General features: G+C 42.8%; 11 protein-coding genes across 14 annotated transcripts; 8 read left to right on the forward strand and 3 right to left on the reverse strand.

Annotated features, from left to right (window-relative positions):
* Positions 1-2,502: 2,502 nt before the first annotated feature.
* Positions 2,503-54,352, reverse strand: pitpnm3 (PITPNM family member 3). The gene is made up of 17 exons (XM_084559044.1): positions 54,245-54,352; positions 38,033-38,103; positions 37,639-37,859; positions 26,254-26,443; positions 24,043-24,165; positions 23,154-23,335; positions 18,939-19,096; positions 18,274-18,444; positions 11,251-11,472; positions 10,959-11,107; positions 8,627-8,743; positions 4,554-4,670; positions 4,303-4,451; positions 3,994-4,143; positions 3,594-3,777; positions 3,269-3,397; positions 2,503-3,108 (listed from the first exon to the last, which is right to left on the reverse strand). Exons 1-17 carry the CDS (start codon positions 54,345-54,347, stop codon positions 2,770-2,772), a joined length of 2,775 nt encoding a protein of 924 aa, XP_084415170.1. The 5' UTR covers positions 54,348-54,352; the 3' UTR covers positions 2,503-2,769.
* Positions 54,353-89,038: 34,686 nt separating this feature from the next.
* Positions 89,039-106,733, reverse strand: kiaa0753 (KIAA0753 ortholog). Its single transcript, XM_084559045.1, has 18 exons — positions 106,130-106,733; positions 105,536-105,829; positions 105,160-105,421; positions 104,882-104,991; positions 104,719-104,781; positions 104,307-104,528; positions 103,781-103,958; positions 102,856-103,046; positions 102,575-102,699; positions 101,810-101,962; positions 101,120-101,209; positions 99,337-99,424; positions 99,055-99,126; positions 98,767-98,937; positions 98,450-98,531; positions 98,108-98,228; positions 91,626-91,859; positions 89,039-89,781 (listed from the first exon to the last, which is right to left on the reverse strand). The coding sequence occupies exons 1-18, from the start codon at positions 106,235-106,237 to the stop codon at positions 89,634-89,636; spliced, it is 2,712 nt and encodes a 903-aa protein (XP_084415171.1). The 5' UTR covers positions 106,238-106,733; the 3' UTR covers positions 89,039-89,633.
* Positions 106,734-106,832: 99 nt separating this feature from the next.
* On the forward strand, positions 106,833-109,526 carry txndc17 (thioredoxin domain containing 17). Its single transcript, XM_084559046.1, has 4 exons — positions 106,833-107,089; positions 107,335-107,416; positions 108,245-108,320; positions 108,541-109,526. Exons 1-4 carry the CDS (start codon positions 106,945-106,947, stop codon positions 108,607-108,609), a joined length of 372 nt encoding a protein of 123 aa, XP_084415172.1. The 5' UTR covers positions 106,833-106,944; the 3' UTR covers positions 108,610-109,526.
* A 539-nt stretch (positions 109,527-110,065) lies between these two features.
* nxn (nucleoredoxin) lies at positions 110,066-174,207 on the forward strand. Its single transcript, XM_084559119.1, has 8 exons — positions 110,066-110,822; positions 158,804-158,921; positions 162,286-162,419; positions 165,361-165,461; positions 165,596-165,702; positions 166,454-166,633; positions 167,165-167,289; positions 173,125-174,207. The coding sequence occupies exons 1-8, from the start codon at positions 110,514-110,516 to the stop codon at positions 173,305-173,307; spliced, it is 1,257 nt and encodes a 418-aa protein (XP_084415245.1). The 5' UTR covers positions 110,066-110,513; the 3' UTR covers positions 173,308-174,207.
* A 913-nt stretch (positions 174,208-175,120) lies between these two features.
* On the reverse strand, positions 175,121-177,306 carry mrm3a (mitochondrial rRNA methyltransferase 3a). Its single transcript, XM_084558055.1, has 4 exons — positions 176,649-177,306; positions 176,237-176,481; positions 175,997-176,158; positions 175,121-175,901 (listed from the first exon to the last, which is right to left on the reverse strand). The coding sequence occupies exons 1-4, from the start codon at positions 177,017-177,019 to the stop codon at positions 175,306-175,308; spliced, it is 1,374 nt and encodes a 457-aa protein (XP_084414181.1). The 5' UTR covers positions 177,020-177,306; the 3' UTR covers positions 175,121-175,305.
* Positions 177,307-177,472: 166 nt separating this feature from the next.
* Positions 177,473-181,417, forward strand: glod4 (glyoxalase domain containing 4). The gene is made up of 9 exons (XM_084558252.1): positions 177,473-177,680; positions 177,862-177,911; positions 178,017-178,137; positions 178,239-178,383; positions 179,232-179,368; positions 179,492-179,578; positions 179,665-179,778; positions 179,859-179,945; positions 180,037-181,417. Exons 1-9 carry the CDS (start codon positions 177,591-177,593, stop codon positions 180,100-180,102), a joined length of 897 nt encoding a protein of 298 aa, XP_084414378.1. The 5' UTR covers positions 177,473-177,590; the 3' UTR covers positions 180,103-181,417.
* Positions 181,418-181,534: 117 nt separating this feature from the next.
* On the forward strand, positions 181,535-201,545 carry LOC311498721 (bridge-like lipid transfer protein family member 2). Of its 3 annotated transcripts, none has more exons than XM_084559431.1 (40): positions 181,535-181,786; positions 182,308-182,447; positions 182,612-182,738; positions 184,277-184,326; positions 184,436-184,577; positions 184,660-184,778; positions 184,858-184,918; positions 184,999-185,185; positions 186,861-186,984; positions 187,100-187,224; positions 187,304-187,371; positions 187,455-187,591; positions 187,837-187,955; positions 188,427-188,620; positions 188,871-189,168; positions 189,284-189,489; positions 189,583-190,633; positions 190,751-190,942; positions 191,196-191,398; positions 191,586-191,704; positions 191,792-192,015; positions 192,115-192,305; positions 192,468-192,567; positions 192,688-192,887; positions 192,981-193,278; positions 193,368-193,525; positions 193,724-193,930; positions 194,825-194,924; positions 195,075-195,257; positions 195,341-195,462; positions 195,575-195,730; positions 196,524-196,645; positions 196,734-196,914; positions 197,064-197,150; positions 198,094-198,204; positions 198,285-198,420; positions 198,737-198,861; positions 198,947-199,048; positions 199,935-200,069; positions 200,206-201,545. In XM_084559431.1, the coding sequence occupies exons 2-40, from the start codon at positions 182,377-182,379 to the stop codon at positions 200,389-200,391; spliced, it is 6,717 nt and encodes a 2,238-aa protein (XP_084415557.1). In that variant the 5' UTR covers positions 181,535-181,786; positions 182,308-182,376; the 3' UTR covers positions 200,392-201,545. The 3 variants fall into 3 exon arrangements, with proteins under 3 accessions (XP_084415557.1, XP_084415558.1, XP_084415556.1); XM_084559432.1 differs by having other exon boundaries at positions 182,311-182,447; XM_084559430.1 differs by lacking the exons at positions 181,535-181,786; positions 182,308-182,447 and having other exon boundaries at positions 182,519-182,738.
* A 231-nt stretch (positions 201,546-201,776) lies between these two features.
* LOC311497851 (ribosomal protein S6 kinase-related protein-like) lies at positions 201,777-207,259 on the forward strand (the record flags this gene model as incomplete). The annotated part of the gene is made up of 11 exons (XM_084558215.1): positions 201,777-201,800; positions 203,560-203,823; positions 203,922-204,146; positions 205,123-205,192; positions 205,618-205,725; positions 205,865-205,905; positions 205,981-206,008; positions 206,233-206,328; positions 206,579-206,667; positions 206,746-206,856; positions 206,954-207,259. The coding sequence occupies 11 exons, from the start codon at positions 201,777-201,779 to the stop codon at positions 207,257-207,259; spliced, it is 1,362 nt and encodes a 453-aa protein (XP_084414341.1).
* A 4,834-nt stretch (positions 207,260-212,093) lies between these two features.
* LOC311498499 (fructose-bisphosphate aldolase C-like) lies at positions 212,094-215,058 on the forward strand. Its single transcript, XM_084559120.1, has 8 exons — positions 212,094-212,222; positions 212,318-212,525; positions 212,640-212,694; positions 212,780-212,940; positions 213,032-213,115; positions 213,192-213,366; positions 213,459-213,658; positions 213,754-215,058. The coding sequence occupies exons 1-8, from the start codon at positions 212,107-212,109 to the stop codon at positions 213,844-213,846; spliced, it is 1,092 nt and encodes a 363-aa protein (XP_084415246.1). The 5' UTR covers positions 212,094-212,106; the 3' UTR covers positions 213,847-215,058.
* A 1,531-nt stretch (positions 215,059-216,589) lies between these two features.
* On the forward strand, positions 216,590-219,717 carry srsf1a (serine and arginine rich splicing factor 1a). The gene is made up of 4 exons (XM_084558730.1): positions 216,590-217,024; positions 217,597-217,775; positions 218,491-218,663; positions 218,840-219,717. Exons 1-4 carry the CDS (start codon positions 216,837-216,839, stop codon positions 219,035-219,037), a joined length of 738 nt encoding a protein of 245 aa, XP_084414856.1. The 5' UTR covers positions 216,590-216,836; the 3' UTR covers positions 219,038-219,717.
* A 1,220-nt stretch (positions 219,718-220,937) lies between these two features.
* dynll2a (dynein, light chain, LC8-type 2a) lies at positions 220,938-224,656 on the forward strand. 2 transcript variants are annotated; one of them, XM_084558341.1, is made up of 3 exons: positions 220,938-221,068; positions 221,652-221,810; positions 222,829-224,656. In XM_084558341.1, the coding sequence occupies exons 2-3, from the start codon at positions 221,679-221,681 to the stop codon at positions 222,964-222,966; spliced, it is 270 nt and encodes an 89-aa protein (XP_084414467.1). In that variant the 5' UTR covers positions 220,938-221,068; positions 221,652-221,678; the 3' UTR covers positions 222,967-224,656. The 2 variants fall into 2 exon arrangements, with proteins under 2 accessions (XP_084414467.1, XP_084414468.1); XM_084558342.1 differs by having other exon boundaries at positions 221,655-221,810.
* Positions 224,657-233,733: the final 9,077 nt, after the last annotated feature.

The following is a 233,733-nucleotide window of genomic DNA, read 5'->3' on the forward strand; positions in this document are numbered from 1 at the left end:
CACCATAGTCAAAGGAAAATATCAACCGGATCAAATGCACTTAATACTTTGGCCAAACTATATTATTTTGTATCTCTACACAACATCAATTACAATTTAAGGCAGAAATGAACAATTCAACGAGTCAAACAACAAAAGGTTCAAAAACGTACATTGAAAATATTTCTATTTACAGTATTTCCTCATACAAAAATATGCACAGATTTTTAAACATCACCACCGTTGGGACTCGACAGCATCAGGGTTTCATCATAAGTTATTGTTTGTTCCAGTGCAGCTATAATAAATGGATGCGAGGGCACCCTCGCGGAGTTTCATGTCTATTGTACAATATCCTGCGAGCTACTGTACCGCAACTACCAAGCAACTAAGCTAAGGTCGTCAATAACGCTTATTACACAGTCATTATGAATAGTTCTGATCACTTTTTACAACTCTATCAGTCTGTAAACATTTTTTTTTTTTTTAGTTTGATCTGTCTGTATTTACAGTGCACAATCTGCAGGAAAACAAAACATATAAATAAGTGAGTAAAGCTCTTCGTTTCTGGAGCTTGAAGTCGCTGCTATATTGAGAACCACCGCGGCCATGTAGTGCAAATGCGACCTCGGGGGCTGAGCAGTGCACACCACAGCGCTTCGGCGGCTGCGGAGCGGGTCTGAGGCGGCTGTCGAAAGGCATGTTCTGCCTGACTGGTTGAGGGCAGGGCAGTGTGTGTGTGTGCGTGCATGTGAGTGGCGAGGCGAGGGGAGGGGGGTAATAAGCCAACCACGACGAGGGGGGGGGGACATCCAACAGTGGGAGGGAAATGGAGGCAGAGGCTGGCTGTTTTTCTAGGCTCCGGTTTTGCCGAGCTCACGCAGAGACTGAACCTTAGTGTCACAGTGATTCTGTGTCCAGGGGTTCACACGTCGAGTATTTACATCGGTGGAGAGCTAATGCAGGAGTCCACTGTGGCCGCCTGTCAGCATTCAGCGGTCTGAATGGGAGCGGAGTGTGTTGCAGCATCTGGCAGTCTGCTCTCAGGCCGGGGCAAGGTCTCGAAAGCTTCAATTAAACACATTATCTATCCCCTGGAACGTGTGTGTGCATAAATATGTGTGTGTATATCCAGTACATTCGTCCGATTTTACAATTAGACACAATTTGAGCTTGAGACAGACATTCGCAAAAAGCTGCCGTCGTTCTCGTCAAATTTCAGAAGACGTTTCCCTCTGAGCAGGACTGAACAGCAAAGCGGCAAAGTGTAGAGGGCCAAGCGGGAGGTCACGCTGAGCTGCGAGGAGCACCAGCAGAAGATCCAGAATATATGTACAGACACTGTCGAATGAAAGAGGAGAATGAGTCAGGGAAAAGCTGACAGGCAGATGAGCGCTTGAGTGTGTGCGTGCTGCCGGAGCATATTTGTTTCTATAGGCTCGAAGACTGACACAGCGCCAGTCTCCATAATTGCACAGACAATATTTACGTGAGGATTTCAAGCATTGGAGGAGACTGAAGTTGCATTTGCATAATTGCCATCGCCTGCTACGAACGGCTGCTAATAATAGCAACGCTGAAGTATTTAACGTAGAAAGAAATCCGTAATTGTTTGTTACTTCTTCACCGCTTCTGTTGTTCTTTCCCATGTCTTCTGTTTTAAATAAAAAAGATAATGTCCCTGTAAAACTGTAAAGACTGTGATGTATCAGCTGCAGCATCAGAACGTAATCTAATCAAGCTGGACGTTTATTGGCTTTGCAGGAACTCAACAGTAGTGAGTAAAATCAATCTGTCAATTTGCAGAGCCTCGAGCTCTTTAAGGCTTAACGCACGAAGCAGCAAAGTGACAGGTAGAGAACCTAGACTGTTCCAACAAGGACGCATGAAAGACGTATTATTGTTTACCGGCGTCAGTCTCCACCACTTAGAAGTTCTCAGCTGATGTCTGATCATAGGCTGTCTGAGGAAGCAAGAGGCGAATATGTTTGGTTTGCATAAAACGAACTGTCAGCTCTCACCACGCCATTTTTACGTTTGCACGTTGCTCCCATATGTTTAGTTCCCAGTTATGTAACCAGGACATGAATCGATTTTAAGCTGGACGGATGCGTGTCGTAGCTGTGCTGTGGCGTTTTCTAAATTACGCTCCAGCACACGCCACTGATTTCACACGTCACGCTCTGGTAACTAATCACATGAATCTTTACCGCAGACAAAAGATTCTAATCTCACACTCTTTGATCCCTGATCCTTTAAATCTGACGCCTTCTCTCGAAACTTGTTTCTCGGGTGTCTAATGCACTGGAGTGCTCTCTTAAGCTGATTTTCTGACAGGTGCAATCAAAACACTATTTATTTCTCTGTTCTCTGTGCGTGCCGTCTTGAAAACCAGTCAACGGCATTTTCTTTTTGTTCCATTTTGGAAATGGGAAACGGTTGCAGTCCAGAGCAGATGTGCAATGGTGTGTCCCGGTAGGAATCAGCATCGTTTATAAAGGTCAGTGAGCAGGAGACACACTCCACTGCACATAGAGTAACGCTAATTCAGGCAGACTATCCAAACTAAAAGCAAAAAGCAAGAAATGTTGGTAGCAGTACATTGGTTCTCCAAGAAAACTAAGTCTGTACAGAACATAATCTATAAACTGATGCTTGTGAACGACTCGTTAGATCTCAGCGGCTAAAAGTACAAAAATAAACCTGGAATCACCTTGGCCCTGGACACTAAGACTCCTTTGTTCTCCTCCTCGTTTGTCCTCCTCCAAACCTTCCATCTCTTCTCTGACGTCAGGGAGTGGTGTCTCCACGGTGCATGGAGGCCCGTCCCCATGTAGTCTGTCCACCACCTCCTCCTCCTCCTCCTCCCCCTCCTCCTCCATGGTCCTTATCTGACTCCGGCTGGCTCTGGGCTCGCTCAGGCTTGGGGTTGGGTGTACACGGCGGGTCGGGCTGCTGGACCGACATGGTCCTGCGCAGGTGGGTGCGTTTGCAAAGGAAGTCAGGCTTCGCCGAGAGACCAAATGAACCTTTCCTTAAGACCATCCGGACCGAAGGGGACTTCTTGGGTCTGGCTCTGTGCCCAAACTGAAGAGTGGAGAGGTGCGCGGCGTAACCCTCGCTAAGGAACTACAGAGAGAAGGGGTTAGAAAATCAGACAGAGAAGATTAAAGAAAATGAGAAAATCCAGGAGGAGAATCTGAACCTTTCAAGAGAAATAAGGCAGACGGAAACACCACGAACGGCCATTTAAGAAAGAGATAAAGGGCAGCAATGAGAACTGAACTACCTGACACTGATTTTGGTATTTCTTCGAAGGTCTGCCGACGATATAAATCTGCGAGGGGCTGAGGCCTAGCATGTTGTAAACAGAGATGTCCTTCATGGAGCCATAAGCGGAGTTGATCTTAATGTGACACTGGTGAGAGAGAACATAATCAGTTGGAGATGTGTGTGGCATTTCGAAGCAGCACAACCCAAGGCTACGGCAGCGTGAGCTTGCAAAAGAGTGACAACGGTGAGAAAGAGCTCAATGTAGGCCAAGGAACAAAATGCTTCACATGCTGTATAAGAAAGATTAACAGGCCAGTTGATGTCAGAACGGCGGTTTGTACCTCCTGAATGAGGTTCCTGAGGAATATGGTCTTTTGTCGCAGGGGATCATGAACAAGGCCTTCAGAAAAGAAGATCATCCCGTGGGGAAAATTGTGCTGCGAGAGCCAGGATACCACGCGCTGTTTCTGCATATCGGGGCGGCCTGTGATGTAGATGATAAGATATCCCAGGTCCTGCCAGTGCCTGCATGTGAATAACATCAAACACATCGTCTGAGTGATTCATCTTGATCTGCGGGGACATTAATGCTGAAAGCCTTAAATAGAGTTCTCTCGAACGTGCACATGTACTGAATTTACAAATTCATGCAACTTGTCAATGCATCCAGAGGTGAATATTATCCATGCAAACACACACATAAACATACTCACACACATCTAGATGGTATAACCTAGTTACCTGACCACATCAACAGCTCCAGGGCGGACCTTTGGGTCGCTGCCCATGATTGACACACTGGCAGCGAAAGATCCGTCAATACTGAAGACCACACACTCCATGCCCCGAGGCAGCACAGTCAGGTAGGCCTCTGCGCTGGTTTGATCCCCTCTGAGGATTGAAATAAGAGTGAAATTGCACCAGAAATGGCAGAAAACGTATGTAAGGTTGTTACGTCCTTCAAGCCCACCCCTTATTCTTCAGTCTATAGTAAGAACCTTACACACGACACAGAGCACTCTGTAAAAAACATGACATACGGATGCTTACTTCACCACCATTTTAATTGGATAGACTCCCAGTGCAAGCTTCTTGCTCTTGGGTATGGTATATGTGACTCTGCCGCTGCTGTTCGTCACCTCGGTGTCAAAGTGCACCCAGCGGCCCGACTGAGGCTGTGTCATCAGCAGGATGTCCACCTGAGAGGAGCAGGGTGGTGCAGCATGTAAAGAGTAAAGTCGGCTTCTGATAGAGAAATGTGCACAACATCAGTCGCAACAAATCACGTTGATGCCTTTCACCTTTTCTCCAGTCAGAGTGACCATGTCCAAGGGGCCGTACATGAAGCGACCGACCAGAGTCTGGGGTCCATCCTCGGTGGCAATGACATCATTTACTCTGTGGTTGGCTGTGACGTTCTACGGTTCATGACAAGAAAGAGCAACACATCCATTATTCAGGACACTAATATCAGTTGTATGTCTTTATTGTAACAATACTTGTCTGTGACGCTCATCTGATGCTCTTGCTCAAGCATTAAATTTTACCCTTGTTCTTGAACCTTTGTGAGCGTGCAAACAATCTTTAAGTCATCAAATCTACCAGCAGAGCCCAAAACATAAAACACTGCAATACATATTAAAGCTGCCAAGATCATTATTTTCATTTTAAAGGGGAAATACTGTTTTTTACAATCTGGACCTTATTTCTGGCATAAAAAATTATCGTTTACTCAACCATATAACTTTTGTGTAATTTGTAGTCCTTCGGGAGATATTTAGATTTGCGAATATCCATATAGTGGGAGTGAGTGGGGCACCGAAACGCAACCTCTAAATAACGCATTATCTGCCACGAAACTCGTTCATTTCACCAATATTTTGTTATCGTACGCTAGTGCTATTCCCCGTTGAATCCGGAGTTAGCTGTTATCATCATCCAGTGTCTGTAGATTGACCTACAGACCCCGGATGATGTCTTCTGACCTGGATGATGTCATCTTTGAGTGCCGCACGCACCCGCAACGGTCAGCTTGTTTACCTGTAATTTGCTACTGCTAGTTTTTTGCAACATGGCTGAATATTTTTCCGATTCTGAGGTTGTGGACGAACCACAGCAGTAGTGAATTACAGGTAAACAAGCCGACCGTTGTGGATGCGCACGGTGCTCAGAGATGACATCATCCAGGTCAGAAGACATCATTCGGGGTCTGTAGGTCAATGTACAGACCCCGGATGATGATAGTCCGGACTCAACAGGGAATAGCACTAGTGTACAATAACAAATTATTGGTGAAATTAATGAGATACTGCGTTGTTTAGAGGCTGCATTTCGGTGCCCCAATCATTCCCACTATATGGATATACGCAGATCTAAATATCTCCTGAAGGACTACAAATGACACAAACGTTACATGGGTGAGTAAATGACCGTATTTTATGCCAGAAATAAGGTCCAGGTTGTAAAAAAATAGTAGTTCCCCTTTAACGATTAATAAAATGTATATAATTTAAGGACCATTCACAGTAACAATATACCATGCGGGGCACCTCAAGGCTCTATTCTTGGACTTTAGTACTTTTAAATAACAATCTCTTAAATATCTCTGAATTAATGTTGCTGTTATGTTTCACAGATTACACAAATCTCATCCTTTCAAATCATGACATAGCATTTTATAAGCTGTTTCTTAATGTTAAAACCGTTTTCCTGTTACACAAGGGTTGCCATCCAATTGATTATTCTCATAACAAATTAGCTGAGAAAGCTCCCTCTACAAATTGAACCGAATTAAAGTCTAATACATCGTTATTTAAATCACTGTAATATTAGGAACATAGGCACGTATACTCCTTTCATCTAAAAGTGTTTTTCAGAAAGCGCTTGTTATATAAGTGCTAATGGTTCAGGCACTACAGAGAATGGAATAAAATAGTGTCATAAATAGTTTAAATGTAATCTTTGTTAAGAAGGCATTAATTCTCCAAGGTACGTGAGCAGTTTCGTGGCAGACAGGCGGGCGGGCTGCAGAATAAATTTGACGCCACACTCAGTGCAATGAATAAGAGCCTAAAACATTTACACAGCATTATATATGATCACAGTGTGAAATGACTTCTGCGTCTGCCTCAGCTATTGTGAGGCTCAGGCAGACACATCCCCGCTGGTATTTGTCCTTGTATGAACTTTCCTTCCAAGCCTTTTGAGACATATTGTACACAATGAGGGGGAAAATGGCTGACGTGTCGCCTGCTCTGATGTGTTTCATTTCCAGATTTCAATACCCAGCCAAATGCCTCACAAATGCAGAAAAGTCTCCTAAACTCCCTATCAAGCTCCCGTGTCTTGTTCACTTTCTCTATATTGCAGTATTCAGTGAGTAGCTCCTAGTGAATCGGCAGAGGAACACTAATCCCTAAATCTCTTCTTGCTGAGATGGTTGCATTTTAATAGAATATTATGAGCGCACTAATGTTTAATTCACATACCCCACTGAAGACCACCATGACAGAAATTTTAATTTTCCTTCCTGTTTCTTTGCCATTTCTGTGACCTTTACTTTATCCAGGAAAATTTGACACCCAGCTTTTCTCCCAAATAGCTAGATTCATTAAAATGTGGTTGGTCCAGCTGTAGATAGTATTTCTCATTCTGTATTTCAGAGTTCATGGCTACAAGGCAATGATAAAACGTATTATTCAGAATATACGTTTCTTTAACCGTCAGTAAAAAGGCTGCTAATCGCTCGGCTGTTTATTGACAACACTCAGTGAAAGTTAATAGAGCAACTGCACTTAACAAATATACAAATAACGCAATCAACCATGTTGTGTTTCACTGTTTCATCACGCTGGCTAATGATAACTGATTTAAAGGATGTGACATCTAACAAGGAAGTTCGACATTTCCAGCTGCTATCCTGCATTAGCTTTGTCAACAGTTAATTGTTTGCCAGCACGAGGTCGCGCTGATCCTGTGATGGCGAGCATGCAGAGTAAGCAAACGTATACGCGACCACGTACGCACGGGTGAAAAACATTAAACATGGCAGACTGCTGCTATGGGACTCGAGGAGACCTGAGTGTGTTCAATATCTTGTTAGATTCCCTCAACACAACTGATCAAGAACTCTCTGTGAGGCCGTATGTGAAAACAACACAAACAAGCAACATGTGGCTCGGTATCAAATTCCACTCGTGGACGAAAGTGTTGGAGATTTGAGTTAGCGAGTCAGACACCTGTCTGTGAAAGAGCAGCACACAACACAAGAAACAGCAGCCGCAGTAGTGGTTGCTCTCCAGCTGTGACAAGGGCCTCTCGCCGAGCCAAGGAACATAAGAAATAAATGCCAAGTCTCTCTGAATAGTATCACTCTGCAGCAGATGAGCTGGCTGCGTCCCGATTGAAGCAGCATGGCGCCGCTCTAAATCTTCACTTACTGAATTGTATTCAGGATGGGGCAAATTCTTTAAGCGCCCACCTGAGAAACGCATCACTTGGCCGAGGTGAGGCATGAACAGGACGAAGCAGAAAAAAGAAAACCTTCAAAGTCAAATATAGACGTGTTTCCATGTTACCCTGGTTATACAGTTCTATTTATAGCCCCATGAGAAGGAAGCAGTCACTAACTTTGAGCCTTTAGAAAATGGATCGCAATGTGACCTTGATTGTTGTACACGGCGCGGATCAGAAGCATCACGTAATTGCGTCAGCGCTTCAAGGTGAAAGTGTGGGAGTGTTTTTTAAGAAATCCAGGCTACAGAACATTCATACGGGCTACAGCGCTATAAAGCACTACAACTTCAGCAGCTCATGATAAAGGCATTTTTTGCTTCAATGAATGCAAGGCCGTTCCTGCTGTAGAAATTGTAATAAGGATAAAAGTGACAAAAAATAGCAAGAACTGAAATGAGACATAGTTTGCATCGAGGTGCATAAGGAACATTCACTTTCTCAGGTCATCTGTAACCTGTGCTGCACTCAGTTTGTTAAATATTATCTCAACAGACCCTCAGTCTGAGAGGCGGAATAATTTTTTGGTCTGGAGCAGAATTATCTTGGGTCAAATGCATCCTTACGGACAGAAAAACAATTTCTGTTGTATTAGTCTTAGTCTTTGTGTGTGTGTGTGTGTGTTTGTGTGTGTGGGTGGGTACATTTCTGAGAATCAGAGGCGCCTTGGAGACGATATCTCAGGTTGTGTAACGTCTTGTGTCTCAGCCAATTTAAATATTCATGAATTTGTTCAAATAAAGCTTCGATATACGTGATTCTGAAACACAAACTTGCAGCAACAATAAATTCACATTTATGCCAAAACTGATTTTAGAGCAAAGTGGAACAAAAGTGTATTTATACAAGAGAAACTTATTACCCTTAGTTTGACATGTGTCCTCCGTCTGAGCCACTTTTCGCGTGGGCTGGAGGGGGAGAACGGAGCCGAGTCCAGGTTGTCCGCTTCCTGGCCCTTCATGCAGTCACATCTCATGAGCTGTCAATAAACATCCATGACAGCAGACGTTTCAGCACACGAGCCTTCGAAATAACATCCTGCCACTCAGCAGACAGCACAGCCTCGTCCATCAGTGACGACTCTAGCGTCAACTGAAGCAACGAAGTAAAGACAACCATAGTGTAGAAGGTTGGCCACATCCGAAGGCCGGCAAAAAATCTGCAGCTACGTTTAAGGATCATACATTCACATTTTTTAATGGAAAGCTCTCGTGACAAGAGCAACAGTGACACAGATTAAGGGCTGAGGGGTGATTTAGAGTACTTGGAGTAAATTACAGCTCACATCTTGAAAGAGGCTCCACATTTGACACAGACACGGGGTGGCTTGGGTGGCTTTTCTTGACGTAACTCAGCTTTATTTTAAGAAATTACTTCCAATGCTGCTCTAAAAAAATGCAACAAATCTTTAAAAATGATGCAGCGTTAAGTGACTCTGAAACCCTTTTCTTTTCCATGTGCTGCTTTTACACGTTTTCTCTCATGACACAGCAGACAGAGGGTGAAAAAATATATATCTTCTTTTTTTTTTCCTTCTCTGGGAGCTCTGCTTTCTAATGATGAATTTCAAAGTGTGCCACTGTTGCCAGAGGCCTTTAATGAACAACCTCCTCATCACCGTGGTTTAAGATGTGGGAGATTCAAGGGCAGCTCAGTGGGCAGATGAAGCCAGTAACACTGCCAGGACTCACGGTTGAAACCCAGCTTCTGTGCAAGAAATATGCACCGACGGCAACATAGAACTCTTCTGATCAAAGGTTGGGTCTGACGAGATGATAGAAAGTCGATAACAGAAATATGGAAATGACTTCGAACACAGTTGCAGACCTTTAAAAAATAAGACACGTTTAAGGTCTGACTGCTGCAGATTGCAGTCAACACCCTTTTTCGTTTCTTCATAAACCAACTACAGAATCAGAATAGTTCAGATAAAATGGCTCCCATTTGTCTGAGGCTCAGCTGCAACGTGTGAGCTGAATCCTAAACAGCTTCACTTGACGGCGCATCTCAACAGCTTTGACCATCATCACTCATTAAGTCAAAGGTAAAAATAGACCTCCGTATCATTTACTTTGTTCTTTGCTGCAAATCAAGATCATAACTCAGGACTGGACAGGGGTTCAGCAAACTAAGAGATGTCGACATTTCGCTGTATTTATGGCTCATTCAAACCGGTTCTGTCCACGGCTACAAACCACAGAGCAGTGTTGATGGGATATTACTGGCTTGCTGCCAGACATATTCAGGGTGTCACATGTGCAGAAGGAACCCTTGAACAAATAATCAGTGCCTTTCTTCTGAGCAAGAGGACTTCATTAAGTGGCAGCAGCTGTTCCACAAGTAATGTAATTCTGTTCAAAGAACTGGCATCTATATATATATATATATTATATATATATATATATATATATATATATCACACATCACATGGACACATCCCATTACCTGAAGCCTCCTGAAAAGTCTGTAAGAATTCAGTGCATTAAGGAACAAAATCAGAGAACAGAGGGACTGGTATTAGGATGCTTTTCATTCCACTGCACCGTGTTTATCTTTTTTAAATCTTAAAATCTGATGAAACACATTTTGAGTTACCCATTGTATGAAATCTGTATAACATCCCTTGCCTTTCTTCTCATGTCAAGACCGGCACAGATTTCTTTCAAGTGCCTTGCAGTGGTTGCTAATGCAAGATTCAGTAAGATCATTTATGACAAGACAAGCCACGCCTCTGTTCACTGTCTTCACTGTCTACCTCCTACAACTACCCAGTTGCTGGTTTTGTTATGTTATACAGTATTACACTTAGTGTGCTTCTCACAAAGAGCTCAGTGGATGATGCAGTGGCGGTAAATAGCTTCCTGCTGCTCTCATTTGGTTGTAATGTTATAACCAAACAATGCGGATATGGAGCACAACACAATTGTTACATCAGGGAAAATAAGGTGTATATGCAAACGTTTAGCATGTAGTGTACAAGTCTTCCATAATTTCCACAATCTATTTTCGTAATAATATCTTTGCAAAACCTCTCCACCTTATCCCAAGTTTTACGCTCTCATGTGGCCTTCAGCTAATGCTTAGATGAGACAAATACACCAAACCTGCTATAAGTATTAACTCAGCAGAGAATACTTCTCACTGGTTGTGAAACTTGACGGGGGGGGAAACAGCTCTTTGAAATCTGGTCCTACCTGCCGTAGAACAAAGACAGCTACGTCAGTGGACTCCCAGTAGGAGGCGTGAAAAAGGTGAGGCAGGGCCACGGTTGGGAAAGCGGTCAGCACATCAGGGCAGTATAGAGCATAGTCCAACCTCTTGGAGCCCCACCAGCTACTGGAAACTGAGACATAAACACAGATACTGTACATGAAACCTGAGGTCAGCTCAAAACCTGTGAAACTTCATCAAACCATGCTCACACCCAGGACATAAATGAAAGAGGACAGCGTGGCCTTTCAGCTTCTCTATTTCCTTTGCACTCACTGTTAGCGATGGTGTTTCCCAGCTGCCCCATGGAGCAAATCGACATTTCACTTTCCACACTGGTCACGCTGGCTCTACGGCCTCCCTCATCTCCCCCTCCTCCTCCTCCTCCTCCTCCCCCTCCTCCTTCGGTCTTCGTCTCAGAAGACTGCTGTGAAGCTGGTCCTCCATGAGATTGCTCACCTTCCAGAAACACATTTGGATGGCCTTGGATACTCTCGGCTAGGGAGTGAAAAAGGAGAAAGAGAAACAAGGACAAAAAGGAGGAGGAAGAAGAATGGAAAAGCTCTGATCACACACCAGTCGACTGGCCTGAATCTTTAAATCAATGCTGTTATTTGCCTAATGTGGTAGCTCACTGTGTATCGACTTGCTTTGTGTTTTACCAAGGGAAACCCAAGGCATGTACTAAGTAGGAAGACAATGACAGCTGAGAGACATATTCTACTCTGCTTGAGACTGAATCATCAATTGGTTTCTCTGTTTGGCTTTGAAAGTCCGGAAAAGCATCTTGGCTCCTGCTGACAAGCAGGATAATTTATCAGTTTGGGTTCCTCTCTCCCAACGGCAAGTCTCCTTGCCGCAGCTTCCTGCTATTTGTTCTGCAATACAACTATATAATAAGAAAATGAAAAATTTCCCCGGAGACCTGGTTTCAACTCATCCTGGATCTAGTTGTTATTCTAGTTGTTATCTAAGTCATGAAGCACTTATCATTAATTTAACAGTCGGAGAGGCAAGTGTCTATCAAATCCATTCAATAGCACATTTATCTTAACCCCTTAATGCCTGAATTGATTTTTCAGTTATATAAAGAAATGAATTATTTGTGTTTTTGCTTACCACTCCGGTCCTATGAGAAACTAGTGCTTGCAAAAGGTTCCTAGGAATTTTTTGAATGTGCACAAACCGACATCGGAGTATTACATGCGTTATTTCAGTCTGAGCGGAAACAGTGCGTCGCAAATTCGCGACACTAGGCGTTAAGGGGTTAAATCTTACAGTACATCCTGCAGACAAAAGGAAATCCATATTGAATGAAATACAAAATTCTACCTAACAGTACCACCTAGTATAGCTTACCGACGGGAAGCTAAGCAACACAAGGTCTTTCTTTCAGACCTCCCCTACAATGTTTCCCTCTTCTAATGAAGTTATTATAACAACTAGACCATGCCCCATATCATTCTATTTCCTGTCCATCATTACCTACAGAAGTTTCTCTCTCTTTCTGTTTGTCTCAGTTCTCAACACCCACCCTCACCATCTTTCTTATTTTCTTCCTCTTCCACCTTTCATTACAGGAACCAGGGATCAAGTCTCAGTCCCTGGGTTCCTCTACCATCTTCCGTCTACACATTCTGCCCGCCTCATGTCTTCCCTTCAACCCTTTTTCATCCAATCCCTTTGACACCTTTCATCCCATCCCCTCGACCACTTTTCATCTCGTCCCCTCAAACGCTGTTCATCCCCTTTCGTCCCATCCCCGCCCTTTTCATAATTTTTCATCCCATCCTCTCAGACGCTTTTCATCCCCTTTCATCCCATCCCCATCCTTTTCACCCTTTTTCATCCCATCCCCTCCAACCCCTTTTTACCCCATCCGCTCGACCCCTTTTCATCCCATACCCTTCAACCCTCCATCCATTTCTCTCATGACATGTGTATCAATAAACCTATTTGCATCAGTTAAGGCATGGTCTTCGTTAGTGAAACAGCATTTTAAAACTCCCCCCCAAAAAAATTCAATCACACCCTGAAGCACACTCATTATCCTGTTAGCCAGGCACTATGTTTTGCTGTGAATGGCTGGACTCGCCACACTTCAATGTGCTGTACAGAGGAAAACCTTGACCTTGGCCACAACTTGTGAGCCCATCCACCATCTTCAGAATAAGGGAACTGGATGTAATCTGTATATTTGTATGTGTCTCACAAACAGGTGGTGACTCAGTGCACGGATGACCCCACTTCTCTATAATGTTATTTACGTGCTCCTATTTACTGTAATATCAGCTCAGAGGGATGTGGTGGCGTGGATGCGAGGCACAAACAGGGAGCTGGAGCAGGCAGCAGGATGGTTGAGGAGAGCTGAGATAAAATGAGCGTGCCTGTTTGCCTACAAATCAGAACACATCGTGTCTGGGTTTTCTGGGAGAAGATTCTACACACTCTACCATGTTAACATCACTTCCACTTCCCAGTGAACACAACTATTTGCAGTACAAACATCAATGTCACTCATGAACGTTGCGTGTTGATTCAACATCTGTAACTGAGCGTCATCTTGCGCGCACTTGTGTCAAATTTACCAGCCAGGAGAGTCTGTTTGGTTCTTGAAGCAGCCATTTTAACCCTTTCCCTGCTGACTGCTGGGCTGGTTGTAAATAAACCTTTGAGATGTAGCCACATGTTGCGTGTTTGGTTTGTGAAGGATGAGCAGCCGCAGCAGAATACAGATTAACAGCAGCTCTCTCAGACATGACAGAGAATAAAGTGTGGTTAATGAATCCCACAGTCAAGGCAAGGAACAGTCTACATCTGTTAAGATGATGTCAAAGGAATCTGACACACTCCGTCCAAATTAGTGTGGCTACAATGGATGACAGATTTTTTTAGTTACAGATCTGCATGCATTTTTAAATGAAGAGATAAATATTGACAATGGGTTGTTTAGCTGCTTCTGTTTACTTGTGTGACTCATGTTGTGGGGACATATACACAGGTGCACTGTGGGATTTGACTTCTTCTATGGACAAAACACAAGACCTTATAATGTGCACCCTTGAACTTGGTTTATAATGCATTAATGCAGAGCCAATGACGCAGCAGTGTAGTCCATTTTAAGCATTTATACTCGTGCACTGGCGTGTCAGTGCTGTTTTGTAATTACGTGGCTAAAACTCTAGTTCAGTAATGTGAGTTTGTCTGCGTACACCAAACCATGCCATCTGGAGCTGAACGGCTCGTGTTGATAAATGTTGAACAACCATTACTTTCACTGAAATCACTGCAACACAGAAAAGAGAGAAGACTTTTAAACATGTGGTTTGCAGCAGGCTGAATGAGGGAGAATTTTATGTGCTTGTCTGGCCACTGAGAGACGTGAACAATGCGTTGTAGCACCTGACGCAAAAGTTTTTGTCTTCTTTATTACTGCTGAAGAGAAAAGCTGCTGGAACCAATTTACACAAGCTACAGAACATATGGATTTTTTTGTTTTTGTATATGCAACCAAACTTTTAAAACATTATCCAGCTTCAAATCTTCAAATCTCAAATCTGCCCTGTACGGTGAGAGACGAGTTTTGTGAAGCGTGACTTTTTAAGTGTTTTAATATTTTGATTTTCATGAACTGGATTTGGATTTTCCAAGGTTGGCAACTGATGGTGAAATACTGGGATCTACAGCTGAATACAGATTAATACAGATTACTCTTGGCATTAGATAGAATCAATAGAACACCACAGTAACACCACATTAATAATGGCTGATAGTGGTTTGAACTTTTATGAGGGCCACTGAAAGTCCCCATGCATATTCTTTAAATTGTAGTTTATAGCTGAAGGCAACCTCGCTGTATATAATGTATACTATGTGCAGTTAAATCTGAATGGATGCTAGACCCCAAACACCAAGAATCTGTTATCATTAATGAGTCCTGTCCTGCCCTGAACCTCTCACAGGAGCCATATTCCCTTTCAGGCTCAGGAATATTGGCTCTGCTGTCCTTCTTTCACAGCACAATGAACAGACAGAGGCAGAGAGGGAGAAAAATGGCAGAGAAAAAAGAGGAGCATCAGGAGAATCTGCAATGGTTAGGAGGAACGATGGGGCAACACAGTGACAGACACGGTTACGGAAGAGAGAGGACATCCATATGGAGTGGATGAATTTGTAAATCTCTAAATGACCAGTGTGGACACAGAGATTATTATTTCAGTATGAGGAAGGGAAGAGAAAGAAAGAGCGTTTGGCAGCGGTGAAAGCAAGGATGAACAGGGAATTCATAAGCTGAGGAGGGATGAATGAACTGTGGCCTTGAAATGTCTTTGTAACAAAAAAGAGACACAGAGAGGCTCTGGATTTAGCCCCTTACTCTCCAGTCTTACTCTGCCACACTCACTGGCACCTTATTAGCAAATAATTTCACGGTGAGCAAAAAATACACCACTATTTTTAGCCATGTGATCAATGGTGATAAAAAAAACATGGCCGTAATTCTATGTGCATTTGCTGTCTCGGATGATAATATTTCCCACTGGACCATAGCTGGAAATCAATAGTAAGAGGGCTCATTCCCTCCATATTAGCAGCATTCATCATAATAAAAGCTCCCGGTGTTGACGGGTGTTGATGTCAAAGTCATACCCACAGGAGCCTGATTTGATTGGCTCTCCATGCCTTCATAGCAACTAATTACCACATTACAGAGCGGGAAATGGATCATGTGTGCCGGTGATTGTTCTTCCGTGAGTCTGTGTCTGTGCATCTGTCCTTGGTTTTTAATTTGACACATAATTTGACAGCATCTAAACCCGATCAATGGAACCGTGATGCAGACCCATAATTAAAACCTGGTGTAGCTTCAAGCCTGCGCTGTGCGTCCGCTTTTACACTCCATCACCTTCATCTGCACTGCTGGCTCTGAGAGGCGTCAAGCGTCCCGCATTGCGAATGGCTGAACATGATAAATTAATTTAAAAAAATAAATAAAAATGCTGTGGGGTTTCACTTTACGTCGGTGAAAACAGACCTGACAGATATTTCTTGTACACAGGTCCCATAGGAGTGAAACACGAGGAATACTCATGGGCTCCATGTTCAAACAACAAATGATTGGCATAATCATTGTTCTTGGATTAGTTCAGATCAGACATGGAACATCTAACAATAAAGGCTTAGACTAATGACTTTTCTGGTATTTAAATATTTTTTCATTCCATAAATATTCTGTAACAGCTTTACTCAGAGTTAATTATTGTCCACCTTAAACGTGAGGGGTGAATTCATCTCCTCCTACTGGGATTCTGCAAAAACAATCCCATTGGTGACATTATTAAGTGGTATTCTTCTTTTCTCTTTAATAAATCTATGAGGGAACAACATGATGATTGAGCCTACTTACACCAATCAGGCATAACATTATGACCACTTTCCTAATATTGTGTAGGTCTCAATTGTGCTTCCAACAGGTGTGATTCATCAGAGAATGGACATGGGCCTTCTGAGGGTGTCCTGTGGTGTCTGTTAGAAGGGGGTCTTTGGGTGCTATGCATTGACGGGAGGGGCCTCTGTGGATCATCCCACAGATACTTGAGGAGTTTGGGATCTAGTGTATTTGGAGGCCAGGTCAACACCATGTGCTGTTCTTCATGTTTTTTGTTTTTTGAGTCGTTCCTAAACTGTTTTTGTGTGTGTGCCTGTGTCAGGCTGTATCCTGCTGGGGATGGCTGCTGCCATCAAGGAGTGTCATTGCTATGGGGTGGGGGTGTCTGGTCTGGTCTAGGCGGGTGATACATGTCTAAGTAACATGCACATGAATGCCAGGACCAAAAGTTTCCCAGCAGAACATTGTATTGTCACAAGATGGTCAATGTTATTTACTTCTCCTGTCAGTGGTTTTAATGCCTGATCGATGAAGTATGAAATTATACAAAAGGCTTCCATTTGCAGAGCAGCAATCTGGGTGTCTTAGGAGACACTGTAGCACAAAACTGGCCATCTTCAGTTAGCGATGCGTGATGGATCACCCAGCACTTATCTTTGTGCCAGGGAGAGTAATTGGAGCTAATGTTAACTGACTGACGATGTCACACTGGTGATAATGTTTTGTTGCTGGCGAAGAGAATAAAGCGAGATCTCTGAGACTGTCATCCATGAACAGCATTTTGCTGCCTCATGTAAAAAGTCCAAAAAAGCCTAACAATTCTGTAGAGAACTGAGGATCTGATGATAATGAGGATGTTCTTTCGGCCATGTGGTGGGTAAGCATGTTTATAATACGAACTAAAATCAGAAAAACTTGCGTGTGCGTGCGTTTAACAGCTCATCTCAACTTCTTTATGTCTGTGTTTTAATTGTTTCATGCAAAATTCCCATACAGAAAACCAAAAATCTTGTCTGTGACGCTACTTGATTTATGTTTCAGTGTCATGTCAAACATTTTATCAAATATAAATCAGTTACATATATTTTGTGTGTCTGTCCAACATTAAATCATCCAATTCTCTTCTTATCTTTCTAAAAATAATGCAACTTCAAAGTAAAAAGGAAATGTTAAAAGCTAAATGGAAGATAATTTTCTACATAGCACGAATCTGCTTTCGCTTTATCTTTTTCTAAAGACAGCATGTCGAGTAAAAGGGTTTCACATTTTTCACAGCCTCGCATCAAACCACAAAGCCTTTTTCTTCCTATCTAAGACCACAGTCGTAGGCTCTTTACACAAGCGATCAGCCCTCGTCCTACTTTCTCTCAGTGATGTAGGTGGAAGAGAGGCATGGGAACCAGGCAATACATCATAACTGCTGTTTAGAGTCAATCTATGTCGCAAAAGTGGGTTAAAACAAGAACACGAACATAAATCAGGGGCTCATTAAGGACTCCAGAACCAAACCTTCCAGGAAGATCACAGCAGAACTGGGTCCTATTTAGCAGACTAATACCACACATGCTGTATACCTGATCCTCGGAGAGCAGTGTCAAGCTCAAGGCACTGCACCCTGAGAAGAGGAAGTATAATTACTTCAAACTTAAGACTTTGAGGTCACGGTGTTGCTGCACCAAGCCTCATTTGTATCTGTAAAAATTCACAGTACTGAGTCATCTCTGCCTCTATAATCTAGTCCCATGAAGAGAATTCCTCAAAGGTTTCATGCAAGCTTTGAAATGCAAAATCCGAAAGGTTATTAATGTGGCGATACAATTACACCATAAAGTAGATTGAGCAATGAAATATTCAGGAGAAGCAGCTCTCCCGCGCGACAAAATTGATTTCCAGCATCAAACCATTCATCCTACCTATGAGCAGTGAGCGGCCGTCTCCAAGGGGATAACGCTGGTAGCGAGGCACAGCGAACGGCGGCAATTTGTGGAAGAGCGGTTGCAGCAGCGGCTCCAGTCTGGAGGCTGAAGGATCCGAGGGGTAAAAGAGGTTGAAAATCTGAGAACAGGCCGGATGAAGCTGGCTCACTGCGGGTCAGAAAGCACAATCGGCAGACACGGCCATTAGGAGGACAAATAGATATTTTAGTCTGAAGTGTAGCTGTGTCAAATGTGATACAATATTTGACAGAGTGGGAGTTTATTTTTAGAAAAAGAAACCCGGTGAAAAGAACTAAATCTACCTCTAAGCTGTTCTTGCCGTCAAACGACCTTGTTTGATTTTAACCGCATTGAAAACTACAGTTAGGAGAAAAAATTAAATCTTTTCTTTTTCTTGAAAGAGGAAACGCAATGACCTTCGAAAAAGTCTGGCGATAAAATCAAAGTGAAAATCTGTTTAATATCAATCCTCAACATACCTATCTTGCAACAGCATCACAGTTTAAACTACTTAATATGTAACCTGTTTTATACACTTTATTGTAGTCCATAGTGCATGACCATTGACTGATTGTGTCGTGTGTGTGTGTGCAAGGGCGTGTGTGTGTGTGCAAGGGCATGCATATGTGACGGATTCTTACCCTGGACAGCAGGCAGCACAGTGCGTCTCATGGCCAACACAAGGCCCAGTGGACAGCCCAACAGGAAGCAGTCTGACACCTCAAAGTCAAATCGGCCCGGGTTCAACACCAGGCTGGTGCTACTGCCCCCACGCACCGCCACACCCTCATTCATCAAACTGGAGATTAGACAAGGACACGAAACACACAGTGTTGTTGTAATTGCAATTACAATACAGTGTTTTTATCCCTGCTGACGTGGGCCATAAATCCAAACGCATACTCTCTGTCACATACCGGTTCATGTTATATATCATATCTTGGATGCTAATTTGCTAGCTTTTCCTTGGCAAATGTAGCTTTACCAAGTTTCCTCATATAGTCTAAAGACATGCACATTGGGTAAACTGGTGATGCTAAATTGAACATTGATATGTGAGTGTGAACCGTTTGTCTCTCTGCGTCAGCCCTATGATGGATTGTCCAGGGTGTACTCGCCTCTTTATGAATCTAGGTAGAACGGCTACAGCCCCCCCGCAACCCCATTGAGGATAAGCAGTTAAAGATAATGGGTGGCCTTCTTTTAGATGTTAACAATCTATTGACAACTTAAAGGGGAATTACAGTTTTTTACAACCTGGACCTTATTTCTGGCATAAAACACAATTGTTTACTCACCCATATAACTTTTGTGTAATTTGTAGTCGTTTGGGAGATATTTACATCTGCGCATATCCATATAGTGGGAGTGACTGGGGCACCGAAAAGCAGCCACTAAATAACGCATTATCTGCCGCGAAACTCGTTCATTTCACCAATATTTTCTTATCGTATGCTAGTGTTATTCCCTGTTGAGTCTGGAGTTACCTGTTATCATCATCCGGATAACGTCTTCTGACCTGGGTTATTCTGACCTGGGACCATGCGTTATTTAGAGGCTGTGTTTCGGTGCCCCAGTCACTCCCACTATATGAATATACGCGGATCTAAATATCTCCCGAAGGACTACAATTACACAAACGTTATATGGGTGAGTAAACGATCGTATTTTATGCCAGAAATAAGGTCCAGGTTGTAAAAAACAGTAGTTCCTCTTTAAAACCCTCATACAGATATTGCTATGTGTTCCCTTTTGTGTTGTTTGGGGAATATTTTTTCTTTTAAATCACTTTCATCTCTGCAGTCCACAAGAAATGTGGAGCGGAAACATATGAAACTTATGTAAACTCATAGAAACTTTAAAGTGAACATGTCAGTCATGTGAGCGCTCGCCTTCCAACTAGTTTAGCTTCTTAGAAATAGATGGCCAGGTCTAAGCCGCAGGAGTGGTGTATGAAAACACACAGTATTCTAAAGCAAAGCAGGCGTAATCTGAAAGTTTAAATGTCAATAATGCGTATGCTGAAGCTGGGAAAGCAAAATGTCTCGGTCTTGACACAAGTGAGTCGATTGGTCCTCATTCAAATGTTGGTCGGCTTGTTTCAACATCCAAGGGTCGCTGTTGGCGCTGGGCCTTTATGACTCAGCCTGAGCATTTTTTTCACTCAGCCCTCGCAAACTGAATCACGTGTACAGTACAGCTTTTTAAACGGCCGAGTCAGTCTCAGTCACAACTGTCCTCTGTAGACTGGCAAGACTTGTAAGCTTACTAGTGAGCCAACATCTCCCCATTAGGTACAACACTAGGAGGAGGGATTAGCAGCCGCTCTCCAGCCGTCTTTAAAAGCCAGATCAATAGTGCTTTGATTGCTTTCCGCTACTATTTATTTATTTATTTATTTATTTATTGACTTCTCTCATAATGTGTCCACCTGGTTGCTCTTACAAACTAATTTCAAGAAAACAGTACTAGTATTTGTGATTCATCGAGTGTTGCATAAACCGTACATGTACCGTAGGGGTGAGTGCCATTTAAAGGCTTGATGACTACGTGTTCTCTACTTCTGCCCCACGTTGACATGTCAAATTTCTGTCGACTAAAATCAATGCTCTGAGTAAGTGCACTTCTCAATCGCCACTAATGCATCGTTGTAGTCTGTTGTACCTCAGAGTCTGTTATATTGCCTGTCGGTGTAGAAAATAAAGGGCTATCTTTGTTGTTTGGATGTCCTTAATTTCCCCTTTTAGCAGCTCTACTTGTCATTTAAATGCAAATTGTTACAAATATGTTAAGTGGGTATGACAAATTACATTTGAGTTTTTTTGTTGTTGTCGGGGGTTTTAGGATTTTTATGAGTCATAATCAGCCTTTCACAATTGTAGCGCCAAACAGATCGGAAACTGATGCTTCCTTATTACGCATAAGCATTTCTAACAGATTGTCTTAACGGTATTAGTACTGATGTTAACTGTTAAACAGACAGCTATCTGAGCTAGTAAGCCCTCCAGGTGATTGGGAAAACCCACTGGGATGTGTAGGAGGAAAGAGCACGCCCAGGACCAGAGGTGACCCTCCACCCGGCCAAACTCGTGCTTAATCAGCAGTGTAACAAGAAGTGAAAGGTGAGAGTTGTAACGACATGAACTATGGGGAATAACTGTGAATTGATGGGATCCGATCTTTACTGGTGTAAGTCCAGTGGAGCATGTGATTTGGATTGGGAACACCGGTTGCTTGGAAGGAGTCTACGTGGCAGGCAAACACCCTTCCAGTCCCCTCCCAACTCAGCTGAATCCCCCGCAGCGCTCAGTCTCCCCTCACAAACTGTCTGGCACAGGCACAAACAGGCTATTTATAGTCCGGCACAGACAGGTAGGCAGGCAAGGCAGTCAAGCAGCAAATATTGATAAAGAGCAGGGGCGAGACAGGGTGACAGATTCCAGAAAAGCCTGGATGAGGGCCGCCATGCAACATCTGGGCCGTCATATGAACTCGTAACACACTCATCAGCGATAAGGACAAAGGTTGCTTGACAGAAACGGATAACAGAATTTATTATACGACTCTGAACCACTGAGTTTGTATGTGATTTTTGTTCTGTGTACATTATATGTGTGTTTACATCATTTCTTCATAGCACTCCACCCTCGTGCACCCGCCGGTAATGTGAGTAAGACGCAGTCTGATTAAAATTACAGGCTTTTCCCTCTCTACTTCTGTGATTGCCTGCGTGTATATAAATGCTTAAATGTGTGCATAAATGCATGTATAAGTATGTGCATATATGAATGAATAAAACGGTTACTTCACATTGACATCATGCAGAGTCATGTTTTACTCTTGCAGTTTAACGCTGAATCTACTCATTTTTATTTGGAGCTCACCAAAGCCTTTTTTTTATGGTACGGCAGATGTGCACGTGTTGTATGTTGTATGTTGCACATGTACATTGCAGTAACGGGGGTACTTTAGGAGGGTGGAGAGGAACAAGTTTTAGAAGTAGACATGTAAACAGAGAGAGCATGTTCTAAACACAATGTGTATTTTTTTTGTTTTTTGTATTAGGATAAAGGTTTTCACACAATATGCAATTTTATATCATGACGCTGATGTGTGTTCATATATATCAAAAAACTGCAAACCAGCTCCAAAGATATCAATCCTGTTCCTATAAATCATTTGCCACAATGTAATCCAAATAAATATTTACAAAAAAAAAAATAGCTAAAATATATAGTGTACAGTGTTCCCTAGTTTATTGCAGGGTTTACCTTCCAGACCCACCGTGAAAAGTGAGAATACGTGAAATAGCGAGCACATATTTATTTTATTATTTATGCTGTTTTATATGTATTTAAACCTTTATGAACCCTTCCCACACTCTTAACCCTTCCCATACTCTTATAAACAGTTCCTACGCTCTTAAACATACATACGTAATAATTTTAACAACAAAAAAATATACGTAATATGCGTTGCAGATGCCTTAGAAGATGCAGCACGTTTTGGAGGCATCGTAGGGCTTTAAATTAATTAATTAACTGCAACACGTGTTACCGAAAGTTCACACAACACACAGAAACACTACGTACAGCGAGATCACGATGTGAAATGGACGAGGCGAGATGCTGAACGCTTGGTGTATGTGCGGGATGATGCGATTTTATTGGCCGTATTTTCCTGCGATACAACGAAATTTCTGCAATGTAAAATTAGATATGTATGAATTAAAAACCTGCGAAGTAGCGAGTCTGCAAAAAGTGAACCGTGATGTGGCGAGGGACGACTGTACACAATCTATATCATGATATTGATCATCCCCGGTGAGTGTGTTATGTTCATGTGTCTTGCTCCACCTGGAAAAAAAGCTGTGCTGGCCGGTAGACGATGTGTCTCCATCGTACGAGTCGCTCTGCTTCCGGCTGAGCGGTGGGCCGCCCTGGCCTTCATTGGGAGCGGAGATGTCGATGTTGCTTTTGCTCAGCCTCTTGCTGGAACTCAGACCTGGGCTGGACTCCCCCAACATGCCTGAGTTATCCTGTCAGGGAGAAGGAGAATGCGCAAGTTGCTATAAAACCTCCAACAGTAAGTTACCGGGAAATTACACATATTAGGATTGAAGTTCTACGTAGGAGGGAAAACTGTCTGTGCAAGAGTGCATCTGAATGGCAAAAGGGGAAGAGGAGTAACAGAGAGACAGGAGGGAAGAAAAAGGCTAATTCAGGATGGCAGTTAAACACAAATGTTATGATGAATGCATCTATTTTATTGTACGTGCACACGACAGTGACTGATTAAAATTGCTCAGGAAGATCCCCGTCAAATCAAATAACTGAAGACAAATGGTGAGGCACTTCGACCGCTGTTTGTGTACAGTGTTGAAGTGTAAGACTTCAGAGGAACACAGTGTCAAGGACATTGCCACTGATGCACAGTGATGTAACTCAAAGTGTCTCTAGATGTGTTGTTGTGAAAAGTGGGCAGAGAATTGACACAGCAGAACTGGATTTTTTTTTACAAGGAGTTGTGTGAAGGACATTGCTTCTAATACACGTGCACATGCTTGCAGTAATTAATTCCACTAATGAAGACAAGGTATAACACAGGCATATAATCTGGATCATATGCAGCGACAGCTTAATCATGTATCCCAAACCCGTGACATTCCCTGCTGTTAATGATCATCCAAACCCCACACAGCCCTGTGTATCATCGTCGTGTTCTCACCGTAACACAAGCTCCTACCTTCAGGCTCTCGGTGCTGTTGTTCCTGCTGCTGTTATTGGGGCTGCCAGGCCTCTGGTGGTTGCTGAAGCACAAAGCGTCAAAGCACAGCACACCTCCCACACAGTCGCCCATCAGGCATACCTGCACAGAAAATATAGGATTCAGACGCCCTCTGCATATGTGCCCTCTGCACACGACCATCAGTAGCCAGAGAAGCACCTTCAGCGAGAGGCTGCTCCTCCCAAGGTGCAGGACAAATAGACTGAGGAACTCTTTTGTCCCCCGTGCCATCAGACTGTACAACCACCACTCACTTGGGGGGAGGAGGACAAAAAGGAAAGGGCCTGAATGACTTTTTTTAACTAATCTGCAATAGTAAAGTGCAATAACAGTGTATGTACAGTCATGTACAGTCACAATATTTATTTCTCTATTTATGCAACAACCATGCATGTACAGTCAATATTTATTTTTGTATTACTATTTTTATTATTCTTCACTGGGTGTATTGGTATTCTGGGCTTTTTATACTGTTTCCTACATGTATGTCTGAAAGTGCTGGTTGCGATGGAGATGTCAATTTCCCTGCGGGAACCTCCCAAAGGGATCAATAAAGTCGTCTATCTATCTATCTATCTATCTATCTATCTATAGTGCGTGTAGGTTGACAATCAGACGAGTGTACGGATAGAATAAAAAAAAACGACATATTTCAGCGTGACAGGTAAGGCACAACAGTCCCTGCATCCTAATTCGAAATTATATACAAACAGGATATAGTATGTGACTATCTGCCATAGTATGCTATGTTTGAAAGACAGATTTTATATCATTGGTCATCAGTCAGCCTAAGACTGCACCACTACTGCTGGTAAGAATTCACAAAGATTAAGCCAAATGCATTCCCAAAGTTTCACATAGCTCCTCTGTTCCCTTTGTGCATTGCAATGTGGGACAACACTGCTCAACAACAGAGTGCTCTCAAAACAAGATTATCTAAGCCACATTAACATATTGTTTAGACTGTAATACAAGTAATCCTGCGGGGAAAAAATACATATCTGTCTCTCATTCTGTGTGAGATCCATTCTCACAAAGAAATCCATTAGTTATTTCTTAGAGCCTTTGTGTTGCACATTAACAGCAGCAGCATAAATCAAGTAAGAAACGCAACCCGCAAGTTGCCCTTTAACACAAACACAGTCTGTTCAGCCAATTAAAACCGTATCTTGTTTACGAGTCAAAAGTCGGGAGACGGCCACTCAGTCAAAGGGTTTTTGTGTTAATAAGCTGCTATTTAGACTGTTCATCAGGTGTGACGGCGAGGAGAGCAGCCTGATAACCATCTTAGAATAATGCTTCTGTCCAGTTTTTCTTGTTCTTTTCTTTCCGCTGTCATTGCTGCATGAATGCACCATTAGCAGGCTTCCTTTATAAGTATAGTCTGTCATTTTTGAACTGGACTCCAGTTAAGTAAATGGCAGTCAATGTTTCCACTATTATAGGATAGTATACTATTAAAATTATGAAGTGCTGAAAAAAATCAATCTCCACGGCAAATGGTGACAGCACTAGTCATTAATAGAGTCATCCACAGCGAGAAGGGATGAAATTATTCATTTTTAATGTGTAAATTAAGTTGTAGACACTAAAGTAGGAGGAGAAACGCAAACATCAATAAACCTATGACAACGTACAACACTTTATCAAGGCATTTTTTTTTTGTTACTGATGGTATTGATTGGTTCTCTATCATGTGCCACAAGAGCTTGAGAAATGTGAGGTTTCTGATGTCAGTGTCAATGTACAGCACAGAGCAGACCGTCCCATTACACTTGTTGACCTGACTTTAATTACAGTAAGCTAATGAGGGAGAGGTTGCGTTTCAGAGCCCTTAGCTAACGCCTAAATTCTCTTGACTCTCTCGAACAGCCTTCTCAAGGATCATTGCCTCAACATAACATATCGCTCGTTACCAAGTGCCCAGGAGTTGTTATGTACAAGAGACGAAAATGTGGTGCACTTAAACGACAGAGATTTGGAGCCCTCTGAGGGCCTGAGCTCCCACAGTTTCGTCAGATTACACAGCCCACTCAAAAGCAATCTTTACTTCATTGACTTCTATTAAAGGGCCTACAGCCTGATATTCAATAATGAGAGACTAGAGTGAGTGTGGGAGTTCTCCTCGCCTCCTTTTTTCCTTTCCAAACAGAAGAAGGCACAACAGACCTGACCCGTGAACCCCTGGCCATCTTCAGACTGCAGGAAGCTGCGGTAGACTTGGTTGGCCCGGTCGATGACGGTCGCCACGGCATCCTGGTAGCGTGGAGAGACGATGGCGAGGAGGGGGAGAGCAGCCAGAGGCAGGTGGTCTACGCTGCTCGACACGCAGCTCTCATCATAGCTGTATGGGTTCAAACTGGAGGGGGTGTGAGGGGAAGGTGGACAGGAAGGAAGGGTTGGATAAAAGGGAAGAAGTTAGAAATAAGGTTTGTGTCTTATAAAGACCTTCTGTTAGTTTTTACTACACAGCAATGTCAAAATAAATAAAGGTTGGAATAAAGTTTGTGATGTCTAAGATTAAAATCTTGACAAGAAGAGAGTGTTTCTCCTGTGTTATCCTTCCCCTTGCCAAATTAATGTCTGTTTGTGATGCACTCTGACATTGTTTGTGTGTTAATGTGTGTGAAGGTGAGGTAAGGAGAAGAAAAATGTTATCTCAGGGAATAGTAAAACAAACCCAAGTAACAGCAACGTGAGCAGAGTCTTTGCATCCTCACTGACGACAATAATGGATGCGTACGAGTGTGTGTCGGTCGCGTGCGCGTGTCACAGGGACGGCGCGCGCACACAGATCAACCGAGACACTTCCCGTGACAGCGTGGGGAAACGGTAAAAGATGGCATCGCGGTGCACCGTCTCCTTGAGCCGCAACCCTGTCCCCATCCATCAAGTGCTCTGATTGCGGGAGGAAGAAACGCGGAGGCTGAAATATGTCAGCCACCACGGACACCTCACTGCAAGGGCACAACCCCTGTGCAGGAATCAGGGCTGGCAGTTGCACTGAGACACAAACGTATATGATGCAACATTCTGGGAGGTAGGCAACTGCAGATAGACAGAATGAGGATAAAACTGGTTTGGAGTTTGGAGGGTTGGTTACTCTGTGAATCAGGCTTGTTCCAGTGCATCCCACAGATTTTGTGTGTTTACCTGTGTCAGGCTGCATCCTGTTGGGGATGGCTGCTGCCATCAAGGAGTGTCATTGTTATGGGGTGGGGGTCTCTGGTCTGCTCTAGGTGGGTGCTACACGTCTAAGTAACATCCACATGAATGCCAGGTCTAAAAGTTTCCCAGAAGAACATTGAATTGTCACAAGATGCTCAATATTATTTACTCCTCATGTCAGTGGTTTTAATGTTATGGCTGATCGGTGTGCGGCCATACATTAGTCTGAGGGGTTGCATTTAAAGTGTAGAGTACTTAACAGTGGACACTTTCCTTTAAATGATTTTGCATTTCTTCTACATAAATTATTCTACAAGTTACATACTTTGTTTAATTGTCGCCACGTAATGACAATAAAGTTTAATTGAATTCAAACACATCCTGCAGCACCGTCTCCACTGAGCACACAGAGAGGAAATTAATATAAATCTCTTCTAATATGTCCCAATATGTTCATTTCCCAAAATGTGGGAGATGTTCCAGTTGTCTGACCAATTGGACAGATGTGATTAATTTATAGGTCCAGTTACATCCCGTGAGCCTTATGTGTATTTGGAAGGTTATTAGATCCAAACATTGTATTGGAGAAGAATAAATAGGGCCTGTGTATCATCGATGTAAGAAAATATTGCCACAATTTAGGTCTTAGCAATGTAATGTCACTGCCTATGATTGTTCTGATGTATATAAGTCTGATTTAGCCATTCACTTGATCGTCTAAACCCGAATGAATGAATGAAACTCGAGTACATTTCTCATTGCACCATTTTCCAGAACGGAAGAACTTTTGATTGTCAAAATAAAACACTGAAAGTTTGAGAACATCTCCTGAAACTAAATTTTGAGTTCCCATTGTCATCAGTTTTACACTAACCATTTGCTGCGGCAGCGACAAAGCACCATGCTGAGGGGTTTTGAGAAATCTGCTGGGAAGAAAAGAGGCGCTGGTGTGTTTGTTGTGCTCCAGCAGTCACTCTCAGACAAACGCAGAAGATAAAGCCGCCCCCGCAATCCCCCCCGCTGCCATGTCATCACCAGCAGCGACAGATCTGAGCTGGAGGGCAGTTATTAACGTCAGACAATTTTTGTAAATAGTTTGAAAAGTGTTTACGTCAGCCTGTTCTGATGGATAGGAAATACAACAGTATACACAAAATGGCTGAGGAAATGGTTTTGCATTCTCACCGTGAATTTATTTGATACCAAAGTTTCACTGTGCTTTTGATTAATGCGCCCCTTCAGATTTTTTTTTTCTTTCGAGTTCACAGCAAATTCGCCATTATTTCAAGCAGGTGCAGGTGAGGAAAATATGTGTGAGACACCAGAGAAAATACCATGTTCTAGGAGGTGTCACAAAAACAAAGAGTTACCTCTGAGAAGAATAGTGGAGGAAGCTGAGAATATTCAACCCATTGTCCGAAAATCCAATTCCTGGCCATGTTTATATATAATCTGAAGGGATGGGGAATAGTGAGATTAATTTAGGTCAGCTCTCATACATTGATCAGCCACAACATTATGACCACTAGCAGGAGAAGTAAATAACATTGACCATCCTGTGACAATTCAGTCTTCTGCTGGGAAACTTTTCAACCTGGCATTCATTCATGTGGATGTTATTTAGACATGTACCACCCACCTAGACCAGACCAGGCACCCCCACCCCATAGCAATGACACTCCTTGATGGCAGCACCCATCCCCAGCAGGATGCAGCCTGACAAAGGCACACACACAAAAATGGTTTAGGAACAACTCAAAAAAGATGAAGGTGTTGACCGTTTTAGCAAAAAAAACAAAACAAGAAGAACAGCAAAAGGTGTAGACCTGGCCTCCGAATTCACTAGATCCTAAACTGATCAAGTATCTGTGGGATGATCCATAGAGGCCCCTCCCCTCAACCAATAGTAACAACATCCTGTTGCCAGACACCACAGGACACCCTCAAAAGGCCCATGTCCATTCTCTGATGAGTCACAACTGTTTTGGAGGCACAAGGGAGACCTACACAATATTAGGATGGTGGTCATAATGTTTTGGTGAATATCTATGGCCCTGTTCACACTAGGTATTAGCACGTATCCTGGGTGATGTGATCCGATCACCCTCTAATACAGGGGTGTCAAACTCATTGTAGTTCAGGGGCCACATACAGCCCAATTTGATCTCAAGTGGTAGGACAACAGCATAATAACCTATAAGTAATGACAACTACAGATTCCAGACTCCAGATAGTGCAAAAAAGAACAAGTAAATTAGGAGAATGTTTACATTTAATAAACTATCCTTGAAAAAAAAATGAAATTTCTTAACAAAAGTAAGCAAAATTCAAGTACATTGCTGTCTGCTGTTTAGTTCTGGGTCTCAGTGTTAGTGTTCTGTCCACTTCTTATTAAAACAGTGGACATATTACGGATATCAGATATTTTCATTGAAAAATTGCAGTCCATGTGATTTTTGCACTTTGCAAATTCATGCTGCGGGCCAGATTAGATCCTCTGGCGTGCCGGTTTTAGCCTGTGGGCCGTATGTTTGACACCTGTGCTCTAATACGTCTATTATCTGCCCCCACTCAGTGCAGGGCCACAGTAAATTCATATTTCAAGAAATGCTTTTCAGTAACAGTGGTTCCACTGCATTTCCTAAACTTTTACTGCAGACAATAAAATGAGCACTCAATGAAACCACTGAAGCTGCCTGTCTTTTGGAGATGCTGCTATGTGGCATTCAGCAGATGAGTGACCTCACTCTTAAAAACTGACCGAGCTCTTGATCTCGGCTCTTAAGGATTTAACCGCATTACAGAATAATTGTTATAATTTAACACGGGAGGAAACTAAACTTTTTAAATGTTAAAATGAGCACAGTGCCGTAACCTGCCAGTTTGCCACAGTAACAGCTCAGTCTGTGTCACTGCTTGGACGGTGAATATGGTTGTTTTTATTCTAATGCTAAAGGTTAATTAAGGCTACTGTGTTGTTCTGTACTGGTTGTATAATCTCAATAAATCATGTTCTCTGCTGGAGTAGCTTCGTCTGTAAGTCAACTCATGGCAGGATCCCGCTGAGCTAGCTGCTGTTATAGAAGAAGAAAGAGGGGAGTCACGCCACAGGATGTGGCTGTGATGTGCAGCTGTCGGCAGAAAACCATGATCACCTCTTGAGAGGTTGTTTGCTGCTGCGAGTGTCCGACCCTCCTCTCGAGAGCAAAGGGTTGAGGCAGACTCTCCTTTTTGAGCTGCTCCCGTGCAGATTTGTAAGAAAATAGGAACCTTTGTAATATATTCTGGAGCTGTTCTTCACGGTTATTTGCATAACAACGGCGTCACTCTTTCTACAGAAGCTGCTGCCTGAAATATCCAGCTCTGTCAGTTCAAGCACAGAGACGTCACCTTGTTGCTCCAGTAGGAAGACTTGCTGCGCAACAAACACAACAAGGTCAGCTCATAATTTAAACCACAGTAATTTATCAACTGCTTGTTTATTGAGCTTTGGAACGGAGAAATGAGAACTCCCAAAGTCCCAGCTAAGAGCCACTGTGGGTTTGGTGTAGGCTTTGTAGTTGCCCGGCCTTGATCTTATTAGAATCTTGTTAACAGCTGCTTCTTTCACACACACTCCCAAAAACACACACTTGCTGAGCAAGACCTTAAAAAGACTAAATTAATATTCCGAACACATCTCTACCTCTGAACAGGGTTAGCAAGTCACAGGACAGGAACAGAGGTTTAACACCTGCTGCTCTGCTCGACAAATGCCAGGTGAGACACTCGTTATTTGCATTGCATAATTACTTGATTATGCAAGCACTTGTTAGTATTATTACCATGCAGCAGCCACTGTTTCACATTCAAATAAGTGATTCGTGTGTGTGTGTGTGTGTGTGTGTGTGTGTGTGCTGAGCCAGACTGTTCTGTGATTTATTTGCTGTGACAGTTTTGACGTTATGACGTCCCACACGGCTGCAGGCTATTCTCTGTACTGCATCAATGGTCCTGATTAATTTGAGTCCGTCATTAAAAATCTTTGTCTGGACAAACATGTACTTTGGAAAGGCTTGTCTACCAAGCCATCCAAATCCCATCTGCATTTAATGGCTGTAATTAATCTTAAAACTCTTAACTGTAATTTCCTCTGTAACGCTGCTGATCAGTGGCTGTTTTGACAGACCACAAATGACCCAGATGGTGCTCTGTAATCTTTTACAGTTCAGTACGGCTGCAGATTCGTATTCTTAATCATGGGCATACTGCGTGTTATCAAAAAATCTAATCTATCGTGCTGCAGGAATGACAAGCTTGACATCCATCAAACAGAACAGAGATAATGTAAATGTGCTACTTGGGAGGCTTTTTACTCCCCAAATAAAACACGTCAGAACAACCCTGAATGGCAGAAGAGAGAGTCTTTCAACTTCACATCAGCTGTGAGGTTTTGTTTTTATCTTTTGACCGAGAGAGCTTTCCGGTTGTTACTTTGCAAATGTGACATCCACCTAGAAACACTGTCAGAGACTCAGTAAATGACACCTCAATGCAAGGAAATTACGACACTCTTCTATACTAAGAGATGCACAGAAGTCTTCCTCAAGGTTTCATGGGTAATGCGATGATAAAGAAATCCATTAACAACAGCAGGGAGAAGACGTAACAGAGTGAGCCGATTAAACCTCCAATCGGCCTCATCTCACGCAGCATAACCTTGAAATAGACTCTATTATGCTGCCCGAACATCCTCTTGGCTTTTGCCCTATAATGGCAAAGTGAAAAACTCTGAAGTCTGTCAGATTCCTGCTTAATTGCTTCCCCCCCGTTTCTTAATGGCTGGTTTCGCGCTGCACAACGTTTGCGCAATTACCGCGAACAGCAATGGCCCTCTGCAGAGTTTTCTTAATTAGGGAGAGGGCCCAGAAATAGTAGTGGCGTGTCCCCAGCCATCCAGGGCCAGAATAATGAGCTTCTATCTCCCTGAACCGAGGTCACTCGCTGTGGAGACGGACAATTGGACTTCCTACACCTCCTCTTCCTGCCTCACTCTTCTGAATAGAAAAATGTACAAAGACTCTGCTGAAAGAAGGAATCCATTAGATTCGTCTTTCCTGCTGCTCAGACAAAGTTTTTAATAGCTGAAATGTTTATTTCCCTTAAAACTGTGACATTGGTGGTGTGTTTGCTATGAAGGAAATCAATTCAGAAGCCCTTTCAATGTCGCTGTTAATTGGATGCGCTATAGAGTGCAATAATACACATTCAGTGCTCTTTTCCAAGTGTCTCTGTGTGGGCTGTATTTGTGTGAGTGTGTTTATTGATTACACATGTGTTTTCTTTTTTTCTTTTTTGACACTCTGCTCCTAGCCAGCGCTGGCAGGTACGTTCATTAGCAGCCAGAGCTAATAATGAGCACACAGAGCCCTATGAGGCGCAGCGAGCATTTCATACGCACGACAACAAGGAAACACAAGAAGGAAAAATATGTTCATTCTCTACAGGGGACCTTCTACAGTTCATAAAGAATTATCAAGCACAGAGTCCAAGGTGGTTTGTTTATGTGAAAGTTTGTCTTTCAGGCGCTAAGAGGTTTTGCCACCTCCACTCCGCGGTGCGATTTCCAGCCAAGCTGTTACCAAGAATGAGAGCGAATTACCCACACAGCAGCAATTCCCTTCCGTGTGGCTGCCTATCGCACGGATGTTTATGTTGGCATGCAAATAAATGAGTCTCTGCACACCCACAAGTCCAACACTGTCGTTAGAGCAAACACTGTTAACTGACAAAAGTGTAGTTGAATAATAAGTGTGTCTGTTGGCGTGTGGGTGTATATGAATGCCTACTGTCTGCGCATATTGCGAGAGTATGTTCAGGACCTGGAGCCATCTGGGCATAAGTACGCTTTGTTTAATTTCACTGGAGAGTGAAAATGCTTTTTAATTTCTCATTGTTGCTGGGAGATATTGAACAGACTGTTTAGATGGTGGTAGGAGTTCATGAAAGATGCCACCAGCTAGACCAAGACCAAGATTACTGCACATACACACACAGGATATACAGCAGAGGTATATGCCGGCTGTTATTAACTAAGTCTACATGTGCACACTACTCAGGTTTTGGCTTTTATTCCATAAGGGACAATATTCCCACTCAGCTGTTAATATGCATTCGTGCATACTCCTACTAAAGGAGCTGGAGCTGCCATTATCCAGCAGAGGCAGACATGTTCAACAAACACAGCCTCCTTCTCTCAGTCCTAAAAATACCTTCTGGATAATGGCGTCATTGCAATATTTACACATTTACAAAAACACGTTGCTATCAAAGTCTTTCATAATGTATTAACAAATCTTTTAGATATGCAGATTTGAAAAAAATCTGCTTTGTTGTCCACCAGTTACACTATTTACACCATATGCTCTGAACTCTTAATTATTATATCTGTTCCCATGTAAGTGCAGTGTGAGCAAAGTAAAACACAGATTCCTTGTACGTGTGTGCACACTTGGCCAAATAAATCTGATTCTGATTCTTCTTCCGACCGGTAATGTGGGCTTGCTTTTGGGCATCAATTGCTACTTCAGCCTCCCACACTGTTGGCTCGTTGAGGATTAGGCCCCTCCCCTCAGCCCATAGGACCCAAAGGCCCCTCCCCTCAGCCCATAGGACCCAAAGGCCCCCACTAACAACATCCTGTTGCCAGACACCACACTACACCCTCAGAAGGCCCATGTCCATTCTCTGATGAGTCACAACTGTTTTGGAGGCACAAGGGAGACCTACACAATATTAGGAAGGCGGTCATAATGTTATGCCTGATCTGTGTATATAAAGTACAGGCCTGTGAGGTACTACTCTCTGAGGGAGATCTCAAACAATCTGCACAGCAACAAGGAATATAGTGGAAGAACTGATCCTAAACATTAGATCCTGCAGGTAAAGTGACTTTACACGTATGAATCAGTCGTGTTTGTGAAAACCATTTGTCTTTCAAACAGAACAATTCTCTTTGAAACAATTGCACACAGATTGTGGACGCTTGCAATCTCAGTGTCGTCTGTCTGTTCATGTTATTCCAAACCGACTCTGGCATACCCACAGAGCACGATTCTGTTGGGGCCTATTTATTTGTTTCTGTCTATTTCTTTCTATTTGTTCTCCTTGTCACAGAAGGTAGGGCTCTACGGCGCAGATTGTATGTTATGGTTGTTGGTTCTATGCACTGTAAAATGAATTTGGAACAACTGGACGACTTCCTACTGTGTGATGAGAATCTGAAGTGGCGACAACTCTTGCCCAGCGCCATCAATCAAAGTTTGTCCAGTTTACTGACTGCTGAGGACACGGACTGGGTTCAAAATAACCGAGCTAACGCTAAACGTTCATTTTATGACTGAGGGAAGGAACAAATAGGACATCGCCTACTGCTAAACCTGTTGAAATAGATTACTGGTGTATTTTTTCTTTTGGTCCATCAAGCATTCACATCCACGGACCTTTGTAACACAGCATCTTAATATGAATGAGTCTCCTTTTAAGCACAATTTCATGCATGCCTGAATTGAAATCATGTAGGCGTCCACATGTGCGTTCGAATGCACACAAGAACAGACGCCCCAAACATGCAGCAATAACTCCGTTCTGCTCAACCCCAGTGGGAGAATTGTTGTCTTGAATATTTTATCTCTGGATGTGGGGAGAACGTCGAGCTGCTGAACGGCTACACCACTCAAATCTCTTTACACTCGTCTTGCTTCCAGTCACTACCTCACTCCTGCTAACATCAATCACAAAAAACCAGGCAGAAGCCTCAACTTGACTGCCAGACGCATTCTCTCGGCCGCGGTGATTAGTGACACTTCAGACAAAAACATCCTGAGCATATAATTGGAGAGAAGCGAAAGCTAATTGACGCTGTCAGGGAAAAAAAACTGGTGACCACCGGGACATGTGACATTAAATGTGAAATGAAATCATTAGTAACGTTTAAGCACAGGCAGCAGTCAATGCTAAAAAAAAGGAGAAAACCCTCGAACAGAGACATGCTTTTATCTCCCGTGTCTCAAACATACCTTCCAGCCAAGGACGGCGTTACTTTACAGGGATAATTGGAAGCAACCAGACCTGTGAGTTTTAATGGAGATAATGCAGCATAACTTATCATGAGGGACTGACTGCTGCTCGTCACTGAGCTACTACCGTGACATTCACAATCAAATTCCTGTTTCAAATTGATATGAAATCTGAATGCAAAGTAACTGGAGCTAATTAGCCAAACAGATCACTGCACACATTCCTAGCCTGAGGATTTGTGGAAACTGTGTAATGTCATTTAAGCCTTCATTTTTGTTCACTAAGGAGGTGCCTCCAGTGCCAAAGGGAAAAAATTAGCAATTAAAAACAACAACATTTAAAAAGGTTAGGAGTTTAATATTCCACGTGGCCACACACTTGCGAGGGGCTGAGAAATGGCCTCGGCATACTAATTAACGCTGCACTGTCTGTTTGGGGGTCTTTGGTCAGTGTATTTCCTCGATTAACCTTCGCCACCTTAGCCAACTGGGCGTCTTTGTCGGATTATTCCCTCTGGCATCCACTCATACCGGGCCGAAGACTCAAATGCCTCCTCACACGGTGAAGCTCTTGGTTGCCCATTCATTGATTTTAATAGCAATTAAGGCTGTCTGTCATAGTGAGAGTTTTATTTAAAAAAAATAAAATGAAGTAAAAGAAGCAGGTAAGTGCTTCACAATCACTGACTCAGACTGCTAGACTAGTCTGGCCTAACATAACCTGACAGCACTACTTATTACCACTCACCTCCTTCTGTGTGCTTTTACTAATGTGGATTTAAGATTCAACAGTCATGTGTTTGCTTGTTAAGAGGGATCTGGTCTCCTCCCAGAGTCCTTGCTGCAGCTTGGAGTCAGTGAGAGCTACCTCAAAGAGCAAAGCTAATCCAACCGAAAGGCCATTTGCTATTAACAATCATCAAATTTACATGCCTCCAGCTGACTTAATCAGACATTAAAAAGATGAAAATATAAAACTCTCTCCAAGTGCCTTATCTCCCATGTACGACTGTTCTTCACACGGCAGGATATATCCAAAAAGGTTTTTAAAAATGGACTTGCAGAGTTTTTAGAGAAAACGTTTCGCCACTCATTCGAGTAGCCTCTTCGTTTCTGAGCAGGAGTCCATCCATGTGTTTTACATCCTTAGTTAGTAGCACCTACCCAGAATCACATACAGCTCAGAAAAGCATGGCAGATGGCGTCAGATTAATGATGTGATGGTGACAAATTTAAGAAAACCACCATTAGGCAGCTTACAGTCTTCTTCTGATTCATTTCACTGAACTGGAGTCTACGGAAGACAGCGGTATACGACTTGTCTTGGGAGTTTTTGGGGGAAATAAATGATGACAAATATGAATTCAAGCTCAGTTCAAGCTTTTCATTTTGCCTCCTGCCCAGCTTACACTGCAACCGACCCCAATATTTATTCCTGCAGGTGGTGGTGGTTTGCCCACAGGGAGGCGGCTCCTTATTGTTTTTTTTGTTTTTTTCTGCCTGTGCCCTGCCAAGCCCGATGGATGAAGGCTTGGCCGCCAGACACCGGCTAGGGCCCCAGTTTCCCTGCAGCTTCATAAAAAAAAGGCCATAAAAAGAAGATTCACCAAGGTGTGTGACTCTACCGGGTCCTTTTTAGTTTATATCGCTGGGAATAACTCAGGATCCTTCATGAAGAAGTGGAAAATATTTCTAGGAAAAGAGACGTCTCGAATATTAGCTTGCTGAGTCTCAACCTCGGATAAGTGGACAAATTAGATGGATGGAACGTGTCATTTTATCGCGTTAAATGGGTATGGGTAGAGAGACATTCAGCAAGGCTACGTGGCGTGAAATAACACACCACGACCATAAAATGTCTTCTGATAGCAGATGACTTGCCGTCTAACTCGTGCAGTCTGGGCAGGAGGATGGCTTAAGCTAGTTAGCCTAGCACTAGCTAAATGTTACAGAGAATCAACCACACAGTTTCCAACACCTAGCAAAAGAAGACAAAACCAAAGCAACTACCAGGTACAAGAGGTTGTTTTAGTCCAACGTGTGTAATGAAACATTTAATTGCTGATAAGACTGAGAACTTTCCAGATTGTTTATCAAGAAGTGGATTAGAGACTGCGCGTTATCTGTTCTGTTTATTTCTCTCCCATTCTCAGCGACTCTGCGGCACTTTATCTAGCAGTGGCCGCATTATCCCATTCAAGGTGTGACCAAGTGTGGCTAAATATATATAAAAATGTATTAAATCGAGATTTTACTCAGAGTCGAGACACTTGAAATGCCAAGTGTAAATGAGGTCAGTGCGATCCTGTGTTTTCGCAACAACACTCACTTAGACACCAGGGAGAAGGCTTCAGCACACACGGCCGGACACGGCACCAGCTTGATCTTCACGTGTTCGGCGGCGCCCTGGTAATGCGCCCGCGTGACCTTTTCGAGCACGGAGGCCAAGGTGGCCACGTCGCCAGCCTTTGTGCTGGGGTCCCCGCCTGCTGTGTCCAAGATGTTTCCGCCGTGTACCACGAGCAGCAACACATGGGTCTTACATTTCCTCTGCAAAGCGGTTTAGGAAGAGACTCTTTAAAAGGACAGACTCAAAAGGAGGTAAAAACAGAGGCAGTATTTTGTCAAAGAGTTGGGGCTGCAGGGAAAACAAACAACCAGACACTTAGATGTGTTCTTGGCTTCTAGTAAATATACTGAGAGGCTCTTCATAATGATCCTACCTCTGAGTCCTCCAGTCCTTCGATGCTGCTCTGAGGGGGACAGCGAGGACCTCCCAGCTGGTACAGTCCCTCTGTATTGGATGAGTAAAGATTAGAAGCAGGAAGAGGCGAGAAGGACAGAAAAGGGAGAGAATAACGAAAGACAAAGGGTCACTGAAGGAGCCACTTCACCCAGACACGGTGATAACAGAAGCATAAATGGTTATTGATCAGTGAATATGCTCAGTATTACTAATGCCTCTTCATCTCTCTTCATACCTACTCCAAACTGCGTGATGGTTTATGTCGCCTAAGGCTCAAATGGAATAACCGTGAGATACAGAAGTCAATACTGGCAGTAAACAGCAGGGGCTTGGTTGTTTCTCTGCTGCAGCCATCACATGTAATTACATTTTTCTTCACTGATGCAAAAAACAAAACAAAAAAACAACAGAATTCTTAAGGCGAAAGCTGAAGGGACGCGGGGTCATTTTTTATCCCAACTGCGAGGGTTGGAAGTGTCTCTTCTTCTCTCTGTGTGGTGCAGCATTTCATGGGAATATGGCCAAACTCATTACCCTCTCCGGAAGCCTCTGCACACTGTGTCATCTTATTCCTGAGCTCTATCCTGTCGTCTCTCTTTCTATTTTCTCTAGCGCGGCTCTAGGCATGGCTGTGTGCGCCGCTCGCTCGCTTGTTGTTTATTTGGTCTTCTCGTCTGGGACCGACTGTCATGGGAGGCTCTCGCAGGCTCACGCACCGTCGGCTCCCTTCCACTCCGGTACCAGCCCACAGCCTGCCTCCGACCTGCCTGCTTGTCTGCAGCAGATCGGTGCTCACAAGGGACTATGCACTGTGCACTATTTTCGTCACAAAGTAAGAGGAAATCAATGGACGGAGGTCTTTTTTTTTTTTCTGAAACAGGGAGTTAGAGCAGAAAAGCTGCTCCAGAAATGAAAGTATTTTTGCACGCAAACACAGACATGTTGGTGCTGGTTAGTCCAGACAAAATATCTCAACAACTACTGAATGGACTGTTGCTGCAAATATTTAAAAGCCCATAGAGCAGGGGTGTCAAACTCATTTTAGTTTGGCTGCAACATACAAGCCAATTTGATCTCAAGCGAGCCGGACTAGTAACAGAACAGAATAACAACCTATAAGTAACGGCAACTCCAGACGTTTGCCATGTGTTTTAGTACAAAGAAGAACAAGTAAATTAGAAGAATGTTTACATTTAGTAAACTATCCTTTACATGAAATGAAATTTCTTAAGAAGAATAAGTGTAATTTGGACACACTGCTGTCTGCTGTTTGGTCCTGGGTCTCAGTGTTGTGTTCTGTCCTCTTCTCTTTCTAAAACAGTGGACAAATTAGGAATAGCAGTTATTTTCACTGAAATGTCCATGTAAATTTTGCACTTTCCTTATCTGCTGACACTTGCCTTGCACCCTGATTTGGATTATCCAAAACTTTCTCACTATAAACCCACAAACATATTGTTATCATCATTATGTGCAACTTCTGCTTTCAGAGCTATGTTAGCACTCCTGTGCCTTAAATAATATGGTACATCATAAACGTGGGCATAGCATGTTAGCAAGGGGATGTTTGCATTTAGCTCAAAGCTTCGTGTAGCCCCAAATCCTAATAGAATGACTGGAGGTTTTGGCGTCCAAATCAGTGTCTAGTTGGAAGTGTTTTTGTCGTTGTTCAGCATTTAAAGTGTCAATAACTGACGATGAACTTTTTTAATTTGGAGGATTTGATGGAAAAAAGTTTGAGAACAACCGTTAAACCACAGAATAATTCTAAAAAGCTTCAACGTAAACCGAAACACCTGCTGAGAGCAATTAAGAGACAGTAATTGCCACACAAACACATCTGAAATAGTGTGTGAGACTTGGAACTCTTTAATGAAACCCAAAGTAATAAAGTAATGATGAGAGCTGAAATATGTTCCATCACAAGTTGACGCGCTTTCATTTCTGAGGCTGACTGAGTGAAATATGATTCATTTGGTTTGGAAGAAATAAAATGTTTCAGCTACATCCAGTATGGTTTAAGTCTTTGATTTCATCTTATCTTTAATGAAATTCTGTAAAATAACGCAACATTATTTTTTTGCACTGGCTAAACAAGATAAGACAAATACGCAGCATTCTGCGACACTTTAAAAACGCCATGTTTCTCAAACACGGCATTGTGCTTGAACATGTAGTGGCTGCCAGTCGTCAGCAAACAGCTGCATTCAGCAGATTGTGAGAAAGACAGTCGGAGGAAATAGCAGAGCATCAGCCACTCCATCATTTGTAAAAGCAGAACACATGCTGAGTTGCTCCTGAATTCAGAGATAAGTGAGACATTTGTCTGATATTGGAGCAAACTGACACAATCATATTTCTATTGGCGAAGCTCAGTGGCATAAACCGAGTTCCTGTGGTTAAAGCCAACAGATTTTTTCTTTTTCGAAATCCATTGGCTTTTCTGTTTTCTTTTCTTCTGTTTCCCCGTGTCCTGCCGGTCAATAGGTGCTTTATGAAGCTTAGTGGTATTTAGCAGTTCTCTCGCTGCAATCATTCTCCACCAACAAAATGACCTAACCCGGAAAGCACCCCGTGGAAAGTAGACAACGCCACATTTCAACTGCACCACGGCCATTTCCAGTGGCTTAAAGCCGAGTCAGGCGCACGCTGACAGCAGACAAACACATCGCATCAGTGCATCTGCTATCATACTGGAGCCTGTGATATTTCACAGCTCTCCATGAGAGAGAGAGAAAATTGACCCCGGAAAGAGGGCGGCTGAAGATGAAAAGGCTCTACGGTGAACTCTACTAGAGCTGAAAGTGGAAGGATGAAGTATTGATGTATTGATCCCTGTTTGGATCCCTCATGTGTGTCATTCTGTCCGTGTGACTATGATTTAAAATATCTCTTTCCCATAAAAGGATTGCTACTTTGAGCTTTTGTTTTCTGTGTATCTCTCTCTGAATCTTCTTTCTCTCATGTTTCGACCACTTCCATCTCACTTATACATCCATCACCTTCGCTTGAGCAGATGGGAAAAAGACAAGAGCGGCTGGATGAGAGCAAAAGACTGCGGTCGCCATCGGGAAGATTGGCTTTTCAGATTGATATCTTCTCCGGGACTATGATAATGGCGAAATGGCCTCAAAGTTTCCTGCTTGCTGGAGTGTGAATCACCTCATTAGAGAGTTACAGTATTGCGGTGAATTATCTGTGTTCCCGGGAAGACGTGCACAGCAAACAGCGGCATTGTCCTCTCCTTGTAAATAATGTTTCTGAGTCGTGAGGACAGTTTCCAGCAACAAGATAAAAGGTGTGATACAGAGCAAAGCCTGATTATGCACACATGACAGCACGCAGGTTTGGTAGCACAACATAAACTGCATGTCGTAAATATAAATCACAGTTAACAGGCTCAATGTGCTTTGAATAAAATAATCGGCTCGGTTTGAGCAGAGGCGAGATCGGAGGGAAAATCGCTCGGCATCTTTGCCACCGACTCTGTTGACACGGCAACTTTGGAAAACCAGAAGCAAGTTTACTTTAATTGGCAAGGATGTGTCACATTTTTGTTGTTTGGTTTTATTTGAACTTGCAAACTGATTTTCTTTAGTTTGGGCAATGAAACTCACAGGGTCTAGCTTTTAAAGCAAAAGTGGAGTTGGATTTTCTACATATGATCTGTCCAGTGGACAAAAAAATATAAATAAATATAAATATTCTCAATCCTAAGTAGGTTTTGACAAAAATGAGTGAACGGCAAATCACCAACAGAGATGTCCAGTTATTGCATCCCAGAAGATTCTTTATTTTGTGTGATATGTACTGTATATGGGGATTTCTGCAGATATTAAATAAATAAAATAAATAATTTCACACGAAGCTTCTTCAGGTTTTCTCACCAAAGTGATGAGTGACTGATGAATAGTCAAGGTGTGACTGAATCTTGCTTCATATAAAATTATACAATAAAAACCTCTCTTCTGGTGAATAAAAGCCAGTGAACAGGTAGATGGTGAAATTTGTTTTTCATTCATTTCTAACCTATCGTCAACGTCCAGGCCAGAAAAAACAAATGCAGAAGTGCTAAAACCTGCACCGCCTCTAATGACCAGCTGACGTTGGCTCCAAAACTGATTCAGTCCCCACAGACCTCCAAATCAAAATGCCCGACTTAAGAGCAGAAATAAACATGTTAACAGCCCGGTACAAAGAACAGTTTCAGTCTCCATAGCTAATTTCCCAATAATAATTCGATTTTTTTATTATTATTATTATATATCATGGCTAAATGTTAGTAATGTTTGAGTTGACAGGGTGGATGCCATCACAGATACTACCTGTCTTTTCACATGGGGTTTGTACATCGTTGTAACTATATAGCCGACAGTTCACTCCAGGACAAAAAGAAATGAGATCACATCAGGTCTAATTACTCACCAACGCCCACTGGCTCTGCATGGCTTTCAGAAAACGATTTAAGGTACTCCTAATGGTATACAAAGCTGCTAATCTGGCTCATGTCCTCTCAGTATTTATGTAAAGTCTTTCCATTATTGGCTCAGTTTGTAGTTTGTTAGCATCTATGCAGATAAAAAAACTGATTAAACCAAACTAAATCTGTTAATCTCTGTTTTTATACATAGGCAACATGTACGGATGTGTATTTGGAATTTACATAATGTGCAAATATGAGTAAAGATGTGTGTATACAAGCACATATATAGACGTGTGTGTGTGTGCTTGGATGGATGGACCTATTGTAGCTTCATTTAGTTGCTTTACTATGATAAGAAACCCCTCTGAGGACACTGGGAATTGCGGACTCCTGTGCAGAAGATGATAAGGAGGTTTTTTACGATAAGATGATGTGTTACCGTGGGTGAGATGCTGGCAGGGTAATTTATGTAAGACGTGGAGAATTCATGTGTAACAGCACAGTGTGTGCTGTTTGGTAGCAAACAGGTGAGGGTGCTCATTTAGGAGAGTACCGTCTCCTGACTGCGTGAACAGCCTCCTCTGACCTCTGGCATGCAAACGCACTGAGCCATCTGTTCACTGCTGCTGGCATCGGGGTCTGTCACACTGCCCCACTGCAAAAAGACCCCGGGAGAGGCTACCAGCTCCACTGCATAACAAACCTGCTGACCACACACACACACACACACACACATAAGGAGGCTGTGCAGTAAAGAAACTGACTGTAACTTATAATCCCAACTGCCTCCTATCTATATGCTGTGGCTGTGGTGCTGCACCAAATACTTAAATCCCCAGCAGGAAAACATCAGGTAGCAGAGGCTCTCTTAGCATTCACAACAGGGACTATAGGGGCTGACATGAAGCTTGATCAGGATACTGGATCAGAGAAAGTCCTGATCCAATACAACAAATGTAGCATTACAATATTTTAATATGTTAACTGTCTGCTTGCTGTAGAAAACGGTATTAACCATATTGCCTAACTCATAGTTTATAATTATAATTATTATTTTTTAGACAACACGTGCCCACTCAAGCTGCAAGCGCCTCTCAAGGCACACTACACATGACCAGTGCATATTGTTGCATGTTGTTTATAAAGCCAAGACAATCCACAGGAGCCTTTTGTTTTTCTCAAACTCATGAGATCATCTCGGAGAACTCAAAAATAAGTGTCTCAAGTTCACTTACAGGTGCAGCTGCGGACGATCTAATTTTCCCCTTTAATGAAAAGCACTGATATGAATGTTATGGTTTAAGTTTAGTTGACGCATTGTGAAAAGGTCTCTTTTAACCAGTGGTGGACAGTAACGAAGTAAATTTACTTGAGTACTGTACTTAAGTACAGTTTTTGAGTATCTGTACTTTACTTGAGTATTACACTACATTTGAAGGACAGATATTGTACTTTTTACTCCACTACATTTCTGTTGATGCTCTCGTTACTCGCTACTCGCTACGTCAGCTGATCATTTTTTTATTTTATTTTATTCAAAATTCTGAGAAAATGAACCGTTTCTGCTGATTCGCTGATTCGCTACGTCATGCCACACAATCCATACAATGCAGGAAGAAACTGGAGAAACACCTGGAGAAACTCCCACCGAGCGCCCGTGGCCTTATCTCAAATCCATGTTTGAGATTTTTGCCACAAAAACTGATTCGTTTCAGTTTAAATGTTTGTTGTGCTTCCCGTGAACAAATTATATCACGGCCTACAAGAACTCGTCTTCCAACATGAAAAAGCACGTCGTGGTATGTAAAATAGCTACTGATGTTAGCTAGCTTAATGTTTGTTAAATTGCTGATGAACATTTTAAACGTATTTGTATGAGCTTGTAGTGAGAGAGAGAAGCTGTCTGCAAGAGAAAGAGTGAGGCTGTGGATTGTAGAGTGGATTGTATAATGACAATAAAGCTACTTTCCTTTCCTGTATTTCCTGAGATACTTTTTAAATACTTTTACTTAAGTATCTTTTTTAAGCAAATACTTTAGTACTTAAGTACAATTTTGACTAAGCTACTTTTACTTGTATTGGAGTAATATTTGACAGGAGTATCTGTACTTTTACTCAAGTAGTGAAGGTGTGTACTCTGTCCACCTCTGCTTTTAACCAAAACTATGATCTTGTCCTAAACCTAAACGGAGCAGTTTTGGTTGGTTTGAGTTAACCTAACAAGACTGATGAAATTGAAACTCACTCCTGGTTTCACACAGAGCACACACAGATGGTTTACACCCTTCATAACCTATTCAAACCTCAACTTTGCTGCTCTTTATACTGCTTCACCTGAAATGCCCTCTTGCAATCTCGAGATCACAGCAATTAACAACAGCAGGCATGTTCATACTTCGCTTCCGTACAACATAATTAACGGTTTGGAAAACACGCGAGCCACTATGTCCTTATTGTGATGATTAAGGAACTGAAAAAATCAGGACCAAATACCAATGGCCACACAGAGTAATGTAGAACGTGGTGTAATAACCCAGGTGTAATAACCCAGCGAGTTAAGTGGCACTACACTGTCGGTGTCACCATGGTAGCTAGATGCCATTCATGTTGCACGTAAGCACTAAATGGCAGCACTCAATCAACATTTTTAAAGGATCAAGCGTAAGTGTAACCATCAGCAGAAGAAATCTATGTGGAGAAGAGAGGTGTGGCGCACTGCACACATTTATCCCTTTTCATCGTCCACCCCATCCCCCCCACCCCCCCCCCTCCCGATCCCCCTCCCTGTGGAGCTCCAGGCGGCAACAGTGTTATTTGGGTGTGATTATCTGCTCTCAGTGTGCGATCACACGGCATTTCTTGCTTCATATCCTGTCAGACAAGCGTGCTCGTGCAGACGAATGCACACTTGCATGCATGCACGTGTGAACGCGCACCTACAGATAAACAATCACAGGCATATGAGGACAAACAGACACAGAAAAGCAGGGACAGACAAAAAAAAAAGAGCCTCTATCGACAAAGGCACAATGATGAGGCAGTAGCTCATTAGCTTCGCTGTCTATCTCAGTCACTTTTTATCATTATCTCACCCTCCATCTTTTGTGCTCCTTTGTTTGCTACCTTTCATTACAATTCTGCAAAGAAACTGCCTATGTCTTTGCATTTTTTTAACCTTTCTACGCAGTTTCTAGGGAAAAAAAACATTAATTTAATGCAAATTAATGTAAGAGAGAAAGAGAGATTATGCACATGCAAGTATCGTGTGTTAAAAATGACTGGAGGGATGCATGGGCAGAATACAAATGAGTCTGAGACCTTAAATTTATGTTTTCTGTCTCTCTCTGCATGTGTCCCTGAATAGAGCTATGGGGCGCATGCAGAAAAGAGAGCCACGGTGCTCCACAGAAAATGAAAAAATCATTCCCCCATTCAATATATTTCTCTCTGGGTCACTTTGTGCAGAATTATATTTTCATCATACATTATGGTGAAAGAAGAGAAATGATCTGCGTTGGGTTGTTTGGCAGCGCTTATCACTTAGTCATCTCCACCAAACTCTGTGCTTCCACTGACGTAGCCATCTCGGCTCATGCTATTCCAGCTTGGCAGCTCCGCACCAATGAAGCAGCCAAGTCAGAGTCACCGTTTTTTTTTGTTTATAAAAGAGTCGATTTTTTTGAAAAAGATCAGTTATATAATGTGGCTATTTCAGGTCTGACAATAATATACAGCGCCAACGAGTGAATGAAGTGGAGAAAGGCCACGATGAAAAGAACACTGCATAAATATACAGATAACAGTGTTTGCATAGTGAACAGATGGGGAGCCTGAAAGATGTAGGAGCAGTGGCTGATGACACCATGCAGAGATGATGAAGAAGAAGAAGAAGAGTACGGTGGAAAATAAGGGGCAGTTGTGCTCCAGGCATTCCTCCCTGTTGCTGCGGTTTCCATCACTGTAAGTCCCCTCCATTTGGGAAGGGAAGCGTTTATAGCTGCCCATGGCTCATGAGGTAATGAATGTAGGAAAACAGAAGAGGCTGAATAACAGGACATGATGAGGCTGGGGCGATGAATGGTCAGAGAGGGCGAGAAACATAAGAGGGAACGAAACCGTAATTGAGAGCGGAGGGAGAGAGGTTATAAACCGAGATGTGCTTTTGAGGAACTAGAAATAGATGGAGATCAAAGAGTAGTGGGTGTCACAGCTCAACCGTTACTCCAGCTCAGACTGACAGAGGTCCAGCTGCACCATCCTGATAATGAGAGATTTTAATCCCAGATAGCTTTTCACGGAAAACACGTACACCGCAAAATCCAATCCAGTCCTCTCCTTACTTTTTATTATAAACCACTGACAATAAACCACAAGCAACAGGTTTATTAGTCAAATGGGTAGCTGGAGCTGCTGTGGCTTATAATGACTAATTTACCAGCTATTAAAACTGACAATTACACCACAGCAAATCTTCAACAGAAACTGTGCAGACAATTTGGACACATTTGTGTGGGCTAGATACTCTTCAGTGTGAGCTAATGCTCAAATGCATCTAAACATTTCCCTTGTTAACAACGGACCACATAACGTAGCTAGCACCCTACTCTGAAGTTCACCTCAATCCTGTGGAATTTTACAGCGTCTCCTGACTCATGGTTTCCGGTTTGTGCGCCCGCGCTCTCTCTCTCGACTCCCCCTCGGCATCGTTTACCACCACATTTAAAAACCCGGCGAAAATTGCCCGTCCAACACCAAAGAGCGCACAGATAAACGTTGCAAATATAATAGCGAGTAAAGAGCCAGATATTTCCCTCGGGAGGAGGTGGAAACCAAAAGCAGAGCTAAAAAGAAAATCAATAACATTCATTGGGGTCCAGGAAAAAAAACAAAAACAATTCTAAATCAATGCTAATGTTGCTCTGTGTCTCTGCATTTGCAGCTATCCTATTGCCTTCATAAGGTGATAACAGGTCAGGGGTGTGATTACAGCCTTTTGCACTGATGGCCAAGAAATCAATTGATGCAAGTGAAAAAAAAAATATGATATACAGTACAGTATTACTGTACAGCAGGAATTAAATAATAATATTTCCATGTATTGTGAAACATACATGTGGTAGGAGGTACTCCAACATGGAAACCATGGACCCTAGTGTGTGCTACAATTCTGCTCGAGGCCAAGACAATCTATGTCTAATAAAGCAGCAAATGCAAAAGAAATACATCTTTCTGTGATACAATATTACTTGCCGGCCCACCTGCTCACTTAAACTGACACATCTGTACCTAACCCTGTGGCTTTGAGATCTTTTTGTTGCTAAGGCCCGGTCTGCAAAGCTAAATTTATGTCTTTAATATTCCTGTGCCCCCACACCTGCAGGAGGTAAATAGCCAAACAATGAAGAACCCCAGCAGGCCTATGCACATTTGTATGCAGCACCACACTGAGGGAGTGTTTCTATTTTGGGTCTGACTTGGTTGCAATTTAAGGATGAGAGGCAGAGAGAGGGGAAGAGAGGTAAAATGTAATTACAAATAAAAACCAAATACTCTCGGAAGACTCTGAAGGGCCGTGTCTGAGCTTGAAAGTGCTCTGAAGGTTTTAAGTGCAACATGTTGTCTGGGAAAAAAAAAAAAAAGTATGCAATATTACTACTGTTTACACGCATGCTTTGTCATTTCAGTCCTGTGGTGCGATTGAAATGGGATGAAAATGTTGCAGGGGACACAGTTTCATATTGATTTCATTGCAGAAGAAACATATAATCTGTGTCATCCTTTATTTTTCACAAAGAAGCCGGATGTTTTCAGACATTTTTAAATCTAAAGAAGCATAGTCTCAGTGGGTGTCAGTCTGGAGATGGCGGGGAGACGTGCAGGTTGCAGACAGACATTGTTCGAAGTCGTAATGATGTCTCACTTCAAAATCTCACAGCTTAAGGTCTGTGCAGACTCAACGTACAGTACATCACATAATGCGTTTAAATATATCCTCGGTTAACAGTAGCTGGCCTGCTTGTTTAATTCGAAACCAGCTACAATAGCTCCAACACCAGACACTCACTCAAAGAAGGCTCTCAGTTTTGTGATTAGACTTCCAGTGCATGAGCCAGGACCATAGATTTACAGTAACTGATGTCAACGACAGCTGGAGGCTATCAACGACATAATCATCCTGTCCTATCCAATCAACACCTCTCTCTAGTCACCTTATAGTGTGAGCAGCTAAAGAGCCAAATATGTCCCTGTGGACTGTGTAAACAGGCAAATGTTTGTTAACCAATGCTCATGACAGCTTAAAGAATGATTGTATGTCATTGACAAGCTGTTCATAGCTTGTTTGTGACGCAGCCATGGAGCCAGAAAACAGGTCATTAATGATGATGTGTCTATGACCTCCAACATACAATGGCATGGATGTATTGTAGTAAAGAATAAGACCAGGAATACTGTACATTTCTACCACTGTCAACAGTATATAAGGCCCCAAACCTGAGGGAGAGATGCAAACACAGACGCCTAGACCAAATGCATTCAAGACTGATGCTTTTGGGTTCGTGTCACCTAAAAAAAAACCTTCACACATTAATCTTAACACGACAGCAGCTCAATCTGCAGTCTGACCATTACAGCTAGCGTAGAAACAACAGAAACCTGCCCCTTTCATTTTGGGTTCACTTCTGTCCACATTCATCAGTTCAACAAAGGTTGTTGTTTTGATATTTGTCAGCCTTCAAATTTTTCTTGCGGTTGATTCAGAGGTCATCTGCAGTATCTCTTTGTGTTTTCCTTCCGTGCAGCAGCCACAGCAGCAGATATTCCTGCTTAGACACCATGTTTGTTTACTGTGGTCTCTATCCAATATTGCCTCCTTGAGGACTGTGATTGATCACCTTCACCCGCGTCTGAGGTGCACACCGAGTATGTCTGCTGGGGTCTGAATCTGTTTGTGCTGTGTGAGTGAGGCGTTGCTATTTGCATTCATACATTCGTGTACTTATGTGGACCACTGAGCCCCATTCTCGTTAATTCCTGCTGAGGAATTTGAAATGAGGTTACAAATGTATCGTATTTCCAGAACTAAAAATGAGAAACCGGTTCTCCAATAACAGCTGGAGAGGGATAGTCGACAAAAAAACAGGCACATGCCAATTTAGTATAATGTACATTTCAACTGCTTTAATATAATACATTTAACAATGTAACTGTGTTGAGTTTAACACCTTGCTGTGCTTGAGTAGTTCCTACAAATTGGCATTATTGTCTTATTTCAGTCATGGTGAGCGTATGTGTCGTATTTTATTCCCGTCATGCTGTCATCACATATGGTATGCCCGTCATGGTTTACATTTTGAATGTTTTCTGTTATCCTGTTTGGTTTTCCCTGTTGTCTCCATGTCATCTGTGATGTTACCACTGTTTGTCCTACACTCGTGTTTCCTTTTTTTTTTTTTTTTCCCCCAGAGTTCTCGTCTTAGTTTTGGTCCTTACCTGTTTTTTGGAGTTGTGTATTTGGACACTCTGCCTTTCCTGAAGCACAGTTTGTTCCCCAGCTTGTACATTTTTATTAAAGTCATGTTACTGCCTGCCTCTGCCTCCCCCTATTGTCTTGCACTTGGGTCCTCTCTCACTGGCTACACAATAAAAGCCCTTTTTAAAAAATTCAAGGTTTCTTTCGACTGAAATTCTACAGAGCTACAGGAAGGAACTTGAGCTGGATTAACAATGTCATGCTTTAATTTCAAAAGTGCAAACAGGAGCTGATTGTTAAGGTCTTCTTTCAGCTTATTTCATTAATGACAGTTGATGCTGGAGCCAGGCACTCTGTTAATGTAAACTACAGTTTCCATGTTTTTTTCCATGTTTATAGTAATGACAGAATATGTAATAGATGTGTAATTGGTTAAAAGTAGAGGAGAATAATGGAGGGAGGTCGCAGAGAAGAATAAATTAGTCTGGCACATTCATTAATTTATCAAGGATTATTTACTGCGTCATTTTTTTGTGTGGACACGGTTGAATTAGTGCTTTTTTTTTTTTTAAATAAACCTTGACCACCATGTGGTATGTTGTAGTTTCATTAACCTTCTGCACATAAAGCTGAGCATTCATGTTGCGAAACTGCTCTTTGTGTTTTATTAATTAAAAAAAACAAAAAAGGAATTTCATTTAATTTGACAGAGTGATGTTGTAACATTATTGTAGAGCACTGTTAAAATAAATGACTGCAGCGGGGCACTTCACATGTTATTACTGGTTTTAGTGAGTGGCCCGTTGATGAGCTGTGTGGGGGGGTTTAAAATATCCACCGTGTGCCCACTTCTTCAGTTAGCACCACATGACTCGGTACAGCATCCCTGCAGGAGCGACTTCTTTCATCTCCGCAGGGCCAGACTATCCTCCCACTGAACCGCGGTGATTAAAAGCATCCACTCCAGTTTGTCAAACCTCGGAGATGACCTTTATGACGAGAGCCGTATCGGTAAACAAAAAACAAGTGCCGGTGCCGTGCTATCAGTGCATGATTGACAGTTGAGCCGAGGTGTAATTGCCAGTGATTTTTGTCTCATACTTTATAGTAAAATTGTCCTTGATTGCTTTTTGCTGCAAACATAGAGCTACACTGTGTGTTTTTGCCACCTGCTGCTTTGTCAAATAGTGTCGCAAATTCTTTCATCCTTTCATGAGTGACTAGAAAATGCTACACAATATATAACTGAATGCATTTATTTATGTATATGTGATGTTTTATAACTGAAGCACCACTTAACCTTTGCACATAAAACCATAACACAGAGTGAAGAAAAGGTTGTAAAAACATTAAAAGCAATTTACTCTCGACAACTTTTGAATTTCCACTCACACGAAATCCCCTGCTGTGGACCCAGCTATTAAAACCACTGATCTGCATAAATCTCAGCAATGGTTTTATCATCTTTTAAAGGTGCAAACACACTTTTCAACACTTTTCTGGGAGTCTGGGAAACACTGTGATGTTAATTCTCTGGGCAATGTGTAATTCAGTTGCCGTGGTTAGATAATCTCACCAGAGGCTCTGATAAGAGAATGTAATTGAATATCTTCCTTCATGGTTGGAATCTGTCGGGAGAATCACTTGATTTAAAGTCATCTTTGAGAGCAGATATGAAACGTGATAGAGATATTTCCTTTGCTCTGTGCAGGCAGAAGAAAAATCTTTCAACAAAATAAAGAACATCAGTTGGCATGTTAATCCTTAAGACCTTGAAATGAAAGCACAGAGGAAGAGGAGACATAAAACTGAGCAGAAAAGAAGGAAAGCTTTAAAAGTGAACTCAATAAAATGTTCTTTTAGTTACTATTTACCTCATTAAGTTCAGTTTTCCTTTGAGAGACGGATTTGACGAGAAGAAAGAGCACAGACAACCTGATACGTGTCTGTGCTTGACCCATTAGTAGTTCTGTCCAATGGCAGCCTTGTATAGACGTGGAAAACAAATTAGAAGCTGTTTGCTTGCAAAGAGAGAAATTCATTTTAACTGGTGATTTAGATGCGCATAAATAAGCCGAGGAGCAGAAAAAAAAAAAGCGGAGGGTGAACGCACGACATTTGGAGCTCAGTCATTTTTCCTCAGGCATCACAGAGCATGAAGAGGGAGAGCTGGGCTCGAAACACGCTGCACATCTGTGTGATATATCTCACCCGCCCGACACGCTTGTCTTCTGCTCGCTACGTGTTTTCATTTATTTATGATCATACGAGCGATCGGTAACAAAACAAAATGCTCACACCATGCAAGGAAGAATTTTTCTTCACTTTAAATCCTAAGATTTAGGAAAGACTGAATTTAGCAACCTTCTTAATATTAAAGAGACGCCAATGACACGGAAATACCTGAGAAATAACACAAATGAGGTAAAATAGGCACAGACCTCTGGGTCTTTTACCTCACTGTTTTGGTTTTTCAGGCCACACATTAACTGAGTGTCACAGTAATGGCATAAAGAACAAGCACAAACTAAAACTGACAACAAACTCTATGAGTGAACCAACTCTGCTGACTCAACAGTGTCACCAAATCAGTAGCTTTCAGAAGTGGATCTCCCGTTTAATGGTGCCTGAAATTGCAGTTTCCATAATTTTATAATTGAGCAAGTTAAGTTGACCTCATTTACAGTGTGTGTGTGTGTGTGTGCGCGCGCGCACGTGTGCTAGACTTGCACTTAACTGAACATGAGAGCATGGAGTAGCAAAAGACTCAACATACTATGTTGAAGAATGAACGGAAAAAGGATGAGTCATAGCTGAACATGTGCTTGGTGATGCATTCACTTGCCTATTATATGTACTGAAGTGTATCTCAGAGATGCAATCACTCACGATGAAAAAGTGAATCAACTGAATGATCAGTGGCTGCAAACCTGAACTGAACTGAACACAGTGATTAAACTCAACAAACTGATATCTACCTCTATGTTACAACGAACTTTCATTCCTCCTCATAAAGCTTTGTGACATTTCCTGCAAACAAGCTCTGATAAATTGCGTGCACCTACCTGCTATAGGGCAAAAAGACAAAGTTAACAAGTGATGTGGGAAGAATGTCAAGCAACTTAAGACACAGAGATGGGTTTGGTCTAAGGAACCAGAATTTAAATGCCAGTAAATAATAGACACGCTGTATATAATACTGTATCAATGACCACAAATAGCAGGAAACGCCACTGAAACAACTTTACCGAGCGCTACCGATCAATGACAACATTAAAACCACTGACAGGAGAGGTAAATAACATTCGTGTGGATGCTACTTCGACATGAACTTCCCACCTAGACCAGAGCAGGCACCCCCACCCCATAGCAATGACACTCCTTGGTGGCAGCAGCCATCCCCAGCAGGATGCAGCCTGACAAAGGCACACACACACAAACAGGACAAGGTGTTGACCTGGCCTCCAAATTCACTAGATCCCAAACTGATCAAGTATCTGTGGGATGATCCACAGAGGCCCCTCCCCTCAACCCATAGTAACAACACTGTGTTGCCAGACACCACAGGACACCCTCAGAAGGCCCATGTCCATTTTCTGATGAGTCACAAAGGTTTTGGAGGCACAAGGGTGACCTAAACAATATTAGTAAGGTGGTCATAATGTTATGCCTGATCGGTGTAAATTGTAGCATTGTGCTAATTTTGCAGTTTACTTTGCTAAAAGCTAAGAAACACAACTAACACTGTGACCACAAGAGTTTTAAAACTGCGCCCCAAAGAAGGATAAAGGTGAGTGTCAATCTGAGCTTCCTGTTCACTAGACTGGCTATGTTTACATTGACACTAGTATTTCACTATTAATCAGAAAAATAAACCAATCAGAATAAATTAATAGAAAGAAATACTGTTGATGTAAATGTAGCCACTGATACCGTGTAGAAGCAAACACACAGCAAATGCAGCTTCTTGCGTTGTTTGTCTGGATGCAGTTTAAAGTTAGAGAATACTTCCATGTACCCATTACGGCTCAATGAGATGAAATCATGGCAGTTCTTTTACTCTCTCTGGCCCCAAGTGGACAGAAATGCCTTAATGTAGCTTTAAATAGAGGCTGCGGCCCATTTACGATCTAGCCGCCATTATCATCATTCAATAGATAACTTCACACACATCATTCTAGGCAATTTGAGCCATGGATGTATGAGCAAAAAAAAAAAAAAATGCACACATCATTGTGCTTACATGTCTGTGGGCGTCTGAGTGTGATTATAAATGCGTGTGCGTTGAATCGTACCATGCGACTGGTCCTCCATGTGTCCCAGAGTTTCGATCTGCTCCACCAGGTCGTTTGAGTTCCACTGACTCATGCCGAGCAGAATGGCGCTCTTCCCCTCCATAACATCTGCTGGGACACACACACACACACAAAGAAGAGTAAGACTGAGTAGCAAATCCTGTTTCTCTCTCTACCAAAAACTCATTGTTCAAAATGATCTTGTGCTAAACAACCTTCTTCTCCAGCGTTAATTTTATTGTGCGAACATTTAGCAGAAGATGCAACTCAAAACCTGACCAACACAGCTCCGATTTACTTCTTTTAATTACGGCTTACTAAACAATGACAACCTGAATACATAACTTAATGTGCAGCAATTTAAAAAAAAACAAGAAAACACAACATGACGGCCAACAGCACGGCAAACAACGAAGCGCATTTATTTCAAGTGGCTCGTGATGGCAGAATACAAGAGCAAAACATAATGTGCCGCTTTAGCCAGCACTTAAAAAATCGGGCTCAAATGATGTTTACACAGATTGCGCAGACACATACTTTAACACGCTTATTAAACTGCTCTACTAGATATATGTCTCTTTCTTGTAGTACAGAATCCTACCAAAGATAGCAGCTGCTGGTGGTGTTATATTTATGCTGGATGCGTACATGCTGCACTGACCCAAATACAAGAAAATATTTTGTCTGGAGATGTTTTTGGAGGTTCATTTTGAGGATTAGACAGTTATGCGGCATATCTAAAACCAAGCTAAAACGGCTGGCTGTCGCTCTAGAGCGGGTTGTCCATGAACCAGAGGGTTAGCGGTTCGATCCCTGAATGAGCCACATGCCGAAGTGTCCTTGCGCAAGACAGTGAACCCCCAGTTGCTCCCAGTGCGAATGGGTAGATGTGTCTGGGACTGTAAACCGGTTTGAGTACCAATAGGTAGAAAGGTGCTATATAAAAACAAGGCCATTAACCATGTAAAACAAAGACAACATGACTTCTTTTAGATGTCGATCAATAGATAGATTTCTTAATAAGTGGTGGGGGAGTTAGGTTTTTATGGGTTTTTATACATCTGTGGGTGGTGCCCACATGAAACTCACATAACCAGGGTTTGTTAACGATTAAATAATCTGCATGGTATCTTTTTTTCATGATTAATTGTTCTCTAATCCAGTGAAATACGAGAGACTCTGCAGACTCAAGGCATGAGATTTTATATCTTTCAGAACTGAAGAAGTCTGTTAGATGGTTGGTGAAACGTCCGGTCCTAGTCCAGTTGCCTTTGTTGCACTTTCATTTTTAGTTGCACTTAGAAGAGTCAGATTCAACACAAATAACAGACCAGCTTCCAAACTAACTTTAATTTTCAACAAATAAAGAAAATGTAGAAAATCAAAATCAAAACTGTGAGTTTGTTTACAACTTGAACTTGCGTCGTGCCCTGTCAGGAGTTATTTTTATGGATATATTATTCTAATCATTATTATTAGGGTTGTTCTAATAAAAAAACATAAATCACCACCACATTTTCAAAGGAAATGGCAAGCTTAGTTGTTTTGGAGATTATGTTGAGTCAGCCGAAGAAGACAAGCCAAGAGTGTGGTGTGGTTCCACACGACCAAAACAGTTGTCTGCTCGTCACAGCTTGTCATCCAGGACATTCGGAGCAGGGATGAGTCATGCAGGATGAAACCCCTCCACCTGACAGAGTTCTCTCCACTCTCACACACTACCTGCCTGGCAGCACTGAGAGACTGTGACGCCGCTCTACACGGGCCTGTCCATTTGGATCACACAGCGGCCGGTCTGCCGGTCACAGTTTGTCTTTCGCTGTCTGTTCGGACTCCCTCTCTGTTTGGACTCCCTCCCACCCAATCACACGGTAGTGAGCTGAATATAATGATGCAGGGACATCACACACACACACAAAAATACACAAAAAAGGAGGAAATGGTGAGGAGCGAGAAAGAGACACACAGTTGATCCGAACAAAGCTTCGCAAGATGTAAGAAAGCCTGTGTTTGGACAGGGGGAGAATGCAAAGCAGGCTTTGCGTGAAATCCTAAAAGCGCAGGTTACTGAATCATCTCCTGCAGGGTGAGCTCAGCAGCAATGCACACAGCCAAAAACAGAAGCTCCTCTGAGAAGCAAAATGTGTCTGAACTGCATAAAAAAAAAAAAACTACCAACACTCAAACCAGCATTGCACAGAAATCAGGCGGAGCACATGAAATGGGCGATAAGAAAAAAAGAATAAGAGTGAAAGCCAAATAAGTCTACCACGTCTCAGCAACAGCATAAAAAAAAAATAAATGTGATTTGGACAACAAGAGAGAAGAAGAAGTGTGAGATTTGCCTGCAGCCCACTGCCTCAAGGGAGGAAAAAAAGAGATTTAGAAACATCCCTCAACCTGTCAGCTTGCAGTGAGTTAGTGTCACAGCAGAAGAGTGGAGGGCAGATGCTGTGATTGTTCAACGGCAAGGAAACTACCTTGATTGACCCCTACCCCGAACAGAAATTTTCAATTTCATCATCTCCATTTCATTTGGCGCAGCGGTGCAATTACCAGAATTCCACTTTGTGGCTTTATTTTAGGCCCATTCAACTTCCGATGACGCACCATGAAAATGAGATGGCTTAGCGGGATTATCCTGTAAAATGGCATAAACAGGATGAGTCAGGTAAGTAGGCTGCTGAAGATGGACACATATTTATTGCTTCCATGCCATGCCAAAAATTAACACATGCAGTAGTTTTAGCCAGGTTAGCGGTGTAGATCTGAGGACTTCAGTCCAGAGTAAAAAGTCTGTAACTGTTTTAGATTTTCATGAGCTTTTGCAGAGATATCAGTGATGCCCAGAAGATGAAACAGACAGACTTACATGATCCTTTCCCTCCAGCACCACCACCAAGAGAAAGTTTTTACTTATCCTATACCTACTAGTCCTGAATAGCCTGCAATGCAATATAGTGCAGACGTTAAAGTATTCAAGTGATTCCTCAGGATAAAATGTAATGACTTATTGGTTATGTTCCCAATATTTCACCCAGTCCATGGCAATACTTACTATTACTTCACCGTTGTGGACCAGTCTGTTCAAGTCCAACTAAAATTACATTCAGTCATCCCTTTTTTGTGGTCTAAAAATCAATATATGTTTTAAAACTACTGCAGACGAGCAGTAAATTAGACACACAGCTTGCAGACTGACCGGCGGTGGGAGCGTTCTGTTTGTCTGGTGAATTTGGTCACTCATTCAACAAGAGAAGAAACAGAATGAGAAACATGTACAACAACTTCAGAAGGAAAGCTAATGAAGCTTGTTCAGTCTTGGCCCATTGTGTGCAGCAGACAGTTCAATTGTTGTGTCCTGCTTGTGTAAATACACTGACATAATGGCGTTGTGTAAGATTTGATTGTCTGTTCTCCTTCTGTGTAGACAGATGCCAGATTGGAATTCAGTCACGGGAAAACAAAAGTGAATCTTGTCAATCAAACGATGAAACTAAACTAAGAAAGGTAAAATAGAAATGTCTCCCTTGTGATTTCTTTTCTGAAAAACAAAGAACGCAGCCAGACAATGTAGCAGAGCTAAATACTTCTGATCAGCTTAGGACATCTTTCATGTAACTTTTGCACACAACCAACAACCTGCAAATGTTAGGGTCGTGGTTAAACTAAGACTGTGAACATGGTATATCAGCATCTGAATCAGAAGTATCTTTATTGTCCTTGCACAGTACAGTAAGTGTTAAAGTCATCTCCTCTGTGGTTTTGAGTCACTATACATGTATTTGGACATTTCTATTTATTTCTAAATTATTTGCTTTGCAGTTCAGAAAGCTATTCTGTATTTTTATTTTTTTTTTATGGTGTGCTTCTTCAAGGCTACGCTCTTTACACAGGGACACTTTAACAGCTCATTTTATGAACCTGCATGTCCACTAAATTATTCATGAGTATAATGTTTATTTTGTACTGTGTATTGTGTATCGGGTGTATTGCTATCTCAATATTTCTGTTTGTAATCCCATGTTTCACACCCGTCAGGAGGCTCATTAAAGTTTCATCTCTTCATCTTTTATATTCTCACACAAACAATCTCAATGTATATTTTGTGTCAGTGCTATTCAGTGCAACGGATTACGTCTAACTGCTGCTGTGCAACGACGGTCTCATTTGATTCAAATACAGCTACACCTGATTTCACTGATCAACACCTTCACCCAGAGAGAAAGAAGTAATCAGCGAAACAGCCACCTGCTGGGAGTGTTTGGAAAGAAAAAACATCTGCGATTCAGTTCTGAGTGGTTCAAATCCACTGTAGAAGATTTTTATTGCTAACAAGAGCTCTTTATACGTACTGCACAAAAACTGGGTGTATTCCCAACTGAATATGTTGCATAAAATAATTCCTTGCAGCCTCGGAGGACTGGATGTTGAACTGTGCCACAAGAAAGTGAAGGCAGCATAACTTTAACGACCTAAAACCCTACACATGCCTTAGAAGTCATGTATTAGATATGGACGCCTGCGCAAAAAAAGTCATCAACTACTCTTTGGTCAAAGGTCTACCAGCCTAGCTGTTATAAATGTACAACAAAGATGCATTAAAGAAGCTTTGGTGGCAAACTCTAAATAAAAAGAGAGAACCAACACTCCGAATACTACACAGCTGATGAATCTGTCCGTTAGACAAATATCTAAAATCCTGACAAATCCACCTTTAAGTTCCACTTCCTCACACCTATACCTGTCATTCAGCTGGAAGCTTAAAGAAGTAAAAAGCAGTGACGGATGGCTTTACAGAGACGCTGTCATTCTTCCGCCGACACCTCAGACAAATAAAAAAGAAAGTGAAATGAGATATGTGTTAAGGTGTCGGAAGCCTCTTGTCTTAGCTTTGGAAAGACCAGCTTTAGTTTTAAAGAGTGGGTCTGGTTTTTAGAGAATCTTGTCTTCAGTCAGTCTATGTGAGTATTAAAAGGCCTTTGTTTTAACGTTAAGGCAATAGGAGGTAGAGAAAGCAATATGGCCAATATGGGAAATCATAGCATAGAAGTGCTAACATGCACATATGTTTGCAGGCATATTTAAGGATGAGTGGGAGGACGGGGTCCAAAGTAATCTTCGCCGCATACTCTGCTGCAGTCTCATCCCCTGCGAGTGTTTCTTTTGTGCCAGAGAGATAAAATGCTGTAATCAGCCGCATGTGCAAGATACTGGAAATGAACAAAAAATGAAGTAAAATAAAAATCCACAGATCCTCCGGCGTCCATCTCTTTGGACTGAATTTGGTTAAAATCAAATATGAAGACAAACGACGCTCACGTAACTGGAGCCATGGAGGCAGATGGCTTAACTGGTATTGACCAAAGGTAAAAAGATCTCCCTTAGCATCTCTAAAAATCACAAAACAACATGCTGTATCTCATTAGTTTTGTGTCTTTATGCGAAGCTAAGTTGATTGTAGGCTGAAGCTTCATATTTCATGAGCAGACATGAAAGTGGCTTGAGTCTTCTCATGTGCCGTCAAAGTAATCCCTCATCCTTCAAATTCAGTCGTCATATTGTGCTGCGAGCATTTTAGTGCAACAGCATAATTATGATAATAATAGTAATCATTTTTAGAGATTTTTGTTATGTAATGTAATTAAATGTAATTACAGACTTTCAGTCAATTACAATTACAAGAAAACGTGCAAGAGAGGCTTGTTTCCTTCAGTGCAGAGTGGAACAACAACATTACAAGGTAGCAACCTTACAATGAATAGACGTCCTACTTGCATACAGGTGCAGTTCAGAGGCAGTTTATAACGGCATAAAGCTATGGTCAAAGTCAACGCCATGAATTTCCTTTCAGGCTCAGTCTGTCAATTCCCCTCATTAATTAAATTCATGTCATCAAATCTGGATTAACACACTGCAAATCTGTCAACCGCTCACATCAATAAACAATGTGGCGATTGAACTGGCATTCACTTAGCAGCTGGCAGGCACATTCAGTCCTGATAAAAAAAAAATTAGGTATTTCTCCTTGGTGCACATACTTGTGTAGTTATGAATGCATGAAGGTTGAGAGGAATTAAAATACCACTGTCACCTGCAGTGTGTTTTCTATGTAGGTAAATGGGATATGGTGTAATTAGAGAGCAAAGTGAAGAAGATAATATCTTCTGGAGGAAAACAAACTGCCTCAGATTTTGGACTTGGAATAAGCTCTTCAGGAGTTTAATGGTACCCTCCAGAGCACTCAAATCAGGGCATCCTTGAATTCTAAAGTCTAATCTCTGTTAGACTTATTACTTTATTTACTGACGGATTGTTTTGTGGTTTTATTTTTGTGTGCGATGCCAGAGGGCCATGAGTTTAAATGGCAGGAGATGGAGATTTCAGCAGAATGTAGGTTGAAAAAGGAGCAGGATAGATTATTGTTTTATTATGAAGGCACAAGCAACTGGAAAGCCAGTGGAATTTAGATTAGATTCTTCAAACTGAGCAAAAAGACAAATGAAAGCAATCCTGCTTAATACCCCCCCGCTGCCGCTCATCACCGGTGGTAGGAACAGCCGTGAAAGAACTAAAACACTTTGCTGAAGGATCCACACTTGTACAGATATGTACTTCATATTTATGAGATGATAGAGCACGGAAGTGCTTCAGATACACAAGAAACATTTTGCCTGCGGCTCTTTTCTATAGGCTGACGATGAAAGTGCCATTTAGTGCAGCTGTTCTATATTATACTTTCATATGGAAATAAGAAAGCTATGACAACTATAGAGTTGAACTGAAACAAAGTCATTGTCTAGAAGAAGAACAGTAGCTGCCTTCAGATGGAATCCGTGGTTACAATATGAGAAGATGTGTACACAAAATGCTTGGCATTCGAGTGGCAACATCAGCCGTAAGTTGTCAAGGAGCGTATACATGCAGGATACATCAAGCAGCAATGGGTCGACAACAGAATAGTGAATCTCAGTGAAATCGAGCGACTTGTTACAGTCATAGGAGAAAAAATGTGAAGTGGACAGGTACAAATTTGAACTAATCTCAACTCGATGACAACCAGTTGGTGTGATTGATACAGCTGACTGAAATTCACCGATCAGCCATAACATTATGACCTAATATATAAAAATAATATATGTTATTTACTTCTCCTGTCAGTGGTTTTAATGTTGCGGCTGATCGGTATATGACACAATTGACTTGAAGTATCAGGTGAATCCAGATTTACAGCATTTTCTTAGCCTCGTCCATACAATAGCAACATTTTTGTCTTCTGCCTGTTTCACTCAGAAAAAAATTTGGGGTAGGAAATGAATACAAGAGGGTTACCTAGGCAACCAGAGCCAGAAACGACCACTGGCAACCAACTGTCAGCTACAAAGCGATGGATGACGTGCGAATCGCTTTAAAATGTGGACAGGGCTTTAAAACACCTCTGCCAGTCAAGCTAACAACAGGTAATAACAGGTAACAACAGGTAACTCAATGCAGGAAATGCAAAGGTGTAATGAAAGGATGAGACCTTTGGACTCCTCAGTGTTTGGACAATATATTAACTCACCATCTACCTCAACCATTTTTGAAAGACTCAAGAAAGTGCACAACTTGTGAATTCAGCACTCGACAACAATTTTTCCTTGAGACTATAAATAAGAAGGAAGCATGTGTTTCATCTTCTTGAACAAATACGCCAAAGCAAAGTCTTCAGTCCCACCGTGATTTTTTAAGCAAACTAATAGCAGTGACGTGATTTTTACGGGCTAAGTAAAGTAAAGTCATAAAATGTGAACCAAAGTAAAAGGCCCTTTTGTGGCATAATAATGTCAGAGAAAATAAATGCATGGTTTTAAAACCTTCTACTATACTAATGGTTTGTTCAAAGTAAAAGTGATGATGCTCTACATTGTTTCTGCGTGCATCTTCTCTAAACGCAAAGCAGAAAAGTACTTTGTAGCTGAATAAACCACTAAAACATACATTTGAACCTTCGACTAAGAAGAGTGCTTTGGTTTTTTTCTTTCCGTCTTATAATGCGAGCTTCAAATGTCTTCTTATCTTCTTTCTGTGATTTGAGAGCTTGTGGCTCTGGACTGCAGATAAAGTGGAGATTTACCTGCCGCTGGTGGAAAATGAACGTTTTATACTCAGTGGAAACGACTCTTGAGGCGAATGGGTCATGGAGACACTCGCTATCTTCACTGGGATCTTTTTAGATGTCAGTCTGAGACTCTTTGTCCCAACAGCAGTCTGTGTTACACTTCTGTTTTCATCATCACTGCAGGCCACCCCAAGGAGCCTGTGACAAACTGATTGTGTGTGTGTGTGCGTGCACATGTGCGTGTGTGCACATGTGTGGCGCTTTGCTAGGGGCAGCTGTGCAGATGTCAGAGGAGCTGAAAGATGACAGCATCAAACCATGCAGCAAACAGCTGTGTTGCCCCGACACCATTTCACACAAACACTGTCTGGCGCACAACGACATCAGCTGACGGAGACTAAACGTCAGTCTCTGTTTGCATAAGAAACAACACGCGGAGATTTGGATGGAGTTCATTTCTGCTTTCTTGTTTTACTTTTTTTCCAATTTAAGTAAAGTAGCACTGAGTTTGCACCAAGTATGGCAAACCGTTCTTTGCAGCTCAGTTAAATTACATTTGTATGACTCAGGCTTTTATCATCCGTAGATTATACACCATTATCATAAATTCAGATAAGGAAAAACCACCCTTTTAGTTTTTTGTTTTTTGTTTAAACGAAGCTTAGGCACACCTCCACTAAGGAAGATGTGTTCAAAGGTTCCATTTCTATTCCCCTACGGTCAGTTTGGACAGTTTCCGCTGCGCCACTCTCTTCATCATTTCAGTTTTTCCACACTGTCAAAAACACTTCATTCTCAATTACATCGTCTCTGCTCGCGTCCAATGATTGCATTCTCTGAGACAGTCAGTCCCAAATCTCTGTTCTCTCTCCTTTCAGACCATCTGTTGTGCAGCTGCCCTCCTCCAACTCATCCTGGTTGTCCAGTAGTGATCAACCAAAGCCTCCATCAGCCTGCCTTGTCCACAACCAGCAGCAGCATCTATACTCTGGGGGTGCTGTCCCTACCTGCAACCTTCATCTGAGACTCTATTCTCACAAGCTCTTGTACTTCTAAATGATCTCTCCTTTCTTTCTGATAATTTAGCCAATATTAAACTGATATACACCAAACGGCCACAACATTATGACAGGAGAAGTTAAGAACATTGTGACAAGCAATGTTCTGCTGGGAAACGTTTGGACCTGGCATTCGTGTGAATGTTACTTAGACATGTATCACCCACCTAGACTAGACCAGGCCCCCCCATCACGCCTTGATGGCAGCAGCCATCCCCAGCAGGATGCAGCCAGACACACATACAAAAACAGTTTAGGAACAACTGAAAAAAACATAAAAAAAAACAGCACAAGGTGTTGACCTGGCCTCCAAATTCACTAGATCCCAAACTGATCAAGTATCTGTGGGATGATCCACAGAGACCCCACACCTCAACCCATACGACCCAAAGACCCCCACTAACAACATTCTGTTGCCAGGAGTCAGAACTGTTTTGGAAGAACAAGGGAGACCTACACAATATTAGGTCATAATGTTATGGCTGATCGGTGAAGCCTATATAGCTACTGTAGAAAACTTTAAGTACAACTCCAGTTGTTGCTGGCCCAAATTGACAAATTCTTAAATAAAGAATTTAAGGATTTCGTTGCAACTCCTTTACAATCAATGACCAAATTCATCAAGTCTCTGAGCTACAGACACCAGCAGACACTTGGCATCCTTCCTGAAGAGACTCTGCAACACACACACACTTTATCTAGGTGTACTTCTTGTTCTAAGTTCTCCAGGAAGTGAAACAAATTACCCATTACTTGGCTTGACATCAGCTGGCACCTGTTCTGGCTTAATGTTTATCATCATTAATCTCCTGCGTTCTGCTAAAATCTGGTCGACGTTAGATAAAGTAAGAGTCATCCCGCAGCATAATGTTTACGCAAACCCCTGAAACACCCTCTATGAAAGTCGTCTCTTAAATCAATGCTACAAATCCAGTCTGGTGGATTACAGTGGACAAAAAAAAACAACAGCTGAAATGTCAAATGCTTGTGGGTCGCACTTATGAATGCAGTTTCATCTTTTGTTCTTTAAACTTTCAGCCTTTGATCAGCTTGTACCAGCTGCATGCTGCCGCCGACCAATTACACCGATGTGTCACAAAAAAAGTGACGCACGCTGAAGATGTGTCAGAATCTGGCCACCTTTGAACGCTCGGATTCAATTCCCAAATGTGTTTTCTCATCATGGTGAGCTAGACATGTGTCATTTCATCTTCAAGTGGCTTCTAACAAGATTTTTACATTTGCAGAACAACTTACGGAGGCACTGCTTGAGCAGGAGAAAATGTTTAAACACACACACACTCACACAGAGATAGCAGCAGCAGTCAGGGCCCGTCTTTTTAGCAAAAAAAAAAAGCAAATTCCTGACAGGCTTCATGTATTTTCATGTTTCTCTGGGTCCAGTGGGTTACACGGAGCGAATGAAGGCATTCATCACAACGCCATAAATAAAACTCCCCCAAGCTTATTGTGATGGCTTGAGCGGTAGGCCTATAATATGACAAACTCATCGCTCAATCGTGCTTTCTCTCTTCCGTCCGATTCTTTCTCTCGCTGCTCGCTTCTATATACCTTTCAAATTGCCCTTGGCCAAAGAAAACATATATCTAGTCGGCCTGTAGAAATAAACAAACAGACCAGTTACAGCATGTGGAGTGAGGACTGAGAGCCTTGCAGCGACCGTGGCGGGCCATAATTTCAACAACCTTTTACGACTTTATTCTGGTTTCCTTTTAGGGGATGCCTTCACACTGAGAATGTGTTTATGTTTGAAATAACTTGCTCTGTTGCCTTTTCAGCAGGACTTTTCCCCCTGAGCTCCGACAATAAACAAAGGAAAAGCTCTCTTCATATACCTTCTGCTGACTGTTCTTTGTTTTTAGTTTTTTTTTAAACTATTAAAACTGCTTTGTGTATTTCATGTTTCACTCGGGCTCCTTCTTAGGAAGCTTCTTTGTAGATTTTAACGGCTGTGCTTTCAAGCGACATGAAAGTAGAATCCAGGGTTTTTAGAACCTGTTACATCAAAAACATTGGCCTCCCACAAAGTCTTTCCTGTGTTGTGCATCAGAGAGAGGCAAATTGAGATATGTTTGGCCTCTAAAGGCTGGCAAGTAATAAGCCAATCAGAGATGGAGACAAACTACCTGAAATAAAACTGAATTTTTCCTTCAACAAAAGCATCTGAACTCAAATTTGGGGTCTGCTGCGATGAACGGGGGCAACATGATCATTTGTATCTCGTGACAGATCGCACTGATTGTGGCAAACCAAGGCACAATACACCGTTTCATGTACTGACTAGTTGACTTTACTGCTGTGTCATGACGCTTTAAGCAGGAAGTCGACTAGTCGCCGTTCACGTGACAATAACATCAAGGACGCCTGGGAGAAGACAGGTGACGAGCCCAGCGGGTCACTGCAATGGTTCATCAAGTGTGTGGAAATGCTTCACTCAAGATCAAGCCCATTCTACCGTGACATGCATAATACGTAAACCAATCCTGAAATACAACAAATGTACTACTGCAATGCACACTCATCTGAAAAGGCATCCGCGCACGCTAGCAGAGGAACGATCCAAATGCTCTCCACAGCAGTCAATTAACAACTTCACCTGCGGTAACAGAGACAAGAAGGCTGCAAGACAACAATTTGCTTATCTATTATCTTACAACATGCTCTGAAGTACTATTAAACGCTATTGACGGTGCCGATTTATATAGATTGTACATGTCTGCAGAGCACAGTATTGATAAGCTCATGTGTTTATGTTCAGCTCTCTTGTGTTCTATTAGTTGACATTGATGCTGTGGTTGTAGAGCATATTATTAGTGTCAGACTGACGGTGTTTATGGATTTGACGTGGGCTACTGCTGACAGTAGCCCGTGTTCAACCTTCAATTACCTTCTTTAGTATGAGTCGCTACAATATGTATTCAGGTCGAGAATATACATTTCATTAGTGCAAAGCATTACTTTCTACTGTGCTTTTATGTGTGACGTCAGCGACTGATCGATCTCGACTTTAAAAAAATCCAAAGTCCTTCAACCCCTAGTCCCTACGCTGCAACAGTCATGTTTCTTAGGAGAGGAAAAAATGCTTTAACTAGCTTAGAAAATTAGATGGTTAATGTGGGGTCTGTGTCTGTTTCCTTAAAGCTGAAACTAAAGTAGTAGTCAGTTCGCTTCAATTAGCATAAAGGCTAATCTGTGCAAATTATGACACAAAAAAAGGTTAATAGGATAGTCATAAAACTCTCCCACTCTACTGTCACGCCTCACTAAACATAAAGCTACATGGCAAACGTGCATATTCCCCACATTGTCAAAACTATGCTTCTAAAGTAATTAACACTGAAACGATGAACCCCAACAACAAACATCCAGATAAGTGAGCATTCTCTCCCCATTCACGTATGCCATTTAATTAAATTCCATCTATTTCTCTTTCCCTTCACACTCTGTTAGGATATTTCATGTCTGAGTGTGGAATTCTGTGCTGTAGATAGCGTGAGGGTGATGAGCTACATCGGTTCAAATGCACGCATTTCCTATCCCCCTGTGACTTCTCGACGCCGATAGATGCCTCGACGGCAGTCTCACAAAATGCATTTAGAGCAATGCGCAGCTCTGCTCTGTGACAGCTGTGATAAGGATACATATTTCATGTTTTCTAGGGCCGTGCGGTGGGAATGTGCCTTTTTTTGGCAAACAGAATATGGGAGGGAAGGGAGTGAAGGGAAATGAATGTCGAGGGAGAGAAGGATTGAGCCAGAAAGAAAGGGGAAAATGAGATGAACAAAAGAGAAAGTGAATGACAGAGGGGAATGAAGGAAATCTGCAGCACACAATTTTTTAGCACAGTGCTTAAAATGTGAAAAGAAACAGAAACGGAGCAGAGTATGTTTCAGATAATATATAATCAGGTACCCACTGAGACCCATTTCCGTCATGTTTTTATGTAATAGGGAGGACTGTTGGGGTTTAGAAATTCTAAACACCCCGCTGGATATTGACAGGCTTAATGTAAAATAAGAACATGTTATAATACTAAAGCATAATTAATTAGTATATCTACCATCAGACTCTTGGGGGATAAGCACTTGGAGTGGGTAACTGGCGGGATAAGTATTGTACTTATGCGCTGATGAACTCCCTCTGGGACCTCGAAAAGGCTAGCAGTGCAACATGTTCTCAAGTGTGTCTATTTCTGGACGGTCTGAAAACTGAGTAAGTGGACGAGAGCAGTGAGCTGGAAAAGGACAACAATTTGAGAATGACAGAAGTTCATACTAGATCTGTTTGTAAGACACAAGAACATCCTCACCAGTACGCACAGCAATACTATAAAATTCACGTTCATATTGCGATTTGTTCATAAATGTTGTCCTGTGTTTCTTCAGCTTCAAAAATAAAAGAGAGAAATTAACTGTTTCATCACAGGAACTACCGCCTTGGCCTCCACAACCCAAACATTTAGGAGCTCCATTAGGCTTTGGCAGGAGGTTTGACTAAAATTTTCCAAAGCCAAAACAATTAGTGAATTCATTATTAATTATCTCTTCGGTTCCAGCAATTGTGGAGAGTAGCATATTGACTGAGCTATAGTAATCATTGAAAAGGTACAAGTTTGATTCCAGCCTGCACCCCGTGCTGAAAGCCATTCCCTCACTCTCGGCCCATTACTTCCTGTTTCTTTTCACTAGTAACTATCATAAATAAAGGCATAAGGGATGAAAAAATAATATTTTTAAGATTTAAAGTGTTGACTTTGAAAAATAAGATATTTTCAACTCAACATGTGGTATCCAGTTTGTTAAGTCACTTGTTTCATGGTTTGCTCCCCAGCACATATTGTCATTCATAGTTTTTCTATAATCATGTTTCATTTGTCAAACTTGTTCCTTGCTCTATTTGGCTGCACATAGCGTCCATATTATTTTACCAGATGCTAACAAATCACAGTGTTTTTGTTTCTAGCCGCTGACTCCGGCTCCTTCTGGCCTCTTTTCCCCAAATAGCAATGAGGGCCTGGATGTGTCTGTTTTTATTGGTCGTCCTTGCCAATACAGACGAAATAATAAAAACAGGGTTACTGTTGTTTGTGATATAGGCTGTTTGCATCATAGAAAGCATCTCAAACTATTAATAATTAATCCATACTAACGGCTAAATTTCATTCAGTACTTGCACTGGAAAGTGCTGCAAGTATGATGGAGTGTTTACAATGCCCCAAGAGACTAATACAAGGTGTATCGCGGATAAGATGGGAAATAAAAATGTAATACTAACCTCTGGCATCAAAGAACTCCTCATCGGAGCTGTCAACTGATTCTTGTGCGATGTTCTGCAGACACCAATGAGAGGCGCTGTGTTTTCGTGATGAACCTGTGGATCAGGGAGGGGAAAAAAAGACAGAAGATCTGCTTTTAGACGTTACTGATAACGACAGACGGGGTTGTGCCATTAATTACAGAACACACAGAACACAAATCATGCGTATTTTTCCCCCCTTTCTCTCAGCATGTTGATTGACCGCGCTAAAGCTTCGGAGAGAAAAACAAGCGTGAATGCCGCAGGTGCGGGATAGGTGGTCTTTCAAGTGTCACAGCAGGGTGGGAAGACCCAAGTGGACTTTAGTTTGAGCAGTGTCATAGCTCAAGTGTCTCAGCGAGGAAGGGAAGCTAAGAAATTTAAGAAAAGAAAAAAAGAAGAAAGGGATTTAGAGCCTTTCCCATTTTATTCACAATATTCATTCTCAAGTACATTCTCAAACCAAAGCAAACACAGAGAATAGCAAATTATGTCTAAAGAAAATCACTGAAGCAGAAACGCAGTGGTGTGAAAGTCCATTTAAATTACTATTATTAAACCCAGACAAATCATGATACTGTATTTTAGAACAAGATTATCTACATATCAGAAGCCCTAGTTTCATGTATAATTCAGCCAAACTGTGCCAAAGTTCCAATGTCGTTCATTCAACATTGTTTAATAACTCCCTGGTGCCGTCTTCCTCACTGGGACAGGGATTTCATAGGCCTTGAGGAACATCTCCCCTCAGCCAGCTGATGAACCACACGTCTCCCTCCTGACCCAGGGTCAAATCTTCAAGGCTCGGTTTTCCAAATATTACGTAATGTGACCATGAACCATGTCACTGATAAAGTAATTCACTATAAAGGCTTTGCTATTAAATGAATAATGGAAAATATATTATAAACAAGCATAAAATGAATAACTTCATTCAAGAGACAGGAAAGGCCATAATACACACACATATACAGCTAATTCCAAAATTGACAAAGAGGTGGAGAAAGAGTGGAGCTGAGGTGAGTGGGTGACACCTAAACAGGCCGCTAGAGTCCTATGAGGACATCCACCTTTCTCTCAGGGCAGCCATGCCCTTAATTATGCATAACTTTAATCCTTAATACAAATCAAACTAGTGAGTTGGATTCTGTTATTAACAGAGAAATCCAGAGTCACCTAGATTTCGAATAGACTGTAACCATGTTTATTTCTGCTGTTGGATATTTTAACACGGAGGCTGGCTTTCTTTTGAAGTCGTGTTTTTGTCAGAAAACAGACATCCTACCCCTGCCATGGCAATAGCAATGATGTAAATTCATTTTCTGCCCCCAAAAAAATAGCTTCTACGTCCTCTCCAAAACCTTTCATTCGCAGACATCCTTTAATAATAAAACAAATATTATTTTGCAGATTTAGATTTACAGAAACACTGCAACTGTTTGTCTTTCGAACAGACTGTCATCACTTCCTGGTTGCAATGACTATCATGGTAACTAACAGTTGCACGATACGGCTACATAATAACAGAGCTTGGGCTCGGGGTATACGGATTACATTATATGAATGAACGACCCAGAGGCCTTGTCTTTCTGACAAGGAGAATCATGACGTCCTGGACATGAATAGTCAGCTGGCCTTAGGAAGAAGATGGGAGCTCCCTCTTCGACCTTTGTCTTAGCTACAACTCTGCCCATCAGGGATTTGTATTGTATTGTATTGTATTGGCTCCAGGATCCCTCAATCACTACACCGTCTTTAACACTGTCATCTAGACCTACACTGTGGAGGACGAGTGAGAAGGCTCAAGTGAGAATCAGTCCCGTCCTCGAGTTAGCATTCATAGTGCATCAACATTCAGAGCAGCAACACCACTGCCAGCCAAGCGGCATTTTCCCTTCTATACAGCCAAATCCTATATACCATCTCTCAGTTGGTAATGTCAACAAAACCAGTCAAGGAGATCAACATATCCACAACAACAAGACAATTTGGCCAAATTATGCAATTCTCTCCTCACAGCCAAACAAGCTATTACACCAAATATGAAGATGATTGCCGTTTTCAGAAAAACCCTTTCCTCGTTGAAAATGCAAATACATTCCCACTTACACAAAATACAAACAGGAGCTATAAATACAACTGAAACTCTCGGCAAACACTTGACCAGGACACAGGTAACTACAGCAGGCAAGAACCGCACATTAATGCGTTACATTGTAAGTGAGTCAGCATCGCTTACTCACTTATCCCATCAGCAGACAGCTGGCGTGTTTGCTTGTGGTTCTAGCCCAAGTTCTCATTTATGTTTCATGCTTTATGTCAGACTGACACAGACATTAATGTACACAGCACAAAATACAAGATGGTGTCTTTATTTCAATCTTCTATGTGAAGATAACCATACAGCACAGTTGTAACATTGCAAGAGAAAATGTGACACTTGTTATTTATTCCTAACCCTTGGACAAGACAGATTATAGATTTATCTTCAACTGATCAGCATCCAAGACGGTTCTTGCCCAGCAGGCATATACTCCACAAACTGTGTTTTTTACACATAACTTGTAACCCCAGAAAATACCATGTATGAATTGACGTTGATTAATGTCGCATGAAATTCTGCTGTCCATGGAAACAAAGCCACGTCATTACTTTGGTATTACTTGATAGTGAATCAAGTACATTTGCTAATGTTTGCAGCTTGTTTTAGAGCAGGCAGCAAAAACTGAGCTGAAAGGGTGAAAAATGAAACTTATACATCTGTGTGGTTGCCAATGTCGGCCTTTATGTAAGACCTCAGCTGACCCGTCGCTGTCCTCAGTGACTTCCACTTGACTCTCTGCTGAGTATTTGAAAGAGACATCCTGAAATGGCATACGGATGGATGGATGGAGGGGGTCCTTGTGTGCCGCAGTTTTGAGAGCTCCCGTGAGCCCTGAGAGCGCATGCTGAGTGTGATGAGGAGCTGATGGGGTGCACAGCAAAGGAACTACTTTGAAAAATAAAAAACACTTACGATCCCGCTATACCAAGCCAGCTGCCACAGTAAACAACTGACAAACAGCTTTCTCCATCTTGGGATTTGATGTGCTGAGTGCTCCGGATACAGGTCAGTCACATTATGAACAGCTCCAAGTATTCTTAGAGTACTGTTTTTATTCAGTGGATGTACTCCCGGCGCTGGTACCAGTCTACTGTATACTAACCAGATGTCACTGGATCCGGTTGACTCCTGGAGCTGAGCAGGCACTTAAGACAATCTAACCAACGGCTTGGGTGACTGAAGCACCACGCCTCATGTGCACCTATCATCATGGAAAGTCTTCCCCACTGGGTAATGGAAATGATTGCTGCAGATCCCTGCAGGGCATTTTCTGTACACTATCTCCCAACAGATAGAGTGAATAGAGTTTGAAAGAACTGCAGATTATGATCAAGCAAACTGCAACAGGGTATACATGTGCACTTTCTGGAAGTCAGGAACCCAGCAGGCATTTGTACGTCATTTTTCTATGACAAGACGTCCCTCACCTACGTAATATTTGCCGGAGACTGCAGACGAGCGTGTTTATTCATGCTGCAGAGAACTACCGATTGAGAGAAAGGAGAGTCCTCTTTCATGTGTATAACTCATTCTTTACAAGGAAAAGGCTTAAGGTTGTTCCACTAAACAGAGTACTGGAAATCAGTATTGGTCTAATTAGACTCTAGTCTCACATCTCGACGGTGTTAAATAATTAACAACACCGCTTTAAAATGAAAGCTCTCTATGAAGGCTGAAACAAATTTACACTTTACCAATAAGTATTTGAAATATTCACAATGTCCTACACGCAGCCAACAATCACATATCATGCTACCAACAACAGACCACAGTTTTTAAAGTTTACAGCCATGCTAGCAACTCTCTCTGTGCGACAGTAGTACTTTATACTACCAGACTCCCAGTGTTAAAACTAAAACTAAACTGCATCGCTGCATCAGTAGCTAACTAAAACTACATTATTGCTTGTACTCTGGATGGTCCCAGCTGTCATTGGGCGAGAGGCAGGGTACACCCTGGACAGGTCACCAATCTATTACAGGGCTAAGACAGAAAGACAGCCAACCATTCACACTCACACCTACGGCCAATGTACAATCACCAATTAACCTAACCACTGTGCCGCCCCACATTCATATTTACATTTCATAAAATCACAGTCTTACCCTAACCTTGGTCAAAGACCAAAGTTGGCTGTCTGTTGCATCCAGACAAACAACTTTGGATAGGTTTAGACAACAAAGCCTCTGCTGTGATAGTTGCTTGTTTTGTTCACCCCCCCATCCACCCCAACAACCTCCTGCTGATGCTGGAGCAAAAGTGGTATACCAATCTACATTTCACAAACTAGATCTTAGTGTGTCCTGCTCATTAAACAGACATGTTTAAATTCAGTTTCAGTGTTCAAACAAAATCACCGACCAAAAACCGCACTTGGTAATTCATCAGTCACTCTGATCACATTGCTTTTGTCTGCAAAATCAAAGGATGTGAAACCCAAACAGCTCGTCTTTTGAAACTGAACATACAACTTATGGAAAGTAAGAAGAAGAGAGAGAAAGTGAAGCCCAGCACTTCACTGGACTGTGTTCAAAGGAAACCTCTAAGTATCTAAAAAAGCTTTACTTCAGAGCAGGAACACAGCACAAGGTTGCTCGTGATTCATCTCGTCCTTCTTTCATCTCTTCTTTTCCATTATCTACTTGCTGCGACGTTTAAACAGAAGCCTGCAGCTGGTTGAAATGGTCGGCTGGAAGCGTCCATTACTCAAGCAGCTCCATTGCAATCACCAGTTATACCTCCTCTAGCTGTTTACATGCAGGTAGGATTCTCTAACTTTATGACGTGCATGTTGTAGCAGTGCTGCACACGGTAATTTGTGATGGGTCGGACGGTTTAGCTCACTTACTACTAAAAACATCTGACCCATCTCATTCACACAGGTGCATTTTAACCTGTTTGGTGACACTGCCCTTATCTCACTATTTTAAAAATATATAAATACATTTTTAAACTGCTGCGAAATACAGCTGTTGTCAAAACAAAACTGCTGCATACAATTTGCTCAGCGAGAAACAGCAGATAGAGACAGATAGCCTCTAGCATTTAGCATAAGAGATCAAAACAGAGCCAAAACAAGGGTGAATAATGGACTTGCATTTATCAGATGGCCAGAAACAAACACCAAATATCAAACACATACATATCTGCAGGATGTTGAATATGCCAAGGGTTGATGGTCAGTAAACACTTCCTAATGGTAAGCTGTTTTGACATTTTGATGTGGTTGCCATTATGGCTCAGTTCCATTAAGACCAGCAAGATATGACAGTAGTTTATAGCGCCGCCTTGTGGTGTAAATGACCGCATAAGTAGTGAAGTCTTCTCATAAGGTCAGAGTTTGCCAACTGTTATGTTTGTTGTTGTTTTCAGTAATGGTAGAGGTTGATGGTATCTTATTATAGCTACTGGACTGTTGACACATTGAGTACTCCTTTTAAATTTTATTTTTATTTAATTTAAATTTTATGGGAAATTGTTGATATTCCCTACAGTCTTATCCTAGCAGGGTTCATACAACTTGCATTCTAACTTGAACTTGCTGAATATTTGGTTGAAAGCAGTTAACAAATACAATGCGTATGTTACTTACCCAGCCATGCTAGTGCAGTTAGCTGTGGAGAGGATTTATAGTGTACACGCTTGGTTTCTCTGTCAAGCACGTGTAAACGCACAGGTGTTGTGCCAATGTAAGTATCCCCGACCCCGACAGGAAGTGTGCCCCTTGCCACGGGAGCGCGCATAGAAATTATGAAGGCGGATCGACGAAACTACGTCGATTACGTCTCGTTGAGGAGGTTTTGGAAAGTAACACGTGGCATATCTATTAAAATAAATTCTCATATTCATCCGAATAGAACGTTAGTATTTACTTTAAGATGATTACAGATGAATACCTTGAATTGCAGCGTGTTTGGTTTGATTGATATGCGAGCACTGCTTGTGAAGTTACCATGACAACAGTTCTTGGCGGGGATACTTACATTGGCACACACTTGCCGTTGCACAGTAGCTAATCCTGTCAGATTGTGTTGTTGCTTACTTGTCGGCCAATCTGGTATCGCCAGTTAATGTTTTTTATGTTTTTAAATAAAGTATCTATCTATCTATCTATCTACCTATCTATCTATCTATCTATCTTGTTGATTCATCTGTCTATTTAGAGAGTGAGCGACCGCACAAATTCAGATAAAAGTCAGAATGAACAAAGGTTTTCCTGCGAAGTGGATTGTTTTGCCTCCAGATAAGCCCCGCCCACTAAGCTACACTACTGACTCTACACTAACAGAGATGACCTGGTTTTGCTTTAAGGTTATTTATCTGACAGTGCAAATGAGTACTGCTTTAGTTTAGTTACATTAAAGGGAAGCATATGCTGCACACGTATAAGAATCTGACATTTTTCAAAAGAACACACTGTATAGAAAAGAAGCAATAACAAGTTTAATCATCAAACAGGACTGGAATGGAAATGGATCAAATCAAACAAATATGCACCTCAATTTGTTGTTGCCATTTGCTGCAGATGTGCCCAGACTGCATTTACAGATGGAAAAAAAAAAGCAAAAGTTAACAGCATAATAATAAACGAGCAAAGAACATCTTTCAGCCTGTGTGACTCATATGTTATATGATACTCGCAGTGGGAGAAAATCTCTCTCTCCGACTCTCTGGCTATTTGCTTTAAACAAACCCTATTATTTATTAATCTATAGGGTATTTTTCCATTGATTTCAGTGCACACCAGATACATTAAGGGGAAATTCAGTGGAGACACATTAACCTGCAGCACCGAAATGTAGGGCAGATAATTTTTTAAATAATTATTAAGCAGCTGCTGAAGATGCTGTGAAATTATAGCCTCAACAATCAGAAATATTTCAGGTGGATCTCTTGGATAGATTAATACTGAAATCATTCATCCTTCTGTATATGCCTTTACAACTTTGTCAAAAATTATACTAACATAACAACTAAACCTCAGACTACACAGATACCTCCAGCTGTGTAAAAAAAATGAATACTAATAGTAATGAAATATCTAGAATATAAGCAACAATAAAACACTGAATAAACAATAGCCAACGGTAGCAGTTAAAAATGTACAATACATAAAAGCCTGTCTATTTTCAAAGGGTTATCCAAAGGGCTACAATTTTTCAAACAATTGTAGTAATTGAACTCTTTCGCCTCGGGCCTCTGCAGTTTGAGCATAACAATCATACGCAGTATTTAATCTTTGCTTCATTAATTCCTAAAGTTTGTAGGGGAGGTGGCGGTTCCCTCATATCACCTGGGGATTCATCGTGCACCTGGCTTTAATTGCAGCTGAATTGCCTTGCAGGTGGCTTTCACAGAAAGGCGTCGTCATTTCCATAAATCTCACAGGATGTACGCGTGAGCCTTTATCCTTCCAAACCGTACTCAAAGCAGCATAAAAAAGAGTGAAGGGTGTGGTAAATCCTGAAACAAAGTGGATTATAAATCTTCTGGCGTGGAAATATCCAACTCAAGTACAGCCTAAAATATGTACTGATTCACAGGGACGTCTCAGAGTGCAGCTATACTGCTGTCGTTTGGTTCTTATGTATTAAAACGGCGCACATACACACACATACAAAAAAAAAAAAAAAAGATGTCACACGGACTGCTGCATTTTTCTATGCTGCTGACCCACATGCGAAAATCAAAACACTTATTCTGGTGACTGAACGGGCATCTTCTCTGCTGGTTATGAAGAGCTTACACGACTTGCAGAGAAGAAGTTACATAATATGTGCATTAGCCAAGACTGCACCTGGACCCCCTTGATTAATAGCAAGAGGCAGACAGAAACAGAAGAGGGGAATTGAGTCTCATCTAGTGCTAAATGCTGGAGGAGAGGGAGTTCGGTGGTTAGGAGACACATTTGACATAAATTTGGCCAAATTCTGGAGTTACTTTTCACAAAGTGTGCCAAGTTTGCATTTGCACCCAGCTCCGTGGAGGGCTTGGCTAAATCACCTTTTCGAGGAGGCCAGTTTGTGGCGATTGTCCCGATTGTCCCATGATTTTGGTGTTTGTATTCACCTGAGAAGGACACCCAGTGGAATAATGAAAGTATGAATTATAAATGTTATGAGTAGGTGGCTATTACAACACAACAAAAACTCTGAGGAAGGAAATGCACTCATGGACAAAGCATCAACTGTTTCTACTTTTCACATTTAAAGGTTTTTAATGACACAGCACGGTGTAAACAATCTAATCTAATCTGACAGTGGAAGAAGGACGGTTTTATATGCGTGAAGAACTTTGGATAGAACATACTTCGCTGTAATAAATACACAATTCATTATTTTAAACGCACTTTTACACGCATGTTTATGCCACAAGATATTACTGGATAAGGTATACTTATACAAACAGAATATTTAAATTAATCTTGTCATATTTACAGCCTGATTTCATAGCAGTAGTTCCTGCAGCTGCTTCTGGTACACATTTTGAGTTAAAGCATTTGTTAAATCTGACTACATAGGCAAAAGCACCAGAGTTAAGTGTTTAGGTGGCATAAAAGACAATAATGTCCCCACAATCGCCACAGACTTATTAATTTACAGACAGAAAATCTGCAAAAAATCCACAGTTACCAATTCAGACTTCCTGCAATGAGGTTGGACATGGACATGTATGTATAACGCATGTAACATGAGTATTACAAGTCTGAATGTGAAACTGGTCCAGCATGAACTAGATGCTGGACCAGGAAGGATGGTCTCTTCATCACAGACCTAATCTGATTTGGATCAGTTTCTACCATCCTCTACTAATCTCTTTTCGCCTGTTCTTTATTGCCCTCACTCCTCTCCACCACAGATGGTGGTCTGTAAGCTACATTAGAGCCAAACTCCTCATATTATAATTAGCAGCTTTTAATATTCGGGGAACTCGACACAACTAACAGCACCCAAAAGGGCTGCCGGAGAGAGAAAGGGCAGGAGAGCTCTCTGATGGTGCGAACCGCTTCTGAATTGAATATTGGGCGGCATCAGAGTGTGATGTCTACAATGTGTGGAGGAAATCCAATAATGTCTTCCTGTGTGTGGAGAAAGGGGAGGAAGTGAGGAGTGCGTCGTCTGCCCCCTCATCTCAACATGCCTCAGTAGAGATGAAAATCGAATGGGAATAACATGCGCCAAAAAAATAATAATAAAAAAAAAATGGAGAGAAAAGGACTTAAAAGGGAAAGGAATCCGTGTCTGCAGAGACTGTTTATGTCCTGCCTCGGTGAACACCATAAGGTAAACAATGAGGCCTGGCCTGTCCTTTGTGGTGTGCTAGAAAAAGCTATTAATAGTCCGCTTTGTAATTTAATTAAACCTCATTTCATCACACAGTTAAAATCAAGCCACTCATTCAATGAAAGATGACAGAGGAGGAGATTGCTCTCTCCTCAAAAATTTTAAGTCAGTCACCTTCCTGGATGAGATTTATCTACACTAAGACGATGCAGATTGACTGTTAATGGACTGTTACCCTTCGACTGGCTGTTAATTATTAAAGCTAGCGCCTGTTCTGCCTGTGCAACAATGGCCACATACTATATGTCCAGCTTGAGGATAACTGCATGCAAAGAGGTTTACATAATAAAGTAATCCATGCTTTACTGCCTTTCTTAAAGAAATGATGAGAAGATCTGTGTGTACTACTGTATAGGGGTGGCCTATATCTGAATTATTGTGCAGTGTATGTTTGTGTAGTTGGGAAACTGGTGAAACAAGGCAGTCAAAAGCGATGGTTAGCAAACACCTGAGAGCAAAGAAGTCTCTGCGCTACCCTCTTGTGCGAGGTAGTTGGATAATAACATACATTTGCAGTGCGTTGAGTGTTACATTTAATCTTGTTAGCAAAGAGTTGCTTATTTAAGCGTCAGCTTTTGCAGCAGTTTTATTCAATATTTACTTCTTTTTTTTTTTTTTAGCTCTGTTTTTGGTCCCCACCATCTCCTGAGAACAATATCTTAGGTGTACAATGGGTGGTGGTGTACAATGGGTCCATCTGAACGGAAAAGCAATCTTGTAAGATTGCCCGTCTAAAACCCTAACTGTACCGTGTCATAATGAAGCTTCTATCCTGCACTGTTCTACGGACAGAGGCTGCAGCTAACAATTGTCTCCAGTGTTCCTTGCATTGTTGGGCAAAACTGAGCAAACCTTGAAGATTTTCAGTTTATTGCTAAACAAGGCAAAGGAAAGTGGCTAGAATTCACATTTAAGAAGTGGGGACCACTGAATCTTTTGCAAATGTGGTTTAAAAGACTATTTATATAACACAGTGATTAGCAAAATCGGTACGGTTTGTTAGTGATGGGAAGTTCTGCTCTTTTCTGAGAGCCGGCTCTTTTGTCACGGCTCCCGAACAGCTCTTTATTTAGTATCGTTTATAGCCTAATATGTTAGCCCAATACAGCAAATACATATGGTTTGTGTGTTGATAAGCCCTTTTGAATTCAATGTTCGTATGAGAAGCCTAATAATTGTCACATTGTGTGCAGTTATTCTGTTATAAAAGCATTCTTACTTTTGTTTAATATTCCAATAAACCTGTAATTGTGCAAAAAAAAAAAATAATGAACAAAACATTGAAATCAAATCCACACAAGCAAAAACTGAACCAGTAAACAAACAGTATAAATGTCCTTAATGCATACTGGCATTGAAAAAAAATCAGATGCCTCATCTTTGATGCGATTTCTTCTCTCCATGAGTATCACTGTCTGCTGTCTTACTCAGTCAGCCTCTCTGCTTTCACATAATGGTATGATCCTAAGTCCTCACATGTGATTGGCCACATGGCGTAAACATCAAAAGAAAGTTCTGACCCCGTCCTCACGCGAGCAGAGATGAACGAGCCAAAGGGGAAAAAAAAACAAAACAGCGGGGAGCCGGCTCTCAGTCGATGGGAATCGGCTCTTCTGATCCGCTGCCAATCATCGGCTCTTAGAACTGGCTCTTTTGCTCATGACACATCACTACTGTCTGTTGATCAGTTTATCAATTAATCATCAAAGCACTTCAGGTCTATCATGGGCCGTTTCTAAAAGCTGCTGATCAGAGTTATTGACAATTCAACTCAGGCTTTAATCAGTGATGGAAGTTGCCAGAAACCCAAACCGGTCTGACCGCACTTAAACCACTTGCTCCCTGTTGGCAGGGAGATTTTAAAATAAGTGCTTTTGCTAATAGTTTTGCATGAGAGAGTAATTATTAATTCAAGAGTCCGTTTTAGTAGTTTTTTGTAAATCTGACATGATTCACTGAAGCCAAAACTGAAAGCACTGTTTCCGTCCTCCACACCAGTACGCCGTGGAGACTTTCGGCCATGGAGACTTTAGGCCGTGACAGACACTGAGCAGACTATACCGCCAGACTCCAGGTGAGCCGGTCCCCTGCCTCCTCCGCGTCTCTGACCTCAAACAGCGGCGGCCCAGCTGCCGTGTGCGCGGTGAATAGCTGCTCCCTGACACAAGCCCACTGTGCCTCCCAGTGACAAACAGCTATTAAATTTAAATTAACACTGTTTTGTGTGATCAAATACAATAACTGAGGTCACGGGCTGAATGCATTAGCGCACGCCTCTGTTGAATTCAGAGAACACAGCGGTGCTGTTTGTTAAGCAGGCTGTCTGGGGACGGTTTGCCAGTAGGAACATAGTGGGAACACAGCGAGCTCCTGCAGTAAAACACAGTGTCATGTCTTGAAGTGAGTGATGAGAAATGAGTTTGAGGAATCACTGACAGTAATGCATTTATTCTTAAGCAGAAATTGTGCGCTATTAAAAAAAAATGCCTGCAAAATCCTTGAATTGACTAAATTTAGAGCGTTAGAAGAGGCTGCTCATCAGCATCCTTCAGCTCCTGTTGTTAGCTGGATCGGAGCAGGTAGGATTGTATTAAAAAGCCCTTCAGACTGGTCCAGATGTATCAGCTATGAGGAATAGAAAATGCTCAGAGCTTGTTCACCTCACACTGAGTCCTGAAATAGTCAAGAAAGTCAAAGAAAGGACAAACAGCAGGGATTGGTTAAATGTTTTTGGGGGGTGGGGGGGTGATGAAGATGGCCGAGGATGATTAAGAAAAGCAAAATTTCTTAATAGCCGTTTGGCACCAGTATCTGTCTGGCTCCAAGCTGCAGCTCACACAGTGGTGCTGGAAGTAGCCTCGAGGAGACGGAGACAGAGACAGGCTTGCATTTTCACACCTGCTGATTGTTTGTCCAAAAGATGATAAAAACCCAAACTGATATGTGGGGCTCTTCAGCAGATAGCAAAAAACAAAAAATAGATGGAGATGGATGGGTGTAGATATGTGTCACAGCATGTTCCATCCCTTAGAAACAAAATCACTGGATTTTACAAACCGAGGAAATGGAGAAATTAAAATGCTGACCTTAACGCGGCGTTAAAAAGACAAAATCAAGACCATCATGTGGAGACATGTGGACAAAATGTCATGTCAAACCATCTGGTAATTATTGAGATATTTAGCTTTGAGAAATCCATTAATGTCCTTTAAATTCTGACTCACACCTGCTTTATTTCGAGGACGGGCCGAAGCGTCACTCAGCGCCGCTCTCGTAATTCCTAAATCCTTATTACTGAGCTCAAATTATCTTTCAGTATTTGGATGATTAAAACTGGGGCTCTCTTCTGTTTTGATAGACAGTCTTTGAATCTGGGCATGAGGCCACGTGTCTGCAGAAGCTTTTCAGTTTGCCTGTGCAAACTGAAAAGCTTAGATCATCAACAGCGGCTGTTACACTTTAATGATTAAATATAGAGCATATCCATATTCTCCATGCCTTTTTTATGTCACAGCTCCCAGCCTGGATGATAATGCAGAGTTTTGCTCTCAAGTGAATCAACGCTTAGAGATGAATTAAAGAAGGGTAGGATCCCCTGAAGCGCTCATAATAATTGAAAGTGGCGAAGATACAATCTGCATACATGAAAGTTGAGAAATTAAAAGATAGAGGCGATATTGTCGGGACTGTAAGGACTGCCCTACTTTGCGAGCAACACCGTGAGCCGAGGTCAAGCGATATTTAATGAAAACAGATACGCTGCTATGCTTAATATACGGCCGTGCTAACAGTAACCCCCACGCACGGTGCACCTTGCCATCAATCTGCCACCGGGCTGCCGGAGCATCGCGGGGCTCTCGTGGTTTTATAAAGCTCGGCTGAGGTAATATAGGGCCTCGCGGTGCAGCTCCCATTAACAAGTGAATTTTACGGTGAGGCTCAAAGCAATATAATTAAGATTTAGTGGAGGAGAAATCCAGCTGCAGCTGTTCAGATAAACCAAAAATTGGTTTCCCATGCATCCAGAGAAGCTAATTTGTCTTCTGAGATAGTCTCGGCTAAAAATAGGACCACTCGCTTGATTTCTGGAGTATACACAAACTCTTTGCGGCTTGAGAGGCTGCACCTGACGGCTTTATGTACGCACACTTTGATTTGCACAGAGCGGCGGGCTACACACACTAAACTCTTTATAAAGCTGTGACCCAGATATCGTTGCCTCGGTGTGAGAATGAAAAGGTTCCTCTTTGTGGGTTCCCTTTTCACGCTCACGCATCTGCTGTGCTGCCAGTGCACGTTCAGATGCTTTCACTTCAGTGTCTCACAAATGAACTTTCCCAGCGTTTCTAAAAAGTTTATTCGGCGTTGCTTCCCCTTGATATTTTGGGGGGTTTTCTAAAAATAAAAGGTCACAATTTATGTAGCCTCTTGATCATCTTATTTACTCCAAGTGGCATCATCCAGGGCGGGTTATCAAATCCTCCTCCTTAAAAATAATCTTCTTGGAAAAGATTTTTAATGGCATAAAAACATGCCGTCTAATGTGCATGAAACACATAAACAAAAAGACTCTGAGAGAGAAATCCAGACTGTAAAGGGTTAATATCACTTCCTGATCACTTCTGTCAGCTTGCAGATAAAAGGGAAACACTTTTTTCGTGGTATTTTACAGAAGTTCTCCTTTGGATGTCACCTGCACCTCGTATCCAGGGGTGTTACTTTAAAAGCAAGGCAGCAATATTCAAAAGCCAAAAGACCACAGTGAATAAAACCCCCTCTATACTGTGACACCACTTGGAGCATTAGTGATCTGAGCCTTTGCAGGAAAATCCTCAGCCCCGTTCGGAGCCCGGAGGCCGCACAAAGAAGTGAGTTGGCTCTGCAGCAAGGAAGTTGTCCACGTGTCAACAGTTTGACATCCTGTGACACTGGAATCCGTCTGTAGGGAAACTGGGCTTTCAGATGCACCGGCAAAAGATGCACGTGATTTCAAAGAGGTATTATAATATTAAGCACTGCATATTTTTTTTGAGAGATTAGTTCAAAGACCACAGTGCAAACAGGTGGCACACCTGAGAAAGCAAAACCTGCAACAATAAACCTTTCACACCACAGAAATGTCAGGGCTTCAGAGGCCTCATGCTGAAGCTGTCCTGCCACTGCTCTTTCACATTCCTCTCATCCCATTTAACAATCAAATGAGCTGCATGAATAACCAGCTGCTATTATTAGCAATCCTCTGGACTACTCCATTAGATTTATTTATTTATTTATTTCAATTCTCCTGTTTTGGGATATTTGAGTTCTGCTGTGTTTCCAGGCTTAGGAGGATATCATGTGAAGTTTCCTCCTTTGTGGTCACATCCTGATTTTTAATAGCTGTGTGACCAAAAATAGTGCCTCCGCCCCCGTACAGGCTGCTGTTTAGACAGGATGGCACATACAGTAGTAATAGCTGTGACAGCGGAGACAGGCGGACCGTCAGCGTCGCCTCACCGGACACTATCCGGTCAATCAGCCTCTCCCGTATTTGACCCCGCGGCGTCACGGACACGCTTGTGTGACCGACTCGTCACTCATCCGAGGACGCTCCACCGCCGGACAGGACTGCCCGACGCGCACACGTCTGTTTTGACTGTCGCGCATTCCTACGGATCGCCTCCATTCATGCAGCAGTGCGTGCCAACATCCAGCGGCGCGAGTGGCGGGTTTCTACCTGTTAGCGCCGCGCCGTGCCGCGCCGCCGCCGCGCCGTGCGTGCTCCCCAGTGTCCGCTTACCTTTTACCCTCGTCTCCTTTGACATAGTGTCCTCTCCCGCGCGTCTCGGTCCCCGCGTCCACTCAGCAAAGCCGTCACGTTATTCTGCAACGCTGTGTCGGACAGTTAATTGAACAGAGGCTCTTCCTGCGTCCCTCTCCTGACTGCTGCACCTTACCAGGATGAGTCGGGGTGAAGCGGGCAGCAAGGGGAGCAGCGTTCTCTCCCTCCCTCTCTCTCCCTCTCTCTCTCTACCCTCAACGAGCAGAGGGATAAATGAAAAAAATAAAAACAGTAGAATCCGCAGCTGTGCTCTCATTCACCTGTGTCAAGTCCCTGTGAGCATCGACGCGCCCATGCCGCAGACATACTTTGGTGTATGTGTTGTATAGCCTACCTATCTGTGCAGACTTGGCTCACATGTCATGCCCACCCAGCTCTCTCTCTCTCTCTCTCTTTCTCTCTCTGTCTCTCTCTCTCTGCCGCTAACATCAGCCAGAGTTGCTCCGAACAGGCTCCGGTCTGCAGCTCGACTGCCTCCAGCGGTGCGCGCACGTCCGCGGCTGCTGCAGCGGCTGCTGAAGGGCGTCCGTCCTCTTCCAGATCCACCGTCTTCTGACTTTGCTAAACACCCGAGAAGAAGTCTCCCAAATTAAGAAGGGGGGGGGAATGGGCAGCTGCCCTGCTTCCTAACGCAGCAAATATATAAAGAGAGGACAGAAGCATTGAGAGGTCACGACACATTTCATTAACCTAAACTGTTGAAGATGAGTTGTTGGATCCATCACAAGTCTTCACAGAAATTACACATACTGGTTGCTGTGTGGTTGTGATTTCCCTCCACCTACTATAAGAAAAGATGCATAAGGGCACTAAAATCCTAAAATATTACAAACAAAGTTGACAAAAATCATTCTGCTCTCTGGGTGTTGAGTATTTCTTGTTGTACGGGTGTGGCTGTATATCTGAGGGAGGATATGGAGGGTGTAAGTTATGAAGAGGAAGACTAAGAAGACGACTATAAATCGGCGCAGGAGGATGTTGAAAGTCGCCACCTCTGTCAACCGTCCATCACTGAAGCAACAGGTGCCATCATGGTCAAGTAGGGGCAGTCACCCAGGCAGAAGAGAACATGTTTTGGCTTTGTCAAGAAGTGTATTGAAATAAAAACCAACCCCATCAAAGCGAAGCCTTCGGCACAAGCATGGAGCCTTCTCCTCTTTTTTTTGCTTAAGCATTTAGGAATCATGTCCCTTTCAGCTTCAAATCCTTTAAGTTGTGAGATCTGGTTTAATCTGACAGATGCTTCACCTAATGGCTGCCTCTAATTCATCCTTGAGCGACCCGCAAGTTCGGGAGGAAAATAGGTTTCCTCACATGCAGCCCCGCACGGGCGGCCACGTCCACACAAATCATTACCGATAGAGGAAAACGCCTGTGGCCGAAAGCACCACCCAGGAATCTGAGAGCCCGGACATGCTACATAGAACACACAGCACAATTTGTATTTATCACGGGAGTCACTGACAATAAACTTCTGGTCCAGAAAACCGAGCATCCCACTGAGGGGAAAAAAAAACTAATAGGAAAAAGCCTTAAGGCCAGGAAGCCAGCAAGACAGACAGCACTGATTACACCAAACGGCTGCACTGATTGGATCCAAGTGAGGAAAGGGGGCTAAGTGAATTTGAATGAATTTCTTTTGTGAGAAGGATTCTCTTGGTGCCATTGAGGACACAACTGACAATGCTACGGCTTCCCTACAGTGGAGACTCAGGGCACATGACACCCAGCAGTCTTGTGATAAATTCGCAAAGTCAAAATCAGGCATAACCACTGATAGGAGAAGTAAATAACATTGACCATCTTGTGACAATTCAATGTTCTTCTGGGAAACGTTTAGACCTGGCATTCAATGTGGATGTTACTTAGACATGTACCACCCACCTAGACCAGACCAGGGACCCCCACCTCATAGCAAAGACACTCCTTGATGGCAGCAGACATCCCCAGCAGGATGCAGCCTGACACAGGCACACACACAAAAACGGTTTACAATAACCAACTATTGAGGTAAACCTCAGCTTTTCATTGATTGGTAAGTGATCAAAGTAAAGTTACCCTCCATATACATATTAAACATATCTAAAAGAAATGGAATCAAACAAGATTTCATAAAATGAGTCTTTGATATATATATAATAAAAGAAAAAGTATTAATGCTCTAGACGTGGCAATACTGTGTAATAATACTAATTCATTTAGATCTGAGACATGCATTTCCCTAGATCCCAAACTGATCAAGTATTTGTGGGATGATCCACAGAGGCCCCTCCCCTCAACCCATAGGACCCAAAGGCCCCCATTAATAACATTGTGTTACCAGACACCACAGGACACCCTCAGAAGACCCATGTCCATTCTCTGATGAGTCACAACTGTTTTGGAGGCACAAGGGAGACCTACACAATATTAGGAAGGTGGTCATAATGTTATGCCTGATCGGAGTAAGTCAAGGTGTTTATGTTGGTGTAACCACAGAGGGAGGCTTCAGGTAAATAAGGGTTTTCTGGGAGCTACTAAAGAGTCACAAAACACAGAACCTGGCAGTGAGCAAAAAATGAATTTAGCACCTGAGGAACAGGTTCGTTGTTTCCTGTGTCCCTGTGGGTGGCAAAGCACAATTTTACAACTTAGGTGAGCCAACGTACTGAAGAACACGCTTAATAAATACAATCATTTATTCCTACATATTCCTCAGCGTCACAGCACTCTGACACGAGGCAGAAGAAGGCAGGAGAGCGTCTCTTTTCCTTCGCGTCCGTACAGCGATGGTACGTAAGTGCTCGGCCGTTTCACATATCAGAGCTTCTTGCTCTTCCGCTGTTTAAGTGCACCCTTCGCTCTGTCGTGATCCATTTCATCTTTGCTATCAAACTGCAGACCTCGAGAAAGACCTTGAGAGGTAGTGTTTGCCTGCTGATACAAATTCTGGGTTGAAATAAGGACTCGTTTGTGTGTACGCCAATCAGGCATAACATTATGACTAATATTGTGTACGTCTCCCTTGTGCCTCCAAAACGGTTGTGACTCATCAGAGAATGGACATGGGTCTTCTGAGGGTGTCCTGTGGTGTCTGGCAACAGGATGTTGTTAGTGGGGGGCCTATGGGTTGAGGGAAGGGGCCTCTGTAGATCATCCCACAGATACTTGATCAGTTTGGGATCTAGTGAAATGCATGTCTCAGATCTAAATAAATTATCCTTTACTAATGGAGTATTCTTACACTACAGTATTGCCACGTCTACAGCATTAATACTTTTTCTTTGATCAAATATATCAAAGGCTAGTTTATGAAATCTCTTTTGATTCCATTTCTTTTAGATGGTCAAATGGTACACAGGGGACGACTGAGCTTTGATCACTTGCCAATCAATGAAAAGCTGAGTTTTACCTCAACAGTTGGTTATTGTACAGGCCCGCTGTAATGAGGAACGAGTTCATGAGTAATGTAATAGGAAACGAAAGGGTCACGCTCCTCCTTCGCCTCCTCCTCCTCCTCCTCCTCCTCCTCCTCCTCCTGCTGAAATTAGTTTTTCTGAGTCAGTTGTTTCTAAACTGAATCTCACACAGTAATAAAAAAAAATGATGAAACCCCTTCTAGCCTTCTAACTCCACTGCATCCACTCTGCAGCAGACACACGTCAGTGTTTTGAGGTTTGTTAGTTTCTTTGGCTCTCTGCAGGGATTCCTTCACTTCTTTTTTTTTTTTTTAGAAAACAACACTGCAGCTAACACCTCATTCTGAGATTTCTTAACAATCCCAACAAAGCGAAGCCGTGACTGAATTCAGGATGAAAAAGCCGCCGTGCGGTGTTCAACGACGTCTCAACGCGACAAACGAAGCCTCCCAAATAACTTGAAAATGGAAAACATCAGAAGGCAAACAACAGGAGTATTTGCATGACAGAGCCACTCGGTGATGGCCAGCGTCCCTCTGACACTTCAGCTCTAACAGAATATCCCTCGAGAACAGCAAACATGACTAATAAGCCCCAAGATTTCACATCCATCTGGTGCGAATGCCGAGCACGGGCAGGGAACATTTCAAAAACGGCCCAAATGCCACAAAAGTGGTCCCTGAATGCATCATTTATATTTATATATATATATATATATATATACGTTGCTGTCTTCCAGACCAGCCATGAGATGAGCTCAGATAATGAGTCACTGCAGGCTGGTGGCAAGGTCGAACCTCTCGGATCATTAGAAATTATAATAATGTGCAAAACAGCGTTTTTTTGCACTGTAACGTGTGTGTGCGCACGGTGGTCACAGCATTTATCTTGGAAAGTAAAGCGTTTGTGGCATTATAGCAAAGTTCAGTATCCACAATTTCATAGTTCTCTGTTTGATGATGACACAGTTTCACATTCATACGCTAAGAGGAGCCTGCAATGTAAATGCATGCTGCTTTATCTTTTATATCACCCTCGACGGATTCAAAATCAGTGCAAATCATTAATTTTCTTCAGTGTTTCAGATTTGAACTCAGATCTTCACGCCACTGTAAAGAGAGCGCCACGTCCCTCGCTTCAAATAAACTATTTTACTATTTGTCAGGGAAAATCGAGCGTCGTTCTCCTGCCTGTGAAAGCCTGCACGTATCCCGACGCCCACGCAGAAACCAGCCAGAGAGAAAGTAGGTTCCAGCTGATTCAGTGCGAGCTAATTTATTCAGTCACTGTGTCCCCGTCAGAGGCTGGTCCCCACAGGCCAGTGCAACATCTGCACGTCCCCCTTCTGCTCTGACAGCCCGGGGTTCATGATGATCTCACGGGACTCATACATTTTCTCAGTCTGTCTGTTTATTTTGCATTGAGAGTTGACACTTTGCACCATAATTATGCAGGATTCGGTCGACCAGCACCACCACAAATATAAACTAAGGGTCATATTTTGTTTGAAATAGAGAGAAATGAAGAACATCATCGTCTAGTGGAGCTAAACCAATTTGAAACTCTTTCTGTCCACACATATTTTTCTCTTTATTAAAGGGATAAAACAATAAATTAATTTGCTGCACTGACATCCTTTTATTTAGACATCAAAGCAACAGAGGAATTGAAGTGACGATCAATTAAACACATGATGCCCTTTGGATGTCTTCCATCAGTTTGGTGCACGTATGCAGTTAATTTATTTCCACAGTCCAACGTGAAAGTAAAAAGTGTGAGTAATCCTCAGGGAGATTTACACCAAGTGCAACGGAGGGCAGTAATCTTATAATCCTCTGTAATGTCGTAATGGTCTCTCCAAGCTCATCCACACCAAACTAACTTCCCCGGAGGAATTAAATCACGCGTACAGGCGAAATGTAAAGAGCACCGCGACTGACGTTCCCTCTGCAATTCGACAATCTCATCTGCTGCAGCTTGGTAATCAAAAGTTGCAATCCAAATAAAATAAATTCATACAGCGTAATCCCTGTAATCTCTAAAAACATCATCCATATTTTTGTTTATGAACAAAATAAATATAAACACTGAAGAAGTTCATTTCAAAATGAAATATCCGCTGGTGAAAATAATAAATAATATTCCAAAAATAAACCTCGTCAGAAAAATACTGCTTTTCCCACCAAGATAAACTCATAAAAAAATTTTTTTTCTTTTAATAAACCCGTTACACCCGTGTTGTTGTGTCCTATTGGCTGACCAGAGCCGAAGCAGGAGGCGACTGGGAGGGCTGCAGGAACTCTGAGGTGAAGACGGCCTCGGCGTACTCCTCCACGACATCCTGAAACTCCGCCGCCACGTCGGCCAGGGCCTCCGACAGTAACTCATCCGCCAGGCTGCCAAACAACAAGGAGAGGATATTAAAAGCGAGTATTTTATGTGTGAGCTTTCAGTTTGTCTGAAGAGTCTGAATCAAACACAAAAAAAAAAAATCACATTCGACAATGTTTTTTACTTCACAAACTGAAAACAAGCACAGTCTGTTCTTAGCAAAAGATTTGAGACACTAGATTTAAAAAAAAAAAATCACAAGGTCAACAGACTTGGACACAGTGTGAAATGCTGCTCTCTTACAACGTGTCATTTGAGCTCACTTCCTTACATTTCAAAGAAAATGTGAATCATCAGTCTCGTGTCATTATCTGCAAAAACCAAGAAGGTGCAGTTACGTTTTCCTGGCGCATGAGCCAACTGCACTCCTCTACCTCGCCTTGAAAGGTCTAAGATGGTGGGAAGTAACTCTAAAGACCAGAGAGCTGGGTGCAGCAAGGTGCAGAGCTAAATTTCAGTGTTTGGTCATTATCTGGGTCAACACACACACATACGGACGCAGACTGAGACACGGAGGATGAGTGAAAATGGCCCCTCTTATATAGCCCCTCAAAATGTCAAATCATTAGGTTGTCAGTGCAACAAAACCATCAGAGTAATTGTGTGTTGTTGAGCTACGTGTGCCTTTAAAGGGTCAAGACAACACTGCTTTGCTCTGGACACAGACAGAAACAGGGTATAGAAACTTACTGGATTGGGAAAAGCTGAATTATTATTATCCCGGTCAGTTTCGACTATAACGAGAGCCGTGAAAGAAATTCAAACAGAGCTTAAAATTTCTCCAACTATGTATGTTTTTCTCCGTTTTGGCAGCGCTGAAGTCTTTTTATGTTGCAATCAGCCTGTTTGCAGACAAAATGAACGAAATCCTCGAGGCGGCGTGGCTTCACAGCAGCACCAGGCTGATGCTCATTACCATCTCATCACGCACACAGAGGTTCCTGCACTGTCAGAATATCAGGGGGCGCGCAAGCCTAACACGTATGTGTGTTCTTTCCGTCTCCTAAAAACACAGATAATTGGGCGGCTTCTCCTCACACAATTTCACACAAAACTCCGAAAAGAAGAGTTTCCTCCGTGGACAAGTTCACTTTACTGATAATGAGCCTGTGACACAAGCAGGTTTTTAGCCGTGTGACGTCTGTGTGACGCAAAAGAACTGATCTATTGGAAGTTTAGAGAGAACGTATGGTTCTCAGATGTATTCATTAAGTTCACAAAGATCAGAGGGAATCTGCATTGCACCAACTTAGGCATTCTGTTAAGTATGCAAATGTATGAGTGGCAGAAAAAAATAAAAAATGGCGAGAGACGCAAACTCTGCAAGATGCTCTCGGAGCGAGCTGCACGCTGTCTGTTCAACGTGTCCAGGGACAAAACACAGAGCAGGAAGGACAAATGTGTTTCACTCTGGTTACAGTATGTGATGTGATGTGACACTGGTGTTATGTAGCAGATAAAAAAACAAAAACAACGACCTGAAAGACCCAAATACATCACTGAACATCAGTCAGAGACAATTAGCTCATAGCTGATGACTACAGGGCTGTTTGAGGAAACTCTCCATGAATCTGAGCTACAGTAAGGGTTAATCTGAGAGAGCTAATCCCCCTTAATGAACACTGAATCTTATTAAAATCACCAGCATGAAACACAACATAAGGAGGAGGTCGGAGCGGCGGAGGTGTAACTTTGCACCTTAGTTAACATGTCTTGGATGTTACTACCTGTACAGCTGTGAATAAGCCAGTAAATGTAAAGTATAACAGCTGGATCCATAAACCAACTCACTTTCTGGGTTCATTCATTATTAGCTTATTAGCTATTACAATTACTGTCAGTTATTTACCTGTCTGCAACGGCCCAGGGGTTGAAGCTGCCAACGGCCTCATGAGCAACAGCACGCAGGTAGGAGTTATAGTCTTCCCGGTATTGCCGGATGTTTCTCAGCATGCCGCCTGGCACCGAGATAACAGTCCCCCTGCTTCTCTCCACCGGGCCTGGGAACAAGGTGTTTTTTCTGGGCTGCTGCTCATCCCTGGATGCCTCTTCTGTCAGACTGTTATCAGACAGGAAACTGTGTCTGCGGAAGACAACAAGAGGGTGAGGCCAACAGGTACACCATTTCATTATCCCCGACCATTCAGTCTGTATGAACTGGGCCGTTCCTGTGGAGAACGGGCAAACTTGTTTATTGATGCTGGAGCGAAGCGCTGTGACAGACCAGACTAGACTAGTCTGAGGATGATGAATTTAGGAGAGGTGTCAGTGCAGGCCAGCTCTCTCGCCCTGCCCCTTGTCTAGTGAGTATGGGCTCAGCTGGGCATCGCCGTGGTCTGGCTTTATAATCCTCTCCGCTTGGACAAATCAGTCTGGCTCTTACGACGACGCTCACAGTGCTATATTTAGTGTTGCCGCGGCTCCCAAGCAAAGTGCCTCTCTATTGTGCTCCCCGGGCTTCGGCTGAACTTGTTTCAGTGTTGACTAAGGAGGCTACAAACGGTGGGGCGGCCATAAATATCAAAGTGCCTGCACAGTCAACCCCGCTTCCAGTCCAAAATGGGTCGATTTACAGTCAGGCGGGCGTCTGGGGACCAGTGTGACAAAGGCAACAGTAACGCAGTACCCCGCAACTTCACTGCCTATTTATAAAGTCAGAACAGCAGCCATGCTTTTTGAATCGTGTCTGAAAACAAGCCGGCCAGCAACATCTGTGAAAAAAACCAACATTCAGACATTTGGTCACAAAAAAAAACTACTGCAGGGCCAAAATTAATCTTGCTTCTTGATTTCATGAGAGAGCTGAGAGGAATAATGGTAACATAAATGCTATGAGAGGAAGAAGAAGTGTTGGTGGCGCCCTGTCACTCTGTTATGCTCTATATTATACAATGACATGGCTATAAAACATATATAATGATTAATATATGTATTTTTTGTAAATGTGTGTGCTCCTCATCAACTAAAAAACATCCTATGCTCATCACATTCACCTAAGCGGCCTGCACGGGACACATACAAACCAAAACCAGCACTATAAGCCATTAGCAAAACCAACTCAAGTTTCTCATCTCATTTCTCTACAAAGGCTAAAGCCATGTAGTGCCTGGCAAAGGACGGAGCCACGTGTGATATATCAAAAGGGACGCAGGCTGGACTGAAGCGGAGTTTGGATAAAACCGAAAGAGGCTCAGGAACAGCGGGGGGCGATTCAAACGAGACTCGCGGCGGCAGGGAAGCTCAGCGTGCTAAGAAACAGGAGGATGATTACATGGCGAGGAGGAAAATGTAAAGGTTGCTGTTCACTCGGCTGCGCACCACTCAAGGTAAGTGATGCATTGGAGTCATTGTGTATCTGGATGCAGCAGGTGGGGGCCATCACAACAAAACCAACAGGTAACAAATACTCAGCTGAGAGGGCAACAAAGGAAATACATGAAAGCTTAACAATAAGTCAGAGTGCTTCTTTCATCTTTTTTATTGATTTGTTTGACCTGCTGATGAAACTTAGCCGAGAGGGTGGGGAACGGTGGGGGGGGGGGGGGGGGCGGTCAGGGTCTGCGTCTGGGCTCCTCACCGTGGATACATAAATCTTATCAGCCGCAACTGCCAATACGTTAAAAGATGAAACCTCTCACTCTGTTTGTCTCAGCGGTTGTTTTGAGAGCGCTCACACAGACGCGAGCACAAAGACAGGCCAGGTAAAGAATAATAGATGTTGTTTTGGAAACTGTAACAAAGGCCGCGCTCGGTCTGTTGATACTCAATGGATGTGTTGAATAATGGTATAACGCAAACAGCTTTAGGCTCTCTCTTGTGATCTGCCTTTTCTGACGCCTAATCATCCTCTGGGAGACTCCGGTAAAATCCTGAGTACCTGTAAATAATGAAAAAGAAAGCTACTTTACGTCAAGGTTTTTCATATCAGAGTGGTGCTTTTCTAAAATTGCCAGTCCTTCCTCGGTTGTGTGCCTCTGCAACAGCTGCCAAATATGAAAAAAAAATAAAAATAAAAATCAGGAAATTCATAAGCAATAATGGTCTGCCTGTGTCCCTCTTATTCATCTAACAATACAATCACAGATGCCTCCGGTGATAGGCACACTGCAGCTCTGTCACTGTCACAAGATTTATTTTTCCTACGGTGTGTTTAAATGCGTGTGTTGGCGGCTGGGGCGGGGAGGAGGAGGGATAAAATCGCACGCATGGCTCTTGTTTTCCTACGTCCGAACCATCGTGATGAGTCTCTCTCTCTCTTTGGACATAAAAATGTGGCTTATAAAGAACTAATCAGGGCTGAGACAACACTCCAAACTCTCCAGAATAAACCTCGCCAATCTGCTACACTGAACGCAAGAAGAGTCAACACAGACAGAGGATTAACAGAATCCTGCATCAGTACAAAAACAAACAGCGGTCTTCGCCACAGGAATAGACGCAAGAGCTCTCTTCATCAGCTGCTGTATAGGCGACGGCATCAATACATCTCCGCTTTTTGCCCCTTCCAGAGCCTGCCACACTTTTATTACGCCAAGCATTTATTATCTGAACTGCTGGCCGACCTCTAGACTATGTGGAGTTGTGATTACCTGCTGTGGCTCGAGTGTTTATCAAAATAACATTTTTCGCTGTCTGGAAAATCATGTTGCTTAATTAAATCAGTGGGTTGGCCGGTTGCTCTGTATAATTAAACATTATGTTCTTGCGAGGGTTGTTCTACAGTGCAGGACAGTTTAGCCGCACCGATGCCGCTGATCTCCTCGGGCAGCAAATGAACACGTCACATGTTATTTCAACGGCTCTGTGAGCGTCTACTGTGAAAGTCAGATCCCGCTTCGTCTTGTTGAAGGACACGTTCTGACTGACAAAGCGGTTCTCGGCATATTCCTCGCGTTTCTGTTTTGGTGCCGGTTTAATAAGCCGCAGCGTAAACTTTTCTTTGCTTCATCCCTGCTGTTATCTGCCGCGCAATAAGTCACGCGGGTCACTTCAGCCTGAATCGCAGGTAGCCAACTCATCTCCCTAACAGCTCAGTTCTGTTTACAAGGCAACTTTTTGGCCCCAGAAGACACCTCTATAAAACAACGTGCCTAATAAACACGATCTATCTTTATATCTCCCAACAAATGACTCCCTGCTTCCAGCTTTATTACTTCTTAGGGGAACGGTGGAAAAACAGCTGCGGTGGATGGACAACAAGTTTCTGTTTGCACTCTGTTGTAGGGCATAAGTAAAAAAAAAAAATAACTCCACTGTGAAACTAACAAATATAATCTGTCAGCAGACCTTGTGCTAGAAGCAGAACTCATGAACCACAACGGGGTTTAACTTTCTCCAGGAATTCTCAGGTTAACCATTTTGATGCACAAATGTGTGCCAACAATGACTTTCTCCGGTCGACACTAACTGTGCATCGCTGCGCAAACATTAACCTTTTTATCTTTTTTATTAAGTGCAGGGACCCAATTAAACCTGCAAAGGAACAATGCGGAGGAAGGTGCTGCTGCTTTTATAGAATGAGACTTTAACTGCAACTTGATTAAAAGTGACCAGAGTCTTTCCAAGCAATCAAAAACCACTCAGCATTTCAACATTTTATGCAATCAGCAGTATTGCACTGGAGTCATGACAGCAGCTGAATGACAAGTTTAACCTTCTGCCAAGATAATGTATCTTAGGTTAACGATTTTCCTACACAAAGTTGTGCCAACAACAATGTTTTCCAGAAGTACTACATTAGCCAAGTAGGCTGCTGAATGGGCAACGTATTCATGGAGAATATGCAACCGATGACGATGAATTAGAATCAATGGTAATTCTATTTCATATGCAAATAAGTACAATAACTGTATGGCAATCAACCTTGGAGTCACTAGATATGACGCAGGCGAGTTTCATACGTGCAGCCGTCCTCAACCAGCCATCTCTCGCGGTCACGTTACAGTGATGGACACGTTGAGGAGCCTCGGACGCTTAAAGAAATTCCGGGGCCTAATGCGAGCTGGGAGAGCTGGCAGGCTGCTGAATTTCCCTCTCACTCTCTGTGATTATTTTGTTAATCAATGCACAAACAGCAACCTGTCCTCTAATTACGGCCAATAAATTACAGATGTCCTCATTAAAAACACCAATCAACGCGTTAAACAAAATGCCACCACGTCTCGTAAAGAGCCGGCCAGTGCTGAAGCTGAGCGGTTTAATTGGTCACCGGCACCATTTCATTTGACACACCCTGTTTTGTTTAATACTACAAACTACTACAGACTACAAATCAATACAGCTTTTTATCATTTAACACACAGATTATTATTTATAAGTGCAATTGTGTTTGTCTTACTATCTGTTAGGTTTCAGTGCACACAATTATTACTTTCGGTCAACCTATCAACTAAGCTTAATCTCTACTTTAAAATTAGTGTTTATAAGTGGACTTACCACCGTTACCATCATATTTACCTATTAATCCATGTAAAAACAGGCTAATTACAAGCACTGTGATTCAACGTGCTAACAACAACAACTAAACATGAAAATATCCAGTGGGGTGCCATGATACATGTAAAGATTGTTGTTTACTTGGTTCTGCACTGTTCAAAATAACACGGTGCATTGGAGTTATTGGGAATCTGGACGCAGCAGGTGGGAGCCGTCACAACAAATCCAACAGGTAACACATACTCGGCTCAGAGCGCGATAAACAAACAGCAGAGTAAAAAAAAAAAGCAGATAAAAATACATGAACGCTTTATAATAATGCTGAATGGTTCTTTTATCTCGTTATTGATTTGTTTGACGTGCTGCTGATGCTGCAGTGGTTCAGTCGATGTTAGCCCGAGAGGGAGGGGAAGGCGGACAATCAGAGTCTGCGTCTGGGCTCCTCACCATGGATACATAAATCTTATCAGCCGCGCTGATAAATATTTTAGGTTTCAGTGCACACAGTCACACTGTGTGTGTGCACAGTGTTCTGTGTTTTTAATTACTCTCAGTCAACTAAGATTAGTTTTCACTTTAAAATCAGTGTTTAAAAGCAGCATTACCACCTCTGGGTTTCCGGCAAAGATTCCCAGTCACATTTTCCTATTAATTTATGTCAAGACAGCCCAATTACATGCACTCTGATTCAACGTGTTAACAAAAACTGAACATTAAAATGTCCAGCGGGGTGCCAATACTTTTTTTTTAAAGGCACTGTAATTTGGACTGAGGATAAAAGTGATGCAGGCTGGTCTGTTTTTTTTTTGCTACAGGGATTTGGGGAGTTTCAGAACAAATTAGATGGCAGTTGTTAAATTACTTTTTCACAGTTTAAAAGCTGCAAGGCTGGATACATCTAAAAACAAACTAGTGAGGTACTGTCCATTAAAGACTTGACTGCAGAGGATCCGGTTATATTTGCCAAAAGCACAAGCTATTACTTGACGGTTGCATTAAGAAGACAGACTCAAAGGCGAGTCACAGGCATAGTGGATCTGAGGGCAAAGTTTCCATTAAGGGGAACTGAACCTGAGGCACTCCAACGCTGGTCAACTTTAATTTACTAATGGTCACAGCTTGAATTTGTCAAACTCATCCTGCTGGCTTGTCTGTGTCAACAACTTCCAGTTCATCCATTTTCTTTTCTTCTCCTTCCAAGTTCCTCATTAAATCTAAGCAGCAGAGCAGCTGCAGCTAAAGCCCTGGGCAGTGCAAGGGTCTCTCTGCAGAGTCTGCTGCTGAAGTCAGGAATAGACTCTGCCCTAAGTACGGTAGCCACCAAGTGAGTTTTGTGGGATGAGCAAATCCTCCCAGAGGAAGAGCGATTATAAGGCGATGACGCGTCGTGTGGAAAAAAAACACAAACTGTGCATCACTGGAAAAACATTAACCACTTCCTTTTTATCGAGTCTAGGGGCCCTATTAAACCAGCAACAAACGACTTCCTGTGGAGAATGACGCCATTGCTCGTACAGCACATCCACACTAACAAAACAAAGCCTTTAACTGCAACTTGATACATTTTTTTCTCATAGAAAGTGCATTAAAACTGACCAGAGTCTTTCGGTGTAATCAAACTCCAGTACGTAACTATTTAATGCCATCAGCATTATTGCGTTGGAGCCATGATGACATATAATGGAGCCTAAGACCTATAATTTTAGCTCGAAAGATTGGGAAGGAAGTTAAATAGGTCAAACCCTAATGGCTGGTTCCGGTTAATATTCAGAGAGCACTCCAAAGATTTCTTTACTGCCTCTTCTAGATGAATAAAACAGCAAGGAAGAGAAGCCAACAGCAAAAGATGAGACACAGAAATGTGTGCAGAGAGAGGGAAAGGACACTGTAACCCACCCAGTCTCGACGGGTTTCTCTAGGACAATATCGGGTGCAGAGGTCTGTTTCACCACTGGCCTTGTGAGCCTAATTGGCTGAGGAGAGGCTGGCCTGGAGCCCGGAGCATGGCACTGGGACCCTGGCAAGAACAGAGAGAATAGAGAGGAAGGGTAAATGGTAGCGGTTGCAGACGGATGCGGAAAGAAGAACAGCATACAGTCTGAATGGCAAATATTCAGCTACTCTTGTCAGTCATACCCTTGTCACCACCTACAGGTAATATCAGGTAATGATTTCTCGGCTTTTCAGATGAAACGGGAACGCGTTTTGTTAAAATGTGGAAGAATTTTGTATTTTTACCTGCTGCATCTGGTCGGTCCCAGTAAAGAGGGTCTGAATAGGTGATAGACGCAAAGCGTCTCCTCACTTCCTCCTGATCCTTCTGCTCAGACACACACACAGAGAGAAACACATCATATAAACAAACCTGCCAACTGGGAGCCTCATCTAACAGACTGAAGATCAAAATCAAGTCTAGACCTCACATCAATAAGCAGCAGCAGCAGCAGACCGGAGCTGTCAGAACTGCTCACTATAAATAACCACCAGATCACTGGCGACCTTTCAGGCCCCACTGTGACCTTTCGCTGGTGGGCCTTCTATAAGGCGGCTCTCACCTGTATCTCCTCCATACGAAGTAGCATACTCTCCAGAGTGGGGGCCTGCAGCCTACGCTGAGCCATGCCCTCCAACTGTCTGTCGGTCTCTGCCGCCCACGTTACCCGTGCGGTGTCCTCCAACAGATCCTCCAGCAGCGCCTCACTCAGCTGCTCAGCACTCTCTGCTGCCTGCGGAGGACAATATTCACAAACATATAGAGCGTATATGCAAAATACGGGGCCACAGTTGTTCGGTTCTTGGTGTTAAATCATTCGCACAGCCACATCCCCTGTGGTGCAGCTCACCCTCTCTGCAGCGTGCTCAGACAGACGACTCCTCAGTGAAGAGTTGATCCTGTTCGTGGACTCACCAACCTGCTGTGAGCAGTCAAAACAAACAGCGCCGTGAATCAAAAAGTGCACTGATGTGGTCCATGATTTGGTCCAAAAACAACACACAAATAAACAGATATTTATCTTAATGTGGAGAATAAGAGTTCACACAAACAAACCATGTTTTATCTGATCGGTTAAGATGTATAGATTCTGTACCTCATCTTCAGGAGGAAGTACTGTGCGTCTTCCTACCTGCGCTTCATCCAGAAGGGGCTGAATTCTCTCTCTGGCCTTCTGTTCAGCCCTCTCTGCCCACTGAGTTGGTGAGACAACTTCAGACCTGTCAACCAAAACACACCCACATCACAAGCTGTCGCAGAAGAAGTTCTGAGGCTGAATTGCTTTATCTTGGAAAATTTTATTCCCCGATATACACTATCAGACCTCACTCTGCCTTGGATACTGAGTGAGTGTCAAATGAATTAACAGAACAGAATTTTTGGACCAGCAATAAAGGTTTGTTTAAATCACTCCTCGTCTGCCTGGGTTCTCTCCTCCCACCGTCCAAAGACATGCTCGTTAGGTTAATTGGTGATTCGAAATTGGCCGTAGGTGTGATTGTGGTTGTCTGTCTCTCTGTGCTAGCCCTGCATTGGAGTGGTGACCTGTCCTGTATCCCAGCTCTTGCACAATGACAGCTGGGACAGGCTCCAAACCCCCCCACGATCCTCCAGAGGACAAGCGGTTACAGAGAATTAAAGAATGAATGAATGAATGAAAAACTCCACAGTCACTTAAATGATCATTAATCAAAACCGATTGGCTTCCAGAGGCTTATCGGCTTCACACAACAACAGCGGTATTAATCTGGCTCTGTGATTTCCCAAACATTCATTACAGTAAATGTGCAAATATTCACATTTGCTGTAATCAAACAATCAAACAACACAAGAAATAACAAACTATCGGCAATCTGCATGGAGACAAATCGTGTTCCTGGTTTCTTTCACTGTCAAAGCAAATAACGCAAACATAGAGAAGAAAATTGTTTTCATATCTGTGAGGTTACATTTAAAATCTTTAATTTGTGTGGTTCACCCCCCCCAACAACCACAGCAGACCAGTACTGACTCAAGCGACCCAGAAACTCATTATGCACAAAATGATCAATGCCCTGCTACGTTCTGCAGCAGCTGTTAATTAATATTACCCTTGTTTCCTTCCATGTCAAACTTAAAACCGTGAAAGCATTCTTCAGATCAGTAAAGGTGTCGGTCTTTGTGAGAAAGAAAACAGAGGCTTCAACTTGCACACTGACTGCAATGTAATTAATGCCTTATGGACAAAGTGTTGACTGCAGCCTCCCCTCTACTCCTGCTGGCTTTTGTTGCCGGTCTTCCAAAGTTAAACTCTCCAGTGACTAATTAGGAAATGTGTGTTGCTCTGTTAGAACACATGCTCTCCCTGGTACTGAATGGATGTGCTGCAGTCGCAACCTGCATTATTTTCTGCTCTTTTGTCTGTAGATAATCATAGCTCGTGTTGTAATTCCCAGTGTAACTGCTTGTTTGCTCCTGAGCGCAGAGCACTGGGCTGTACGGCAGGTTGCTGTGTGGATTAGTGCCTTGGGTTGGCAGGCAGATTTATGCGGAGGGTGTTTTAAGTGTTTTTTTTTACTGGCGGTGGGGATTGTTTATTCTTAAATAACCCACATGGCAGTTTATTCATACAGGATAACAGGTATGAGCATATATCACAATAATCACTGTAATACAGAATTTATACTGTACAGTCATTAACAGGGGCCTCCAGTTCTAACGCAGCTCAGCCAATACAAATACACATATTTTATCTCCACTGAGTTAAATTTGGCTCATTAGGCAGGAATTTTAGATTTCAGCATTTATTATCTGTAGAGGTTGTAATGTGGGTACAAATGAAATAAGAATTACTTTTTCACAGGATTAATATGCAGCCACACTGTGACCTCCAACCATCCAATCCATTAAAAACTCTAATTACACGTGCACTGTACCTTAGCCTCTGAATGCGTTCAGCCTCTTCTCTGCTCAGATGGTTGAGCTCTTTCAGTCTCTGCATAGTCATCTTGTCCAACCAAGCTTTCCTGCACCGAGCCAGTAATCATCAAATGGGGCAAAAAAACAAAAACAAAATAATTAAAGAAATTAATGCGAGCACAATTAAGCTTTCAAATAAATAACTTATAATCCTCATCTCTAAAAATCACGCTGCTAGCCACTGATTAATAGGAAAGTGCAATTGTAGTAATTAAGGTTTGATTAAACAGAGACATATGTGAAACACTCAATCAATAAGGTGCTTATAGCACAGAAAAAACAGGCCAACTTATTAATCACTCAAAAAGAGAAATGGCCTGAATCTAGCGGGCTCCTAGATTAATTTATTGGAAAGAATTAACTTTGAATTAGAATGAGAGTGTTGCCTGTGGCTCTCAGCAAGTGGGGTCTGACACGAAGGTTAGAAATAACTCTGTGAACACAAAGAGAGGACTCATTAACATTCCTTTCCCCTAGATTTCATCCATCTGGCCTTTTTATTTCTTTCCCGCCAGGACAGATAATCCAACGTGTGAAGCAGAAACAACAAACATCTTCCAGTGGCAGTAAAATCTGCGAAACTATAATACTTCACCCTGAAATCTATGATGAGCAGAAGAGATTAAAACTGTAGGAGTGGGCTTCACCTCAGCGCTTCATTCTGAGCTTGTTTCTTCTTCTCCGAGCTCAGGCCCGGCTCTGCTGCCAAAGCACCACCCACCCTCTGCTTTGGAGGGCTCGACGGGGGCTTCGCTGGAGAGAAAAGACAACGAGGCTCCGGTCTCCCCCTTTGAGGGGATCTGATGAGATAACAGCAGAGGGGATTATGATTTGTAATTGCGATTTATACGAATATATTAAAGTCAAGAGATAGAGAGAACCCTGGAAGCATAAACCTGAAACATACACACTGTGTTTTGACACTGACAGATGTGTTACCGTCATCCAAGTGGCTCCTTCAGCTCTAAATGACGGAGGGTTTAGGTTTTTATTAGAAACAATAGTGGGTGGTGCCGACCTGAACATTCACATGACTTGTTTCTGTGCTACACATTATCAGTAACATTGCAGGTATAATAATTAGAAAACATCTACAGTCTTATAATGAATCCAGCTATTAATCAAGCAGCTAATATTACTATTTTACTTCTGATGAAGCCTGCTGACGTCCACATTCAGGCTAAAAAAAGGAAAGAGTCATGCACAAAACTCATCACATAAAATCTGAACATGAATTCATAATAATAATATAAGGATTCACACTGGATGCAAACTCTTGTGTTGATCAGAGTTTCAGACATTACAACAATATAACCGTTGTTGCACACATTAATCATCCAGAGCGCTGAGAGTCCTGATTTTAAAAAAACATCTAATGTGTCATCGGCTGCACAGAGAGTTAACAGGCTCACCGCTGTGGAGGAGGAGAGTGAGGGGATGTAGGTATCCAGGGCACAGGCTGCTGCTCTTTTTGAGGGACCTGGTTCACTCTGAGCCGGGAGGAGACTGTTGGCTGCTGGAAGCCTGCATCTTGTTTCTGATTATGCAAAGAGAAATGATAAAAGACTGTTTACATGAACACACTCAAATTGGTTGAATTAATGTATTTTAACAGAACAGAAGATACCCTAAACGTTAGACACTTCTTCTGTGTTGTAACATTTCAGTATATGGCTTTGTGTAAGTCTAGTACCTGCACTGTGTCGGCCTTTCTTCTCTCAGTGTCCCGTCCTTTTCTGGTGGTGGTGTGTATCTGAGGTCGTGCCTGCAGCTCCTTCAGCTCCCTCTGCTGGGCGACTCTCTCCAGGCCAGCCCTCAGCACCTCTCGTCTGTTCATGGGCTGGTGAGACGTAGATCTGGGTTTCTGTGAGACCATTCTTCTGCCTAATGGCACAAATGAAAATGTGATAAGTTTTGCTCCTAACCGACTGAATCATACATAAGTAAAAATGAGATGAGATAGGTAGCTGGACAGATGGATAGATGGATAAAGCATTTCTTTATCCCTTTAGTAAATCAGCTTGAAGCGTGGTGTGGCACAGCGTCTTAAGTAATGAAATAAAGGTTGTTTCTAGGGAAATCTAGATTGCAGATAAAGCTCATTGTAGATGTTTATGTCATCTCCTCCAGGGGACGCCTCTCAGTCTAATAAGAGCCAGCAGGCATTAACTGCTCACAATACTAAGCAGCAGGACGCCAAAGGCCAAAGGACCTCTGCAGTTTTTTTTTTTTTATCACTTCTTAGTGGCTCCTTTACAATTTTCAGCCTGGGTGCAGTCATTTAAGCACAGTGGGAGGCCCAAGCACAGCCACGCAAAAGCCCTTGGATAATTTCCACATACACGGGAGACTCCATGGTTTGTTCTTCTGTAAAACGCATATATGCAATTAACATCTCGGCAATTTCCAGAGCTGCGGCAGCAAGTAGTAAATTATACTGCTATTACACTGCTATGATGTTATGTTAGATTAATTATAGAGCTACTGAGTGCATATGTATTACAAATGGCTTACAGAAGGTAAGTATAAGCTAATTGCTACTGCAACAGTGAAATTTCCCAGTTTGGCATTAGTAAAGTATCTATCTATTCATCTATCTATCTAAAATAAATGCTCACCATGGACACCTCTTCTGGGATTTTGAGCTTTGCGAGGTCCTTGAGCAGTGAAGGTTCTGGGACCCTTAGGTGCAGTTGTAGGCGACACGCTGCGCTGAGGAGACTTCCTGCGTGGAGGACACGCTTGGGCTTGCAACTTTTCAAGCATCTCCTGTTTGCGGAGGACGGTATCTAAAGTCTATGAGGAATGAAAAGACTTTGATTATTCAATGCACAGTGCTTCCCTAAAATAAGATGCACATTTAAACAAACAGCAGAAAATATAATTAATCCACAAAACTTGGATTTTTTTGTCATCTTATGTGTTATATCTGGGAACCAAAAACAGCAGCAGATACAGTAAAATATTTCTTGGTAATGTTTTTCCAAATCTGTGCTGTCAAATGCTGTCCTCATTAAAGTAAAATGAGAGCACGCTGGGATTTGTCCTACACACTATGAAAAGTCCAAGATACAGCAATTATTGTTACACATTAAATCTGCTATTGTGGAGTATCACGATACAAAATATTTACAGACTCCTCACCTCTAGTTTCTGCAGAATGTCGAGGGCTGTCTCGGGCACAGCTGAACCCTGGTCCACTTCGACCTTGGCTGAGCACAAAGAGAGCTGGCGAATGAGCTGGCCCAGTTCTTTATAATGAGGGGGCACCTTGCTATGAGATAAATCTGAAAGCTGGTGGATGATAACCTGTAAGGCCCTGAGTGCCCCACGGTGGGCAGCTGCAAGCCTGTTTATTGCCGTGGACTGAAATAAGAACAGATAATAAATCAGTTAGCCAGGGTCAAACAGATATTTGAGTGATTTTTGCTCAGCACTAAAGCTGGAAAATAAAGTCAGTACAATGCTGTTTTCAAAGTCACTTGAAAAACTGAATTAATAAATAAATATTGTCAGCTCTACACATCGACAAGTATTGACACTGCTGAAGACGTACCTTTTTTGCATCCCACATTTTCTGGCTTCTTAGTTTCTCTATTTCTTCTTGAATCTCTTTCACCTATTAAATAATTCAGCAGAACAGAGTTTATAAATGCAGAGCAACTGAAAAGGTCAGTGACAGTTTATTCATCAGTGCCACGCAATAGACATCTAAATACCTGTTGTTGGAGGACATAAATGACACGTGCTGAGCGAGCTGCCTGCTTCTGCCTGCGTGTCTCCAGCTTCGTCTGCTCTTCAGGTTCCAGCGGCTCCTCTATTTTCTCCCCTGATGTTAAAAACCCCACCATACATTATTTATTATCGTCCCTCATGCAATGTTAAATCATATGAAAAGTGGTCTAATTGCAGTGGGTTCCAAAGCTGTGGTAAAATTTCAAGTTAAACTGTACATTTGTGGATATAATCGACGTAACAAGTTGTTTATTAAGTTTACCTCTATTAGCTAGCTCTTCCACTTTCTGAATATACAATTCCAGCTCATTTTGCAGCTTGTGGATCTCATGGCTTAAAGGTGCATGTTTGCCTTTGTCCACCTGCCTTGAACCAGGGTCCCTGGTAGGGGGCGAAAGGCCAACGCGTGGCAGGGTAGAAGGGGGACGTTTCTGGGATGTGTGCTGTTTGGACCCTGGTCGGGCCCTCGTGTCTTTCGGACTTGAAGCTTTTGACTTTGCCTTGCTTGGACTGGCAGCTAGCTCCTATAGAAAGAGGAAAAGACCTCATTCAGTCTTTGCTTGGTCAAAGCAGCAATCATTCCTTGAGGAGGAAACTATTATGGACACATAATCTATGTTTATAGTTAATAAATGTACCTGCAGCAGTTCCACATCACTCGTTTCGAAGACGGATTCCTCTTGAGGAGGCTCGGCGGAGAATTTTGTCAGGGACTCGAGACGCCTTCGTCTTAGATCTCGCTTGGCCAGCTTAACAGCGGCTTGAAGCCTCTCCTCAGAGAGCGTGGTGAAGCTGACGGAGCTTCTGGTGCTGTCCACATTCTCACGCACGTCTGAGAGCGGCAGCAGTCTCTCTATCACAATGGGGGCTGGCGGGCCTACACGGGTGGCACGGTTGATGGAGCTTGCCGGGATGGCTTCGTTGAACAATAGCTGTGGTTTGTAAGATACCAGTCAGTCTTATCTGATAGCCACTGTCAAGCTTTTCATACCACTTTCTCATGCACTGTGCTATACTGAAAAGTACAATGCTGTCTAGAGTCTGTCATAGATTTAATAGCTAAAACCTTTGTCTAGGTATCATTAATTGGATTAATCAGAATTAAATGGACATAGACAGTCATAGCAAAACAAAACACAGCAGAAACTGTATATGTCTACATTTCAGATACATGGACCAAATATAAAGAAGAATATTTCCAGGCATTAGATACTTCTTTTACTGTTGGTTACCTTAGTTTGCGACCTCCCAGAAGTCAAATTGCTCATGTTGTTAGCGTTTCGCGTTGAACCTACAGCAACCCAGTCTCTCTGTTGACCCAGGGGAATCTGTGCTGTCATTGCAAACGAAAACGAGTGCAAAGTTCTGTCGAAATACTAAATAATGGTAGATATCTAATGCTAATTAGAGTTAGCATTCGCAAGCTAACTTCGGTTCTGAATTTAAGTTCGCTAACATCAAGTTAATCCCAAAATCCTCAATTCAGCCATTTCGCTTATAAAAAGTCTTCCCAGTTTGTACATGAATTTTAAAGTATGTGTACGCTTGTAGTCGCTAAATGGAAGTTAATTAAGTACAAGTACATAGTTAAACGCTTTTAAATTTCAGTCCAAAAAGCTTGTCAACAGTTTGAAACGGCGCCATGACAACAACAGAACGGAACTAGGCGGAAGTACTTTTTAAAGCAGTTACGGATCGTCAAAGAAGACAAACATCATCACAAACGCTTTTTAAGGACTTCGAATTAAATCACCAAATATAAAACTTTAAGGATTATATATGTGTACATGTTTCCATTTACGATGTGCTTGAGATAATATAATTCAATTTTAACTGATTTATTAAGAATTAAAAGACAATAATATTACAATTCGAGTACTCGGTCACTTTAAGAACCTTTGCACAGACCGGAAGTGGTACTGTCAACTTTTGAGTATTTCTACCAGGTCCAGTCAGTGTTCGGGGGATCAGCATTTCAGATAACTCCTCGCAGTACCTCGGATTAATACTTTAAATTCGTGCTTTTCACATTGCCTCCTTTAAAACGATGGCCCATTACGAAGAAGTAACTGTGCGTGGCTATGATGAGTTTTGTCAGGCTGTGTCTGAGAGAAAAGGAAAGGATGTTTTTGCTTATTTTTCAGGTGATAAAGACGCGCAAGGAAAGAGCTGGTGTCCAGACTGTGTGAAGGGTAAGATATCTCCTACCTGCAAATAAGATTTTTGCAAAGATTTTTTTTTCATATAGGGGATATTTAGCAATATATGATTATACTTCCTTTTTGAGTGGAGTTGATTTAATTGTCATGTGACCTTATGACAGTAACTTGTTCTGGCAATGAGAGAATAGGCTATAGGCTATTGTCTGCCTTTTCTTTATTTCATATATTGTGCTTTCAATCCTATATTTTTAACAGTATCATGTCATCCCTTCCAGCTGAGCCTATTGTAAGAGGAGAGATGAGCCATCTTCCCGAGGGATCTGTCTTCATTTACTGTCAAGTTGGAGAAAGAGCCTAGTCAGTATTTTCCTCCGTCACAACTGCAGCACAACGTATCATTTATTTAAATTACCTGCTGCTCTATAAAATATGAGAAGTAATTACAATCACATGTATCTGGTTAATAAAATATTTAAGTGTGACAAATAGAATGAAAAATATTTGATCTAACTTGATTTTTTTAAACGATATGTTATTAAAAGACAAAGCAAGTATCTGGTAACAAGTACCTTTTAACATTGTTATAGGGTTGTTAGAACTGACACTTATTTATACAATAATAATAATAATCAGAGTTATAAAGTGGATCTTATATGTTGTCTTACCGACAAATTATAGGAATGTTGGAAATATTAAAATCCAAGAAAGCAGTAAAGACTCATGCATCATACTGTATATGGGGCGTAAATGATTATATACTGTATGTGCAAACCAAAGAAATGAAATATAGAACTTTTTTTTCAGCAGTCAAGTCAAATTTCTTTGTTTCACAGCAAATTAAATATTTAGTTTAGACTGAGGAAAATTTAGTTCATCCTGACAGAACTACATTCATTTTTTAAAGATGTTCAAAACATATCTGAATTTGTTGACCCCAGTGCAATCGGAGTAACACTGATTCTGATTCTGATTTAACCTTTTGAAGATCTGTTTGTGGGTTTTTCATTTATTCATCATTCATACTTGTTCTTTTATCTACTCTGAAACGGGTTTCTGTCTGTTCGGCTTTAATGCTGCAACCAAAGTGTCTGTCCTGTGATCTTAATTCTGACTGATTTGTGTTTTTGAAACTGCTGTTCTGGTGAATGTAAACTGCTGCCTAATGATGTCTCTTTTGTGCTTCAGCTGGAAGAATCCAAGTAATGACTTCAAGAAGACACTGAAGTTGAGCGGAGTTCCCACACTGCTGCGATATGGCACTGTATGAATATATTTTAATTCAATTAACTCCTTATATTAACTTAGAATAAAGATTCATCTGAATTGTTTTCCAAAAATATCTAAAAATAAGCGTAGTGACAAAGTTTGTCAGCTAACATTCAATTTATTCTCTTACATTTTATATGAAAAAGCCTAATATTTAACACAGATATAGATATAGAGTGATATAAATACTTGTGTCTGTGATGTGTGTGTTTCAGCCTCAGAAGCTGGTGGAGGACGAATGCTTCAAAGCAGACCTGGTGAGGATGATGTTCACCGAGGACTAAAGGAACCTGCTGTTTGCGTCATTCCTAAAGAATTCATGTCTTCAATGTTTTACAGTCAATCAACACCAATTCATTTCTGAAATACTACATTAATAAATGTCGATAACTGTGCACACAGAACACGCTTCTGCCCCCAACTGTAACTTGAAGCAAGTAACAAACTGTGTTAAGATTACAACCAAAGTATGAAGCATCATTTGTAACACGCAGCTGTCTTAATTTCATACAGGAATATGTTAAGAGGGACAATGGATGTAATTCATGCACACATTACTTGCTATTATCTAAGTGCAATCAGTCGATGCTGAACTGTTATTTCAGATTGATGTGTTTCTTTTGATATAATCTAACACAGTATCTGGTGGTTTCATTTTATTATTATTTTTTTTACTGTGATCGTTTTTGCATTAAATTTTTGCAGCCTTTCAGCGGCTCTTGAATAAAGCGAAACTTGACGTTGAATGTTTGTATGTGTAATTTGTTTGAAATGTGTTGTATGAAGGCCGTAATATAAAAGTCAGATGTCCCTCTCTCAGTAGCTGTTGCTATTTTCTACACTGCAATAATCCAGTCTGTCCTGACCACGTCCATCATGGTTTGGTTTGGATCTGACACCAGACATGGCAGGGACAGACTGCAGAGAACAATCATGTCTGCAGAGAAGATTATTGGTACTGACCTTCCCTCCATCCAGGACCTGTACCGGTCCAGGGTCAGGAAGCGGGCCAGTAAAATCTCCACAGACCCCTCACACCCCGTACACAATCTGTTTAGACTACTCCCCTCAGACCAGCGTTACAGAGCACTGTACGCCAAAATCACCCACCACAAAGACAGTTTCTTCCCCCGGGCTGTAGCTCTGATGAAATTGAGATTTATTTTTTTTATGCTTATTTAAGTTATTAAGTTTTTTTGTACAAGAGAGCAAAAGTCAAATTCCTTGTATGTGCACACATACTTGGCCAGTAAAGCTGATTCTGATTCTGAGATGTGTTTTCCAGGTAGTGTAAAACTAAGGCCACTGGACGGACCTTGATTTTATAATTCCTGTTTTGGGAAGACGGACATACTTGGTGTGCTCCACCAAGGGGATTTTAATGCATTTATTATGCAGTGGAGACAGACATGAAATTTGGAGACAGAGCGGGAGCAATGACATGTAGAAAAGATTCAGTTGACCAGGAACCAAACTCACTTCCCAGGGAATTTGTGCTTACTATTTAAGACCAGTTTCCTTCCTTTTTGGGACATTAAAAGCAGAAGTTGTGCCCCAAATCAAAATGTGCTTTAAAATTTGTTGCAGGTAGTTTCCTATTGTGACCACTAAGTGGCAGCACATCCATAGGATCAGAGTTTTACCTCAGCCTTATTGAAAATTTGCAGAATTTAATATATAGTTGTCCAATAACGAATATTAGGTGAACAAACCACGGTAGTTAATAACTTGTGAATTTAGTTTTGTAGGTCAAATCCAGAATATGTCTGTCTTTAGTGTTGACAATGTTTGGGGATTCAAAAGTACATGAAAACTCAAGACATTTGGAAAATTTAACAGCATTTGCAGCTTTTAACGCATCAGAAATCAACGGAATATAGTGGCGACGCGTCCTCTTTGTAATTAGACTAACCTAATCATGATAAAAAAGTGTGTGCCCTCCTCGAGGAGAGCGCAATCGCTGTTGCAGTCAGGGCGATTTAAGCGGAGCGCATTCCTGCACAGCGCGCACACCGGAGGACGAGCAGCGGTGAAGCACAGACCGCAACGCCTCGCCGGGGCTGGGAGCTCACCTAAAAACCTCAAATTGGAGGTGGAGGAAGTGCTGGGTGTCGCCCGAACATAGCGGTTACATGAGCAGCAGCCTCGGCTGAGGGTTACAGTGTGTGTTCGAGGACTGTGCGCCGCGATGTCGGAGTTTCTGGTGAGTCTACTCGGGGAGCGGCTCGTCAACAGCGAGAAAGCCGAGGTGGACGTGCAGTCTCTGGGCGCCAAGCTCTCCCTGGTCGGGCTCTTCTTCGGGTGCAGCCTGAACGCTCCGTGCAAGCAGTTCAACGGCAGCCTGTGCGAGTTTTACAGCAGGTTCAAAAAGGCGTCTGAGCACAAGGACAAATTGGAAATCGTCTTCATCTCGTCTGATCAGGACCAGAAACACTGGCAAGACTTTTTGCAGGAGATGCCATGGCCTGCGTTACCTTTCAAAGACAGACACAAAAAGGTAAGATGCGTGATGAGGAGCTGCACAGACAAATCAGGGCTTATTCTCTAAAGGATGGCTCTCTGAGTGGGCTGGAGACCACTGGAAGAGCAAAAATAATAATTAAGGCCACGTTTCTTCTTCTTTCAGTGAACAGGTGTAGTTTAGCTTAGCTCAGGAAACTGATTACAACATTAATAACTTTAACCTCTCCCCCCTTGTCTAATCAAATCTGCCTGTAATCAGCTGGACCTCTATAATCCTCAATTTGTTTTGCATGTAGGAAGCAAATTACTGACACTAGTTATTGACAACACACTTACTTACTAGTTTAATAAAGCCAAGGGTCAAAAGCAATCAGATAATTCTACTGGCTTTAAATCAATAAATACTGTATGACTGTAAAGAGAAAGAGGAAATCTGTGAAATTTGACTTTTTAAAATCCTATTTTAATCCTATTCTGCTCCGTTTGTCAGTAAATCTTGCGGTCAGTGTTATAAGGTCTCATAAACGTGGCCAAGCTATTAACAGGAGAGAAGACAAGCTTCACTTTGTCTTTAGATTTCTCCCGTGATAATAATTTTGTGCAGGGAATAATGGCACACACATTAGGTCTCAGGTGAACGTCACATGGAGGCGTTATTATGTTGCTCTGGTCATATTATTCAGGTTAGTGCATGTGCATGCTGCTCAGTGAAGGCCTTTTCTTTTGCCCTAATCTCATCTGCAGCTTGATTTCACGATGTTGACAACAAAGCCGTGATTTGATTTATTCCTCTTCCTTATTAAGCACCTTTTAATTTGTCTGATTTTTCTAAATCATTCTTGGATTTATTATTTTGTGATGTATACTTGCAGTGGAAAATGACATTTGATATCTATAATATAGATATTTTTTTAAATTTTAGAATTAAGTTGCATCATTTATTTCAGCATTAATCTGGCTGCACTCAAATATTTTGACGTGTTTTTGCTATAAAATTCATGACAGTTTATTTTGTTTATAGCTAAAGCTAATTTATCTGCAAACACCTTCCAGATAAATAACTGTCCCTGATGGAGAAATGTTAAACAAATGCACACTGTGGAGGTCTTCTTCACCAGCTTGTAGGTGATATTTGCGGCTGCGTAAGGGAGGACGGTGTTGCTTGTGTTGTGCGCGTGCTGCAGGACGCCGGTGGGCCATGCCAGCGTCCTGTTTGCACCAGGTCTCGTCCACATGTTCGGAATCTAAATGCAACCGCAGATGTGGCATAAACAAAGACGCCGTGTCCAGCTGCATCTGCATCAGTCAGACGTGTCGGTGAATTCGGGTGACCGAGCCAAATGCTGCTTTGGATTTAAAATTTTCCAAACAAAGAGGGCTGTGACCTCCTGTGTTTTTTTTAAGATAAGGCCTGATTACACCTCATAGGGGAAATATTTATAGGAAAATAATATATAGAATGAACTCTATTCAGCTGTACACAAAACCATGGTGCCCTGAATATGTTTAAAAACCCAAATCTGTATCCTGTATTTTTTTTTTTTTTATCCAAGCATATCTTTTTCAGTCTTCCCTCGTTCAGCCAGTGCAACCCTAGCTGCTCTTTGTGTACGTGAGGCATGACTTGGACTGAATCATTGTCTTGTAAATTCTTTCAGATTGCCAATGATGATTTCCGTTACACTTCATAATGAAGTCCAGGCGTGAATGAGGCTCAGGGATGACTGGAGGTGGAGGGAGGTGGTGGTGGTGGTGGTGGTGGGGGAAAGAGTGGGGGTTGTCTCGTTGTCTGGGGCGGAGCACGGCCACCGCCACGGTGCAGCGTTATTGTGCTTCCAGCTGCATGTGGAAAAATATCTGTGGCATCAACATAAGCTTTGTTCACGCTCCTCTTGGTGGTCTGTTCGCCGCCTCGGCCTTGTGAGAATCTCGCAACGCAGTTGTCCCGTCCCCGTCTCGTTTCGACGCATTCTCTCATTTTAAAGCTGCAGGGAGGAATTGTAAAATGTGGGCATCTCCGGCGGCTTGCAGGCCGTGTTGTTACGGCTCATCACTCACTGGTTAATTCATGATTTATAGATGCTGGCACCTAGATTTTATTGTGGCTTTACAGTTACGGATGCGAGGATCTGAGCATTGATTTACACAGCACTCAGTCATTAAATTTTTATCTGCAGAAGATCTGACTAAATGCTTTTTAATTTATAATTTAGTGCATTTTCTTTTTTTTTCTTCTGCGCATTGTCTGTTTTATATTACATCAATAAGACAGTGTAGACAAACCAATCAGCAACAATTTTGGTCATAAATTAAGTGTTTTACGATGGAAAAAGGCCAAATACTTGCTTGTTGCAAGTTCCCACATGTAGAGATCCAATAGTTTTGTCATATTTAATAGGACTTCTTATCTTTGGTTTAATAAAACGGCAAATCTAAACGCATTAACTTGGGCTGTGGGAGTTTATAATGGATTTTATTTAGTATTTTGTAACATACTACCCCCGCCCCTCCCAAAAAAAGCACTAATTGAAAAATAAACAGGAAACAATTAGCAAATTAAGTGATAATGACAATAATTGGTCGGTTGCAGCCGTAATCTTCAGCCTATTGTGTGAGCGTTCATGAGTCTTGATTAGACTGAAGGCGGTCAGCTCAAGACAAACGTTATTTCAGTTAAGTGCGACGGTCGTGATTTGCAGGTTGGCTGGCGTCAAAACAGGACGATATAAAGTCTCTGTGAGGACGTCCGAATGTGAAAGCGTCACAGAAGGGAATCGTGCCACGGAGTGACCCAACGGGAGAGCGATGTTGACCCAGCGGAGGGCTCTGTTGACGTTGTCGGTCTGCGGAGGCTAAGTGGTCCTCTCAAACCCTCCTCTCAGGTTCTCCTTTTTTTCCCGACTTAGTGAAGGCAGAGCTCATCTCCTGGTGAAGGATGCAATTTTTCCTCAATCTTGTCTTTCAGAGCCCACGCCACCCACCTCAGGCTGTACCTCCCTCTCCTCCTCATTCTCCTCCCTCTGCTCCCCACCTCCCCTGCCCTGCACTGACTTGACTGTCTCTCTCTCTCTCTCTCTCTCTCTCTCTCTCTCTGTCCTCTTTTCTTCCACTCAGGGGTTATCCAGGCCTTCCCGTTGCAGGAAATGTTTGTTATTTAATCAAGTAGGGATAATATTCTTGATTAAATACAGAGAGAAGTCTGGTGTTGTTAACTTAAAGTGGAGGCCAATCTTTATTTAATATGTCCTTGGAACGAAGGTGAAACCATCAAGCAGTTTTCTTCTGTGTGTTTTTTCTTTCTTTCTTTTTTTTTTTTTTAGCCAATGTAAATAGACTCAAAAGTGTGATTAGCTTTTTATATCTCGGTGCCAGTTTGAATTAATTGAACTCCTTCCTCGTGCGCTTGTCTGTTTACACTTGGGTCAGTTACAGATTGGCGAGCGGTTTTAGTTCGATGAGTGGAAAAAGTTTAGGAGGCATTCTTCAGGTGGTGTTGCTCTTAAGTCCGGGCGGTCGGAGACGCCTGAAGGATGTTTGCCTGAGCGGGACAGAGGATCTCCACTTGTGCTCATCTGGAGGGACTCTTGAGTGGAGCGGCCTCGGCGCATGGACGCCTGGTTGTTGTTCGGTCGTGGCCAGCTGTCTGGCTGGCTGGCTGGCTGGCACGGCCTTACATGGACTTGTGCAGCAGGAGAGAGAGAAAAAGAGAGACAGAGAGACAGAGACAGAGACAGAGAGAGTTTCGTGTAAATCGATTAGAGCCTTGGCCAACGCGACGTGAAAACCCAACTTGACTAAAGGGGGGAGAACAAGCTGAGATGATGCCAGAGCTGTCCCTGCAGCAGTCAGATGGAGGGAGGGAGGGAGGATCACATCGCAGAGAGAGAAAGGCCTCTTGTTTAAGTCTTCCTGATCGGCGGTTCTGCTCTGTAGTCGTCCCCCAGGGGCCAGGACGCCCGCTCACTCGGCTCGGAGCCAGTGACGAGGGGTGCAAGGGGTTTCAGAGTGGGGCCAAGAACACCTTTCACCAGCATGTCGCCGACCTGCTGAAAACTTGATAGCACCCCGGCCGCCGTGCATCTCAGCCCTCCTCGCCCTGCAACAGAAGAAGTGCCTCGAACTGTTTTATCTGCAGGTGGTAATCCGCCGCTCTCCATCTATCAGCGTTGCATTTGCGGGCCGGCATTTATAGATATAGATGTCTCCTCAGTTCTTGCGCTCTCTCGTGGGCTAATAAGAATGTGCCGTTTCCAAGGCCGCTCTGATGTGGAACATCTGTGACTGAAGGCTTCAGAGTTAATTGTAGGATGCAGGGAGGATGTATTCGTCATCGGGTTCTGCTCAGCACGGCTGGACTCCAGCTCATGAGAACAAAAAAAATAAAGCATTTGAAATTCCTTCCAAAGCCATTAAGTGAAATCATCAATACGTGACTAAAACTGTGCAGGATGTTTGTAGAATCCAGGGACAAAACTGAAACTAGAACTACCAACACAGATGGGACGAATAGAAGGAGGTTGCCTGTTACTAGTTAAAGCTCAAATCACTGTTATTCTCTTTTCTGGATTCCTTGTTCCTTAAATTCCTGCGACAGAGGCTTTAGTAAGTAGCCTAATGTGAAGCTGGCTGTGGGACTTAACCCAAACGAGCTAATCCTTAATTCAAGGCATTTGACCCTGGGAGATTAAATGACCAGAAGAAAATGCTTTTCTTTTTTTTTTGTCTGTAGGCAAGGCAGGGTAGGTTTTAACCATTGTGGACTTCAGTTTTTGTTTTTTAGCACCAGAGGAGTCGTCATTTTGACGAGGGGGGAGGAACTGAGAACCAGCTTGTCAGTCACTCCAGACCAGACGTGTCAATCATGCCAGACTCCTCCCTGCACAGACCTCTCTTTGAGGCCTAGCATAGTTAGTCATGGGATTATTTTTTTAAATAACACACACACACTGATCGGAAAATAATGACGAATGATATCAGAAACAGAGATGGAAAAAAATGAAAGATTTTTGTGATAGATGTTGACTATTTTTTGAAGGAGACCCTGAGATTTTCTGCAGCCGGTACTTATTGACCGTTAAAGGTGTTGCCTTTAAGGTACTTCTGCATTTCACTTTTGCTTCACTTTTCACACCCACCGTGGTTACATCAACCATGGTTTTAGCCCCAGAAACTAATACATACATACACAGGTTATTCATATTTGTCTTCTAATTCTTAAACTACAAAGTGATGCAGATCCTTTTGTGCAGAATGAGTTTGGCTGACCAGACAACAATCATTTATTGTTACTTCCCCAAAAACATGGCCCTAAAATATGTAGAGATGTGACATTGATTTGGTCAAATGAAGCTGAATGTCGACATAATACCAGTCAGTAAAATGTGGTTTTGTTTTAAATTACAATTTTACTGCAGATCATATATTAAGTACCTCTGATATTCATCGAGCATTTATTTAATCTCATTTTAAAGCAGTTAGAGCTTCAGCAGAGCCTTAAAACGGGCTGTGTCGTGTTTGTTTTCTGTTGGCGAACTCCTGAAGAATGCACGAATGCGTGATTTAAATGCAACTGTAAATGTACCAAAGCTTTTGTAATTACCATTTGGTTTTGTGTTACACAAACGCTGCCTCTGACTGTAAACTGACCTTGTTGAACGTGTTACCTTGACTCCGGCTGGAAGCGTGCATGCCTGGCTGCAGAGCTGCGGTTTAATGAGACTCCATTGTCCTGCAGCTGTGAGGCCTTGTTGCTGCGCGCCATGTTTGACAAGGGCTTATGTAAAGAATGTGTGCGGACACCTGCTCCGCTGAAGCCGTCCGGGGCCAGGGGCCATGGAAACAGTGTGTGTGTGTGTTTGTGACGACTCAAGATACTTGGCAGTGCCAACTGTTACATCTCAACCACCGAGCTCGTGTTTCCATCTCCTTTCACTGCTCATTGAGGCCTCTTTACTGGGTGATCTGTAATATTATGAAGGGCGACAATGGAGACTTCATCAGAGGTGAAGTTCAGAAGAGGCTTAAGTTACCCAAAGTGGGGGTTTAGGGAACAGTCGTGCTATGTGTCTTGTTAAAACCATTCCCCGCTGCAACTCGATCTGTTTTTGCTTCTGTTATCTACTTGATAAATGACAACGCACAATAGCTGTAAGGCTGTGACCTCCGTTTGTGGTCCGTGAGCCTCTGAAACGATACTCTGGGACTGACTTTTCCTCTTTATCCCATGTTCTCCGGGTGGACCGCTCCTGGACTCCTGGACTATGCGGTTTTCCGGCAGGCTTTCTCCGAAGCGGAGTGACGTTAAAGATAATAGACGTGGCTAACGTGTTCACCGCAGCGTCTGCAGCAGCTTGACGAGAACAACGGATGATTCATTCACTTGCGTACCTCATCCCAAACTCTGACATATTTACCAGAGGAATCATCCAAACCAGTGCTGCACAAAGTTCATGGTGCAATCACTTCATATGAATTTAGATTCTGCTGATGGCAAGGAAAGCAGCTTAGAGCAAAGCTTCCCTCCATGGGAATAAGCAGATGGTTATTACTTCAGCTGATGAATCCACCATTATCTGCTATGGTTTTCATTTATTTTGTTTGCTTCTTTTCACTGAGCTGAGAACACTTCATGGCCGGGTTGTTGTGCCGGGACCCTCCCCCCAGTCGATCCTTGGGCCTGTAATTGCCCCACACCGCAGCTCAGCAGCCCAACATAATAACAGCATAGCCGCCCCAGGGGCATCCTGCCATCCAGAGCTGTCTTTCGTCTTCCTTTTGTTATCTCTCTGAGATTGAATGTTGGCTCTTTGTGATTTCCCAGTTTCCCCCCTCATCATCACCGCTGATCATATTTCTTAAGCTAAATGAAAAAGACACAGTGATGGATATGTTCTTCAGGCTGTCTTCACTCCCTGAAAATACATTTTCACCAGTAGCGCACACAATGGAGCCCGTCCCGTGCAGGATATCTCCTCCATCAGTGAGTGACAGCAGCTGATTTGATGTAAATTTATTCATAGTTTGAAATTTTCTGGCGTGACAAGTTTCCCCTCGGATGATAACCCCTTTCCCTTCCGTGTGACCACCACCCTGCTCTTTGCAATGTTGTGTGTACATGCACCCCCCCCCCACTCCCTCTCTTTCTCTCTCTCTCTCTCTCTCTCTCTCTCTCTCTGTGGTGTTTTCATCCGAGTGTAAGTGCTCCTGCAGCTCCAGCTCCTGTCTGAAAAGGCGCTCGCCATACAAAGAGACCCAGTGTCTCCGCATGCAGCATGGCACACTGGCACCGGCCCTGCTGTCTTGCCCGGTTTAGCTGTCGCATGGGGCGAAGAGATTTTAATCTAGCCGCTGACAAGTGTGCAGAGCAAAGCTGTTGCCCTGAGTAATCTCATTCAGTGAAATGTTACTCTTGAACGGTGTACATCGTAACGAGCAATTCTCGTTTCTTTCTTTTCCATTCTTTTTAATGGATTAAAAAATAGTCGCTAAAACCCTTAAAATTATTTTGTAAAAAGGTGTGGACTAATGCTTAAAAATATAAACTAAAGTCAGGAAATCTAGGTGTGTATTCACTGCTACTGAAGTGAGGATCGGACCAGGAATGGTAGCCACTCCCTTGCAGTAACAGAGTACGTAATGTGGATAAAGAAACTGCTCTACTCTGCCTTTTTTGGGCCTCCATGCGCTACATAACATACAGTAAGATGAAGCAGCATCTCCTGGGAATTTGAAAGATGGATAAACCAAAAGAAGGCCGGCACAGTTTATCTTATTGCAGAGTGGGATTTTAATATCGTGGACCCAGCTGGGTGTCAATATCCACAGCTACGCATTATTCATTCATTCATTCATCTTCTGTAACCGCTTGTTCTGTGAAGGGTTGCAGGGGGGCTGGAGCCTATCCCAGCTGTCATCGGGCGAGAGGCGGGGTACACCCTGGACAGGTCGCCGGTCTATCGCAGGGCGACTTAGGATAGTCGTAAATTGCAGAAGAGTTTCTCCATCAGTAAAGCCGCAAGGTTGTTGTGGAAGATTCAGGCGGTTGTTGCCTTGGTAACCTCGGTAACCCAAAGGTTCTCGGGTCAGAGAAACAAGCCAAACCAAAAAATAAAAATGAAAATGACTGTATGACTGAATGGAGATAGCTCTTCTTGCTGTCACTGCTTTAATTCGGAAAATAAAATACTGTCAGTGATGCAGACGCTCCTAGCCTGCTATCGGCATGATTAACTTAGTGGTAGGAACCAAAGTCTTGGATGGTGTTTCCTTGGCGTTTGGGGAACTCTGTGCTTGTGTCACGTGTCAATCAGCTGCATCAGACGCTCCTTTTGGTTGTCGCCTCAATCGCTTTGTATAAAAATTGACATTAGTCCATTTATGAACTCTTGTCACCACATCGCTGTCACCTCTTCCTGTGTCTACTCCCGTTTATTAGCTTTTTATTTTCTGAAATGGTGCGTGTTTAATTCCTAAATGAGACTAGCTCCACCAAAGCTACTAAGGTCTGCCTTCTGGCACCTTTCTACATTTGCCCTGAGAGCTCTCAAGACATGAGAGCGCCACTGATCTTTTCTTCTAACTCAGCGGGAATCAAACAACCGCGTTTCCCAAAATGCTCAACTATTCCTTTAACGAAACACAGACAGCGCCACTGGACAGTGTTTCCAGCATGCCGCATCTCAACCGTTACATCCCGTGACAGCCTGTCAGCATGTGCACGCACTCAGTCACTCAGCAACAAGACAGAAGACAGAGCACCAGAGGAAACTGAACAATATTAAAATCCAGGAATAGCTTTGTCATATTCTTCTATTTTTTTTTTTTTTTTTTTGACAGTTTAAAGAAGCTTGCACCTCCCGTGCCCTGCTCCCACTGGGAGACCAGGCCCATGTGAGTTTTTTGTTCTCTCACGAACATCGTACGTCCATGTAATATTTCGAACCCTGCTGATCTCAAGTAATTCAGATTAGCTGAACCGATGGCTGATTCTCATGTCGCTCCTACACACGCTGCATTTACAGTGAGCTGTTAATCCCTTGCAGAATAATGAGGCAGCTGAGGATATATCATATGTCTAATAAGGTCAGATGCCACTGCAGACGGCTTCCTGGAAGAATCTTTTCCATAATATCGAATCAGCTCTTTCAGTCAGTTTTCACTGTGTAGCGAGTTAAGCTGCAGGAAGAACGAAGAAGCAAGCGCAAGCATCTTCAAACGTGCTTTTTGTCGGAGCTCAGCAACTCAACGAGAACTGTGCGGCTAATTTGAAATGCCGTCGCCCTCGCTAACGTCGCGTTAAGAAAAAGTGGAGGAAAAATTTCAGGGCAGCTCACGGCCCATAGTCGGCTCATTATTTCCGTAATAACCAGAGAGTCACTTGGAATCATTTGCAGGCGCACCCACCCAGCTCCCGCTCTTCCAGGAGATTGTGCACAAACAAGCGTACTCGAATTTGGATCATTTAATGTGTGTGTCTGTCTCAATTATTAATCTAAATGCCCCAAAATCATCCCGCAGCCGGGTTCACTGAGTTTACCGTGTCACACGCTCCACATATAATTGCACATTTTATCTACTTGGACAAAATGGATATATTGATATTCCCAGTTGGTGTTTGTCACGGGTGTGTGTGTGTGTGTGTGTGTGTGTGTGTGTGTGTGTGGGTGTATATGTGTGTGTGCGCACCCAAGTCACGTGGTTCTTTAGAATACATTTGTGAGCTATTACTCAAGGTCACCTGTGGGTAAGCCACTCAGGAAAACAAATAATGGTGCTGCGGTGTTGCCCATAAATTGATTCATGCTGTTGCATTATCAGTTTCATTACACTAACAATAAGAGCTGGGCTTATTTTATTTTTTTTTTTTCTTGCCGGTTTCACATTTAGGGTCTGCAGACAGCCCGTCTCCAGGGCAACAATGAGGTGCAGCTTGTCTTAACTGCTTATATCAATTACCATGTGTAACCGCTGATATAAGAATTTAAAGACCGCACAGCAAGAAGGTTCTGGGTTCGAATCCATCGGCCGACTGGGGCCTTTCTGTGTGGAGTTTCCATGTTCTCCCTGTGTCTGCGTGGGTTCTCTCTGTCCGTCCCACCGTCCGGAGACATGCTCATTAGGTTAATTGGCGATTCTAAATTGGCCATAGGTGTGAGCGTGTCCCTGCAACCTGTCCAGGGTGTCCCCCAGTGACAGCTGGGATAGGCTGCAGAGGACGAGCAGTTACAGAAAATTAATGAATGAAAGAAAAGACGCCATGTGCAGCATTATCATGTGACTATAAATTCATTCATTCTGCAGACAGAAGGTTTGATGGTTCTTGGGGAAATACGGTTTTGTTTTTGTTCATGGAAGTGTGCTATACTTTGAAATTACTAAACCAGTTACCTCCACAGTTGAAATGCAAGCACTGTAAGTGTACTCAAATTTTGTTATTGACATTTTTAGGAAATATTTCTAGCTTCAAACTAGCTACAAAATTATTAAAGCTGCTCCAGTTAATATTTTATGTTAACAATAGACCGGATGATTACGTGCAGAGTGAAGATGATGAAACATTGAAAATGAACACCAAACTCTGTGCTTTTAGAGCCGTTTAGCTCATTGTTTTACTTTTACGACAAATTTATTCTGCAGTTTTTGCTCATCGCCCTCATGAGTGACGTTTCAAGCCAGAGAAGTCAGCTATTTTCTGTAAAATCACTGCCCCTGAACTAACGCAGACAGAATTCGTGGGCATCTATTGAGCATTCAGCAGCTAAAAAAGCCAGTACTTCCTTCAGAGTTGGGGGCGAGCCAAAGAAGAATTAACATTCAAGTTGTATTTGTCAGGTGGATACAAACGCTACTCTGGTTTGCAAAAAAAAAAAAAACGTGTGTTATTTAACAGATGATTGTATTTCAGTGATAAAACCATCAGTTTATGCATGTTTATTTTTGAAAGAAAGATTTCTTTATTTGAAACTTAGACGCTGGGTTGTGATAAAGACAGCCTGTATGAATTGTGTGGCCCTTCTTGTTTGTTCAGTTCAGCTGCAAATCAAGTAAACAAGCTCCGAACTTGACCTTGCTGCAGAGAAGCGCAGGGATTGTGTATAATGTACAACAGCAACAGGCCAGATGATGCACTGACGGTAGCCCATATGGAGGTATTGGCGATGCTGCTGGCTGGAGCCGAGGGGGGAAACGAGAAGAAAGACTCACGTAGGCGCGGCAACGCTGCATGACGGGAAGCAAATGTGCCGTGGGAGGTGCTTATTATCTGAGAAGCGGCCCTCATTGAACAATTGAACAGCCTTGGATTCTCGCAGCACACCTGGAGAGACCGGGAGAGGCTTGCTTGTCCGCACGTTTCTGCAGCCGTCACATCCCATTATGAAATCGGCCGCGCTACGTCTCTGTTCTGTGAAAACCCCACCGCACGCATTCCACACATATCCCAGCTCATGTAGTTGCGCTAAGGAATGTGTTTGTCAGAGAAAAAGAAGGCCCCCGCAAATCATCAGACGCTTTTAGTGGTCGGGCGAGTGGACCCCCTGCTGAGGCGGTGCTGTGGCTTAGCTCGGGCTCTGTGTTGGAGGCTAATCGCTGTTTTGATTAGTCTTTTTTTGCACAATCTGTTTGCACTGAGCACCGATCCCACGGCCATGTTGAATGAAAGGGTTTATCAGCTTAAGCCTGTTGTAAGGAGCACAAGAGGTCTCATCTTTTCACTGAGGGAACGAGAGCGGCCCTCGGACACGAGTGTCCAGGCAATTAGAGACGCGGGGGCCTCAGAGAGAGATTACTGGCGAGCAGAGTCGTGGCCGGCTTCTTTCTTGTCGTGCACATTGTTCGCTCCGTGCTGAGGCACATTACGATCGGCGGTGCTTTCTCACAGGGCGGTGGAGGAGGAGTGCAGTCACGGGGCTCTTATCTGGAGAAGATTCAATGGATGCAACATCAAATTATGGACTTTAAGAGTCACTTAGTTGTTTCCCTACAGAGTAATGGCAACAGACGCTCACATACCACACAGTAGCAGTGGCATGCACATTTTTAGAAGTGGTGGGGAAACTTTTCTCCTTGTTTTTCTGGACTTCAAGCACAAAGTGCACACTGTGTGTCTGCCATTGTGATGTGAACGCTTTCAAGACTCCACTATGCCCAGTTTGGACTTGGCTTATCACGTTAACATAACATCAGGGTAGCATTGTGAGGCAGTTTGCACGCTAGGCAGCGGTGCAGATGCTCCTGATGGCGGGGGTTGATTCACCTAAACAAACGAGACTGTGCTGTTTGCCTCAATGGTTTTTGGATCTGTTAGAGATGCAAAACAGAAGGATTCCTCCTGAGGATCATCCGATGTTTCCTCTTTAGAATTATCCAGAGCGCATTTTGTATTATAAAGCCTTTCAATTTGTGATTGTGCTGAATAAAATGTAGTTTTCTTGACCTTCCCAAATGTAAAATGACATATTTTTTACCATAAGTTTTCAGAAATATAATCGACCTTGTGCGATCACGGATGGGTTAGGGTGGCTCATTTTGGAGCTGGAGGTAACGGAGGTTGAAGAACTCGTTATTTCACTCCCAGTCGATAAGAGAGAGAAGACGACCTCTGAACTAACTGAGGCTGAAGGAGGGTGAGTTTTCTAATGCATTTTCAGACCAATCACAGCTGTTGAGGTCTGCATCGCCGTGAAGTGCGGTTACATTTATGGGGAGTCGCACGTCAGGCTCTGACGCACCTCCACGTCATGGTACATCCCAAAAAACAAGCTGAAACAAGAGCAGCTGGACTTGTTCCAGCTTTTTGGATTCAGCATCTCGTGTGTTTTTCGTTGACCAAATTGCAGGAATTTTGGTGAGCTCCCAATATCGAATATGTCGGCCACCGTGTTTTTCAATCCCTGCAGGGTCTGTTTTAAATGCAGCGTCGTGTTAGTGATATTACTAATGACAGCACTTGGATGAATGAGCCAAAGCAGACATTCTCATCTGATTTACTGTTTAGTCTTCCAGTTGAAAAAACTACCGCACATTCGCTCATATCATATCATGTCGTATCACACGGAGCCGTTTCTCCCGCCCCGAGACCCGAGTCGAACAGAAATCGCTAAAAAATGATTCTCGTGAAGGATCCCGATTCCACGCGTGCGGCTCACAGTATTTGATTTGGCTCGGAGTCTGTATATGAATTTCATCCAACCGTCGAAATGATGTGAAATGAAAATATCCCTTTTCTACAGTTTATTTGTAGGTTTCAGTTTCCACCCACGTATCACTTTTTTATTATTCGATTAACGAGGGCTTCAAATAGGAGTGGAAGCGTACTTGGTTTGGTCTGGCGTCAGGAGCGATCCTATCTTTTGACTTCATTAGAAGCGCTACGTAAATTAAACAAAGAATTTGAAGAGATAAAAGAGCTATGGCATCAGCACACAAGACTTGCATTGTTGTTAAAGGTTAAAGCCATCAGCCAGAACACGGCTATTAAACCCTAATGCCGGCTTGTGTCGTGTTTTTGAGAGTTTCTTTGTCGCGGGGGAGCGTGCAGACTTCAAAGCGGGACCAGTTCAGCTCATGTGACTTGTGCCCTGCGAGGTGTTAAAGCGAGTCAGGAGACCCCGTGAGTGTGGAAGTGGGGAGTAAAGGCGGACCGACCGAACGCCGCCCCCCCTCGCTCCACAGTTCAGCGGCGTGTCACTCAGCACCTGCTCGTTTGACAGCGCCGCCGCTTTTAGAAGCAGCAGGTGTGCCCTTTAAGTCCAAAGGTAGCAGGTTCCGCTCCGACAACCCCGGCCCGTGTTGTGGTCAGGAGGTCTGGAAAGGAAAAGCGGGCCTAAAATATGCTGAGATCATTAAATGTCTTTAGTGTAGCTGCATCAATAGCCCAGTGTTTGTGTTCATACAGTCCCCCGCAGGAACTTACAAAGCTGGTGAACTGAAGCAGAAAGTGAAGGTTTCGTTTCAGGAATGCGAGCGTCTCTGCCAAGGCCTATACCTATTCATCTTCCCTCTCTTTTCATCTATCATATAATTATGGAGCGCGGCAAGAGCCAGAGGTATGCACTTGTGTTTTTAAGGACTAAACGAGGGAGAATAAAACTAAAGAGTTATCGCTGCAAGTGAAAATACGGCCACGGAGTTTTCTGGTGTGAATAAAGCCGAGCTCGGTAGGAAAGGTTAGACCCGAACCGGAAAAGACGCAGTTCGGATTTGCGTAATAATCCTTTTGTGCAAAGAGAGTCGCTCGTTGTAACCGAAAACCAGACATGTGGAATCATTTCTGTCCCGTCCACAGGCTTCTTCTGTGTGGCCGAACCCCTTGAGAAACAAAGGCATCTTCATCACTCCATCGCTTCCCCTCGCTGCTTTGTTGCTCCAGGTGTTCGCCGTCTGAGCGCCGGAGATGGAGTGCAGATAGAAACCTTGTCCAAAAATACTATAAAAAAAAAAAAAAAAAAAGGGGAAAGTCCACATAAAAAGTATTCGGACACTCTGCGAGGCTGTCAAAGTTCTCACAGGTACTTTAACGAAACCGCTTTCCCTGAGCTGGCCTTCTTTAAGCTTGAGCGGCTGATGGAGTGTGAGGAATCCTCCTGACTTTGTTGTGGTGAGAGAAATAATCTGGGCAGGGACCTACCAGCGGGGTGGAGATATGTTCGTGATGTATACTGTAATTATCCCCTGTAATTACTGGCATCAGAGCATAATCACTAAACACCACGGCTGCATTTGACATCAGTCATGCTAACACACTGTTATTGGTGGTGAGTTTTTTTGTAACTTTCCCACAAAGTAGGTGCAAAGGATTTGACAAGAACAATGCATAAAGTTTTGGAAATAAAGGTTTTCAAGAAGGGAAGTGTAGGTTTTTCCTGCCCTCTCGTCCTCTTCTATCATGTTCTTCCTTTGTCCGTCTCAGGGACTGAAAGTGGAGCCAAGTTAAATATCTGGCAGTGGCCTCAAAGCGGCGAATGTTTCCGCAAAGGGAAAGCCGAGCGGTTTGTGTAAGTTCACGGATAGAGATAACAGATTGCGTGTCGTTTGCGGCCAGTTTTGAGGAAAGGGTGCGCCACACGCCAACTTGGAATATCAGGTGAGATTTCTTGAGCGTGACCATTTCGATCGGGCTCTTAGGGCATTGCTGTGATAACTTGGCAAAATAAAAAACGAGCCGCCAAAGGAGCACGCTAAATATTTTAAGGCGCGTTGTACAGGTGCCTCTGATATTATTCCGCCTCAGCTAAGTAGCTTTCATCTCCATTATTTCACACTTTACTCCCCCGTCGAGGGCTGTCTTTTTCCGCTCTTCACTTATGCATTCAGCTTCCCGTCCTTCCCGAGACCCTTGAGTTATTTCGGCCTTGAAAGGCAAACCTGCCGTCCTAGAATCGTCCTCTAATAAGGTTGCCTCCTCATTCTTGATGATTTCATGTTTCGCGGTATCACCCGCAGGAAATCTGAACAATCCAGACGCGTCGGAGGCGACCCTGCAACCTGATTTCCTTAGGTTAAAGTCGGCGGAGAAAAGAAGGAAGGAAATGATGTGTTATCAATGAACCGCTTCATCTTTGATCTTCAAATTGCTGCCATTACGTGTCGTAATATTCGGTGAAAAAATCCCCAGATTACCATGCTTTTGATGCACGCCTTTGATATCTCCACGCTGATTATGATTGCAACTTGTGATTTTGTGCAGCATTTATGCCGCACAATAACACACTTATAACAGCCCGGCGTCTCATTATGCAAACACGCAGATAACACTTCTCTATCTGAGCGGCGGGAATCCGTTCCAGCCACAGACTGTTTATGTAGATGCCAGAAGGAAATATGCTGGCGGTTTTTGGGGTTTAGCGGTGCAGGCGACGGTTAGTGCAGTTTGTGTACTTGGCAGCGAGTTAACAGATCGGGGAGACAAGAAACAAGAGCGAGGCTTCGACCGCGATCCTGGGCCTGTTTTTTTTTTTTTTTTTTTTTTTTGTGTTTGCCAGTGGTGAAGTGTGAGCAGCTGTAGGAGGATACCAGCATGAGGACTGAAATAATTACTGCTAGCACAGTCAACACCGTACAACTGCAGCTGTTTCCTTTGCCGTTGAAAGAATTTCAAAGGGTGCAATGTAGCTCTGAGGTTTATTTTTATTTATTATTTTTTTTTTACCAAGTGGAGCCATAACTGCAGAGCTGTGATTTGCTGGACTCTGGTGCCATTTTGGAAAGTAAATACAGTTAAAGTTTAATGGGCACAGACTGTGACACGGAGTGGTAACAGACACTTAAGTGTGGACAGGGCTGCTCTGAAGATTTATTGTCCACCTGGGAGGCTCGGACACTAACTTGCGCGCTCACACCAGGTCGTTATGTTGTTTTTTCACAGGCTCCACCCCCGCAGCGGTGTCCTCTTCCAACTAACACAAAAAGAGCAGGATGAGCAAAGTGGGTCAGGTTTCCTCTGATTTATGCCAGATATAGTTTCTCTTCTGTGTATTTTTTTTAAACATTATTTTTCTTATCTGTACTTAAGCAAGAATCTCTCCATTTTTTGCTTAATGTGGAACTAAGTTTGAGTTTAAAACAATAAAGGATTAAAGGTGCACCGTTTTTTTACAACCTGGACCTTATTTCTGGCATAAAATACGATCATTTACTCACCCATATAACTTTGGTGTCATTTGGAGTCATTCGGACGATATTTACATCCACTCATATCTATATAGTGGGAGTGACTGGGGCACCGAAGCGCAGCCTCTAAATAACGCATTATCTGCCGCGAAACTCGTTCATTTCACCCATATTTTGTTATGATACGCTAGTGCTATTCCCCGTTGAGTCCAGAGTTACCTGTTATCATCATCCGGGCTCTGTAGATTGACCTACTAACCTCTGACCTGGATGATGTCATCTCTGAGCGCCGCGTGCACCCCGAGCGGCTTGTTTACCTGTAATTTGCTACTGCTAGTTTTTTGCAACATGGCTGAATATTTTTCCGATTCTGAGGTTGTGGATGACGACTTTGTTTATGATGGACGTCCTTACTATTTTGAGCCAGAGTATACGGATGAGGAGCTCGTTGAAAGGAGGATGCGGAGGCAGAGAGAGGAACAGCTGGCCAAAGAACAACAAACCGCTGCACGTCTGCGAATAGATAACAGGTAACTCCGGGGAATAGCACTAGCGTATCATAACAAAATATTGGTGAAATGAACGAGTTTCGCGGCAGATAATGCGTTATTTAGAGGCTGCGTTTGGGTGCCCCAGTCACTCCCACTATGTGGATATACACGGATCTAAATATCGTCCGAACGACTCCAAATGACACCAAAGTTATATGGGTGAGTGAATGATCGTATTTTATGCCAGAAATAAGGTCGAGGTTATAAAAAAACGGTAATTCCCCTTTAACAGGTGGGTCTCCTGTGTCACCTTTGCTATCTGGGGGTGGGAGGTGTCTGTGGTGAATTCCTCTGGAAATGCCGTCAATCCGGTCAGCTCCTCGATGTGGGTGTTCAGGTTAAATGGCGTTTTTCCGCCGTGGCGTGTTCAGCCACCCAAACTTTGACCTGATCAGTGACCTGACCCTGCTTCCTTCAGCTACTTTTAACGACTTCAAAGAAACCAGGGGCTTTTCTGTTAGGCTATATTCAGGAATGCACCATGAGAAAATCATAAATCCAGGTAAATTACTTCAACAGCAGGACAGTGTGCGTGTGTGTGTAGTTTGATCTGATTTGGCAAGTCCCCTGGTAACACAAGCAAGCAACTGTCCTCACAGTTCAAATTTTGCTCGGAAAGTGGTAGCACATTTTCCAGCTGTGCCCCAACCTTGTGAAAATGGTTAGAAAAGCTAAAAAGAACATAGATATCTTATGTGGGGATAACCAAGGAGTTGCTAGATGTGTGAGCTGATTTAATGTGCAATAGCAACGGAAGTGTGTTAGCCTGAGAACTGGCCCTAATTCCCCTGCCTACAAAAATGTTTGAGGTGGAGAGGTGGTCTGGTGTCACCCTGTTGTGAACTGATCATGCCCCACCACGGAAATCAAATGGGCGGGAGTGCAAAACGATTGGTTGATTGCGTGCAGAGCTGTTTTTTTCTTCTCTGAATGAGTTGAAACTCGGCTCGTAATGGAATCCAAATTGCGTCTTACCCGACTCTTATTCTGATAAGAGTTGAGTCTGGCTGCTGTGTTCTGTCTTTTCACAAATTTCTGTTGCTCTAATAGCGGTGCATGTGCATTGTTCCACCCCCTCCAAGCCCCGCTCAAGGTCTTTTTCATAATTGCATTTACAGACATGGTGGGTTTTGCCTCTCAGCAACATCCTCCTGCCGGGCTATTTCCCAGATGAGCAGCTCTCCGTCAGCTCAGACTGTCAAAATGCAGCCGCTGAAAAATGGAAACACTCCAACAGGCAATCTCTTTTCTCGAAATTACACTAAGCAGGCAGCTTACACGAACTTTGCATCGCTCCCATTATGTTCGGTACACTTTTTATGCTCAGCATAATCTGCAAATTGCCCATCTTCATACGTTTTTCTGTGTACACACTGAGACGTGAGTATTAAAGTGCTCACGAGCTTATCTGCTTTCATTTGCGGACCTGTATTTCGCAGTTTCCTGCTTTTTATCAGGAAGGCCAGAGTTGAGAGTTTCTTTCCAGAGTGTGCGTGCCACTCTTCCTGCACACTTTCTCAGGCTCCAACAATAGCCCCCTCGTCGCTGGCCCCTCGTAATCCCCTTTACGTCCCCGCAACTCCCCCCATCTTCTCTGCAGCAAGCTCCCCTCCGTAGGGCCAGGCACCCCGCCGTGTCGTCAACATCCGCCGCTCGGTCTAGGCCTCCCTCGAGTTCGAGTGTTTGGAAATATCACCAAGCAGCATGGTGGAGAAGTTTGAATTTATCTTTAATCCCAGTTTAAATATTTAGCTGAAACCTGGGCGCAGACACCAGAGGATGAGGATCTCAGCTTGATTCCTCAGCAGCTTTTGTTCACATTATTATTTCATTTGAGCACCTTGGTGGCAGATGTCATGTTCGACACACTGATCAAGACCAGGGCTGCAGCTCCACTCCTTCCTAGTGTTTATTTTATTAGTTTTTTTTTTTTTTTTTTGGTGTGTCAAGGCCAACAACACACTGCAGCCTGCACTACAGGATGCAGCGTGCTCGTCATGCATTGTTTATAACCGCCTTTGATATCGCTCTCTGTTCAACATGGAATCTCGACACGGAGGCCACAGAGACCCACAGGACGCCGAGAGGAAGAAAAAGAGGAAAAAAACACAGAGTTGAGGCGCTTTGTTCTTCCGCTTTTCAAGAAATATTTCATCATGTTCCTTTTTTCTCCTCTTTGTTGTCGTTCTGTAGAGGCCATTTTGCAGGTGTGCGGGTCTCCCTTTGTTTCATCTGTATTGACTCAACCGAGATACTCTCAAGTGGGTATTTATTGGCAGCACAGAAGCTTTTAACGGTTAAATGTCTTAATATAGTTTGAGCTTCTTATCACTCAGGGGGCTCTGAGGAGCTTCTCTCCTCTCCAAATAAGAAGATCCCTCTCTCCAGCTGTAGCCCTCCCCTGTTTTATTGTTAAAGACATTCTTTCAGCTCGATTAAAAGTGTAATTATTCACCCATTTATCCCTTTATGCACTAAACAGCCTTTTTTCTTCAATGGAATTGCAAGTGACGGGTGGTAATTGTAGATCAATGCAGGGCGCCGGGGAGCCAGTGAACTGGGGGATGGTGCTTGGTTTGAGGCTTTGGCGGCTGACTGCCCCCGGACAGCTGATGTGCTGCTCGTGGTGGGGACTTAAAGCAATGCCGCTTAGGAAGCCAACCCCTGCTTCTTCAACGGCTCTGGCTCTGTGCCCTTTTGCCAACCGTACAACTGCCGGCCTTTTCATCCGAGCCCTCGCTGAGTGATTCCTGCCCTCTGCCCCGGGCTACAACGAGCGCTGTTGTCACTCACGTCGAGAGCTGGCGAACGCCGGAGGAGGGACCTGAAAAGGCAGCGACACTCCAGAAATCCACTTCAAACAAACAATTAGCGCACGCTGCTACGATAATGCTAATAGGTGTAAGAGCACCCTCACAGCCAACCTTGCTTTTCAGATGTGGTGATTATTAGCGGGGATTAGGCCGAAACTGTTGAGCTTTTTCAGGTGATGCGTAAAGGAGGAGTTTAGATGTAGCAGAGGAACGCAAACCTGAGCTCTGGAGCGGCGCCTCATCAGCTCCCACAGCGCCGCTCAATATATGCAAAGCCATCTCTTGGCAGGGCTTGTTAAGCATCAATACTACACAGCTGCTCTAGAGATTTATTCCACTATGGGCCATTACCATTGATAAAGTCCCCATTCAAGTGACTGCTCACTCCCTTTGTGACTTCAGTGTGATTAAAGGAGCCACGTCTTTGAGCTGCACATGTGGATAACTGCCCTAACACCTTCTGACTGCATTGTCACGGTTACAGTTAGATCATAAACCGATGTTTGACGTTGGAGATGATGTTAAACGTTCAACCCAGAGTTTACAGTTTGAACACCGAGTGGCTCGTTTTTCATTTTTCAAAAGGAAATGTGTGAATGCATTTGCTAAACTGTGCAAACAGAAAATCCAGCCATGTTTATCAGTGACATCTGTATTTATCTGCGAAGCCCTATTATTCAAGAATATTTTACACCACTGTCAAGAAGTCTAGCTCAAGGCTAAACCTCTGTCAAAAGTTACTGACGATGGTAGTGAGTCCACCACTTTGCTAGCACGGATATGCGTGCAACAACACAAGACAGAGCAACTGAGCTTACAGCGATCTGGCATAACATTATGACCACCTTCCTAATGTTGTGTAGGTATTCCTTGTGCCTCCAACACAGTTGTGACTCATCAGACAATGGACATGGGCCTTCTGATGGTGTCCTGTGGTGTCTGGCAACACAATGTTGTTGGTGGGAGTTTTTGATAGGAGGGGCCTCAGTGGATCATCCCACAGATACTTGATCAGTTTGGGATCGAGTGAATTTGGAGGCCAGGTCAACACCTTGTGCTGTTCTTCATGTTTTTTTTAGTTGTTCCTAAACCGTTTTTTGTATGTGTGTCTGTGTCGGGCTGCATCCTGCTGGGGATGGCTGCTGCCATCAAGGAGTGTCATTGCTATGGGGTGGGGGTGCCTGGTCTGGTCTAGGTGGGTGGTACATGTCTCAGTAACATCCACACAAATGCCAGGTCCAAACGTTTCCCAGCAGATTATTGAATTGTCACAAATTGGTCAATGTTATTCACTTGTACAACAGCAAGAAATCAGTTTGGTGTCTTTCTTGTAGGTTTTATTTCTAAATGTCTGACTTTGTTCGGCCACTTCTTTAGCCCTTTAGCCCTTCCTCTAATTTTCTCCTCCCTATACTTAATTTCCTCCATAAGTATCCTCCAGGTCTCTTCACCTCTGCCGCGATTATACCTAGCTAGGGACCCGTCGTTGGTGGTATGTGATGTAGTACCGTAAAGCACTTTTCTTAGGACTTAATATCCAATCAACCCAAGTTACAGCTTGTCCTAATAGAGCCCCGGAACCACCTGGAGTCAGAAAGTAGATTAGAGTATCAGGATATGAACAGTAAATCTACTCTGCTGAATTTAAACTAGACCTTATCTAAATTGACATTTACATTACTTCATTAGTTTAGCAGATTTTGTCCAAAGTGACACACAAATGAGTCACAGTCCGAGCCGCAGGGGAAGTCATTTTCTACCGCAGAGTTCATCTGCTAATCAAGATCCTGTATTAATGACGGGCTTGTTTGTGTGTTTGCCTTCTGCCTCTCTTCAAAGTTTCTCTTTAGCCCGTCAGACAAACGCCTTCAGACTAAGATACCATCAGTGCAATGAAAGAGATCTTTGACCGGGATGTCGGCTTTATTTTTTCCCCTCCTGTTCACTCGTTGGCCTAATGGAACACGACACTGCAGCAGTTAAGCAACTGTCTGAATTTAATCGAATAAACCCCCCGATGCCTTTTTCTAGATGATTTTCCCAGGGCAGGGAGTTAAAGGAGAGAAGTTGCTGTACAGACTGATTTTAGTTAGTTCGGTTAGGAAACTGATCCGTGGCTGCAGGACCTGATTCACCTCTGCTGTCCACTGGCTTTATTAAGAGGTGCATGTTGGACAGAAACTCAGGTATTAATATTGCGAAATGCCTAATATTATGCATCCTGCCTGAAGCTCCTGCAGTGCTCTAGTAGCAGACACCAGACTGCGTTTTGACTGGCACACGAAATCTTTGTCAGGCCGCACATCTCCGTTGCTAAGGGACCGGACCGCTGGGCTTGTAATGACCGCGTGGACCCTCGGCAATCTTGAGCAATTACTTCACTTATCATTAAGATCTGAAAGAAGGGAGGGGCGCCGCGCTGTGAATTCATTACAGGGTTGAAGACAAGCCGTAGTCGTAGAGGCATTTAAAAAAAAAAAAAAAAAAAAAACTGACAGTGTCAAAGGCGTGATTACGAGCCAAGTGTTCATGTTTGGAGGAGCAATTAGCGGTTATTGGATTTCTGTGGAACAGACCGTGGAGGAAAATCAGTTATAAAAGCGGCTCGCATCGCGTCCCTTTTGTCTTCGCATTCCACCGTAATTTCGCTTGAAGGCCAGAGTTGTTTTTTTTGTGTGTTTGTTTGTTTTTGTTGTGTGATGTATGAAAATTGCTGACTGAATCTCCTCGCTGAAACGGCGAGTCCTTTTGGCGAGCTCATTAAAAATGGAAAAATGAATCGGCGGCATTGTCGGGTCCGTCTTTTCACTTCGGGTGGAAACAAAAAAAAAAAACTGGAGAGGGGCATAAAGTGTCTAGCCTTAGCAGAACCGGTCCAGGGTGATCGCTCTGTCTGGACCACCCGGAGGAGACACACAAGAGGACATTGTCTTCATCTGGGAAAAAAGATCATGTAGCAGGACTGCTTTGCAGGCTCATTTCTTGCCAGAGACAACAGGACTAATCAAAAGAAAGCTGGATTCAGTGTTAAAATACCTAATAGTCTCTACTAATAAAAGATGATGATTATTAAAGAGGATCATGGCCCAAAGATTTCTATCTCCCCGTCCAGTCAGATTTGTCCTTTTAACCCAAAATAACGCCATCATCATCTGCTCCAAACAAAATGCCTGATAGACAGATGGAGGAAAAAAATACTTTAATTCTCTCCAGAAGGCGAACCACTTCCAAAATATTCAACAACATATCCCCCGGTACATCTTTCCCTTTTCTCTCTGCTGTTTTATTTTTATTAAACATCAAAGTCGTCCTGTAGCACCAATCTCGTAGCATAGATCTGTTCGGCTGCTCAGGTTCTGGCTTATTTGATTTCTCTGGGAGGCAGATTTTCACTTTTTGAAAGCAGGATATCGAACTCTGACCAGCGCTCGCAAGTCAGGGTGAAGTTTAGATGGAAACTTTGCAGCAATTTGCAAGAAATCTGGCGATCCAACGGCAGAATAATGTCCTCCAAGAGAACAGATGCTAACAGCATTGGCTCAAACCCATCATCTGCTAACATGTCAAAAGTCATGATGTGCGATTTGTTTGCTCCCAGCGTGCAAACTTTGGCTCTGTGTCTTGTCCTAACCGTCGTAAATCACAAGCTCACACTACGTTGTGATACGTAAAATATAAACCGGATCATTTTTTCGGGATGCCTTTTATACTTTTCATTACATGTAACATTATTCATGTCAGTACTTGTTCTAACTCCCACGTACAGCTTCAGATGGGCGGGAGTGACGTGCAGAAGCGGAGAGCGGGCCTGTGCGGTCCGCTCGCGGCGGGTCATCCGTCAGAAATGTGTGTAAATAGCATTCGAGCCGAACCCGTTCCTCGCACAGGCCGCCGAGATCTTGACCAGTTGTTCTGTTGTCTCAACAAAAAGTGAGCTAGCGCATAAACAGGAGGGCCTGTCGTGCAGCGGGGCCCCCATATTTGTGAGAACGCCGGCCCGCTGTTTATATCTCTCGGCTCTTGGCTCAGATAGCGTCATGGTTTTTGCTCCGTCCGTTTAGACTGTAGGAGATTTAAAGTCTTGCGCTGCCCTCATTAAAACAGATGTCACATGTATTGTGTCTGATAATTAGCATGTAGCTCGGCGTCTGCTCTAAGTCAGACGTGCTTCCACCTCGGTGAGCGAACCCACATTGAGTACTCAGATTTAGCTGTTGGGGGAGACCAGCCACTTGTAGGCCACCACATATACTATGTGTTTGACAGACCACAGTTTCCTGCTTGGTATTTGGCAGCATATGGAGCAAAACATGAGCTACATGGGGTTTAAGCCCTAAAGCCCAGTGACAAAATGACTCCAGGCGAAGATGAATATATTAAATCTAATCCGGACAGTTGAGGTAGAGCTACACCTGTAATTAGAATCAGACTGAGAGTGACATTACAGGCTACACCTCCAGATATCAACCGCAGCGACATAAAGACCCTAAAGCCCTGAAAAGCAGCTTCACCGCGCCGATCCCTCCACTCGCCCATTGTGCGACTGTAACGCTGCCGCCATGTTCCACCCCGCGGCACAAAGCGGACCGGTCATCTGAGTGTACGGATGTCGGTTTCGCTTGTCCCCGGCAGGATGTGTGTATATTCTAGGAAGTCCGGTTCCTGCTCGTATGCATTACAACGAGTGCCACTCACAGGCCGCGGGGAGCCGCCAGGAACCTGTAGGTTCGCTCAATCCTGTTAATGTGGAACAGCATTTAATTAGATCCGCTCTGCAGCTGCATCTGTGTCTGCAGAGTAACAACACGCTGCGTGACACTAAACGCTGAGGTTAAAGCGCAGATTACTTTGAAAGGAGTCGTACTTTTTTTTTTTCTGCAGCGACCGCACAATGAGCGGGAGCGTAAAGGGAGAACATTTTAGGACGGCTTTGTTTGCAGTGTGATTATGGAGGCATTATTGTGTGCAACAACCTGGGAATTTAATTTGTCAGCGTGTTGAGTAATCTGCACGTATCTGCACTCAGAAAACTGAATTTAAATTTACTATGAGGAAAAAAAAAAACTGCTTCAAGAGCTGGAAAACCGCATACGTCTTCGTTTCCACCTCAGGTATGCCTCTCTTTCTGCGTTGGCCGTCTTCACATAAGACTTTAACGACCCTCCTGCAGCGCCTGACATCTGCACGTATGTGTGCCAATCTGTCTCTGTGTTTTCTTTGCCCTGAACTGAGACCAGCAGGCTTGAAGCCACAACTCTCCACGTGCATTTGCAAATAATATTGCTGCAATGCTATCCCCACATGAGACTGGTCTCCCTGGCGAACAACATGACTGACAAATGATCTTCAGATAACATAGCAGGGCAGCGGTGATTACCATTTTCTATTCTTCAGTGGATTGTTTTTGCAGTATTTGATCCATTGTTTTCCTTAATGAACATTTAAAAAACTGCCAGAATCCATAATTATGCATTCAAATTGCTTGTTTTGACAGACAACAACGATCCTAAATGGACAATGATTATAATTATCAGTCAATCAGCGGAGTATTTTCTCAGTTAATTGCTAAAATGTTTGCAAAATCATCATTTCCCCAAAGTTGATTAATCATCTAACTGTGTTTGCTCTTGTCCGAAACCCAAATAACTTAAATATAACATAGTGAAGTAACATAATTAAGCTCCAGAGAACAATCACTAGGAATATTCGCTTGCTAACGACTAAATTACTTTCTTTAAACTAAGACCCCTTTGGAAAAATTCAGTATTTTCCTACCTTGCCTATACAGAGGACACCTCCTGACTGATTTCTGTATAAAAAGAACCGGCACAAACGCAAACAAAACTGCATCGCGATCCATCACCCCGAAAACCGAGGCTTGCCAGAGCTGAATATTTTCACATCAGTGCGCACACACAACACTCTGCTCACTGTCAATCACACTCACTGGAAGAAGAAGAGGTGGCAGCGTTCCCTCGCGCAAAACATCGACTCACGAACGTACGGGCTCGAAAAAGAAAACAGCGAGTTGTCTTTTTAGATGTCAGGAACATTTACACTTTCTAAATTGATGTTCTGTTTTTAGGACTGGCGGTCGCGTTGTGTAGTTAGCGGTTTGCTGGAAAATCTCTTTTTCCTGAACCTTCAGGGGTAGATGTGACAGGCTGTTGGTGGCTTCTTCTTGTGGAAAATACTTCTCTTTGATTTAAGGAGCGAAACGTTGGATCGAGGTGTTAATGGACATGATGAATTTGATGCGTTTTAGCGTTCCTTTTCCCTGCTCCATGTCATAGTTGATGCTCTGTGCACCCTAAAAGGAGAGGAACTTTGCTTCCTGGCCAGAGAAGCTGCTTCACATGAAGTATTTTCTTTGTGGCGTTTCTGAGAGAAAACTGTGTCACTGACGACTCGCACTGGAGAGCACAATCGGCACCACAATCCAATTTTCCACAGCGCGAGGAACAGGACATACATAAGTACATACTGTTCAGCCCCGCTCACTTTCCATTTCTACTGTGTGTCGGAGAAAAGCGTTTAAACGTGGCGTGACTGGCTATTGTGCAGCCCGTCACCTTTTCACCCTCCCTCCCTCATTCCCTGCCTCTCTAGCGCGCTCAATGCGTGCCATTACAGTCCTTCATTTAGAAGGGGAGGGCGGGGACGGGTGGGAGGAATGGAGGACTGGGAAGGTGACGAGAGGACCGAGAGATAAAAACCAACCTGATTTCTATCTTGGTCGAGCTCCAGGCGCGGGCGGCAGCAGGCTCCTGCTCCCCGGCAACCAGGAGGAAAGGGATGAAGGCTGTAACGTGGCAGCACAGATTGATTCTCATCATAATCGGCTCCTCCATCAGCCCAGGCGCACCGCATAGCTTCGCGCAGAAGCACTTTTCAAATAGGCTGCCTGCCACTTTTCACGCCATTATTCTATGCAACCACATCCTTACAGCCACGTTGTCTCATTATTTCCAAACCTGCCTTATTCGTGCTCGAGCTGCTGCGTTGCCTCGCAGCTTGGTCCCAATCAGATGGGTTGTGTCTCTGTCGTCCGTCTCGAGTGGGGAAAAAAAACAGAATTGAACAAAATATAGATTACAAATACATTAAAAATATATGTAAAATCATAAGAAGGTTACTTTTAGCAGGCCAGGGATCAAAGATGGAAACTGGCTAGTAGCTACGTAGACAACATTTTTCTATACGTTTGACGTCGTAGATGTTTTTGTACATGCTCTCCGACGCAGAGAGTCGTAGTGAAATAGCAAAACTCTACCATTGCATAAATCTGAATCTCTATAAATAGACATCTGCATGTGAATCCGGACGCTCAGTTTAATCAAGCTTCGGTTGCGTGCAGGTAAGTGGTTGGGAATGTGGAACGAACTGCGAGCAGCCTCATAAAAAGAAGCTAAAAATATCTCTTGCAGCGGTTTCCGAATGTAAACTGTCCGGCCGTAGACCTCGTCTCTCAGTTCCAGTCTCCGTTCTCAAGTTGCCAGCCGGACTGTAAACAATGACCGGCCCGGCGCACAGAACAGGAAGTCTTGGCCCAGATATTAGTCATCTGTTATCCGGATATCAGCTGGCTGCACTGGAACGCCCTGAGAGGCTGGCTGTTTTCCACCAAACTCTAAATCATGATACGATAGCTCCTAGGCTCCGAGACTGAGGGAATATACACTTGAATTAAAATAAATTGTTAAAGTGCAGCTGTAATCAGTTTGCTTGACATAAACCAACTTAAACGTCTGTGAAACCTGTTGTAACTGTATCCTTTTATATATAATAAATGGTGTTAAGTAACCTCCAGATTAAGATCACTTCAAATGAGCACATTTAGTGTGCCGTCTCACAGACTGATAATAATAATCATAGCAGTGGCTATATATAGACGCAGTTCTCCACTTCTTTCTCACGTGACCTACACACTCCACACTGCCACCTTGTCTGCTCTTAAAGGTTGCTTTGACTATTCTTTTCTGCGTTCAGGCCTAACGGGGCCGGTGATGCTGGAGCTGCAGGGACTATGCAGCCAGGCCGGGGCGGGTCAGGCACCGGCGCTAACAGCCCTCGTTGAGGCGCTAGCGGTAACAAGGAGGGCGGAGATGGTGCTCGGCAAGAGTGGTCCGGCTCAGAACAGCAGCGCCTTTTGTGTCTGCCTGTTTCTGACGGTTATTTATAAACCCAGTAAACCCGCAGCACATTCCTGGCTGCCACAGACTCAAGGAGAGCTGCACCTCACCCATGTGTGTCCTCTTTGTCTCCCCGCGCAGCTTGATCCTGGCTGTCAGGACCGGGGCCGTTCACATCTGGTCTAATGGAGTATCCTGTGACATATAAGCTGACGATTGTCTCCTCCACCCTCCCACCCTCCAGTTTCTGGATGCCTTTTTTTTTTTTTCTGGGTTTGGCATTTAATTTGCTCCTGGCTGTTGCATTTTTATGACCGCTGCTTGTGGTCTTCCATGACTCATATTAATGGGAGGGCCTCCTTCGTTGCCAGGGGATTGCTTAGTTTAATGTTAGCCTATTACTGAACTTGACTACTTTAAAAAGTCCAGCTCTCTTTCTCTAAGTCCAAATCTCCGGGGACTTCTTCTTCTTCGTTTCTGTGGAAAACATTGATCACATTTCCCTGGACAGACTTTCAAAACCAGCACGGGACAATAATGCATTCAGGGTTTTCTCGTTAGTCGGACGTCACGTACTTTATAATTGAGACTGTGGGTAACGGCGTTTGGCTTTCTCTGCTTTTCAGTTGCTGATGAAGATATGATTTTTGCATTTTATGTGAGGTCATTTGAGGTTTATCCTCCTTTTCCATTTTGTTCTGGGTGCAGTTATGTGCAGGTTTCCTGTGGCTGAGACTGTTGGAGGAAGTCCACGTGCTAAAGGACACCCCTTCCCCTCCGCCTCAACCGGGCTCCATTTTCAACTAAGCACAAAGGTCACATGCGCAAATGGGCCCAAGTGCACAGCATCGATGCAGAAGTCCTGTCATTAATTTAAGTTTTGGAACTGTTTGCGTTGTTCTGTGCGCTCCAGAAGATGCGGTTGATGTTGACTACAAACAAGCTGATAAAGATCTGTTGCCCAATAGCCATGTTGGCTGTCTTTCTGTAAAAAGGAATGAACAAATGTTTGAAAGCTGCACCATATTTCTTCCCTCTACCTTCTCGATTACTGGCAGGCGTTAAAAGAGTTTTTCACTCTCATAAATGTTAATCCTGATTATAAATCATTGTGAAACACTCTGAGGCCGGGCTCTGCTTCGCTCCAGTGTGCTGCTTGAAATGTGTGAAACACTTGAAGATGAACGGCAGTCAAAAAAGGGGAAAGTCTCAGGAAAGGTAATCGTATCTTTGCAGAGGTCCTGTCATCAGATATATTGTTAAAGAGCTGCTCGAAAGTTGGTTTCAGTAGAATCTTACTTTAACTGGACTCTCATAGGCTTTAATAAGTGGTTTAGCATCAACTTGACACCGTAGCTACAACGACAGCCCAGACCATAAACAGAACATACGCAGACCATACGGCGTAGCCTGATATGCACCTCCCCAGAAATGTAACTACGTGTTGCGGCAACGCAGACCGCAAGATCTGTAATTGGTCCGCTTGGTAGCAGCATGTTTCTGCTTTAGTATTTCCGGCTGCTTCTCCATCTCCGCAATTTACGAATGGATTGTTTTGGATCAATAACGATGGAACACATCGAGGAAAGGTCAACAGGCAGAGAAGGTTCGGAGATGCAAAGATTTGTATGACTCGACTTGCCATTGTTGAAAGTAGGGACCATATTCGACCACCGAAAATGTTTGGCCGAAAATGGCCCAAAAGTGCATTTTCGGTTTTCGGCCAAAAGACTTTTATCGCCGAAACAACACGGCCAAAACAGGATGTTGTGATGACGCAAGCAACAACCGCAGCCAGCACAGGCGTGTAAATATTTTCATAATTTTGTAATTGATTTATTCTTTGAAACATTACTATTAATTTATGCAATTGCAATGCCTTGATTTTAGTGAGGTTAGTACACAGTCATAGCCATAAATGCAATGGTACTAATAATTGTCATAATAAGTTCTTTCTGTGTTTCGGTTTTGGTTTTCGGCCTTGGTTTCTTCATCTTCGCTTTTCGGTTTCGGACAAGAATTTTCATTTAGGTGCATCCCTAGTTGAAAGTGAAGCTGGCAAACAGCACACAAGTATAAATGGCTCGCACTGGCGCCGGCTACGTGCGTAGGTTACGCCGTCTAGTCCCGCAGAGGCATAAACTCCGCTTAACTTCATTAGTTTAGATGACTTCTCAATCATCCAGGTTATGGTAGATCCAAAACACAAAGGTAAAACCCAGGCAACGGGATTCGTTGAGTTTTATTGAAGACATTTTGCTCCTCCACCTGCAACCAGTGGTACTGACCTAACTACCCACTAATGGGTCCAGTTGCAGGCGAGAGTCTTGTAATAGACACTAGTCATGTGAGTTTCTTGTCAGCGCCACCTACTAATGTTCCTAATAAAAACCTGAACTCCTCACCAGTTGTTTAGACCTAAAGGAGCCTCTCAGATTAGTGGTGAAGTGTTGCCTTTGTTTTTGGCTTTGCTTTTTGGAGAACTGCTAAAACGTAGCTGGCTGGTCTCACACTAGATTTGTCACTTTGGTTAGTCTATGCAGATTAACTAAGTCAAATGATGACATTTAATCCAATAAAAACATCCAGCTAAAACGGGAGAAAAGGCTTCTAGCACAGACTTCCTGCTTCTTTACTTCCTGTTAATATTTTCTGTCACTCATTAAGTCACTGAACGTCATTAGTATCATTAATACCATTCTAGTTTATCGACCAATCACTTGTTATGTTTAGGGTGAGGGTGTCGCTATAACACGTAGGTTTCGGTCATAAAACACCCAAATAAAGCTGTCGGCAAAACTCTCTGGAAAACTACAAAAATGCACACTTAAACTGTTGCAGCTGTCCGTTGCAAAGAACCAAGCGTCTGCAACTCCTATAACAAGTGAACGCAGCAAAGAATCACCCCGTGGCCTCGTCTAATCCGAGTAACAGTGACTTGACAGCGCTGTCCATGTCGCCGTCTTCATTAACGTCGAAGGGATGTCAGAGACGGCTAAATATGAAAGAAACATTTCCTCCGGTCTTATCCTCCATCTCATCTGTGTCATTTTTCTGCCTTGACGGCCGTTAAATAAGATTGAAGACTTAAACTACCTCAAAAAAAAAAAACATTTAAATTTTAACCCTATGTTGTGACCAACGGCTGTAGCATATAACTCCCGTACAACATGCTGCAGCAATTCAAACGGCGACCTGTCTTAGGAACTGATTTGTCATAGCAGCTCATTAGGCTGATGCGCGTGCTGGACATTTGCAGCATTAAATCCGTGTCATTTCCTCCGCGTTGTCCTTTATTGCCGTCTCTGCTGCGAGGACCAAACCCCACGCCGTGACGCAGTGCATAACTGCCAGTGGCTTAAACATTTCCGAGCTTTTAACAGCGAAAGCGTAAATGAGTAACAGAGATGTGTTAGCGGAGGATTTCTGCCTAGAGGATTACATCATCCCGTCGGTGGGGGAAACTTAAAAAAAAAAAAAAAAGCCCTTGAACTGCCGAAATAAGATATCAGAAGAGTCTGTTGGAAGCCGAGGCTCAGCGAGGGCCGCTGACCTCTGCCTGCATCTGTGGGAGGCCTCAGATCTGAGCCGTCAGGCTTGTGGAGCTGAATTACAAACACACTGCCTCTTCCTCTGATGCCGAACGGTGAAATCTTTAAGTGCAGACGCGGGGAGTCTTAGATTCTTCTTTTTTTTTTTCTTACCCTCGTCTGTGGTGTTTCCTGCTGAGTCTTTACAGGTGTGTACAAGACAAATCCCTAAAATAAAGCCCTCAGGTCGAAGGGACAGGAAGGTGTTGAGTTGAGAGATTAGAGGATATTTATTTTAAAAGTTTTTCCCTTGTAGGAGTTTAATTGGAGAGCTTAGGCGTCGGGGGTTACCCGGAGGTAAACGGCTGACATTGAGGTCATGCTGTTCTAGCCGGGCTATTAGAGGCTTGAACTTCGACCCCGTTCTGCGGCTCGTCAGTCAGCCCTCCACCCAGGGTGACGTGACCCTGAAAATTGACACTAATGTCTCTTTCTCTTCTCTCGGGTTCTACCCCGCTTTCATCGTCATCATCTCCTCTGAGTCACGGCGTCAGGTGTTTGTTTAAAAGCCCACATGTTATCTTTTTAGCGTTGCCTTTCAACGCAGCGTGTAACGGTGAAGGACTTAACGGTGCTTATGGGAGGTTTTAAACTAATCTTGTGTGAAAAGTGGAGCATGTCTTAGACTGGCCCAGTTTTATAGGCATTCCTCGAGTTTCATCACTCCTGGCCACGCCTGTTTCGGACTACAGTGTGCTCTTGTAAATCGGATCAATTCTTCAAAGCAGAGCCGAGTAGTAAGTCATACAGTAACTAAACTATCAGACCTGAGATTAGTGACTTGGCAAGAAGAAGAGTAACACTCCTGTAGCACAACAACAGAACTACTTCCACATTATCAGTGCATTCCTTTCTATTGAATCATATGATTTGCATGTAATTTATTAAGAAATACAGTTCTATTCTTGCCATCTTCCAAAGTATATTATACACCGATCAGCCACAACATTAAAACCACTGACAGGAGAAGTGAATAACATTAACTATCTTGTCACAGTTCAATGTTCTGCTGGGAAACTTTTGGACCTGGCATTCATGTGGATGTTACTTAGATATGTTCCCCCCACCTGCACCAGACCAGGCACCCCCACCCCATATCAATGACACCCCTTGATGGCAGCAACCATCCCTAGCAGGATGCAGCCTGACACAGGCACACACACAAAGAAACGGTTTAGGAACAACTGAAAAACAGCACAAGGTGTTGACCTGGCCTCCAAATTCACTAGATCCCAAACTGATCTAGTATCTGTATGATGATCCACAGAGGCCCCTCCCCTCAACCCATAGGACCCAAAGGCCCCCACTAACAACATTCTGTTCCCAGACACCACAGGACACCCTCAGAAGGCCCATGTCCATTCTCTGACGAGTCACAACTGTTTTGGAGGCACAAGGGAGACCTACACAATATTAGGAAGGTGGTCATAATGTTATGCCTGATCGGTGTATGTGTTTTCCTTGATTTCTTATCTGCATGTAAAGCATCCACCGAACAGCAGCTTGCAGGGACATGAATGTATGAGCCCTGTAATTCACCGCAATTAACTTTTCACCACCTTAATTTTCTCACGTCACAAATATTGTTTATGATAATTTAGCTGTGGGCCGGGACTGTTTTTAAAGTCTCACAGAGTTCACAGACGCTCCAGAACTGGGATCTTATACTTGTAGATCGGTAGCGTCGTTGTGTAAGAAACACAGAAACACTTGTCATCCTCTACGAGACATCTGCGTTTCATTTTCAAGCCTCACAACTTGTTGAGGGGTTTAAAGTTCAATGGCGACCCCAGAAGACACTCGCCGAGGCGTCGCAGAGCGTTCGACCGTATCGCATGTCTTCAGGTGACGGATGGCTGGCTGCTAAATTAACCTTGACGTGAGATTTTCTTGGCAACGGCCTTTTTCCTCCCCACTACAAGAAGGAACTCTGAAGCAAAAACCTTTAAAGCCGGGACAGGAGAAAAAATTATACGTTTTGCAACCATGTGAGCTCAATGTGCAGATGACGCTCATGTGATATAAGTTAAAGCTACAGAACAGTTAATTAACGGACCCTTGAGGTTAGATCAGGTTTTTATTGGAGAACATAATTTTCAAATATGTTTGACTCCAGATGCTGCTGAGGAGATTTTTTTTTTTTATTGGTCGCCAGAAGGACGGAAATCGATCAATATGGTCTAATCACTGTAGTCGAGCTGAAACTATTAGGCTATTAATCTGTTATTAATTTAAAAGGGAATTAATTGGTGTAATAATAATGAGTTAAAGTGCCAAGTAATTAATGAATTTATATATTTGTAGCTTGACTTACTTTCTGATTGTAAATTGAATTATGTTTTAGGACCTTTATTTAGGGAGAACTTTATAAGGCTCAGTGGATACTTATTTTCTGACATTTTGTCGATCAAATGGTTAATTTAAAATCAACAGATTAATAAGAAATGGAAAAAATATTTAGTTGAAGCCTTAAAATTTAGTTTGCATGTTGGCATCCCTGTGTCTGTGTGGGTTCTCTCCAGGTACTCCAACTTCCTCCCACCATCCAAAAACATGCTCATTAGGTTAATTGGTGATTCTAAATTGGCCGTAGGTGTAAGTGTGAATGGTTGTCTGTCTCTCTGTGTTAGCCCTGCGATAGACTGGCGACCTGTCCAAGCTGTACCCCACTTCCTGCAACCCTCCAGAGGACAAGCGATTACAGAAAATGAATGAATGAATGAAAATGCAATCCACAGTTTATAGGGGAAAACCTGCAAGCCAACCTTTTTAAGGGGGAGCTGTGGACTAGTGATTAGAGAAACAGTTTTGGGAAGTCACCAGTTCTATGTCTATGTCCGTGGCTGAACTGCTTTGAGCATGCACCTAAAGCCCCATCATCCAAACTGCTCCCTGGGCGCCTTGCACGACTGCCCTCTGCTCCAATTGTGCTCACTTAGCTGGGTTAAATGCAAAGAACAAATTCCTTGCATGTGCACCTATATACATGGCAATTAAAGCAGATTTAATTGTATTTGATTCATGCCAAAACGAGCACTATATTTGCTAACCGTTGATTTATGATGTATGTATGTATAATAAATCATGTTGGATAGTGGCTACAACGTGATTTGCTGTGAACACTTAAGGCACCAAGATATTCTCCACTGAGCCAGTTAAGGTTGTGTAAACATGCCGTAGAAATCCTGACGCCCCTCCAGTGTCTCTCTCTCTCTCTCTCTCTCTCTCTTTCCGCTGCACTGGGAGATCCCCCAAGAGAAGCTGGAGGAAGTTGTAAGCTTGTGTTGCCACCACAGTCCTGACCTTAAGTAGCTCGGAAATTGATGGGCATTTATTTTGACACTCAGCGGGGGTTTGGCTCCGAGCTACACATCAGACCTTTTTTATTACCGCTCATGAAGGGAAGCGTAGCCTGGGGTCTTCTGGCAGAGCACCACAGGCTGTTCCAAGGACTGTGCTCGTAACACAGAGGTGACCTGGTCCTTTACAGTCGGAGCTGCGGAGGTCTTCGGCGGCCTGTCGGAGCTGAGGCTAGCCAGATCAGTAGCATCTTTGAAGCGGAGTTGTACGGGGAAGCATTTTTACAACGGGCTTTTATGTCCTGTTTTATCGCTGCTCCAAGCCTGTCTCTCTCCTCTCAGTTGAATTTTTATTTCCATTGTCTTTGTTTCCTTTTATCTACTTTTTTTTTTTTAACTCCTGTTTTGTGAAGCGCTTTTTAGTTGACGTAAACGCGGTGAAATAGCGTCCCTGGTGTCACAATTAATCTGGAATTCAAACTGGAATATTTCCATTTCTATTTCTCACCTGCTTTAATTAGGAGCCATAATTACATGGTTATTCCTTTTGATGGATATTTGATTTGTACATTTTCTGCCGTGTTTAGTCTGAATGAAACTGAATCTCTTCCAGTGGCCAATATGGGCTGATACTGTTTGAGAGGGAGTTAATGGGAGTCTGAATCTGTCGCCACAGCTGTGAAAAGTGTTGTTGGGGGTGGAATAAGCAGAGTGTAAAGCGTGTAAGGGGTAAGGCAGGCAGAACGAGAGGAGGGGGAGATACAACAGTGGTCCAGATGTACAGCTGAGCTATAAAATGCATAGGGCTGTGGAGCGGCGGAGCAGATGTGACTTTAAGTGAGCGCGTGACTGCAGGAGGAAACGGGTTAATGGACAGATATAATGTGTTACCGCGTAACCAAACACTGCAGAGCCGAATGCAGCCCAGGTAATGAGCAGAAAAGAGCCAGAACATCCTTTCCCTCAGGAAACTGGAGCCATTGTTGTTGTGGCAGGTCGTCATTGTGCATCATAGCCCACGGCTGCAGGGGCACTAGATCTGGAGGATAAGGAATGATGGACACCGCATCCTATCTGTGTGCCTGGATATATTCTGTGTTTCATGAGGCAGAGCAGAAGTAAGGTGTCACTCTGATTTATGAAGCTCCTTGTTGTCTGTGACGGGTCCAATTGGACCAAAAATAGCTTTTGAGCATTTTGAAAGAGTCTGAACATTGTGGCACTCATAGTGTACCTTTACCGGATGTGTTCAGGCCACAGTTAAAGATCTAAATAGACTGTTAAATAGACTTATCGATGATGACACTCAAATACTTCAGTGGTGATGATCAAATGTGGCTAAAGCAAAATGTTATGCTTCTGTCTGCATCTGATTTACGCCGTAGTCTGACGTGCACTTCCCTGGAAATGTAACTGCAGTACACCCTGCAGCGGCGCAGACCACAACAGCTGTGATTGGTCTTAAATGCGTTTCCTCAAAGCGACTGGACGAGCGCAGACGATTCTCCCTCCTCATGCCTCCCCCTCACCATCTACTCAAACGTCTTCACTATTTTCTGTGTTGCAGTGATTTCAGCAACTTCCAAAAACGTTTATTAAATTCAACTCCACTGTGAGACACACGCAACTTAGTTCCCCGTCGTTTGACGTGCACAGAGAGACTGGACACAGCTGACTAGCCGCCAATGAGAAGCACAGAAAAAATGCAGGCAGTGTAAATGCTTACTTACATTGTCAAATCTTTATTCATTTTAATAGAAATGTTTATCTTGGATCGTACTGTGACTGTGCATATAGTAAGACTAAAACTTTAGGATGTGACCCCTAAGCTTTAAACATACAGCCAATTGATGCAACCTGGACACATCCTCAGTGATGTTACCTGGGGTTCATGGAGTGTTTCGGGTCTTTCAAACATCATACACTCTCTCCCAGGTGACCCAGCCAGGGTTGATCAGGCCCCAGCTTGCGTCCAGGTAGCGCTACCTCACCCACGGCTCTCCTCTCCTCATCCACAGCCACCTTGAGGCAACTTCTACCGCCTCAGTGACTTCTTTGATGGCCCTTCGCTTACTGGCCCCTGTGATGCCCAGCATGTTGTAGGCCCTATACAGAGACTGGCCCGCCAACCCCCTGCATCCCACCTCGATGGGGGCTCGCACCTAGCTTGCCACCCCTTGCTCCTGCACCCCTCCACTAGCTTGTCATATCTTGCTCTCTTCCTCTCATTGGCCTCCTCGATGTGGTCCTCCCAAGGGACAGTGAGTTCCAGGAGAACGATCCGTTTTCGAGGCTTCTGAGATGAGCAGCGTGTCTGGCCACAGTGTTGTAGTGGCGACAGTTTCTGGGAATTTCAGTTGCTTCCCCAGGTCGACTCTCAACTACAAGTTTAGAAAACAGAAGATTCTGAGCCGCTCAGTTCCAGTTGCTGACCACCGACCGGCATTTTAGCAGCGTAATTGCACAATGATGACAACACACTTGCATGCGAGTATAAGTGCGTATAATGGCGTGGGCCATCCATGTAGACTATGGTTTATTAAAGAAGAATGACTGTGGCTTGTGTGGAACTGACTCCACAGACAGACTTCCAGTAATGAACATTATAAATGCATTGACTTTCATTTAATTTCATCAGTGGGCTTGAAATAGGCTCAATTTAGCTGCCTCGATTGGCGACAGTGACTGAACACATGTTATTTGAATGAAAACCCTGCTCCTGTCCACACCGAGTGATTTTGTGCAATATGAATGTTTAAAACTCACAGGAAATGGTATAAATTTCCACTTGTGGTCAGTTAAAAATGGTAATCTCGGATCGTACTGTGACTCAGTGTGCATAAAGTCAGGAGTTTAAGACCAACATTTGAGGATGTGACAGTTTACAAACCAAGAATATCACATAAAATCATAGAAAATACACTGTCGAGCTACCGCTAATAACATATTTACCCCAAACCCGCCCTGTAAATTTGTCTCTTGAATTGCTCGAAACGTAATCCTAAAACAGATGTGAGTAAATAAGCCCCCTTTATTTATTTATCTGTGGTGTATTTGTCTTCACAGTGGTCACCATTTGGCTTTATAAATCAGTTTAATGTGTGAATTACATGCATGCATTTAGCCGAACATACGAGCGCAGGAAAGACGTGCACAGCCACCTAAACCTGCGTTCGGTAGATTGGGGGCTATAGAATTCAGAGGCGTCCTGATTATGCACAAAACGCTGATAATGTTCCCTTCAAATTTCCATAAATATTAATGTGTTGTGTTGTGATGGGATCGGGGATTTGAGCTTCGGCTCCGGCAGACTTTCCGAGGCTCCAAATCGAGGAGGAGGAGGTGGTGGTGGGAGTTAAATGTGGGGTCAAACAGAGGTCACAGCGGGGAAGCTGTCTAACCCCCCGCCACCCACCCTTTTCCACCAGCACTTCAGGAAAGCGGGGTACCAGAGACTCACTAATGTGTAGCCTTATGGGAAGAATGAATGCACATGGGTCTGTTTGCTGAGTGCAGCTAATCGAGCAGCAAGCGTTAAAAGTGCATGAGTGGGGGGGGGAGAAAAAAACATTGGTGCTGAAAGGCTTATTCTAATGTGTGTTTTGTCGGGTTATTAATATGTAATGGCTTCGGCACAGACTTAATGAGGCTATACAAAATGCTTTTCTTGTGTTTTCATCTGACTTTATTTAACGCCAGATTCATTCCATACTGTATTGGATTACGGCTGAGAGAGGAGAGAGAGGAGAGAGAGTGTGTTGTATTACCTTTTGGCACACATGGTTAAAAAAAAAAAAAAAACTCTAAACAAAAATGCAGCAGTCTTTCCAAGTCATGAGTTGGACGTTCGCCGTCGGTCTCTGTATAATGCCCGTCTCTGAGGGTCACGCTAAGGTAACTGATAGACCTGGTCCAGCTGGTCCGGAGCCAGACCAGCTTCATATCGCCCCTATCTGTGTGCGTCTGGTAGACCCTGCAGGCCTCGACTTGACGAGGTGCAGGCTGATGAGCTGCGAGTTAAATCTACCTGAGAAATCACGACACGGTGTCCGTACACCAAGCTTCTGTCGGCATCTGCGGTAAAGTAAATCATTACGGAGCGCTCGAGTTGCGCTTTCAGCAGAATCTAATGACTGACCTGCAGAGATTAACCTGAATAATAATGCTACGTTGAATACCTTAGGAGTTCTCACATTCATTCTACAGTTTGGGAGGACAGATCTGGAAAAACGGGTTTATATAGTGAAAGTTTTGAAGCCACATTTACACTGCATACACCGATGAGTCACAACATTAAAATCGCTGACAGGAGAGACCTGGCATTTGTGTGGATGTTAAGGCTCATTTAGAGTACTGATGCCGTAACGTACGCACATAGCCTACGCCAGTGCGAGCCATTTATACTTGTGCACTCGTCAGTCCACCCAAACGCTAGTCGGCGCTGTTTCTTTTTTGCAACAATGGCGACTGAAACAAAATTCAACAAAGATGAGTCTTACAAATGTTTGTATCTCCAAACCTCCTCAGTTAACCTTTCCTCGACGTGTTCCATCTTTATTGATCCTATTTGAAAATTGCCAGAAATAGTAAAGCGGAAACACGCTACTACCAAGTGGACCAGTCACATCTGTGCCGTGGCATTTAGTTAGATTTCTGGGGAGGTGCATGTCACGTCGGGCTACGATTTGAGGGTCTAGGATCTAAGCTGTCGCCGTAATTGATGCAGAAGTCTAAACTGCCTTTTACTTAGACATGTGCCACCCATCTAGACCACACCAGGCGCCCCCACCCCATAGCAATGACACTTCTTGATGGCAGCAGACATCCACAGCAGGATGACACAGGAAAACACACAAAAACAGTTTAGGAACAACTAAAAAAAAACAGCACAAGGTGTTGACCTGGCTTCCAAATTTGATATTTGATGTGAGTTAAACTGAGTATCCAACATTAGCTTACTGCATAGCTACGGCTCATAAAATTAATAACAGTTAAAGCTCACAGATTAGTTATTATTTTAAGTGGTAAATCTGTATTATGTGTTGTACAAGAGGAGCGGCAACAGCAACTAATTCTTCGTGAACAGTTCCACACACACAGAGTCTGGTTTCTGTTAAAAAAAAGAACAAACTTGACAAAATAAATCACAATCACGCCAAAACAACAACAACAACATTATTCGTTGCCGAAAGCTTTTTAATGATGAGCTGGCACAAGACTGCAGCTTCACACCATCTCCAGCGGAACTGCTTTCCGCTGTTTTACTGGAGCACGGACTGTCATCGAGTGCGAGGACCGAGTACGACGGCAAATAAGCATTTATTCAAAAAACGGATCACATGAGGAACAGATGCCTCGAATCACATGATAATCACACACCAATGTCTAGAAGGACGGAGTTTTCAATTTTATCCTCCGTGTTGGCTTGTTTTCAAAAAAAAAAAAAAAGGAGGGATTTTTGTGGTTGTAAAATGTCGGTGCATCGTGAATGGAAGGCTAAAGCAGGGTAGAAAAGCTTTTCCACATTAGTGCGGACATGCATGTGTGTCTGTGTGTGTCTAATAGGTTTACACATCGCTCTTTGTACTTCATCCTAAAGGGGGGGAAAAAGAGAAATAAAGAACAGTAAGTCCATGGGGGCAGGGAGGCAGACCGTCTGGTCTAAACACCACCAGGAGTAAAGAATGCACCCCCTGCCATCCTGACCTTTGACCTCCCAGAATGTAGGCCTCAGGGGCAGCCTACGCCTGTGGAGAGACAATGCTGCAGATACCTATTGAGCCCTGGCTGTTTTACTCCTTTACAATCCCCCCCTGCTTTTTTTTTTTTTTTTTTTAACGTTCTTCACAACATAAGAACTTCTCACCATGCAGGGTCCAAGTTTGGATTTAGAGCCCCGTATTCAAGGGCTCGCTTTTGTGCCTCCACACAAGGCTGGAGGAGGGAAACACCCCACTCACACCTCCCTCTTTCCCTCTCTCTCTCTCTCTCTCTCTCTCTCTCTTTCTTTCTATCCAGCTTCTTTTTTTTTCTGCTGGGTTTATTTCCCCAAAGCCCTCTGACATTCTGGCACCTGTCTTCCTCACAAAACCGTTTATTTATCTCTGAATTATTAACCAAGAGCCCGCAAAGTGTCTGCCACTTGGTGACATGTCCTGACTTCATGTAGGGGGAAAGGGTTAGGGGGGATGCAGGAGGAGGGGAGGGGGGACTGGTTGCTGTGGCAACAAAGGGGGCCTTTAACAACAACAAAAAAAAGCAATTTAGCCAGTGTCTCCCGTCTGGAGGATCCACTCCCAAAATGGCTCGTCCAGAAAATGTTCCGGGATTAATAAAGCACACGAGAGCCGGCACATTTTGCATCGAAGGGGTGATGATGCGATGCCCGGCGTATGCTTTCAGCCCCGCAATTTTCAGGGGGAGCGCGTTTTCCTCATCACAATGGCTGTGCAGCACAGGATGAGGTCTGTAATGAGCACAGCGGCGCGGGCTGGGCCGAGAGACATGATCCTTTTTATTTTTTAATATATATATATATATGTTCTAGGAATTCAGCTGACACTGAAGGTGGGAAAATGAAAGTAAAATTGGGTAACCATTTTTAAAATCATGTTACAATAGTAAAAGCCCTAAAGATGAAAGCGCAGTTCTTATGCTGGTTTTTGTAAAGCAAAACGAAATGAAGCTGGGGCATATTAAGAGGTAGGTTGTAACACAGAGAAAGGGCAGTGTCTGTGCAGCTGTCAGAGGGGCTTAGATGTGTATTTCAGCACCGGGGGAGTCAGAGCAGTGATAGACTCTTGACCGGGTAAAGCGATAGTCAGGTCAGAGCCGCACAGATGGAAGCTCTAAGTAACACACACTGGCCGCCGCAGTGTCGGCTGGAGTATGGCTGAGAGGTGGGAGGGAAGGGCTTTCTTTGTAGCCATGAAGAGCAGCAACAGCGTTTTGAAGTGGATACAGGCAGTTACTGAGAGCCTCTGGAGCAGATTGAGCCGAGGAGGGGTGCAGCATGGAGGAATGTAAGAGAAAGCTGGCTGCAGGGGCCCAGCCAGAAGGGAGTTGTAGTCAGGAGACGAGGGAGCGAGTAGTGAGTAGTGAGTAGTGAGTGAGCCGGCAGGAGAGGTTTGTTTCTCATCCGTCTTCGGCCCGAGCGCCGAGGAGAAAACGTCTCAGAATTTAACCTGAAAGCTGGGGGGCTGACACATGATGAATGAACCGTTGATGCTTCTGTGCACTAACATGTTGGTTTGAATCCATTTGCAGATGACGTTATCCATGTTGCACAGGCCATGGCTTGATTTGTAAAAAAAAGGATTATGATAGTGCAAGCCAAGAGGCAACAGAGTTCAATTCAGCCTGCTCTCTGCTTTGCCATTACAGTAAATCTTTACGGTCAGATATCACACCGCCTGCAGGCACTTTGAATAAAAAAGTCTCGGTAAAAGACAAATGCTTTTGTTAAACATGTCTTGAGGGGGTCTGGCTAGACCATCAAACAGCCTCCCCACACACGTGGTTTCACACAACCAAGATCAATAGGAAGCCATTGATCACTTTACTGTTATCTCTTCTGTCCAGGAGATCATTGAACAAATTGAAATATTTGATTTTAGGCAACTCTCCTCTTTTCAAAAACAAACTGGAACACTATTTCCTCTGTGTCCCTTTGGAATAAATGTTTAACACATTACTCATTAACAATAAATTCCCCTCGACATGAACGAAGAGCTCATATGGTGAAGACTCGCCTGATAATAAATGTTACTAAGACTTTCTAAGTAGGTTAAATTAAATTCCACAAATCTAGTGTGCGCTGAAGTCATCAATCGCATTATCACCATTTGTCCCTCATATAATACTCGGAGATAAAGGACTGAGCTGCTATCAGCGCCACAGCAGGGTACTTCTCATGTTCTCTGTTGTAAAGGGCTGACTTTCCTTTGTAATGTAGCAGCAATGGAAGCGTCTGGCAGACGCCTCAGGCCAGACCCGTCCAGTGAAAGCAGATCTGGGAGGAGATTGGCCTCAAACAATCATAGGTGAACTGGGAATGTTGAGTGAAGAAATTTCTTCCACTCCAGTTCTCTCAGCTGAGCGACACTCACCGCTCTACAGCTCTACTGTAGGGACACGGCAGCTACAGATGGAGGCCGTATTTCAGTGCAGGACAGGCTATAGGGGTTTCTTGTGGGACTAAGCCAAAACTGAAGCAGATGTGTGTGGATTTTTAAAGTTTTAGACCGCAGAGCGTTGAAGGTTCACCACCTAAGCTAACCTCCTGTTAAAGTGCAGGATGTTGCCATAAAGCGCAACGGAGCAGAAAAGCATGAAAGTGATCGTCACGCATGACATTTAACATGGAAATATGGATATCTTGGGATTGGGTTAGTTTCCCCTCTATATTATTATTATTATTATTTTTTGTCTACACTTATGGCCTAGTTTTGTGTTCAGGTACCAAATGAATGCAGTCATTGATCACATCAAGCAGCATCTTAAAAAAAAATCTGTGTTTGCTTTGATCAGTGGGGCGATAAGATTTTCTGCCCTGGTATCTCCATGCACACGGCTCCACAGGCCCCACAGTGGGCTGATTTGCTCTTCTGGATGTGGATCTGCAGCCATGCGTGATCCAATTAGTATGATGAGCACTGGGCATAGTGTGAGGCTTATTGCTTGCACGTCCAAGAGAGTAAATGGATTCTTACTATGGATTTCCGGCTCCCTAGAGTCTTAACAGTAGGTGGCCTCTCTGCAGGGGTTATTGACATACTTAAACCTGTGTGTAACTATATATCCAAACCTCCTGCTTGGCTCTATCGTTACACACTCTGTTGATATTGATAATGAACAGTAGGCCCCTTAGAGAAAAATGGGAGTGGCGACATGCAATTCTGTTGTTTTCAAGACAATCTGCAAGCAGTTGAGATGAGAATTAGCTACGGCTAACTCGTCTTTTTAGACTGATTTGAATTTGTATTTCTGCAACAGAAATGTTTCATAAATAAGCTCACATCTAGCACTGTAATAAACAAATAATAAATAGTTTCGTTGAAGAACTCCTGTTGAAGCAGGAAATAGTTATACGGTAAAGTTTAAGCTACAGCCAGCAGATAGTTAGCTTATCTTAACTTATTTTAGCTTGGCAGAAAGACTGGAAACTGGGAAACTAGCTAACCTTCTTCAATTTAAAATAATTTAGGTAGTTGTTGGAGTTTTTGACTCCTAAATGAAAACATTAACCCGTTGTCAAGTGGCTACAAATGTGTTCACGTTCATTCACTTATTTACAATAAACTGTACGCTACAGCTAACAGCGAGTTAGCTTATCTTAATTTAAAGCTACGTCTAAAGTTATCAAAATCTAAAATACTGTACCACAGACAAGTTTAAATACTGATGTACTTGGAAACATGTGTCATAAGTCATAAAGAACTCACAGACTTATTCACGTTAATCTATTTCTATGCAGTAAGCTGTAACCAGCAGCTAGTTAGCTTAGCATATAGACTGGAAACAGATGGAAATAGCTAAACTTGCTCTGTCTAAAGGTATCACATTTTAAAATAACTTGAACACAACAATGAATCATCAAAAACTTAGAGGTTTGTTAATTTTCCTACATTTAGTAAATATTACGTTACAGACAGCAGCTAGTTGGCTTAGCTTAGTTTATCATAAAGACTAGGACCCAAGCAAATTAGGAAGTAGTTGGCGTTTTTGAATCATAAATGGAAACAATAAACAACTGTCAGGAAGTTATGGATTTGCTCACTTAAACTGAATTCAGTAAATGTAAAGCTACAGCCATCAGCTAGTTAGCTTAACTTAGCTTAGCTCAGCTTGGAGAAGACTGAAAATGTGGGCAATTAGCTAACCTTGCTAGTGTTTACATATAACAAAATCTAAAATACCTGGAAGTTGTTTGATTGATTAATGAAAAGAGTAATAAGTTATGGTTTATTCATTTTCACTGATTTCTATACGTACCACGTATCTTAGCTTAGCTTAGCATTAAGTCTGGAAACATGGGAAAATAGCTAACCTAACCAAAGGTAATAAAAAACTAAAATACCCCTAAAGCTCACTAATTAGCATTGTCTGGGTTTACAAGGGAACTGTGCCAAAATATTTCATTGATTTTGCCTTTGGACAGACACAGACTTCATTCACCCTGTAAGTGAAGGTATAAGTCTCAGCTGCGTAGTTGGTGTGCAGATAAGAGCATTATATCAGTCCTCTCTGACTCTTGCCAAGAAAACAAACAAATGTAACTCCCAAACCATTAAATGTTTATTTCAAACGGCTCTGCACTCTACGCAGGAGCGGCACAGGAAAACACATTCATCACATGATGACAGAAATGTCCTTCACACCACTTCAACAAGACTGAATCTGTTTCTCAGACAAGGAATGAAGACAGACTTGACAGCATGACTTATGTGCGTTTTCTTTAAACAACCTATCATGTCACGTTCTATATTTATTGTCTGAGCTATAATAGACAGCCTGAAGGCTCTTAACAATGAAATAGTGTTTTTTGATGGGAGTGGATCTCTGTGGCGTATGATCCACATGTTTTCTAGTCATGAGGAAAGACGAGCGAAGAGCTCTTACTAACAAGTGCTCAGGAGAACAATTTTTGGGTTTACAAGAACTTGACAGTGAAAACTCAACACTCAGCTGTGACATGTCTGAGATTCCCCCTTCTCCACCCCACCCACCGCACAACAAATGCTTGTCTGTCAAGGTGCAGAAATCCCGTCGGGGTTTGTTATTTTGACTCCGGCACAGGCATCTTTTTGTAGTCGCAAGGTCATTCGTCGCCGCTGAAATCAGAACAGCGCTTTCAATCCAAAGGCACATCAAACCCCCTCGAAAGATTTCGCATCCCGGGTCGCTCTGATCTGCAGCCAAATCACCTGGCAGTCATGATTCAAGGATGCAGTGAATTAGTGGAAAGACAAAGGGGATGAATGCATCTCTCTTGCTCTTGATGCTGTAGCATGAGAGATGACTCAGAAAGCTGTGGATTAAGCACATAGCAGACTTCCTGTAGACATTAATTAAGTATCACTGGACTTCACTTATCCTATCTTGGAGGGTACACAATAACCTGTCAAGTTTACTATACATTTAATGGTATCTGGTTTTTAGCCATGTTAGAAGCCGCTAAGCATTTTCAGAGCTAAATATCAAATTCTAAATTTAGTGAAAGTTTCTTCTTTCTGAGACACTGAGATAGTTTCCATTTTCACTGGTTATTGTATTTTGATACTGATAACACAGTTTTCACCTGTCACATGACTGTTTTCAAAATCATATTACACTTACACACACCTGAGTGTGGATACCTCTGGGCCATGACATGGAATACATTTCTTGACATTTTTGTGTTACTCCAGAACCAGTCACCATATCACTCTGTTTTTTTTTTTCTTTTCTATCTCTCTTGTCCCTCTCACACTAAATCCGCCTCTCAATCTCACATCATCAGCCTGGATGACAGCAGGCAGCTGAGTGAAATCTGCTGGAGAGATGCAGTGTTGGATTGTCAGCTTTTGGCGACAGTCACAGTTAATTCCCCCTAACCCCATCAATTTGTGAGCAGAGATTGAGTTTCCAGAGGAGCGCGAGGGCGTGTGGTAAAACTGTTGACTGTGGCAGACGCTGAAAGTTTTGCTTTTGAGGGACTTCCAGACCGACATAGTGGGGAGGCTCCAGGTCGTCTTGTCCCCGGGACAGACCGTCTGACCTCCGCTGTCACAGTAGGGCCTGTGGTCGACCTCTGCAGTTGCACATGTCGTCACACACTCCCAGGTTGGGGATAAGGAGGAGGAGGCGGCAAACAAAATGAGTAAAAAAATCTGTGTGCAAGTTTTCCCCTTTTCTTCTTCAGTCTCCGTCTGAGAGACTTTGTGCGGGGAAGTCACTGCTTTCACAGAAAGAGCAACAAAAGGTTTTCATCAGCACGGAGCTCAACAGTAACCAAACTCCGGGCCTACTTTACTGAACCCTGAGGACAGCAGTGCTCACTTCATTTGGCTGAATGCTTCATGGAATAACTTAGACTGTCAGATTGTTATATTATACACTTATTGAAGTCATTGGCTTTGTACGGCAGGAAACAATTTATACGGCAGGAAGAAAAATCTGTGTTTGTCAAAGATGAAGTCACTCCTCCATTTTCCATTTTAACTACTTTTATACACAATTTCCTCTAAAGTCATTTGTGGTATTTTGATCTACTTGAGGCTATACTGTGTTTTCAGTAAAACACATGTTGACATTATGGTTTTATTCATCTAATTTTTCTTGTTAATGTTCAAAGCTGTTTTCAAGATTCTTTGCAAGTCTTCCCCTCGTGCTTCCCCTGCTTCAGTTGCTGAAGCAGCATCGCCGCGCAGTGCCGACTGCCGCTATTTACCAGACAGAGCTATTTTCTATTCTCAGCGTAGGAACTCTCCCTCTGATATGGAAAGCGAGTCTCAGAAAATGCTTGATCTGCTCTTTGATGTTAAGGAGCTACACTGATCGCTGAACTCTGCGTGCAGCGTCGGTTCACGAGCAGATTTCTGGCTGCAAAGTGTCTTTTCTCGACTTTATGAGGCTGTATTCATATCAGCGCGTCGCATAGAGGCCAACAGGCATTCATAAATGCCTTCTGGAGTATGAATCGTATATGCTGCATACCTCGTTTTATTCCTGTTCATGACACAACAGGGACAGTGGAGTTAGTTTGCTCCAGTTCAGCCTCTTTTTAAAGTGCAGCGCTGTGCTTCTCCTCCTGTATTTTTTTACTCTCCAGTTCCCCTACGTCTCTTTAAAAGCACATACAGAACTCGAATGACATTTGTTTATAAAGAAGTGTTTCAGGTGAACAAACGGCTGCACTGGCGACACAATTACAGTCTGGATTAATGGCTTTCCCACCTCTGAAACTGAAATAAATCCAACCGTGTTCCCCTTGAGTTGTTTTCCTTCCACATTTTTCAACCTCTCCTCTCCTCTCTCCACAGATGAAGCTGTGGAACAAGTACAAGGTAACCAGTATCCCATCTCTGGTGTTTGTGGACGCAGCTACGGGGAAGATTGTGTGTCGAAACGGTCTCCTGGTGGTCAGAGATGACCCTAAAGGTGAGCTCAAATATCTGCAGCCACACGCCGCTGTGTAATATCAGTGAGACCATCTCACATTGATTTATTTTCATTTCACAACCTCAGTCTCTGACCTGATACCTCTTTAATGAACGGTTAACGCCAACCACCGACCATTCAACCCTAAAGAAAATATTGCGGCTCAATGAGGTAACGGGAACACATTCCAGGGTCAAAAGGACAGAACAGCAGACATTAATTTACCACACACTGCATCTGTTACAGCTTTATCACCCCAAATGCTTCATTCTTCATCACTCTAACGACGTGTAATAAGTGGGCTGCAGTCACACTCCCATTTTCACTCACTCTCGACTGTGGGCTCTGGCTGTCAATCCCAAATCTCTCACGACAGCAGGAGAGACCTAAAATTCCCTCGGGGCAAAAGGGAATGAATGCAAAACTTTAGTGTGAAAACAAGATAACAATAATAAATTGCGTTTTCATTTCAATGTGCAGCCACAACATTATGACCAGGAGAAGTAAATAACATCGACCATCTTGTTCTGCTGGGAAACATTTGGACCTGGCATTCATTTGTGTGGATGTTACTTAGACATGTAGCACCCACCTAGACCAGACCAGACACCCCAACCCATAGCAATGACACTCCTTGATGGCAGCAGCCATCCCCAGCAGGACACACACACAAAAACAGTTTAGGAACAACTCAAAAAAACATGAAAAACAGCACAAGGTGTTGACCTGGCCTCCAAATTCCCTAGATCCCAAACTGATCAAGTGTCTGTGGGATGATCTATAGAGACCCCTCCACTCAACCCATAGGACCCAAAGGTGTCCCACCGACAACATCCTGTTGCCAGACACCACAGGACTCCCTGAGAAGGCCCATGTCCATTCTATAATGAGTCAGAACTGTTTTGGAGGCACAAGGGAGACCTGCACAATATTAGGAAGGTGGTCATAATGTTATGCCTGATCGGTGTACACATATATAATATGAAACACATCACAATGCAATACAGGCCAAATTGAAACAAATCAAAGAAAGGGATGGTGGTCCTCGATTGCTCATTTGTTCCCCACACACATGAACAACAACCACAAACCTCCTCTAGACTTTCCAAACGTTCCTGGACCAAATAGACCCAATCTCGATCATAATAAGTCATTTTTTTTTTTGGGTGGTTTGTGACACAAATCTTTTCACCATTTTAATTTTTCAATCACTGTTTATGGGGAAAATGCTTTTAGTTGCCAGTGCGCTTCACATGATGAACTCCAAAGTTTTAACAGCACGGTTTGGCCTCTACGCCAGTGTTCCCTCCCAGAGCACGGCGCTGATCCAGGAGGCTTGGTTCGATGCCAGCTTGTACACATGGGTGTTAGTGTTTAGCTTGCCTTCCCACTGGGCTCATCTAATACATTCAGATGATGCAACAGAGTTTAAAAAATCGTTTTTCTAGTCTGCGTTGAATGTTTTACAATTAGAAAGCCTCCATGGATTAAGTATACCACGAGTATAATGGATCCTGTTTCATTTATGGTGCGAACACATCTGGTGTTATGTCTGCCTCAGTTTGCTTCCTCCTCAGCCTCCCTTTTTTTTTGTCTTGGATTCCCAGCATGTCCACTCTGTTGAAATAAATAAAACAAAAACGTGCATAAAAACAAGTTAAACTCCCAATGCTGCAGAGATTTACGACAGTACCAAATACCATATCATACAGCTTGGGGACCAAACCAATAAGACAACCCTGAGAAATTGAGAAATTTAAATAAACTAAAGTGTAATAAGTTTAGTAGCTAAGGCAACATGTGCATTCACACACACAAGTCAAATGTCTGTTGCAGATATCGCTCTGCAGCATCATTCAACATTTGGTTAAAGCATTTTGCAATAACTTTTTCCCCCTTGTTTGAGTTGATGCTCCCATAATTATGGCTCTGCATGAATATTATAGCGTGTCCGTGTCTCACTCCCTCATCTGCAAAACCTATAATTTCTCCACTTTGAAGTGGAGATGGAGAATTAACAAGAGTGGGGTTGCATTCCTGTCCTTTACCGAGGGCGTCCTCCGTGCCTGAGAAAATCTCAACATTTTAAAATGCCGCCTCTTCATACCCTCTTTGGTCAGCTTGAAAAAGAAAAGTGTTGATAGTCGTGTGAGGAGGGAGAATGGCAGCGGAGAAGCAGGATGGATTTTGCATGAGACAGATTTCCCTGTCTCATGAAAGCCTGCAGTAATATTTCCATGATTCATTAACTGTTCTTCCAAACGAGATGTGGGCAGAGAAAAGAATCATTTGTGGCCTCAGCAGTAAAGATGGTTGATAAGCCGGGATGCTCTATCACTTCTGCCTCTCTTTCAAATGAAAAACAGAGTAATAGTTTCTCGTATTATTGGGTTTTGGCTGCATATAAGGCACACTGAGCGCTGTTCCTATCGTGACAAATCAATTCATCTACAGTCCGGAGAGGGAGAGGCCAGTGAAAAGTTTGCTGTACACTGAGACTGGGAGGGGCGGCTGAACAATTCAGGACCCCTCTGCCTTTCACTCGCCATGAAAGGACTGACTTGAGTGGCGGCAGACTAGCCCGCAGCGTAAAAGATGGAGTGCACTTTTACAATCACGACAACAATGAAAGGCCGCGCCAGCGCAGTGCGGACGTGTCGTTCCTGCCTAATGAAGCCCTAGACAACTGAGCTCGCATAAAGAGGCCATTATGAACCAGCCGTACAAGGTTTTATTTACGATTGCCACCTTTTTAATTCGGCTGCCGGCAAATGCGTCCGCGGAGCTTGACGGGAACAATGAAAACACCTTGAAAAGGAAATGAAAAGTGTGAAAGAGAGCAGGAGTGTATCTGGGGGCTTTCATTTGCTTGAGAGGCTTGGCTCTTAATAAGCATTAAAAGCCATATTTTGCATTTGAGGTTTGCGTTTCCAAAAGTAATGTACAAATGATAGGTGCAGATGAGACTTTTTGGAGTCTGACAGCCGTGACACAGACAGAATAAATGTATCTGGATCTTCTGTTCTGCTGCAGCAATTTTTTGATTTGATTTAAATACATAGACTACTGTTATATGCACTAGATGGTTAGATGTTTTAGATTTTGACCTAAATGTGTCCACAGACAATAATGACTGCAAAAATAAGGAGAAATGAGCCTTGGATGACTTGTTAATTGTTAAATAATAGCATGCAAAATCGGGAGTGTGTATTCTAAACATCGCGTATTGTGAGCGTATTAGCATTTAGCTCAAAGCAGTGCTGTTTAACACCTCACAGAGCAGCTGGCATGGCAATAACTTCTTGTTTTCCTTCCCGTGTTTCCCCCCTTTCATTGCCCACTCCACTTTCCTGTCCTCTCCCAGGCCTGGAGTTCCCCTGGGGGCCGAAGCCGTTTGCAGAGGTGGTGGCAGGGCCTCTGCTGAGGAACAACAGGCAGACAACAGACAGCAGCTCTCTGGAGGGACACTACGTGGGAGTGTATTTCTCGGCGCACTGGGTGAGTGCAGAGAGAAGAGAAGAAGGACAAAGAGGACCCTGATTTTTACTTTTCAGGACTGCTAACTCTGTCAAAACACGGAGACATCACAGAGAAGAAAGGGCAGCGGTGGCAGAGTGGAGCAGGAAGAGGCAGAGCAGCGGTAGATACGAGAGAGGAGCAGCGGGGTGGAGGCGACTCCATTGTGTTTGTGTGTTTACATTAACACAACTGTCCCCGTCAGTCCTTTAACCACCACCTCTGGGTCAGGCACCGCACCCAAATGACATCAGGCTATTGTCTCTTTCTCTGCTGCACCCGCTGAAAGCCAGCGAAGGTCACGATCAGTGATGCATGGAAGGCATTATATCATCGGCGCGCTGTTCCCGATGAGATGCAGCTCCCGAGCTACCGAGGCCAGCCAGCCAGCGCAGCAGCTGCCAGAGCCGCAGCCTCCTCAGAATGGTGACGCCTGAATGCTGGCTCGGACCCCAGACCCATACAAAATTGAAAAGGACAAGTCACAAAAGCCATTAGGGGTTTATTTGCGGTGTTCTTACACCACATTCCCCCCCGGTAACCCGTGTAAATCTATCCTCTATTAAAGTAATTTTACAAACATGAAATGCCAGCGCCTCGCCTTGGCATGCATTTACACGTAAATACATTTTCATATTTATTCTTAATGTTCTGAAAAGGCCCACGGCGAAAGGGGAGAGACACGTGACCTACATTTTGCTGCACACTTCGCTGGAAATGTGAGCGAATACTTGTCATTACAATGCTTCAGCCGCAACTGCTGGCAGACGCAACCCTACATTAGACGGCCACGTGACAGCGCATTGTGTAAAGAGCGCACAACGCAGTATACACAGTGTTTACGTCTACAGTCGAGCCAGGGAGAAGTCAATTAATGAGCAGTGAATCGAACGAGCCTGTGTGCTTCACACTCGTCGTATCCCGCCGTCCCTTTGTGCCGCGACGAGGACTGGATCAATCCCGGTGCTTGACACGCTGCACCCGCTATAATGAGCTTTGAATTAGAATGAAATACAGCCCGGGTCTAATTAATAAATAGGACGGGATGTGACATAGCCGAACGTTAGATAATATTAACTCAACAGCCCATGTGTTTGGAGGAAGCAATGGGTATTATTTTTTTATTAGCTAAATCCACAAATCTGCCATAACAAGTTTTTGTACAGATAATAAATCTTTTTTTTTTTTTTTTTTTGAGTACGGCTTCTTTTTCCCATCAAGTGGCCAAAACAATAATTTAATAGTGGTTTTATAACCTGCTATTATACTAATGCATTGTTTATTAACACTGTAGAGCTACGAGGCATTAGTAGAATCAGCATCTCTTTGGCTAAATACACTCCCCTGCCGAAACATTAGGTACACTAGTGAAAATGAGTGCATGGTAAAACTAAATCTGAGCTTCAAGACTGTTATAATGTTCGGTTAATGTCGAAACAGCGCGTAAAACAGAGGATGTAGCTTAAAGATTTAGATTCGATTCAACTTTACTGTCATTACACATGTACAGGTACAGAGCAACGAAGTGCAGTTTAGCATCTAACCAGAAGTGCAATAGGCATAAGTGCACGTGGCATAAATAGTGTGGTATATAAGCAGTATGGTACAGGTTATTTTTTACAGCATATGGACAATATTTACAGATCAAAACCTATGTACAGGTGAGACCATATATACAGGTGAATGAGCATATACATAATGATTGAATGAGGTACTATGCACATATTATACAGATGGATTTCTTCGTTAAATGTGAGTAGACTAAACAGGAACTATAACATAATTTACAATAAAGGAGATGGGCAGATGATAAATTAGGCGATACAAAAACAGATAAAGTGAGCAATTAACAGCGCATTAATCAGTAGCTACCTAATGTTACTAAACTAGTGCAGTATTTGGTACATAGTACTGTGCAAACAGATTGTTTGTGTGTGCGTCTGCAGAGTAGTGCAGTGGTGATGGTGGACTGAATTGAACACAGAAAGGTTTCTGTTATTTATCCACCGACTAAAGCGGGGTTGTCAAAATAATGGAAACATGTTCAGAACAATACGTTTCAAACAGTACCACAAACCACAACGTCCAAAATGAAGACTAACAGATCTCTCTGTTATTTGAAACAAATGAAGCTAAGAGTTAGTAAGGGACATGAATGCAGTTGTTTTCACTAGTGTACCTAATGAAGTTGCAAGTGTGTCCCTCCTTTGATGATGTTACAAGAGTTTATTAAAGATGTTGTCTGTAATGTGTTATTCGCCAAATGATGCCCGGACTACTTGCAGCTTTTATTGTTAATTTCACTTAAGCAGTCTTTATTCATAAACTGTAGCCGCTTCTCTCTGATTTCCCGAACCAGGAAATGTAAATATATGCTAATTAATGATAGCACGCCTTTACTTTTACAGAGTTTCGTCGACCTCGTTCTAACAAAAGTTTCCAAAGACGGGACTTTTAGCATAACGCCGCTTCTCCAGCCGGCGTAATTTAAATAGCTGTTATTAATATTTGCATTTTATCATGCGTTCACTGCGGAGCGGGTTTAATGAATGCAGACGGAGAACACGCAGAGCATGGGAACGAGGCTGGGAGTTAACACTGGTCTGTTTGCCTTCCAGCTGCCGTGGCACTCTGATGTCATCCTAATGCCAACCATACCACCGCTCCCTCTGCCTGGGCCGAGTGTGTGCTCTCCCACACACACACCGTAGAACAAATACTTTCTTAGCAGCAGGATTAGTGTTTAAAGAAGCATGGGATATATTTGAAAGAAGCCACTGTGTACACAAAACAAGGGTGAATTATTAGTTTGTGGAAAGGGGTTTGGTGTCGGAGAAAGAATAACTTGGGACATGAAAGCAGCTGCAGCAATCATATTTTTGACTCTCTATGCTTTCTCTTTTTTTCTTTCACTCTCTCTTAGTGCCCACCGTGCCGTAGCTTGACCCGAGTCTTGGTTGAATCGTATCGAACCGTCAAGGAGTCGGGTCAGAAGTTTGAGATCGTGTTCGTCAGCGCTGACAGGTCAGCGTCGCTGTGCCGGGATATAGAAAGGATCATATTTATTGACGCGCACATCTGCCTCCGTCTGTCACGGACACAAATAATCTGTGTCCTCTGTGTAACAACCTTAAACCTGTTCTCTCCAACCTGCCCAGGTCGGAGGAGTCCTTTCAGCAGTACTTCAGCGAGATGCCGTGGTTGGCGGTGCCTTATTCAGATGAGGCGCGGCGGTCACGACTCAACAGACTCTACGGGATACAGGGTATGTTACAGCTGCACCCAGCTTCTAAACAACAGCCTCGGTTCTTAAAGCTAAGAGCAGCAGAGAGTGGAGGTTTATCTCCGTGCCAGCTTTAGTTATGTCACAAACACAGAAACATTGACACAATGGCTGACAGCTCTCTGTGCCGTGCAGCAACACGGACTGCCCTGCAGCCCGAGGAATGTGGGCCAGTTATCAAGTTTACTGTCTCGTTACTGCTGCGGAAGTGCTGCGCCTTTCCCTCTGTGCCTTTTTCTACTGAGTCCCTGCTCTGTGTGTTTGCAGAGGGCTGTGGATGATGTTAGTGAGAGCTGGCTCTAGGCCTGTCCTGCAAAGAATGTGAGGAATGCACAGAGGACGAGTCAACACTGCCCCCTTCCTGTCCTCAAACCCCTGCAGTTCACAATCACCTCCACCTCAGTTGAGTTCAGTCCGCATGCGTAGACAGGAACACTCACTGTTTCCTGCCCGATTGTGCTTTTATTAAAGCAAGATGGCTGCAATCACAAGGATGGTGGGGGTCAATAATATAATAGAGAGGTGAAACAAAGCTACAGAGATCTAAAAAGTCAGCATAAATAAAAGAATAGAGAAAGATATTTGCACAGTAAAAGAAAATCTCAGTGGGAGAGGAGCAGTCTGCGTCATGGAGCGATAATTAAAGGAAATGACCCAAACTACCTCCCACGCTCTTGCACATTTCCTTCCTTCCTCTCACATCACCCTCTCGTCCTCCTCTTTGTCTCTCCAGGTATCCCCACGTTGATCCTGTTGGACGCCGAGGGTCACGTGATCACGAAGCAGGGCCGGGTGGAGGTGCTGAACGACCCGGAGTGCCGGCTCTTTCCCTGGCACCCCCGGCCCGTGCTCGAGCTCAGCGAGTCCAACGCGGTGCAGCTCCACGAGGGGCCCTGCCTCGTCCTGTTTGTGGGTGAGCAGACAAGGGTTTATAATGCGCCGCAGCGCCGCATGAGGCTCTGCCTGAATGAAGTGGCATTTATGTAGAGCGTAGTGAATGTCAGAGAGAATTCTTCCAGTGTTGAAAGGTCCAGAGGTCTGTGGGAAATCTATTCATATGCTAATGCGAAAGGTCCCAAAAAAATGCATTTTGCAGTAGATTTGTAAATGGCATGAAAAATTAAATAGACATGAATGCAGGGCAGATGTGATGACATTCTAAAACGGGACAATAGGCGAGAATGTGAGGGTGCGTAAGGATGACCCTCAAAATGTGAGACCACCCTGATGTCTTAAGGTCAAACCAAACTGCAAAACAAGACGGAGACCATCTGTAGAGCTCCTTTCATCTCTTCACTCATCTGTCCACCAGACGTCTCTCTCTCTCCCTCTCTCCTTCCTTGCCTCTAGTTTGTGCATATTTTCCTCTCCCATGTGGCTTTTTTTTTTTTCTTTTTTCTAATACTTTTAACATCGTCCTGTGTCTCGTCCCCGGTTTGCGCAGATGCAGAGGAGGAAGGTGAACTGGAGCCAGCCAAGGAGTTGATCCAACCAATAGCAGAGAAGCTCATGGCCAAGTACAAAGCCAAGGAGGAGGAGACGCCGCTGCTCTTCTTTGTGGCTGGAGAGGTGAGATAAGCCGCTCGAAAGCAACTCGAGACAGTTAAAATGTCATTTCACACAAACGTGCATCGCTCGAGTCGGGGTTTGTTTTTGCGTGTCATGCTCCACATCATCTGTGACTGTGTGAGCGTCTCTGTGTGTGTGTGTGTGTGTGTGTGTGTGTGTGTGTATGTGTATGTTTGTGCTTTGATTTGGTTTAGTTTTCATGTTTAAAGCTCGACCGACGCTGGGTTTTTTTAAGGCAGAAAACTGAAAATGACACAATACATAAACATAACCTAGATAAATATGTAGCAAACAAACATTTCTAATGTGCTGTTAATTAACCGTGGCGTGTGTTTGAATGAAGCAGAGGCTCTTAAAAACAAACTGATGAAATAATCATTCTGTTTCCAGAGGGTTTGTTTTTGATTTCAAGCAGAAATTAGCCACATTAGTATTCCTTTAAAGTCATATTTCTCTCTTTAAATTTTTATTTTTGGTCTCTGCCAACTGCTGGAGGAAACATTTATCTCTTTTTCTGCCAAATGCGACTTGTTAACTGTGTCTGCCTTGTTTTGCAAACCAGTTTTTTATGTAAACAGCTGCCTCTTAAAACGTCATGAGTGCTAAGAGTGAACAGGATGTTAGAAAACCAAAACAATTGCCTAAAAGACACTAAAAGGAGTCGAGTAACGTTTTAAGATATGGGTTATAGCCACTTTAAATTATGTTCAAGTGCAGTGGAAATAGTAATAGTAACGGCATCAGACCTCCTGTGTGCTTCTATCACGATGGGTGGACCCAGACTGTGCCAACAGCCTTTCTCTGCTCCCCTCAAATCTTCCCCACATCTCGTGCCGTATCTCCGCCCACATCTGCCCTGTGTGGGGCGAAGCGTGGAGTTTTCATAACTCTTGTTATCTCGTGTTGTTCTGTCTCGACCTTTCCAGAACTGACGGAGTTAGCAGCTGCGGCAGACATAATTACCAGATTAGCTACTTCTCCTCAGTTCCCCTGCTCTCTGCCCTCCAGCTTACCTTCTCTCTGCCCGGCAGTCTGGGAGGACAGCGCTGGTCTCCCGTGTCAAAAAGCGGGCTCGGGTTTCGGCCGTGGGGCTTGCACATGTGCTAACTCTTGAACTCTAGCTGCTCCACTCTAATGTCAGCCTTGAAATGTCATTGACGTGCTGCATGTACACAGAATAAGTAGAAGTTTGCAGAAAGAGTTGCCGTGAATCGTGTTTCATTCGGTTCATTGTCTTTGCGCCAATGTTTATTTGACCTAACACAAAGAAACGCTGTTTGCACTGCAGCTTGTAGTAATTCAGAAGCTTCTCATGTTATAGCTGCAGTCCATGTTAGCTTTGTTTCCCTTGTGGCACACATGCTAAGCCAGATATTTTTACATCCATGTAGCGCAGGTATAATTTCCTGGCTGCAGCTGAACCGGCTATGAAGTCACCAGTTTTGATTTCCAGATTCCCGGTTTTACGGTCGGATATCACTTCCCATTTGAGCCGTTAAGGGGAGCTTCCAGGCTCGGGGCTCAGACTCCTTCGCCCTGGCCTGGGTTTGCCCTGGTAGTCGCACGCTTCCCTGCCAGGCCAGCTGCTGGGTTTTCTGTGTCCATGAGACAGCAGTATGTTGGCAGTCTCTCAGGGGGACGCCTGGCGGATCCGAATGACACGGGATCTTCTTACCCTGCTGAAAAAAAACATACGCCACGGAGTAGTTTAAAAACGCGGAATGAAAGATCTTTTGTTCTTTCATTTCTGCAGTGTACTGACAGTCTCATGTGAAATGAACTCTGGTGGTATTATCCATTCACATAAGAATTTAACTGAGCAGTTGCTATTGCCTGTGATTATGCTCTTCAAAGCTTTGTTTTCCTGTCCTTGATTTCTCCGTGCGTGCGTCCCTCTAAACAGAATGATTGCTTCGACTTTGAGATTATAATGGGGTTGCATAAACACTGCAGAGCCACCATACAATAATTCCAGTCTTATCACTAAAGCTTCAGATATATTTCAGCCTGCACAGTGACTAAACACATGCAGCTTATCATCTTCTTCTAAATAATTCCATTGTGAAGAAGATTCTTGCAGAATATCCTTTCCTGTGTTTTCCTAAAAGGGACGTAACATCAGTACTTTATATTATTAATCTCTTTGGTATATGCCAAGTGTCTTTTTTTTTCTATTTGGCCCCATGATGTTTGCATTTGTGGTTATAGATGTCTCCACAACAATAAGATGGATCGTATTTGTTAGAGTTTGCTTCTTCCAGAGTTGGCTGGTCTCACATGAGTGTAATTTGTATATTATTGATTTTTTTGGATGAGGCAAAGCAGACGTTGGATGGTTTTACTTTCGGACCCTATCACATACTGATGTACATTTTAGCTGTCTGATGTTTTACAGAGCAAACGTTTAAAGAAATAAACGCCAGACCTTTCAGTAATTAAGGTAATTGTTAGCTTTAGCTCTGTTCTCTGACGAATAAGCGTAAAATTTGTCATAAATATTGATGTTGCTCATTAGCATCACCACTGGGTCAAAACTTTACTTTATTAATTGCTCTTTTATCACCAAAAACCTGCAATAAAATTATGAGTTTGCCGTTTATTAGCAATAGTTAGCATGCTAACTCGTTTTTGGGCATGTTAGCTGATGATCGCTTCTAGCTTAAAGCTAAGCTCAGCGTTCGCAGAGCTGCTAGCATAGCATGTGGACTTTTAGTGTTGGAAACTGGAAATTAGTCTTGTGTTTGCTAAAAAATACATAAACACATACATATAAAACATAAAAACTGCATTAATTATCAACGTGCAATAGTTGTTTTAATTTGCTGTTTTTTGCTAATTTTAGCAAAATGAACTGATGAGCAGTTGATGTAGAGGCTGTAAACATTGGGGTTTTCCTCAAGACATCAAAGCTGGCCGGTTGGACGGATGCGGTCGCGGCTCAGAGGCCAGTGGTATGGCTTGTTATCATTATCAGCTGAGGCCTTATCAGATGGCCATCGTCTGTGAAATGCCACAGTGCATCAGTAATCAGAATAAGCCCGACACGGCCCAGCAGGTCCCTCGCGGTAAACACACGCCGTGCCTTATCACAGCTGTGAGTGCGGACTACAGCAGAGAGAGGCCCTTTTGTCTTTTTGTTCTGAGCTGAGCTGCAGAGGGCGGCGTGAGGAGGAGGAGGAGGAGGTGGTGGTGGCGGTGGTGGAGGGGGGCGGGGGGGCTCTGGAATGGCTGCACCTCACGAGAAGCAGTTTACACAAGCCGAGAAGCCACACAAAAGAAGACGCATGACTTCCTACGGAGGCGAGGACTGACGCAGAGATTACATCTTCTCATATCGGAAGGGGCCGGAAAGGCCACGCTGACAGATTGTGGAATTTCTCTCTTTGTGGTTTCTTTTCACTGTGTGCCCTGATGATCTATAATCCACGCGTCGTATGGCTGCAAGAGAGCGGCTTTTATTTGTAGCTGGAGCATCAGGCTGTATTTCACTCCCAACAGCACTGTCCTTAGTGACAGCTTACATCTGTGAGCATTAAGTGGTCAGCGTACGGTGATTTGCAGCCTAATAAAACGAGCTCCATTCAAAGCGAGTTAGCTGCCTTTTATAAAATACCACACTGCAACTCATCTGTTCCATCTGTTAGCGGCAAAGTAGGGGTCACAGACTTCATCCTGGCGTACGTATCCTTTTTAGGTAGCAGCGTGGCCAAGCCATTCAGTGAAAGGACCTAGATTGATTGTGTGGTTGTTTAGGAAGACGGATTTTCTGATAACAGAGAAGACAAAACAAAGAGAGCTGCAAGGAGGGTGGGTGGTGAAGATTTACATGTTGCCGTTAATTAATCCAAAGGTGCTCTATCACTGACTTAGTTTCCACTGAACTCACACTGGCAAATAAATCAGTAACAGTATCAACATCAGAGGCCTCTATTAGAAGTTCAGCTCTTTGTTGCAGTGCCACCCTCTGGCCCTTTCTCGTAAGTTCTGCGTTTGCAGCATAATCTTTTCCATATGAAAGTGATCTTTAATCTTTGAGACTCTCCCTCTGAGCCAGCAAATTAAGCTGGGAGAGGGAGGGGGGTGGGGGAGGCGAGGAAATCAGGTCATCGTGTCATGAGGATGAGAAAATGTCTCAAAATGATATTACAATATTAGCTGCGCACATGTAAGTGAACCGTGTGACCTTAGAAAAACATAACACATGAAATTCATTTTCAGAGAAAGATATGTGACGAGAATATAATGGATCTCTGTCAGGGCAGGAATGCCGGTTGTAGAAGCGCTCCCAGCTGGAATTCGAGCTGAATTACGAAACCGTGTTTTCTTATTCAGCCTCAATAATTAATGACCCTCTCAAGCTTGTTTAAAAGTTGGTGCCTGCCTGCCCATTGGTGATTCATTCCTGTTACATGTGGCTACAGAAGGAGTAATCCGGACTCGTTAAGAGGTGAAAGGTGAGATCAAGCCTCGGGCTGAACATAGTGAAGCCCTTTCCAGTTCAACGGCAAGGAAATAAAAAACTGGAATCCACATTATACCTGCAGCAGATCTATTTTTAAACATACTCCTTCACGAGTCCGTGCACGGCTCCCACTCCTGCCCACATTCAGATGTTCTGTAAATCTGACGTGAGCGGGCGTTTGAAAAAGGAGGGACCCCCACCTGATTCTTTCCTGTCTTTCCACACAGCGGGATGTGTGACTAAGCAGCAGCTCTTGGGTCTCTCTGGGCACGCTGCCTGCAGGAAGAGACGCCAGAGAAGACGGTTTCATATTCTCTTTCAAGGAGTGTACATTAATAAAGATTGTCCCAGGCTGTTCTGGATATTATCCGGTAATCTTATTGTGGCATAATTCAAGTGGAGGGCCGTGTCATCATTATCTGATGCATGAACTGGGGAGCAGCAGGAAAATGTATAATTTTAACTTTCTTCTCCTCTGAATACATTCAGTTAAAAGACACTAATGAGTTAATGAGAGAAAAGATGACATAACAGCTTCCTCTGACCACGCAGCACGTCATCAACATGCCATGACAGAGCTGAATAATCTTTTTCTGACTTTTTTTTTGGGCGTTAAGTAGGTGACATTTCTACAGTTCAATAGTTTGGTTATGCTGTGCATGAAGATCTGCTGCCTGAACCACTAGCCTGAAGGCTTTTATGACATCGCTTTAAACAATAGTATGTCTAAAGCTATTTTAAGAATACACAAATTATTTCCCCTCAGACTGTTTTTTTTTTTTTTATAAGAGGCCTTAAGCCGTCCAGAGTGCACAGGTTGTATGCACCAAAACTGAATCCTGCAAAATAACACAATGTTGTATGCTAAATGCCAGTCAGTGGCTTTGCAGGAGGTGAAGTTAATAAATATTGAAGAACGACTACTTTTACTGTAATCACTGCAACACACAGAAGAGAGTGGATGGTTTGTAGGAGGCAGAAGGAGAGTGAATTCCCTTGGCTTCTGCAGCTGCTGAGAGATGTGGACGAGGAAATGAGTTTTGAACCAACCACAGCCATTCCAGTATACAGTACATCGCCGCGACTTGTAGTTACATTTCTGGCGAGGTTAACATCAGGCTACCTCATCGATCCACCACAGAAGCATAAATCTAGCTTTAGATAGGGAGATTTCACAAGCGAACTAGCAGTAAAGGTTATATTTGTTAGAGCCGACTGAGCCGAAGCCAGTGCATTGTCACACAAAAATGTAAATAAGTCATCTCAGTGGCTCTGATTTGGACCTGTTCCCAGTTAATCAGGCCAACTATTCATGTGAGGAATGCATCGCTATGATGTCCCTCATCACTGCATTTCTTTCCCTCCCACCACAGGATGACATGAGCGACTCCCTCCGAGACTACACCAACCTCCCCGAAGCTGCCCCTCTGCTCACAATCCTGGACATGTCGGCCCGGGCCAAGTACGTCCGCGACGTGGAGGAGATCACGCCGGCCGTGGTGGATCAATTTGTCAGCGACTTCCTCGCCGAAAAGCTCAAACCGGAGCCCATCTGAAGAGAAAGTCCAAGTGCAAACTGGACATCCTATATGGGACTCAACTCCATCATCAAACTCTGACCCACTGCTACACCCCTCCACCGTTCCCAGCCTCTCCCCCACTGCCTCTCTCTCTCTTTCCCTGTCTTTCTCTCCCACCTCCCCTCCTGACTGTTAGACATATGTCTCACTTTTTACTGACATTTTAACATTTTTTTTTTAGACATGTTCCTCTTTTCTTGGAGTCCTCTCTTTCTCCTGTGGTGCCTTGCATTGACTATAGTCCATACAGTAATATATATGGAGATTCTGTTGTTGTTATTTTTCTTTTTTTGGCCTCAAGATATTTTTTTTTTTTTTCACATGATAGCTTTTCTGAATTCTAGAGAAAACCAGAGAATTTACCCAGTGGACCTACTTAATCAGCTTGTTCTTTGCTTTTCCGTTTTGTCTGCAAGATCACTTTCGGTCTCTGAATGATGCGTTTTTACTGTTGTAACTCACACGTAGATGTGCAGATGTGCTGACCCTCAGTTGGATGTAGCTGTAAGCCTTTACGGCCGTATTTAAATAAAAAAGTAACAGTATGACAGGTGCACATACAGTAAAGAGCACGTGATACCAATGACTGACGTTTGAAAGCCCTCCCCCGTGTCTTGTTGTGTGTGTCATGATGTGAGTGAAAGTCATCTCTAGCCAGCTGTCAATGGTGGTTCTCATCTCAAAGTCATTATGAGGATTTTCTGTGAAGGTCCCCTAATGAGAAAGGCCAGGTTATTTCTGGAGGCACAAAAAAAAAAAAAAAAAAGGCATTTTGAAAAGTGTTGAATGTATAAATCCCGATGTTCCCCTCACTCACGACTTCTCGCACCCATTAAAAATTCACTGGCAAGCACAACGTTCTGTTTCTGTTAAGTTTTATCAATAAAGTTAGCTCTTGGAAATGTAAAAGACACCACTTCCTTTGTCAGAAGTACTTAAGGACTTATTAGGGATTTATTATGGCAGACTTTGTGCTGATCCATTGCATATGCTTGAATGTGCAAACCTAAAGGGATGGAAACCTCGCTTTTTGTTTTAACGAGTTTAATGACTTCTGTATACTTGCACGGCATTGTGGCTGAAGATAAAAAGAATGGCCTTAAACTTATAAGTGCTGCAGTAATCCATTTAAGAATTATTAGATGGGAGGAATCAGAAAATGAGAATTATGTGCATTTCTTTTCATTAAAAGCAGAGCAGTCTGACTTGTCTGAGAGTGGGGACGAGTCTTTAAATCCTTTATCATTAAATCCCAAAATTTTTTTAAGCTTATTTCAGATTCATTGTGCAGAACAAAATCTAATGGGCACATCAAGAAAATAGCTTTTGTGAGTGTTAAAAGCGCACTTTGCATTAAGAGCTTTATTGTTCTCATCACAATCCGCAGCCTGTTCGTTCATTTGGTCGCTATAGTAACCAAATGAATGAACAGATCTTTTTTCAAAATAATAATAAGAAAAAAAAGGTGTTTCCACTATTTGTTCCAGTACTATAGTAAATAGTAATTTCAATGCTATAAATTAGTTTATAAAGTTAAATATAAGATTCTGTCCCTTATATTCCCAACTATTACCACAGACCTTTACTGGTTTCCATAAGGGGTTAATCAACTAACAGAAACTTAGCAGCTATTTTAACTCGGTCTTATTTTTTGGAGCCAAAAAGCCAGTGGTTATCTTTGTTTCCCAGATAAGAGAATGTGCAGCTTTTTCTTTGTCATTGGTGGAAATGCGCTGAAAATCCTTGGCTTTTTGATTGATACAAAAAAACAAAACAAGGAGTTTGGTTTTACTGTATTTTATACATAAATATTTTAACTTACAGAGTCACCAGTCTAATGTCTTGTTGCAACAATGAAAAAACATGAAAAACACACATAATTCAGCCATGGACATAGATCTCAACATAAATTTAATATGAGTAGAACTTGTTAACTTTAAGTAAATCCATTCAGTCTCTTAAGTAGAAGAAGCATTATGAAAGCTGCCTCTCAGCTTTAGATTGCCGTTTCTTTCCAGATGTTTGCAGCAGCTTTAACAGCTGCTTCCTGCCCTCAAACAAAAGGATACTGGCCGCCATGGCTGAATTCAAGCTGTCCACACCAGGAACGATGGGAATGAAGAGCCTGCGGCCGTCGGTTTTCTCCGCTAACTGGACTGATTCTACACTCAGACCATACGTCTCACCGCCTATCACAAGAGCAGTGGGACTCTGAGCCCAGCTCTCATGGTACAGCTTGCTGTCCACTCTGGGGAGTATAAGTCCCTTATCATCAGAGTCGGAGTCCGAATCAGAATCTGAGTCAGAGTCGTATTCCTCGTTTTGTGCCTTTTTGTGAACAGACCTTGTGCTGACCCAGCCATAATCTCCTGCTTTGGAGGATGCATTCATTTCTGTTTGTGTTTCTCTACTTCTGTCAGGACCAGCGCTGTTGTCAGCCACATGAACAGTGACAGATTTAGGCAAATGATTTTCAATACCATCCCAGTCAATATTGGGATAAATGGGAAGGCGGAAATGGGCGCCCATTGCTGCACGCAGAACTTTAGGCTCCCAAGCATCAACACAACCTGTTGGCAAAATAATGAACAATTAAAAATCATGACAAGAATTAGTACTAGAGTTCAATTATTCACACCTTTAACTGTTAACACAATAAACCTACCCTTGGAGAGGAGCACATTATGGCAGCCAGCAGCAGCAGCACATCGCAGGATAGTCCCAAGATTTCCCGGATCTCGGATGTTGTCGCATATCAGGGACAGCGGCACTGAATGATCTCTGCTTGCAAAGTTCAGCAGTGATGGATCCGGGCGAGAAAATATGGCTGTAGAAAAAGAAGTTGATGTGAGAAACTATTTATTCATGCTTTATCATGAGCCAAAACAAATTGTGTTCCCCGTACCGATCACCCCTTGTGGGGCCACAAGGTCAGACCAGATCTTGATGTCCTCAAATTTGACTTTTATCAGCGTGGCCTTTTTCAGCTTGTCTAAGGGCAGCTCTCGGAGCCGATCCACTGTGCTGAAGAACACCGTCTGTGGCTTGGCACCAGCAACCAGTGCGTCACAGATCAAACGCCTTCCCTCCAGGAGGATTTTACCCTGATGTTCTCGGATTGTCCTGGAACGAGCAACACTCACCAACCTCCTGTAGAACAGATGTGTGGAGGAAGAGAGGGAAAAGGTGTCACTTGGTCACTATTAAGTCCAATCCAAATTGCCCACTTAGAAAAATGTTTTGAAACTTGTTATTTATCAGTATTCAGACTTTACATTTACAGATGTTTACAGCTTCCTTCTTTCAGGTACACTTACGACAGTCTTTTATCTCCAGGAAACGCCCTCTCAAATCGCAGTCCGTCAACTTCATTCTTTCCAAAAGTAACAGGAGCAAGCTTTACATTTCCTTGCGCATTTCTCTTCGTCCACACAGACTCACTCTCTTCTGTTGTGGATGTGACTTCTGTCTCCTTCTGCCTCTTGACATTTTCCCCTGATAGCCGAGGTTGTGGCGGTGGCTTCACGACTTTACTCGTCTCGTTTTCGGGAAACAACACTTTGACAGGTTTCCTTTTTAGCGCACGTACATACCGCTTTGATTCCACGACAATACTGCTTCGCTTAGACAGAAAAGCACTTCGCTCTATAGAAGCGAGATATATCACGCCTCTCATGTACGCCGCCATGTTGCCCTGTCTTCTTCTTCTCTGGTCTTTCAGAAGAAAGTAGCAACACAAGCTAAGCTACTTACCGCCCCCAATTGTAGCGGAGCTGCTGTAGCGTTTACTCATCCTAAATTAATCTAGACTATTTGGTATCGTTAATAGTCCATTGCGTGTAGTTGTTTTGCCCATATAATACTAATTCTGCAACTAATACCAGCGAATTGTGGCTGTTTCTTCATTTGTTTACATTTTAAATTTGCGTCTTGATTGTAATCTCGCGAGAGAATGCGATGCAGCATATTGGGATATACCATTATCCTAACTGCCAAGGGGTAGTGAATGTCATTTTATTACATTTAATTTTTGCATAAAGTAACCAAAGTATTTGCATTAATAACATAATAACTGCGCTATCAAATATTACTTGTATCATATAATATCTATGATTTTTTTATGAGCGGTTTCATAAATATATTTTTATTAATTGGTACTTACTTTTCATCCATCGATGGCAGAGAAATCGATCTTCAAGGAAACTTAATCGCGCCTCGCACACGGATCGCCAACAGTTATATCATATCTGACAATTAATATGGCTTTGAGACGAGCGCTGCATTTTGTTTTCAAAGTTGGTGACAGGACCAAAACAGCCACGTTTTACCGAGATGTTCTGGGCATGAAGGTATTTTTTTTCTGAGCTGTATATCATGTAAAACATACGCCTGAATCCAGTCATTAGCCTAACTTTTGTTGATCGGATAATCTTAGGCATTGTATTGCACAACCGCAGCTAATTTCCTCAATTTTTAATACGCGAAACTGCAGTCATAACTGGTTAGTTTCCTTTTTTTCATTCATTTCAGATTTTACGGCATGAAGAGTTTGAAGAAGGCTGCAAAGCAACTTGTAATGGGTAGCTATTCATTGTGCTCACACTGCAGCTGGACTTTGAACTCATTGTAACATGGAGATAATAATATCCTAATACTAACCTTGCCTTCATCTTGCACCATTACAGCCCCTACGATGGGAAGTGGAGCAAGACAATGGTTGGCTTTGGTCCAGAAGATGACCATTTTGTTGCTGAACTGACATACAACTATGGAGTTGGAGAGTATCAGCTTGGCAATGACTTCTTGGTGGGTGAGAATTGATTTGGTTACTGAACAATATACAGAGGGCCTGTAATGCACCATACATTAGTAGTATTTTTTTTTTTAAATCTCTATTTTCATGTCAGGGACTCACTCTGCAGTCGAGCCAAGCTGTGAGCAATGCTAAACGTCTTGGGTGGCCTCTCACTGAGGTGGGAGACGCTCTGTATCTGACCCAGGCTCCTGGAGGCTACCCCTTCTACCTTGTGGACAAAGAGCAGCCTCCTCATGGTCAGTGAAACTTCAAATCAGACTTTTCCTTCCATAAAAAGGCAAATCACTGCATTTGCTGTGCAATAGATGTCAATATTTACAGTGCAACACCTGTATTACATCTCCAGTGTGCATTTGCCACTCTCTGTTTGAGCTAGCAGTTATAGACTGTTGTTTTACTTATTCTAGAGTATTTGACCAACTTGTTGGTTCTTTATACTTTTACACTATGAATGGTTATTTTTTGTAGTGATAATGTGTGTACTGTCCTGTCCCCTCTCTTGTTGTAAGACTGCAAATCTCTCCACTACTTGAATAAGGGTTATCTTACCATATCTTATCTTAATTGGAAAGATAATTAATATGTATTTTTATTTTATAAGAATAAGAATAAGAAAACCTTTATTAGTCCCGCAATGGGGAAATCCATTTCATGAAGTAAAAATGCCAAATACCATATGATTAAAAGCTTTACTTATGCAAATAGTTGCTTGGTTTTATGACTTACAGACTAATTTGTAGAAATATAAATTTACTTGGTCCTCTGGTCAGACTATGTTCAGAATATTTGTGATGGTAACTGTCATTCCATTGATTAAAATATTTATAATATGCAGCCCTAAAGAAATTAAAATACAATAATATACGGTTTCTGTTTGTTTCTAATATTTTAATATGGACAATGCAAAACGAGCGGCCATGTGGTACAAACACACAGCATTTTATACTGAGCAGACTCCAAACCAATGAGCACTGATTGGTTAACGCTCTTGAATGCCCCTTTAGTAATGTTTAGTGCTTTTACCTCGTTATTAGTTTGTTATTGGTCATTTGTGAGATAGTTTTTTTTCTTAATTTGTTCCCAGACCCTGTGCAGAAGGTTTGTCTTGGGGTGTCAGACCTCCAGAGATCCACCCACTACTGGACTACTCTGTTGGGAATGAAGGTGATGGACAAGAATGAGGAAAAGAAGACGGTGTTGATGGGATTCGCTGACACTCAAGTGAGTCAAATACATTAAAGACAAGTTTAAGTAGTCAAACAGGTGTTTTACAGTATATGTTATGTTGATGACTACATATAGAATGTACCTGATATTCTGTGTGTGGTTTTTGTCATTGTGTAGTGTAAACTGGAGCTACGTGATATCAGTGGAACAGTTAACCACGGAACGGCGTTTGGGAGAATAGCATTTTCATGCCCACGGGATCAAGTAAAAATATTAATTTTTTGTTAATTTGGAGAAAAAAAGTCCTCATTTTCAGCATCAGTATAATTTGTCTTATTTACATTTCTAAGTTGTCTGACCTCGAAGCCTTGATGAAGAAGGAAAATCAGAAAATACTCACTCCATTAGTCAGTCTGGATACTCCTGGAAAAGCCACCGTAGAAGTGGTTATTTTAGCTGACCCGGTAAGTGTATGACTAAAATAATTCTGTAATCGTGTGAAATCAATGCAATTAAAATATCAACTGTAAAATGTCTGTTTTAGGACGACCATGAGATATGTTTTGTGGGAGACGAGGCGTTTAGGCAGCTGTCTATGGTGGACCCCAAAGGAAATGAATTACTCGACAAGGTTGGCGTTGCCCCAGTATTTCAACCTCTACATTAAATATGCAATATTTGGATATTCACTGTGCTTCAGCATGTTTCTCTCTTGTTTTCAGGCTATGGCTGAAGATAAAAGTGACGAGTGGTTTGCAAAACACAACAAGCAGAAGGCAGCGGCATGAGATGAAGAGGCTTGCTTGAATAACTCTGCACTGTCAGTGTCTCACAAGTTCATGCAATGATTGGATACTGTACATGGCACCTTTAGTATAAATCTTCCTCCAGTGTCAACTCAATTATCCTCAGGCTGCCCGCGTGAGATTTATTTTCCCTGTGAAGCAAGCCATTAGGCTCTTTGGCATTGACAGTCCTTGATAAGTGGTCCAATAAGGTTTGCAATAAATATGATTCCTATCGACAGAAAGAAGAGAACGCCTTTATTGTTACTGTATATAGGATTCAACGAGATTGCAAGTACCCATCACAGCAGTGCTTAAAAAAATGAATAGTCCTCTTCCAAATTCACTCACAAACAAACCCATTCACAATACAGGCCAGAAACTATAACAAAAATGAAATATACTGGAGAAAGGGTTGGGGAAGAATTCAATTTATTGCCACTTGCTCTTCTGAATTTTGCCAAGTATGATGACCCCAAACAACATTTTTGAGTTCAACCTCTGTTGAGCCTCCCTGAACTTTGAATATTAACCTGACTGAGGTTGGATTTCCAGTAACACTACCTGGCCTTGTTTATTCTACGTCAGTTACTTGCTGGTAATTTGATATTTTATTTGCAAGAATGTGCAAAAAACATTACATTACACTGGGACACATGAAATTACCGTGCAGAATCCGCCTTATTTTGACTTGGGCAGTGCAAGTTCCACAAATTTGCAGCCACTTTAATGTCGGAGCTTTACAGCAGCTGGAGCCTGCAGCATGATGTTGGAAATCCACTTTTGAGGTCCACCTTCCACTGTATATCACTGTAAAGTTTGAGTGACACCCGGTATCATAATGAGACATTTACACATACACTCACTTTCCAGTTTATTAGTAAACTAGTGGAAACAGTTGTATTATAATATAACAGTCCTAAATAGTAATAAATTGTAGTTTCATGTTGTAGGCTGTGGTTTGTAGCACTACTGAATTATATTGTACTGTACCTAAACAGATTTCTACCATCCAAGAGACAGACTACATCATCCAAAATGATCATACAGTCAAATTAAGCTAGGATTTAGACTGTTATATTGAAATGCGTTCTTTTTCACAAGTGTACCTAATGTTTTGGGAAGTGTATTTATCTAATAAGGAACATAACAGAATTCACCGCAAACTACATCCTCCAGAATGATCATGCAGCTGAATTACCACCTCTCTGTTTCAACGTAAACTGAACTTTAATAAAAGGAGATTTCATGCAGGACTGTTTTATTAGAATGCATTCATTTTCTTAAGTGTACCTAATGTTTTGTCCAGTAATCGTAAAATGAGGTGTCAAACTTTATAATGTCAGTATTCTGGCTAAAATAAAACTTGTTTCTGAACTTCTGAGGTATTTTGTGTATTTTCTTGTTTGTCTATTTATTAACTGGGCTGGTTATATGGAGGGGAAGCGATGGCCTTTTGAATTGCCTTTAGTGTTTGTATGTTTAGTTAAAAATTAATACTTTCAATATTTGCTTTGCCGGTGTTCCTGGCTCTGTTCCCACACCAGCCTCAGCCCTCGAGTCAATTCCGCTGCCAGCTGAGCAGGGCGGACCGGACCAGTGTTTACTCTGCCCGAGCAGAGTCATCTGTCACATGAAACCGAGCTGTGTCGTGTAGCGACGACCGGACACTCTGAACATGTCGGGGGTAAGTGAGTCCGATAATTAACCGGAGCTTAAGACGTTTTGAGAGCGCTAACTTGAGTGCCAGCCTCGCAGCTGCGCTGAGTTAGCCGTAGCGTTAGCATGCTAAGATGCTAGCACAGATTTGCTTCAGATTTCTGGATGACGCGGCGGCAAATATCTTTTTAACTGTTTCGTGGTGGTGGTGGTGACTTTTGGGCTAACTAACGCTGCTACACGTTGGCAATGAGTAGCTGTTTATTTTCCGTTAACGGTGAGCGGGTTTAGGTATGTGTCAGGTTAGCTTAGTGATAAAGTTTAGCTACATGCTATTTGGGCTTGTTACTACAGGTAATTGACAGTGTTAGCATTGTGCGGCTAGCTGTTAGCACACACAACTAACTGTTATTAATTTGCATAGCAGATGTCGCCTCAGCCAACTGCAGCCAAAGGCAACTTATGGGCTATTATTTGCGAGCAACCAGTCAGCGTCACCTGCCCAGATTGAAGCACCTGATAGTTATAGTGTCTCTTCCTCTTTGACAGCAGCTGATAGCAGACAGAGGAGCAGCCTGACCCATGTCCAAGATTTGGGTGTGAACTACTTGGGACACAATGTCTCTCCTGCTGATGTCCTTCCTTCTTATATTTCTGCTTGTGCTCGTTTTGTCATGCATCGTTTTCAGGTAAGATATATGTTCACTGCATACATTTATACACTAAAAATAACATGGATGTAATTTAAAATACCACTGAACACTATGTACAAGATTTCACCCAGCTGTTTCCTCTATTTCCTGCATTTTAAGAGCAGGATCTCAGACATCAGCCTCTTGTCTTGTGCTTCTAGGTGGCTCATATGCACCCTGGCCGTGCGGTTCTTCCAGAGCGTACTGAACGCCGATCTAAAGATCAAATCAGTCGGGCTGTTTTCTGTCCAAGGTGTTAGTATCCAGTTTCACCCCCAGCACACTCTGGTAAGACACTCTCTGTGTTTACATGGCATTTGTGTTGTGGCTGTGAGCTCGTGCATTGCAGCTGATTCTGCACTCACTTGACAACACAATAGTGAAAGCAAATGCATGCTAATGTAACAATCCTGCACTAAATCTTTCAGCTTCATAGTGTTGAAACAGTGTAAGAAAGGTGATCATTTTGGAGGTGCTCTCAAACTGTATTCAGTTACCCACAGCAACGTTTCTGTTATTAGCCTAGTCCACTGACTAAAATTGGGGTTGTCACAACAATAGACACGTGTTGGTACAACAAAATGAAAACGTGGTTGTTATTTTAAACAAATGCCCATTACCATAACTTTAATGAAGATGTTGTTGCCATTATACACTGCCTGGCCAAAAAAAAGGTCACCCCCCCCTCTAATATTTCGTTGGACCGCCTTTAGCTTTGATTACACCACACATGGTATTGTTTTGATAAGCTTCTGCAATGTCACCAGATTTATTTCCATCCAGTGTTGCATTAATTTTTCTCCAAGATCTTGTATTGATGATGGGAGAGTCTGACCACTGAGCAAAGCCTTCTCCAGCACATCCCAAAGATTCTCAATGAGGTTAAGGTTAATTTGAGCCCCATGAATCCTGACATTGTCATCTTGGAATATGCGCTTGACATGAGGGAAGAAAAAAATCCATTGATGGAATAACCTGGTCATTCAGTATATTCAGGTAGTCAGCTGACCTCATTCTTTCGGCACATAATGTTGCTGAACCTAGACCTGACCAACTGCAGCAACCCCAGATCATAGCACTGCCCCCACAGGCTTGTACAGTAGACACTAGGCATGATGGGTGCATCACTTCATCTGCCTCTCTTCTTACCCTGATGCGCCCATCACTCTGGACTCATCAGACCACATGACCATCTTCCATTGCTCCAGAGTCCAATCTTTATGCTCCCTAGCAAATGGAAACGGTTAGCTTCACTGATTAGTGGTTTTCTTAAGGCTACACAGCTGTTCAGTCCCAATCCCTTGAGTTCCCTTCGCATTGTACGTGTAGAAATGTTCTTACTTTCACTATTAAACATAGGCCTGAGTTCTACTGTTGTTTTTCTTCCATTTGATTCCACCAATTACGATCAATCAGGATTTTTTTCCGACCACATTTCTTCCTCTAAGACGATGTTTCCCCACTATCCTTCCAGTTTTTAATAATGCATTGGACAGTTCTTAACCCAGTTTTAGTAGTTTCTGCAATCTCCTTAGATGTTTTCTCTGCTTGATGCATGCCAATGATTTGATCCCTCTCAAACAGACCATGGGATGTGTCTTTAGACATGGTTGTTTAAGAAATGAGAAGCTACTCATTGCGTCAGTTGGGGTTAAATAACTTGTTGCCAGCTGAAAGATAATCTCCCATGCAGTACTTATCCACGCGGAGGCTCGTACCTATTTGCTTAGTTAAATCTAGGTGGTGACTTTTTATTTTTTTGGCCAGGCCGTGTATATCAAGCATACTTTATGACTCTGACATAACCATAAATCTCTTTGTGACAGGAAATTGACAGAATATGGATTTCAAGTAAATTGCTAAACCAAGATTTACCGTAAGTTGTCATATATTTTTGTCAGTATAATTTTAATCAAATCCATTATGTGCAGAAATACTCAGTTATGTTGTTCGGTTTGTTTATTCCGCATGTTCATGTGTTTCAGGAGATACCTGGCTTTATGTGTCGGAGAAACCAGAATTAGGTTCGACCTGCAAGCGCCACTGAGACCTCTGGTGAAGAAGAGCCATGGAAAAAAGTCAGGGAAGATATCAGTCAGCCCCACAACACTACGCTTTCTGTCTCAAGTATGGACACTCATGTTATCACGCTTCATTATGTACTGATATAGAGGCAACTTCTCACTTCCTGTCTCGTTGTGTTTTGTAGCTGCTGTCAATCCACATCAGCTCAATCAATGTGATGGTGCTAAACCTGGCGCTGTCAGAGTCTCTATGGCACATGACTATTACAGGCATCACCTTGTTACTCGACCACCAGAGTAAAAAGTAACTACACCTTTCTTTCTGTTTGTTGTTTCTCTCTAATATTGGTCTGATTGAAACATTAGTTTGACATATTTTGCAGGTTAGCATGGGACTTCTCAGTTGGACAGCTAAGCAGTAAAATGCTTAAAAGCAGTCAGTTGGTGAGTTCCTTTACTGCCACTGAAATAAAATTAAAAAAACTTTTATTGAATGCACGTGAATAACATGTCCTCCATTATAGGACATATGTTTGGCTGAAGTTGCCCTGAGCCTGCTGCTGTCTGGAGATGTGAGCCTACCAGAGATGAAGCCAGGTGCCCTGTCCCTGAGCGTGAGGACACTCATAGCGGAGCTGCACGAGGGACTGTTCCTCAGCCAAATCACTCTGCCCCCCGTCTCCCAAAAAGAGCAGGAACATGATGCATCTGGTGAGCAAAGCTTTGATTAATATTTCAATAAGATAAAGTCACTTTTACTATCTCCTCGACCCTTAATTATAACAGCTTTTTTATTCATATCTATGTTTTGTTGTGTTGTAGTTTCACCATCACAGGATATAAAGTTAACAGTACAATGTGAAAGTGTACCGTATTTTCCGGACTATAAGGCGCACCTGAATATAAGCCGCACCAGCTAAATTTTGGGGAAACTACAGATTGTGCCATATATAAGCCGCACCCGACTATAAACCGCTGGTGTAATTACCGTAAGGGTTTCTTCTACCACAGAGGGGATTGTCGGGACAGAAATGACTGTTTGGAAACGCAAAGCGTCCCATTTATTTACATTTGACAAACATAAATCTTTCGATCAATCAAACAAAAAATCAATCGATCAAACTTTCACATCTTTGACATTACAAACGGCATTCGTGCAGTGCACAGATAATACAACGGTGCGCTCCTAGCACACTTCCTGCGGTCATAGTACCGTAGTAGTGCAGTATAACAAAAAACAAAGCTTACAACGCTTGACGAGGCAATAACGTTAAATGGCTAAATTTAATTTGTTTGTAAAAGTGCTTGCCTGTAACACGGCAGCAAAAATGCAGTAACCCGGCTGCTCAACAAAATAACCAGCATCTTTTTCGAAAACAGCCAACACAGCAGTAAAGGTGCAGTAACACGGCCGTTTACTGTATCAAAATAACCAGCCTACTATATCAGAAAAGTCAGTTCTTAATCCTCGTGTCATCGTCTATGACATGATAGTGCGCCCCTGGTGACCGTTAGCTGTAAAAATCCATCCGCCGTTGTATAAGCCGCAGGGTCCAAAGCAAGTGACAAAAGTAGCGGCTTATAGTCCGGAATTTACGGTAGTTAAAGCATCAGGCTTCACTGTTATTCCGCTGGTCACCGTCACGAATGGTTTCACTAATGGTTGTTTTTCCAGGGGCATTTACATCTGATCTTTTGCTTATTCTAAAACTCCTGGACATTTTCCACCATCTGTGATATTTTTAGCTGTTCTGCTAAGCAGCAAGAAAATTCAGACGAGGTCATATCAGCTCCACTGACCTCGGTGCTGTGAAATATGCTCAGTGAAAACTTCAGCTCCACAGGCAAATTAGAGCTGACGGTTATCGCAAAAATGAGAAGATAAAGTGGCAAAATGGTTTCACTTATTTAAAACAACATAAAAGTTCAATGTGAGTTTGCTTTTTTCACTATTTCTACTTTTCAGTCCACTGAAAACAACTGGATGGGAATTTAAAGATGATTTTATTTTTAAAATATTAAGGACCAATAACAGGAGGAAAAGAGGAAATGACACATAAGCTCTGTCGAGTAATTCCACATGAGACATACACATATCAGCCATAACATTATGACCGGCCATAATCAGTGGTAAAATGAATAACACTGGTTATCTCATCGTCAGGCCATGTCCACGGAGGTGTGCCTAGTCTGCAATATGCAAATTGCTATTGCCTCATATCAGGCGGCATATGCAGTATCCTAAATGTTGTTCTAATAGAATTTATTACATGTTTGAGGAATAGTTTTGGCTCATATTTTTTGTATTTAGAGCATTTTGCTTGAATTCCAGTTTGATATTTTGTGCCTTGATATTTTTGATAACGCTATCGCCATTTCCTTTCAGAATGTGAAAAGCACGAATTCATTCAGACTGAGGCGGTGGAACGGTTTCACCAGCTGGTCCCCCACAAGGTCAATGTGGAATTTGATAATACAAATGTAACCCTGTCGATGCACAGCCAGAAAAGGTGAGTTTACATTTTACACCAAGCTGCAGTATATCCTGAAAGTGACGCTTGAATCATTAAACGAGCCGTTGATTCAAACGTTTCATGACCTGTTTTTTTTTTCAAATCTGTGCAGACACCTGAACTGGACTCTGAAGTCTTTAAAAGTCTGCTATGGACGTGACAATGAGCAGCTTCCCCTGAAAAGCTTCACTCCAGAGCTGAGCTTTCCTCAAAGCAGCGTGGAGCTCCTTCTCGAGGGTTAGTGGACAGATGGGCGCCAGACGAGGAGAAAAAAAAAAACATGAATAACAAAATCTCCTTTGTGTTTTATTTCCAGATGGACTTCTTCTTTCTCAAAGTAGGCAAAGAATCCTGTGTGTGAACACTCTGAAGACATCCCTGCAGGTGGGGTGACGCTTGTTTGCCACATTTCCTGGTAGAAAATCTCTTCAGTGCATTACTCATAATTTTGACTTTGTCTGCTTCAGGTTACAGCAATTGACATCTCGGGGTCATTCGTAGTGAACACTTGCATCGTTCACTACCGTCACCAGGAGTTCTCCCATTGGCTAAATCTGTTTCCATGGGAACAGCTACTCCACAGGAAGGAAGGACATAGAAAAAGGCAGGTTTTCGTTTTCTGTACCGTTCAATTTCTGGAATGATTGGATCTGTTTTCTGTCTGAGACGTTTCCCTTTACCCTTTTTCTTAAAACCTCCACAGCAGTAAAAAAAACTTTTGTCTAACACCTTTTACTGTCTTCTCTTCTGTATTCATGTCTGTGTTTCACTCATTCCTGTATTGTTTTTCCATGACCTTATTGTGTTGCGTAGTCCATTAGATTATTTGCCCACCCTCCTTTTCCTCAGACGCCTGCCTCACCTGGATGCCCCTGTCATGATCACATCCTCTGTTTCCAACGTCAATGTGTCTGTTCAGCTGGGCGACACCACACCTTTTGCTCTAGGCTTCCTGTCTGCTAATGCAGGTACCGTTGACCTTTCTCACGCTGCACACACACACACACACACACACACACACACACACACACAGTAAGAAAGGCAGGTGAATGTCATATGATGTTATTGCTATGCTGTTAACTTAGGTAACCGCTGTTATAACATTCACACACTGTGGTCAGCAGCGGCATTTAGAGTTTTTCATATCACATGCAAATCCTGCGTTATTCTTGCAACATATTTTCCTTTAATAAATCTTCATGGTTTTATTCTATAGGCACCTACTTGGTCAAGCTTTTCCAAACATACCGCACTAGATTAGATAAAGAGTTTCCCCAGAGTGCCCTTTAATGTGTTAAACATTAACATATTCTCCTTGTACCAGTGATGGCTCATCACAGCTTTTGCTTTCATTAGATCAGCTTAAATACTGCAACAGAACTAAATATTTAACATCCAAATAATGTTATAACATGTCTGTATCCTCCTTGTTGTTGTAGAACTGCAGCATCTTCTCGACATTAAAGTCGACAAAGAGAGCACAGAGTCCCAGAATGTGCACCAGCGTGCCTCGCTGTCCCTCGACCACTTCTGGTGGAGAGTGGGTCAAGGGTCTCATATCCAACAGGCTCCCCATCCTCCTGGGAAACATGTATGGGGAGAGGCGCTCATCTTAGACTCCCTCAGTCTTCAGGTAGGAGCACAAATTCCCAGGAAGTATAATCTAACCCTTTTCATATTATGAACACAACTTCACCATTACTTCTTTGAACATTTATATAATCTTTTACTTGATGATTCAGACTTTGGAAATCCTCAAGTTGCTCTAACCACAAATTGGATCAATAATGGGAACTCAGAGCGTGCCGTTTCAAGCTCTCACTGCTTAGTTTGATAATCAGTCACATGGTTTTTAATGTATTTTTAATCTCTTCTCCTTCCAGGGGAGTTTCAACCGACCCCACGTGGAGTCAAGCAGCCAGGCTCCGAGTCTGAACGTGGAGTCCAATCTGAAAGGCCTTCAGGTGGAGCTGTCGGAGACCTGTGCGCTGTGTCTGTCTCGCTTGCTGTCCCTCATGGGTGTTACTCGTGACGCGGGCCCACGGCTGTCTGATGCAGCTGCATTGTCTCCCTCTAGCGACAAAACTGTCCATCCCATCCCCTCCTCACAGCTACACATGCTCTTTAAACTGGACTGTCGTCTGGAGGACGTCAATGTGTTCACGCTTTCCAATTTGGCAGGTAAGAAGATTCTTAGTGAAAATGTTTAACTGATACTGTGTGTGTTTGGTGGAGCACATATCAGTATCGTTAGTTGAAATGATTGTTTTTAAATTATTATCTGTGTTCTCTGCAGGAGCGGTGTCTTTGCGGATGGACACTGTCGGTGTCCTGAGCTCTGCTGAGAGCTCTAGGTTGTCTCTACATGGGGTGAGCTTGTCTGTGGTTAAGACGCTCACAGAGAGCATGGAAACATGTTGCCCCGCCTCCCAAACCCTCAACCCTGTAGTCAAACTCACCACAATAACCCTGTGGTACCACATCACCACTCACACCTTACAGGTAATCACATCTTGATGAATTTTATTTTGATTCTCTGTTCGTATCGTAGCTGGAACGGTATATTTCAGGGTATATGTTGATTTCTTTGATCAGGTTCAATGTGAAGAGGTGCTCACGGTAGAATGGACGCCACCAGACCACATGGTCTTATATCAGCACATAACTGAGGCTCAAGCTTGTTGGTGTATGCTTCATGGAAATAAAGAAGAGGACTCTCCAGTTAAACCGATGGACAGTGAAGCTGTGTCAGGTCACGGTAGACAACTGTGTGTGCGTGTTGAACTTGGCTGTACTCGTTTAAGAGCACATGTTAGTGAGCAGAACTATATTCTGCTGCACACTGATTCCCTCTCAGTCTCAAAGCATACCGGCTCCATGCACATCCGCTCCCCTCTGCTGATCTTCAACTTTGACGGCAACAACATCGTCTCCTTTAACAGCCTAGATGTGGAGACGCACTCCGAGCTGACTGAGATGCAGCTACACAGGGACACTTTCCACTTTCTCACCACTCCTCACAATCACGTCTGGGTCCTCACTTGCCCTTCCATGGCAGTCGAGTTCCCCTATCAGTATAATTTCTCAAACACATTTGATATGGCCATTAGCGTGCAGAAGTGGTTGAAGACACTCCATCGCTCCTCAAACCAATCCTCCGCCACCCAACCTCTGCCTCCCGACCTCGTGTTCAAAATCAGCCAGTTCTCGTTTGTCTTCCTGGATGACGTCTTTGAAATCAAGCTCCGAGACAATTATGAGCTGATGAAGGACGAGAGTAAAGAAAGTGCAAAGCGTCTGCAGCTTCTGGATAAGAAAGTGGCAGATCTGCGTAAACAGCATGGTGAACTTCTGCCGGCAAGAAAGATAGAAGAGCTGTATAGTTCCCTGGAGAAAAAGCACATTGAGATCTACATCCAACGCTCACGCCGCCTCTATGCAAACACACCCATGAGGAAGTCCTTGCTGACCTGGACTGTGTCTGATTTGGAGCTAGTAACCCTGGCTGATCAGTCTCTTCATGGGCCAGAGAGGGTGAGAGAGCAGCTGAGGGACATTGATGGGATCAGCCCCTTCCCCAGAGATGGACTCCCCCTTGTGGTTCAGTGGTGCCGTGCAGTCAAGTTTAGACTTAATGCCTTTTTGGGTAAGTAAGACTAAACTTTAACTAAATATTTAATAAAAGCCCTCACAGTTTAAGATTAACCCTACATATACAAAGCGATTCATCATTTTTTTTTTTATCACCATTGCTTTGTGCCAGTGAGAATTCGGGACTATCCTCGCTACTTGTTTGAGATCCGGGACTGGGAGCTGTCAGGACGTCTGATTGGGACAGAGCAGGATGGACAGACTAGAGCTCATCGCAAAGAGATTGTCCCTCTTGGGCCACCGTGGGGAAATGTAACGGTCCACAGAAATATGCCGCCACTCAAGTTCTACTATGATTTCAAATGTAAGTTATGGGTATAACCTCCCGCAGTCTTTTCTGGATACGTTGCATGAAGTGTTTTAACACCAGTTTTGAATGTGCAGAAGTTAAATTGCAGGAGAGGGGATCTTAAGGGTAAAGCTACTGAGATACAGTATAATCATTGCACAAAGCAAAAGATGCTGATCAATAATCATGCCATAGGATCATAATCAGTGTTTGAGCAAATAACAGGTTTTGCAGCTTAAATGTCAACATTTCTGTTCTCTTTTTGCAGCCAACATCTCTCTGTACACTATTGTGTGGGGGCCATGTTGGGACCCTGCCTGGACGTTGATAGGGCAATCAGTTGACCTGTTGACCAAACCCACAGTCGATCCCTCGCCTCCTCTGGCCTGGTGGGACAAAAGCCGCCTCCTTATGCACGGGCGCTGGGTCATGGACATCGATCAGGCCAATCTTCATCAGCTAGCCACGGAGGTAAAACACCATTCATTTTAGCAATGTATAATAGCTGTTGTTAATATGTGCAAGAGGAGGATCAACAAAATCCTGTATCATTGTCAGTTTATTTGTTTTAGGCTAATTCCACAGTTTTTTTTTTTTTTTAAGCCTCTATGTATTATGAATGAAATCCTTCTAGTAACTTAAGCTTGTACTCTTGCAGGACCCTTATAATACTACAGAAAACCTGCACTGGGAATGGAACAAGCTGAACTTTGACTGGAACCCTGGACAGTTTGTTTTTAAAGGGGATCTGGATGTAAATGTCAGGACGGCATCAAAGTAAGTAAAGACACTAGTGGTAGGTTAGTAGATAGTACATATTTGTAGACAACTCTGAAGTAATACAATTGCTTTCTTCCAAACTAGGTATGATGATATCTGTTTTCTACACCTACCCAACCTGTGTATGACCCTTGACCTCCAATGGCTTTGCCATGGTAACCCCCATGACCACCACGCTGTAATGGTCTGCTGTGCAGAGAACATTGCAGATGTGACCTCAGGACAGCCTCATGACTCCTACAGAGCCTTTCGCTCTGAGAACCTCAACCTCTCTATTACCATGGACCTTAACCAGCATTGTGGCACCGGTACTTGAGCTTCTTTCAGTCTAAGCTAAACACGCTACACTTGAAAACTACTCTTATGAATATATTTTGCTGTTGACACATATGTTGTTTGCTTTATAGATCCCTCCCAGCCCAGAATACTTCTGTACAGCAGCACACTGCGCTGGATGCAGAACTTCTGGGCCACCTGGACGAGCGTTTCTCGACCAATCTGCAGAGGCAAGCTCTTCCACAGCCTCAGGCCAATCCGGAAGAAGCTTGGTCAGCACTACAAACAGATGTCCTACACAGCTGCCTTCCCACAACTACAAGTAAGAGTGTTTTTTTTTCCCAGCTGTCGAAATAGTCCCCAAAAAAAAAAATCTTTTCCATAGATTTTCTACAAAATCAAGATTTGTACAAATAGAAGTACATTATTTGAATTCTACATTCTGGATTTAATTTATATGTGTACATTTCTGTGTATTCTTTAGGTGCATTATTGGGCTTCCTTCGCCCAGCAGAGAGGTATCCAAGTAGAGTGCAATAAGGGACACGTCTTCACTCGAGGAGCACAGAGACTTATTCCACAGGGTAAAGCATGATAGAGTTTTAGTATTAATACTTACAAAAGGATTACACTCTGAACATCGCTTAAAATAGTTTGCTGTATATGTATTTTTTATGTTGATGCATGGTTGTATGTTTTCTCAGCTGGCACTGTGATGAGGAGGCTGATCTCTGAATGGAACGTGACTCAGATGGTTAGCGAGCTCTCTCAGGTGACAGTTCACCTCATGGCCTCCACCTGGGATGAGACAGCTGACCACCAGATGAACGCACAAGTGAAGAAGACTCACCTGCTCAGTCTGTCCTCCCTCAGCTATCAGCGACAGAGCAACCGCATGGAGGAGGTAAAAGACCTGTGCTTGGAAGATGAAACTTAAACCTACTTTTCACTGCCTCCACATGGATAATCACTATCTTTTTGTGTTTGTTTCTGACAGGAGGTGAACTCGAAGGATGACACGAATGCTTCTTACACTCACAAACTGCGACTGGTGGACCTGCGAGCTTCCTGGACCACCACAAACAGGAACATAGCCTTTGGGCTGTATGACGGTTACAAAAAGGCATCTGTACTGAAGAGAAATCTCTCCACTGAAGCTTTGAAGGGTCTGAGAATCGACACACAGCTGCAGACCAAGAAGCTCAAGCGCTCTCCTTCCAACTACTCTCCCACCACGGCTCCCACCACGCCGGTCATGCCCGCTGCTAGTCGGGCAGAGAAAAGTCAGAATGAAGGTGAGGTAGTTGCTTGGCAGAGAGAAACACAACAGCCAAGTTTTAAAAGCAACCAGTCGCTTACTTTCTGTCTTCGCATCATTCTCTAGGGACATCGATGCTGCAGAAGCTGATTGAGGAAACAGACAAGTTCGTGGTGTTTTCGGAGGAAGACTCGGGCGTCAGCGACCAGCTGTGCGGCATCGCAGCCTGTCAGACGGATGACGTATATAACCGCAACTGGTTTATTGAGTTGGTCAACTGTCAGGTGAGTACATCGATAATAGCAGTCTTATTTCTATGATTTGTTTGTTTTCAAAACCGCAGCATCATTTCACGTTAAAACTGAATGATGGTATGTTCTGGGCTGTGAGGTCTGTGGATGGACTCGGGTTTTCTCTCAAAGCTGATTCAATGAATGCCGGTGTCCAAGTGTTTAAATCCTCCTGCGTTTTGCTTCACACAGATGATGCTGCGTGGCACAGAGACAGCGGGCTGCGTGCTGGTGTCTGCAGCAAAAGCTCAGCTGCTGCAGTGTGAGCACCATCCTGCCTGGTACAGCGACACCCTGAAGCAGAAGACCACCTGGACCTGTCTGCTGGATGGCATGCAGTACTTTGCCACAATGGAGCCCAATCCGTCCGAACAAGAGGACAGACAGCTGTGGCTGGAGGTAGGCTCCCCTTCCATTTTTAGTAGTTACTTAGTATTAGGAGGAGTGTCCTGGTTGAGACTCAGCAAAAGCATATACAGTGACAGAACAGATACAGTAAAAATAATAAAGCTGGGTTTAAATTAAACAATTTTACGTTTCAAAACAATCTTGATCATAAAATTCTTCTCTATTTTATTTTTAAATAAATGTAATTTCCTTCATCCTCTGGTTAGAAATCTTGCAAGACTGATTTTGCACTACATATGTCGGCGAGACCATGCAACAAGATTAGTCCACGTCTGAGTGAGATCCAAACCATGACACAAGCTACAACCCTGAGAGCATCTATATCGAGTATATAACTGTTTCCCCGTTTGTATGAGTGGTGTAATATTACTGGTATTTCATTTCCTTCCAAATTGTATTGAGTATTCGCTGAGATGGATTTTATGTGGTTAGAAATACACCTCACAAATCCCAAATAATAGATGCTGTCACAATGAAACAAACCTTCAGAAACACGTGACATGAAGAAACAAAAAACTTTATTGTGAGATCATTTGAAGACCTTGGATACAATACAACATTACACCATGATTCAAGATTACAAGCATATCCGTTACACTGGGCTGTTGTTTTTAAATTAGTTAATTATTGACCGTTTTTCTAATCAGTCACTCATCGAAACATCTTTGCACTTTGAACGGTTTACTGGACAAAATAATAAATTGTCAAAGTGAAGATGCAACATTTCACTCTGAAAAGATGTGAGTGGGCATTCATAACATTTGAAAATTAATAATTTGCAGAATAATTGCTAATAAAAATAATTGATAGGTGAAGCCTTTGTTCAACTCACCTTCATGTTTCAACACACCTTCTGCTCTTGTTTTTTTTTTTTTGTTGCTTTAGGTGAAAAACATAGAGGAGCACAGGCAGCGTAACGTGGACTCGGTGCTGGAGCTGATGGAGAGCGGCCAGGCTGTGGGAGGAATGGTTAGCACCACTACAGGTGTGGCACTACTCACACAAGATTGTTTTCCATGAACAAATACTAGCCTAAACACACAATGGGATTTAATTAAAATATGTACACACAGCAGGATATTGACAGCACTGTCTCTACAAATTGTGAACGATTTTTGCTTTTCGTGAACCGTAGACTGGAACCAGCCTGCGCAGGTGAACGAGGCTCAGCAGGTTCAGCGAATCATCTCGCGCTGTAGCTGCCGGATGCACTACATCAGCTACAGTCACGACATCGACCCAGAGGTGGCCACACACATCAAACCACCAGAGCTGAGAAACAACCACGAGAAAGAGGATCTGCTGAAAAAACAGGCCGGTACGTCTGATGACCTGAAGACTATTTATCTTAAAGTTGAGCTGCTGTAACTGAGACTTAAAGAGAGTTACTTTAATTTCCAGGTGCTGTTGACACCTTCACTCTCATTCACCATGACCTTGAGATATCCACTAACCCTGTTCAGTATGCTATGATCCTTGACATCGTCAACAACCTGCTATTACACGTGGAGCCGAGACGCAAGGTGGGCTGGATCATCACTTAACTTATTGTTCGCTTTTGAAAAGATTACCACGTCCCTACTAACGATTGATGTCGCTCTCTGTGCGCTTTTATCGACTGTGTGGTGTTTCCAGGAGCACAGTGAGAAAAAGCAACGAGTGCGTTTCCAGCTGGAGATTTCTAGCAACCCAGAGGAGCAGCGCAGCAGCATCCTGCACCTCCAGGAGGCCGTTAGGCAGCACCTGGCTCAGATTAGACGCCTGGAGAAACAGATTTACTCCAACATCAGGGTGAGCCACACAATGCTGTACTAGTTTGTAGTTTACACCGCAAATTATCACTGGGATTTAAAACCAAGAATTAGTCAGAAAATTATCTTTTTTTATTTTTCAATATATTTAAAATATCAAACAAATAGAAAACCCTCTGTCATCATCAACATGGCTGCATTTACATGGACGTTAATTCATCCTCCTGTCTGAAATAGTTATGATTAGAGATTACAACTTTTTTTCAACTGCTATTAACTTTTTCTTTACGTCCCCAAAAAATCTATCAGAATACAACTTTACTGACATGTGCAAAATGTTTTGTACCCAGTATGGAGCTTCAAAATTGTCTGGAGTATAAAAGAAAAATAAAAGACCAAACACTTTGTCAAACAACTTGTTTGGAAACATCCATGTCTCTGTCTCTTCTGGGAAGTCATCACCTGTTTTTGCACCCTCTTGTGGGGCTCAGAAAGAATCAGAGAAACGTTGGTTCGTGGGCTCTAACATTATCAAGGATTTACAGCGACTCCTGACTGGATCATGCTTTTCCTATTGAGTTGGTGACATGAGACATTTTTATTCTGATTATTACCAATGAAAACACAGCAAGTGAACCTGAATTACTAACCCTTGAATTCACTTAAATGTTAACACACGGTAACAAAGTTTAAGGAAAATCTGCGAGCTAGAAAGTTGTAAATCTTGAATCTCCTGCTGGGCTGAATTCTGTGAAGCATTAAAGTTTGTGAATGGATTGCCGTGCTTCAACCACTGAAATCATTAAACATTTGCTTTCATCACCGTCTTGCAGGCGCAACCCGAGGAACTGAGCGGCGATGAACTGATGGAGATCAACACGCGGCTGCAGAACCAGCTGAACCAGGAGAAGAACGACATGCAGATGAAGAGCGAAGAGCTCAACATTCTCATCAGGTCTCACATCGTCTCTGATTTCACATCCAGTGCTGAGAAGATGCAGCACACAGGAAAAAAAATAATAAAAGTATTCTCTGTCTGCCAGGTGTTTTAAGGATTTCCAGCTGCAACGGGCAAACAAGCTGGAGCTGCGAAAGCCCCCAGAGGATGTGAGTGTGGTGAGGAGAACAGAGATCTACTTCGCCCAGGCCCGCTGGTGTTTGACTGAAGAGGACGGACAGCTTGGGATCGCCGAGCTGGAACTGCAGAGATTTATGTACAGTAAGGTGAGCAGATGCTGCCTCTCTCCGTTGACCATAAATTCACTGACTTCTATAGTTCAGTAACTATCTAAGGTTAACAGATGTTATAATGTTCTTCATAAGGTATTTACTTATACTAAATGTTGACCACTCTGAAATCTCTTTTCCTACAGCTGAACAAGTCTGATGACACAGCAGAACATCTTTTGGAGCTTGGGTGGTTCACAATGAACAACCTGCTGCCCAACGCAGCATACAAGGTAAATAACGTAGATTTCCATCAGTTTAAACAATACTTGACCAGAAGGTCTTCCATTAAACCCAGTTTATATTTTGACTCCCTCATGACAAACATGTTTCTGTAAAGTGAGGGAAGTTGTCAAAGTGTGTTAACTTATCTATGCCTGGTTTCCTCTGTGCAGCGTGTGAGGGTATGTACAGTACACTGCTGGTACACTGATGTCTACGCTGACTCCATCTTGTTTGTTCAGATGGGATCACTCAACAAAGCCCTTCAGAGTTTCATATCATTTGTTGCATGCACGCTGAAGGATTCATATGCATGCGTGACCAACAACCCTTTACTAGTTAATTTAGCCCTGTGGTGTTGTGCCTCCTGTGTTCATACCATAGACTGTATATAAATATGGACAACGTGTTGCCACTTCCCCCACACTTGCCCCAAACTCACACTATTTTCCCGGGGATATGGGAAGCACCGTCTTGCGCGTTTTGGAGTCAGAGTCTGCGCAGTACGGTCCGAGGGTGGAGCCACCGGAGCCGCGATATCGATGACCCGACCACACTTCTGCCAGACTCACTCGTGTTTTCGTTTAATTAAGGCTGCGCTCTATTTTATTTATTTTTTTACATCTCTCATGATCCCACGTGACCTCTTTACGGAGCTTTTGGCTTGGCAACTGGTGGTCGCCATTATGTCACCTCCTGTTTCTATAAATTACTAACTAAATATGAAACTTGTCCAAGTCCCATCGACTAACATGGAGGAGGCGGAGCTTATGGCCTATACCGCAGCCAGCCACCGGGGGGAGCTCTACTTGCTTTGGCTTCACTTTTGAGGAGCAGTTTCACCGTCCATCTTTATACAGTCTATGGTTCATACCATAAGTATTATGTGCTGTTTAATATGAAAGTATTTTATTGCCAGTGTAAGACGTCCCTCGTTTTTTTTTTTTTTTATAGGTCGTACTTCGTCCTCAGAGTGCCTGCCAGTCAGGGCGCCAGTTTGCTTTGCGTATCTTCAGCAAAGTGCGCCCCCCTGTGGGAGGAATCTCCGTGAAGGAGCACTTTGAGGTGAGAGATGTCACATGCAGCCACCTTGTAAACCGTACTCTGTGAAATCATTTTCTAACAACATTTGCTTCTGTCGTCAGGTGAATGTGGTGCCTCTCACCATCCAGCTGATGTACCAGTTCTTCAAACGGATGATGGGGTTTTTCTTCCCAGGGAGAAATGTTGAGGAGGAGGAAGTCACTGATGAGGAAGACAAGTTTAGATTGGTTACTACTGGTATGTTTTTTTTTTTTGTCTGCAGCCGTAATATGACAGCAGTAAGATGAGTAGCACTTACTCTCCGATCTCTGTGCTCACCAGCCTGCAATTTATACCAGCTAACCAATCAATAATAGTTTCCATTTTCTCTGCCAGACGTGTGTGGTGTTGAATTGCCCATGTGTTACGTCATCCCCCTGAGCTATGAAGAGACTGTCGCTTTGGATATGACCTTGAGAAATGTGTGCGTGATAGACTCGGAGGGAGTATAAGGTTTAGGGCGCAGAGTCACCCAGAGGCCACGGTGCTGAAGCTAATGTGCTCTGTGTCACAGGTATCCCTGTCAAGCCTCGGCCGCTGTCAGAGGACACCATGGGCGCTATGGGCCCCAGCAAAGGTGTCACCCAGGGACTGAACCGCACGGCCGGGGTCAGGAGGTCATTCAGGAAACCTCCAGAGGTAGGGCTGCATTTTGTGTTTGCTCAGACGTCCAGAAACTCAGTGTAAAGGCAAACTAAGACGTCTTTAATAATGTCTTCTTCAGCATCCTGTTGATGATATTGATAAGATGAAAGAGCGAGCTGCCATGAACAACTCCTTCATCTACATCAAGATTCCCCAAGTGCCCCTGTGTGTCAGCTACAAGGTGGGTTCCTGTTCATAACTTCTCTTAGTGAGGCCTTCGTTGACTGTTTCGTAAGCTTTGGTAGTTTGTACAAATCCGTCTCAAATTGTTTGTGGCTTTCTAGATACAGCCAATAAAAAAAATTAATTAGGATACAATCAAAATCAAAGATATTATAATGAGAGTACATTGGCCTTGTGGGTAGTTCAGACGAGCTGTTTGTGATTTAATCTTCTCCGTCATTGCTACATCATTTTTATCTGAAGCAGGTAGCTGTAATAAACTCCACGCCTCTCATAGTAGCAACCGACCGCACTCAGTGTTAATAAGTAGATGGTGAACTCAGCAAAATAGTAAGTACCTGAAGAGTAAGATGTGTCCTGAGAATCTGGTGGAGACCAAAACTGAGGTAAAAGAGAGTAAACGTTGGACTTCAGTTCATCTTGAGTCCAGAAACAACTCTGAACATGCTCTGTAAAGGGACACACACACACACACACACACACACACACACACACACAGTATGAGACTAGCAGTGATTTGGAGACAAGAGACCTCAGAATCTGAATGCAACCGTAAGGAAATATCATCCACGACTTTGGTTCACGCCCCCAAATGCTTCGTGCAGAAAGCGTCTTTGAGCTTCGGATGGACCCAGATCGAGCAGACGGGTCTTTAATGGTATTTTCTTTTCAAATAGAGCATGGTGAAGTGCTCGCTCCGTCCATACACTAGCAATATTTTTTGTTCTGCTTGTTTCACTCTCAAACATTTGGGGTCGGGTATATACAAGAGGGTTACCTTGGCAAACTAGAGCCTTCATCCGCTAGTGACATCCTGCTCCCGAATGCCCACAAATGCATCATACATTTTCTCCTGTTTTACTGTGAGTCTGTGTCTTCCTCAGGGAGAGAAGACCAGTGTGGACTGGAAGGACCTGAACTTGGTGCTGCCTTGCTTGGAGTACCATAACAACACGTGGACATGGCTCGACTTTGCCATGGCTGTGAAAAGGGACAGCAGGAAAGCACTCGTAGCACAGGTACAGACAAAGGCAACTTATCCCATTCAGTAACAATGGATTGAAGTTTTTTTTCTGCGTGTTAAAGTTACCCTTCATTTCAGTCATTGAACCGTTAAGTATTTATGAACACGTCACTCTGTTCCCTGCCGCTCAGATGATAAAAGAGAAGCTGCGTCTGAAGCCGGCTTCGGGCTCAGACCTGCGGGGGAAGACGTCCGAGGGGAAGTCGGACATCAGCCTGCAGCAGCAGGAGGAAGATGAGAAGGCGCGGCTCCTCATCGGCCTCAGCACCGCGGACAAGAGCTCCAGCAAGAAGAGCATCTTCAGTCGACGCAAGTGAAACAGCGAACACGTTCACACTGGATGATCCACCAGAGCTGCTGCAGGGGAAAGAGCAGAGCTTTTTATTTGGGTCCGAATATCACAAAGAAAAAAGGGGGAGGGAGAAAGGGGTGATGGTTGAAAATTTAATTTAGGGGACAGCTTACTATACCACTTAAGCCTGCTGAACTTATTTTTGAAAAGTTATGACTCCTGTTGTGTCTCAGATTTCAGTCCCTGCAGGGAACTTAAACTTCTCCAAGATTACCAGGGTGCCATTTTGACCAAATACATGTCTGCTGTCTTGTTCATTTGTGTGCCGTTAGAAACTCTGCGTTTCATAAACTCTGGAAATAATGATCACTTGTGTTGCATTGACTGCAGCGGAGGAAGATTCACAGTGTGTAGCTGGCACTTCTCTGTTTTAACTCTGCTTCTGCTAATGCACCAGTGACGGCTCCTTATTCCTGCTGGCTCGGGAACACGCCCTATCACAAACTTAAATCTACTTAAATCAAAGCACCTTCGAGCTGTAAAATGTTATGTGCCAGAAATAAATATATGTTTTATCAACGAAAGCCTATAGAAACTGATCACGGCTGCATGACTGTCCCTCTGACACGAAGGCCTTTATCTGACTACAGATGCTATTCTATATTTTCCTGTGTGCATCCCTCAGCTCGCTGTTTTTACCGTACCTCACCTCAGTGCAATATGTCAAGAGCAGAAACGTGTTGTGAAATGTGGCACTCGGTTTGATGGTATTGTGATGAAAAAAAAAAATATATATACATGTGTTGCAGCTAATTGCTGAGTGTCTGTTTTGTAATTTTAACACTGAAGCACTTTTTATGCAAAGTATTTTGATATTTTTGTAACCACCATTGTTTTCCGTTCAATGACATGTAATAACTGTGCTGCTGAAGACACGTTTCTATTGAAAAAAAAAAAAAAAAGAAGAAGAAAAGCCCTTATCATTTCAGCTAAACGAATCATATCAGCAGATGTTTTTCTATCCGCTCTGTGCTTTATTGTTTATCAGCCAATAAAAGTGTTAAATCTCAGCGCTTTGTTTTGTTTTGTGCGTCTGTGGCTCGCAGCAAGTTGGAGATGGTGATTGATCGTGGATCTGACAGCTCTAACTGGAGCGGAATAGAGCTCTTCTCCCTCTCTCTCTCTCTCTCTCTCTGGCTGTGGACGTCTCCCTGTAAAACACTTCTTCTTCTTCTTCTTCTTCTTCTTCTTCCCTTCTCGGACGCGCAAAAAAAACACAAACACGTGGAGCCGAAGCGCCACCGAGACGCTTCTCATGATGATGATGATGATGGACGCGAGAAGAAGCGACGGATCCGTCGCCGTTTTACTTATTTCTGTGTGAGATACTTGTTTATTTCCGAGGATGTGATGGGAAGCGAAATCAGTAAAAAGGTGAGTTAAGAGGTTTGACTTGCTGGAGATGTAAACAGACAGCATGTGTGGCGTTTTCCTGGAGAATTAACAGAAGATAAAGGTTGTACTTCGTGATTTATTGTCTCTCTCTCTCTTTTTTTTTTTTTGCTCCGCATGTTACTGCTGTGCGTTGAAAGTCAAAAATAGAGCTATTGATTAGCTGTTAAGTGGACTTTGACCTTCTCTCTGACCTGCGGCATGGAGCTCAATAGATGCTTGATCCTGTGGCTGTAGCTGATTAAGTCTGATTTAGATAAACACTAGAATACATGTGGATTGCTTATCAAAAATATTGCAGTGGCTTAAAACATGAAGCTTTTTCTCTCTTGGATTAACAAATATCAGTGATCAGATGGAAGAGAAGAAGAAGATTCTTGAAGCTGCAAACATAAACGCTTTATAATGCATGTTTGAATGAATGTTAAAGACATAAATCTGAACTGATCGATCAGTTTGACTATGCAGATACCGTACATCCACCTAGGTAGAACAAAGACAATTGGACTAGTTTTCTTAACAAGGTTTCATCCAAGTGTCTCCTTTGGCTCTGCTGTAAATGTCTTGTGGGGAGTTTGGGTTTTTTTATTTTAAAAAGAATCTCACATGACCAGGGTCTGCAAGGACCAGACACTCGCATGAAGAGGCCACATGGATGAGTGATGAAATAAACTCAGTCAGGTCCATTTGCCTTTGTTTTAGCTTTGTTTTTGGCCACTTCTTATTATGCAGTAGCGTCCAGGTGCCAGTGCAGGCCATGTCCATTCAAAATCACTGTCTACATGGACAGTCTAATGATTACTAAGCATCAACTTATGCACCCTGTTCTACTTAAAGTGACATCTCCATGTCCACGACATGCTTCTGAAGCGGCAAAACCCTCCCATAAGAGGACCGAGCCGCCTCCATTCTACTTCCTCTTGTCATGTACATGTAGACCTTGTTCCTCTTATCATGGACATGCAGATGAGCCACGTGTCCAAACTGTTACAGATAAAGTCTCCACAGCGCTGACTCCCAGAGCTGTACGAGCAGAACCACATGCTTTCTTGAATATCTAGTTCTTTTTTTTCCCATCTCAGCTTGTTCGTCGTTCATCTTACAGTCTGCACTGATACTTTTACTCTCCTGTGATGCTTCTTTGACAAGGAAGCTCTTTCTTCTGCACGTTCGCAGCTGTACTCTTTGTACCTGATGGTTTTTAACTTGAGGAACTTAGACATCTTCTTTATTTTCCACATGTTCTCTTGAACTTCAATTCATTGCATTTTCAGGATTATTACAGTAATATTAGAGACATTTAATAACACAGCTAGATTATAATTTTTTTTTAAATCCTGCTAGTCATTCATAAAATCTTATAAATTTACCTTTGCTGTTTCTTGAATGAGCATTTAAACACACAAAATCACAAGACAGATCCTTGTTGCACAAGAAATTCAGATTTTATTTTATCGCCCCTTTACTCCACAATTACTATTTACATATTATTTATCTGTGCATGCCTTTCACATCATATGACTTGTGCATTTGAGCTGACAGAGAGGGAGCGTGCGTGCATCATTTGCTCTGCTGCCCTCAATACAGCACATGTGACACTGCTTATGTAATGTTTATTTGTTTAAATCTCATCCTGCAGCTATAAAGTGTTGAGCAGATGCAGCACTTGTCTAAATGTCAGTATAAATATCATAAAATATATAAATTTGTCTAAATTTGATCCTTTTCGTGTTAAATGTAGAGAGGGGTACCAGCGGCTCAGCGTCGGCTCAGCCACGGCTTCCTCTCAAACGTGAGGGTCTCCGTGGCTCACAGGCTCGGACACTCTGCCGTCTTCTCCCGGCCCGTGGGAGTGGACGGCAGGCTGCCTGTCCCCACGCTGCTGCTACCTCCAGGGGATGGCGGCGCTGGGGCGCCAGCCGCAGAGAGGACTCCTCCGGCTTTCATCTCCGTCTTTATGCCTCAGTTCCCACCACGTAAATTCCCCGGACAAGACAAATTCCAGGTAATCTGGACCACAGCACAAGAATTGATCTCTAAATCAATGAGAGAAAAAGGAGCTGGAGTGGAAACGGAGAGATAACTGTACGTGCTTGCTCACAGATCCTGGGCCTCATAGCTAAAGGCTCATTTGGACCCATCCTGAAAGTGAGGGATATTTGTAAAGAGAAGACCTATGCTGTGAAGGTTCGTGTCATCATGCATGTCTCTAATGCATGTTTAAACATTTTTAGTGAAATAGTCTGTTTTGTTCTGCAGGTTCTACCAAAGTCAGAGATCTTGAAGCATGCAGTGCTGGAGCAGTCCAAAGAGGAAGTCATCATTCAGGTATATTCTCAGTGGCCGGAAGAAAACTAGTTGGAGGAAACGGTTTTTGAACCAAAGCAGGAGAGAAACCACTTTAATTGCCTTATTTAGTGTTTACAAGCAGAAAATACAAGATTATTAAATAGTTTAAAACATCAAATTGTGGCTTTAAAGGGGAATTACAGTTTTATTACAACCTACGATCGTTTACTCACCCATGTAACTTTGGTGTCATTTGGAGTCGTTCAGAACATATTTAGATACAGCAGAGCGCCGCGTGTATCCATATAGTGGGAGTGACTGGGGCACCGAAGTCACTCCCACACATGGGGCACGCATTGTCTGAGTTCCCACCGCAAATTGACAACAGGTAACTCCGGACTCAACGGAGACTAGCACTAGCGTATCATAACAAAATATTGGTGAAATGAACAAGTTTCGCGGCAGATATTGCGTTATTTAGAGGTTGTGTTTCGGTGCCCCAGTCACTCCCACTATATGGATATACGCAGCGCTCTGTTGTATCTAAATATAATCTGAACGACTCCAAATGACACCAAAGTTATATGGATGAGTAAACGATCGTATTTTATGCCAGAAATAAGGTCCAGATTGTAAAAAAACGGTAATTCCCCTTTAAGTCGACATATTGCTGTTTATTAAAATTTCCACACATTTACAACAAATACTATACAACGATAAACTCACACACATTGTTATGACATTTATTAAAAGTCTATTTATTAGAAATGTGCCAAATAAAGTGTAATAACTGTAGCTAGAGAGGAGGTCACTGCTGAAAGTGATGGTAAACTGTCAAACGGGAAATCTTTGCTCATCTTTTATTTATAAATTGTTCCATAACTGGGAGTTTTATGAATTTATAATGACTTTAAATCACATGACATTTAAGGGCTACAGTGAGACGTAGCTTCTGTTTGACACCACCTCGCTCTTCTATTCACTGTCAATCTTTGTGTCGACTGTTGCATTGCAGCGGCAGCTCTGTCACCCATTTATCCACAATCTGCAGGACTGCTGGCAGACGCAGAGCCATCTCTTCATTAGTGAGTTAATAAATCTAAACGATGGCACAGTTCGACGACCCTCTCCTCTTCTTCTTCTTCTTCCCTTTTGTGTTCGTGAGAAGTTACCGTTCCCCCTCTGGTCCTATAATCTAAAATAGACACTAAAGAGCTAAAGTTTAGAGTGGCAGCAGCTGTAACTGCAACTTAATTTGCTTTTTAATTTAAGATTATTGAGTTTAATCAGATTAAAGGATGTTAACAAAACAGAAGCATGTGTGTTTTTAACTCATCCTGATTTCTTCCTTCCCCCAGCAACATTGTGATGAACAAATCTGTTTTTGTTTCTTTAGTCTTTTTGCAGTTTGCTCTTTCCTAATTTCTTATTTCAGACTTTGCTGACCTGGATTAGCTCAGCAACCGGTTTCAGTAACCTAATGGGCATCTGTGTGTCTTCTCCTCCACAGTGAGCGACTACTGCGGCACTGGAGACCTGTACACTTACTGGATAATGAAGGGCCAGTTTGCGGAGGATGAGGTTCGGCTTTTCGCCGCGGAGCTGGGCAGCGCGCTGGGTCGGTGTTAATTAGTGTTCGTCACGCTGAAGCTTCGACTTGGATTGATGCAGAAATCACGTTTGAGTTGTGCAGTTGGTTTAAAGAGGATTTCATCTTGTGTTCTCACTTTCTGTGTGCTTCCTTTTGCTCTTTTTAGGATTCCTGCACAACTTAGGAATCATGCACAGAGACATAAAGGTATTACGTCTTCTAATTAATGCACTTATAGATGTATAGATTGTGTGTTTATGACTTGACTGTGTTGATTTTCAGATGGAAAACATTCTTCTAAGTGATCAAGGTAACACTTGTCTGTATTTTTAACTTGTAGCTTTTAAAAATGAACATTTAGATGAGATTAAATTGAATTATATAAGACGTTTGGTCAGTTATGCACAATAAAGACAGTCAGACAGGCCTTTCCACTAAATTTAAATGTGTAAGAGGAAATAAACACATTAAGTAAGAAACATTTGCTGGTTTATGTTGAAATATATCAGTTTTTCGAGTTTTGCTTCGATTCAGGTCACCTTCGTTTGTCGGACTTCGGACTCTCGTGCCGCCTGAAACGAGGAGGACGAGCATTTACAATATGCGGGACGATCCAATACATGGGTGAGAGTCTGGTCTCATAGTAATCTGTGTGTTGGTTCACTTGTTTTTTCCCACGTCGCTGAACCAAAGCCCCCCCACATCAACATTAGAGCCCCACCTGCGTTTTGTTCTCTCTGGATTCAGTCGACCCAGTTTAAAATGTGACGCACCTGTGATTTGCTTTATTGTTTTTAATTCTATGATCAAAAAATGACTTGATAATGGCTTTTTAATTCTCCGAATTATGTTCCGTCATCTTGTGTTTTTCTTGTTTCAGCTCCTGAGGTTTTGAGTGGGGGTCCTTACAACCATGCCGCTGACTGGTGGTCTCTTGGTGTTGTGTTGTTCTCACTGGTGGCCGGAAAGGTAGGAGGTCTCTAAAGTCTTCTTGAAGTATCAGTTATGGTGAGCTTTGTTTGCATACATCTGTTTTTCCCTCTGCAGTTTCCCATTCCTGCAGAGCCCGACCACTGTAGCATGTTGAAGAAGGTCAGAGACTTTTCCTATGTGGTCCCCGACACGTTCAGCTCTGCCCTGACCTTACTGCTCACTGAGGTTAGTGCAGCTGATTCCCCTCTCTCCGATTTAAACATTTTGAGCCTGTCGAATGAAATCCTGACACAGTTTTTTGTTTCTCTCTTCACCGATGCAGCTTTTGTGTAAGAATCCGGCAAATCGCCTTCGCAACCTGGACTGTTTCAAGATACGGCCCTTCTTCCGTGGCACTTCATTCGACTCTTACATCCTCCAGAAGACACCGGTCGAATTCATCCTTGAGCTCAGGACTCATCCTGATTGGGCCGGCAAATCAAAGAGAGGCCCTTCATCGGATGAGCTAGATAACTTTGACTGTGACCAAATCCTTCACTCCTCCACGATCCCCTCTGATCTGTTTCCTACTTTGCCCGACGTCGGCCTGAGCTCATCTGCAGAGCAGGCGTGTAAGGTGTGGGACTGAACTGGGTTTCTAGGCTTGAATACAGAAACAGACAGAAATGAGAAACACTAAAGAGGGTGAATATCCTTCTTCATACAGCCGTTGCCTCTTAAACTTAACGGTGGCTACGTTTACATGGACAATATTTCTTTAAAGGAGAATTACCGTTTTTTACAACCTGGACCTGGACTCAACGGGGAATAGCACTAGCGTATCATAACAAAATATTGGTGAAATGAACAAATTTCGTGGCAGATTATGCGTTATTTAGAGGCTGCGTTTCGGTGCCCCAGTCACTCCCACTATATGGATATACGCAGATCTAAATATCGTCCAAATGACACCAAAGATATATGGGTGAGTAAACGATCGTATTTTATGCCAGAAATAAGGTCCAGGTTGTAAAAAACAGTAATTCCCCTTTAAGACCTCAACTTACAGACATTAAATAATATTATTTGATAAGACATACCATAAGTGGTTCTGCTCACTGTGAAGCACCAAATCTACTGTATATATCCACAGAAGAAGAAGGTTAGTATTCTTATCTATAGTCACAATATTTAACAATATTTAACGATGACCAAGAGGAGAGAATCACATTTTAAATTGCATTATCCACACTTAAGGCTCATTTAAAGTACCACGGGACATAGCCGCCGTAACCTACGTAATCCACGTAGCTTAGGCCAGTGTGAGCCATTTATACTTGTGCACTTGTCAGTCTGGCTCGCTCTGTAACAATGCCACCCAAACCCTAGTCGGTGCTGTGTCTTTTTTGTCAGTCGGGTAAATTTTTGTTTCTACTTCCTGCTTCACTTTCAACAATGGCGACTGAAACTTCCGCCAAAGTTGAGTCACACAAATGTTCGTATCTCCAAACCTCCTCAGTTGCTCAATGTGTTCCATGTTTATTGAGGCAAAACAATCAATTTGAAAATTGTGGATATGGAGAAGTGGCCGTGAATACTAAAGTGGAAACACGCTACTTACCAAGCGGACCAATCACAGCCCTTGCACTCTGCGTCGTCACGGCGTGTGTTTACATTTCTGGGGAGGCTACGGCGCTAGGGTCTGCGCTGTCGCCGTAGCTACGACTCAAATTGACGCAGAAGCCTAAACCACCTATGATTCTGGCTGCAGTTCAGGACTCCTGCCATTGGTCGTGCACTCTGATAAACTAAGAAAACCAACTGCTACCTCCATGTTTCTGTCCCTCCTGGATCAGTTCACCTGATGTTTACCCCACATGTGGGGTCTGACATGGATTTATTCAAACCGGAAAGAAATTATCAGATCAAGAGTTCACATGGTTATCAGGAGCTAATATTCTCCCATTAAACAAATTATCAAAGGTTTACACCACCCTTATCAATGTGATTCATAGTTCCTTCTGACTGGGCCAGTCTGTTCAGATGGAGGCTGTTACGTTTGGATTTATTGCTCTAATTATTAGTGTCCATGTAAACGTAAGCCAGTGTTTGAAAGTTGCCTTTTCCCTCAGCAGAAACATCACTAACAGATTTGTTTAGTCACATGTTTATTTCTACTGGTTTATAATGAAGAACTGTTGTGGCATGTCTTGCCATCACGATCACGTTTTCTTTATTTAATAATTTAATATATTTCACTCCATGGTGTCATTCACAGTAGAGTCTGTATTGTATGTTATTGTTTGTAGTGTAGTAGCTGGTCAATGTACATTTTGATTAAGTCTAATCATTTTTTTTAAATCTGTAATCTGTATTTTTAGCTCTAAATTGTGTTTTATATTAACTGTTCCAGATAAACTGTAACTTAAATAACTACGTATATTGTAGAGACTATTTTGTGAAGAGTAAAGTTGGTTAATCCATTTTTTATCTGATAATCATGATTACGTATAGTATCAGCAGCTGATCAGTAGAATCATTTTGCAACTCTGATTTCAGAAATAACCTAAAAATCTTTTTCTGAATTGAAAACTGACTTAAAAGTTCATATAAAGTTGTCGGTATTGTCTAAAATAAGTTTGTTCTTTTGCAGCAGTAAAGTTTTTGTATACTCTATGTGGTACATTTGTTGTTCTGTGTGTTCTTGCAGGGCAACTCATATAAAAATATATGAATAATTTCTCTTGTACGGCAAGACTTTGTGAAATACGGACCAACATCGTTTTTTTATGATCTATAATCTGGTTACAAACATCAGTTTAATCTCCGCTAACACACTTAAAACAGCACGAAGAATCTATAATTAGAATATGAACAGTCTTAACTCAAGGTCCACTTAATATCTTAGATTTAAATTATAATGTTCTGTCATCACAACACGAATTTAAGAAACGTATAGTTAGATGAATTATCTCTGTAACTGAGTAAACTGCTGCTACTGAGGAATATTAGGAAATGCATTTGAAAGCTCAGTAGCTCATAGCTGAAGTGGCTGTGCAGGATCTTCCTCCCGAGATGTAACCAACTCATCTTTAAAATCCCTCATTCATATTTGCTTATTGGGTCAGTGGGGTTCAAAAATTAAACAAATTTGTTCAGCGTTGACCATTGACAAGAGAGGAAGTGCAGGAAAAAATGCAAATTTGAACATTTACAATCCAACGAGCATCTTGGTGCAGAAAAGCTCAGAGCTGCTACTGAGAGGTACTGTGGTGAGATGGATCTGCTAACTGTTGACGTACAAATGAAAGCAAATTAAATAAAAAGACTTGGTTGCGTTGATAAGCACTGAATTTGAAACGCTTCCTAAAATGCATTACAGCATGGTGGTTTGATAAGGAAACAGATAAGAGTGAGGGCAGGGCCTTCTCTCTCTGGTTTCAGACTTCCATCATCAATAAAATCTGATCAGTTTCTTCTAAATCACTCTACAGGATCGGTGATACTAAATGAGCTATTTTAGCTGCTCTGTGTCACTCATCTAACACCAGCTATAGGAGCTTAAATGCTGCACCTAGATACGTTATGACCAACTTTCAGCCTCGGTTTGACCTATTTAGATGAACTCTCGCAAACCCATTGAGGACAAACCGTAATAGGACGGAAAATTGAGGACCAGATAAAGTATCATCATTAAATGCTTTTAATTAGGTAACAGAGAGAAAAGTCCCGGCGGGGGCAGCCACGTATAATTGCTGTACTTGTTGAAGTTGTGCGTCTATTTAAAACCGTATCTCCTGAATGGGAGTGCACCGACTCCTCCCTCCCGCTGCCTCCTGACATTGAATTCCCTCTCAGGCCCTTGTCTTAGACAGGTCCACCATGTCTGTGTTGTGGCTGTATAGTGGCAGGCAGTCCATTGACCCACATCTAGTTTCGGAGGCACACTGACCCACAATAGCGAAGACAGGAGTCCCCTGAAAGGTTGGCGCACCAACTTTTATCATTACAGAACAGGAAACTGTAAAAATAAAACTTTTTTGTAAACGCAGCTTCTGCAGCAACTGTGCAGATAAGCTCCTTCAACTAATCACAGCCAAATTCAAAGAAATGATCCTGTTACGCTCACAGGAAAGCAACGTTTAATTTCTCTAGTTTTGCATTTTAAGTTAAACACCTTCTCATGCTCTTCATGACATCTGAAATAACACATTTCTGCATTTTGGAGATCTGAACTAGAAGCTACAAGTTAAAAAAAAAAAACATCTTCAAATTGGAAATCATTCGGCTGACCTCTTTTCCAGCTAATTTGGGCCATACTGTTCATTTACATCGACAGGAACCTGGGAATGATTTCTATTTCCGAACCGTTCCATCGTATTCTTTACAGTTTAAAGCTCACCAGAGAAGCCACTGAGTGCATGAATTGCTCTAAAACCGAAACACCCCTGAGAGTTTGAGGGTGAACACCAAATTATCAGGAGACTTCGAACCTTCCTCTGGGCACATTTTTACTAATTAAAGTAAAAATAGCACGCCCCGGGGTGTGGTTAAACGCTTAAATTAGGTTGTTATAGGGGTAATAAGTGTTTTAGTGTTTCGTAAGCAGCCTGGATATGGAGTGGAACGCAAACTAGTGGAGCAGGAATGGTTAAAAGTAAAGGATATCCAACACTGGAGTGCACATATCTGCAAAATGACTGAAGAAATGTGAAAACTGCTGCGTCAGAGTGGAAAAGAAGAAAAAAATCACTATATTTTTAAATAGAACAATGAATCATCAAGCTTTCCTAATGAATATGGGACAAAGGTGGGCGTGCAAGCTCCGCCCAGAGGTGTTGGCTAATGAGGTGTGACACACTTCTGACAGGGGATACAAACTAGAGCCGAGGAAGAGGCTCCATCAGTGTTCACACCATCTGTGGACAAGACATAATTGATTTCACCTACAGGTAAGAACTTCTTTTGTCTCTTTGGGCAGCTTAAATCAACCGTCTTTTTCGTTTTAAGGTCGTCTCACCGACTGTGGATTTGGGTGAACCTGCTAACTGCTTGCTAGCTTGTAGCCATTTAAAGTGGAGTTTTTAAATTGATTTTAAAATTTAATACAACTTTACAACTACAGGTGTCGAAGTAATGTTATTTAATTCATTTAATTGAAAGTTTTATCGTTGGCTTTCGTTCCCAAGGAGTTGCAGTGTTTTTTAAGACCTACATATTCACACAATAATAGTTTGACAGGTTTAAAACTTGTTATAAACCAGCTGCTTGTAAACCAATAAGGACTGATCTGTCGTCTCTGTGTCATACATCTAAACTAGCTTTACTCCCTTTATGAAAGACGGGCAGAAATATTGCCTTACATGTGGGTGAATCTGGACATTTGTTGTCTTATACTTCATGGAGGATAAAAGGAGAATAAATCTGCCTCTAAATAATCTAATCATAAGGTCACATCTTCCTTCAATAGCTGTTGAGACAATCAGTCACTCAACAATGACGCACCAGTTCCCGACCCTCTCCGAGGTTCAGAAGAGGGAGCTCCATGAGACGGCTCAACGCATAGTTTCTCCAGGGAAGGGCATCCTGGCTGCAGACGAGTCAGTGGGTCTGTAGCACCGTTTCTTTTCTGTCATTGTTTCTAGTAGAGTCCACGGAGTGGGTATTAACCATCTCGTATGCACGTTAACTTGTTGACCGCAGGCAGCATGGCCAAGCGGCTGGCCCAGGTTGGAGTGGAGAACACGGAGGAGAACCGCCGGCAGTATCGCCAGATCCTCTTCAGCGCAGACGATCGCATCAACAGCTGCATCGGAGGAGTCATCTTCTTCCACGAGACGCTGTACCAGCACTCTGACAACGGTGTACTCTTTGTCAAAATGATCCGGGACAGGGGCATCCTGGTGGGAATCAAGGTCTGGCTGCTTACTACGTAATATTGCGCCACCTTTTGTGATGATAGATTTAGAAAAATGTGTCTTATTGTATGTATAAATATGATCTTAAAATCATTGTCCCTTATTCCGTAGGTTGACAAAGGTGTTGTACCTCTGGCAGGAACTTGTGGAGAAACAACCACACAAGGTCAGACAAGCTCAACTTTGGATAAATGGTGCGACTAAATATTTCACCAATACACGTAGCCTTTACTGCTCGTCTCTCTCCACAGGTCTGGATGGACTCTCAGAGCGCTGTGCACAGTATAAAAAGGACGGAGCCGTCTTTGCAAAGTGGCGCTGTGTGCTCAAAATCAGTGATGTCAATCCAACTAAACTGGCCATCACAGAAAACGCGAACGTTCTTGCACGCTACTGTAGCATCTGTCAGCAGGTCAGGACTTAACACTATAAAAAGTATTGCCTTTACACCTTTGTGATGAAAATAATCTGCTTTGTTTGATAATCTTTCCTTTCCTGGCCAGCACGGCATCGTGCCCATCATAGAGCCGGAGATTTTGCCAGATGGTGATCATGACTTGAAACGCTGCCAGTACGTCACGGAGAAGGTGGGCATCTGCATAAGAGTAACAGGAGAAAAATTATTTTTGAGACACTTTGGTAAAACAAACTCTTTGGTTTCAGGTCCTGGCTGCAGTGTACAAAGCCATGTCGGACCACCACGTTTACCTGGAAGGCACTCTCCTCAAACCCAACATGGTCACTCCTGGACACAGCTGCTCCACCAAGTACAGCCCGGAGGAGGTTGCTATGGCGACTATCACCGCCCTGCGCCGCACTGTTCCCCCAGCGGTCACAGGTGAGTCAAAACGCCACCCTGTCTGGATGATTATAAAAAAAAAAATGCACATAAACAGAACAGAACGACGGTATATTTCCCGCTGCCCACAGGAGTGGCTTTTCTCTCGGGCGGTCAGAGCGAAGAGGAGGCATCTATCCACCTCAACGCCATCAACAACTGCCCCCTTCCCAAACCCTGGATCCTGACGTTCTCCTTTGGCCGAGCCCTGCAGGCGTCCGCGCTCAGAGCCTGGAGAGGACATAAGGAGAACGAGAAAGCCGCCACCGAGCAGTTCATCAAGAGAGCAGAGGTACTTTTTACTTCTCATTTACTGCAGACAACTTCTATTTCTCCCGTATGTTGTCTCTTTTTTTGTTGTTTGTTCACTCTCTGTTCTTCCCTCAGGCCAACAGTCTGGCGTGTCAGGGGAAGTACACTGGTGGTGATAACTACGGCGAGGCCGGCCAGCGCATCTATGGCTCCTGTCATGCATACTGAACACAATAAGAAGTCATATTTAAAATAGCATCGTGTTCTTCCATACCATAACTAGATATATTACAGAAGAACTGTCACGTAGACACTTAGGTTAAATCAGAATAATGACACATATGATGACGTTAAACGAAAACAACTGACAGCGTGTTTTCTTGCCTTGACAAACGAGGACAATGAGGCCTTGCGTATTTCTAATGCACGTACCGAATGAAAGATGCTTTGCTTGTGTTTTGAGTGTGTGCAGATCCATGATTAAAAGTTTAAAATCCTGCACTTAGAATCACAGCTCAGAATTGCCGTCAGTTTTGCAAATTTTAGCTGCAGACCACTGACATTAGTTTATGTTAAAGCACAGCTGATTAAAAAGCGTAACTCACCAAATATGTCATTCAGGTGAAGTGTAAGTTTACTCAAAGTTGCATGAGCCCTCTCTATGTGAGTGAGACGTGTGTTGGCGTATTATTTATTCAACAAAGAACATGCACAGATAGAAGTATTGCACAAGGATTAGCTAAATGCTAATTAGCTTCTGCAGTCCCTGGGCATAAAACACAGCTCAACACAACACATGTGAAGTGTGTTATCACCCTCTGTATATTCTGTTTAGTAGTCTGATAAACATACATTTAAACAATAAGTCTGTGTCTAACGTCTGGTTTAAACACTTTGTTTTATGAACATTTATGGGATTCACACTCTTAATAAATCTACAGGCACTGACATGTTGTGAAGTGTATTTTGTAGAAACACTCAAAGAAGATGAAGAGCCTAAATCAAAACTATGAGACACTTGTGTTTATACAGTATGCGCTCTAATATGCTACACGAAATGAATTATGGCACAATATGATTCAAGCTGGATTGTCTCACGTGACACTGTGGGATAGTTAAGAATGCTGCGCTGTTTCCCAGTTTTGCAAATAACGACACTTTCACATGCTTTGAATTTGCACCATGTTTGTTTCCATTTTTTATTCAACACGTCTCTTTTTGATCGATCTTACAACCAGATATTTCCAATTTAACTTGCTCAATCACATATATTCACAGATTAATATACTGTATAAAAGAAAAACAGAAGCAACCGTCTTTAAAGTAAGAAATTAATTATTAGTGTGCTATTTGGACAGATGACAAATTTTAGGTGCACACGCCTTCAGTTTTGCGGCCACATTTTCACAAACATAAAGGTTAACATGTGATGCTGAAAAACTAGTTCATGCATTTGTGTCGTCCAGACTGGATTACTGTAATTCATTACTGTCTGGCTGTCCAAATAGCTCTTTAAAAAGCCTCCAATTGATTCAGAATGCCGCAGCAAGAGCATTGACAGGAATTAGCAAGAGAGATCATATTACTCCAGTTTTATCTTCTCTTCATTGGCTCCCTTTAAAGTCTAGAATAGAATTTAAAATCCTCCTCCTTACATACAAGGCCCTCAAAGGCCTAGCTCCATCATATCTTAAAGACCTCATTGTACCATATCATCCCAACAGATCACTTCGGTCTGAAAGTGCAGGCCTACTTGTGGTTCCTAGAATTTCAAAAAGTAGAATGGGAGGTAGAGCTTTCAGCTATCAGGCTCCTCTCCTCTGGAACCAGCTCCCAGTTTGGGTTCGGGAGGCAGACGCCCTCTCTATTTTTAAGGTCAGGCTTAAGACTTTCCTTTTTGATCAAGCTTATAGTTAGGGCTGGACTAAACCATCCCTTAGTTACGCTGCTATAGGCCTAGGCTGCTGGGGGACGATGCACCAAACACATGTCCTCCTTCTTTCTTCTCTCTCCTCTCTTGCATCCTCCACTTTCTTTTCTCTGGCACAGAGCTCTTGCCCTCTAATTTCCTATCTACTACTAGTCATGCAATTCTGTGCTATTACTGTATAGAATGTTTACTGTTGTGTGTCCCTTGCTGTTCTCTTCTGTCTCTACCCGGCTGGCCTTAGGCAGATGGGTCCCTCCATATGAGCTGGGTTCTGCTCAAGGTTTCTTCCTGTTAAAAGGGAGGTTTTCCTTGCCACCGTCGCCTTCAGGCTTGCTCTGGGGGTTTCAGGCTGGGTTTTATAAAGCGTCTTGAGACGATTTGTATTGTTATTGACGCTATATAAATAAAATTGAATTGAACTGAACTGAATTAACACACAATTAACAATGGCAACCATTTGTGATGGTGTTTTTATGTGAGTGTTGTAACTTTTCGCACATTTTTACACCAGCGTAAGTAGATTATCTCAAAACACAAAATTTTGCATTGCTCTATTATAGGATGACAGTTTTTTGTTTTGTTTTTTGTCACAGAAATAGTAATAGCATAGTGGTGTATGGTAGAAATATATCGTCATTACACTTAAATAACCAAAAGTATGAGCACTGGGAATAATACCTACATCTGTTGTTATTGAAACACAATTATTACTTTAATGGTGCAACTCGTTAGGCAGGGTTTATAAAATAAATATATGATTAATTAAAAATAAATATATGCATAGTAATTTGAAACTAAAGCTTTAAAATAAATGCAAAATTAAATCCATTTTAATTAGAAATACTAAAGTATCCCAAAATTTTACCTAATTACAGGTATATTTATTAAATAATAATAAATAAATAATAATGTCATTATGCTGTCGCTATTAAATTAAAAATATTTATTGTTATCAGACACCTGCTCGTGTTGGCGGACTATTTTGTATGGCGGATGTGTCAGATCCGGCTGCGATGTTTCCGGTATTCATGAATGCCTCGGTAAAGGAGCGCGGTTCCTGAAGAGAAAAAACTGGACTAGTCGGCGCCGCGACGCGTCGCGAGTATTGTCTGCTTTGTAAATAACCCCCTCCTGGTTGTAGCGTTGAACGGCGCGTATTTGACTGGCTTTTCCGCTTTCGCTCCGACGACCCGCAGCCGCTCGGTGTGTGATCCAGCCGTGGCGTGAACCAGCCGTTTAGAATCTTGCAAACAACGAGCCGTTAGCCTTGGGTTAGCCGTTAGCTGCGATGTCGGGTGTTGTGCGCGGCCCCGCTGGGAACAACGACTGCCGAATTTACGTCGGTAACCTCCCCCCAGATATTCGCACAAAAGACGTGGAGGATGTGTTCTACAAATACGGAACGATTCGAGACATCGACCTGAAGAACCGGAGAGGGGGACCGCCTTTCGCCTTTATTGAATTCGAAGACCCAAGGTAAGGAGCTAGCGGTTAGCATGCTAGGCCCTTTGGCTGCCCTATTGTGTTGCTAACAAACTCGTGTGCTAATGCACTGTTCTGGACTCGGACTATTTCCTGGAGTAGCTTTACGTTGTCGTTGCAAAACGTGGTGTGTTCGCTTTCGGTTTCGAATCTGTGCCCTTTAACATTGTATACCTGGCATAGTATGCACACGGCGTATGGTTAAATAATATAAAAAAAAACAAAGCTTTTGTGCATGCTTTTGCTCTTTGTTGCTAATGTTGTTAACACCCCCTTTTGCTCAGTCTATGCCTTGTACATGAGTTGTATCGGTGCACTAGCAGCGTTACGCTTGATTGTGCAACTATTTGGCGGCAATGCGCTTTCCGTGCAACGAGATTTTACAACCGTCTCGTCACGCAAACTAACTTCAAATTAGTCTAGTTGCGTGCACGTCTGTAAGGCGGATTAGCAGACGATATTAGATAAAGCTAGCCGCTGACATGGGCTGTCATTGTGCGAGTCTGGGAGCTTTGCTATACACGTCGAAGCACTTGAGTTACATTTGTTTTGTTTGTTATTTACAGGGACGCCGACGATGCAGTCTATGGCCGTGATGGCTACGACTATGACGGCTACAGACTGCGTGTGGAGTTTCCTCGGAGCGGCAGGGGCTCCAGAGGCGGGTTTGGAGGGATCGGTGGAGCACCCAGAGGAAGATATGGGCCACCATCCAGACGCTCCGAGTACAGGGTCGTTGTCTCGGGTAAGCACACGAGTTAATCATTTATTTGGCAGGAAGTTTATGACTGTTTCATGTGCTGCTTTCCGGAGGATTGTTTGGCTTGCACAAAGTAGTATGCATCTTTCTTGAAGGCAACTTCAGCAAGTGCTACATCCATGCAACATATTGTTTAAATCGTTTTTATTTATGGTATTAGATTAGGTTAACTGTGGATCATGCATGCACTTTTAATGACACTTCATCCACCACATTTCTGTATTTGTAAACTAGTTTGAGGATATACATTTTTACTTTTAGACAATGAACAAGAATAGCACAAGCTGTTCCTGGTCCAGATGTGAAACTAGCTGTGCCTATGGTCACTGGTTCAAGTCCCTTCCATGTTCACAGCTGAGGTGCCTTGAGCAAGCACCGAAATAAACCCCAAACTGCTCCCCAGGTGCTGCATGTCATGCTTCACGTGTGCTCACTACTTTCGGGTTAAATGCAGAGAATGAATTTCACCATACGGGATTGATAAATGGCACAGTGCACCTGCACCCATAATGCCACAGCATAGCAGCTCTGCAGGCTACTAAACAAGGCATGACATTTGCATTAGTAAAATACTTGAATGTCTTGACGCACGACAGATTTCTTTGTACTGGGGGAAACGAATTGTTGATGTGTCTTGCGCACAAACACAGCTGCGATGTTCGCCGAGCGTCCACTGAAACAACATTGTCTTGTTTCTCAGGGCTCCCTCAGAGCGGCAGCTGGCAGGACCTGAAGGACCACATGCGTGAGGCGGGCGACGTGTGCTACGCTGACGTTTACAGAGATGGAACCGGAGTTGTAGAATTTGTGCGCAAAGAGGACATGACCTATGCCGTTCGAAAGCTGGACAACACCAAATTCCGATCACATGAGGTATGTGTGCTGATTTGGTTAACTCTCATGGATAATGTTTCTTTCCTGTGTGGAGGTGAGTACTTTCAGGACAATGCTTGCTTTGAACAACACTCGGCCCTTATTTCCCTCTGTGGTATTTCCAACACAGCCAGGAATGCTGTCTTTTCAATGTCAAGTTTTCTTGTGTCTGCCAGGGAGAGACTGCTTACATTCGTGTGAAATTAGACGGTCCCCGCAGCCCAAGTTATGGAAGATCACGCTCTCGCAGCCGTGGCAGCCGGAGCAGGAGCCGCAGTCGCAGCGCCAGCCGCAGTCGAAGCAATTCCCGTGGCCGTGGCAGAGGATCGCCCCGCTACTCGCCGCGTCACAGCCGCTCTCGCTCCCGTTCCTAAACCTTTCTACCACCGATGTTTCACCCTTTTGATGTACATCCTCCTGTTTTTACCTCTTATGAGTTTCTCCGGATGTCAGCTATTGATTTTTAATTTTGGCATTTCTTGTCCTGATGTCCATGTGGATGATCTTGGTATGTAGATGTACCCAACCCCGCCCCCCCCCCCCCCATCCCTTCTCCAACCTTTCCCCTCCCTCTCCAGCTGCTTTGTCCTTTTTGTTTTGTCCCTCTCTCCTCTTCTTTCTGTCCTCAATTTTTGCAACAGTAGAAATTGTGCTGTGTTGGACTTGGAAAACGTTGAGCTGTCACGAGGGACACTCAATGTTTTTGCAAGTATTGAAGATTGAACTTTTGTTCTTGTTTCTATTTTTTTTAATAGCGTCTCTCTTTGGATATGTGGGATGGGCTGTTTAAAAGGGGAGCCCAATGCTTAACTGTATTTTACCCTTGTGTCTTCCTTTAGACATCTGAAGAGAAGGATTAAAGTGATTTGGAATAAAACCATTGTGGAGCACATTTCATTTGTATGGTCAGGATAGGACAACTAGGAGCAATCAGGTCGTGGCAATGGTACGCTTCATATTCCATAAATTGAAATTTTTTGATGGGTTGCCATGTCATGCATGTCATTTAACGAAGCCATATGTGCTGTACTTTTGTTTTATATATATATATATATAAATACAGTTTTTAACATGCTATTCTGGCCTGTGACAGAATAAACAGTCCTAGAATCAAGTGTTGTGATGTAAGTGTAACATCTTTGCTGTCAAATGTAAAATCTGATTCATTGCTTTGCCGCCAAGAAAGCGTCCCAGCTTAAATGTCCTCATTGGTTAAAATGTTTCAGGGAGTGATAGGTTTTTTTGTGCTCAGTGGCAATTTTCCTTTCTTTGGTCTGACATGAGTGCTCAAAATGGAAAAAAAAAATTAGGCCCAAACATCTTGACATATTATTCTAACGGTCTGCCTCTGATTTTCTTCCTGGTATTTCAAGGTTTTGATTGGAGGAGTGGCTCAGTGGATCCCAATCCTTGGAGCTGGATGAGTGGATCGATTAGGAAAGGGATAGGCAAGGATGGATGCTCGGAACGGGAGCAGATTTCCAGGATTCAAATGAGAGTTGAATTCAGAACTAATTAACAGGAGTCCCAGAGCAACATTTTTTTTTCCTCTCCTTTCGATTAGGCCCCCCTGCCTATCTTTAAAAGTTTTTTTCAGTGATAAAGGCTTTATTTTACAAGAAAACGAAACTGAGGACCAGGAAGTTGGATCAAAGGATGGAGTCGTAGATGCCCTGGTATGAAGGAATTTAAAAAAATAATTGGGGCGGGTTGGGAAGGGGTTTCATTTTGGGAGTAGTTTGTATGTTTTCTTTTTGCTTAATCTTCTTTTTCTTTCTCTTAGCATTTTCAATAAAACACTTTCAAAGAAGGACACAATAGTTTGTTTTTATTTCCAACATGAGCCCAATAATGAAATCGTGACACTATTACGCATGCGCAGGTCAATTAGTGCAATGCATTTGTACATTTTGGAAACCCAGCTTAAATATGTAACTGGTGTTTTCTGTAAAAAGAAGAGCTGCAGGTGCACACGTGAAAGCAAACACCGACGCAATACATGTGTACTGAAAGCGCCAGCGTGACTGGAGAGAAAAAAGCCTTTACGCACGGCCGAGTAGTGGTGGTGGTGCCTACCTACAGCAAGGTCTCGCTTCCTCTTAGCCCACAGTCAGCGGCGTATACCGTGAATGATGCATTGTGGGATGAAATAAGATGCCGGCAGACGGGAGCTGGTGAAAAACGCTCGGAAAACACGGGGAGGCTGCGGCCCAGCCAATGACAGGGTGCAGCATGCAGCAGAGGGGCGGGGAGCTGCCGGAGCACAAGCAAGAGAGCCAACCTACCTACATGCTTATTGTGTAAATCTTTAAAAAGCAATTAGCCGCAGCATCATCTAAACCTTCCCCGCTGGCCTTGTGAAACATATTTTTAGAAAGAAGTGTTCTCAGGCGGCTCAGTAAAAGGTGAGTTGCAGATTTCCTCATCATACTTGCATGTTGTCTTGAATATGATTCGAGTTTCTCTTGTGATGGTGATCTCTTACTGTAATGCATTTCGACTGGTTGGACAGATAGACTGTTTTATCATGAGGAAACAAGAGGCGTATTGTTTATTTTTTATTTTTATTTTCCCTGGCTGATAATTGCCCGGATACATTTTGGTACTTTTTGCTCCCCGGATGCAGAAGCTGCTTTTATCCCAAAGTGATTTTGCCAAGTAATTTAACTCCACCTGTATCAAGTTTCGCAGCCAATCTATGCAACGCTCAAGTCATCGTGTAGTTGGGGATATACGCAAAGATACACATGCGTAAGTTTTGGATTTGGATCTGCGTTAGTGACAAAAACTAATAATAATGCGCTGTGGCAAGTGGGTAATTTCTGCGTGCGTTTGCGTTGATCCTGCTGGCCTAAACCATCCTCATCATCACCACGTGCGGTGTTAATTTTCAGTGCGGTACGTCTGAGTGAACGTGCCCCCCCTCCTCTCTCTCTCTCTCTGTTTCTCTCTCCCTCTCTCTCTCTCTCCTCATCCTGTCTTCCTTAGCAGGCGTCACCATCATCATCCTCAGCCATGACTGACAGGAAAGCTGTGATCAAGAACGCAGACATGTCCGAGGACATGCAGCAGGACGCCGTGGACTGTGCCACGCAGGCCATGGAGAAGTACAACATAGAGAAGGACATTGCAGCCTACATCAAGAAGGTGAGACAGGACGGGGTTGCGTGGACGGATCCAAGCAGTGCTCTGCCAGCTTCTCACCGGTGCCACATGATCCGCAATTTCGGAGCCTTTTGTATCCTCAGATCTATTTTTTGCTCCGAGATGAGGCTCTCATGATCAAGGCCAGGATTTTTTTTTTTTTTAATATATATATATATATTACTCTGGTTCACACGTCTCCCACAAATCACTCTGTTTATGCTTCAACCAGATACCAAAGGGAGAGCCTCCACACATTTGGATATTCCATATTTTATTTGTCCAACATGAGTTCAAAGGTGGAACTTCACAGATCGCTTGCCAGTTCATTAGGTACACGAGTGAAAACGACTACATCCCAACAGGCCGGCACTAAATCCCCCATCATGACTGTTATAATGTTCAGCTTAAAGGTGGTAATTCAACTGTGTGATCATTTTGTGGTGATGTTGAACTGGAATGAGTTAACCACCAACGTGTTTCTAGCCCACTGGCTACAAGGGGGCTGTAAAAATAATAGAAACGTGTCAAAACACAATTCAACAAACTACGGCCTCCAAAATGAAAACACAGATGAATCGATGGCCCTCTCAGTTATTTTGGACAAATGTTAAATACTATAACCTTCATAAAGATAAGCTTTTAATGCAGGGCTGTTATGTCACAATGCATTTGTTTTCACAAGCGTACCTAATGAGCTGGCAAGTATTATGTAGGGCTTTTTCAAATCCTCATCCACACTTGCCCAGAATTTATTGCATTTATTGCATGTTATCTCTTGGGTTTTAGGTTATTAATAGCTCAAAATAAGCAGCTATATATAAATATGAAGTATAAATCACATTAATAATCAGATGAATCCGCAATGAAAATAAAATGTATTTGCAGACTTAACCTTGGTGTCCTCAATGGCATCTATGTCGCTGCCTCTGGTGCTATATTTTCTTTGCAGCCATTGGTTCTGCTTTCCGATTTCCAATGTTTATTAACCCCCCCCCCCCCCTTTTTGACTCTTTTTCAGGAGTTTGACAAGAAGTACAACCCCACCTGGCACTGCATCGTCGGGAGGAACTTCGGCAGCTACGTCACCCACGAGACAAAGCATTTCATTTACTTCTATTTGGGCCAAGTGGCCATCTTGCTTTTCAAGTCCGGCTGAGACATTTCTGATGGGTGTTGAGGAGGATTTTCTCCCTGAGCCTAAATCGGAAATGCACTGGTGGCTGATGTCTCCCATACACTAATAACGACATACCATAACGATGCAAAACCGGCCGTGCGCAATTGCATGGACTATACACTATTTAATATGTATGTTACAGTAAGTTTACTTTTCAATAGTTGCCATTTGAATGCAACTGAAGTAGTTTTTGTTGATGCTGTTTAAATTCTAGGTTGTAAAAGATTTCAATGTGGCCCTTGATTGTATAATAAAAGGAAAGCTGTAGAATGTAGTGGTGCATCTGCTTTCCTTCAAAAGTGGCGTTGCCAGAACTTGTCATGAGTCGGTTTAGACGGTAAAAACATACTGCGCGCACCAGTTCAGCAATTCATCCTCAAGATCGTGAAAAGAAGTTTATTAACGGAGCAAATATTTTAACGCTCCACAGTTGTCTTAACCATTTTTATCTGGAGATTCACAAGATACAGAACCTTTTATTGTTTCGCAATCAGGATCTAGCACAGAGAGAAACTTTAGCAGCCGTGTTCAGAAAAGATGTCACAACGTTCAAACGCGCTCGACGTTTTGGAACCAACACAGACCAGTGAAAGCATTTCCTGGGATGTTTAGTTTGTCAGCTCGTAGATTTTCACTGTGAAGGACAATAGCGCAAACAAGGCTCGCATACATGGACCATAGCCTGTAATGTCTGTTGTAACGCTACCGACTGGTTATCGAAATCTCCCAACTCACCCACCCAACATTACCGTCTTATAATCCTGTGTTCCTGCATGTTTGGAGGATAAAAACCACAATTTATTTAACTGTTACCACACACGAACTAAAGCTCTTTATTTAACTTTTGACTATGTAGATAATGGACTGAGCCGATGTGTGTCTCGTCTTGTTATGAAGCAGCATTAGCAAGGTGTTTTAGATAAAACATCTACCACGGCTACCTGTGTTTCAGATGGTTGTGTCGTCTCCTGTGGCTTGTGATACTTCCAAAATTGCATCACCCCCAACCTTTAGTTTTGCATTGCCAGTGTACTGCCAGACATGCAGGAAAGACGGAGCGGTCGGACTTCTTAAAGCAACAGCGAGCGGGTTTATCTGTTGTCTGTTACAGATTTAGGTTTTTCATTTAGTAATGTCAGTATAATTAGTTTGAAATGGCAATGCACGATGTTTGGATTCTTATTAAATGTGTATTTTTATTTTCTTTTTTGGAGGACAGACTGGAGGGTTTTAGTCTACAGAGCTGGATAACACCACAGAGACTGAGTGTCTGGGTTGTTTTATCGAGGGACGTCTTCCTAACTATTGTCAATGTAAACTGATTTAGTATTGTTTTCCTCTGGCATGTATTTTTGCTGTGTATATGTAGGAGCCGTTCCGATGCTGTTAAATTTGCACAAAACGTGTGCCTGTCATTGCTCTCAACTGTAACTGGCTTGAGTACAATTGCACTTCATTAGAGATATCCAGTAGGTTGCTACAGAACCAAAATCGTATAAACTCGATAAAATAAAAAAATTAATTGTTGACTTATTACACTGTGGCCTTTTATTTTGTCATTGTACTGAAATCATTCAACCAAACACTGAAATACATTGATTTGTTTTCTTTCCAAGGGCTAATAAAAGATTATTAGTACTCTCGAGAGCAAAAGCTAGCTTGCTAAGTGTAGACAGGTGTTTTAAAACTTTAAACGGAGCCAGATTAGCTAATTAGTTAACTGGCGGTTGGCTATAATTTCATTACACTCAAATCACACTCGTAACTTTCCATGACACAGCCTATGTAGCTGCTGCTAGCAACGAGCTAGCTTAGCTTAGCACAAATACTTTAAATGGGGAAATAAGCTAAACTGGCTCGGTTCAAAGGTAACACACCTCCGAAACACACTGTAAGTGATGTGATATGTTGTTTGTGTGAAAATTTGGAAAAAATTAATAACCTGAATGCAAAATTTACTACAAGTCAAAAAGTAGGCTAAAACGTTTTGAGCTAACTAGCAGCTGGTACTAGCTTCATACTGTATTTCATGCCAAATAAAATCATGTTTAATTCTCGTAAATAAAGAAAATGGACAAAATTTGTAGGCCATACCTTTTATTACTTTTTGCATTTTTTACCTAGTATTTTCAGCTGTACAGTGACATCTGCCAACACAAGCTAAATTTAGCCACCGTAAGCTAATGGTCGTACCATATTAGCAGCAGAATCAAACAAAGCTGTGTGGTATTGCTGATTAATTCAATTTATACACTTTATTCGGAGAAGAATGGGTCATCTCCTTTTATTTCAAAGTTGTGCATTTATATTTTTTCTCATTTTGACCAAATCGTCACTTTTTGACTGAAGAGCCACCTCGGACTTTGTGCAACGGCCATTTTTTCTAAAATGATCTAATAATAGAAAAATAGGACATTATTAGGCTACGTAATTAGATTATTGTTAGATGCTGCTCTAGTTTCATTCAGGTAATTTAGCTCTCTTGTACAAATGCAGGAGTGATGCTTTTCATTCACATTTGCATTATTGCACGAACCTGTAAAATGAAGAAAACAAAACGAAATTGGCATCTCCACAATAAATCAAGACACAATGGACAATGGAATGGGATGACAGACGACTGAGCGTGATGAATGACGCACAGAGGAGAGAAGACGTTGCGTAGGCTTTAGTATTCATGTGGCAAAGCTACAGGCAAAACAGTAAAGCTGTGGTGTTTTATAAACGAGGAACACTCCATAGCAACAAGTGTTGTGAGACCTTCAATCAGTGACAAGGAGCACAAACCACATGACACCAGTGACTGCGGCGTTGAGCTGCTTGACCATATGGCTCGATCGGCCAGACATTTGGCTGCTCATCAGTCATCTGCGTGATACATGCTTCACACAGGCTGTGCCACAAAAATACATTCTTTAGTAATACTAACAGCAAATTGAATATGTAAGATTATTCTATTTAGGCACCTAGAGTACTACCCAGCTTCTGAAAACAGGGAAATTTAGTTTTGTTTATACTAAACTTGGGGTATAGTTTTTTAAAAATGTTGGGATTTACCAAGCAAGACAGTGTTAATGCACAGAGACCATCAAATTGCTTTATTAGAAATGTAGGACTCAGTTATTTTGGAGGATAGCCCCATAGCAAAAGACAGAGAGTCAGGATATCTCAACCTGTGCAGTGTCAGTTTTGAATATCTCGTCTATGGCCCTCGCAACAAGTGAGAATTATCAGTTAAATTCAGACTAATCAATAATGGTTTTTGCCTCCATGTTGCATCTCAGGTGTTTTCTACATAATGCAGCACAAACTTGAGTCCTCCAACGATTCGTCATGTTTAAAGAATGCATCAACTGATTTGACTGATTAGCGTAGAGTCAGACAAACATGGTTCATACCTGCAGATGACAAACAGCAGGGCAGATATGAGTGCATCATAATGTAATCAAAATTCTGTTTCCTGGCAAAGTGGTGATTGCACCTACAATGCGACCAGCAGTGTTGATGTTTAGTTCAAGCCTTGGGCAGCTGTGTTCTCATTGACAAAAGCAGCACGGGCCGACCGCCTCTTGTGTAATGTGTTCAGTTTGTGCTGCAGTTACGTGACGTCTGTAAGTGGAAATCTAGAACAAGGGCCAGCGGAGCCGAGAAAGCAGACAAATTAAAGGACAAGTGACTAATGAATAATTTCTAGAGACAGACTGAGGTCAGAGTGGATGAAATGAGATACACTTTTTGGAGTTAACTGGGAGACAGTGTTCCTTTGTCAGTTTTCGTCTCTCCACAGCTTTTGAAGCTGAAATTCCTGGCATTTTTGTTTCTTTTGATTCATTTGCAGCTCTGCTTAGTGAGTTAGAAAGTCTTCCTGTATCACTGAGACTCTGGATAATGTTAAAAACAACTTGTTATCACAATGGTCTCACGCGCTTTAGCTGAAGTGCGTCAGAGGAGCCTTGTCTGCTTTTCCATCAAACCTTCACCGCTGTTTCACACCACTGTTTTTCCCATCAGCCTCTCCTCCCCCCCACATACCTGCCTGCCTTCTCTCTCATAGCCGCTGGCTGCCTTCATCCATCTTCCCACACACAGCTGTAATTCATGGTCAGAGCACATTCACATTTAGACCACACAGATAATTGACTGGACGATGGAAATAAAAACCCTGGCTGCTTGTAAATTAAAGATGCATGTGGATAAAATATTTATCCGGAGGCAGGTTTAGACATTAAATTTGATCATTTATAGTGTGTCACAAAAATTCACATGTACCTTAAGACTGACAAATTATATTATAGCCCTGCTTCAAATGATATTGTTTGCTAACTGATCAGTTTCTTGGTGTTAAAGCAGATTCAGATGCAGCTCCATCCCTCACACTCAGAACCAGATCTCTGAATGGCCTCTAAAATATCTATTTATTGCGATGAGCATTCATCCTTCTGCTCTCAAATGGCTCTATTCAGCTCTTCACGGGTATGATGTGAAAAACATTTGAATAACCTGTATCTCACCAAACAGGCTGTTGTTTCTGCTCGGGCTGAAAATACCCTCGTCTTTTGTTCGGAGCGCGGCTCCCATTGACGTGGTGAATGTTTGTGCTCTGCAGATCCCTCATAGACTCCGAGATGACCAGTGGGCGGACTTAACACCGGCATAACATGGAGGCAAATGACTCAGACTCCAACATCAGGCATGTTGAGAAAACCAGAAAAAATGTGGCGCAATAGCAGCAACTGGACTCACGGGCCTCAGTTACAAGGTGTGTAGGTTGAAGTATGTGGTGTTGCTGTCTGGGACAATCCACACTGAATTCATCGCTGTATGAAAATCCTTGAAAAGGAAAATGTTTCCATCCACACACTGTACTTCCAGGGACATGACTCATCTATTGACATACAGTACAGATACTTTGCATACTGTCCACTGTTGGTTTCCACTGACATTTTGACTCATCACGGCAGGGAAAACACAGGATTTGTTCAGTTGAACTGTTAAACAAATCCTCAGTGTCTGTATCTGTTTAGTCTAGAGCTTGATGCACTTCCAGTCCAGATCTGGATCTGCGTGAATGACTCAAGACAACAGCTGATCTCCAGTTTGATCGCCACAACCGGTCAGATGACTCTACGGTATGTTGAACAAGAGAGAACCAGAAAAATAACTGCGAGTTACAACTGAGCTGTGACTTTTAGTGGGAATCCTGTTGGAGGATTTGCACAAAGACTCAACATCTGCAGTTTTAGAGGAAAAGTGGAATGCTGCCATCTTTTGCAGCCATCTGTGTCTTCTCTTCTTTGACAAGTCTGTCTTCTTTATTGAGACTGGAAATTCCTGCAAAGTTTTAGAAAACTTGAGTATAGGTTTTAAAGTTGCAAGGAGGGACCTCATGCAGCATTCAAATATTATCAATAGCTATCAATACAAATTATAGACATAGATAATAATACTTACACCGAGAATGTACACAAACATAGAAAATGCATCCGTTACATAAAAACTGTACAGATATTTAAATAAAGATATCTCATTACATAATTTACATTAATGCATTATAGCTGTTAAACAGCATTACATAACATACGCACAATACACAAAGTCTTACATTGAGCTGCAGCACTTCCACATTTTGACCACAAGAGGGAAACCTTTCTCTTCACAGAGACATGTTTCTTTCTGTCTTTCTAAAGCAACAGTTTTAAAATGACAATAACCACAGTTTTAGAAAATCCCACCGAAGTATGATTTGTACATAAATGAGGATTTAATTTAGCTTTTCGTGTTCATTGGGATGTCAGTAGCATGTTGCCTCGTGATACTCATTCATTCAGGAAGTTGGAGTACCCGTACAGAACCCGTGCAGACACAGGGAGAACATGCAAACTCCACACAGAAAGAAAGACCCCAGTCGGCCTGGATTCGAACCCAGAACACTTCTTGCTGTGAGGCATCAGTGTGAACCACCACTCCACTGTGCCGCCTGTCCCGTGATACTGTAGTATTTGAATGTTCTGTATTTCACTTTTATGTGAAAACCCACAAGCTTTTTTTTTTTTTTTTTTATAAGACAATTATTCACATTGCCAAGGAAATACAACAGGAAGTTTGGCTGAAAAGGTGGGGTTTCATTTTACTAAGGGGAAACTTAGTTACTGATTATACTGAACATAAGACAAAAAAAATAAATGACATTTATGGTTTTCTACGATTTCACAACATGAGTTCGACGCAGGTTTTGAGAGTTTGCATGCAGACAGCCTGCGCTTTGTCCTTGCGTAGGGCACTCAGAGGTGATCTAGTTCATAAACGATCATGCCCGGTCTGCTTTGCTGCACCTGAGAGCAGTTTGTTCTAATGGTTTCCTCCGAATGGATGAAAGCCACCAAGGTTTGCGCTGCATTGCGGGAAGTTGGTGAAGCAGTCACCCCGCACAGTTTCACTCAGGTGTGGTATCGCTCATATGCCATTAGAGTCATTAAGAGAGCCATTGTGAAGATTAGAAAGGTGGACCTCAGCTTGGAGGAATTTCATTGTGACTGCTGGCATGACAATGTCAGCAGGCTAACAGCAGGCTGGACAAACGTAATCAGGCTAACAGAGAATAGATAGAGAAGAATAATCTCCAGCACAGACGTTTTAAATTACAAAGCATTATAAAAGCAACACGCGTGTGCAAACAACCACATAACACTCAGTTTTGAAGTCATTTCACATCTTGGCAAACATCCTGCATGACTAAGTGAGGAGCAGGTTAAAGGTTGAAATGGCTGCCTTTCATGGACCGCAACATTTTTATGACCTTGTCTGTTCAGACACTACTGGAACCACATAAAAAAAAATAAAAAATAAAAAATTTGACAAGCAAGTGTAGTTGGAAATTCATGATTGAGCCCTAAATTTAAAAAAAATTTAGCCTCCTATCCAGGTGTTATGCAGTAATATGTGTCAGAGTTGACCCGACTGTCGGTAAGAAAACCTGGTTTCTACTGACCTAAAGTCACCAGGCTTCTCAGTCCCACAAACTTCGTCTTATCTGAGCCAAACCCTTTATGGACCATCACCTCGTAATCCTGCTCCTTTACTGCCCTCGCTGTGCGCTGCTGTCAAGGATAAGGTAATCAGCTTATCGGGAAGACATGATTTATAAAACTCTGTGATTCAGACCTTCTTTGATATCTTCCAAGGAAGTGGGGTGAGATTCGCTCCTCAGACCTGCTTGAAAGAGAGAATCACTCAAGCTTGTGCATGACTTTTCTTTATTCAAATATATTTTAATTAAAGTCTTTGTCACCACATTTTGAAAAATAAATTTCATCGCTTTCCCGTTCCGTCGTTTAACCTAAATAAGCAGAGAAAAGAAAGAAGAGAGGGACTTGTTTCGGTACTTTCTTGCCTTATCTCAGACCATATCCCGGCACTGAAGGCATGTGATGTTGGGCAATAAGGCCATAAAGCAGAGCAACTCTTTATGAGAGGGACTGTGAAACTGTGACTGACTGACTCTCTGGTTACAGGTGGCTCCTGCACTGCACATAACTCGTATTCAGGTTTAAAACCTTCAGGTGAGTGGGACCTTTTGCCACTGCAGAGAGAGATATTGCCCTTTTCCCCATTTAATCTGATGATATACTGGGACAAATGTCTATAGAGGAATTTAGAAAAAAAAAATATATATAAAAATAAGAAATATACAAACAATATGTCTCAGAAAATATTAAGTTACTTACTTCATGAGCAGGTTACACTGCAGTGAAGTTTGTATTAATCTTTGTTTTGTTTAGTTACGCTAACATTAGCTTAGTTGTAATTCACCTCAGTAGTTTCGTTTAGCTTAGCATCCATTTGGTTTAATTGTGGTTTATCTTAGTGGCCATAGATCCTAGCATCTCATTTAAGTTAAAACATCTTATCTTAATCTAGCTTCGTTCAGTTTAGGTTAATATAGCTTCGCTTGTCCGTTTAGTGTAATAGTTTGCTTCACTTGGGTTTTATTTAGATTTGCTCATCTTTTCTTAGCTCATCTTAACTGGTTTTAAATTAACTTGTGGTTTTAATTAGGATGAGTTAGGTTTAGTTTATCTTTGCAGTTTAGTTTAACGTAGCTTGGCTTATCTTAGCTTTAGCTTAACTCAGTTTAACCTACCTTTTCTAGTTTAGCTGATCTTAGTTAATTTTAGTCTAATTTAGTTTAGTCTACAAGTAGACTATTCTTATCTTCGACTTCAGTTTAACAAATATGTTAGCTTAGCTTAGCTGTGGTTCGCACAGTTCCATTTTCTTGTAGTTCACTCTGGCTTAACTCAGTCGAGCTTAATTTAGCATTCAGTTAGCTTTTAGTTTGTTTATTTCTATTTTAGTTTAATTTTCCTGAATTCAGTTCATGTTATCATCACTTTATTTGACTGTTTTCCAGGAAAGGCTCAGAAATAGGACTTTTAGGGACCAGCTTGTGTGAATGACCTCCTTCTCAATATTTATTGTTGGAATGGACAATGATCTTTTTTTTATTTTTTTATTTTTTTTTGGCTGAGCACTGCAAGTATTTTATTATCCCCTAAGTATTCCCTATTCCTCATCATGCTTTATATATTTATTCATTTATTCATTCACATCCACAGCACAGGTATGAACAGTGGTAACACAGTGCTAACTCACACTGAGTTTGTGCAGGTGCTGCCAGCAAGGTAACCAATGGGGTTTAGATTGCCCTGACAGATTTTTAAAGCTGTTATAAAAGTGACTTTATGTGATTGTAGTTGGGTCTTGTTGGCCCTGACTCAAGGTCTGTTTGAAGACAATGTAAAAAACAAAGAACATGGGGAGGTATGTGATTTGTATGGTGTGTGTGGGGGGTGGACTGAGGGGGGTCATGCAGGGGGTTTGGTGATGGAGGTCGGGAGAGGTCTGGGGGTGGGGAAGTCACACAGGTAGGGGACAGTGATCCAGGCGGTGGGACTGTGCAGTCACCATGTCTCAATCTACAAACCAATCCTGCATGACTAGTCTTGGGCAACAGCTAATGGCCCCCAATTACAGTTTCTCTGTCCTCCAGAAAGCAGCCAGTGTGGCGTGACCCTCTGAAATGAGCCTTCCTCACAAATGCATGGCAACAACTGACATGTTTAGAGAGCGAGATGGCTTAATTAGATGTTTGCTTTTACATTACAGTTCTTTTTAACTCATTTAGACGTGTTTCTTGAGTCTTTAATATAACTGAGTCAGTCTGAGCTGGCCGTCTGCTGTGTTACAGTCTATGTGGAGCTGGAGTAAAACATCGAGGAGCTGAAACGTGAGGGTGGGAAAAGAGCAAAGAGAGGGTCTGAGGTGGAAAGGTCAAACTGATGTTTCACCGTGATGCCAGAGAGGGACATTTTTTTCCATCAGGATGCCTCCTGTGGTCGGGGTTAATGTGGTGTTCAAGGGACAGAGATGTGCGGATGAATTAATTTTAGGGATGAGCAGAGGAGCGTGGAGACAGAGGGCCAGAGTCCACTGGTGGAGCGGTGGGGGGGGGGGGGTTTGGAAAATGGGTTTTTGAGTGCAGATTTGTTAACACCACCTCTACCTTTACTTCACTGTCAACTCAAGGCAAGGTCTACTGACAGAAATCTCTATAAGATACATAATCTGGTGACCATGAAATTGCAGTTTCTGCTCTGAATATCAACTATATGATTTTGTACACTCATTCATGGTTACGCGATGATGACTCTCTTGGATCCCTTGTGCCCAAGTGATTTGTCTTGACACTGGCACAACAGGTAACTTTCCCATTAGCCTGTACCTTGGGTACGCAAGCATGCAAGCTCTTGGTGGATGGAGGAAGTGAAAAATGCTTTACCTTTTTCACAGCAATAGGCCTATTATTGGCATACTAACATTAGCTCAAAGCCTTAGCACTAACCTTGTCGTTTCAAGATAACCTTTAACTAGCTACTTTTGTTGTGTATATACACTGCCTGGCCAAAAAAAAAAGTCTCCACCTCGATTTAACTAGGCAAATCGGTACTAGCCTCCTATTGGATAATTACTGCATGGGTGATTATCTTTAAGCTGGTAACAAGTTATTTAACCCCAACTGATGCAATGAGTAGCTTTTCATTTCTTAAACAACCATGTCTAAAGACACATCCTGTGGTCGTGGAAAAGATGTTAGTCTGTTTGAGAAAGGCCAAATCATTGGCATGCATCAAGCAGAGAAAACATCTAAGGAGATTGAAGAAACTACTAAAATTGGGTTAAGAACTGTCCAACACATTATTAAAAACTGGAAGGATAGTGGGGAACCATCGTCAAAAGAATCCTGATTGATCCTGATTGGCGATCACTTAAACGTTTGGTGAAATCAAATCAAAGAAAAACAACAGTAGAACTCAGGGTTATGTTTAATAGTGAAAGTAAAAAGACATTTCCACACATACAATGAGAAGGGAACTCAAAGGATTGGGACTGAACAGCTGTGTAGCCTTAAGAAAACCACTAATCAGTGAGGCTAACTGGGAAAAAAAGGCTTCAATTTACTAGGAAGCATAAAGATTGGACTCTGGAGCAATGGAAGAAGGTCATGTGGTCTGATGAGTCCAGATTTACCCTGTTCCAGAGTGATGGGGACATCGGGGTAAGAAGAGAGGCAGATGAAGTGATGCACCCATCATGCCTGGTGCCTACTGTACAAGCCTGTGGGGGCAGTGCTATGATCTGGGGTTGCTGCAGTTGCTCAGGTCTAGGTTCAGCAACATTATGTGTCCA

The sequence above is a fragment of the Chelon labrosus genome (assembly GCF_963514085.1).
Source record: "Chelon labrosus genome assembly, chromosome: 13".
In the NCBI taxonomy this organism is placed as follows: domain Eukaryota; kingdom Metazoa; phylum Chordata; class Actinopteri; order Mugiliformes; family Mugilidae; genus Chelon; species Chelon labrosus.

Bases quoted from the DNA above. Each gene is read 5' to 3' on its own strand.
- pitpnm3 (XM_084559044.1), bottom strand. From the start codon at position 54,347: ATGGAGGGGAAGAGCGCCATTCTGCTCGGCATGAGTCAGTGGAACTCA. The intron at 23,336-24,042 runs GTAGGAGCTTGT...TCTCCCTGACAG, and splicing joins ACAGCACCGAGAGCCTGAAG to GATAACTCAGGCATGTTGGG. The intron at 4,452-4,553 runs GTGAAAGGCATC...TGCTCCTCTCAG, and splicing joins TCACTCTGACTGGAGAAAAG to GTGGACATCCTGCTGATGAC.
- kiaa0753 (XM_084559045.1), bottom strand. From the start codon at position 106,237: ATGACAGCACAGATTCCCCTGGGTCAACAGAGAGACTGGGTTGCTGTA. The intron at 103,047-103,780 runs GTGAGCATTTAT...TTGTGCCATTAG, and splicing joins TCCCAGAAGAGGTGTCCATG to GCAGAAGAATGGTCTCACAG. The intron at 99,127-99,336 runs GTAGGAAGACGC...GACTGCTCACAG, and splicing joins CCCTTCTGGATGAAGCGCAG to CAGGTTGGTGAGTCCACGAA.
- txndc17 (XM_084559046.1), top strand. From the start codon at position 106,945: ATGGCCCATTACGAAGAAGTAACTGTGCGTGGCTATGATGAGTTTTGT. The intron at 107,417-108,244 runs GTCAGTATTTTC...TTTGTGCTTCAG, and splicing joins CAAGTTGGAGAAAGAGCCTA to CTGGAAGAATCCAAGTAATG. The intron at 108,321-108,540 runs GTATGAATATAT...TGTGTGTTTCAG, and splicing joins CACTGCTGCGATATGGCACT to CCTCAGAAGCTGGTGGAGGA.
- nxn (XM_084559119.1), top strand. From the start codon at position 110,514: ATGTCGGAGTTTCTGGTGAGTCTACTCGGGGAGCGGCTCGTCAACAGC. The intron at 110,823-158,803 runs GTAAGATGCGTG...CTCTCTCCACAG, and splicing joins TCAAAGACAGACACAAAAAG to ATGAAGCTGTGGAACAAGTA. The intron at 167,290-173,124 runs GTGAGATAAGCC...CTCCCACCACAG, and splicing joins TCTTCTTTGTGGCTGGAGAG to GATGACATGAGCGACTCCCT.
- mrm3a (XM_084558055.1), bottom strand. From the start codon at position 177,019: ATGGCGGCGTACATGAGAGGCGTGATATATCTCGCTTCTATAGAGCGA. The intron at 176,482-176,648 runs GTAAGTGTACCT...TCTGTTCTACAG, and splicing joins CCTGGAGATAAAAGACTGTC to GAGGTTGGTGAGTGTTGCTC. The intron at 175,902-175,996 runs GTAGGTTTATTG...TTTTGCCAACAG, and splicing joins TAATGTGCTCCTCTCCAAGG to GTTGTGTTGATGCTTGGGAG.
- glod4 (XM_084558252.1), top strand. From the start codon at position 177,591: ATGGCTTTGAGACGAGCGCTGCATTTTGTTTTCAAAGTTGGTGACAGG. The intron at 179,579-179,664 runs GTAAAAATATTA...TACATTTCTAAG, and splicing joins TTTCATGCCCACGGGATCAA to TTGTCTGACCTCGAAGCCTT. The intron at 179,946-180,036 runs GTTGGCGTTGCC...TCTTGTTTTCAG, and splicing joins GAAATGAATTACTCGACAAG to GCTATGGCTGAAGATAAAAG.
- LOC311498721 (XM_084559430.1), top strand. From the start codon at position 182,523: ATGTACAAGATTTCACCCAGCTGTTTCCTCTATTTCCTGCATTTTAAG. The intron at 189,169-189,283 runs GTAAGAAGATTC...TGTTCTCTGCAG, and splicing joins CACGCTTTCCAATTTGGCAG to GAGCGGTGTCTTTGCGGATG. The intron at 199,049-199,934 runs GTGGGTTCCTGT...TGTCTTCCTCAG, and splicing joins CCCTGTGTGTCAGCTACAAG to GGAGAGAAGACCAGTGTGGA.
- LOC311498499 (XM_084559120.1), top strand. From the start codon at position 212,107: ATGACGCACCAGTTCCCGACCCTCTCCGAGGTTCAGAAGAGGGAGCTC. The intron at 212,223-212,317 runs GTAGCACCGTTT...GACCGCAGGCAG, and splicing joins GCAGACGAGTCAGTGGGTCT to CATGGCCAAGCGGCTGGCCC. The intron at 212,695-212,779 runs GTCAGACAAGCT...CTCTCTCCACAG, and splicing joins TGGAGAAACAACCACACAAG to GTCTGGATGGACTCTCAGAG.
- srsf1a (XM_084558730.1), top strand. From the start codon at position 216,837: ATGTCGGGTGTTGTGCGCGGCCCCGCTGGGAACAACGACTGCCGAATT. The intron at 217,025-217,596 runs GTAAGGAGCTAG...TGTTATTTACAG, and splicing joins ATTGAATTCGAAGACCCAAG to GGACGCCGACGATGCAGTCT. The intron at 217,776-218,490 runs GTAAGCACACGA...CTTGTTTCTCAG, and splicing joins GTACAGGGTCGTTGTCTCGG to GGCTCCCTCAGAGCGGCAGC.
- dynll2a (XM_084558341.1), top strand. From the start codon at position 221,679: ATGACTGACAGGAAAGCTGTGATCAAGAACGCAGACATGTCCGAGGAC. The intron at 221,811-222,828 runs GTGAGACAGGAC...ACTCTTTTTCAG, and splicing joins TTGCAGCCTACATCAAGAAG to GAGTTTGACAAGAAGTACAA.